The 246634-nt window shown below is 41.1% G+C and overlaps 3 protein-coding genes across 5 annotated transcripts; 2 read left to right on the top strand and 1 right to left on the bottom strand.

The window, feature by feature from the left end:
- Positions 1–109803: 109803 nt before the first annotated feature.
- On the bottom strand, positions 109804–125087 carry SUB1 (SUB1 regulator of transcription). 2 transcript variants are annotated; one of them, XM_050328961.1, is made up of 5 exons: positions 125011–125087; positions 123147–123219; positions 121412–121531; positions 115651–115759; positions 109804–112884 (listed from the first exon to the last, which is right to left on the bottom strand). In XM_050328961.1, the coding sequence occupies exons 2-5, from the start codon at positions 123216–123218 to the stop codon at positions 112805–112807; spliced, it is 381 nt and encodes a 126-aa protein (XP_050184918.1). In that variant the 5' UTR covers position 123219; positions 125011–125087; the 3' UTR covers positions 109804–112804. The 2 variants fall into 2 exon arrangements, with proteins under 2 accessions (XP_050184918.1, XP_050184919.1); XM_050328962.1 differs by lacking the exon at positions 125011–125087 and adding an exon at positions 124161–124267.
- A 15676-nt stretch (positions 125088–140763) lies between these two features.
- On the top strand, positions 140764–186076 carry ZFR (zinc finger RNA binding protein). 2 transcript variants are annotated; one of them, XM_050328868.1, is made up of 20 exons: positions 140764–140858; positions 141091–141175; positions 157193–157475; positions 158879–159023; positions 159773–159991; positions 161083–161333; positions 162756–162947; positions 165076–165364; positions 166279–166472; positions 167830–167949; positions 168461–168606; positions 168995–169157; positions 170710–170915; positions 171136–171286; positions 172686–172827; positions 177731–177828; positions 178650–178745; positions 182680–182791; positions 182901–182998; positions 183734–186076. In XM_050328868.1, the coding sequence occupies exons 2-20, from the start codon at positions 141120–141122 to the stop codon at positions 183911–183913; spliced, it is 3141 nt and encodes a 1046-aa protein (XP_050184825.1). In that variant the 5' UTR covers positions 140764–140858; positions 141091–141119; the 3' UTR covers positions 183914–186076. The 2 variants fall into 2 exon arrangements, with proteins under 2 accessions (XP_050184825.1, XP_050184826.1); XM_050328869.1 differs by lacking the exons at positions 177731–177828; positions 182680–182791; positions 182901–182998; positions 183734–186076.
- An 11974-nt stretch (positions 186077–198050) lies between these two features.
- On the top strand, positions 198051–230627 carry MTMR12 (myotubularin related protein 12). The gene is made up of 16 exons (XM_050329227.1): positions 198051–198206; positions 206227–206281; positions 207175–207314; positions 209108–209180; positions 209966–210096; positions 210754–210847; positions 213275–213398; positions 214561–214636; positions 216948–217054; positions 219276–219400; positions 222050–222128; positions 223748–223818; positions 224844–225016; positions 225733–225900; positions 226681–226842; positions 227866–230627. Exons 1-16 carry the CDS (start codon positions 198051–198053, stop codon positions 228439–228441), a joined length of 2310 nt encoding a protein of 769 aa, XP_050185184.1. The 3' UTR covers positions 228442–230627.
- The last annotated feature ends 16007 nt before the right edge of the window (positions 230628–246634 follow it).

Below are 246634 nucleotides of genomic sequence, written 5' to 3' on the forward strand. Positions count from 1 at the left end.
TAGGGGTTAAGTCTAAATGACTTATTTACACGAAGGGATAACGTGTGGGTCAGGTTTAACAAGAGGCATTAGAATATGCAGTACAAGACTACCACAAGATTAAATAAATTCAAATATTACCATATTTTCTGGGAAGAAAATAAACACCACCCAAGAGAAAAAGTGGTCAGAAATCAGAGACGTGTCTGACCTGAGTTGTACATACCACAGTGTTGTTGCTCAGGTCGACATTCCCACTGAATCACTGGCCAGAACAACACGGCTGCTGAATTCAGTCGCCGCACCACGAACCCAAATGTTAAATACTGGGAACTCAAACAATAATCTTTCTAATGCACTGAGTTAGTTTTATTCCCACGCAACTTTCCTATCTCCCCTTTCACTTTATTATTTGAGGATCTATTACCATGGGTTTGCACAGCAATTTAATCATACAAGGCCTGATCTTGTGTGGTGCTGAATACCTTCAGCTAGCACCACACATCACTGGAGGAATGTTTTGTCTTTGGCTACATTTTCAGCCTGGCTGTTTCCCCTGTCTTTTCCACATAGTGGTGCTACATGATCCATTTAAAGGGCACCGTCACTGTTGTTTGTATTCCTGATACACAGAATTTTTAAAGTAAATGATTTTGTAAAGCAACTATTTTAAGAGGTAATTAAGCATGTTTCTACATTTAAAAGTAAAGACTATTTCCATGGACTTCAGGGGAACTACTTGTATGTTTAACATTGTTAATTAAATGAAATTCCAGCCAAAATGAGCTGTTTATTTTACTCCCTGTTTATGTCATTCAGGTCCCAAGGACATGGCTAGCACTACAGATTCACAAAACTGTAAAAGGAGCCTGTGACATCCAGTAGGTCCCACAGACCCAATGCAGCAAAATAAACATCACTGAATCCATTAAAACAAATCATCATCTTACAGTAATAAGGCACTTCACAAGGGCTTTCCAAAACACTCCACAAGGCAGCTCTATTAAACTATGGCATATTGTTTGCACAGCCACAGCTACACGTAATATAGTTCAAGGTTTGCTGGGTGAGGGCACCTAGGGCACCTGTCCATCCCAATTCTGCCAGTCAGATGCCAACATCCCGACTGAATGCCTAGAACAGTGCAAAGGCATTCCAGGTACTTCAGCCAGCGAGTTGGCTTTATCCTGGGCCCAGCTGAGATGCCTATACACAAATGAACTAGTATAGGGAACAAACAAGAGGGACTAGAGATGTGCATACACCTGTGTGGGTATAGTATCATTGGGGCCTCAGGATGGTGGGATGAATCCTGTGACTGGAGCGTTGGAATGGAAGATTATAGGGGTTTTTTGGAAAGGGAGATGAGGAGGCAGTGTAGGCATCTATGTAGGCATCTTCATCCTAGGCAAGGATGAAGACCCTGCCCAGAGCTTGGGAGTGAAGATTAAGGGGAGGGCAGGGACTGGGGATGTGAGAGTGGGGGTGTGCCACAGGCCATCTGACCAGGAGGATGGTGTGGTTGAAGCCCTCTCTAGGCAGACGGAAATGGCCTTACTCTTGCAAGGCTTGTTCCTCATGGGGGATTTCAGTCATCCCGTTACCTGCTGGAGGGACAACATGGCAGGGCGCAGGCAATCCCAGGAGCTCCTTCATTGTGTCAATGACACCTTCCTTACATAAGTGAGGAGATAACAAGGACCTTGAGGAATAATGCTGGACCTTGTGCTCACCAGCAGAGAAGAGCTGGTAGGGAATGTGGTGCTCCAAGGCAGCCTTGGCCGCAGTGACCATGAGATGTCATACAAGAGAACAGCTTCCTAAGGTCTTACCAAAAGTTGTAAAATTATCAGCGGGGCACACACATCAAATACTATGGATGTGAAGAGTGTTTGCACCTGGTTCTTACCTTCCTCTAACATGAAGAACCCAAACCAATTATTATTCAAATCATTACTGGGAGATTGTCTGTATTTTAATATGTTCTGGCCTCAGATACAGGGAATTGTCAAGCTAACTTTTTAATACAAACACATTTATTGTGTTTTTCTGACCTGTTTGAAATAGCGAATGCCCATATGAGTAGCACAGCAGTGTTTAATCAGTAACTAATTACAACGTCTGAAATTTAAAAAAAAAAAAAAAAGGAAAAATAAGGGGAAAAATCTTCCAAATGTATTTCTGAAGTGGCCATTAATTTTCCTGGCTACAGTTAAGAAAACAAAATTTACCAAAGCCAATGACAAAATACAGCTCAGCACAGAATCAGATTTTCTGTGACTGTTTGTGATAAGTGATTGATGGTTTATATTATTACCTGGCACAGTAGTTAAATATTTGAAAAAAATAAACCTTACAAGGAAGTAACATAGAAAATTTCTCTCCAGTGAGAAAAAGTTAAGAATTTTCAAATGAAAGTGGTCTGTATGTGGAGTGAGTAGATCATGTCAACATAATTTAAATGTTTGTAACTTGGATTCCACACAAACTTAGTTCAGTTCAGTTCAAAAACTATAGGAAAAATTCAGTTAGATTGAATTTTAGCCTTCAAAACAGCAGGTAATCATAGTACAGCTCTACATTATCATGGCCTAAGTTTAAATGGGGGGAGATGGACACCCAAAAGTTCACACTCTCAAGAGAAATTTGTTTTGGTTGTGCACAGACATTCGACATTTCCGTCATAAGGAGGAAATATTTTAACTTAATGAAGATCTACTGCTCCTATGTCTCTCCATCCAGTCCTCCATTTACATATAAAGGTATGAAACATTTATTACTACTAGACTAGAAGCTAGTCTAGTACAGTTGTATGAGATGGGATAACCGCACAATTCTAGCTTTTCTTTTCATGAGAAAGGTTTAAAATGTGCACGGACCGGGACCTGATGCTGGAACTCAACTGAACTGTGTGAAAAGAGAAATGTCAAGTCTTCTTCTAACAGTCAAACACCACTGGTGTCACAAACCATGCTCCAGTGAGAACAGCATTTTAGAGTAGCACACAGCTGAGTGGCATAACTTTAGCTATCAGTCTTTTTAGCTTCATCTATTCAGGAATGTTTTCATCTGAATATCTTAGTCCAGTAGCTTTAATTATTTTCAATATAGTATTAAGGGCAAAAAGGGCTACAAATTTAATGAGTATTACTGTTAAACTTGTCTTTCTTTGTTGACTCTGAAGAATTTTTAGAGAAAAATTACAAACATTTTTTTAAAACTCCTTTATGCTGAGAAATACCTTTTTCTCACCAGGCATATTTCTCAGGGTACTTTTTAGTATAAAAAAATCTGAGTTTATACAGATAAGCCAATTCTATTGAAGGTGAAATCTTGATTTGAATTAGACAGAATCATATGTACACACTCATCCTCTGGAACTAAATACATTTTTAGGAAAAAAAGGTGTCCTTATCTTTCTGTGAACACCAGATTGACAAGAGCACTCAGGCTGGTAAGGAGAGTGTGACTGGGAGACAGCTGTTGAACTGGGAAAACCGAATCAGTGAAACAAGTTTATAAAGTTTTGCAGCTCAGTGACATTTCCTTGAATCAGGGCAGTAACACAAAATAACTCTTTAGGAAGAAAACAAAAATTTTGGAGATGCAATGCACTTTTGGAAAAACAGCTTTGTGCTGGGCCTGGCCAAATTGTTGTCTGGGCCAATGGTGTGACATTTGTCGAAATGAAGCTGGGAACTGGGAAGAAAATCCCTTAATTGCTTTTATATATTTTGCAGTGACCTGGAAATTGATTTCTTCTAGTTTCGATATTCTGCATTAATCTTCCAACGTGAAATAAAAGCTTCCAAATACATATATATTGGAAAACCAACTGGCTAATCCCTCCATGAGTGAAGCCAAGTCAAATGTTGCTCAAGCAAAGACAAAACCCTGGAGGTTTAGTCTGGGTTTGGGTTCATGGTCTGATCCAAAACTAATTCCAGCCACTGGAAGAAGCACTGCTGTGTTGCTCCATTCTTCAATCTGCTCAGTGCTCATGATCATTTTGTGATCCAACACTTCCTTTGCTGGAAGAAAGTGGACAGAAGTTCGGACAGTGGGAAAATCGTCACCATTCTTCCTGGAAAGAAGGAGGTTCCTCCTACAGGAGGAGCAATGGTTTAAGGAAAGCTTCACAAAGCAAGGTTTTAGTGTAGGTGTTGTGAATTGCTGGCTGAAAGAGCTCCTCTCCTGAAGGCATGCTGACCCTGGGAAAGCGGCTTCTAACATTAGAATGGAAGGTAAATGCTGCACATGACTGCCCATATTTGCCTTTGCAATGCTTTTTAACACTGGCAGGAGTGTTTCAAGGAAACTCTTTTTCACCTGTGAGTTGACAGCATTTCATCAGCAGTCAGTAGGAAAAAGGGGAAAAAGAAAAAAGGTTTAACTTAGTGTCACTGCAACTTCTTAGTTTCTTTTTCAGAGTTGATCCTAACTTTATGAGTGGAAAGAATGGAAACAAAACCATCAGAAAAAAGGACTGTCTAATCTACCCTAAGCCGTAGTATTTGAATTCCTGTGTAAAACCTGAGATTTTAGTAAGAATTAAGCCTCCTCCAAAAGGCATAAGCTCATGATAGTTCTTGAAATTTCTGTCCACAGTTAAACAACCTGCATAATCACAAGACAAGACAGAACTTTGGGGGATACCTTTTATACTATATAGACGAGGTATGTGATGCATTTTTTTCCCTGCTGAACGAGGTACACCTGCATTTGTGTCCTTTGCATTCTATAGACTGTACATTTGAACTCTTGCTACCAAGAAATTTAAAAAGCTCAAGAACTCCTTTAAGTGGCACTTCTGCATTGTACTGTGCAATTAATAAATTACAATCTATTACCACATCATAGCCTAGATCTCATATGGAACTGAGGCCCCTATGCACATGTATCACCAATAGTACAATCTCTGATCTGAGCATGACTTGTGAAGTATTTGTAAGATTCCTTATGATGCTCAAGGGTATCTTTTATGTAACATCTCATGGATGTGTAAACCTGTATATTAATGACATTTAAGAGGCAAAACCTGTTTTAGTCATACCTTTTATGTAGGTTTCAAGGAGTTGTGCTGTGACAGTAGGGAACATTAGGTGGGACTTCAATCCAGGTGGAAAATTTGCACAGCTGGTCATAAAGAAAGCTGGCTTGACAGAGGTTAAGACATTTCCTGCTGTTGAAGTTAAACTGATCCAGTAAGGTACTCAATTATAGGTTTAACAATCTTGAGTAAACTCACTGGTCTCTAATTAGGTATATCCTCAGCAGTGTTGCTGGGTTGAAATGAAAGGTTAACAGAATATTAAAATCATATTTCCTTTGTTTATACACTAACAAATAATAATTATAAAATCACACTGTATTAATTTCAAAATAAATTTCTTCCTACAAACAGTCAACATATAGCCCTGTATACCAGTACAATGGCTGTCACGTATCTCAAAAAATTACTCAGAAGAAACAGAATAACCTGCAAGAGAAAACTGCAAAAGAGACTGGGATTTGCAGGCCTTAAAAGAAAGAAGGTAATAAATGAAGTACTCCTTACCAACTACTCATAACTGAGGCTACTCAGCAGCTATTTTTCCTGGAGCAGAACCAAACACTGTTCAGCACTCAAAAGTAGTTTGAACCCGAATTGCACCTTTCAAATCCCACCTTTTTTCTGTAGGTCACTTCAAAAATAATGTGATGAGATTCATTTACAACACACATCTCCAGAACTTTTGCCAGTCTCAGCATCTTCAAATACTTTCATATTAATTATTTTGACATCAACTATTTCATGCAGTAACTCAAAGCTTCCCTTGAGAACATCACCATCGTATCCATGTATATGAGGTGTATTTCTGTAAGAAATTGCTGTTGAAAGTAGTTTCACTGCCAACCCCTGATCCTTCAGGACCCTTTACTTAAACTTCAGTTCACTTCTGAACTGAAGGTGAGTAATGCATATTTGAATGCAAATGGTGAGTTCTGCCAGTTCTATTAACCTGATCCAATCTTCGTGAGGAAAATGCTTTGTGATCTCACCGCATTAGATTAATTACTGCTGCTTTTGAGAGAATATACTATGTAGAATTGCAAAGCTTACATATCGATCTACAAAATAATTTGAAATAGCAGTGTCAGTCTAGGGTTTTTTATATGCATATATTTCTGTCTAATTTTCTTTATAAAGCCAGGTTCCACCAAAGTGGGTCTTTTTTTCAGATGTGCTGAAAATCATCCTGAAACAATAAATCATCCTCTCCCAAAAGGTTTCACCTATAATCAGCAGTGTAGAAGGAGGTAGTATCTCAAGGCTACTGAAAAGGTATGCTGGTATGCCTGTCATTGCTGTAAATTATTTTGCTTACACTCTTCTCCTATTTCAGACAACTCTACTCTCACTTTCCTAGTAAACAGGCAATGCAGGAAGCCTGTTCAAACTGATCTTTTTCTTTGCAAGCTATTATACCGTACTTCAAAACCTCAGGAAGGTGATTTCAAAACTTTTCAGCTGTTCAGGAACCCAGACTAACCCACTGAAATCTACTGACCTCACATATGGAAAATAACCAAGTAGGAACTAATGTGTATATCCTCTTTGAACTTCCTCTTACACATTTCAGACATAAGAAAAAGGCTGAAAAGGAAAAGCATTCTTTCCTATAAACATTAAGCTTCACAATACCATTCGCTTTCCTTTCTCAAATTAAACTGAAGCTCACATTTTTTTATGGTCTTAAATTGTCTGCAATAATAACACCTTACCCCCTTCCAAAATGTAGAAAGGAAGGCATATCCAGGATCATAATGTTTGGGGTTGTTTTAAACCAATTAGGAAGTCTGCAGAAACTGTACTCCCACAACTGCTTTGCATTGAAAGGAGAACAGGTTCACAAAAGGAACAAGAAGTCTTTGTTTTGGGTTGTTTAAGATACAGAACAAAGGAAACCCTTTGACAACAAACAAGCCTTAACAGACCTTAGAAACGACAAGAGTCAAAAAAAAAAAAAAACAAAAAAAAAAACCAACAACAACAGCCATCTCTTACAGGATATGAAAGAAACAATTTTCACTGCATTCCCCAAGCTTCCTATGTTTATTTCCCAGGCACTACCTGACATGTTCCCAAAGCCACAGAGGACTCCATCCTAAAAGATGCGTGCATTCAAGCCCCTGCCCTCTCCACCGTATCTCTTAGGAAGTGTTCAGAGAACTGCACGCTCATTTCCAAAGTTCAGCTTCCTGGATATTGGTGTCCTGCTAACTCTCAGCAGACAGTTTTTCTTCCATAAGTGCACAGCTTTCTCCTCTTAAGTGCGATATCTTTGGCTGAATGCATCCTTTTCCAAACAGACTCTTTTTCCTGAAAGATCAAGCTTTTATTTTTTGTTCTTGTTCCATTCACTTAGAGACCAGCTGAGTGTCCTGATATTTCTCTTCATCGTATTTCCATTGTTTTGTAAAAGACTTTTGTTGGTCTCTTGCCTCTGTGGTTGGTCCTACATGACCAAAATGTGTGGGAGTCTTTCTGTTGAGATGCATGGAGGCAGAAAGAGATCCTCAAAGCAAGGTAAGCTGGTCAAAGCCCAGTTCGCTCTCATTTCTGACCAAATAATGCATTTACTCCTCATAGTAACTGATTTTGTTTACAGAATACATTCTGGTTTCTAGTGAGGATATAGTAATCAAATGTTGTAACTCAACAGAAAAAAATAGAACCTGTAAAAACTTTTCAAAATTATTATCTCTTTCTCTCAGCTAAACTCACAACAGGGAATTTTGTAAAACTCTCCTTGACTTCCTCCTCCAGAACAGTATTTCAAGCAAGTGAAGAAACCTGACATTTACATTTGAAGTGTGTTTGAACTGACAGAAAGCGTTCATCCATAAATTCATCCACCGTAATGCAAAATTCATCACCATGTCACTCTGGCCTTCTCTCTCTTTCTGCGTGGATAAAAAAGTATGTTATGAATAGATGAAACTGAGGCGATAAATGTGCTGGAGCCTGGAGGGAGCCATTTCCCTTACGACACTCCCACATGAACCAGCACAAATGTATGTGCTCAGTTTCTCAGATGACTGGAAGTATTAGTAAACTTCTGCAGACCCAAGAAAAAGCTGGTGTTCTTCTTGACCTCCTCACCTCCTCTACAAGAAAAAAATCTTCCCTTCAGCCTATGATTTAAATGGTAAATTAATGGTTTTTCTCCAAGGCCTGGAGAGGCAGCCCAAGACTCTAGGCCTAGTTTTCATCCAATCCTCACACAAGCCCCTTTTTCCATGCATAAGGATACATAATTAAATATTTATTTGTATGTCTCTTTTGGGGGGGTCTGTGGCACACTGATGGAGTCATGAAATGAATCCATCAGATAAAAAGAAAATCTTGTGTACTGCTGTCATGAGAGCTGCTGTCATGGCTTAGGAATGGTACTTCCCAGTTTAGTGTTCCCACTAAAACTCCAAACCACACTGCCACTTGCTTGCTCCCCCTGTCCCTCTCCCTGCTTCCTGTAGGGGCCTGGAGAGTGAAATTTGAGGCACAAAAGGTGAAGATCACAGGTTAAGATAAGAACAATTTACTGGAAACAGCAATGAGATAAGAAAACAAAGAGTAACAGCAACAATGCTAATAACATAGGGTACAAGGAAAGAAAATGTCACTGCCCCCTGTGGAAATCCCAGACAGTAGAAAATACCCAACTACTCCCTTCAGCTCAGAACCCAGGCCACAGGGAACAGCTTCTTGGAAGAGTTTTCTTTCATCCGGCCAGGTAATGATGTGAGGTGTTATAAAATAAGCTCTGGGTCCTGACAATTCCCCTCCTGGCCAGTGCAAGAATTATCACTGTCCTGGTCAGAACAGCTTGATGCAAAGTACAGGGCAATGTCTTGAATTTACAAGACAATGAATGAAGGGAATGCAAGAGGAACTGACACCACAGCTGCCAGTTCTGATTCCTGTACTATCAAAAACTCATGAGGAGTCTCCATGAAAAACCCAAGACATGACAGAGCTGTCAATGATGAACTGATAACACATGCTGGTTCTTTGTACTTTGGGTGATATGAAACCATAAAATATCAAGTCCAACCTTTGATCCAACACCACCTTCTCTACTAGACTGTGGCACCAAGCACCACATCCAGTCTCTTAAATACCTCCAGGGACAATGACTCCATCCCGTCCCTGGCAGCCCATTCCATCTCCAGCCCATACTTCTCACTCTTTCTGTGAAGAACTTCTTCCTAATGTCCAACCTAAACCTCTCCTGGTGCAGCTTAAGACTGTGCCCTCTTGTCCTGTTTTCAGTCGGCTGGGAGAAGAGACCGACCCCCATCTGGCTACAACTTCCTTCCAGGTAGTTGTAGAGAGTGATGAGGTCTCCCCTGAGCTTTCTCTTCTTCAGGTCTAACAACCCCATCTCCCTCACCTGCCCCAGATCCTTCACCAGTTTTTTTACCCTTCCCTGGACACACTCTAGCATGTCAATATCCTTCCTGAACTGAGGGGCCCAGAACTGGACACAACATTCGAGATGTGGCCTCACCAGTGCTCAGTACAGGGGAAGAATCACCTCACTGGTCTTGTTGGCCACACTGTTGCCAGAATGCCATTGGCCTTCTTGGCCACCTGGGTACACTGCTGGCTCATGTTCAGCCTCAGTGTGACCGCTGCTTCAGTCAGAACCCCCAGGTCCTTTTCCACCTGGCTGCTCTCCAGCCACTCTGTGCCCAGCCTGTTGCACTGCTTGGGGTCGTTGCAGCCAAAGTGCAGGACCCAGCACTTGGTCTTGTTGAACCTCATCCCATTGGATTTGACCCATCTATCCATCCTGTCCATGTCCCTCTGCAGAGCCCTCCTACCCTCCAGCAGAGCAACACTCCCCCTCAACTTGGGGGGATCTGCAAATCTGCTAATGATAGACTCAATACCCTCATCCAGATCATCAATAAAGATATTAAACCAGTGAGAAGCTTCAAACTATTTTTCCTGCTCTGGGAGAGAAAAGGAACTTTGTTGATACAAGAAGTGTAAGACTGGCCATGTTCATGATTTGCTGAGACAAAATCTCTAAAATCATGCAAATATTGACAAATTTAACAGTTTCAAAACTGTGCTCAGCCATAGCCAAGGAGTCCTACTTTTTGGGATGCACAAGTTCAGCATAATGCAGCATCCAGTCCAACCAATGCATGCTAGGACTCTTCAAGGGTACAGTTTCCTACTTCATTCCTTTCTGTAATCATAATACAAGACTTTAAATACTAAAAACTACAGTCTATGAACTTACTTCTTGAACTCAGGTGTTCTGCACTGTCCAGACCTGCAAACAGTAGCAAACAACAAAGATCTGGGTCTCAACCTTCCCCGGGTCTGAGGTGGCTGCAACCCCACCCAGGCTCTCAGGTAGGTAAAACAACCAACTGGCTTCACCCTTGTCCCTTCCCTTATGATATGGAGCAGGCAGCAGCAGTCCACCGGACTCAGCCAGCCTCACAGGGGCATACCAAGCCATGGTCCTTTGTGATGCAGGTGCATCACACTGCTCAGAGGCCACTGTGACACAGAGCCCTGCCCTGCCTGTGGGAATGTTTAGGAACAGAGAGTGTCGGGGGTGCCTGGTCCTAAGGAAATATCTCCCTCAGGACACAGCATCTCCCCAGGGCAACCCTGACAAGTCTGAGGCAGAGTATGCCAAAGGCAAACATGGACAAGGAGCACCTGGCAGCACACAGGAAACAGACACATGGCAGGGCTTCCTCAGCTTCCCTGGGTAGGGATGCAGATGCACGGAGAGGCCACGGGGAGCAAACAGCACAGCAGGACACAGCAAGGCCATCAGTGTGCATTGAGTACAACCTCGGCAGCATGTCAGGGGCGCACAAGCAGAAGGGGGCCGTTGTAAAGCAGGTCGTTGTGTCCTTCAAGAGGAAGCCTCCAGAGGAACTGTGCAAGAATTGCCAGACCCACACCAGGTACAGACAGGCTCCACTCCGGAGAACCACCCTGCCAGAGCAGCAGGATGACTTGGAGGACAGGGAGCCCCAGCAGCCAGAGAATGAGGGACAGTGCTTCTCCCGGAGGCAGTCAGGGGGGCTCTCTGGCAGACCTGGGCAGGTGAGTGCCAAGGAGGGATTGAGGCAGTTTAAGACAGGACGTGACAGGGGCACGAGCCTCCCATGGACCACACCACAGCAGCCACAAGTGGTATTTGTGAAGTTCAAGATGGGTACCATGAGCAAGAAGGAGGTGCTGGAGCATCTGGAAGCTCATGCTCACACCAGTGAGGCAGTGGCCTTGGCCGAGGAGGAAGAGTGGGAAGAGGGTACAGACAAAACGCTGCCCCAGGAGGAGAAGTGGGAAGATGCAATCAGCAGACAACTGGACCTGAAACTAAGCATATGTGAAGCAACAGCAGCAGGAATACCTGCAGGACGTGCCTACAGATCCCCTCCCTCCACAGTCATTGATGCCCTGGCTCACCAGAGGCGGACATCCTTCTTCCAGAGGGCACCAAGGGCTCTGCACAGGGCCTCCACTGCCACACACAGTATAGGAGAGCAGAAGAAGCACCACCCAAGAGACTACACACCAGCTGTGCTGGACACGGCCCAGTACATCAGGGGTGAGGTCGTGCGCAAGGTTGTAACTGTGATCCAGGAATCCAGTGAGGAGACAGAAGAGCAACAGGACCTGGAAGACAGCATGGATGTGTCATTGGTCACATCAGCAGGGGCAGAGAACCAGACACCTGCCCCCCAAAGCCCCACAGATGATGCCTCAGCTCTGCTGGACACAGCCCAGTACATCACAGGTGAGGTCGTACACAAGGCTGTAACTGTGATCCAGGAAACCAGTGAGGAGACAGAAGAGCAATGGGAACTGGAAGGCAGAATGGATGTGTCATTGGCCACACCAGCAGGGGCAGACAACCAGATATCTGCCCCCCAAAGCCCCACAGACAATGATCTACTGGACACGGCCCAGTACATCAAGGGCGAGGTCATACGCAAGGCTGTAACTGTGATCCAGGAAACCAGTGAGCAGACAGAAGAGCAATGGGAACTGGAAGACAGCGTGGATGTGTCACTGTCCACACAAACAGGGGCAGAGAACCAGACACCTGCCCCCCAAAGCCCCACAGACAACGGTCTGCTGGACACGGCCCAGTACATCAAGGGCGAGGTCATACGCAAGGCTGTAACTGTGATCCAGGAAACCAGTGAGCAGACAGAAGAGCAATGGGAACTGGAAGACAGCACGGATGTGTCATTGGCCACACCAGCAGGGGCAGAGAACCAGACACCTGCCCCGCAAAGCTCCACAGATGATGCTCTGCTGGACACAGCCCAGTACATCACGGGTGAGATCATGCGCAAGGCTGTAATTGTGTCCCAGGAACCCAGTGAGCAGACAGAAGAGCAACAGGATCTGGAACAAAGTACCGATGAGGTGACAAAAGCCACAGCCACAACAGAAGGGGCAGAGAGCCCAGCAGATGACCAGCACAGCCCCACAGACGATGCCCCCATTCTGCTGGACACAGACGACCAGTACACCAGGACAAAGGTCCTGGGCAAGGGTGTAACTGTGATCCAGAGAACCAGCCAACAGCCAGAAGAACTGAGGGACTTGGCACAATGTACAAGAGCAATAGCCACAGCATCAGGGGCAGAGGTGTCCCGGCATATGCCCCACACAGCCCTGCACAGGCCCACAGGTGATGCCCCTGTTCTGCTGGACACAGCTCAGTACATCAGGACTGAGGTCGTGCGCAAGGCTGTAATCATGACCCAGGCATCTGTTCTGCAGCTGGAAGAACACTGGAACCAGGAAGGAAGCATGGGTGAGGTAACGGCGGCAACAGCCACAACAGCAAAAGGGGCAGAGAGCCCAGCATACGCCCCGCACCACCCCACACCTGATGCTCCAACTCTGATGGACTCATCCCAGTACATTAGTGAAGTCCTGGGCAAGGCTCCACTATTGGTCCAGAGTCCTGAACAGCAGCCAGAAGAACAGCAGCACCTGGAACAAGGTATAGATGAGGTGGTGAGAGCAACAGACACAGTAGCAGGGGCAGAGAGCCCAGCACATGCCCTGCACAGCCCCACAGACAATGTCCCCATTCTGCTGGACACAGACAAGTACACCAGGACAAAAGTCCTGGGCAAGGGTGTAACTGTGATCCAGGGAACCAACCAACAGCCAGAAGAACTGAGGGACCTGGAACAAAGCACAGGAGAGGTGATGAGAGCAACAGCCACAGCAGCAGAGGCAGAGATTCTGGCAGATATCTTGCACAGCCCCACAGGCAGTGTTCCAGTTCTGTTGGACACAGCCCAGGACATCAGGGCTGAGGTCCTGGGCAAGGCTGCTCCGTTGAACCACGGTTCCATAAAAAAGCATCCAAAAGAACAACAGAACCTGGAAAAACATACAAATAACATGGTGAGAGCAACTGCCACAGCAGCAGCGAGTGCTCCAACAGCCAGAAGAACAGCTGGACCAGAAAGGAAGTACGGACGAGGCACTGGAAGGATCAACCTCATCAGCAGGGCCAGAGAGCCCAGCAAACGTCCCCCAAAGCCCCACAGCTGAAGCTCCGACTCTGCTGGACACAACCCACTACATCAGGAGTGGGGTCCTGGGCAAGGCTGCTCTTGTGGCCCTGGGACCTGTCCAGCAGGCTGAAAAACAATGGGACCAGTGAGGAAGAATGCAACAGCATTGGGAACAGCTGCACCCAAGGACACGGTACTACCAGCACACCCTTGCCCATGGCTTCAGGGTACCCACCTGTGATTTGATGTGAACACATTTTGAGGCTAATAAAATGTGATGGTTTTCCAACTGTGGTTCCCTGTTTCATTTTGCCCTCTCTGCACCCACCTCCTTGTGTTTACAGGTCCCCAGGGCTGCTGGCCAGGAGGTCTTAGTGCTCCTAATGTTCAACTCTTCTCAAAGCAAGTCGTTATAGTTTAAATCCTATAGTTCAAAATTTCTTTCTTCCATGGATTTAGCAGGAAACAAAGGAGACATTCCCTTTGATAGCTCTGAGATTCTGCAGTACATGACAGGGCTGTAGCCAACTGTAAAACTACCCACCTTGCCACATGAACCTGTCTGCATATGAATTCTTTTAACATTTGTCTCTCACTTTTTGGCAAGGAAAACCTGTAAACCTTTAAATAAAGTCTGATTTGATACTGACAGCTCCTTTTGAGAGTGACAGTAGGGAGTGGGAGCAGCACACGACCTTTGCTACTCAGCCACAATGGCTTTACTTATTTCTAAGCAGTGACTGACAGTAAATATCCATTACATTACACATTTTACCATCACCTTTTTTTTTTTCATCTGATTATGCACAAAGCTTCACTTTGTAGTACTTCACTGTACTTACATCAAATTTTGCAAAACTTACCTTTGTGGCTGAAGAGAATATCTGTTTTCCCAGGGGACAAATCTAATGGACTCTTTCTGACAATGAAGATAATTTAATTTAATTTATGGAATCATAGAATATGCTGAGTTGGGATCAGGATCATCAAGTCCAACTTCTGGTCTTGCATGAGGCAACCCCAAGATTCACACCATGGGCCTTGTCCATCACATCAGAGCATAGTCCAAACATTTCTTGAACTCTGCCAGGCTTGGTGCTGTGACTGCCTCCCTGGGCAGCCTGTTCCAGTGCCCAACCACCCTCTGAGTAAAGAACCTTCTCTTAACATCCAACCTAAACCTGCCCTTACTCAGCTTCATGCCATTTCCTTGAGTCTTGTCACTGGTCACCACAGAGAAGAGATCAGTGTCTGTCCCTCCTCTTCCCCTCATGAGGATGTTGAAGACACAATGAGGTCTCTCTTCTGCCTCCTCTTCTCCAGGCTGAACAAATAAAGTGACCTCAGATGCTTCTAATGCAGATTCCCCTCCAGACTCTTCATCATCCTCCTGGCCCTCCTTTAGACATTCTCTAAAAGCTTAATCTCTTTTTTATATTGTGGTGCCCCAAATTGCACACAGGACTTGAGGTGAGGCCACCTCAGTGCAAAGCAGAGCAGGACCATCCCCTCCCTCAGCTGGCTGGTGATGCTTTGCCTGATGCCCCCCTGGACACGGTTGCCCTCCTGGTTGCCAGGGCACTGATGACTCCTATTCAACTTGCCGTCGACCAGGACCCCCAGGTACCTTTCCACAGCACTGCCTGTCGTTCCCCAGTCTACACACACAGCCAGGATTGCCCCATCCCAGGAGCAGAATCCAACACTTGCCCTCGTTAAGCTTCCTATGGTTTGTGACTGCCTATCGCTCTGATTTGTCGAGGACTCTCTGCAGGGCCTCTCTGTCCTCAAGAAACTTGGCAGCTCCTCCCAGTTCAATGTTGTCTGCAAACTTGCTTAGTATCCCTTCAAGTCCTTTGCTGAAGTCATTAATGAAGATGTTGAAGAGCACTGGGCTCAAGATGGAGCCCTGTGGAACCCCATTAGTGACAGGTCGCCAGTCTGGTGTTACCACATTCACTATAACTCTTTGTGTCCGACCTGTGAGTCAGTTGCTCACCCATCACATGATCTGTTTACCCTGCTGTTTGCTGATCATTTTGTCCAGAAGACAGCATGAGACACAGCATAAAATGCTAAAGTCCAAAGAGATTGCATCTCGACTAGGTGGGTTACCTTGTCATAAAAGGAAATCAGGTTTGACAAGCAGGATTTTGGCTTCATGAAGCCATGTTGGCTGAGACTGATAAATACATTATCCTCCAGGTGTTTCTCAACGCCTCCCAGAATAATCTTCTCCATAAGCACTAAAGTGGGACTGACAGGCCTGCAGTTTCCTGGGTCCCTCTTTTTGTCCTTCTTTCAAACTGGGACTTTAGTCAGCTTCCATCATTGAGAGAGGTTTTGCAATGACATCACAGTTCTTCAAGAATTGTCAGATGAATTCCATCCAGCCCCATGTATCTGTAGGGGTCCAGCTGGAGCAGCAGATCCCACACAAGTTCACAGTCAACTGCAAGTTTTTCTTTCTCACAGTCATGTTCTTCCAACTCAGGGCTCTGGGACCTCCTTAACCTATTGTCAGTGTTGAAGACAGAGGTAAAGAAAACACTGGACATCTCTACCTTGTCCATGTCTCTGTTTCTGAGGTGACCATCCTCATCCTCTAACAGGCTCATTTTATTTCTGCACTGACTCTTTCCATTGATTTATTTGAAAAAACTTGGTATTGTCCCCCACATTTCTGGCCAACTTCAACTCTATTTGAGCTTTGGCCATACGATTTTTCTCCCTGCCATGGCAAGTAGTATCTCTTTATTCTTCCCATATCACCTGACCTTAATCCTACTGAATATACACCTTCCTTCTTTGCCTCATTTACAAAAGAAGATCGTTGGTCAGCCAAGCCACTCTTCTACCCCATCGCCTTTCTTCTGACTTTTAGGAATTGCCTGTTCCTGTGCTCTTAGGAGGTGATATTCAAAAAGGGACCAGCACCGGTGGACCCCAGCATCTGAAAACACTTTTTCACAGGGCACTTGAATTACTAGTTCCCTGAGTAGTCTGAAGTCTGTTCTCCTCATGTCCAGAGCTGAAGCTTTGCTGGCACTTTTCCTGTCAATAGAGATTTTAAACTCAATAAGCCTCATCAATCAGCACAAATCTCTCACAGTAAGATGTGACTTACTATCAATTGAGCTTACTATTACTGAGCTATCAATATTGCCCTTAGTGGACAAATCCCCAACCTTCCTTGCAGCACTTCACTATTGCATGACCAGATTGAGAGTGACTTGAACAGTGGAAAAGAGGTGGAAAGAGAGCCTTTGGTACTTCTTTAATGTTTCAGGTTTTCAGGTTAGAGCCCACACTGGAGCTGTTCCCAAACACGCCTGACCTCCACTGCTTCATTTGTTGTGTGGGTAAATGGAGCGTTTCGTTTCCAGTCCTATCAGACTTGGACTTGTGACAAGCATTTGCCTGCAATATTAAGGCAAGATCCTGTTGATTCTAGCAATTTTCCAGCCTTGTTTGTTTTGGCATTGTGAAGAAGTCCTACCAGCAGCGGTGACTTGATACCATCTCTGAAACATCCCTCATTATCAGAGAACACTGTGGCCAGGGAATAACGATCATGTGAAGGAAGGCACTTCCTCTCCCTGCCTCCATTCCAGCTCTTGGAATAAGTGTCGTGCCAAAGGTAACAGGAGGATGCATACTGAAATGCACCAGCATTTGCTCACACTGTTCTTATATTTTTCATCAAATCATTCTCTTTGCATGTAAAGAAACACCTTCCTAAATGATTATAGCAGGATTAAAATTCTGTTTGCATCATCTGAAATGAATACTTTCTTCACTCACCCTGCAAGGTGTGAAAAATGCAGTTGAGCTGAATGCTCACAGCATCCACTTGATGGAGAGCCATGGGTTAGCTCATACCTCTGGAGAAGCACTGTATGGAAAGAACATCTTGCTAACAAAGACTGATCACTGTCTGACTGTGTCCATGCTTATCCAAGCTCTCTTCTGGTAACAAAACCTTTTTCTGCTATAGTTTTACTCATCTGAGACTAGCAAAACACACACTCATTGAACAAGAAACACACTTCACATGCAGAGGAGATCCTGGAGCACAAGGGGCTGGTCCCAGACTTACCAAAGTCAGTAGAAAAATTCCTCCTGAACATTTCAGGACTGGTGGGACAGGTTTCAAATGAAGACGATGGTGTAGATGAGACAGAGCTTCTCCCTTAATCTGCCAAGCCTTTGATGTTAAAAACATAAATGCAAACTGCAAAACCAACTACAGTCTTAGTCCTCATGCTGAATTGTCATAACCGACTGACAGAAAAGATACGTTGTCATTTACTGAGTGGTTTTTGACTTACAATGAAATGGCCAGTTGGCTGGGGTTTTGTGTTGGGGTTTTTTGTTCTGTTTTTTTGGTAGGTTTTTTTGTTTTGTTTTGGTTTTGTTGTTGTTGGTTTTGTTTTTGTTTTTTATTAAGAGACATCTATGCTACATTTGTATCACTACAAAAAGGGGTCAGGGAGTGACCTTGCCTGATGGACTGCTGATCACCCAGGCTGACTCACAGACAACTCTTCTGAGCCCAGGACAAGTGCTGCCTCCCAGAGAAGGATATGGATAAAACTGCTCCTTGTGTGGCTCCCTCAGCTTGGCAAATTCCCCCAGTGCCCTTCTGTAGGATTTGGCACTCCCAAACAACCTGGATGCTCTCGCACTGTAAACGCAATGCACACCTGTGGTTTTATGCAATGAGAATACTCCAGCACTGACCCATAATATGGTACTCACTTTAGTTCAGACACTTGATGATCAGAGGAAAAAGGAGGAAAAACAGCAACTGTTTGTGGCTGGAAGGACCCTATGTGAGACTCAGAAAGATCCAAAGCCAAGTGACACATGGATGAGGTGTGGCTGTAATGATCTCAGGGCCAGACTACAGTCAGTCATCCTGTTTCATTTAGCAGTATAAAGGTAACCCAAGCCTTGTATCTTGAGACCAGGAGAAATTAAAGTTGCAAAGAATGTTCAGACCATCTGTTTTTTTCCTGTTAAGCTTGTTCTTCCTAATTTCAGTAATTCTTTGTTATTATACATTTATATATTTATTTCAAAAGCATCCTGCTTGCCTCAGCTGCTATATTTCCTACTACTGTCCCTAGCATTTCTTGCAAAAATCAGTGGCTGCCTGCCTCTGTGATGTGGCTCTTTTCTTTATTCTTCCTCCCCCTCCCCTTTTCTTCTTTGAATAATGTAACACTCAGCAGCTACCATTTGGTGCAGTATGAGCTGCTACTTCTCTGGTTTTTAGCACATGGACTGAGGGCTGAAAAGACAGATAAGGCCAAGTAGTTTTCAGTCAAACGTATAGGAGTTGTATATTCTGCTTTGTTTAAGCACCAAACAAAACAATTTGTTTAACTTCTACCAGGAATGAGCCTCTGTTTTCTCCACGGCTCTGCAAATGTTTTGAGATGGCTCTGTGAGGTATCATGGCAGTGCCTTGATCCTAGACAATTTTTTAAATCCCTGAAGACAAACGGAAAAAAAAAAAGGCCTGTATTCTGCCATAAAGAGTTTGTGTTGTTCTGTTTAGTGTGGTGAAGAAAATTGCCTTGTATGTGAAAAACGAAAGAAAAGGATTTCAGTTAATTAGGGGCACACCCACTCCAAAGCTTGCTTATTGAGCTCAACTGATTTGTAGTTAGAGAATTCCTCAAGAGGTAAGTGCCCTGTATGTAACAGTGCTCAGTGTAGCCTACAGCAGCCTTTATAGAAATACAGAACAAATCCTGAATTTAGGCAGGGCTTTGCATGCATAAATGGCAGGGAGAATCAGAAAAAATGGCTGGAAAGGCCAAAGGGAGAAGTGAACTTCAGAGCTGGGAGCATGCGAAGGAAGATATGTCTCACTACATAGTCATGACCTCAAACTATATCTGAGGATTTCTTGCTTCCAAACTAAAACTAACTTCCTGCTTGTAGATGAGGAGTGTTAGAGATAAAGGACAAACACATAATTAAACAACAGCATCTCCTTCCTTTCCCCTCTTTCTGATATTTCTGGACTGTTACTTATTTAGGTACCTCTTGATGAGCCAACAGATAGCAAAGTTGAAATCCAAAAAATAAAAAGCCTTTCCTCTCATCTCAGCTTGTTTACATATCATTGAAAAGTTTCATCATCTTTCATAAGACCGCATTAGACAACAGAAAGGCAGAGCAATTTTTTTTTCAGAGGAAATAAACATAGTTTGACATCTGTTTTGTTTAGACTGCAGATGGTGTTGTTAGTACGCAGGTTTCTTAGCTTCTTCCTTATTTATCCAATTTAATATAGAATAAATAGTAGTAGTCTTCAAAAATTAAAGTTCAGTCATTTAAAATTGCATTTCTGCTTCTGCTTCAGGCTGAGACTCGGAACAGAAAATCTACAAGGGGTAACTTTTGACTTACTCAACACTTGTGAGATTCAATTAACAACCACAAGACTGTGCAATAAAAATAGGGACAGAGGTTTTTAAGGAGAGACTTGGGAGGGGCGTAAGGTAAATAAAGGCTTTAAAAAGATATTTCACAGATTTTTAGATTTTGTATAATGCAGCTGAGAGTTTCCTGGAACTTTGTGATTTAAGGTAAAAAGGCTCACTGCCAAACTCCAGAGAACGGAGAGGACAAATTTCCTCAACAATTGATTCTGGGGTGCAATACAAGAGACTCCCACAGCAACTTGTGGCCCACAACCATAATTTTAAAAGGTATTTCATAAAAGAAGGGGAATCAACAAATTTTAATCCTTATTTGTTTCTATGACCCCTAGGGAGCTAATGGGCAAAATGTGTTCCCTGTTCATGCCCTTCTGAAATGCCCAGACTTACCTTGGATTTAATTCACTTCCCTCCCATTCACCCTCTTTAGAAACAGGAATACCTTGTGAACTTGCTCATCACAATCCATCAGAGAGAAACCAGAAAAACCTTTGGAGTATAATCAAGTCTGATTTTAGAGCCCAAGCTTATCATTCTTATTTCAAAAAATTCCCACTGAGTGTGCAGTGACCACAAAAATCAGGCCATTACTCTGAAAGAGACAAGCTACATTTTACCTTATTATCTCTGTGAATAAAAAATATATATATGGCAAATACAGCCAGATATTTTTTAGTGCTTCTTTAAATCTTATTTAATATAGAAATGACATTTGAAAATACTTTTTATTGCAGTTGGCGTTTTACCTAAGGTCATAACAAGTTGCTTCCCTGGTAAAATGTCTTTTTCCCTAACCACAAGGATATAACTCAGACTCTCAGACTTATTTAAAAAGGAAAAAAAAAAAAATTTAAGCATTAAAGCAACTCTCTGAGAATAAGAAGTAGGGTTGCCCATCGAAGAGAAAGTACTCCCTTCAGTGCGTGGAACTGGCAGGACACCAAGGCCTGTAGTACTTCCTACAGACAACTTTTCAACACAACCTTTGAAACAAAAACCCGTTTTTTTAACCCATTGAGGTAATCTATGATAACAGTAAACTGTAAACAAAAGGAAAACAAGCCAAAGGAAGTCTGTTGGTAAGACATGGGGTAAAACACTATCTAGTGGGAAAGAACAAAAATAAAAAGGCAGCACATGGTGGTGTACAAGCAGACACTGGTTCTCCATGGTGCAGAGCCCTGCAACTGCATTTCCATTGCAGGACACAATTGAAGCCAGAATTGATTCCCATTAAGCTTTCCATGAGTGGTGTGCAGAAAGAAGGGGTATTTGTTCTGAGCAACAGGACCAGAATATGATCCTGGTAAAAGCAAGTTAGGATTTATCTGTAAATAGAAAGTCACCATAGAATTTAGCCAACTGCAATCTGGCTGCTTGTTTATATCTTTTCCTCCATGTGGCTTTCTCCCTACCATCAAATTTTTGCAATTGATTTCTATACCCTATAGGTTTCCCTCTTTACAGGTCCTACTTTGGCATATGCATTTCTAAGGTAAATTTCTAGCAAAGCATAGCCAGTAATTAGCAAGTCAGAATCTATCGAGAGGTGCCTGCACCCTGCACAAATTCTTCCTGCATGTATTTTTAATACCTTTTTCTCAACTGCACCTGTTTGATGCTGTAATTTCTGTCCAGGTACTGGTACACTTTAAAGTGCAGCGTGTACGCTCAGGAAACTGTTTCCTACTGCGTGTATGGATCTTTAAAAGCTCTGTGATCCATAGAACAAAGGTAACTAGGTGTTGAAGCCATCTGGGTTTTAGGCTTCTGGCCAACAACAGCACTGTTGAAATCCCAGCTGGTGTTTCTCTACAACCTGCAGCTCCTAAACACTTTGGTAATCTGACACTATTTGTGCCAAAGAGAATACTTTTCTGAAACACTGTAAATACACTGTCTTCTTCATAAAGTTAATGTACATTTGGGTTTTATACCTGTTGTGTAGCTATCTGAGTTCAAATGGTGCAAAACTGCTCCTCCTGAAGTGACAGATTACAAAGATTTAACCTACAAATATGCAGCGTTGGCTAGACTGGACTCCCATGGCAACACACAGCCACGCTCCACCACTCTGCCTGTGAAATCTGGGAACCCCTCTCCAGGGAAAAGCTAGATTTCATGCAAGAACATTTTATAAGAAAAGAGACATTTAAGGTATTTCTCAACTCTTGGGCAGTAGCTGGGACAGTGCACACATTCCTTACTGCTGACAGGCACCAGGCAAACCTTGAGCCTGTACAGCTCCTGCTTAAAAGTTGCCACATAAATGAAAGCAGATGAGCTCCAACCATCCTGTTCTTGCGATATACTTAAGGAAAGGAGAGCTCCTAGCCTACTTCCCTTTATCCTCTTTGCAAAGGCCAAATACGTGTTTCCCATGCTTTTATAGGAATCTATTTCTAACCCTGCAATTCTAGAATAAAATTACTAATTCCAGATTGGTTTAAAACACCAGTGGACCTGTCCTTGCCACTATTGTCCCAATAAGTAAGTGCTTAAGTACCTATAGAGCACAAGCTGAAAACACAGTCTCTCCTATTAACATTTTTGATGGAATGCCCACTTGGAGTGAGGAGGATGCTGTATAGTTCTCTAGACGAAGGAGAAACCACAATCATTTGACTCTGAATGTTTCCTACTTCCTGAGGCTCCCGTGTACATTTCTTAGCTCATACCCCTAAAAGTTTTTATTTTCAGTACCTACATTCTCCCTTACCTACCTCCTACCCTCATCATGTAATGTTTTCTCTTTCATAACTTCTCCTCTAGAGGATGGTGCCAAGAATGTACTCTCTGCAAAATTTGTATTGGCTTTTCCTTTCTTTTTTTTTTTTTTTTTTTAATCTCCTACAGTTGTACATTCCAGTCATATACATTCTTTATACTCCTTCATTATTTACACTGAGTCCCAGTTATTACTGCATTCCTGTAATTCTCTACCATAGGCTCATATCCTTCTGCTGTGCTGTGGAAAAAGTGAGTGAGCTCTTCAGAGCAATTCCTCTAGGTGATCCAGATTGCTTCCATTCTCTTCCAAAATCACACTGGAACTGTATCTTTTAGCCTTTTGCTGATGGGTCTTCACTTCTTTTGACAGATCACAGTTTGGGAGGATGTCTGGGGTAGAAATTCATTGTCAGAAGATCACCTCTGAAGGTTCAGAACCCCATGTGATTCCCTTTTGTCCCAGGATGTTTCAGTTCCACCTGCACTTCTGAAAACCTTGCTGACTGAAATATTATCCATGCTTTATCTTTGACTTCCAATAAGTCTTCAATAGCTTGCAATAAGGACATTAAAAACTATTAATAAAGGAGCTTTAACTTGTTTAGTACAAGCTTGGAGAATGTCACAATCTTAATATTTTCAAAATTTACGGTCAGCTTGATCAAAAAAAGTAAGCTAATACTGACATTTTTTGCTGAAAAGGTCTGCTCTAAATCAGGGAAGTTGAGGACTATGGTTTTCCTTGGGCAGTGAAATGGTATATGTGTCCTTGCATATTCATACACTGTCTCTTACAGAGTTCAATACCTATGATTTCTTCAATATAGGGTGGTGAGGCACTGGAACAAGTTGCACAGAAAAGTTGTGGGTACCCCATCCCTGGAATTGTTCAGGGCCAGTTGTACGGGACTTTGTGCAGCCTGGTCTAGTGGAAGGTGTCTCTGCTCATGGCAGGAGGGTGAAAATAAATGATCTTTAAGGTTCCCTCCAAACCAAGCCATTATACAATATATGATTTTTGTCTACAAGAAATATTTTAGTGCCTTCCTAACTGAGTCTCTCCAACAGACAAGCTGCATGTACAATTAAGTTTTTTAAAGGCTCTCTCCCAAGACCCCTCTAACACTTATAGAGGAATTAATAGGGATGCAATGCAATAAGAAGAATGAGATCCAAACCTGATGTACCAGAGTATAAATCAAACCTTATATGAAGTTTTAAAGTTCCATATGTGTTATATATGGGAATATATAAACATGTTTATATTCTTTTCGAAACTATGTGTACGGGGAAACTGTCTTCTCTATATGACTCTGGCCAACCTCCATCCTGTGACCCTCTCTTGGCCACTTTTGCTCTGCCCATGTATCATCATTATGCTGTATCACCTCTGCTCCTCTACCGAATCTGCCCAGCAGCACAGTGTAGATTTGTGCAAAAATCACCAGCAGCCACCCCAGGAATCAACAGTTTACCCCACACTGGTTACTCCACAATAGCCACGGAGGATACGGTGCAGACCCCAAGCAGCTGCACAATGCCTCTGGATTTCTTTAGGGTTTTTTAGGTTTCAAACAGGAGGGGCGTGGAGCCAAGCCTCATCACACAGGAGACTGTGGAGAACTTGGTAGGAAGGGAGGTCCTCCCCAAGACCTCTGGGCAAAATGTACAGTTTGTCCTCTGGCACCAACAAAGGAAAGACAAAGACAACCCCTCTACTATTCTGACGTCCATGGTTTAATTTCAGTTCTCATGTGTTCTAGGTGACTGTTATTTGCCCCAGTGCTTGTAAGCTTTAGAAAAAAAATAAGCCGAGAAATACCAAGTTAATTATTGAGGTTATTGAATAGGCCTCAGAAGGGAACCACAGTCCCATCTTTCTGGTTGTTCTGGCTGCAAATCTATTCCCTCAGCTGCTTTGAATTTACTGATGGTCTTAGCCAATTACAGAGATATAAAATGATGCAAGGATTGTAAATTCTTTTTACAGTGAATTTAATTGAAGTGCTTGTTTCTATAAAGCTAAGAAACAAACAAGCATTCAGGCACTTGCTTTAAACAAAATAAACAAATGAGGTACAGTGCATCAAGTCTTACAAGATTTAATTTATGTCTTTTTAAGAGGTAAGCAGGACACTGTAAACCAACTTCCCTTGCTAAAATTCCCATGTAAGAATTTTATGTGGCTTCTTATTAAATGTTTAGTCTGAATAAGATGAAGGAAGAACTGAGTCCTTGCATGTTCTAAATGAGCCCTGCAAAATAGTTGAATCACTTTATTTCTCATGCATCATGAAGTGGTCAAAGTTTACCAAAAAAGGAGAGAAAAATCAGAACAGAAGCACTAAGGACAATGCTATAAACTACCCTTCAAAGAATTACAGAAACCTTTGATATATGACACATGACGAAAATGCCATTGGTCCCCTTGCAATCACATCTGTCAGATTTTATTGCAATTATGGGGATTAGTGCCTCTGCACAATTTGTTACAGGGACAGTCAAATTGTCTTTCTAGGTAGAAAAGAAGCTGATTGCAAGTCACAATTCCACCTAGGCTAAGTTAAAGGGCCTATCCTTCCCTCATCATTACTCTTGGCTCAAATTCAATGTCTTTGTGTTCCATCAGAGCCTGGTCTGGCAGATTTAAAATAAAATAATGCAAAAAATTTCCCTAATGTGATGTTTCTCTGATTTTTTTTCAATAGCTGGGTGGCCATTTGTCAGTAGGAGGCAGTGGGAATAATAGTATGGTTTGTTGGGGCACATTGTTTGTAAAATGTTTTAAATTAGAAACATATTCAGGGATTTGGATGGATAAGGTTAGAAATTAAAATACACACAAAAATACTACCCCAAAGTGTATAATTTGTATGGAGACCAGTTTTGTCCCCTACCAAGCAAGTTAAGACAAGATTATAAATTCTGGAACTTCACAGCACATGAAATGAGAGAGGCAACAGTACCAACACTGTACTTGGGTAATAAGCTATAGGAATACTGAGCAGATTCTCATCTGGAAAGGAATGATCATACTCACCAGCCTTTGTATTCCTAACTTTGACAGTAGGTCACAGCCTCGTGTCAGCAATAAGCAACAGGGCCTATGCTATCTCAATACACCTACCAGAAAACAAAGGTGTTGGGAAACAAACATCATACTGGTTTCCAACCAATCATCAGTCCTTTTTTTTTAATTTATTTTTTAGATATATACAGTTTTAAATATTTTTGTTTAAGAGACACAGACCCCACCTTTGCCATCACACACACACTCTATACTTTTTGGTCTTCCCTCTGTCACATCTGTGGATACAGGTCCAGGGCAGAAAGTGACTCTAAACGAATAATGTAAACCTGCATTTTTAATCAGTTGAGTACCCATTCAGTTAACACCCTCCTTTAAGTACTGCCTTCCATGTTCTCTAAAGAAAACACTTTTGAAACAGTTTTTTGACAGACACTCTGCTGAAGTGAAATTACAAATGCACATGAATATACATACTTTTTCTTTTTTCACTTCCTGAGAGTAAATAAATCAAAGGCCCAGATCAACCCACAGCTTTCATTTCTGCAGTGCAGCTGGCAAAGAAAAGAACAAATAAAGCCCCCCCTTCAGTTATTTGTATGCTTTTTGGGTAACGTCCCACATGCGATTTATAATATTAATGAAAATTACTGTGACATTTTCCTATTCATTCACTAAACCCCAGGAGAACATTACAGTTTCTAGCCATTCAAACAGAAATTCACACAATTTCTCACACATTCCAAATGGAGCCAAAAAGATGCTGGCAAGCCATCAACTACAGGGCAAACATGCGAGCATATTTCCTCCAAAGTGTGTTTTCCTTACATTAAGATGGTGTGAAGATTTCTAATTCTCACAGAGAAACAAAGACAGTCTGTAAAAAATCCATCAGCTCTGTAATATTGTGGCACTGTGGTCAGAGTCAGAAAAGAAAGAGTGGGTACCTTTCTAGGGATGTGAGTTCACTGCTTACAGGGATAGTACAGAAGGATCTGAAGAAAGGAAGCTAAGGAACAGCAACAGCACCTGCTTTTTGAGGTACCTGACTGATAAATAGCCTGAAGGTTAATTACAGCGAGCAGGGCAAATTTCTAGAGTCAGGGGATGGCAGGAAAGCACCAAGACCCACATGGAGCCAGCAGCTTGCCCTAGAGCAGTTCCCTCAGCATGGACACAGCCAGCAGGGCCGGTGCCTGTTCCCACTCTCTCAGGAGGGTCCCATAGGGACTGTCAGCAGCCAGGGGAGTGGCATGGAAGATTGAGCAGCAGTTAACACAGGAAGGGCTCCTCTCCAGCCATCCAGGAGCAGCCAAGAGAGGCAGGAAACAAACCCAGTAGTTGGTGAAGAAGGGTACAAAGGGACTATTTCATCCCCATTCTTACTCATGTACGGTCCCTCTGGTGTGGCTGTGACACAACGTGGGATTCATTCCCCTGTAACTGCTACACCAGCAACCTCAGAGGCCTCCCAGCAGCCAGACCTTCTGGTGGGAGATGTATCCCTCCAGGTTGCCAGGAGTGGCTGGTGCATCTCTGTGAGGCTGGGGCCAACAAATATTCCTCTTGCAGAAGGTGTGCTGTTGTCGATGAGCTGTTTTGCCAGGTGAAGGAACTACAGAGGGAAGTGATTAGACTACACAACGTTAGATGAAATGAGTGATACTGATTGGTTATTCTCAGAGATACCACAGCCTTAGGAGTCTCAAACCTCCACTGCAGTGGAGATACAGGTGGATTTGGAACCCTGACAAGTAGTTGGGCAAGGGTCTGTTAAAAAGAAGGCTGGAAGTTTGCCACTGCCTTTATTAGGAGAAAGGTTCCTCCTTCTGAAAACTTGGTAATAAGTAGGATTGACAGTGTTTAGAATAGGTATGAGGCCCTGGAACCAGAAGGACAGTCAACCAATGAGGTGGACAAAGGTCCTTCTGGGATTGAGGGGTCACCTGGGGCAACACAATTCACCCTCTGCATCACAATGTCCTGTGTTAAGAGGAAAAGAAGATGACTCCCCTCTAAGGGGAATGGAGGGTCCACTATTCAGACCAGACCCAAACCACAGGGAAGTCTGTTGCTTCTCAGGAGCTCAGGTAAGGGACACTACTAGAAAATTCTCCATTCAAGTAAAGCCCTCTCATTATTATCCATTATTGGTTCTTGAAGTTGGCAGGGACAAGATAACAAAGAGAGGTCCAAGGGCACTCAAAAGGGATTTCAGGGCCTTGAGATAATTGGCTGAAGGATCAGAAGCCCAGGTAGTGTTTTCTTTGATCCTTCCAGTAGCAATGAATAATATAGAAAAGAACAGGTAGATCCATCAGATCAATACGTGGCTCTGAGGCTGCTGTCATTTTGGGGTTTTTGACCAGGGGATATTCTATACAACATCTGATCTACTGATACCTGATGGAATGCACCTCTCTCAGAGGGGAAAAAGGGTGATAGCACAGGAGCTAGATGAGCTCATTGATAGATCTTCAAACTAGACTGGAAGGGGGAAAGGGACAAAACTAGACTGGCCAGTGATAGGATTAAGATTAGGATTAGGACAGTGCACCAAAACTAGTGGGATCCCTCAATCAGCTCCATTAGGTATGAGCTCCAAAGAAGAACACCTGAAATGTTTCTATACAAATGTTTGCTACATGAGGAACAAACAAGAGGAGCTTGAAGCTTAGGCCCAGTCCCACTGTTTTGATACCATTGGCATAAGTGAAACCTGGTGGGATGAGTTCAGTGACTGGAATGCCCTGTTGGATGGTTACAGGCTCCTCAGTAGGGATAAGCAGGGCAGGCGAGGCGGGAGCATGGCATTGTATGTCATAGAATGGAATGTGTGGAGCTCACAGTTGGCAGTGGCACAGTCAAGAGCCTCTGGGTAAGGATTAAAGGAAAAATAAATAATGTGGATGTCATTGTGAGAGTCTGCTAGCCAGGACGATGTGAGACCTCCCAGCCAGCACGATGACCCACCTTCAAGGAACGAAGAGACACCTCCAAGTCCACTGCCTTTGTACTTACAGGGGATTTCAACTTGACAGAAATTAACTGGGAACACCACACAGCTGGCACAAACAGGTCCAGAAGATTCCTAAAACACCTGGATGATGACTTCATGGAACTGATGCCAAGGGTAGCTGACTGAGAAAGATGCCTTCCTTGATTTGTGGCTTGTTAACAGAGAGGGTCTCGTGATTGGTGGCTCTCTTGGCCACAGTGACCACAAAGTGATGGAGTTTAGAATCTCTGGACATGAGGAGCATAGACTTCAGGTCACACCAGGAACTAGAGAGTAAGGTGCCCTGGAAAAACACTTTGGAATGTGCTGGGGTCCATCAGTGCTGGTCACTTTTTAAGCATCACCTCTTAAGGGCAGAGGAGCAGGCAATTCCTGAAAGTCAGAAGTCAAGCAGGGGAGGCAGAAGGCAAACTTGTTCTGAGCAGGGATCTTCTTTTGGAGCTAGGGCAAAAAAGGAACGTGTACGTCTAGTAGAAGCAAGGTCAGATGGTATGGGAAACAATATAGAGATACAGCTTGCTGCTGTAGGGAGAAAATTCATGTGGCCAAAGCTCAGTTGGAGTTGAAGCTGCCCAGAAATGTGGGGGACGATAGAAAGAGTTGTTGTTAAAGATATTAATGGCAAAACTCAGTGTAGAACTAAAATCAGCCTGTAGAGGATGAGGATGGTCACCTCACAGAGTTATGGACAAGGCAGAGATTTAATACTTTGTTTGCCTCTGTCTTCAACACTGATAACAGGCTAGGGAGGTCTGAGCTGGAGGACCATGACTGCAAGAATGACCACCTCCCTGTTGAGCCTGAACCTGTGTGGGATCTGCTGCTCCAGCTGGATCCCTATAAGTCTATGGGGCCTGATGGGATTCAACCAAGAATACCCAAAGAGCTGGTTGATGATTTTTGAACATCCCTGGAAATCTGGAGAGGTTCCAGCTGACTGGAAGCTGGTTAATGTCCCAGTTTTCAAAAAGGACAAAAACAGTGTGCCTGGAGACTAGAGGCCTGTCAGTGCCTGGTAAAATCACAGAAAAGATTATTCCAGGAGGTATTAAAAAACACCTGGAGGACAGTGCAGTCATTAGTCACGGCAAGCAAGATTCATGAGAGGAAAGTCCTGTTTGTCAAATCTAACTTCCTTTCATGACAAGGTAACCCCCCTAGTTGATCAAGGGAAGCCAGTTGATGTAATCTTTCTGCATTTCAGTAAAGCTTTCACTGTTGTCTCTCACAGCATCTTTCTGGACAAAATGTCCAGCTGGACAATCATATCATGTGATGGATGAACAATTGGCTCACAGGTTGGACACAAAGAATTACAGTGAATGTAGTAAAATCAGACTGGGTGACCTGTCACTACTGGGGATCCACAGGCTTCAACATAGGCCCTGTGTTCTTCAGCATCTTCATTGAATGATCTGGACAGAGGATTTGAAGGTATAAAAAGTAAGTTTGCAGACAATATTAAACTGTGGGGAGCTGCCAAGTCCCTTGAGGGCAGAGAGGTCCTGCAGAGAGTCCTCAACAGATTAATGCGACAGGAAGTCACAAACCATAGGAAGCCTAACGAGGGCAAGTGTTGGATTCTGCTCCTGGGATGGGGCAATCCTGGCTGTGTGTCTAGACTGGGAAGTGAGAGACTGGGGAGCAGTGCTGTGGAAAGGGACCTGGGGTCCTGGTCAGTGACAAGCTGCATATGAGTCAGCAGCCAGTAGAGCCAATCATGTCCGGGGGAGCATCAGGCAAAGCATTGGCAGCCGGTCGAGGGAGGGGATGGTCCTGCTCTGCTCTGCACTGGGATGGCCTCACCTGGAATATTGTGGTAGTTTTGGGCACAATATAAGAAAGATATTGAGCTCTTGGAGAGTGTCCAAAGGAGGGTAAAGGAGATGGTGAAGAGCCTGGAGGGGAAGCTGTATGAGAAGCAGCTGAGGTCACTTTGTTTGTTCAGCCTGGAGAAGAGGAAACAAGGGGAGACCTCATTGTGTCTTCAACATCCTCATGAGGGGAAAAGGAGGGGCAGACACTGATCTCTTCTCTGTGGTGACCAGTGACAGAACCCAAGGGAATGGCCTGAATTGTGTCAGGGCAGGTTCAGGTTGGATATTAGGAGTAAGGTTCCTCATCCAGAGGGTGGGCACTGGAACAGGCTCCTCAGGGAGGGAATCACAGCACTAAGCTCGACTGAGTTCAAGAAGCATTTGAACAACTATCATCAAATAGTTGGTGAGAGGGAGAGACACAAAATACAGAAGAAGCAAGAAACCGAGGATACAAATCCAGAAATATGTTTTGACTCTAGCACGCAAAACAGTAAGAAGGATGCGAATGGTTTCTTCAAGCATCACAAATACCTCAAGGCTTTGTCAAAAGCTTGGAAGAAACTTTGCTTTTTATCAAAGAATTTTTTCTCTTCTACTTTTCCTGCTCAGCAGTACTAGTGCTGGTAAAGAGGAGAGAGGAACAAGTATTAGTGGGTATGGTATGTTCACATGTAACATCTGTTCATCAATCTTGCTAGTAAAGCAGACATTTTGAATTGAACAGGGAGAATAAAAGGTATTATTTTACTATTAAATATGGCCATTCTACATCTTGACTAAAGTACCAGAGCAGGATGTTGTGAAGGGTATGCCCTGTGTATTTCTGCAATGAGTATTCACTCCTGTCTTTGGTTTTACTACTTACCAGGGACTGATTTTCTTAGGGTCTCATAGATGTAGCCTACTGAAAAGAAGAGTTACCAATGACTTTTCCTTGCATACACCCAAGATTTCCTTCACCTTTTGGCTTTGCTTAAGATGCTGTTCTTAAGGTCACATAAAAAGGCCACTTGCAGAGAGGGACAGAAACAGTCATAAGCTCAATTTAAAGTGCTTTTCCTACTGAAGAGCTTAGGATTCTTCAGGTCAGCTAGAACACCAGAAAAAGCTGGACCCGAGAAAACACTGTCCAATAGAATAGAAACACAGAATCATAGAATTTTAGGTTAGAAAGGATGTGTGCTGCACTTACTGAAACCTCAGTGTTTATCACACAAAAACCTCTTAAAAATACTAGGTGCCTCAAAACTTCTTCATAGCCAGCAGAAAAACAGAGTACTGTGTTCCCAACATTATGGATGGAAAAACCTCCCAGAACAAAGTCCCAGACCTAATCACAATTGCTTCCTGAAAGGAAGTGAGACTAAACAGTACCCAAGGCCAATTGAAATCTGCTTGGAAACCTTGTCTCTTGTTGCTCTAGGTATCAAAATAGGAAGTAAACAGCTTAGAAACAGTGCTGAGAATGGTTTGGAGGAAGTACAGCTTCCTCTCCCTGCACTTGCTAAGTTTGCTTATCTTATCTTATCTTATCTTGCTCTCAGCAACCCCCCTTCACTCACTGCAGCCAGCAAATGCTGCAGAGACTTTGCAGAAACAACCTAGAAAAATAATGTTTATGCAAAAAAATCTATTACGAGCTCTTGACTCTGAGAAGCCTTGCAATGCTCTGCCTAAGAAAAAGAGCTTGAGGATGTATTTCATGTCCCTCAGACCCTCTCCATTCATGCCCCAAGATTTTCACCAAAGATACACCTCAAGTATCAGGTGATCTTACACCTTTGCTGAAGATGCAACCTGATTCTGATTTTCACCCTGCTTTTATACATATTTATGGCAATGTATTAAACACTTTGCTTTACAGGTACCACATAGAGGGAAAATACTGTCCTTCTTTAGGTTTTTTTTGCTTTCACTCCAGTTACTAAAAAACACAAGGACAAACAAATAACTGTCCCCAAGATAAGTAGGCAATAAATTACAGCCAACATGGAATTGTTGAGAACAAATCACATGAAACCACTCCAGTTTTCATTGTGACAATAATAGACACTGTGGGTGGAGAGAAGCTGGGAATGTCATTTATATTGATTTACACACACCCTTACTAGGATTTCTCAGAAGTTAATCAAAGAAACATTTTCTAGATGGATCAGCAATGAAATGGGTGCTAAACTGGTAGAAACCAGACTACGTACATCTCAGTTTTTCATTGCAAGGAAAAATCAAGCAGGACTCCTGGCCAATATGCCCTAAATGGGGACTGATCTGACATTTTCATGAGTGATTTGGCCAGCAGGATACAAAACATTATTATTATTATTATTATTATTATTATTATTATTATTATTATTATTATTATTATTATTATTATTATTATTATTATTAAATAGCCACTGGCAAGGAGGAGTGGTGGCCCTAAGGAATCCAACAGTAAGAGAGCACAACAAGAAGGGAAGGAGAGGTTGCTTGTACAGAGGAAAGGAAGAGCAGCTCAAACGTGGCAATTGCCTTCAAATATGTGAAATGTAAGTGCAAAGCAGGAGGGCAGAACCTGTTCTCCAGGCCTGTCTACCCTCTAGAACAAGTGTTCAGAGCCCTAAATTTCAGCTCAGGTGATTTGCTCTGTGGTTTTAGGGTGTCTAGGTCAGATGAGCATCTGTGGGCAATTGATCCTGCCTGAGGCCAGCACAACAGTCATCTGCTCTTAGCTCTGTATGTTCTGACTTTAGTTGCAATGGAAGACATCTGTAAGCTATATTTTAAAAAAAGGAAGGTTAAATCTGAGGTAAATACGTAGAAGATCTACAAACATTTGGCTTGGACTATCACTATCTGGAGGCTGGGAACATTTTTGAATTTTATTTCAAATTTCAGCCCAAGATCAGGTTTTCACACTGAATCACAAAAACATTTTAGATTGACTATTTCAATACATAGCTAACTATTTTGGAAAAATAATAATAATAAAAAAAGACATTTCTGGATGGTAAGCTGGCCCAAACTTTTCATGTGAGTAGTTTAATAAAGTTTCACAAAGGAATTTACATATCCCACCACAATGAAAGGATTTTTAATATTTCTAATCAAGACATCCTGAGAAACTGAGCTGGAAAAAAAACCTTCTTTTCTCATTTGTTTTTTTTATCTTCTCCAAAAGCTCATGACACCAGTCCTCTTGAAGACTAGAAGACTAGAATTTTCTCTCCAGCAGTGTCCCAGTTTAAATGAGACAAGGGTCTTTTGCTGAGGATGAATTAGGAGGAAAAGACCCAAACTTCTCTTTCCAAACAATTATAAATCCAAAATTAAGAGGCTCCAATTGAAGGAAAACAAATTATGGAAAAGGGAAAATAACAGCCCTTTATTAAAAGGTATGTGTGTATTAACAGGAACACGAAAAAAAAAACTCAAGTAAAATAACTAAGTAATACTCCTATACCCACCAATAATCCCCTTCAAGAACAAAACTGATAAACCGGCAAAAAAAGAAATAGTTCAATTTCTTGCACCCTTTGGTGCTGTTCCAACCACAGTCAGCAGGGGGCGCCGTCGGGTCACTGGAGATGCAAAATTTGTAATGTCCTGTACCATTCACCAGGTGGCGCTGTTGGGTCACTGAAGGTGTAAAAAACTTGTAGTGTCCTATTATAGTCACCAGGTGGCGCTGTTGGATCACTGAAGGAGTTGAACTTGTAATGTCAGTGCCCGTCACCAGGTGGCGCTGTTGGATCCTTGGCTGCCACCGGGGGAGGGGAGGGGGAACAACAGCAATAAAACAGAAAGTTCTCCCAATGGAAGAAAACTCACAAACTTCAGCTGATTAGGGTCCGTTGTAAGCAGAGCTTGTAGTCAGCCAGAGGTGAGCCAAGAGCAGCCGCCAGAAACTCCCCTCCGACAGGAAAAGAAACAAAGGAGCCCGGCAGTGTCTGCAGCCCGCAGCAGCCTCTCACCCCGGCAGTGCGAGAGAGAGTCTCCCTCCCCCAGCCTCCACCCCCTTCCAGTCACACACCAGCCAACTCCCCCTTCGTTGTCAAGGAGACAAATCTCCATCGTTAAGGGCTCCGGGTGATTCTTTTGTTCAACTAAAATGGCCCATCACAGAGCACACACACGGGCAGGAGGAAAGGAAAGAAAAATTCTTTGCTAAAAATACGAACTATGACATTATCCACCCCTAATTTTTTTTCCTTTTCTCATGCCACCATACATCTATCAAATGGAACCTTTTTAACTCCACATATACATACATCATTCTAGACTATGTACATATTCACCAAATACATATAGATACAAATATGGGTAGAGTTATGACCTGTTTACCCTAAGATTATATCTCCTTGGGGTATGCACCGGGTTTCTCCATCTTCTTGCATCACCCACCATGTGCAACCAGGTCCTTGGGCAAAGACAACTCCACGAATGGATTTGCCTTTGCTCGAGGCATGGTTCACCCAAACTGTTTTGCCTAACATACCTCTCATGTGAACCACTGGGACCTTGTCCCCGTCCTACAGTGTGAAGGGACTCTGCTTGCTTCTTTTTGAAACTTAGGAAAACTTAGTTTTTCCTATGTTTCTTCCAAGGAGCAGAGAAAGCATTCAGTATGGGACAATATCCATTTTGGAAAGGTCTGAATTAAAGGACAGAAACTAGACAACAACTGGAAACAGAGGTGTTATAATGCCTGAAGATTTACTAGCTCCATCATTACTCAGTAACTAGAAGTTTTTGGGGCCTCAGTTTGCAAAGGCCACATGTAGAACATCTGCAACCTCTCCCAAGTTCTGTGTTGGGACTGAATGCTGTTGGGGCATTCACTCACTCAGATGACATCATTCAGGTCACAATTAGCCAGTAACAAAACAAGACTGGGCAAATTATCCTTTACACTCAGTGAAATGCAGATGGGGAAAATAATTAGTCATGTATTTCCCCTTTTGTGAACAGCTTCCTTGTGCTCTGGGAAGGCATGTCACACCATAAATAAGTCACTTGCAATCTGTCATTTCTGACCCAAAATGGTAAAATGACTGTCTTGCTAAACAATTTGCAGAACACTTGGAAACCCTTATACTACTATTGACTGCACATGAGTCAGATTTGCAACTGATTGCTTAATCAATCTGCACCTTGAATCCTGTGTGCTGTTCTTACTCTGCTTGAACAAATGTCCCAGTTTAAATGAGACAAGGGTCTTTTGCTGAGGATGAATTAGGAGGAAAAGACCCAAACTTCTCTTTCCAAACAATTATAAATCCAAAATTAAGAGGCTCCAATTGAAGGAAAACAAATTATGGAAAAGGGAAAATAACAGCCCTTTATTAAAAGGTATGTGTGTATTAACAGGAACACGAAAAAAAAAAACTCAAGTAAAATAACTAAGTAATACTCCTATACCCACCAATAATCCCCTTCAAGAACAAAACTGATAAACCGGCAAAAAAAAAGAAATAGTTCAATTTCTTGCACCCTTTGGTGCTGTTCCAACCACAGTCAGCAGGGGGCGCCGTCGGGTCACTGGAGATGCAAAATTTGTAATGTCCTGTACCATTCACCAGGTGGCGCTGTTGGGTCACTGAAGGTGTAAAAAACTTGTAGTGTCCTATTATAGTCACCAGGTGGCGCTGTTGGATCACTGAAGGAGTTGAACTTGTAATGTCCAGTGCCCGTCACCAGGTGGCGCTGTTGGATCCTTTGCTGCCACCGGGGAGGGGGAGGGGGGAACAACAGCAATAAAACAGAAAGTTCTCCCAATGGAAGAAAACTCACAAACTTCAGCTGATTAGGGTCCGTTGTAAGCAGAGCTTGTAGTCAGCCAGAGGTGAGCCAAGAGCAGCCGCCAGAAACTCCCCTCCGACAGGAAAAGAAACAAAGGAGCCCGGCAGTGTCTGCAGCCCGCAGCAGCCTCTCACCCCGGCAGTGCGAGAGAGAGAGTCTCCTCCCCCCAGCCTCCACCCCCTTCCAGTCACACACCAGCCAACTCCCCCTTCGTTGTCAAGGAGACAAATCTCCATCGTTAAGGGCTCCGGGTGATTCTTTTGTTCAACTAAAATGGCCCATCACAGAGCACACACACGGGCAGGAGGAAAGGAAAGAAAAATTCTTTGCTAAAAATACGAACTATGACATTATCCACCCCTAATTTTTTTTCCTTTTCTCATGCCACCATACATCTATCAAATGGAACCTTTTTTAACTCCACATATACATACATCATTCTAGACTATGTACATATTCACAAATACATATAGATACAAATATGGGTAGAGTTATGACCTGTTTACCTCTAAGATTATATCTCCTTGGGGTATGCACCGGTTTCTCCATCTTCTTGCATCACCCACCATGTGCAACCAGGGTCCTTGGGCAAAGACAACTCCACGAATGGATTTGCCTTTGCTCGAGGCATGGTTAACCCAAACTGTTTTGCCTAACATACCTCTCATGTGAACCACTGGGACCTTGTCCCCGTCTACAGTGTGAAGGGACTCTGATTGGGCAGGGCCGGCTCGATTGACGGAGCCTCTAGTGTTGACTAACCATGTAGCCTTTGCTAGGTGTTGATCCCAGTGTTTGGAAAGTCCCTCCACCTAATGCTTTCAGGGTAGTCTTCAACAGTCCATTGCACCGCTCAACCTTCCCGGCAGCTGCTGCATGGTATGGTATGTGATAGACCCACTCAATGCCATGCTCTTTCGCCCAGGTGGTAACTAAACTATTTTTGAAGTGTGTCCCATTATCTGACTCAATCCGCTCTGGAGTGCCGTGCCGCCACAGGACCTGTTTTTCGAGGCCCAGGATGGTATTTCTGGCAGTGGCGTGGGGCACCGGATGCGTCTCCAGCCATCCAGTGGTGGCTTCCACCATGGTGAGCACATAGTGCTTACCTTGACGGGTCTGTGGCAGTGTGATATAATCAACCTGCCAAGCCTCCCCATACCTGTATTTATTCCACCGTCCACCATACCATAGGGTTTCAGTCTCTTAGCCTGTTTAATGGCAGCGCATGTCTCACAGTCATGGATAACCTGAGAGATAGCATCCATGGTTAGATCCACCCTCGGTCTCGTGCCCATTTGTAGGTGGCATCTCTGCCTTGATGGCCGGCGGCATCATGAGCCCATCGTGCTAAGAACAGTTCACCTTTGTGCTGCCAGTCTAGGTCCACCTGTGACACCTCAACTTGTGCAGCTCGGTCTGCCCGCTCATTGTTGCGATGTTCTTCATTGGCTCGATTTTTGGGCACGTAGGCATCTACGTGGCGGACCCTCACAATCAGCTTCTCTACCCGGGTAGCGATGTCTCTGCCATATATCAGCGGCCCAGATGGGTTTTCCCCTACGTTTCCAATTGGTCTTCTTCCATCTGTCCAACCACCCCCCACAGGGCATTGGCCACCATCCATGAGTCCGTGTAGAGGTAAAGTTTTGGCCACTTCTCTCGTTCAGTAATGTCCAATGCCAACTGGACAGCTTTGAGCTCTGCGATTGGCTTGATTCACCCTCTCCTTCCATAGCTTCTGCAACTTGTCGTGTGGGACTCCATACAGCTGCTTTCCATTTACGTTTCATCCCTACAATACGGCAGGAACCATCAGTAAAGAGTGCGTAGCGTATGTCTTCTTCTGGTAGTTGGTTGTATGCTGGGCTTCCTCTGCCCGTACTACCTGCTCTCCTTTTTCTTCTTCTGCTAGACTAAAATCCTCACCTTCCGGCCAGTTCGTGATGATTTCTAGGATCCCAGGGCGATTTGGGTTTCCAATGCGAGCGCTGCGTGATCAGGGCAGTCCATTTGCTCCAGGTGGCATCAGTGGCATGATGAGTAGAGGGCGTCTTCCTTTGAACATCCAACTCAACACTGGCAGCCGAGGTGCCAGGAGGAGCTGTTCTTCTGTGCCAATCACCTCTGAGGCAGCTTGTACTCCCTCATAAGCTGCTAGGATCTCTTTTTCTGTTGGAGTGTAATTGGCTTCCGATCCCCTGTAGCATCGGCTCCAGAATCCAAGTGGGCGGCCTCGGGTCTCTCCAGGCACCTTCTGCCAGAGGCTCCAGGAGAGGCCCTTATCCCCAGATGCAGAGTAGAGTACATTCTTCACATCTGGTCCTGTCCTAACTGGCCCAAGGGCTACAGCATGGGCAATCTCCTGTTTAATCTGTTCAAATGCTTGCTGTTGTTCAGGACCCCACTGGAAATCATTCTTCTTATGGGTTACCAGATAGAGAGGGCTTACGATCTGGCTGTACTCGGGGATATGCATTCTCCAAAAACCTATGGCACCCAGGAAAGCTTGTGTTTCCTTCTTGCTAGTTGGTGGGGCCATTGCTGTGATTTTATCGATGACTTCAGTCGGGATTTGACGATCGCCCATCTTGCCACTTTACCCCAGGAACTGGATCTCTCGGGCAGGTCCCTTGACTTTACTCTTTTAATGGCAAACCCAGCTTCCAGGAGAATCTGTATGATCTTTTTCCTTTCTCAGAGACCTCTTCTGCTGTGTCCCCCATACAATGATGTCATCAATGTACTGCAGGTGTTCTGGGGCTTCACCTTTCTCTAGTGTAGCCTGGCTCAATCCGTGGCAGATGGTGGGACTGTGTTTCCACCCCTGGGGCAGTCGGTTCCATGTGTACTGCACACCCTCCACGTGAAAGCAAACTGCGGCCTGCACTCTGCTGCCAAGGGAATGGAGAAGAATGCATTCGCAATGTCGATAGTGGCGTACCACCTCGCTGCCTTAGACTCCAGCTCGTACTGGAGCTCCAACATGTCTGGAACTGCAGCACTCAATGGCGGGGTGGCTTCATTCAGGCCACGATAGTCCACAGTCAGTCTCCATTCTCCGTCGGACTTACGCACAGGCCAGATGGGGCTGTTGAAGGGAGTGGATCCTGCTGATCACTCCTTGGCTCTCCAGCTCACGGATCATCTTATGGATGGGAATCACAGAGTCTCGGTTTGTTCGGGTACTGCCGACGGTGCACTATTGTAGTGGCAATTGGCACTCCGCTGTTCCTCAACCTTCAACAGTCCCACAGCAGAAGGGTTCTCTGAGAGGCCAGGTAGTGAATTCAACTGCTTAGCAGCTTCTGTCTCCACAGCAGCTATTCCAAAAGCCCATCTATGTCCCTTGGGGTCTTTGAAATACCCATTCCTAAGGTAGTCAATGCCCAGGATACATGGGGCATCTGGACCAGTCACAATGGGGTGTTTCTGCCACTCCTTCCCGGTCAAGCTCACTTCAGCTTCCAGCACGGTCAACTGCTGCGACCCTCCTGTCACCCCCAGAAATGGAAATAGCCTCTGGTCCCACATGTCCTGAGGGCATTAACGTACATTGAGCGCCAGTGTCAACCAAAGCCTTATATTCTTGTGGGTCTGATGTGCCCAGGCCATCGGATCCACACCGTCCAATAGACACGGTTGTCCCGTGCCTCTACCTGGCTAGAGGCAGGGCCCCTCTAATACTGGTCTCTATCCTGCTCGTCACAGTTTTCCGTCTGCAAATACCGGCGGGAGGTACCTTCTAGTGGGTCAGATCCTGCCCACAGGATACTGGCACTGCACTCACTTTCACGGACTTTGTTTTTCTCTGGTCCTTCAGCTCTTGTACTCGGGCTGCCAAAACATGGGTAGGTTTCCTGTCCCACTGTCTCATGTCTTCTCCATGGCCAGATAGGAAATACCACAGCTCAGTTCGTGAGGTCTGTCTACCCTCTCTAGCTGGGGCGCCCGGTTCTCACTGGTGCCACCTGGGAGCTGTTTCTCTCAATCTTTTCTAGGATTTTCTCCTGTTGATCTTGTAATTTTGTAGCTATGTTAGTCAGGTTATTGATCGAGGTCTCTACAGAGGAAACGCGGGCTTGTAGTGATCCTTGGACCATACTGTCGTACATCCGAAGTTTATTTGCTATAACCGCCACTGGCTCACTCTTTTCCCCAGCCTCCAATGATGTCAAGTAACTGACGTGTGCAGATGGCCCCATACGTATGAAGGTCCACCACATGTATGGTGTAAATCTAACCTTGTCAGGATCGTGATTAGCTTGCATATCCCTTCCAAACAGAATCTCCAACAGTGCCATTTCCCTCAGGCGTCGGATCCCCTCCTCCATGGTATTCCAGCTCTTCACCAAATGGTCTGCCTGCAAAGCCTCTTTGTAAACGAACCTCTCTCTCACAGCGTCCAGCAGCCGTGCCCAGAGAGACAGGGGTTTTGATTCTCTCACAAATGCCCCTTCAATGCCCACATCCTGGGCAATAGACCTCAAGAACCTTGCTTCACCGCCATCAAGGTTTATGGTATCACCCGTGGAGTCCCAGACTCGAATCATCCAGGTCAGTATGGGCTCATTCGAGTGACGAAGGACATCTGACCGTAATTTCCGGAGGTTGTCATATGATAAGGACTCAGTGATGATTTCTGGCTCCGGGTTGGCTACCTGTGAGGGTCCTGCCTCCCATCATCATCTACTGGGCGAACTGATTTGGTCTTATATTTCCTCTTTTGGATAGGGGCAACCTCCATTGACTTGTTTGGTTCCTTGGAACTGGCCTTATCTGGAGTCCCCCTTGTATCAGACCTCTCACTTTCATTTTTTCCTTTACCCTGTGAGGGCTGCACCATACCGAGCACCTTTTGGTCCTGGTAAATCCTGGGCCTAACTACGAATATTAGATATGACACCGTGGCAATAGATATGACACCTTGCACGAGAAGCCCCAGAAGTAAAATGTCTCTTACATCTAAAGAGAGTTTAAATCTCTCAGAGGCTATTGTAGTGGAACCAAAGGGAAAATGTATGAAGGGTTGGGCAAATATACTCCCCTGTGTTTCTCCATAGGAATAGGTGCCATTATCCTTAAAACCCCAAAGGAGACAGTGTAGGTTAGGCAGTAATATATCCTTGAGAACATATCCCGAAGGAAAATAACAGGTACTGAGTTTACTATGTCATAAAACCAGTGCGAGATCTCAAACATACTTATTGCAATGAGGGTCATAGTGTCTGAGCTGAAAAACATCGACAGGTGGGACATAGATTTCGGCATAATTATATACCACAGAAAAGCAGCGATCTTAGACTTCATGGTGCCTATAGGTTCACAAACACATATCAAGTCACACAAGGGCAGTTATTCCTTTTCCACTTTTCCTCTCTCGTGCCCCACGTTGGGCGCCAAAAGATGTCCCAGTTTAAATGAGACAAGGGTCTTTTGCTGAGGATGAATTAGGAGGAAAAGACCCAAAACTTCTCTTTCCAAACAATTATAAATCCAAAATTAAGAGGCTCCAATTGAAGGAAAACAAATTATGGAAAAGGGAAAATAACAGCCCTTTATTAAAAGGTATGTGTGTATTAACAGGAACACGAAAAAAACTCAAGTAAAATAACTAAGTAATACTCCTATACCCACCAATAATCCCCTTCAAGAACAAAACTGATAAACCGGCAAAAAAGAAATAGTTCAATTTCTTGCACCCTTTGGTGCTGTTCCAACCACAGTCAGCAGGGGGCGCCGTCGGGTCACTGGAGATGCAAAATTTGTAATGTCCTGTACCATTCACCAGGTGGCGCTGTTGGGTCACTGAAGGTGTAAAAACTTGTAGTGTCCTATTATAGTCACCAGGTGGCGCTGTTGGATCACTGAAGGAGTTGAACTTGTAATGTCCAGTGCCCGTCACCAGGTGGCGCTGTTGGATCCTTGCTGCCACCGGGGAGGGGAGGGGGGGAACAACAGCAATAAACAGAAAGTTCTCCCAATGGAAGAAAACTCACAAACTTCAGCTGATTAGGGTCCGTTGTAAGCAGAGCTTGTAGTCAGCCAGAGGTGAGCCAAGGGCAGCCGCCAGAAACTCCCCTCCGACAGGAAAAAGAAACAAAGGAGCCCGGCAGTGTCTGCAGCCCGCAGCAGCCTCTCACCCCGGCAGTGCGAGAGAGAGAGTCTCCTCCCCCCCCAGCCTCCACCCCCTTCCAGTCACACACCAGCCAACTCCCCCCTTCGTTGTCAAGGAGACAAATCTCCATCGTTAAGGGCTCCGGGTGATTCTTTTGTTCAACTAAAATGGCCCATCACAGAGCACACACACGGGCAGGAGGAAAGGAAAGAAAAATTCTTTGCTAAAAATACGAACTATGACAAGCAGATATAAAGGATGAGAAATTGCTTTTTTTTCTCCTGGGGAAAATGGTGGAAAATTCATTTTCCTTTCCGAATGTGTAGCTGCCCTCCTTCAGCCATGACTATGTCCAAAGGAGGAGAAAGGAACATCCTGCCGGCAAGACGCCTCATAAAGAGCAGGTTTAATCACAAGCCTGGAGAAAAGTGTTTTCCTCTCTCTCTCTTTTTCTCAAAAAACTTCCAATGGTCTTGTTTTCATCTCACTGTAGAAAAGGAATATGTTAAAATGTTTAAAAACAAAAGGTTGCAGAACAGAAAAACAGTTTCCTTCCAAGCTTCAATTTTGAGTCCATTGAGACAAGCCATTCTGACCTCACTGTTTAAATTTCATGTTTCCTTGGCCAGCCTTTGGTCTTTTGGATGGGAATTACTTACCCTGTGAAAGCAACGATCTGCAAGGCCTCCTCCCAGAAGTGGCAATGGCAGCATCACACGGGAGACCTGACTTTGAACCAGGTCAGTGCTCACTGTATGCAAGAAATCTTCAAAACCACTCTTTCCTTGCAGTCTAAGCCCATTACTCCTGTCTTCTGCTTTCTAGGCTCTGTGATCACCCTGTTGGAGCTTACCTTACACAGCTTTATTTGGAGTTCTTTTAAATGCAATGGAAGTTCTTAAAGAAATGTAATTATTGCCATGAAAGTCACAAATCTTGTGCTGGGAATCCACACGTCATTTCAGGATTTCACCTATGTGACAGTTTTCATCATGCTTTTCTAATAATAAAATAACTTCACTACAGAATGAAAGTTGTCCTAGGGCAAAGTAAAGTAAGTTATGTTTGTAGAGTGTAAAGTGTTTTGTGACATGACAAAATATATACATACACTTTTCTTAAAAGGAGAGAATAAAACTCTTTTATTTCAGTTTTTGAAGTTTGGATTAAGAGCCAAGCTTTGATTGAAGGGAGAGCTTAATTTGAACACCTGAACCAACAACGGATATTTCAGAATCCATTCATACATATTACATGGCTTTTATTTGAAAGTTCAGAAAATAATGGGGGTAAGAATTTAAGTAGCATGTTAAATCTTCAGCCAGTCTTTCCACTCAATATATTTGTTAAAATAATGTGCTGAAGCAGCAGGAATTTATTATTGGGCTTTTTCACACAAGACACACCTAGAATTTTTCCATTCTAAATCTTTTAACAGATGCATAAAGTAGTAAAGTACTTTATAGTAAAAGCTTCATATATATGATGTGAGTTCAAGGAGCAACATAATGAAGATATGAAATATCAGCCCTTGACCTATATCTTAATTAGTTTCAGATTTTTAGCCTAATATCTTTAGGTGGCTTTGACATCAACAATCCTATAAAGTAAAATCTGCAACAGACATTACACTATGGAGAGAAGTCAGCTATCATTAGCATATATTTGGAGTAAGTTTCTAGTTTGAATTGTTTTAAATAGCTGGATTAAATATGAATTTTATAAATTCAAAACCCTTGTATACTAAGGATTTGGCCTACATCATTGTGAGGTAACACCCCACTGTATCTGACCTCGGATTTACTGACAGATCGAGTGGTGTCTGAGACACAGAATCACCATTACTGTGTCACAAGGAGCAACTAAAGATGCCTGTTTTGGCTGGACAGATGAAGTCAGATAATATTACTAATGCCTTACCAGGGCATACAGTGCCTTTGATTTCAGAAATGTGGGTGCAAAGTGCCAGAACAAATGTAAAGGAATGAGACACTTACGTAGCAAATACACATGTGCAGTGGATGGTGCAGTGGGTGGTGCAGCACTTGCATAGCTTGCAGGTTTGACTGTCACCACTGGCGAAATGCAGCTGACACATGAGTTGCAGAGATGGGTTAGATTAGGCTTTTTGTTCTTCCTGTTTGCTGCAGCACTGGCTTTTTGCTCATGGGCCCCTTGCCTGTCACCTACTTTACAAAGACACACTTTTCCTGATGACCACACACATCAGCTTTGACTTACAAAAAAGATAGCATTGTATTACACTAAGGAACAGCTAAGCTGAAATTACACTAAAATTCAAAAATGTAAGTTTTCTTGATTTTTCAACATGAGAATTAGTTTTCTGCTTACTTATTTATAATCCCTCCTTTCCTCTAGAAGCATCCTATCATTCATTCTAAGGCAAAACACTTACAAAACATGTCACTAACTCAGCACCCACACAGATCAGCTTCCAGGACCAAATCTGAAAAAGGCAGACCTCTGTGAAGTCTGTTAGATTCCAGTAATAAGCCCTGGCTTTTAAGTATGTTCTGATGGTGTGGTTTTTTTTTTTCCCCCATCACGTAAGTAAAGGGTATTAAAGAGCATGCAAGCTGTTTGTAAGGATACTGAAGCAGAAGTCATTGCACACTGAGATCAAACAGCTGTTGAACCAGTAAAGCCAGGAGTAAACCACAGTCTTATAACTAGGTTTGCAATTTTCAGAGCCTGTCATATTGCACATTAGCTGGGCTGCGTATGGTAAGCCATGGCATTTCAGCTGATTTCCAACATAGCCTCTTGGTCAGTGAACAAGTTGCTGCTGGATGAAAACTGCTTTAAATAACTTAAACTTCTATAGTGTTTTGCATCATACTGGAAGAGTTACTTTTGTGGGAAGAATAAAAAGAAACTTATCATGAGGAAGTAAGCTAAACAAGCAGCAAAATATGTGAATTTCAGCAATTATGTCACTGTTAAAGTGTGCTTCCAAAAGTAAATCACATCTCTTTTAGTTTAGCAGGCTGCATATTGCTGTGTAGAATCCACTGCCTGTGGGCAAACTGGAAAGACTCCTGTAAGTTCAGGGTCCAGTTTGCCGTTTCATTTAGCTCACTATTTGGAAAAGAGAAACCATGTGTAAGAAATGCAGAACAGTGCCAGCACTCAAACAAGATTTACCTTGCTCATTTTTGTGTTTTAACCTGGTCAAAGAATCTGTTCTTGAGCAATTAGAGTTTTGATAAGGACTCCCAGCTCAAACAAGCTGTTTAGAAGATTACTTGAACAACTCCTGGAGTATTTTGCCATAGGAATAATTAGGCAGTGAGGTCAACACATGTGAAAACAAAACAAAATTGGTTTTGCATTACTTCTGCTAAAAATTCTCAACTTGTAAACCCTGTGGAAAGTTTCATCGATCACATAAACTGAAGTAATCATTAGAAATAGAAGATTTGCACTACCAAGATTTGGTAGCACTGAAAGAGCAGATTAAGCTTTTATTGGCTGCTCAGTGAAGAATTGGACTGTTCATCAAGCATTGGAAGAAAGGATACTCTAGAATGCAAGCATGTTAAAAACGACTGAAAATCAGAAAATGCGGTAAATGCTGATCTGGTTTAGCATCTTAGAAAACCATTTGAAGGACAAATGCAAGAGATCTTTGTTGAATCACTGGATAATGTTGGAGCAGAAAATCTGTGTAAGGAAAAAGTCTACATCCACAACCCATAGTGAAACTGCATGTATGAAAGGATGATGTCTTTTTATTGCAGTTAGATTTAAATATCAGAGTATTTTATCTATGGGGGAAAAGGAAAATGTCTGAAAATATATGTTTTTTTCTGCCATTAAAACGTGCAAAAAAGCATGACACACAGGTTGTAAGTCCAGCAGTTACCTGCAAAGAACATTGGGACTGAGGACAAAAACTGAACAGAGAATCAGGATGTCTAGAAGAAAGCCCAGCTACTTGATTAAATCATCTGGGCAGATTTAATGCCTAAAATATGATTATTTTCTGGCAGAACAAACACAGCCAGAGAGGTTGATTTTTATAGCCGGGTTGTGCTAACTCCTGTCACAGGTTGGCTTTCAGCCACTGTGCAAGACACTTGGGAATTAGCCATGGCTGCACTCGTGTTGTCCCCAGTGAACTGCTTCCCCTTTCTCAGAAGCCACACAAATTTGACCCTTTCTTAAAATTGCTCCCAAGCTAGAAGACCACATGAAAAAAAAAAAAAAAGTGACTTGCTGCTTAGGAATGTAAATCACTTCACATCCTGGTCTTTGAGAAACGTAAGTCAGCCTGTGGAGTGGGAGAATGATCCTCCTTGTTTTGCCCCGTCTCGGGGGTCACTGGGGGGTGACCCCCACCCCCACGAGCAGAAAGCTCCCAGGCAGAGGAGCAGCCAGGAAACCAGGGCAGGTCGTTTTGAGCTGAATGTGTTTCATTTACCACTGTGAGGGCATGACCTCCACCAGGCTGCAGCGTGTGGAATGTGGATGACAAGACGGCTGATAGAGCATTTCAGTGCCTTTCAAAAGAGTATTTAGGAGCATTAATGTTCCCTCTTAAGAGCTTTTTTGGCTCCTTTATTTGATATACATAGGCACCATACGTATAGGGCTGGAAACTTGGGTTAGGCTGCAACATTGCACGAGAGCGGGAAGCAAAGCCACCTCTGAAAGGGTTTTAAAGGTTTTATCAAGGTTTTTAACCTATCAATGCAAATAGATTATTACAGCCCTACAACAAATAGCATATCACAGCAGTTGGGTATCTACCTGTGTGGCGCACACCAGGAAAGGATGGCACTGCTCTGAATCCATAGCAATACCTATCTAAACCTGTGGATCAGCAAGTGTTGCCTCAGGAACACTCAGGTAACAGACAGATGAATTCTCATTACCCTGTGAACAGCAATAGGGAAGATCCCAAGGAGTTTGGTTCCCTGAGAGTAACATTAGAAATGTGAGGATGAATTAGGAGCACTTGCTGACAAGGCAATTCACAAGCAGTTGGCTGCCTACCTTTCTCCCTAGGACAACCTTCCATTTTCATCCAGAGGCAGAAACATCTAATTGCCCTCAGTTCCGATCTGCATCTAGAAGCAAGGTCTTTGTTGGGCTGTGGCGTGCAGATAAAGCAAATTAGGCAGCATTTCCTAATCTTCCCACCATGGCACATACTTGTCCCCATGCTGTAAGGTCTTCAAAGTAAAATCTCTAATGGGACAGAATATCTAGCAAAACCAGAATATTTCACAAAGTTGTTGAATGTCACTTAATGTTCAAATTGCTAAACTGAAATTTTAAAGTTCAGAATCAGTAAAAATTATATTAAATAATTTTTACTGGACTGGTTGAAGGAAAACATAAGTTAATGATGGAGTTACCAATAGTTACAGCAAGACAAAATTCACATTCACACTTTGTCCTTTCATACATTTGAGGACTGCCAAAGGACTTGTTTACTTTTAACTAGATAGCTTACTGATTCTAACAAAACCACTAAAACATAGGATGAGTTACGCAGATGAACAAAGGGAAACAATTGAATAATGAGTTGAAAAATATTTGATTATGTACAACTGTACTACTCATACTTTGACAATAACTACCAGCCAGCCATATCAGAGTGTCTTCAACAATAACAGTGAATAGTAATCAGTTGCTTACAGTCCAAAATTTAAATCAGGTATTCATGAAGGAACTGAACCAGATTAATCATAAAGTCAATTATCATTACTACATACTTAACTCCTGATGTAAATAAGATCATGAAATTTTGCCAAAGGATTACAAGGAATTTCAAGTACAATTCAATTCCATTAGAGCAAAATAAGATGTAATTTCATAATCAAATCTCTTAGACTAAAGAAGGGGACTCAAATGCATAATTAGATATGACGGTCATTGCTAAATGTCTCAATATTATACCACATTTAATAACTAAAAATAGCTTTTAATGCTAATGTTAGGAATAGAAAGATAATGTCATATAATGGCTACTGTTCAAGGCTATGGAGTACTTCTGTTTACCAGTGTAGCTGAACATTTTTGCTTTGTACAAGTTAGATTAATGGAGTTTCATCTAAAGAGATCAATAAAATAACATTAGAGAATGAGAGATATTTTTGCTCACAATGGATTTGTTGCACACACAGACTGGTTTTGTTGGACAAAGGTTAAAATCTTAATTATTTATGTATTCTGAAAAGCTGGGGGTTTTTTTCCCATCAAGAGAACATATGTTTGGGTTTGGTTTTTGGTGGTGTTTTGAAACTCAGGGGATTCCTTGTGGAAACTGAAGCAATAAGCACTGATTTATCTGATTTCTCTGACACGGAGCCAGCTGGGTGGACTCTATTCACACACCAGCTCCCTGAGTGGCCTGTGAGGGGCAGGTCAGAAGAACAGTAGAGAAGGCCTTGGAGAAGGAGAGGACTCTGGTCACTCTGATCTTCAGAAAAGCTAATTCTTTCCCAGAATTTCTGACAGTTTAAAGGACTCTTTGGAGAAGCATAGTCTTTAGCTGGGGAGTTCATTCCCTGATCTGCATCCTGCCTGAGAAGAAACTTTGGTGTGAGAGGATGTCTGGTTGCTCAAGCTAAGCTCAAGCCAAGCTCAAGCTTTTACCATTTTTCTGATTACAGCTAATTTTTTGAAATCTGAAGGTTAACAGAATGGATCATGAGAGAGAACCCACTGCTGCAGCTGCTACCCAAAAAGAAGACATTTTCTCCTTACATTGGAGTTCTTTTGTCTTCAAACATAGGAAGATTTTATTCCTCTTTTGTTAAACAAGCCTCATGTTAATTTCTAAGTATCATAACCATAAATATTATACCTTTAATAGACTTAAAAAAAATTCTTTTTTTAAAGGTCTAAGACCCTTGAAAATTTTGAATATAGTGTTCAAATCATGTAGTATGGTTTCTGACTAGTAGCACTTCCTGTGGTTACTTCTCTCATGGCAGCAAATAGGTATTTTGATATAATTTTTTTGCATTATCAGATGAATAGGAACTCCCAAACAGCAAAAGTATCAGATAGAGACAATAACTGCAGAAAAAGTTAGCTATGCACTCATTTGGAATTTCAAAATCTCTGTGAAGAAATAACTGCAATTTGCATTGTTTAAGAGCAACTGCTCACTCTAAGAAAGTTTCTGTTTCTGAATGAGAAGAATGTCTTAGTGTGTGCGTGGCTGATTAAATTCTGGTTATTTTTTTAGAAACTTTTCTGTATATTCACCTCTTTCAAGTTCTTAGGAAACTTTACAAACAATAAACATGGTACTAAACTTATGGATTTCTGAGCAAGGAAAGATTCTCAAATGCTAAGCTCCAGTATTTCAGCAATAACAATAAATTCTTGATTGCAGCCTTCCTAAGAGAGTCATAAATATTTTTGTCAGTGTGCAGTTCTACTATTTGCAACATGGTGCAACACTCATGGTAGTGTCAAAAGTCCAAATCATATTATCTTGCCAGGATGCTTTAAAACAGCTCTTGGACTGCACTAAGGTATCTGTTTGGTGTCAAACAAACATAACATCAGTATTTTCCCTGCTGACTACTGTTTACTGACCTGGTTTTCTGGATGACACAACAGAAGTTACATCTTGCAGGACATACTTACAGTATTAGAAAAGAAAGCAAAAAAAAATGGAAGGGTTGTTTAGTTGTTTGTTCACATGATTTTATGGCTAAAGCAAGAAAGGACACCCCTGCACCACAAGGAACAGATTGGTGGGGAGAGGATGCAGCCACGATGCTGAAACTCAACAATAGCTTTACCATAATGTTAATTCCTGGTGCTCTGTATATGTCCACACAGCTATGACCAGAAAGGAGGATGTAATCCTGGCAGAAATTCTTTGTAGATTGAATTTTTCATTTAAAACTGAAGAAAAATATGCTAAGGACATTTACACATGTGATGCTACAGCATTATTCATGAGTTGGCTTCTACATGTAATATCAGGTTCCTCCATAAACATAGAATCCTCTTCTTCACATATAACCCCAAAATATTGAAAGGTTGATATATTAACTAATTCCCATCAGTTGTAAATTTCTGTGTGAAATATGCCATAAAATTTACTGAGTCATAGGTACCACTCCTCCTTCTAAAATCAAATACAAGTTAGCCCTGAACTTGAGTTTAAATGTTTGACTTCAGATTTGGTTTTGTTGGTCCTAGTTATTATTTTCTACACAAGGAATATAAATTAATCAGTAAAGTACGTTGTGAAAGAAGATCAGAAATGTTCAATCAAGTGTGAGAATTAATATTTAATAGCAATTTTAATGAAAATCTTGCTTCTCTATCATTTTTTTCTCAGACCACAAACTGAAACACATAAAATTAATCCTCTCTGCCAAAATTAAGCAATGAAACTTCCTAGGGGAGTCTTCAGTGAAAGAATATCCAAGTAGAAAAGTTGAGTGTATTTGTGGCTCTCTAACTGTATGGGAAGCTGTCACATAAAGTTTTATGGTCCTTTTTTGAGACCTTATAATAAGTCTTTGTTAAATATATTGGAGATAATCTAAACTCTTGAAAGTATTTTCTAAGTGCCATGAAGATCAGTGCCCTCCACGCGAGCATGAGTTTTGTAGAAATACAGCAGATATTTTCCCCATTTATGCATAAAAAAGGCTCTTTCTTCACATGTAAATGGACCCTCTTGAGCACTGTGTATAATTTTTTAAGCATATTAAATGCTTAAATAGTGGCTTTGTGGGAAAACTGACTTCCATGTTGCAAAGAAAAAAATGTAGAAGCTCTTGAAGCTTACAAAGTTGGATACTTGGTGAAGTTTTCCACTTTTGGCTGAACAAATAGGAATTCATGCAGCTCGTACAGCTCCCTTCTCTCAAGTTTGTTTGTTATCTCCTTCTAAATTAAGTCTTCAAAAAGATGTGAAATAGATGAGAACATCTCTCTAAGTGTGTGATCATTTGGAAGGTTGAAAGTTCATTAGTTCATTTTTCATCAATGTTAAAAATCTGCCAGGAAAAAGAAAAAAAAAGGAGTGAAAAAAAGAGAAAGAGAAGAAAGGTAATATAAAGGTTTCTGACACTTCTGAGGTCAAAACCAACCAATCAAAATTAAAAAAAGAGAGCACAAAGCTGTTCATTATTGAGATTGAGCCCTGTGAGTCTGACCAATTAGTGGCTATTTAAAGACCTTCTACACCTCGTTTCCATGTTCTTCCCTGTTTGACCCTCTCCAGGCTATGCCTGGATAGAGAAAAAATGGTCAAGGACAAGGAAAAGACTTTTTAATTAGTCATTACCCTCTGCAAATGGGGTTAGCAAAGCGATGAGCTTATTCAACACACACCAGTAAAATCTTTTGGTAAGCAGTCAAGCCATAACCACGTACTAGGCTCTCTCTTCCCTTCTCTGAGTTCCTAGCCCCAGCCACATCTCTCCCACAAGGTCAGCAGCTTCCAAAAGTGCTACCCTGGCAGGGTCAACTCTGAGTCACCCTCCAGACGGCAGGTCCCTGGGACAGTCTTGGCATTGGGTACAGGGAATAACAATAGACAAGCAGAGAAGTTTACATTGGCCATGTCTGTACTAGGGAGCAAAGGAGCTGGGACTGATGACCCAACTTGTACACTATACACCCTTCAGGGTGTCCTTACTTAGGACTAGCTCTGGTCTGCTCACAAGGAACAAATGCCCACTTGTGCCTGCAGCTCTCTTGAATCTTTTCCATCTTGGTATCACCAAAAAAAGAGCCCAGTTCATACACCCTAAGACTACTCCATGATACAAACATGCACCCTAAGACTGCTCCATTGTACAAACTAAAGCACAGTCAGTGTGAACAAACAGGACACTGTCTTCGAAAGCTCACTGCTGATCCACACACCATGCCTAAAAATCAGAGTCAGCCTCTCCCAGTAAGTACATTCACAGTTCTCCTGAGACAGCCATTCCTGGAAGGCTCTCTCGCCTTCTAATCTAATCTCTGTCCTACTCAACACAAGTACCACTAATGTAGCAGGAGGAGACTAACTGACCCCAAGGCACCTCATTAAGTTTTCTGTTCCTCATGGACTTTGCTTCTCTCATTCCACTGGAAAATCAAAGCCAAAGGTCTAGATACGCAGAAAAAATATTTCCAATACATTTTTCTTTATGCACCAGGGAGAGATGGGATCAGAAGTAAGGAGGAAGTTTATTTACAATGTATTGGTTTATCCCTTCCATCTAATGAGGAGTGTTTTCTGAAGCAGCACTTCTCTTTACTTGTGAAGCCAGCATCTTCCAGTAAGCAACAGATGATCTCAATACACCTCTTTTGGGGTTCTCTATGTAAAAAAATAAATTCATTACTATTATTTACACCACTTTCACACTTCTGCCTCTCATTTTCGTTGTTGCATTAGGTGTTGGTATTGCAACTCTTGGTGATCACTCTCTGCAGGCACAGTGGGACAAGAACAAGACCCTGCGATGCCATGGCGGGTCCAGGGAGGAAGAAAGGGTCGCAAACTGCAACATTACACAATTATACTTTTTATGTATCCACAGTGCTCAATACACAACATCCTTCAAAAGAGGCTGACTTTCTAGGGGGAAGATAAACAAAGGTATGGTCTTTAAAGGAAAATAATGTGCTTCAGGAACATTTTGAAGCCTTAAAAGAAGACTCTCCTACAGGGAGTCTCTTACTCTCCTTTGGGCGGCAGTCTGACTGACCGCTGTAAAGCAGCAAAACAGCCCCAAATGCATTTCAATGCAAGTAAACAAAACCACAAACCTAAGAATTCAAAATATATTTTGAGAGCATAAAATAAACTTTTGTCAACAATCCAGTGTCTGTTTCCATGACAGTCTTGGGCTGCTGTTATTTTAAAGAGAAAATTTTCACAATGTACACTGATATAATTCAAACATTGCAATAAGCTTTGCTTTAATTAGGAACTCTGAGACTCTCCATCCAGCAGGGGAGAAAAAGGATCTCATTGTGCTTTAACAGAGGAGAGGAGTAGAGAAAGAGGTCCTGACCCAGGAATTTGCTCTTTTTTAGCATGGAATGTGCAAACTGTATGACTAACCCTCCTTTCTTTCCGAAATACCTCAGTGATTTGAATGGAAAAGCCCTTCTTTCCTCTATGGACAGTCCTGATACCATTTCCTTATGCATGAACTCCGATGTCTCTGTGTGATTCCTAGAAATCTCTCAGAAAGCTGCCTGCAGTATACTTCACTAGGAGTTACTCATTTCCAGGTGCAGCACATCTGCCTTAACCATCCAGCTTGAAAACATTTAAGCCCTGTCTCTGCGCTCACACCTCCTTTCCCTCCTTTCCTCCTCTTGCAGCCACAGGTGCTGTGCAGCCTGTCCAGAGCTGTACTGGTGTACCCCAACAGCATGACCCTCTACAAAATGGCATGTAAAAGTTACACAGTGAAAATAAGGGACAACTTTAATTCTCTTGAAGCGGTAAATGTAAAGTTCTCTGTGATTCATATTGTTTCGCTGGCATCAAATCCAGTTGTACAAACTGCTCTGGAACAAATGACTGAAATGTTGGCAAGAGTAATCTCTGCATCCAGTGGACATTTACCCATGGAGCTAGTAGCCAATATCCTTTCACATTCCCATTCCTTTCTCCATCAGTTCATGCCTAGCATTAACTGGAGACACAGGTTTACATATTCCTCTTCCCTCCCAAGGAAATTAAGGGTGGCAGTGATTACCTCCACACAAACATTCCAGTTCAAAATGAGGAGAAGAACAGCAGAAAAGCACATTCCACTGCACATTCCTGTTGAAGCTTTAAACAATGACTTAGAAATATTACTAAATATTGCTTTCAATCAGCATGTACACTAGAAACAAGAAAAATGCAACAAATGTTTCGCTTTACTTCCCCACAGGTCCTTATCCACTACTTTTGAATCAGGCCAACATCTCTTCAGCAGGTTCACAAAATTCTTGATGGTTCCAGTCTATCCACTTGCCTCTATTGTCCCACAGCAAGGTTTTGTTGGTTATAGTACAAAAAACTGTGAAATAAACATTTGCATAATATATGCAGAGAAAAGAAGAAAAAAACCCCAACCCACAGGATATCTCACTGAAAGGTTTCCCTGATGACTTTTCCACAAAACCATGCTGTCAAGTCATTCTGCATCTTGTGGTTCCATCCATGGCTGCTGAGACCTCTAAAGTCAGTTCTGGTACTTTAGTGCCCAAGCCCAACCATGCTTAAGTCTTTCCTCATCACAGCCCCACCCTCTGTGGTTCTGGTCACCTCATCACCAACAAAGACACAGCTCCTACACCCTACAGATCCTGGGACAAGCACAGCAGATTGATAGATGCTTTTCATACATGCTCTTCCTTTTAGCACTATGGTGAGGATGAAGGAGATGAAGGGAAAGGTGAGCATTTCAGTGAAGATGATGGATTACTGCTCAGGTGAGGGGAATTCTTGTTAGGTTGAGGGATTTTTTTAGCATGATCAGCATTAGTGACAACTGGAAAATTCTCATTTTCCTGAGAGGAAAAATGTCATTTGAGCAAACAATAAATGGCTTTTCTCAAAATAATAACAAAAAAAAAATTAAAAAAAAAATTAAAAAAAAAGAGAGAGAGAGAGACATAACATTTCATGGAGCTGTCAGAATGGTACAGCAAAGCAGAACTGTAAGTTAAACATCATCTGTGGGTTCTTTCTCAGGCTAGTCATAGTTGAAAGCACTAGAAAATGTTTGGGCAATACCAAAAAACAACTTCACAATATTTTGTTGCCACGTTTTCAAAATGGGGTAATCTCTGCACAGGCTGATTGGACAAAGAGAGAGGCTGCCTTTCTTCCAAGTCAGTATAAAAAAAAAAGAAGAAAAACATAATAAGAAGGAAAGATTTATAACTAATAAAGTCTACATGCACGTTTATCCTTTGTCTTCTCTAAAGGGACGTCATAGTGATTTTATGATGCTGCTAAGGAGAACCTTTGGCTTGGATTGGTTTGGAAACAGAAATTCTTTGCATATCATAGTCATTAACTAGCCTAGCTAAGAATTACTCAATGTTAACCCTGACCTACATGGATTGGAAACAATCATCCCTTGATACTAAGAGCTTTTTCATTCAATAACCAAGAAAAGCTATTTTTCACCCTGGACCGCACTTTAAAAAGAAAAAGCAACACAAACATGTTTTCCAAACCAGCCTAAATGCAAAAGAGAACATTTACCCTAAAAGCAATTTGTTTAAACTGACACAACATCGCTTCTCATATTATATTTGGATCTATTTCAGCAATTGTTGGAGGAAAAAAGCGAGCCTTGGAGCCCAGAGTGCTCGAGGGCTGCTGTGGCAAGTTTGCGCCATCCCACTGCTGTGTTTGGAGCGCATTGTGTCATCGGTGTGAGGTACAGCTGCGACGCTGGAGGGCTGAGCACGCAGAGCTGGGTTTGGCTACAGTCCTTGCTGCCCCCACCACGGCACAGATGTGCACCTTTTTCCCCCTGTAGTAAATGTTTGAGCCACTGCCAACAGCAGGGAGTTCCCCTCTTCAAGGGGAATCGTTCAGGGTCTCTCTGGTCCAGTTAACAGAGCGAGCAAGGAGTCCAGGGTTTAAGTGTCTCCATGTAAGAGATTATCACCACAAGAAGTTGGTTTGCAGAAACAGAATTTTCAAACAGCAGTTTTAAGTATCGAGTCAAGGTGCAGGATGAGGAAAGAGCTGCTTCTTGTGTCATTACAAAAATTGCTTATTCATATCCTCATGCAAAACTGCCCGTACCACATCTCTTGGGTATTTTAAAATGAGCATTTTTTTCCCCTCCACCGACTGACAGTGATAAAAGTTTCCTATGATTTAAGTATGTAATAGGAGAATGATACACAGGGTTTCTGGTAAGAAGCTGTGTTTTGGTCTCCAGCTCAAACCACAGGATCTCATTCTGGGCTAAGGACGTCACTGCATGGCAGGTGTCACCAACTGGGGCTGGTGGGACAAGAGGGTGTGGGGTCACTCCTGCTGAGGCTGCAACCATGAGCATGGATATACAAGCCTTGCAGGGTGGTCTGCTCAGCCAAGGGTTTGAGTTTGTTGTACAGTCACGACCAAGAAAGGATTTTAGCCCAGATAAGAGGATTTTTTATTTTAACATATACAGAAGGGTTTCTTGTCCTTCTGTAAACAATGGTTGAGTTGGTGGGCAGACCAGGGAAAGAAGGGCTGCAGTGATCTGCAGAGGCAGTGAGGGAAATGTATCTGAGACAAAAGGGAAACGAGTTGAGAGGGAAGAGTGAGAATGAAAGACAGACCAAGTTGGTGAGGGGGAAGTGCTCACACGTGCAGCAAAAGCACACATTGTGCATGTGAAAACACTACCTGCTCTTTGGGTTTCACACCAGAGCTTACACAACTCCCTCCAAATGTGAGGTAGCCACAGCAAGCAAAATATAAGGAGTACATCCCACTGTAGAGATATTTTAGCATCTCCAGCTGAGATGAACTGCTTACTCTGTTCTTTTTCTTTTAATTTCACATTGTTTGCTGGCTCAAAACTCGTCATGAACTTGCTGAAACTTTGCCTGGAAACCACAGGGAAAAGCAAGAGAGTCTTGGCAAGGGATGGCACAGTTGCAAAGTTTCTTCCACGAGCTCCCTGAGCAGAGCTGTGCTCCTCCAGATGCACTGCCTCCCGTTGTACTTCTGCAGCCTGTAACTGATGGGTTTGGGCTTGTTCACAGGGGGTTTGGAGGCACATGGGAGAAAGGGTAGTCCAGTCTGTTGACCGTCATTAAGAAAATCTTTTAGTAGGTGAATGTGGTGTGCTAATCCTGGCTGGACACCAGATGTCCCCCAAAGCCACTCTGTCCTTCCCCTCCTCAGATGGTCAGAGAGAGAAAAATACAATGAAAGGCTCATGAGTGGAGCTAAGGACAGGGAGAGATCACTCACCAATTACTGTCATGTGCAAGACAGACTCAGCTCAGAGAGATTAGTTTAATTCATTACCAATCAAATCAGAGCTGAGTAAAGAGAATGAAACAAAATCTTAAAACATCTTCCTCCCACCCACCCCCCCTTCTTCCTAGACTTAACCTCACCCCAATTTCTCTACCTCCTCCACCCTAGTGGTGCAGGGAATGGGGGCTGTGGTCAGCTCATTGCACATGGTCTCTGCCATTCCTTCCTCCTCACAGGGAGGATTCCTCACACTCTACCCTGCTCCAGTGTAGGGTTCCTCCCAGGGAAATCAGTCCTTCATAAATTTTTCCTATGAGACTCCTTCTCACAGACTGTAGTTCTCCAGTGTGGGTCCCTTTCCATGAGGTGCAATCCTTCAGGAACAGGCTGCTCCAGCATGGAGTCGCAAGTTCTGCTAGCAAACCTGCTCCAGTGTGAGCTGCTCTCTTCATGGGCCACAGGTCCCTGTCAGGAGCCTGCTCCAGCACAGGCTTCCCATGGGATGACAGACGCCTTTGGGCATTCACCTACTCCATTGTGGGGTCCTCCATGGGATCTCTGCTGCCCCTTGGACCTCCATGGCCTCAGGGGCACAGCTCCCTCACCATGCTCTGCACCAAGGGGTGCAGGGGAATCTCTGCTCCAGCACATGGAGCACCTCCTCCCTTTCCTTCACTGAGTTTTGTATCTGCAGAACACTGAGTTTTGTATCTGCAGAACTGTTCCTCTCTGTGCCCAGGTTTTTCACCCCTTCTTAAATCTATTGTCCCAGAGGTGCTGCCACCATTGCTGGTGGGTTCAGCCTTGGTCAGCTGCAGGACCATCTTGGATCTGTCTGACATTGGCTCCACTGGACATGGAGGAAGCTTCTGGCATCTTCTCACAAAAGCCACCTCTGTAGCCCCCCATTACCAAAACCCTGGCATGCAAACCCAATACAATAAGAAATCATTATTTGTTTGGTATTGGATCAGATTACATACAGATTCTTCCTCTGCTGGAGCTCAGTTGTATTTTATTCCACTTGCATAACAGCCCTGGTCCTATCTTGGAGGGGTGGGTTTCCATTTTGGGTAATTGCCTGGTAAGTGGTAGAATGGGATGCCTCAGCTCTTCACCATGCAGTGTGTGTAGCTTGCACCACAAGGTTTTATCAAGGGTGTGGATTTGTGGGAGTGGGAAAATGTTACATTTTTTCACAGTACCTAATACACTGTGAGTCAGAGACCACTGAGGTCTCATTTTGTCGTAATTCATCACATTATTAATTTTTTGCCCCTTTCTCTAAAAGTCATGGGTGGGTGACACATCAGTTGGCTCTGCAACGTGTCTCATACTTGGGCTATGGCTGGAACTTGCCAAGTCACAATTTAACACAATAGGTCCCAAAAGCAAAGCTAAGTTTTGAGGGGTTGTGGGTTGGTTTTGTGGTTTGTGGGTTTTGGAGGGGGTTTTTTGCTGGTCGTTTCTCCATGTGGGTACTTTTCTGTTGCTGTCCCACGGTTAAGAAAAATAATCATTCCCACAGTCTCTGAAGCTTCTGCAAAGGTCTGTAGACAGCATCTGACTCTTTAAGGAAGCTATCAGGGCACCAGTAAGCCTTATTGATGCTGAGCGATATGCCACGGGACCCTCCTAAAACCCACAATGCCCTGAGAGAAGTCAGGGGATGGAGACAAGGATGGAGCCATTTCTCTGATATCATCCTTCTTTGGAGGACTAAGAAGCAAGAGCAGCCCTATGGGCTTGGCACCCAGGAGAACAGAGGCAGACTGCATATGTGATGGAGCAGCGGATGGCCTGGAGGCACATCACCCATAAGGAATAGGTAAGGTACCCAGATGGCACTTGGGCTTGTGTTCTTACTAATCAGGTTCTTTGTGGATCTCTAAAACCAGCTCCTGCTGAAGTTGCTCCCTATAGAAAATGCATGCAGGAGAAGAGTGGGAGCCAGGAGGAAAGCAACCAAAAGAAATAGCAGAAGGTATTTGCAGGGAATGTAAAAACATGGCAAACTGCTTTTTCTGATTATTGCAAGTGCAACATATAACAGGCTGGAATTTAGCACGGCTGGAAGGGTCACCTGTTGAGTCGTGAGCAGCTGCTGTTGCTCTGCTAATGATGTAGTAACAGCTAATGGTGCAAGTAATACCTAAGCAGAGACGTACAAAGATGAATGGGGGAACACTGAACCTCCCTCAGGCTGATGGACAAAACCAAATTTTTGGGCCTTTTAGCACCGCAGGGGGGAGAAACCAAACCAAACCAAAACAAAAAAACCCACCCACATTTTCCACAACAGTGTTGTCTCTTTTTAAATGCTTACAAGTCTTAGAGAAAACACTTGTGGTCCAGAGAGCACTGAGATAGTTTACTCAGAAAAGACTGAAACACAGACCTACCAGTGAGCTCTCAGGTATCACCAGGTTGTTTGGGATTTTATTTCTGATAACCGTTCTGAGCAAAGTTTATCTTCTTCCTTTTTCAGTGCCAAGCCACTGTAGCAGAGGCAGTGCCGGGGAAGCCGGTCCAAAAGCATTCCCGTGGAGCAATGGCGATAGCGTGGCCGGTGGTGCCACCTGGCTGCCGGGGGGGATGCTCGTGAGCCTGTCAGCCTGCACTGACCTTCCCAAAGCAAGGTCTGGCTGCTACTCCTTCTGCTGAAAATCAGGTTTGTCTTCGCTCGAGGTGTAAGATAAAAGGCCGATGTTTCTGTGCAAGTTGTGTTTTATTGTGCTTTCAACTCATTCTTGTTTTATTCATCCCGCTTCTAGACTTTCTTTTCAGATTTTAATCACTTCTGATTTTAGTCAGATGCTGCTGTGATTGCCTCTAATCCTCCTTCTGCCAGTGATGAAAATATTCCCCCTCTCCTCTCACCACCTGCACATTATCAGCCAGCTTTGCCCTCCCTTTGACCTTCCTGGTAATAAATATAAGTATTAATTTCACAAAAGACAGGCTCCTGTGTGGTAGGTTCCAGCAACTTTAGAAAAGAAAAACAGCCAGGCCCATTCCTCAGGCAGTCTAGGTAGCCCTGGATTTCATCAACAGCACAACTGCACCCATTGCCTTTGTCCCCTCTCTGACAAAGACATTACCTATGAAAATTTTTATACTTCTCTACCACTATTCAGGAAAAAAAAAAAAAAAAACAACATGAAATCCCTTGGACAATAAGAAAACCTTTTCATGAAGATGAGGTCTGTTACTTACAAAGGTTTGAGCAGGGGATTTTGTTGTGAAAGTGTTTGCCTCCCAGCAGAATCCATAAGCCACGGAAGACCTCCTGGATGCTCACATCATCCATGGATCCAGGCTCTAAAGCCATCCAACACCAGTGCAAACACAGCTAGTGTTACACAGGCAGTGTGCCCTGCCATAACATCCACTGTGCTGGGCTCCGTGCAAAGGACACACATCTTTCCAAGGGGAACTGAGGCGGTGGTTTTCAGTGAAGACAATGTACCTGTGTGGTGAAAAACTAACATGAACTGATCTTGGGTCTCAAAGCAGCAGCAAAGGATGGCCAGTTTGTCATTGTCCTGAGGTACTCTGAGCTGCCAACCGTCTGACCATGGGGGAAGATACTGTGTTCTGAGTCATATATGGCAGATATACTTGTACAGAAATACTTGTGACTCTGTTGGTGCTTAGTAGCATCTCGTTCCAGGAATTGGTCTATTCCCACAGAATATGGCCCATGTATGTGCCATGCTGTGTGAAATGCAGCCAAAAAGCCAGAGACTATGTTTGACATTCAGGAAAGGATCCACTAGGAAGGGGTTGATGGGCTCTCCCTGAAAAATCCCATGCTATGCAGCATCAGCAGTCAGCTGCTCCAATTTCACTTGGGAGTTGTCTGTGTCTATGTATTCATTCCTCCAGAGCATGACGAGGCAGATGTGCTGGTGGTGGTATGATAAAAGAAGGAAATGGATGGCAGAGTTAATGAAAATGACAGACTGACTCGAGTTAGTTGGAAACCAGGGCAAGGTGGATAAGCTGTTGCTAACACATTTGTCAGAAAACTGAAAACCTCATTTATTTGAAGCAGATGAATTCATGTAGACAAGTTCTTCAGACAAGTAGAACTCAAAAGGGAGCTCTGTAACCTCTGCTGTCTAAAGCTCCTCTGTGCCAGGAGCACTCTGTAGAGGGTTCATCCTAACCTATTTCTTCAGTATCACTCCCAGTAATTTCCAGTGCACATCCCTGCTTGGTTTGCAGTACAGCTGATGAAGCAAAGTGTTGGGCTGTGGCTGCAGGTAGGGTCTTTCACATTGCAATGAAAGCTTGATCTTGATCCCTGGCACTGCGAGACCCTATTTTCAAGCACTTGCAACTTTGCCAAATTATAACCATTTGGAATGAAATTTTCCATGCCAGGTATCTGCCTCAGGCTGAAGTTTTTGGAAGATGTCCACAAATGCAGCCGTTTCCAATAACGAGGGTAAGGAAAAATTCATTGTTTTGTCCAAGTTAGAAAGCAATTGTGACCTTTCCTTTGAAAAGCTCTGGCATCTCTCTTCCTTGGAGAGGGTTGCCTTTCATCAGAGTTGTCCCTTTCGCCCTCCTGAAAACCTGCCCAAATCTGACTACATTATATGCCCTTAGGAAGCTGAATTTGCACATGCTCAGGGGGTAACTAAGACATTCCTTTCATTGTAGCAATTGAACTCCTGACGTTTTCATCCTCCCCGAGCAGGTTCCAACCACAGTTCAAGCAGGACTTTCAGTTTCAGCTGCAGACTCCCACAGCCCACGACAAGGCCAGGAACCTGAAAGGAGAGCCAGGAGACTGTCTCTTGCTCTCTTGGTGATATTCATTGGGGTAAGACAACACGGAGGAGAAAAATTACTGGACTCGAAGAGCCAGATGTGTGGGTGGTGATGAGGAAGGGAAGACTCAGGAGTTCTCCCATCAAGACAAATAGAATGACAAGACCAGAGATGGCACATGGATGTGGAACAGCATGTGGGGTGGAAGGCAGGACAGTGGTGTGAGGCAGAAGGATGTGGTGGCTGTAGAGAATGGGTGAAATGAAGAAAGAGAGGAGAGGAAGAGGCCAGAGAAGTCTTTTCTCACCTGAGAACTTGGAATGAGCTGCAGAGTCTGGGGTCAGAATTTTTTCCTACCACATCTAGTACATGAAATGCAGCCTTGGCCCAGATACTAAAATGAATATGTACTCTTTCCATTAATCTTCACAACTAGTAAATTAAAAAGGACTCATTTCTTTCACCTCTGAATGATGTTGTAAAAATGAATTATATCTGAGAGCTTGACTATAAAGACAGTGTCATGGGAAGAAAGGTGCATTAGAAAATTGATAACTCTTTATTCAGGACAAGGCATGAATAGAGGGACATAATAAAAAGGTATTTTATAGCAGAGGACAGAGTTGAAATTCCACAGCTAACTTTAATTCCAGTGTTTCCTTAGCTGTTTGCTGCTGAGATGACAAAGTGAGATATTATGATTGTAATGTTACCTCTCTGTTACTGTCTAATTATCTTGTAAGTGCTGACATTTTCCATAGTACTGACTGACATCTTCTGCTTCAAAACGCAGAACAACAACAAGCATGGATAGCAATACAACTTAGGATCTGGTGTTGGGACTGGTTATTCAGAGGTGAAAAGTCTGTGGCACAAGTTGTTCAGAAAAGTGAGCAAGAATAGACCATATCTTCTGGAAGGCTGATGTGGACTGAAGAAATGATTACTCCAGAAGAGGAAGCAATCCTGGGAAACTCTCCTTTACTCTATTGCATTTTCTTCAAACATTTGATTCAATTATACTTAGAAAGGTACAAAAAAGTTGCACATCAGTCATCGTATCACTAGATTTAAGTTCACCTCATAGGAGTTTTCATTTCAACCAAAAAATTTCCACACTCCTGCAAACAAAAAAAACTTTGAAAACTCTGACTAGCAATTTTGGAAAAGAACTTTTGACCTATCAACCTGTTTGTGCTGACACAAAGGAGTACTACAGTCCTCAGCCTGTGTTTGCCTGAAGTTCTTTAAACTATATTTGCTGAATGCTTATGGCTCTGCCACAGGCACACATAGAGTTTCCTGAAACAGGGACTGGGGATGCTGAGGAGAACCACGTGCCTCAAACTTGTAAGAGTGGGCTGATGGCAAGAACTTTTTAATATAAGAACGCTGATAGCACAGTTAATGTTTGATAATAAAGGAACAATTTTACAACAAAGGGAAAACCTGGAGTTTCAGTGTTGTTGAAGTCATGTGAAGGGTATTTCTTCATTGCTTGACTGTTCATGGGATATTTGTGTGTACTGCCTTAACCACCAGGCATAAAACTCATGCCCTGAAGCATGCTGTCCACCAACACCTGCTACCTCCAGCAGCTTCCTGTGCAAAATTTATACCTCAGTCCCTTGCTGCTTGTGAAAAAAAGTCCCTGTTTTTCCTCAGGTCTCTTGCAGTGCCTACCTACATCAACAGCCTCACTCATGGCCCAGATCTGGAGTTGGTCTCTCTGAAACCATCACTTTCCTCCCTCACAGGTTTCCTTTAAGGCAGCCAGTGTCTCTGCGAGCCCCTGAGAAGTCTGTCTTGGTGTCTCAAATCTATTGCCAAGACCTATAGGCTGACTGAGAAGTTGCTGTGCAGTAATTCTGACACTTTGGTCACTCAAGGTTCCTCTGAAAGCCTCTACGCATCATTAGCAACGTTAATTACTGTTTAACATATGCTAATATTTCCCAGATGGAAAATGTTGCCCTGCGTTGAGTGGGTCCAAAATAAGTGAGGGAGTGTCACTGAGCAGCTCAACATACATCCCTCCCTCATCAGAAAGCCAACCACTGTGTCAGCAAACTGGGTAGGCCAGAGGGATAATCGGCAATTTGTCAAAATGCGGATTCAAAGATGCACAGAAATACGCAGTCCTGCCCTTGGCCATACCACCACAAGGCCAGACCCATCCTAGAAGGCTGCTGTTCTTACTGGGCTGAGGAAACAACGCCTTTTTCTTACATTTATTTTGGGGTTATTTTTGACTGCTTGGGAGGTGCTCAAATATTATGTGATCGGAATTACACAAGCACAGAGGCTGAACAGGGACACATTGTTTTTTTGTGAGAGATACATCTTGTATATGCAAGAGTGGCAGTAATTACTAGGTATTTTTTACCTTAAGCCATCTCCACCAGAACAGCCTTTGTAGCTATTACTTCCCAAGAGGTCTCTGGACGTGTGAGGTTTTCATGGATACTTATTTGCATGCCACTGGGGAGAGGACATTTGCCATGCTGAATTTATCCCATCCATCAGCCTTTGGGCAGCCATAACTACATCTCTTTATCCAGTATACTAAGTACAGAGGAGCAACAGGTTGTTTGTTTGGGTTTTTTTTTTCTCACTGTCCTCATTCTTCTAGAGTCAGTAAATTTTTTTCAAAGCATCAGAAACTCAGAAATGCAGGAAACTGCTCACACCACAGTCTGGAGTGTGGGTTCAGCTTGAGTGAATATTCAATTGCTTCTCCAAAGCTTATCTGGCCTAGCCAAAACCTCTTGAATTTACAAAATTGGGCTGGGCATTTTATGAGAACAGGATGTCTTACAAGATTTTCAGTATTTCCTCTGCTAACTAGAAAATACCATGAGATCAGTTTGGAAAACAGAATAATTTCTTTTGATTAAAAATGGATCATAATGTTTCCAGATCCTAAAAGGATTCACAGTGAATTGGCTGTTAGAAATCAATTGAAAGTGGAGGAGGATGACTCCATTTATTTTGACCTCCTTAATATAGTCTGCTCTTCTCCAATGGCATCCAAAATAACTACCCTTGGCAGATGTGTTTCCCATTTCAAACCCAACCCTACCCTTGCGCCAATGTTGCCTTGCTGCTGCAGCACCCTCTCTTGAAATAAATTATTAACAACTTGTAAATTCTAAGCCAGCAATTATTCTCCAAAAGGTCAGGCAGATCAAATGACTTCCACATCAGCTCAAAGCTCCTCCATCAAAAATGAGATGAAAGCACTGGAGTGTCTGATCTTCATTCCAGTCCTGTATCCTAGGTTTCAAAGGCCACCCTTTGGTTTTGAGGCTTGGGGTGGGTAGTCGGATTTTTTGAAGGGTTTTTCCTACAGGGTTGATGGTCTGTCTGCTCTTTTGAACACATATGTCAGGTCTTTAACATTTGTGCTCACTAGGGTGGCCCGTTTGCTGTGTTCACAACTGAGCTGGCTTTACCTCTGCAGCAAAAAGTGAAGTGCCATCTCCCATCAGAGCCCAGATGAAACTGTGCTGAGAGACATGGTTGGCACTGTTTTGCTGAAGAGCAGCCACAGCAGCTGCATCACACTACTCATTACATCTTCACCTGGCACACACCACCTAGTCTCCTGGGGAACCTTTCAACAGGAAAGGTTACTTGCAGTTCCTATAAATTTTCCCCAGAAGAATCTGTTTTCCTGTTGTTGCCTGTCAGAAGGAACAGCCACTCTGGTGACTGCAAACACATGAAATGTAGATGCCAAGTGCGGTAGAGCCCAACCTTGCTGTGACCCACGGGATGGGGCCAGGAAGTCTGCAGTGGCTGCTCTTACCTGCTCTGTCTTTCTATTTTCAGATTGCTTTTATTATTTGTTTCTCCTCTGGTAAGTAGTTGACTTTGATGACTGAATTGTCCCTTTAATGATCCAGAACACGGTCAGGCCCTAAAAGTCATCTGCTTTGTACACAAACTGTCACAATTCCTCATCTGTGACAACGGGGAGTGACAAAGATGGTCAGAATGGAGCTGCTTCTGCTCCTGCCCTGCCAACCAGGTGTGATGCAAGGGAAAAACATGGATGCATGTGCCTCTTCTAGTAGGCAGTAGCAGCAGTGTGGGAGCTTTTTTTACAGTTCAAGGAAAGCCAAGTAACTACAAAGAATAAAACACAGTGGCTGTGACTAGCTCAGAGAACAGAGATCTGGCCAGGCCTGGCCTGTATCCACACATCACGGCTAGAGAAGCTGCAGCACACACTGCCATGATGAGAAGAAGCAGTTGTTGATCCCACAGAACAAGTGTATAAAAGCTGCTTCAATATCCTGCTCTGAACTACAGCTTTTTATTTTATAAAACCTGCTTGATTTCAAAACTTACAAAGATTAAGGAATTTGAAAGGGGAAGTCTCGCAGCCTCAAACAAATGAAGGAGTAAGTTGACTTACCACTGTAATGGATACAGTAGAGAACAACTATAAAACAGCATTGTAGGTGATCTGCAATGCTTCTTCCAGTGATTTCATTTGTACTGCCTGGCTTCCTAACAGTGACACGCTGAAATCCGAAAGATCTACAACACCAAGCCCTTGAGAAAACACTTTGGTGGGGATGGTGTTTGGCATGGTCTTTTAAGGTGAACAAGTTGCTCTGGATTTCATTTCACCCCAAGATATGTAAGTCTTTATTTCAGGACATCAGACCTAGCTAATGATGTACAAATACATATATCCGTATTTCTATGAGCATATAAACTCTTCTGACAAGAAACTACTTATAACAAAAAGGGAAGCTCCCCGTAGCCAATAGACCAATCACTTCTCACAGTGCAAATCTGAGACCAATGAGGCTGACTCAGTTGTTGAATATATAAACTAGAACAATAGCATCATATTGGTCTAATTCCACTTACCCAAAACAGGTATTAAATCAGCTTCAATTGGAAATTGAAATAAAGATTTGATAATAAACACAGCTATTCACCAAAGCAGTGTATTTGTGAAATATTTATTGTGTTCCTGGAAATGCAAATCAAAATCAACTTTTCTTTAAAACTACCCTCTAAGTTAGGAACACCTACTCAAGCCTGTTGCTATTACAGGAAATTTTAAACAGATCAAACTAAATTATGTCTAAAAGACCAGACTTTCTGGTTTTACAAATCTGCAACAAAAATGCAGCAACAGAGCCTCTTGGGTTTAAGTGGCTTAGTTAACCCCTAATTCTTGAAGCTGAAGGTGTTAAGAGGTCATTCAGGTGGAAACTGAAGATTTATTCAAATTCCTTTCTACTGTCACACCCTGGTATGGTTCAAGCTGTTAGAGAGATACAACATTCCCTGTACATGGTGGTGTCATCACATAGCAAATACTTGCTGACCACAACAGAGCCTTGGGTCAGGTGTGTCTGGCACGGTGGAGTCTCAGTAAAAAATCTGCATTCTTTCCCTTCTGAAAGCTGAGATATGAGTGCTTTACACAGCTGTGTCTATCGTGGAACCACCCCCTTCAAACTCAAAGAACTGCCTCCCTCCAATAAAATCTAGACAAGGAAAAGTCAAAGCTTCTGCAAGAAAAGATCACTCAAAATACATATTTTTATAAGAAGGCATTTCCTACAGTCTCCCTCTAAATCGGTCCCAGAAGACTTCTTCCAACAAAGCACAAAGCCCATCTGTGAGCTGGGACTGCACAGGGCACCCCAGCAGTGAGTGGAGTTTAGAGGGTACAGGGGAGATATCATAGGGCAGCTAAGATGATTTCTCCTTAAACAAACTATATTTCTCCTTATCCCAAACCGTAGTGGAATAAAAAGAAATCTAAAATTACCAGAAAACATGTCAGAAAATCTCAAACAGAGGACAAGGGAGCCAAAAATTAACCCAGTAGAAGGCTGGACCTGTCACCCTCACTGCCATATGTCTGTCCTGTGTCCTCCTCTCCTGCACATAACATGGTTCACGTTTCTGCTTCTTGTCAGAAAACCTTGGCCACCAGCTCCTTGACCAGTTGGAGGATCCAGGTAAAATTTCGGGAAATGGCATTTTTTGTGCCCTCACGGCTTTTGTGTTAATGTTTAACTGGGACCTTTCCACTTCGAGCTAATTGTTAACACGGATTTCACACTCCTGAAAGAATGTTCGAAGCCCACAAAGAAAGACATTGTCTGCTTTGTTTAACAAATGACATTATTTCCCTTCTGCCTAGCAACCCGTAACAGGGCCAGAGGATTTGTAACAGGGAGCTAGACACAGTGAGCAGGACGGAGCTAGCAAATAGATCTCATGCCTTCTTTGCACTTTAGAGCTTAGGCAAGAACTTGCAACAGCATTAAAAAAAAGCATGGTTCTCTTAATTCAATAACTGTAAAATAACTGCATAAACTCAGCTGCTTAGCAGTTCATTAGAACTGTAAGAAAATACAGCTTCCAACACTATTTCAAAATACATTTTTTGAAAGACTAATTGCTTTGTATATATTTCCATGCAGACAGTAAGATTATCACCTTATCATGCCCTAAATTTCCACCACTGAGAACTGATACAATAAAGTTAATAATGTAATGAAAATAACAATTGTAATAATAGTAGTAAAAGTAATAACAACAGCAACAATAATAATAATGTTACTGTAAACATCAACAGATCCATAATTCTCTGGCATTTCTCACACTTCGTAGACATCATTCTCTTTATGTCTCTGATATGCTGAAAGTATATATGTGCTTTAAAACTTCCTTATTTCATGCCTTGTAGTGATTAGGCTTGTTTATAGCCAAGTCTTATGACTCAGGCTGTGTCCTTCACATAAAGGGTGCAGTGGGACAAAAGAAAGAGGCTGGTCAAGAATTAAAACTGTCAGCTTGACCAGGCACCGACTTGCAGGTCATGTACATGCAGTAGAGCTGAAGAGGAGAAAGGAGGACATTGCTGTAGTACACATAGTTTTGTTTGTCAGTCCAGAATGACACGAGGATTTGGACACGCACTGGTGAGACCAGAAAGCATACCAGGGAATAGCAGGGGCTGGATGCTCTGCAAGGAACAGCAAGCCAGAGCCAAGAGTGGCAACAAGGTCACCAGGGAGGCAACAACAATAACTTCATTCCTTAAGTCCATAGATGGTAGTCAGGATCAGCCACAAGGGCACATAGTGATAAGAGAGGGGGGAATGGCTTTAAACTGAAAGAGGGTGGGTTTGGATTGGATGTTTAGAGAAGCTTTTCACTCTGAGGGTGACAAGACAATGAACCTGAACAGGCTGCCCAAAGATGTTTTGGATGCCCTATGCCTGGAAGTGTTCAGGGCCAGGCTGGATGGGGCTTTGAGCAACCTGATGTAGTGGAAAGTGTTCCTGATCATGGCACAGGGGCTGGAACAAGAAGACCTTTAAGTTGGGGTGAGGATGAGCAAGGTGTAAGGCTGAACACTGGCATTTCCACAGCACAGCTCAGAATGGCACCAAGGGCCTGAGCTTGACTGGAGCTTGACAGGCAAAGCAGAAGAGACCTCAGCAAGGATTCCCTTTGCTCTTTCACACTGACTTTTTTCTCCGCATTCTGATCCCAAGTTGCCCATTTAGATCATGTGAATGCTGGCCATGAGCCTGGGCAGCCCAAACCTGAGGAGGTGGGGGACAAAGCTGCAGGGCCCCTTGGTGTGCGCAGGGCATGAGCAACATGTATGACTTGACACCTTTCCAGCTTCTTCCTGTGATGGAAGGAACAGAGAGGTATTCACTATGTTCACATACATCTCTTTGGGTCATTAGATTCGCAGATTTCAGAAGAATCTCCTGTCAGTAGGGTTTGAAACACCCACATGCAGGTGGCACTTGGTGTCCCCACAGAAGTCCCTGACAGCAGGTGCTGTGATATTCATGAAACATAGTTCAGCTCAACGGGAGATCAGGCTACTACTTAGAAGATAAACCTATTGGGGGTTGTTAGATACACAGGAAACAAAAACAGCTGAAGACAGCTGAGGTTAATAGGATGCTCCTGAGGTTAGGAGGATGCTCCAGGGAAGCATCACTATTTGCTTTTCCTGACTTTGCTCTTCAGTGTTTCTCACAGCCACTGCTGGAGACAGGATGCTGAGCTGGAGGAGACCTTGGTCTGACCCAGGACAGCTGCTTTGATGAATACCCTAGTAGCACTGAAGGATCAATTTCATCCCTTTTAGATCAGGATAGATTCAGACTCTTTACGTAGTTATTAGAGAGAGATGAGCCTCAGTGAAAGACTCAGCCAAAACCCATCTTCCTCCCTTCAGAATGCAAAGGCCATTCCCTTAGGATCCTAGGATGAAGGTAGGATTAATCTTGGTCTCAATATTGTTTCCAATCTTACCACCAATGTAAGACAATAAAAAAATAATTTTCAAACTCCTTATCCCTTTGAGAATTACAGATGAAAGCTTAAAAACCTTATTCTCTCAAATAATTGCAAAGCTGGACAACTAATTTGATAGTTTTTGATAGTATTGTAAATGATAAAGCATTGTAAATCATATAGTACTGTAAAAAGCTCCTCTGAGGATACACCTAATAGTATTCTTCATAAAAAAAACCTTGGGTATGTTTATCCTTTGAACAGACAAATGTTCTGTTTTCTTGCACAACTAATCTGGCCAGATGACAATTTTGTTGCAGAGATATTTTTCTATGCTATAGACATACATTGCATTATCTCCTGTATATGACAGGCAAGTTCTAAACAGCCATGGTCCTGTGAATGATCACAAAGTCCCTTTTGCTGGTACTGTTTCTTTTACTGCTCTGCCTGAAAAGACAGGTACCTCATTTACCTGTGCCTGAAAAAACAAACTTCATTAGGGACAGGCAAAACAAAACCCCAAGCAATTAAAAATCTGTCTACAAGGGGCAAAGCACAGCATGTCCCAACTGGAGCTGTCTGCACACAGTCAGCCAGAAGACATCAGAAGGTGTCTGCAGAACAGCTGGAAAAAGCAATAGCACAAGCAGGCACTCAAAGCCACATACAGGCAAGGCAAAAATATGAGGAGAAATACAAATACTAAATGAACATTCAAAGCTTGGCACAACTTTCATTTAGTTGTAAGTGAAAGCTGTTATTGCAGTACAGTACATGATGGCTTTAATTTTATTTTCCCAAAACCTAGGATGACTCTGTGAGCTTTTGAGCACTACAGTAAAATTTAGAACCAAAACTAGCATCTCTTTTCAGGTTCCCTTTTAGGGGCTGGGATTTAGAATTTAGATTAAGGTCTAGGTAAGTAGTGTAACTCCAGGTATTTGATAATTAAGCAGCACATTTAAAATTTTTTCATTGTTAATGCACCTAGTATATACAAGGATATCAAGTATGCCCACGTATGCAAAGTAGCAGTGAACTTCGTTTGTGTCCTCCACATCACATGAATTCTGTGATTATTTTAACACCAACATTTGTTTTCCCTTATTTCCATTGTTTAATTGGAACAAAAACAACCTGCAGCCTCACTCGCAAAAAACATAAATCTCCCACTTCAGTAGTCTGTTCAGTCGAATTGTGTTCGAGCACTGGGGGCTGTATGAGAACTCCGGCAGTCCAGGAAGTGTTTATACAGATAAGAGGTTTGCAGAGAGAGGAGGGGTGGGGGGTAAAGGGACTGATTCGTGCGGCGTTTTGGTTGTTCTGGGGCTCAGAGGGACAACGAGCACGGTGGGGGTTGCAAAGAGGGCTGGGTGTGACAGCACCACGCAGCCTTGGTGCTCTCGGAGGGGCTTTGTCTTGCTTGGGATACCGGGCAGATGGACTGAGTAAAACGCTGAGAAGTTCTGTTCTCACGTGCCTGTACAAATTCAGGACTGAGAGGCTCTCGGTAGCGCCGTTCTCCTGCAGGCAGCCGAACAGCGGCGCAGGAGCAAGCATCCCATCGGGAACGACAAACAGGCTCTTATGGGGACGTGAGCACCTTTCACGTTGCCCGGAAAAGCTTGCGGTGGGAGAGTGAAAGGAATGCATATTGCATTGCATGGCTTACAAACAAAAGCCAAAGTAAACAAAAAGCAATAACTTAGCCCTCAAAAGCCATCGATTTCCCCCATTCTCACACAAACTGCTGCAGCGTCAGGAATCCGTGTCCGCAGCCAGCACCAGGAAATCCTGACTCCCGGGGTCTAAAGCTCAAAGGGATCATTAACTGCAGCAGATCAGCACACAGGCAGAAGCACAGCTGGGAAAGAGACATGCAGGAACCTCGTGCGGACAAAAAGAACCCAGTAAAAATGGTAGTAAATAAAAAAACGGCATCAAGCTAATTCCTCTCCTGCTTTCACACTGGGAAAGTGAGCCGCAGCTTCAGAGGGCAGAGAGAAAAGTGACATAACGAGTCAGGGTGCTGAGAGCCTAAACTCTGGAACATTGATTTTGTGTGCTTATGAGCAGCAGGGAAAATAGGGCTCTTTTTAAGCTGCTAAAATAATAAAGGAAAACTTAATATTAAATGTTTATTAACTAATTAAAGGAGTACGCAACCAGTTTCCAAATTAATTTGCTCTGAAAAGCTTTTGGAAGTTGCTGAATCCAATGTAAAAAGAGCTCAGGAACAGAGTGAGAGCGTCTGCCTTCCTACTTGCACACAGTGAGCAAGTAATTTAATTTAATGCAAGTAATACAGGAAGTTTCATTAACCCAGCCAGGGGACACGCTGCAATCCTGAAAAGGAAGGTGCTGAAGGAACACAGAAATCGTATAAATTCCTGATTTCATGGTCCCTGTAAAAGTTGTTAAAAACTAGGTAAACAAATTCATTTTCCCAGTGGCATGAATGTAGTGGGAAGTGAAAGGATTAGTTTGATTTAACTTGTGACAGAACACTTATAAACCATGCTAAGGGCTTAGGCCATGCAGATGGGCTGTTTTTCAAAGCATATCTCTTTTATCTTGGCTGTCCAAAGCTGAAAATTTCTAAGGGGATTTCAGGGTACCTGGTGGAAATGCCCACCTGGAGATGTGCAACTGTCACACAAGTAAGGTTGTCTGACACCTTTCAAGAGCAAAGGTTGAAGTTGGTTGAATTATACAGATTAACGGAGAGGATATGGAGATGAAATATGAGTACCAAAGGGCAGTACAGAACCACTAGGAAGTCCTGGGTTCTTGACTTGTGTAACTAAATATCACAAATGTAACAGCAATGTTTCCAGGCTTGCTATTTGGACTTGGAAAACTCTAGTCAGATGTAAAAGTCCATCCAAGTATTTGGAACAAGCAGCTATCAAACATAGTCCAGAAGAGATAACTGAGGGACAATAAGGCTGGAAGCAAAAAACTGTCAACAGGAAATACATGTTTAAAATGCAGGTGCTGTATCTGATTGACCAGGGACATAGATGGAGTTGTTAGAGACAGTCCTTAACTCAATGTACAGCTGCAGACAAGCTGCTTCTTTTGTGCTGATACCAAACATACTACACTTCTAAATTTAAATATGCTGGTTTAAAGAGACAGGTTTTCAATTTAAAATGTGCTATTAAGAGTGGATCTATTGAGGGTGGTGCCAAACTCTTTTCAGTGGTGCCCAGCAACAGGACGAGGAGTAATGGCCACAAAACTGAAACACAAGAAGTTCCACCTCAACATGAGGAAGGACACATTTCCATGGAGGGTGGCAGAGCCTGGAACAGGCTGCCCAGGGAAGTCATGGAGTCTCCTCTGGAGACATTCAAAACCCACCTGAAGGCATTCCTGTGTAACCTGCTCTAGGTGACCTTGCCTTGGCAGGGTGCTTGGACTAAACAGTCTCCAGAGATCCCTTCCAAACCTAACAATTCTTTGAATTCTGCTTTCCCAGTGCTTTCTCACTATGGTTGGCTTCTTTATTTTTACACCTCAAATGTAATTGCTGGTCATCCAAGACACCATCCCAAGGTCCACCACGATGATTTCCTGTCTTGTTTCAGATCCACTTGTGGCTTTATCATGGCAGCTTGCAGAGCCATCCAGACACAGGCCGGCACAATTTTACATGACAAGGTAAAAAGGGATGACTTATAGCATACCTTCGTCTTCTCTAGAGTGGTTACAGGGGCAAGGGCAAATGATCATGGATCATTTAAGCTACACACATATATGTTCTGCCCACAGTCCAGGAGCAAGGCAGACTGCTGTTGGTTTTACTGTGTCCACCAGATTTTCCCAGGCTTTACCTTGCTTTGTCAAGAAACCAGATGTACTGGGGATTAACAGGCATGATGTCCCATCGCCTTCATGCTTCTCCTCTCCACTAGTTGTGCGCAACCGGGCACCCAAACTCTTCCCTCATCTTCACCCATTTCTCGCCTTTCAATTCAAGTTGGCATCTTACATCCAAACGCTCCTAGTTAAGTCCTGACAAAAATAGGAATCAGCTCCTTGCTCCTCAGCTGAATTGCAGATACATCTAATGTACTAATAACCTTGGGTCATGTTTCCTCTGGTGCTTTCTGCTTGGGAAGTCTCCAACCCAGCACAGGGAGCTTTACCAGACACACATAACCTGTGCTTAAAGTTCCACAGCCTGTGACCTGCTGTGGTAGAGTCGCTGCTGGCTACTTTTCCCCATGTCAATCTTAGAGCTGTTGGGATTCTTTTGGTTTGTTTTGCTCCATTTACAGCATTGCTGTGCATCGTTACCACACCTGCAGAACAGGAAACCATCCAGTATGTCACGGCAAAGGGGCAGAGGTCACTGTTTGTAGAGTGCATGGAGAGACTGAAGAGGACTGACAGCAGTGCCACAGCTCTTCTGTGGTGCTCTAAATAAAACCAGAGTCTGGCAGCTGAGCCCAGCAGAACAACTCGTTGTTTGTGTGTTGAAGAGCCTCCAGCCTGACTATCCAGTCAGCAATGGGCTACTCCTACCCCATCATCCTGCTGTGTTCATTGGCATCCTCGCCTGTTTATTTAGGTGTGACAGGTTTCCGTTGTTATTTGGATCAAACCAGCCTCATTATGTTCATTCCAAGCACTGCCTGTGTGCTGTTTTGTGGACATCTCCTAGGCATGCAGGGCACCAAGGAGATTAATAACATTCAAATGTTTTCCCAGAGGTCAGTGCAAGAAAGAAATACTGGTATTGACTTTGCAGACTTGAGGCACAGATAAGAGGCATTCAGAATGTAAAGGGACTCAAGTCTTGATGTAGCAGAGGGAGAGTATTACACTCCCCAGGATTTCAAGTTGGTTTTCTCCTCTGGAGACTCAGTGCTACTCCCTCTAATGCAAGACCTCAGGGCAGAACTGTTCTGTGCAGTTGCAGCCTACAAAGGAGGGTAGTTGAGCTCTGCAGAAGAAGCCTGCATGCAATGAGTCTCTTCAGAGTATCACCTTACTGTCATCTTCAATATGCAGACTGTCCAGTTCTGCTCATCTTTAATCTATGCTTGTCACCTGCAACAACCTAGGTAGTAATACTGACACAGCTTTCTTACTTTGGAATTTCAGTGTTCAACATCTTTCAGGTATTGTAGGAACAGTCACGGATTTTAATGATCTGGAGAAAGAAAGGACATCACTTACATGCTCACTAACCTGTGTTGGCGCTCACAATAAAGTTAAGTCTTTAATAAAAAAAAGTAACCTCTGGAGAATAGAACTGAAAAGGAGTAAGATTTAAGTGCAAGGTTTCAGATGGGTTTCCTTCACCATCAGGACCTTCCAGGAGCTGCTATATTTCAGGACTACTATTTTACAAGTGCAGTTACATGTACTGCTGATTGGGTTCCTGACCACAAACACATTTCAGGCTAGTGGGGCCCCATCCTCAAACATGAGCCCTTTCATTCCCTCCATTCCCAAATGCCAAAGGGAGTCGATCTGCCTGAGCACTACACAGCACAGTGCTCACAGAGCTGAGATGGCCCCATGAAGGCCACCTTTGGGGAACCCCTGAGGGCAAGGCCTGAGCTTTGCACAGCTGTGTACCTGGCTCTAGAAGTGATCTGCTGCTGGGGCAGCAGGTCACTGGGGAGACTTGCTGCTTCCCTGCCTCCTGCAGCAGGGTTGTGCCACTGCACAGCAGCCCTGCACCAGCACATCTGTTCCCCTGGTGGCCAGGCCACCTCTCCTGTAACGTCACTTTTAGCTTCAGAGACATGGAATTGCTGGGATGTGTACCACCAAAGACATTTCCAAGCGGTGACTGAGTAACAGCCAAACTCCTTTTCCCACTTCCCTTAAAGCCAAGTTTGCCTACTGCACTGGAAGAACTGGAGAGAGATTTCTTCCTTCTCCTGAAGCGGAATTCACTGTCTTTCACCATGCCATTCTGGTCCTTGACATCCTCTTATGTATCCTATTCTCTCTCAGATATATTCATGTAAAAGCAGACATGGCATTCAGTGTATGTGCAGATAACAAACACATGATTTCAATACACAGCCCCATGTTCACCCATGACACAGCACCTGGCATCCCTGCATCTGAGTGTCGTTTGTCCCCTTGGCTCTTGAAGCTTTGCCAGTCTTGCCGTCTATGTCTGGCTGCTCAGGCAGTATCTACCCAAGGGCTCTTGTTCTTGGCTGCTTGGTTAGAGCATTTCATTTTCCAGATGAGAAGATATAATAACATTGTCCCTTCTCAAGTCCCTAAGCAACCGGATGTAATTAGATCTGTTTAGAGTGGAGGTTGGACTAGATGGCCTTTGGAGAAGCCTTCAAACCTAAATCACCCTATAACTGTAGTACCTGAAACAAAGATCCAAGACTAGCAGTAAAACAAAGTGGATGATCAAGGATGGGGTTAAACATGCAGCGGAGGAGAGGCAATGAAGCCCAGAAAGCAGAACTGGGTAATGGAACCACCTGAGAAAGCCTTAGTGAGACATTTAGTGCCAAGAAGGATTAGGACAATCTATGGTGTGTCTGATGGCCCTGACAGAGCCCCTCAGTACCAGGTAGGAAGCTGACAAAGCAGTTTGAAGAAATCACCTGAGCATAAATGCAGGTAGGATTTGGGAAAAGAAATATAAAACTTGATCTTTAGTAAGGGTAGTTTACATTGTCAGTGTGGGGTTACAAATTTAAAACTGTATTTGTAAAGATCAGGTACTTCTCCTTTCTTCTTGAAGGAATGTGAAACAGCAGTCCCACAGAGAAGAAAGAAGTTAATATGTATTAAACAGAGCACAGTCTACCCCATCCACACATGAGAAAATTAGATAGGTAAGAGTAAGGATTTAAATACAGTTGACCTAATTCTTTCATATTTTGACCAGCACAGACTAAAGGTATTTGCTCATTTTCCTTACTAAGTACAAACCAGGTCTACCATTATCAAGACTAGAAGAAAAAGAAATATTACTGACATTATATGGTCAGGTAAGGTTCATGCTATTTTTGGATGAAGACAGGGTGCAGAACCCATGAGTGACTTCATTAAGAAAATAAAGATTTACAGAAGAATTTACCAACACATAGGCAACAGCTGAAAGAGTGCAGAGTTACACACGCAGGGCCAGTTGGGCATGGGACATAGGGAGATTTTATGTGAAGGTTTTTTTGTTTTCTTTCAAACAAGACCTAATTCCACAAATGAAAATCATGTTTATGATCCTTTTCATAAGCCTTTAAATCCAGTTGTTAGTGTTGGATGCTGAGCAGAATCTTGGCAAAGAAGTAACAAAGGAAGAAACCTAACAACCAGTAAACCACAAGAACAGAATAGAATAAGTATACCTTATGATAATTATTATATAGAAAAAGGTGATTTCATGTTGAAGGGACAGTATACTAGCATGGTCCTTTGATCTGCCATCTCAGTGAAGGTAGGGAATGGAGAGCCACACAGCAGCAAAGATGCAAGGGTTATTGACATATTAGAAACCACACAAGCACCTGAGAATGGTCCCACTGGAATCAGAGCTTCTTCCCAGAAAAAGGCAGTGGAATCAATGTCCCCACTGAACACATTTACACCAGTGCACCCAGTGTGGGCAACAAACAGGAGCATGTGGAAGCCCAGGAAGCCTAGATAACTTTTTCAAGAGGGAAATCCTGAAGGCACAGGAGCAGGCCACCCCCATGTGCCAGGAGATGAGCTGACAGGGAAGATTGACCTGTCCGAACAGAGAGTTTTGGCTGGAAATCAGGGAAAAAAAGAGAGTTTATAACCTGTGGAGGAAGAGGCAGATAACTCAGAAGGACTACAAGGATGTTGTGAGGTTACGCAGGGAGAAAATTAGAAGGGCCAGAAACCAGCTAGAACTTAACCTGGCTACGGTTGTAAAAGGCAATAAAAATGTTTCTATAAATTCAACAGCAACAAAAGGAGAGGTAAGGAGAATTTCCATCCTTTACTGGACACGGAGGAAGCATTATGACAAAGGAGGAGGAAAGGGCTGAGGTACCTCACACTGCCTTTGCCTCAATCCATAACAGCAAGACCAGTTTTTCTCAAGGTACACAGGCCCCTGAGCTGGACAACAGGGACAGGGTGCAGAATGAAGCCCCCGTGACCCAAGGGGAAATGGTCAGTGACCTGCTATACCACTTACCCACTTACAGACATATGTCTATGGGGCCAGGTGGAATCCACTCAAGAGCCCTGAGGGAGTGGTAGAAGAGCTCAACAAGCCACTTTCGACCATTTCCCCTGTCTCACTGGGGAGGTCCCAGCTGATTGGAGGTTGGCAAATTTGACACCTGTCTACAAGTAGGGCTGGAAGAAGGATCCAGGCTGGATCAATGGGCCAAAGCCAATTGTGTGAGATTCAACAAGGCCAAATGCCGGGTCCTGCCCTTGGGAAACAACAAACCCCTGCAGTGCTCCACTGGGGCAGAGTGGCTGGAAAACTGCCCAGTGGAAAAGGACCTGGGGGTGCTGGTCGACAGTGGCTGAACATGAGCCAGACTGTACCCAGGTGGCCAAGAAGGCCAATGGCACCTGGCCTGTGTCAGCAATAGTGTGGCCAACAGGACCAGGGCAGTGACCATCCCCCTGTACTCGGCACTGGTGAGGCCTCACCTCAGATCCTGGGTTCAGTTTTGGGGCCCACACTAGAGGAAAGACATTGAGGTGCTGAAGTGTGTCCAGAGAAGGCAAATGGAGCTGGGGAAGGGTCTGGACCACAGATCTGAAGAGGGGTGGCTGAGGGAGTTGGGGTTGTTTAGTCTAGAGAAAAACACGCTCAGGGAGGGACCTTATCTCCATCTGCCTGAAAGAAGTGAGGTAGGGGTCAGTCTCTTCTCCCAGATAACAAGCAAAAGAACAAGAGGAAACAGCCTCAAGTTATGTAAAGCATTGTTTAGATGGGATATTAGGGAAAATTTCTTCACCAAAATGGTTGTCAAGCATCAGAACTGCCCAGGGAAGTGGTGGAGTCACCATTCCTGAAGGTATTTAAAAGACACGTACAGGTGGCACCTGGGGACATGGTTTAGTGGTGGAGTTGGCAGTGCTGGGTCAGTGATTGGACTTGATGATGTTAAAGTTCTTTTCAAACCTAAATGACTCTGTGACTATACAAACAACAATCCCAAGCAGCAACCATCTGCGCTGACAGCTATATTAATTCGTCGAAACTTGGATGGAGACTGGGACATCAGACCTTTAACTTCAGTTCAAGCTGCTTTCCAAAATCAACATTCACCAAAGTCTCATTGGAATGAGCAAGCACAGAGCCAGGATTGCACATTCATACCACTATGCTCAGCTCTTACTGAAGCAAAAGGAAGATCTGCCATTAGCTGAGACTGAGGTTTTTCACACACAGCTGATGTCTGGTGACACTTGGGAATGGTATTTGAAACCTGATGACTCTGAATCTGGTTGATTGATTGTATCATTAACTTATATTTTTCATGCTTTTGAGATCCAGTTGTGATAGCTAACAAATCTGTTCTGCTTCCCCATTTCACATCCAGGTTTTAGATACCTAATTTTACTCTAGTGTAATCACACTATGTATTAACTGAGACAGTGGTATGCTTGAAATTCATTCTGGACTTCGACCTTCCCAGAAAAGGCATACAGTGGGTTGGTTTCTTCATCTATTTTCTTACATCAAGCCGCATAAACTGGGAATGGGGCTCTGAAACCAGGTACCTCTTCACTGTTGGACACCTATTTGATCATTAGCAGAGCCAGCTGTGTGGAACTCCAGCTGGCATGTCTTCCTACAGGTCTCACCCATTACAGCACTCAGTTATCAAGACTCTGGGTTAGTCTTCAGGACTGTACCTTGACAGCTCTTGTGCCTTGTCTGCTAACATCCCACCAGCCTTTCCAGAAATGGTTTTAGGGAACATAAAACAATTCTACCATGTCAGTCCACCCCAAAGGCCTGGCATTAAGCATCCCAGTCCTTCCAAAGCCTTGCATGCAGGGAACCAGGATGGTGCATACTGCAGTACCTTGTGACCCAGTGTGTTTTCCATTGCTTTCATAGGACTACAAGGAACTGAAACTTCATTAAAAGCTCCTAATTAGGCTTGCTATTTCTTTGTTATTTTCTTCAAGGGCTCATACATTTCAATGCATTCTGGTCACAAAATATGAGGGAGTAGGGTGAGAAAGAACATGGAAGTGAGGTACTTTCCTCCTTTCCCAAAACTACAGCCACATCAAAGCATGCCATATATTCTATGACAGAAATTGCATTTGTCACAACCCAGGAAAAAGCTCTTGCATCCTGCAGTTTCACCTCCTGATAACACTGTTGAAAGCCTCCTCACCACTGTGGCTTTATTTCTCATGTTCCTCCTCTCTGAACAACACCATGGGTGTATCTCAAATCATCTCTGGGTCATCACCCCAGGTCCCTTGACTGCTCAAGCAGGTGCACCATGAAGGGTTAGGACAATTGGCTGACTGTCCTGCTCCAGACTGCAGTGATCATGCACAGATCTGAAGGAAAGGGATGGCCCTGCACAGCCCTCATCTGCTGATTTGCTTTGCCTATGTTACTTTCTCTCACTCCCAAATGAACAACCCATCCTGCTTTAAACCTTCACCTGTGGTCTTAGCTTTGCTTCTTGTATACCCTGGTTTTTCGTTTTGGTCTTGGTCAGAACCTCCACTCTGCATTTATCATATTTCTACACTATTCAACTAAATGAGTATTTCTTGTCTGCAGGTTTTACCCACTATTTTTTAATTAGTTTAACCCCAAGTTAGGTTGGTTATATGCTTTCCCTCATGTCCAGCAGTTTCTCTCTCTGCTACCCTGTTAGTTATGATACCCCAAAAGGCGAATATAAACTGCTTAGAGACAGAGTTTTATGCCTTTAAACAGCAGGTTAAGCGACACCAGAGAACTCCCTGGTTTGAGCCAGACAAAAGGAGTTCTCCCGTGGTCAGGCAAAGGTGGGTAATTTATACAGTTTTGATTATGATTACAACATATTTACATACATATTCATATTAGATTACAATATTCATGGCAGGTGGAGTCAGGGGCAGGTTTTGAGGCGTGGTCTTCGTTTTGGGGAATAATTTGGGGTACATCCTGTCTTTACTTCATCAGAGGGTCTCAATTTTACTCCTCCTCCTTGGTGACCTCTGGTGAACTTCTGTACTTTCCATTGTTTCGTGTTCTACTCACTGAAGCCTGAAGAAAGCCTTGGCTTCAGGCCTATTTTACTTATTCAGACGTCTACCTTAGCCCATTTGGCTATAATTTATTACCTCTGAGCTCTTTGTACAATGTTGCTTGTGGGTTTAGGTCTTCTGGGTTTGTATAGAACAAAATTTCCTTTGAGTAAGGTAGAAAACGGGAGGGAAGCAAAGTGGGTCTTTAAATGCTTTGATTAACCCTTCTAAAGCCTTGTTTCACTTCTTTTACCCTCCAATGATTCTCCATCCGCAGAGATTCAGGTAGATACACAGAAATAAGCCTTAATCTTGGCAACAGTTCCAATCTAAGCAGGAGGCTGGACTAGATCTTTGGGTTACACTGAAGTCTCTACATCACTATTTCTATGATTCCTTCATGACACAGCACCTGTAAGGATGCTTCCTGTCACCTGGCATTCCACTGAACTGTAGTGAACTATAGTGAACTATTACACTGTATAGTCTTTGAATTACAACTTTGCGTAGACTCTCTGCTGTATTAGGTGTACTTGCTCATGCTCAGAAAAAGATCTGCGCAGGAACTAAAACAATGCAAGATTTCCAATGAATTAAAGAAGTTCTATAAAAATTCAGCCACCCCTTACACTGACAAGCTGTCTGCCAGGGAACAGATTTAACAGCACTCCTCCATCACTAGGTCACGCGATTCAAAACTTCCAGCAGGCTGCGTCCTTCTCTGCCACCACATAGGTATTTCGTTGTTGGTTCCAGGCTGGAGAGCCAGTGGAATGCATTCTTGCAAAGCCTAATCTCAAAACCATTGAGATTTGTAGAGAGTATTGGATCAGTCCTGCATCCTAATTCCAGAAATGGGCAGATGGCGGAGAGCAAAGCATATTCTAAGAGAACACATTGGAATGTCATAAGAAGCAGTAATGAGTAAAATTTGTTTTCATTGTGAAACATTTAATATGCATGATATACACTGCACAATTACTCACATTCTTAAAATGAAATGGATAAATGTTTCCAGCAGGCATCATCTTCCAACAATTCTTTCAAGTTGATGCCAAAGGAAAAAAAAAAAAAGTAGCTAGTAAAAATTCTGTACAGAGCATACCAATATTGTCTCCAAAGCTATCAGACATGTTTTCATGAAAATTAAAGTCAGGTTAAAAGAGAGGCATCCAAAATATATTTTTTCTAAGGGTGGGGATAAGTAAGGGAATCACGTAAGACCACAGTTTCACCTAAGATATTGCGTTTCCATTAGAGAAGGGCTGTGGAGGAGTTTGTGTTCCAAACCATATTTATCCATATTTACAATGCTAATTTAGCTTAGGCTAGGTTCAGATCTGATCAAATGTCCCATTAGATGGACTCCCAAATGGATGAACGCTTGCAGAAGAGTGAAAACTCTGAATGGTCTATCCTGTTAGTGTAGCTGCAGCACCAAAATTTGTCCATGTTTACATAAGGTTCTTACCTCCCGAGTTTACAGAATCAAGTGCAAAAAAGCTGATGATCTACTTTCTGAATATATTTGTATTACATATATAGCATTTGAAGTAAACACTTCAAGCTTCCCCAGGTTTCCAGGTTCCTTTATCTGTCTTTTCAACTCTTTTCAAATAGTTTTAGAAATGCCCTCCAGTCTTTTTGCTTTAAGAGACTTGTGCTAACTTTACACTGAAATGATCAGTTGTTATTGCCCCACCCCTGCATCTGTCTACTTTCGCTGTCTAACCAAAATTTTATCACTTCTTGTTTGTCTATAAAATGCTTGGCACATGCCAGATGCTGACACAAATTAATAATAATGTTGAGTTTGCAGGCTGGCATCACATGTAGGTTTTACAAGAGAAAACAAGTCTTTAGCTACTGCCCACTACTACTGCTCTACTTCTGAGCAACCACAGTGACTTCAGATATTGGCAACATCACAAATGCCTGGACAAGGAACCTTCAAAACATGGGCAGGTGATTGCCTAAGTGTTTAGTCCAGGTAGGGCATGATTGAGCAGCAGTCAGCAGCCAAGATTAAAACAGACCATGTAACGAGCCAGCTGCCTTGGATCCACGCACAGCTGCACAAAACTAAGCATTGAGGTCCAAGCTCAGAACCTGGGCAGGTCTTGGGAAACTGGGAGCTTGCTGCATTTTCGACTCTTTAGTTCCTGCATACAAAGTGTTCACAGATTCTTTGTTATGCTCACTTTTCCTAGTATTTTCCAGTCTTCTGCTTGAAGCTGGTAATGTTTCTGCTTATTTCAGCAGTTGTTTTTCCTCTGCCAACTTGTGTAACTGCCTCTTGCATTTTTCCTCAGAGATACTTCACTCTCTTTTTCTATCTCTTCCCCTTACATATCCTTCATTTTTTCAGTCTTCCCATCGTTTGAGATGTTAGTAGATTAATAAATTGCTGAGATCAGTAATTAGAAGGAGACATTGCCTGTGATATTAAACCATGGTAAAAAACATTATCTCATGCTATAAACTGCTGGGCCAGATCATCCACTAGCCTTATTAGACAATTCTCAATGTAACTAGTGTCATGCCAAAAATGTCAGAGGAATGAAGTGCCTATAATTTTTCTTTAGCTCTTCTGTCTGTAAAAAACCTATATAACATTTCAGCAGTGTTTTCTGGTGCTGAGATTACACTTTATACACCAAATAGCCAGGTAAGTAGCTGTCTGAAAGGCTGATCACTCTGTTTTTACTGCATGTCATCCAATCACATAACTGTGAAGAGTTAGAACCATCACATCTCCCTGACATACCATGAACATACCTGTTCATGAAGACCAATGGTCTGTGCTGCAGCAGTTCAACCACAATTGCCCCCAGAGACAGCAGCAAAATGTTTACAATCAAGTGGTGACAGTCTCTGCTGACATCCAGTTTGCTACTTCATCATTAAAAGATTGTGAGGGAACTTCACAGAAGACGCATCATAAAGTTAAGAATCCTTTTTAAGGCACTTACAGTCAAGCTGTTTCAGACCTCTGTGCCTTTTTCTGGATTCTCAACTCTTCTTCCCTGCTTATTTTCTCCTTTAGGCACTCTAAAATTCTTCAGACAGGGACTGTCTTTTTCTTTCACTTAAGGAATGTACCTACTGTGCTCTTAATCCTCCAGCTTGAGGCCTCTAGACATAAAGAAATAAAAATATTATCACTAAGAATAATAGAATAATGAGTTCTCCTTAGAAACCTCATTAATTCCATATGCCCCACTGTGTGTCCTGTTTTTGTTCCCTCCTTTTGACCAATGACAGGCCATACGAAAGAAGATGTTTGATTCAGGGTTACCCTGCAGAGACTGGTTTGCTATTCTAACCAAGTTCTGGGAATAACAGTACATTTTTCATCTTGGAGAAACAAGATACAATAATAAAGAATATTAATCAAATAGTGTATTGTGTTCTCATGTTTGGTGAGCCTGAAACTATTTTTCCACAGTAAAAGAAAATAAATAATTAATGAAGAAAGCCTTTCTGTAGAGGAACACAAGCTGAAAAACATCCTATAAAGTTACAAAGTAACATGCAGTGTGTTTTCATAATGGCCCATTAAATGCTTATAAATATTGTTTATTTTCAGTACCATGGACCTCTGAACATGCAATAGATGACAATGCAGTGTCTGATTCATTTTTATAGATATTTTTCTCACAGAACATGGTTGCATATTCATGGAAGCACACCACATGCCAATTTTTCTCTGTATAACAGCCAAATGCCATCTCAGCTGAAGCAAAGTGTCCTGCAAAGATTGGAATGTATCGCTCAACTCAAAAAAATAAGAGATTTTAATGCCAGTGTGTTCACTGTTTTTGAAAGGAAAAGCATCACATTTTAAAGCATTCAATACATGCAGGAAGCATACTTCAGGATGCCTCTCCTGGTGTTTTGTTTCCCTTACTGCACTGCAGACAACCCCATGTTGTTATTTCCCCTTTTTTCACATCCTAAGTGTAGTTTCCCTGCTCTAGATACATTCCAGCACAATGGGAAAATAGTTTGTCCTATGCTGTGTATACTACTTTCCTCTGAAATGCCCTTGTGCTGGAGAAAAAGAGCCTGTGTCTGCCTGCCAGCACGAAGTCCCATTTTCCAGTGGTCACGTGCACCTGACAGAGCTTCTGGGACCAGAAACCATTCATCCAGGAGGAAAATTGGTGTTATCAGTGGGATGGTAACTTCCAGATTGCCATAAGTAAGCACAGAGGAGCTCTTGTCTCCCATCCCAGCCAAAGGGAAACCAGCAGGCTTTGATGTTACAACTTTTGATGTTATAACACCATGGTTACACACCTCAGTCCTCTCTCCTTGGCCAATCCTGGTTCAATTACACATCTCTACATGTGACAGTATATAAATACACACATAAATTAGAAATTCTTACTGGTATGACTCTGATTTCCAGTGAGGCTGAGCCCCAAAACAGTCCAAATAATCAGACATTTTGGCTCTTATTTTTAAGGACAGTTAAAAGGCTAATTCTGGAGCTGATGAGCTGCAACTTCTGATACATTAAGCACTTGCTCATTGAGCAATCTTAAATGGATCCAGACTGGTTAATTCATTTTTTCTTTGATCTTCCAAACAACAAGAGCAGAAGCATTCTCTAGGATTTTACAGTACACTGCAGTGAACATTTACATACAAGATGTTGAATGCTACACAAAATACAGGGCAATGTGTTATCATCTCCTAAATCTCAGCTTTGCCCTCTTGTATTTAGGTACTTGTCATCTGGCACAGGCTGCAAGGAAAAGAGTTTTGCTTCGCATGATGCACTTTTGTCATATTTTATTAATAGGTTCTTAACAGTTCATTGAATTCTGTATAATTCCCTAATTTCCTGGTTTTATTTTTGATTTGCTGCACGACAGAGGCACCTGTAGTGAAGAGATTCAGCAGCATGCTTAAGTTCAGCCTGCTCTTCAGCTGGGCTGTCCTGAAGCATTGGGGCAAACCCTCACTTGGAGGGATGGCAAATTGATGTAGAAATAGTTCTATAAAGTAAAAGGTAATTATAAACTCAGATGGACCGTGTAGAGAGTAGCAGATTTATTAAAATTCCTAAGGAGCTGTAGCCCTTGCACTAACCACAAAAAAGAGTAGCAAGATCTGTCTTGCTACTAAATTGCAAGATCTTGCTACTAAATTGCCTTTCAGGGGACTTTCCAGGGACGTCTCCTCAAATCTGATCTGAGTTACAAGGTAGTCAGTCTGGCTCTGACCTCCCTCACGCAAGTTCAGGTTGGCCACTCAGCTGTGTGAGTGGTGCCAGTGGCCCTTCAGTGACAAAGAACAGGACAGAGCTCTGGGGCTTGAAAAACTAACAAAGAACAAAGGCACCCTGCTCCTATGATGATAATTAATAATATTGGAGCAAACATTACACTGTGTCAGAACCGAGGAAAGGAATCATGGCAAGTCAGTTTTCACTGCCGGTTTAAACTGCTTTAGCTGTCAAATTATGGGACAGATACATAACCTTCAAGGGTGGGTGAACACTGCATTGATCCAAAATTGCAGGCAGTTTTAATTATAACCAGATACACAAGAGTTATGCAATGTCACAGATCCAGTAAAATTCACACCATCTAACTGAGTTGGGATTGAGGGAGATGCCAGAAAAAGGGAACCATCTGTAAGACTCCCACCCTCAATTGTAGCTAAGAAACAACTGCCCCCTTCATAATCTGTGCAGTAGCTGCAATTCAGGACTCAGCTCTGCATCTGAACTATCTTGCACTTTGGCAGGAACTATCGGAAAAAAATAGAACATAAACACTCCAACAACACAGAACAACACAGTTTTTGGCAGCTCCTTCTAACCAAACATGTCTAGGTCTGCAGGCAGTGGGCCCTCCGTGGCCAGTGGACATCTTGGAGAGTTGGAGCACAAGTTTGGAGGAGCCCCAGCCTGCTCGCCACATTAGCAGAGGTTCAATCAGTCATCACTTGGAGATAACAGCAATGGAGAAGCAGCTGGAAATGCAGGTGCAGAGTGAGGGATGACAGGAGCTTCCACCACAGCCATAAATCTGGGGGAGAGGTTCAACCCACTCCTAAAACTGATTTTTCCTAATGTGATTCAAGCCAGGCTTCAGTTGCCCATAGACAGGGTACATTATGGCACATGCCTGGCACATGGAAAGAGAGGACAGGGAAAAGACTTGTGAGGTTGCAGTGTTCCAGGCAAGCTTCTTGTGCTTCTAAATTCTCCTCCCAGATACCATTTCTCTGTCTGTGCTTTTCTGCAATCCCTCCTTCCACCTCTTTACTAGCAGGAGGCACTAAAGTGGGAACAGCAGAAGGAGTCAGTGGGAGAGCTGCTGCCTGACCTTTCCTATAGGTCAGGTCCCACCAAAATGATGTTTCATCGACTGCTCTAGTTTCTTCTTTTGCTGAATTTGAAGACATGAAGGAGGACCTTTCTCCACTCACCACCATTCAGCAGGAAAGGGAAGGGATGGGAAGGGAAAGCAAAACCAGCTGAACACTGCACACACAATTTTGACTGTGAAATTTATTTGCACAGTTTAGAGTGCTGGGGGATTTCAAGGCCACCAGTCTCTGCACCTCTGCATGGCCACCACCACAGGGCAGCCCTCCCTGCTCAGGGTACAGTGTCACTGCTGCATCAGCTGCACCTGTCAGGGCACCTGTAAGGTTGTCTGCAAATTCACGTCAGTTGTTGCCAATGGATTTACCACATCTCTGCAGCTGTCAAGCTTGTCCAGGATTGGATTGCTGCACATGCATTGCTTATCTCATCTAACTCATCTGCCCCTCTCCAAGTGTAGTAGCCTATGCAGGAGTGAGTGTATTGAAACATGCCTTAGTTTTTTTGGTTTCTTGGTCATCAAGACTGAAGATCTGCATGGAGCATTTAGGTTTTGGCCGCAAACTTTGGGTCTTGCACCAGTACAGAGTTGAGATGTGACAAAAGGCACACCTGAATGCCAGAAGTGCAGCTGCATTCCCTGGGCCAACCTAACCTGAGCACCTGGTCTACCAAGAAGAACCAGGAAAGATACTGAAGCATGGGATTCAGAATAAAAGGAAGAAGCCTGCAAATTAAACATGTCTGGATTTCTTGCATAGGGATGCAGTGCAATTACAATGCATTAGCTCTAGCCCCATCTACAGGGCAATGCTATAGACTAAGGAAAGCCAAGAAAATGCTCTCAGCCACAGTGATAAGAGCCTGAAGTTTAGTATGAACATTATTCTGACAACTCAGATTACTGAGATTAGTATTTCAATTACGGTAGCCATGGTGTAATGATGACTCTCCTCTCTTAACAGTGTTAGCACACATATGTGAACAAAGTACATTCGTATGCTGGGCCTAAAAGTTAGACCAAGCATGGTATCAAGTGCCAAAAAGTCTTTCAGAAGGATACGTTCAACAGGAAGGAGAAAATCAAGTTTTGGAGGCAGTTTGGTAGGTTATGAAAGGCATTACAAAGGAAAAACAGCATTCAGGCCTCCATCAGTGAGGAGTTATTCTGTCATAGTTTCTAGCACTATGGTTCTCTAAACAATAAGACGTGCCACATGGTTAATTGTCTCCACATCAGACAGGTACAATACAGTCACTATTTCAGGAAGGATAGGTTTTTATCATATAAATATGAACCAAAGAAAGGTGTTTGCATAAATTTAAGTTCTGATTAGGTCTCAGACTCCAGAATAAAAATCCATCTTGAGCCTTTTCAGCTGGGGGGGGCGGAAATTAACATAGTCTGGACACAGTTAAAGTTCAGTGTAACCTTGGCTGAAGAAAACTGAAAGCCACTAGAACAATGTTTCAGACAACCTTGTACCCTTGCAAACATTTTTCCAAAGAGCCTGGTTTACTAAGCCCAAAGCAGCACTGAAGTCCAGAGAAAATAAAGTAATAACCCACATGAGACACCATCAGTCACTGACTCCAGAAGATTCATGTAGCCCATGGAGATTACCCTAAAAACTGCTGCAACTGAGAAAACAAGGTCTTGTTTCAAGAGTGCTTGACCGGAATATCTCATCAGACACTGGCTTTGGCCTTTCCTCCTGGAACTGCAGCAGATTTTTGGTTTCTTTGCTTATGTAAAGCAACAGGCTGAAATAGGACCTATTTTCAAAGTAAGTAACATAACACTTGTTGCCAGAAGATGAACAAACAGCTCTGATCACTGAGGAGCTCTTGCAGCAATGCTCTGTGAGTCATTTAGGTGGTGAGGAATTGAGTGTGTTCAATGCAGTACTCCTGTGTGTTGAGTTTATTAAGGAATAATATTATGAGCATCAACAGGAAATCAAGCAACTGGAGGTTCATTTTTGGCAATAGGAAAAGCAGCTCCAATCCCATCAATTTTTACTTTAGAATAAATTAAGAAAAATAATCACCTTTCTTTGCAGAGCAATAAATAGGATAAATCCTTTCACTGGGACACACACTTGAGACATAAAAAGCTGCTGAAGACTTTCCCTGATTCTTGTTTGCAATGAACCAGACTTCCGTAGCCCATATTTAGCAGGCAAAAAAAAATTAAAAATAGTCCTATATGAGTCAGTTACTTCACCAAATGCCATAGCAATGATGATTGTGATTTTTAAACCAGGCTATGAATTGGATGCCAGTTTCCCAGTGAGTGCCAGAAGGATTTGGCTAAAAAGGATCCTCTGATAAGAGAAATGAAGATAAGCATTTTAGCCTCTGTGAAATATCTCATTGACCCAAGACCATCGTTTTAAAACAGGGTAGATGGTGTTATGTGGCTCATATTACACCAAGTAATTTGCCTGAAAGAACAGTTGTTTTCTTTCTCATCCCCACTTGAGCCCACAAGCGAGTTCCCACCATCCAAGGTGTGCTGGAGGTCACTTACCCCCTGTGCAGAAGAGGCAGCAAAAGAAAGCACTCTATTATTTCTCTGGGTTGTTTTGTATTTCACAAGCACAAACACATGACAAAAGATTGTGAGATGTCCAGATGGTCAACAGAACTTCTGACAAATATAAACAGTCAAACGATTTCACTTTTCAGGTTACCCTGTTTCCTCTAAAGGTTTTTAGTCCCTTAACTATTCAAAATATGCTATGATAAAATCAGATTTTACCCCTCCTTCCTGTTCTTTAAACTGGTTGAACTTAAGGGTGCAGTTTCATGATCACATATAGCTGAACTATGACTACACCTTACAAACAAGGAGTGACCTCACTCTCTATCTGATACCCAGGTCCAAGCTCCTGCTCTTTTCTCCCCTGGGTTCAACCTCCACAGCTGTATAGACAGGCAGATAACACAGAAATAATCTGAATATTAACCCATCCCACCCCCAAAAACTAAAAGTCAGCCGATGCTGGTCTCAACCATTGTCCTTTTCTTGTCTCTGGGTCACCCATGCAGCTTGGGAGCCTGCTATTGATCCTGCAACAGCAGGCACACAGTGCTTTGGGACCAGAACTCCCAAACAGGCAGAGACAAGGTCAGAGAAGAAGGGAAAGTGAGCAAGAATATTTCTCACACCAGACCACTGATCTAAGAAGAGGAAAGCATGAGAGACCAAGATATAAAGCAAAAGCAGAGCAAGAGAGAGCAAGAAGAGGTTGCCATAAGGAAGGAGACAGAGCTATGCACTGCATACACAGAAATACCATTTGTTGAATGCATGAGAAACAGAAATGAAGACAAGCAGTCAGTGAAGCTCCTCAGAACAGGTGAGGAAGAGCCAGAGAAAGCCATTTGCAGCAGATATATTTTAGTAGTCAATAAAAGAAATTAGAATATGTTAAACATTGCTCAGCTAGACTAATGGACTTTATACCTGTTAAAATTACTTACATAGAATTATATTCTCTGTGTTCCCTCGAAAGGATACACTAACTACACATAGATTAGTGCTTAAATTTTCACTTTTGTCATGAAGAGAAGATGCCAATTAAGATTATGGTCTGACCAAGTCAATAAGATTGAAGTCAAGATAATTTTTGCCTTTGAATACACCTCATTGTTTGGCTCTGCATTTGAAGACAGATGGTCAGCAATACCTATTTAAGAAATACAGGAACATAAATAAAGCTATGCTGGAAGGAGAGGTTTCACCTCCAGTTTGATTGATTTTAGTGAAGAAGAGAAAGTAATTTGTATTATTAAGAGATAATAAAGATACTACCACTTAAGACTAAACTCTTTCTCCTTTTCCTTTGACTTCAAGCCCACCATAAGGATACATAACTTTATAGCTAAGAAAGTTCTCTTAACAAGCACACTCGAGAGTGAAAGATATTGGCAAATTGTACCTCCTCTAGGAAACTAAGGCAGCAGAACAGTAGTTAGAAAGGTTGAAGAAAAATCAAAAAGATCTCAGCTAGGTCTTGGAAGAAACCTTTTATTTTGGTGATTTTATTTCCCCTATGGACAGCCTTGTTTGTACTCCATCATTCTGTGTGATACTGCGGTGAAAGGGCACATAGTGCATGTTCAGTAACACACAAATCTGGAAGAGAACTGACTGTGTCACACTAAGTCTGCCTTTCCTGAAAAAAAAAAATCAATCATTTTTGAAGATGTCACAAGGCCTCCATATCGCTTTCATTAATGCAATTAGTTATTCCTGAATCACAATGTATTATTTCATTCTAACCATGTAATTACTCTTTGCCCTTTCAGTTTGGAAAGGCTTGCAGTGGTGTTTATTTCTGGTGCCAGGAAATTACCAGCCTGGGTCAGCATGCTGACCTCTAACCCTAGAATCAATTAGTTTGGAAAAGACCTCCAAGATCATCAAGTCCCACCGTTGACCAAATAACACCATATCAACTCGACCACGGCACTAAGTGCCCCATCCAGTCATTTCTTGAACACCTCGAGGTATGGTGATTCCACCACCTCCATGGGCACCCCATTCCAATGTCTAATCACCCTTTCTGTGAAGAAATTTTTTATGATGTCCAACCTAAACGTCCCATGGCACAGCTTGAGGCTATTTCCCCTTATCCTGTCACTTGTTACATGCGAGAAGAGACTGATCCCCACCTGGCTACAGCCTCCTTTCAGGTTGTTGTAGAGAGTGATGAGGTCCCCCCTGGGCCTCCTCCAGGATAAATGCTCCCATCTCCCTCAGCTTCTCCTCACAGGACTTGTGCTCCAGACCCTTCCCCAGCTCCATTACCTCTCCCAAAAGCAGAGAGGCTTAGGTATCACCTAACAGCAGACAGATTTTGTTCTCTGTCATGACTGGGGAAAACTTCTGCCTCCACAGGCTTTGATGTAGCAAGAAATATGGGGACTTTAATGATACCTATGAAAATACAGGGTAGATTAAATTGCCCCAAGAGACCATGGCAATTTCCCACTCATTATACCTCAAAAGGCATTCTTCCTTTATTTTTCTTCACCAGAAAATATTTCTTTCTTCCTTTTTTCTTTTTTTTTTTTTCTCTCTATGTCAAGAAATTTCATTAACAGCAATGCAAATGCAGTCTGTAGGATTCCAAGCTGGGCCATAGAAAATCATAGTGGATTAGAGACATAATGGTTTAGAACTCTATACTTAAATCCCTGCTTTTTGCTGTGGCACCAGAGGAATTATTTAATGAGGTGGGTTTTTTGTAGCTGAAGAGAGGAAGTCATTGCTCTATACTCAATATTAAAAATGGATACAAAAGATCCACATGGATCAGGTTACTACACAGCTAATAATTTATTAAGAAAATATCTAAGAAAAATCACAGAAATTAGCAATGATCAAATCCCATAGGATCTCTGGATCAGCTCTGCACAGGAAGCAGACTGAAAAGGAGTCAGACTCAGACAAATGAGAAGGAGATTTAATCTGAAACTGACTTCAAGGAAAGCCACAAAAAGACAAATGTATATCTAAACATTATTCCATCTATGTGTTTAGGATAGATTTTGATGCTTTTTTGATAATATTTTTTTAAGAATGAACTAAGAAATTGCTCTCTGGCTACAGCCACTTTATATCAGTCAAATGTTGCTTAATTTGCAGATCTTCCAAAAATAAGAATAATATTATTAAATGCTGAAATAAAATATTTTAGAATTATATTTCAATAAGCTAAGAAAAGATGCTCAGGGCCAAATTAATCTCTGTTGCTATCACACCGATCACAACAGAATCGCATTTGGAAACTTTTGCGTCAGCCTTGCCAGCCATGTATCTACATCTTGCAAAACTAGAAGCTAATCCAATGGGCCACATTTCTTGTGCTATCCACTGTCCTGCAAGTTCATTTTCACAGCCACTCAGAGGGAAATGTTGCACCTCGGTTCTGCCACTGCGTAGGTCTGGGCAGCCAGTTCTCAGAAGAGCAACAGAGCTGGAGAAGGGTCTGGAGCACAAGTCCTGTGAGGAGCAGCTGAGGGGGCTGCGGGTGTTTAGCCTGGAGAAAAGGAGGGTCAGAGGAAACCTTATTGCTCTCTACAACAACCTGGTTTTCTCCCAGGTAGATGGCCTCAAGTTGTTATAGGGGAGGTTTAGACTGGATATTAGGAACGATTTGTCCACAGAAAGGGTTGCCAAGCACTGGAACAGGCTGTCCAGGGAAGCGAAGGTAAAGTCCTGGAGGTACTTAAAAGACATGCAGATGTGACACTCAATGACACAGTTTAGTGGCGGTTTTGGCAGTGCTGGCTCAATGGTTGGACTCAACCTCAGACGTCTTTTCCGGCCTTAATGATTCTATGATTCTTACACCTTGTCTGTCTGCTTTATTAGTGAGTGAAGATATGAGACAGGATCGTTACCAGCTCTGACTCTGTTACAAAACTGCCACTGAGTCGGACCAATGGTTCTTTTAGTCCAATATTATATATCTAGCAGTGATAAATGAGACACATGGCTTCATAAGAGTACAACTTTCTGCTGTCTCTTCCCCTATTCTTCCCCAGTATCTAGAACTAGGGATGTCAGTGAATACATTTCTCCTTGGTGTCTTCCAGATTCAGTTTACACACATGCCTTTTTCACATCCTTTTTGAATGTGCCTCCACCATGCCCTGTGACAGTAGGTTCCCAAAGTGCCTTCCTTTTCCCAAAACTGTCTCCAACAAGCTTCCTGCAGTGCCATATAGTTCTTGTGTTGTGGGACTTGTGAGAACAGCAATCCTCTGCTTCATTTATCCACCACTTTCTGTGTTTCCCAAACTTTAATTATAAACTTCCTCAGCCATCTCCCCTCAGACTGGGGAGTAGCAGTCTTTGCAAGGGCCTCACAGAGGTATGTACCTATCTAGTTCCCCAAGAATCTCAGCCTTTATATTAAATTAATGAACTCCTTAGTTTATAGCAAAAAGAAATGGGCAAGAAATGCTGTTCATTACGGTAAACATGTATTTAGGATGAAACCCAGATAGAGAGTAGATAGACATAAGGTTTGAAAGGTAAATATTAAAGATTTTATTTAGTCTTTGAAATATTTTCTTACTAGCATACAAAGGAATTCATCACTCATAATTATGGACTTGCATTAAGTGTACCAATATTGAACTGTCTCTGCTCTTAGGCACAAACAAGATGGATTTTGCCAAAATAGGAAGTTAAAGCACCTTCCATAGAAACCCTATGAAATCTGCGATCACAAAGCAGTCAGGAGGAGTGGCAGTCTCCTGCACATCCTTCAGGACTAAACTGCCTGCCTGGAGCTGAGTTACGCTGTCAAAGAGGATGGTACTCAAATAATAGCCTTGCCCTGGAAGCAATCAAGATCTCTCAGTGATCACCTTGCCATATTAGGCCTTTGCAGCTGGGTCTAACAAGGCATTTGGAACAGCCAGGCTCTGCTAGGTAAAGCAATAACAGTGAAATGTAACGTGTAAAGGTTCTCTAACTGCAGTTACTGGTTAGAGATTGTCAATGAATTCAAATATACACTATAGGGTTGCCAAGTAATGAAGTCCACAGTACTTCTAAATTAAGCCACAAATGTCCTGACAGGCTGTGGCAAGGAAAAATCTTGTTTATCTTGAGGACAAACCTTAACAACATTATCCACATCACCTAGCTTTTGTAGTATAAAATACTACTTTGCAAAACAAATGAGAAACCAGAGGATATTTTTTCCCCTTTCTGATTCCCTGCAAAGCCAAGTGTCTAAATAAATTGCACTCACATTTCAGAAGACATCAGCCTCTCAGGCTGAGTGTTCATCTTCCAGATTTTATCCTGAAAGATATTTGGAGGCAGGGGAAAGATACCAAATGTAAATTCCACTGGGGGTTATAACAGAAGCACTGACAACACAACAACATAAATGTAACTCTGTTGTCTTGGATGCTCCATAAGATCAGCTCGCTCGCTCAGTTCCTCGTTCAAAGTCAGGGACTGATGAGATGTGTCATTTCCAACTACTTCTTGTGTTCCTTGCACTCGGAGTAAACTCCTCCCAAGGACTCAGGGCCCCATTCCTGCAAGCTGATGCCTGTGAGCCTGCACAGACTCCTATTATCTTCAACAGGGCTTTGCGTGGGTGTAAGGGTTCGCCTGAACAGATCAGTTTGCAAAATCATAGCCTAAGAGACTGAACTTCAGTGCATTTTCATCTCTCTCTCCTCCCTGCAGCTGGGCCTTAGTTATCTCTCCTCCTAAGACATCCCTCCTCTTCAAGTCAGTCAGTCAGTCAAGACTCATATCCCAAATTTCTCTGCACTTAAGCCCAGAATTTCATGCTCTCCACCTCTTTACTCCAAAGGCAATATGCTTCACTCACCAGTTTTTCCTTTTCCTCATTACCAGCCAGCTCTTTATCCCCCATTAAAACCTCATTCTGCTCCCCAGCCAGTCAGCCTCAGCTCATGTTAACCTTCACCCACAAACACAAGCATGAATCACAGCTGACATTTCCATGAACTAGAACAGAGTCATGAAAACTGATTACTGAGGTAAGGATCTGACTCTTATTTATAAGAGGGGGACATATACTTATGGTGAAATTCCATTCTAGAATAAAATTCTTTTGAGTTTGTTTTTTAATAAAAATCTTGTTTGTATTAAACCTTGTAAAATATGTTTCTGAGGAAAAACTATTTGGTTTTCTGTCCTTTAAAGGCCAACATAATACAATTCACTTTGAACATTTTACTCCAAAACCAATCTTGCAAAACTACTGACACCATGACACTGAGGATCTTTGACTCTCCATGGTTTCTGAGCCTGGTTTTCATTCCTTTTGTTGATGTGATGGCAAGAGTCAGGCTGGTTTGTTGTCCTGCTTCAAAAGGACTGCTGCTGGAAACTATACATTAGGCAGAAATTTGTATTTGTTAGATCTTTCCTAAGGACCTTGCCTGGCCCCAGCTCTGTGATCTAATTCCCAAGGAGCCACTGTTTCATAGAGAGGATGAGGTCGGAAGGGACCTTTGGAGATTGCCCAGTCCCATCTGCCTCTGAGGGGGCAAATACAGGAGGCTGACGAGGGTCGTGCCCAGCTGGGTTTTGAATATCTCCAAGGACGAAAACTCTACAACCATTCTAGAGAACCTATTCCAGTACTGGAACACCCTAGGAATACAAAGTTTCCATAGGTTTAAATAAAATTTCCAGTATTTTAAGTTTATGCCCATTGTCTCTTGTCCTTTATCAAAGAGGAGTCTGTCTCTGTGTTCTTTAGTCCCCTTCATCAGGAACTGCACACATCAATAAACCCACCTCAAGCCTTCTTTGCTCCAGGATGAGCAGGTCCACACCTGTAAGCCTCTCCTTGCATGACAGATGCTCCACTCCCTTCACCATCTTTGTGGCCCCTTATTGGACTCACTTCAGTAAGTCTCTCTGACGTACTTTGGACCCAGCACTTCAGCTGAGCCTCTGCAGCGCTAAGCAAAAGGGAAGGACCACTTTCGTTGACCATTTGCCACCAGAAATAAAGTCTCTTGTCAACAGGAGCAAAACTTAACTGTCCCTCCCTCTGGTCTTGGTTCCTCACATCTTCCCATGGAGACCCTGAAAACTCAGGTGAGTGGTTCTGCTACTGGCAGTTATTTGACAGTGCATTTACTGGCCTCACCAGGTATTTACCAGACCTTGCTTCAATCCAAAGAAATCGCCTCGGCATAACAATTTACCCAAGTGTGCACAGCAAATCCAGAGCTACACTGAGGGGAAGGGAGGCATGTTTCCACACTGGTTTCTCCCTCTCACAGACATTTGTTTCATAGATATCATCTGATTTTCCTTCGAAACGAAGCTTTACTTTTTTTTTATAGTGCATTTTATAGTGCATTAGTGCACTGGCAATTTTAGATGTGTTTTTTTGCACTTTCTTAAGTTTAGAAAACTGGAAAGACCCAATATTGTCCAAGACCTCACACTGGATGTGAGGTCTCTGTCTCCTGGCAGAAAGAATAAAACATTCCACAATTACTGTATTTTAAACCTGAGGAGAGTCTACTTTATTTCTTCCCATTTCACTGTAACAAGATAGACATCTTTTTTGAGCTTAAAGTCTCTGTTGGCCAGTAAAGATATTTGCAGTTATCCTCAGCAATTATCCCAGCTGAAACTGACACAGAATACTTGCTTGCTGAAATGCATCTTTGACATAATCCTAAATAACTTAATAGGCAGTTGAAGTTTGTTACTATATTTCTCCCTCTTAGCAAAAAATAAATCTAACAGTATATTTATTAATGAAACATGCCTTCACACCACTATCATAAGAATCGTATCACCTGGATTCCCCATTGTATTTTATAACTAAGCTTTTCCTTGAAGCTTTCTGTAAATGTAAATTGTGAGAGGTACATTGATTTAGCTGGAATCTTACTGGACTTTTTCAACAACTTCAAACAACAAAATAGAACTGCAGAACATGCAGAGTTGGAAGGGACTCACAAGGATCATCGAGTTCAACCCTTAGCCCTGCACAGAACCATCCCCAGGAGTCACACCTTGTGCCTGAGAATATCATCCAAATGCTTCTTGAACTTTGTCAGGTTTGGTGCTGTGACCTCTTCCCAGAGGACCCTGTTCCAGCACCCAACCACCCTGGGTGGTGAAGAACCTTTTTATAATCTCCAATGTAGACCTCCCAAATACAACCTCAGGCCATGCCCTCAGGTCCTGTCACTGGTCATCACAGAGTAGAGATCAGTGCTTGGCCCCCCTCTTGCCCTCTAAAGGAAGTTGTAAATGCAGTGAGGTCTCCCCTCAGTCTCCTCTTCTCCAGGCTGAACAGAACAAGTGACCTCAGCTACTCCTTACACAGCTTCCCCTAAAGGCCCTTCACCATCTTCATTACCCTCCTTTGGACACTCTCTAAGAGCTTTACATCTTTCCTATATTGCAGTGCCCAAAACTGCACACAATATTCAAGGTGACAACTCTTTTGCTCTTTTTTCCTGTCTTCAATCCTACAAACCCCAAGAATCACTGTAACTCCAGTAAACCAGTGTGCTGACTTTGGCTGGAGTAGAGTTAATTTTCTTTGTAGTGACTGGTATGGGGCTGTGTTTTGGATTTGCGCTGAACACAGTGATGATAACAGAGATGTTTGTGTTGTTGCTGAGCAGCACTAACAAAGAGCCAAGGCCTTTTCTGCTTCTCATTTTGCCACACTGCTGAGGAAGCTGGTGGGGCTTGGGAGGTTGGGAGAAGGTTGCTGGTTGGGGTTATACCATGACAACCAGTCATCCCTGACAAAACAGATGTATTTTGAGGCCCTACAAATAGTACCTCCTGACTATAATTCACCCAGAGAGAGGCCCTACCTGGGGCATCCCAACTCCCTTCTGACCATCTGCTCCCCCCCAGGGACACGGTCCACATGCACCTACCACAAAAAATGGAGTTGCTTAGTTTTACCATGCCTTGGTTCCACATAAAGTCTTCCTGAAACTCCAGGGAAAGGTGTTAGGCATCATAACTTCTGAGACACATAAGAGGTGTAATGAAGTCAGGGGCTGAGGCACTTTCAAATTGATGGGATTGGAAGTTCAGAGTAGGATGGGGACTCAAGGTGTCTCAGATTTTGAAAAATGCTGAAGAGATTCTATCTGCAGGCACTACCTGCAGGGGTAGGAATTAGACTCATCTCATTGTATCGTACACATTCAGATCTACTTCTCTCCATCTTTCCAACTAACAGATAAAACTAAAATAAGATACTGAAATGAATTACAGATTACCAAGACTGAAAAATTCTGAATTTTTCCATCATTTAATTCATCAAAGTAGAACAAATTGTAATGCACGCTCTGCCATTTTTCATTGCTAATTTTTTTTATTTTCTCTTCACCTCCCAAAACAACAACATAAATTATACTGAAAAACCACATTTCTTTTTTTTAATTATTTCTGGGCTGAGATCAAGTTCCTAAGTGGAAGCAAATTTTTATGTCCAAGTTATAATCTCTGAAAATCAACTTGTAATGAGAATGCTGACACAATTTTAAGTGGAGTGACAAGAATGGCACCAATATAATGTAGTCAAAACATGTGAGAAATAAAGTATTTTGTTCCAGAAGGATATGAAATTCCCAAGTCAGAATAAAATATACATCTGGTATTTACTGGATTCTACCAAACATAACAATTTTGCAAAACATGCAAGGGCTTCAGGGAGGATAGGATTCAATCACAATTCAAAACCTCTTCATCTTGGATACATTTGAGACAAAGGGATTCACGAGCCACAGGGGCTAACTTCTTTCCTTCCTCCAGAAAGTCAAGTGGGATTTACCCTGAGTGAATCATGGTAATCAATAAAGTAAGAGTTCAGCAAAAGATCTGCCTAGCAGAAGCATCCAAAAGCCCATGGAAAATCAAAAATGTTATAAACCACCTTAAATGATGAACTGTGTAGTAACTATGCAACATGGGAACCGTAACAATACACCAAAACGGAAGAGAATGGAAGTTTATATGTCCTTTGTGAGTCAGCAGAGGTAGTTTCAATGGCGACATGAAGCAGAGCCTGAAATGAACTATTATCATGTTATTCTTTAATAGTTGTTTAGCACTGACATTTTTATTTAGTTCTTCACCAGAGAGCCCTTGTCCTATTGGATTTACAGTTGCAGGCCCTCTGCCATTTGTTCCAGCCAACTCTTAACTCCTCTTAAACTCCTAATGTCAAGATGGATAAAGAGATCTGCCAAGACAAACCCAATGACTGCACAAAAAACCCACACTGAAGCAACGATACAAGGCTTGAAATAGAGAAAGAGTTAACTGCACTTTTACAAATTGCTTACTGTGGGAAATAGAGAAAAAGGAAATGTTTAAGAGTGATGTGAATGGGAAGAGACGGATTAGTGGAACAATGGATTAGTCCTCTCTTGAGGACAAGAAAATTGGCACAGAGAACTGCAGAGAGAACTGAGTTCTACCCAGGAAATAGGAAGGAATAGTTGTCAAAAGCAAAGCGAACAAGAAGGGATGGAAATCAAGTCTTGTACAGGACAGGTAGATATTGTGCCTCCCAGGCAAGGAAAGCAAAGAGAAAATAGGAAAAACCTAATGACTCACATTTGTAAAAGAATTGTCCCACTACCTTTCTTTCTTCTGCCCTCAGCTGCACAGTCTCACCCTTGGTGCTGATACATCTGATGAGAGAAGTATCATCTTCTTCCCGAAAGAAAACTATTTGCCTGCTGTTATTTTCTACCAAATAAGCCACTTGAAAAGCAATGGGGAGAGGAATAAGCTTGTGTCTCGTCTGCATCAGTGAGTCACTAAATTGATTTAAATGACTTTCCTCCTAAATGTAGCCCTAATCTGCACATGGAAGTTCTTCAGCTTTGCAGAGGGGCTCCCAGATGCAAAAGCATTTTTGCTGGCAGGGACCTGCCTCCCTCACCTGTTTGACGGATTCATGCTTGAATGCAAGCACACCTGAACTTCAGAAGTATTATTATGAAATCCCACCCTGTTCTCAGCTGTTTTAGCAGGTATCCATGTCTTTTTTCATGAGGTCTAAAAATGTGAGAAATTATTAGGAAAACTGACCCTGGTATGCTGCTAACACCACAAGTGTCAGTAAGCATTTCACAAACATGAAAGCCTGTAGCCTCTTGGTACTGGTTACCAAGTCTCATGTTGTCAGAAATGAACTTCACATCAGCACATTTTAAGCAAGAATGGCCAGTTGGTACCTTAGCTGCTAATATTTAAAATAATGCTGACATCTAGTGGCTGGCTGCGCTCGCACATGTCCGTGTCGACCTGAAAGCTCTTCGTGTGTGTCCAGTGTTATTCCTCACCTTCGGAGGCAAGAGGCTCCAGACGGAAATGTCACATCTCTCCTAGTTGTGCACCATTCAAACAAAGAAAATGCATCCCAGTTCCACAGAGATGGTAAGATAAATAATAATAATTTTTTAAAAAATTACAAAAAATCATTATTCCTCTTTCATAGTTGGAAACTACCATGAGATAAAAGAAATTAGAAGCCAGATGGTTAAAAGCTGACTACTGCCAACTGGAGCCAAAGAAAACTGAAGAGTTCAGAATTCCTCAGAAGTATCAGATGTTTGGAAATAGTGAGATTTGATCTACAGTAAGGCATATCCAACTCCTCCTCGCTGTCAGCCAAGAGCCCTCTCACAGCACATGGTTGCTGGCTGGTTCTGTCCTACAGCACTACTGCTCCTAGTTTTGAACAGGGAGGAGACTTTCTGGGTTGAATTGTCTGTAGTGACCCATGTGCAAACAGAACACACCAAGAAGAAGCTTCTGGACATTAAGAGACCCCAAAGACAGCCAAGAGGACCCTGACACATGGCCAGAGTAAAGATTAACAGTGTCTTGTCCTGTTTTATCCTGACAGTGAGAGAGACCTATAAGCCACAAATCAAATAAAATTATATGAAGTTGAACCTCTTTATAGGGAAGGTCGGCAAAGAAAAATTGTACAGATCTCATTTTGGCCCTGTACTGCAGCTCTGCTCAATTTAACTGCCAGAAAACTGGAAAAATCTAAGAGACACATCTCCAGTAAATGATGATCACTGCCCATACACCCCTCTCTCACTGCATTTGCTTCCTGACATATTAGAAAGCAAGAACAGACCCCTTCCTTATGCAGCACATTTAGATTTTCCAGAATAACTTAAACATCAGGTCCTTGAAGATAAGACTGGAAAGCTTTGTATATACATTCATGCTGACAAAACTGTGAGATGGTTTCCTCTCTTCAGAGTTATGCAAAGCAGGTCTGAAGTTTTCTCAAAATCTCAGTGGTTAGAAGAGCATAATCCTGCCTCTCACCTGCCATGGGAGTAAAATAGATAACCCAGAGATGAGCAAGCCAGCCTTCCTCATGCTCAAAATGCGGTTGTACCATTTTCTTAGACAGGAGGTGCGTGTTCATCTGGGAACAAGTTACTGGACTAGAAATTGGACTCCCATCTGGAGTACTGCACCTGGCTCAGAGGCCCCCAATACAAGAAGGTCTTGGACCTGTTAAGACTGGGTCCAAAGGAGGGACACAAAGATAACCAGAGAGCTGGAGTACCTCTCCTATGAAGACAGACTGAGAGAGTTGGGGTGGCTCCAGGGAGACCTTATAACACCTTCCAGCGTCTAAAGGGACTACAAGAGAGCTGGAGATGGACTTTTTACAAGGGTATGTAGTGACAGGACAAGGCTGAAATGGCTTTAATCTGAAAGAGGGCAGATTTAGATTGGATATTAGGAAGAAATTCTTTACTGTGACAGTGGCGAGGCACTGGCACAGGTTGCTGTGGATGCCCCATCCCTGGAAGTGTTCAAGGCCAGTTGGATGGGGCTTTGAGCAACCTGGTCTAATGGAACCTGTTGGAATTGGGTGATCTGTAAGGCTCCTTCCAACCCAAATCATCCTATGATTCTGTGAAATACACTTCATACAGCTATTACTCCATCACTTTTTTCCCCACCAAGAAAAGTCCAAAGGAACTGGTGTTGCATTTGCCTCCTCTCAGATCAGACTTTGGTGGAGGAAGGCTGGTCTACCTTTTCCAGGTGCCAAGGAGCATTGGAGAGAACAGGTAACAAAGCAGAGAACAAGATCTCATAGGTGCCATTATCCAGGAAGCATGCAGACTGACTGAAAACCCGACAGGAGTGAAAGATAGTTTGGGGAGAATCACAAAAGGTAGGACCATACTGAGATTACGGATCATTCAGGAAAACCTGCATGTAATAAGGAGATGAAATCACTCTTCAAGACACAAAAAAATACCATACTTCAGTACCAGAAAAACAGATATCAGTTGAGCCCATCAGAGGACAAGCCAAGAAGTCCAGATGCAGCAATCCATCTTCACCAATTTTGCAAATTTTCATGTATCTAAAAGCATGTACGAAGTACCAAAATCCGGAGGCAATAGAGTGTTGCATGAAATAGCGAAGTCCTGAGGCAACAGAGGCACTATGTGGCCCATGTGATCTATGCTGGTTTTCATCTCATTGCTCTGGCAACTTTCCTACAGGCTTAAACAAAATTCTTAGCAACAGTAAACATCTTATTCTAAATACCTTGAACAATGAACGTTGCCTTAACATATTGCTCATACCAGGACAAAAATATATCTGCAAAACAGTGGCCAATTAAATCACCACAAGGAATTGACATAGGAACGCTTTTCCTGAGGGCTAAAGACAACTTTTCTCTAGTATCCCCAGTCCCATCAACTTAAGACAATGGTTTTAATTTCAACTCTCATTAGTTTGAGAAAAATTACTCAAATCCCTGTCCCAACAAATTCAAAGTATTTACTGAAGATTTGAGTACAGAAATTGGAGAAAAGCACTCCCACAGATGTTTCATTTCTCAGTGCTGCAAATGCCTCAGCAGTACTGGCAGCCAGCAGCATAGACAACTGAAAGCTTCATTTGTAACTATTTGCCATCATTACCCAATACTCCCTCTGAAATGACTTCAACCTTTTCACAACAGAGTCCACCACAAAACATGGAGGAGGGTGACCTCTAAAAGACCAAGAAAGGATCTGGAACGTTCAGAAACACTTTCAGAGTGAGGGATTCCAGCACAATAATGCAGTGTTATTATAGGCCACACACAAGCTGATGTCCAGTTCTTCCACAAGAAATATTTCCAAAGACCTTTTCAACTCTACAACAGCCAAGAAATCCAAGCACATGCATCGAGACTTAACTGTCCCTGATTATTTACCTAGAGAAGTCATTGTCGAGGTGTTAAAAGGACTTTTTTAATGATGAAATTACGATCAAATGATAATAGATGACTGAACAGAAATTAAGTGGTAATCAACTGGTGATTAAGTGATCATTGAAGGGTAAATAATGAGTGATTTGACAAAGATTTAAATGATGGTTTAGTAATGATGATTTAGTAATTCAGACAGCTGTCAAACTTCCACTATTTAACACATTTGTAATAACTAAGCTATAGCTGGATATATATAAAACATCACTAGCACACAATACACTTTTAGGCTGAAAGTAAAATGCTCCTTACCTTGCTGAAGAGATCAGACACCGGTAAAGGGTCTCTCGGCCCTGAGGAGTAACCTGGAGAGGTGTCCCTGCTCACAGGGAGATCACCAGCAGAGCTCAGGGGGCTCCGGGAGCCACAGGAGCTGACAGGACAGAGCGATGGACTTGCAGTCAAACCCTGCCTCGGTGTCTGTGCACGTGTGGGGCTGCAGCAGCTTTAGCTCTGTCTGGTCCCAGCTCAGGCTGCTGCTGTTATCTCTGGATCAGACATGGCCCAGGTACCTCGGTCCCTGAGGAGATGCGGCCCGGCATGGCTGTCACAGAGGGCATGGCTGGGCCAGGATCAGCTGGGCTGGCATCAGCCCGGCCGGCTCGCCTGAGCCAAAGCTCCACTCATGCCATCGGAGTGTGGGCATCCACCATGGAACCACCACCAGATTTAGCAGTACACACATATTTGCCACATCAACCTAAACTTAATTATTACTTCAGTACTGCTGCCACCACACAACTTACATTTGGTAGCTCCTTACATAAATATTTGCCTGAATATTTGTTAGAGAAAACGTAAGTTATTAAAAAAGTTATTTAAGTTTATCCAGAGAAAAAAACAAACTTATTGAAATACTATCTGAAATATTACATACACTGCTGAAGATTTGCAAACAGGCTGTTACACTCTTTTAAAGGAAGGTTTTCAATTCGGATCTCGTCCACCTTTTAACATGAAAAGCAGTGATTTATTTTATTCCATTTCTTTACACTTTCCATACATAGAGCACTCAAAAGGTCCATAATGAAAAAAAGATCCGTTTGGAAACAGAACAGTATTACTCTCCCTTGCACAAGGACTCCCATCCTAAATGCTGTACCAAGCAATCACGTCTATGGAAATACATTAGCAATGACTCGAACAGAAATGTAACCAAATAAAAAATAAACCTGAAAATTATCTAAGCTATAACTATAAATGTATAAATTTCTTGACTAGCTGCTAATGTCAACCCTCTTGAAAACAAAACCGCACAGAAAAAGAATGTTCAATTAATAAAGCTAAATATCCATCCAAATTTTACTTCAGTAGGATAAATACAACAAAAACCTCTAAAAAAAGTCCGCTGTGCCCTTCATCAATACAGCAAAATGATGATACAAAGGCTTTTGAGGTGATAGTGACACAAAGCAGATCAAACTCTTGGCCCAAAGCACACAATAGTCTTTTGCCCCAAAACTTCAACACAAGAAGTTAACAGGCCTATTCCCTGAGCCAGGGATGTGACCTGAACCTATGGAAGGCTTTCAAGTCCTCAAAAAGCTTCACAGGAATTTACTTATTCAATTAAGATGATTGCTTCAAAGTGTCAAGAACACAAAACCAGTTAAAAACTACACATTGGTATAAATTCACTTAGTTGTAAAAATTTTGTGATGCTAAACATAGAGTTTATCCAAGAAGATTTCTTTCTACAAAAAGAAATTCTGTTTTTTTCAGTAATAGTTCATAAAAAGGGGAACATCTGATGAAGTTGTGTTTGAACAGCAGCAGTTCCAAACTAAAGTGGAGCAGTTTTTAACAGTTTTGGGATCAGTTTTTGACTTAAACGTGAAAAAACACTGTTTCTGGAACATGTCCTGAAAAAGTTTGGAAAAATAACTCAATTTATTTAGCTGTGCATTTCCCTCTCCTCACCTTTTTACAGAGCATTACCATAAGCTTGCAATTTAATAGTACTGACAGAGACTTCTCTTTTCAGTAGTTGCTCAGACTACAAAGCAAACAGTCTCAGCCAGATAACAATCCAGTAATCTAGCAAAATCTAGTAAAAAACACATCCAAGCATGACCTTTGCAAGTTCATTTTCAAAATCCAAAACTGAAGCATGTTAAAAACAATGAGTTGCAAAACTCCTTAATTGTTACAAGAGAAAAAAAAATTTAATTTCCTGCAAGGAAGTTCCACAAAATTAAAATACCAAGGTAAAAACAAATTTATAGAAGTGAAGGGAAACACCTGGATAATTTATTTACAAAAAAATTGTCCCCAAAACACAAAATCTTCATTTGCGAGCATTTTAACAGATTAGCCACAAATATTCTCTCCATGTTAATACAAATCATTTTGATAGATGAAAGGCACATTACTATTAAATAGTAATGGAATAGATGCTGTGTGAAAATAAGATAATGCACTTTCCCAACATAGTTTCACAGGAACGTTCTTCTCTTTGCTGAAAGGGGACTACACCACATACACTGACAAGTCTCTGAAGAAAAGAAACACAAAGATAAAAATCGAGGCTTGTGTAGAGACAGAAGTACTAATATACTGCTCTGAGGTTTCTTTGGACAGGAGGGCAGTCTTCACATCATCACAAATGATACACATGTACTACAGGGCACTTCAGGAACTTTTCAGGCTACCCACGCAACTGAGTTTTCCTTCCACTGACCAAACCATTGCAATTACAAACAGCTTTGCTTATGGCAAGCTGATATTCATCCACGTGACAGCTCTGTTCATGTTCACCCCAGGAGCTGTCTCACTGGGGTGTTCTCCAAGTTGTTAATAATCCCTTCAGGGGGAAAAGCATTTGTTCACTACTTTCACTGCAGACAATAATCCAAGCTAGTATGAATAAAATTACTTCCTTTGGGAAGTACACATGCCGGCAAGAGTAATCCAACTATTTTAAGTGCACTTGATCACAATGCTAAAATATATACACATACAAATATGACCATTAATTGGCCTATATTAGCAACAGCAGCTCTATCTGCCAACTACCACTGGGAACCAATCTTTGAGATATTCCTTGTCTTGTGGTAGTGCGAGTTTAGCCAGAGATACTTGTGTTCCAAGAGGTAGATGGATGCTTCCAGTGAGAATAAAAAAAACAGAGGAAGTAAGAGGGAGTGCAGATCTCAGTCAGGGATGACAAATGTAAAGCAGAGGAAACAGCAGAGCCATTTCACATTGAGACAGCTAGTAAAAACCTTCAAAGGTTACATAAAAGCAACATCACAAATACACTGCCAAGTTTTATTGCTACATGCTAATACTTTTAATTTCAAGTAGTTTCTTGTTAGGTTCAAGTCAATCTCAAGTTTGCTCTTAATATAGCAATGTCATTCACCTCTCCCTCAGATATATTGTGTGATATTTTAATGAATAGAACAACTTAGGTCTATTTACTAAGATGAAATGAACTTTGTTTTCAACAACCTACAAATTACTCTGGCAAATTAGTCTATTAGTGAAAGCATAAAGAATTTAAACTCCTAAGGTGTGAAACAGTTCTTTTTTTAAAAAACAAAAGTAGCAGGGTTATGTAAAATCTTACCATTTCTTTACTTCAGCAGCTTTCATCTCATAAACTGCTGCCCAAGTGAAGTGATAACTAACAGCTGCCTACTAGGTATGCTGGCCAAGAAGGCATAAAATGTTTTTCTTATTTAGCCTTATTAAATACACCCAAAGATTTCCTAAAATAGTATGCTAATTGCACCAGCTTTTGCAGTTCTACAGAAAGCTCTATTCACCTTGAAAGCCCACCTCTTTCCAAAGGATAACTGCTTTCAAAAGGTTGAGTCCTCAACTCAACCTCAGTCTCTACCCCCTCTGACATCTGATCAATGATGAGCGTATGGAATCACTGAAAACAAAATGAAAACAGAATTAAGCAGATCTTAAATTGTAATATTTTTGTTAAATAAAATACCAAGGGAACAGCTGTCAGTCTCTCAGCCTTTAAGTATGCCCGTGACTTGTGGCACGCCCCTCTGCTCACACAACAGCACAATGTAAGCTTCCCTGATAAACCACCATTAACCCAAGGACCATTTATTGCAGTTCCTCAGCAGATGTCTCCATACTTCTGTGTAACTGTGAGCAGGGGACACACAGGCTTGATTCAGGAAAAGCACTGCCTATTGGAATGCTCTTCCATACACAGGCACCAGAGCCACAGTCAAAGAGGAACCCTATCAGTAAGAGGGTGGCAGTAAATGAGGACTAGGTAGGACACAAAGACCCTCCACAAACCCCTGACTCCACTTCATCCCTTGGAGCCACAGTAATTTCTGTTTCTGTGGCTATAAATTACTAAACTACTCAAAAATCACTTGGAGAAAAGTCTCTTAGGTTCAATGCTACAATCAGTTAATCCACTCCCCACAGATCAGCCACCACAAGAATGTAAAAAACATTCTTCCTAAAGAAGCCTATGCTGACACAACTGACCAAGGATAATAAATGGGCGAGAATCTTTTTCCTACATAATCTGTGGTTACCTTTATAATCAGATCAAAGAGAAACTCCACTGAAAAAAAGATAATCAGCCATTCTCGTAATAGTCATAACTTATCAGGCACTCTTCTTCTGTTTGATGTTTGAAAGCATGTTTATATCTGTTGCTTCTGTATTTACATGACACTTGTCCTTCTATCTTAGTGAAAAATTTCTATCCCTGTGGGCTACACAAATCAATCCCCCCCCATCAGCAGATGTGGACCAAGTATAAGATGATTTAAGTTTTCAAAATTCCAAATTACAGTAGTTACAATAAAAAAACAGTAGTTTCCCTAACATGTCAGTACAGCTCAATTTCTCAGTGCAGCTAAATTTCTATAAAAATAACACTAGGTCAACAGAAATCTTCATTTATTTCCAAGTGTTCAAATTGTTACTACACATACGCCATTTAACTATTTTTTATTTGAACATTAAGGTAATTACAGTTGCAGGGCTCATATTTCCAGTGGCCTCTCCTCAGAAGATACCACCAGAGCAAAACATGAAACATTCCACATGGCTAACAATATGACATTTGAGTTACCAGAATTACAATAATTTTTTTTTTTTTTTTTTCTAACAGATCACATAAGTACATAACTGGGGCATTTCCTTTAACAGAAATATCAAAATTAGTACTGCATTTGTTTATTTTCAATATGAACATCTCCACATACGAGCAACATGGTACATGACAGTTTGATTATCACACATACAGTACTTTGGCAGCTCTGTGACATTTTCCCCCTAAGCTCCACAGTAGGTTTAATTTATAAAACATATTGCTAATATGCCCTGCATAAACACAAAGAATAAAATGCATCTTTCTTTTGTCACTTCAACGGGAAAGGGAGCAGTGCTCTTATCCCAGATTACACAGCCTTGTCATACATGCACAATTTTCTTCCATGAACACTTCTAAGTGTATCCTAACTAATATTTTTTCTGCAAGAAAATAATCTTTATTTAAAAAAAAAAAAAAATCAGAATTTTCTTCTCAAATTAGAAAGACTACATCCATGGATGACAAGACAAATCACTACTGTTTATTTCAAAATAATACTGAATGTGTCAAATTTTTATCAAGGTTACTTGTATATTATTGTCTTACAAGCACATAAGTTGCCTGCTCAATTCATCCCCTTTTGAGTTCATTTGTGAAACTGACTGGTTTATTTAGATACCTACTAATAACTAATAGTTCGTGCTTAACAAATACTAATTTCTTTGAACACGTCTACCATGAATTTCGACAAGAGAACTAACCACTGTAATAAAGTTTTTCACTTCACTCTCCCCAAATGAATGATTTTAATTCCCCACCTTCCTGAACACAATTATACTGTACTCTGATACACAGCTGCCACCCAGTGACCTATTACCACAGTAATCTAAGTGAGGACAATGTTCCCTCTAATGTAATCATGCACTTTAAAGTAGCTACATGAGAGTTTTAAAGTGGATGAAATCTGGTTGCAAAATTTCAGATTTAAAGGAACAAAATCATATATACATACTGCAATAACAAATATCTAGAACTTGTCTATAGTGATATGAAACATTTCATTCGCTCACTTGTGATATTTTAGCAGCTATTTTGTATTTATTCTATTTGGTCCAAATAGTCCTCCGTGATGTTAACAGTCACTCAGAAAAGAATGTTGTGCCCAAAAACGTATCTGCTACCACAAACATCTCTTCAACCTTTTATTCACCCTCAAGCAATTCTTAAAAATTTAAGATTTCCTGAGCTATAAAAAAACCAGATCTTAATTTATTTGTAATACATCATATTTGTACAAATATGTAATATTTGTAATACATACTTGGTGAAGTCACCCATTTAATACCTATTTGCATTGAATTATGAACTCTGCAGCACAGGAACAGCCTGTGTATGGCACTTACAATCATGTCTGCAATAACAACTGTACTAAGATGTTCCATAATTAAAAAATGTTTATCTATACAAAGTTTAGAGCCTACAAGTACTTTATCATCAAATGGGAAAATTACAGCCAAACTAATTAGGTCGGACATTCACTACATACTACATCTCGAAATGTCCATTTTGATGACATTGTTTTATCTTCTTGCTTCGGTTAACTGAATTAAGCGAGAAAATGAACTCATATCCCCAATTCCATTTCTTCACTATAGTAATTACGTGCCAGCTAACTTTGGTCTTTAACCAGTAACTTCCATTCTGGTGTGCCCCTGAACTCGCCAAGTTCTACATCGTATCTGTGACTCGGTGCCGCCAGGAAGCCCTTCCAATGGGGCGGCATCCGGTCTAGCAGAGCTTCCACAGGGCAGAGGCTTTTCTTACCAGAGCAGTACCAGGGCAGGCAGCGTGGAAGGGGCAGGAACATGGCAGACTGACATTTTGGCTGCAGCAGTTTTAACCCTGTTTTACTGCTTAACCTGTGTTACAGTCTAATTTAAGCATCGTTGTTTATGCAATACTCTCAAATGAACAAAAGCACTACAAAGACAGGTCAACTGTTCCTTTTCTACAGAATAACTGGTTAGTATCTGTTCCAGAATGAATTTAATGCAAACCTTGAGAAAGGTACTAACTAAATAATCCCATTTGGATCTTTTTAAATACTGTCTTACTCTGAGGTATATGTCTATTACTGTAAAAGTTTATGCATCCCATCTAGAATTCATGAAAAAAGGCTATTTGTATTTTCTAGGTCAAGCAAGCTATAGAAAAATGGGAAAACTAGCATGTATTTTGTGTTCAAGTGTTATCGTTTAGCTTAACACTTCATGCAAGTAATGCAAAAAAAGCTATATACTCAAGACTGTTTACATCTGAATAAATAGGGTAAATTAGCAAATACAGTATTGAAAACTATCTACAAAAATGTGTTTTCCCCAGTATTCACTGTTTGTATCAAGTCTTAAAGCAGAAAGCTGCAGGGTAATACCAAAGAGAATGTAATTAAAAAAAAAATTAAATTGAGACATTTTAAGAAATCTCAGAAAATAAATTTGTATAAACTATGAACTAAACTGAAACTAGGCCAATGACTAAAGCTATTAGGTGGCCTTATGAGCAAACACCTTCAATTAAAAGGCCATAAACAAGTATGCTTTACATATTACTTGATTTTTTTATTTTACACCATGGGGTGAAAGCAACACAATTCCTTTTAGTAAATTATACACAAATAGCCTCACTCAGAATACACTTTTAATGCACATAAAAAAAGTATTCATCTTACAAATTGTTTTGCAATCCAAATATACAATAGCTTGGAAAACAATATTTTAGAAAACTAAAGCCAATGTAAAAAGACTGCTTAATACAACTACATGATATAAGTGTTTGTATGGCTCTGTCTTTAGAGTTTTCTTACTGCATCATCAATATCAGAAATCTGTTCCTTCAGCTGATTCCACTGTTCTGGATTTAAAGAAATACCTGAAATGCATTAAAAATAAACACTTAGGACAAAAAGAAAATTGTGGTGCAAAATTTTCGAGTAATTACTATAAAGGCTACTTTCATACACAGTCTATGTCATAACTATTAATGCCCGAGCTACCTTAACAACCATCTTAGTTACAAAGTGAAACTGCTCACTTCGAACCCTTCAATTTAACTTCAGGTTATCTCCAGACAAGTTTACATTGGAAAGAGAACGTGTGTAACAAATAATTTTGCAAGTATTAGGCTAAACACAAGAAGTGAAATATAACTCTAGCCTTACCAGAAGGCAGTACAAAAGCCCTGGATGAGAAGTAGGAAATCATTCATATTCCTGCTGGCTCTCAAGAGCCATACCTATGTGGACTGATCTTCAATGCACTTTTGAGGTACTAATATTCTGGGTTTCCTCCTCCCCTTTGTTTCTCAAAGCACTGTAAATCACACATACTACAAGTAACCTTTTGGAGAGACTCTATTCCACTCGCTAACACTTACAAACCAACCTAAGTCATTTCTTCTTCAAGTTCACTAGTTTCCAGTGACATTCAATTCATTCAATAAGTACCCCACAAACCATCTCCTCAGATCTGAATTTGTTCTCATCTTCCTCAAGCTTGAGTTCAGGCACATCTTTCATTTGTGCTTTAGTCTCCTCATTCTTCCCCTATAATCTCTCTCTGCCAACTGAAGAATGCAGGCTCACAAGGCTACCTTTCATACTTTCTCCTGCCAAGCTCTTCTACTATTTATCCCCATTCTACTCCCTCAGTGATCAGGTGTCCTTCATTGCTTTCTCCCTGTAGGTGGAGCAGGGCCTCAAAACAGCTGAAACTCTGAATTCCATTTTTTGAGTTCATAACCCTTTGTTTCCCTTTTTTTCCCCATCAGTGTCTTATCAAGGCACCACCAAAATTTTAAGCAGCAAGTAGTATGCATGGAGCTTTACTAAGCTGTTTTCCACCAGCCTTTAGTGTGAAGATTGCTTTTCAAACACAGGTCAGGTGTGCTAACCATTACTAGGGGACCAAGCATCATCAAAATGTCCCTCAACCACACACCAGACAAACAGCACAAAGTTCAGACCTGCTGCTTGAAACACCCTGACAATTATTTAAAATGCTGTTATTTATTTTTCTGTCTTATTATAGTATATCAACTACTTATACTGGTTTTAGGATAGCTAAAATTGCGAATGCATTATTGAAATATTAGGCTCACATACTGTATCGGACTACTATTAAATTTTATCCCAATAAAATTCAGACCCTTTTGCTGCATTGATAAACATTTCTGCCTACATCATGTAACTTTTGTCACTAGACCCGCCCACCAAATCCCATTGTAGTTTGCCACTCAAAATGCATATGCTATTGAATTCCACCTCAACACAGAGCAGGGTAAAGTCCTTATAAATTTATCTTTTTTATTAACTAACAAGCACTCCAAAACAAGGAACGTTCCTGTACAACACCAGTACACCTGTTCATGAAAACCTGCTCTCAGTGGTTATTCAAGAAATGTAGAAATGCTTCTCAGACTTTCCAAATTACTGTTCACTGAGTTGCTGCATAAGAATGTAACACACCGTAAGAATGTAACAAGCCTTATGCTGATTGTACACTAAATGACTTCAAACTTTGCAGCCTCCCAGTACAGGAAGGTCAGGGAGGGACTTTTTACAATGGCAAGAAGTGACAGGACAAGGGGAGAGTGGCCTCAAAATGGAAGAAGGTAGATTTAGACTCGATATTAAGAAGAAATTCTTGCCTGTGAGGGTGGTGAGGCCCTGGCACAGGTTGCCCAGAGAAGTTGTGGGTGCCCCATCCCTGGAAGTGTTCAAGGCCAGGCTGGATGGGGCTTTGAGAACCTGGTCTAGTGGAAAATGTCCCTGCCCATGGTCAGAATGAGATGGCCTGTAAGGTCCATTCCAACTCAAACCATTCAATGACTCCGTGAATCCCCAGGGCAGAATGTTTCATACTTACCCCTTTCATTGATGCAATTTGAAAACTATTAAAAAATAGACTTTTCTAAGAGAAGTAACATAACATTAAGCACTGCACTATTCCTGCAACTGTCCTCACATCCTCATCTTGAGATGCAAAAGTTCTGAAAGTGGTTCACCATGAGGGCTTGCCATGACAAGCAACTATCCCAAGCAGCAACTAAAGGTACAAGAGCTTGTGCTGTGCTGCAGATTAGAAACTTGGTACCACAGTCTGACCACTTGAGATACTTTTCCCTCTATTAAAATCTTCACTTTTGTCCTCCAAAATTAGTCACACTAAGTGTTTTGCTGTTTTTAATCAAAAATTTAATAGAAACTGAAGGACCTGGTTGTTTTTAACAAAATTAACATCTTATTAAAATGATCAAATCTTTTCAGTGAATTTTGAAATAAGAAATCCAATTGTAATGTAATAAATTGTGTTAACTACGTTAATCAATTGGGGGGAAAGTATGGCTATGTTATGGCCATGTTTATAAATCCTCTACCAAATTTGCCTGTATTTGATGCCTTGCTTTCCATAAATCATGGAGGATCTATTTAGGAAAACAGATTCAGGCAAACAAACTCACTTTGCTCTTACTTATAATCTACAGATTAAACTAATTCTTTTTTAAAATATAAATTATAGGAAAGTAAATACATTACTCTAAAATTATCATGTAGCATCAAAGAATAAAAATATGATACACAAATTTCTACTGCAAACCCAATGTTTTAACACAAAGTAACATCAAGCAGAACAATACCTTTTCTGCCAGGCTTCATTTCACCTTCTTGATCCATCCAATATTCTCTAATATCAATTAAGACTTTTCCTTTAAAGTCCCGAACACTGACATACCTCATTTTGCCAATCTGTCAAAACACACATAAAGGTCTTTTAGGTATTTTACATATTACAGCATTCACTTTCCCCAGCAGCATTAGACTCTGACATGTGACACTGCACACAGCAGCTTATTTTAGACACCAGAGAAACAACTAGATTAAAAGCTTAATTCAGAGTAGTCAGTAGGCTAATAAGCAACGACTTTAAACTAGTTGAGCAGGCAATGCTCAATGCAGAAGTAGCTCTCCCAGAATAAAAATGTCTGTATTCTTTACATGCGTGTTTCTTAGAAAAGTCATGAATTTACTGTTTTCTGAAACAAAATTTTCCCTTTGTTTCCAGCAGCTGTAAGCAAAGACAGGAAAAAGGGACCTCTACTCCCCAATGTAAATTTTAATCCATTCCACATGTACAGAAAGCAAATTAGATATTCACATGCGATGTCTGCCAAAAAATCCTCCCTGGTAATTGTGGGGCTTTTTTTTCCTTTTTTAAACACAGTAAATACAGATGGAAATAAAAGCCACATACTCTCCCATGCCCAATCCCAAATCCTCACAGCTACTTCACTGTACCAGGTGTTCCAAAAAACCATTCAGATTTTTTAAGTTTACCAGCATGTAGTGTATTATAAAATGACTCTGAAATTCCATAATTTCTGCACCAATGTCTTAACTGAATTACATGGGCTCCTTTTTTGTTTATTCAGGTGGGGGCAGGAGTCAGGGGGAGGAAGAATCAAACCAACAACTACACGATACACCACACATTTAGGCTTATTAAAAATTTTCCCAAATATGATAAAAAACCACTTATTTACATAAATTCAAAGTACAAGGTGAATTGGAGAACCAGAAATTAGATAACAAAAACACAACCAAATAAAATTTCTCACAATGCCTGTAAGAAATCCTTAGAATTTTGCATACACCTTCTGGATACATTTTACAAAGAAAGAACACATTCTAAAGTGAACAATTTTAAAATAAAATATTCCTTCCTGATAAAACATTACCTTTCATTTTCAACTTCCTTTATCTATGCATCTTGCATTTTGATACAAGTTAAGGTAGGGCCAAACACTAGCATTAAGTCTGATCAGACTGACTGGAAAACTCTCCAATCGAGAGTTTTCACAGATGTTAAAGTCATATGCTCTTACTTCAAAAAGTTGATACAAACACAAACACTTTTATGTTTGCCTAAAGAAACTTTTCTTCTTATGCAGATCATGCTACATGGCTTCTTAAATTGACAATAAAACAATTAGGACATATCTAGATAAGGTAAGTTCTGAAGAACTTTTCCTACTTCAAAGCATCTCGTTCATTAAAATGAACAAGACATTACAGTTTATAAGACAGTATTTTTTGACTGATTAAATGCTTTCACAGTACTACAAATTTAACATTCAAAAATAAAGTACAATGTCATGGCAGTTTAGCTCTTTCAGACCAAACCTGGCACCAGGCCCAAGCCCCTCAGCACCGCTGGCAAAGAACATCCTGAACAGCCTACCCGAACAACATTTCTTGGTTTTACCCTTTAACGCTTCACTAACTTTTAAGGTCACCTCTAAGAACAGCTTCAAGTAGCAGCAACTCTGCAGCACCTTTTTTTCCACAGCTGTTGAAGAAACTTAGTGTATTGCCAAGTAATTCCAGGTTTGTCTTAAGAAATGAAATCTAACATAATTACAGCAGCTTAAAGCTGCAAATACAGTTAAAGTGTTTAGAATGTGATTTGCAAAGACTGTATGTCTCAACTGAACTACAGTAAGGTGAGGAGAAATAATGCAAAGTTCAATTTACTCAGTCAGCCTACCTTAGATGGAAGCATTTCTATATGAAAATCCTGAAATGAAGATTTCATATCACTGTCTAGATTTCAGATGAATGATCACATTAAATTTTGAACAACTTATGCAAAAGCTATGTTCTATGCAAAAGCTGCCACCACCAAAACTATTAAATAGGCTTCTAAAGTACAGCCCCAACAAACACCTAAGGTTTAAAACCACAACCAAAATCTAGATTTAAGTAAATTGACATTTCTTGATACTTAGCTACCTGCAATTCTGGTACAGGTTCATTTCTGAACAATTCTTTTGTTATGCAGCAGCTGATAGTCCTGGAGTAATTTCACTGATTAAGGTATTTTTAGATCTCTACAAGCACAGTAGTGTTCCAAGAGCTGCTGTGACAGTTTTGGCTGAGGTAGAGTTTCACAGTGGCTGGCATCAGGTCATGGACTGGATTTGTGCTGAACACAGTGATGATAATATAGAGATGTTCTCGTTCTGAGCAGGGTTTACACAGGGTCAAGGCCTTTTCTGCTTTTCCTACTGCCATGCTTGCAAGGAGGTTGTGAGTGCATGGGAGGAGACACAGCCAGGACAGGTGATCCCAACTGACACAGGGATATTCCATATCATATGGCATCATGCTCAGTATATAAAGCAGGGGCAAGAAGGAAGAAGGAAGGTACACGCTTGGAGTCTTCCCAAGTAACTGTTACACGTGATGGAGCCCTGTTTTCCTGGAGACGGCTGAACATCTGCCTGCCCATGGGAAGCAGTGAAGGAATTCCTTGTTTTGCTCTGTTTGTCTGCAGCACAAACAGAGTATGTGAGGGAGTGAGTGAACAGCTGCTGTCTGGGGTTAAACCAAAACAGTAATATTGACTTACAGTAGTGCAGTTACTGCAGTTCAACCTTAACAGGTCCTAAGATTATACTGCTCTACTGAATTACACGAATTAAAACCACCATTTCCAAGTCTGTGTCTTAGAATAAAATGTGCTGAACTGTGTTTCACTTTCCTTCACAGCTATGCAACTGACTTCCTCTACGAGCTTCAGCGAGCACCTTCTTCATCATTTTTCCTATTTCCAGATTTTCTGGACTAAACTGTACACAACTGTGGAAGTAGAAACAGCAAAAAAAGCTCCTTTCGTATATGTATAGCATTACAAGGAACACAATGAAGACTCCTGGAAACAGTGAGATCTGTCATACAGCAAGTTGTTTGTGAAATGCACCAGTGACCAAGTTTCATAATTAATGTGCTAAACCAATCAGTTTCAGAGCATCATACATTTATATATTCACCTTCTTTCAGGAGCCTATGATAAAGACATTACACCTGGAAATCAAAGAACTTATCTATCTCAAGTCAAAAAGCAAATATGATCAAAACTCCAAAAAAAAAAAAATGGGGTGAAGAGTATAACACACAGGCAACTTTTAAGTAACAATGTCAGTTAAATGCATGATCATGCAATGTGGTTCCACTGTGGGTGGTCATTAATGCATCCTGACAAACCTTATCCAAATCAGGCATAGGTAGATGATGTGATTAGTCAAACTAACCAAAGCACATGGTGCAGAGCTCAGGTTGGATTGAAGCCACAGACAGGAATCTAATGTATCAACACTAAACCCTTCCACACTGACATGAATAACTCTAGTCCTTAGGGCCTCTACTAATACATCACACAGGAGAGCAAGATAAATTTCTGCATGCTAACTGCACACAAATCCTCCAACAAACTGCAAAGTATACTAGGCTACCTATAAAACCTAAAAAGGCCAAGACATGTAAATACATAAAATACACTTAGTCTCTTATATTGAATTAATTCTTTTCTACTTACATTTATACTATTCTTAAGTACTTGCAAAAAAAAAAAATTCGTTACGGCAACAATCTCAAAAATATAAAATGTAAATATTTATGAAAATGTTGAATCTTCTGAATACAGCAGTCACAATGAGCTCTATATTAAGGCAAGCTATATGCTTTAAGAGCACAGCCTGAGGGTGCAGAACAACAATCCTCTGAGTTTCACATCATTTGAAGCCACTCCCACACACAATATGGACACCATAGAACTTGTGTCTATCCTAGGAATGCTTTACAGCCTCATTTCCATGAACTGACACTACACTTGCAAATTATACTGTGGAGTCACTTCCACATCAGAGATCATGTTACTGCCGTGGGAGAGAAACTCTCCAGAAAGGAGAGTTTCTAATATTTTTAAATCAAAACTGTATCTAAAAAATTTACCACATAACAGCATCTTATGGCACGCTCTTCTAAGTAGGGGGGAGGGAGGGGTGGTATTCTCAGACCTACTATAGTTCTATTTATACACTGCAACATTTACATCTTAGGAACTGCACAAAAGTTGATGTAGCTCGAAAAAACTGACAAAGCTTCATATAACACAAGGAGCAATCTAAAAATTTTCTTGTTGTTGATTGCCTGAAAGGTAGGCAGACTGAGCAATACTGAGGTTTTAGGTCAAGGTGATATTCAAATATCTGTATTATACTCAACACCGGAAGAACCATGTTCTTTTCAGACTAATAAGAGTCCTCTACTGTCTGTTTTTAGTAACTTTTTATTATCTTAGGTCAGAAAGGTTTCAAGAAACCAGAGCACACAAATACTTTCATTTTTATTTGAAAGTGCCTGGCTGTTTTTGCATCAGGGGAACACTAAAAATTTTAACAGTGTTCTCCAAGGCTGGAATTTCTGAACTTGTTATAAACATAGCATGAAGTTTATACATAGTTCTTTAGAATTCTAACTGCAGCTCACCTCATAAGGTGTAGAATTCACTATCTCACTTTTCCTACAGGTTCAAAGCATGCCCAAGCAGAACTAAAAATATTATAGACTTCCTTCAATAGAGAAGTCCAAGCATTGCCTTTAAGTGAAGCTCTCCCTCCTAAACACAAGCAGAGGAAAGTGCGAATTGGGACACTAAAAATCACAGTATCAGGTAGGCAGGTCTTCTCTCTAGATTTTCTTTACCCATATTACTTTACACAGCCCAGAATCATTTAATTTAGCTTACTCCATGCTTGGGCCACCTCACTAGACACATTTCCCATACCCTTTCACAAAGCTGAGAACTAAAGTCTCACAAATTTATATTCCTTTTCAGCCAGCTAATCAGAGACCTTTAATAGGTCTTGATCCATGCCTCTAAAACAGGTAATTCTGAGCTACGTATACTCTTGCACACGTCTCAGCACATGCTGCTACTGCCTCGGTCAACCCTGGGAACTCAAAGACTCTGAATTCACAAAGGCACCTTTCTACTGAAAAATGTACATTCCCCCCATCTTAAAAACAGGGATAATGTCAAAAATTACTATTATTATGGATGTTCAGCAATAAAATTCTCCATCACAGAATAAAGTAAGAAGCAAAACTTATTCCAAGATGCTGTCTTATCACACAGGAGCCCCGTTGTCCTTGACCTAGTTAGATAGGAATGAAGAGTCCACGCTTTGGTTTCCAAGAAGCTTCTTTCCCAAGAGCCTTGATTAAAAAACATTTCCATGTAGAGACAAACCTGATGTAATATTTACAGTATACTCTTGGTAAGTGCTGTATTTACTGACAAAATGAGTACCCAGAGCTAGCACGGGCAAAGTCAAGAGGATTAGATCAATTGCTGCAACTCAGATTCTTTTACTCAGCTGAAACCTGACCATGCACTTCTGAGCATCTCATCTGCATGCGAGCACCGTAATCCCCTCCAGCCAAGGATTCAGGAGACCAAGACTATGCTGCCAAGAAATTCAGATCACCTCATAAAATTTATACTGAATATGATGTAACATGTTACCTTGACCAGGCTCTATGAGTCATCAATTTTACCTGAAACATATTCTCGTCTCTGTTACTGCTTTGCTTAGAAGAAGCTGCACCTTTTGAACTTTCACCAGTCTTTTGTTTCTTTACAGGTTTTTCTGGAGCTGCTTGCTTTTTCCGCTTTGCCTTGGACCAAGGAAAAAAAAAAAGAAAAGCATGAGCCACAACTCACTTTACAGTACAGAAAAGTTTACATTTTATGTCACAAGCTATTACTAAGCAATGCACATTATCACCTTCCTGCTGTGAAGGCAGGACTCCAATACTGTACATTTAGACTGGAATCAAAGAAATAAAACCCTTCACATGAGCCTAATTCTGTTCCCAGTGAAGTTTACCATAATACTTTGGCTATAAAGAGAATTTAATCAAATCAAAATACATTTCAAAAACCCTTCTCTTTCTGCACAGTGAGACTGTCAGCTAAGTAGTTTTAATAAAAAAAATAAGTCTGTGAGAAATGGCACTTTCCCTTCCACTGAGTGCAATAAAAAAAGCAGAACAGTTTATGACTCCTCTAAAAAAAGAAAACAAAACTGCAGAAGATAATGATTAAAGGACCTGGAAACCACCTCCATCACACAACTTTTTTTTTTAATCAGCATCCAATCTCTGCCTGCAGCATGATAAATTAAACATGTTTTTAAAACATTCAGACAATATCATCTATAAATCAGGTTAGTCAGATAAGTCACAAAGTTACTACTTCTACTCATGGTTATATAGTAACCATGCCCCCCACCTCAAAAGAAAAAAAAAAAAAAGAGTAATAGCAACATACCGAAAATTAGTCTCACCTGCTTGGATCATGTTGTGGATAACCACTCTGAAAAAAACTCCACCCTATTGCCCACTAGAGCAGGTTGTCAGACTGTCTTTTCAGGAATACAATTCCCTAACAAAAAAAATCACCCCCAATTTTTTTTTCTCTTAAGGTCTGATAGAACACCTGATTTGCAAGGTACAATTAAGTCACAACTGAAGCAACTCAGTAAATCAGACCAAGCCCTATAAAGTACTACATTAAAATACCTGATGTCTGCATTACGAAATAGCATTTCTTAACAAGATAAATTCACTAGTTTTTTCTAGTTTTGCTCGTAATCACTGATACATCTATACAAGCTCCTAAATTAACTAACTATTAAAAATAAACGAGAACGTTCAATTTATACATTTAGAATGGCCATGTTCAAATTTATCAATTCAAATACATTCAGGTTGGCTCAGCTTTTAAGTGAAAAACTAACAGATGGTATTACTGCAAATAAAAGAAAATTAAGCAGAGAAAAAAACACGCAAACAAGATAAGCAAGTGACACAATGGAGCACAGGATAAGATTTTTGTTTAAGAGAACTAATCAAGATATTAAATTGGTAGTGGTGGGTGTGGACACGTCCTCAAAATAAATCTAAATTCTTGCCATCAGGGCAGCTTATAAAGAAGACACAAAGCCGTAAAGAATTCCAGTAACCTTGTGATTATATCTATCATATGGAATGGCATAATAAAAGCAAAATGCAACTTAAAAAACTTTTGCGCAGGGTAAAAAGCATGTAATCCACCCAACCTTGGGAGAGGGGTTGGTTTTTTTAGGGGTGGGGAGGAAGAGAGCTTTTTTAAGTGTCCCATGAATCACAGGGAATGATAGGCACGTTGTGACATAATGCTCACCTAATTCCTTAACCCCAGCCTGAAATAAATGTGTTAATGCAGTAATAAACTGAACATCATGTTCACCTTTTTGTCAACTTCACTATCTGAATCACTGGCAGATGAGCTTGAAGATACAAGTTCCTTTGATTTAGGCATTCTGGGAAGAGAAAAATAACATGAGAACACTACATGAGGAATACATCCCATTATGGCTGGAAAGCCATCTTCAAACCTGTTTGTACTGGCTCCTCTTAGTCAAAACTCTCCTAAAGACTTTCCTGCCATTTCAAGTAAGCTTTAATACACACTGCAGACGCAATATCAAACACTCTTCCCTCTTGCATCTCTTCCCCTTTTTACTGCAACTGTACTAAATGCAGTAAATGGTTTGGCTTCTGAACCGTTTACACGGTTCAGAAAAATTTTTCACAAGTGTCATACCCACCCAGACATGGCAAAGACCACGATGTAAATAATATAATATAATACTGTCCTCCAGTTAAACCCCTTATATGACATTCACAAACATAGATCGTTAAGGTCCTCGCATTGTCTGTACTCTGACATGGGCATTTCACCCAGCTGGATTCGCAAGCAATGTGCTGCATAATTGTCACACATAAAGATGAAGATCCCACCAACAAAACAGTCTTAAAAGCACCTCAGTTACAGTGAACCACAGCACTGCAATTAATATTTCCACGGCACCTTCAACACATCAGTCACTAGAGTCTATTCATTTGCCAGACAAGCGGGCATTCAGCTTTCCTTGAATGCGTGCTGCCAGGTGTGCTCGTACATCACTCTGGTATGCAAACATGTGGTTAGATGTAGTGGTTGCACATCTTCCCTCCTACTAGTGACTCTTTGTAATGAACCCACAGCTTTTTTGTTCTTTCAGAATAAAAACAGGCATCCTAGAGAGAAACTGTGATATCAAACACGGCTAGGAAAGGCTAACCTAATACTAAAGGACATCTTAAAGCGTTGTTAAACTGGCAGTGAAAAAAACCCACATACGCAAATTAAAAAAAAAAAAAAAAAAAAAGAGTCCAAATAATGGTAATGAATCAACGTGGTTCTAAAGTAGAGCAAGACCTGTGGTAACAGCTTGGAGCACTGCGATGGAGGCTGGAGCACTGCACAGGATACGGGGTATGGGGAAGCACACACAAGCCACGCTGTAAGATGGAGGCAGAAGAGCGCTGGAATGGGACAACATGAAAATAAGCACAGGGATGACACTGAGTCTGGAGAGCCAAACGATGGTGCGCGGGGATGACCCCAGGGGTCCGCGCGGGAACGAGGAAGGGACAACATGGAGGAAGGTGTGGGCGGAAACCGGAGGAGAAGGCGATGCGGGGCGGGAGGAGCCCCCCGGGAGGGGCCGAGCGTGAGGAGACACGATGGGGCCGGCGAGGAGGGGGGTAAGGGCGACGAGACGGGCGAGAGCGGGGTAGGTAAGGAAAGGAGGGAGAGCCGGGAAGACCAGGTAGGCGGATCCCAGCCGCCATTTTCCTCCCCTATTCCTCTTTTTCCACGGCTCCCGCCGCCCCCCGAGGAAAGGACACTGAAGACCCGACCAAGGATGGGGAGGAATGGGGCGAGGACACCCAAGTGCTCCCGGGACAAGGCGGCAGCGAAGGGGCCGCGGGTCACCCGCGGCGGGGGGGACGAGAGGGCAGCACGGGCGGAGAGCGGCCGGGGGTCGCCGGCGGGCCGGCTCCGCTCCCGCTCCCGGCGCGGGCGGGGAGCGCCGAGAGGCGCCATTTTCTCCCTCCCTCAGACCCTCCGCGCCCCCCCAGCGTGGCAGCTCCCCCCGGGCAGAGGCGGCCTCTCCCCGGCGGGGCAGCCCTCCCGCAGGGCACCGCGGGCACTCGAGGAGTGCGGGGCGGCCGCTCGTCGGGGCTGCCCCGGGCGGTGCCGTGGGGGGGGACCCGGCACTCACGTCCTGCTCCACGCGTGGCTGCTTCGCACCGCGACACGGGCGGAACTGACGCGCCGCGGAACGCCCGCCCCGCGCCGCTCACGTGGGGAGGGGGGACGGGGACGGGGGCGGCTTTAAAGGGGACGCGGGGCCCTTTGTCCCTTTTGTCGCCCGTTCGCGACCCCGCCGAGGGGGTCCCAGGGGTGGGAGGGGAACCTCTACGGAGCCACGGGACATCCTCCGCTGGGAGAGAACCACAGGAATCACAGGATGTGCTGAGTTGGAGGGGGTCCATCAGGATCATCGAGCCCTGCACAGGAGACACCAGAAGTCACGCCGAGTGCCTGGGAGTATCGTCCAAACGCTTCTTGAACTCTGTCAGCCTTGGTGCTGTGATCGGTGCCCTGGGATCCTGTTCCAGTGCCCAACTACCCTCTGGGTGAAGAACGTTTTTCTGATGGCAAACCTAACCCTCCCCTGACACTACTTCAGGCCATTCCCTCAGGTCCTGTCAGTGGTCACCAGACAGATGGGTTCAGTGTCTGCCCCTCTGCTTCCCCTCATGAGGAAGCTGTAGGCTGCAATATACTTTAGGGAGAATTTCTCCACAGAAAGGGTGACTAGACATTGGAACGAGCTGCCCAGGGAGACAGTGGATTCACCATCTTGGGGGAGGGAGTGTGAGGAAAGACTGGATGTGGCACTCGGTGCTGTGATCTAGTTGACAAGTTCAGTCATAGGTTAGAATCAATGATCTCAGCATCCTTTTCCAACCTAACTGATTGTGTGATTCTGTGAAGAATCCTCTCAGTGTCCTCCAGGCTGAGAAAAATCCACAATAATTAATAAATGGCTGGTTTTTTTCACACACTGCAGCAGTTCCTCGATGCCGCCTGGGCAGCGGCGTGAGGCGCCGTGGCTGCAGTGGCTTTGCATAGCGAAACCGCGGCCCTGCCACGCCTGGGCTGCCCTTAAGAACCCCTTCTGCTACTTCCCCTCCTGCCACCACATCCGTCTCCTGCCACGTGTGACTTGGGCCTCCTTCTCTCCCTGCACAGCTATATTGATGGGGACCATGGAGCATCAGGGAGCTCACCCTGCCACCCACCTCAGGTCTGAAGCACTGGGGACTGAAGGTCAGAATAGTCTTAGCAACTCTTTTAAACACCTACTTTTTAAAAGACTCCAAGCAAAAAAAGAACATGAAAACATACTGACAATCTTGCCTTTATCTGTGCTGTGTTTACGCTGTGATGCATCCCACATGCCCTGCCAAGGACTTGAAGAGGGGCTGTAGGCCGAGTTCATCTAAATGATTTCTGCTTCTGAGACACCCCAACATGGAAGGGAGGAGAGGAAGGGGCCCTCTGCCCTCAAGCTTTGTGAGAGGAGACGGAGCAGCCTTTGCAGACTGTAATAGGCCGGTCAGAGCACAAAGTGGCTTCATGTTGTGTCCTCTGTGTTATCTACTCGGGCCTCTCAGTTATGATGAGATTTAGTAACATTAAAATACGGCCTCGGGTAACACAACTTCACACTAAACTAACACGGCCTGTTACCATTTGCTTATCACTGTTTGCAACAATGGGTCATGCAGTTGTGTTGTGAGCATGGCAAGGTGACAGTGCTTCAGACACAAATTACCAGTTTAGTTTCGTCCATTTCTCATTGTTACTAACTCTAGACCTGTGGTTGTGCTACCACATAGTGCAAGCTTTTTGTGAAAAGTGCAAGCAAACCAGAAGAAATAGGAAGTGAACTGTGTTTTCAATCCTAGCTTCCAGATGAAGATGGTACAGGCAGGGTGAGGTGGTAGCTGATAGGCCTCTGTAGTTTCAATTACAAACACCTATTAATAAAGTGTTTAAAATAAAAAGTCTTTGGCTTTTTTTTTAATTACATCATGGGCAAACATCATGTTTCAAGAAGGGATAATTCCACCAAATTCCGCATGAGCAGCTGAATGTTTCTGGAAAAGTACTTGCAGGACATGGGCAAAGAGGTTTTTAGAAAGGATCCACGAGGTCCTTATAGCCCTCACCATGAAGTGATTCAAAGGAATCGACAGACAAACAGATTGTCCACCAAAGTACCTTTATCCACCTCAGTGGAGAAGACACAGGGTTAACCCCACAGATGTGACTTCTGCCTTTCCGCATTTTCAGTGAGTTTATATAGCAGTTTTATCACAAATGCCATACACTCTTACATTCCTATGGTTAATAGCTGATAAACTAAACAGTTAAGCACACATTACAATAGCATTCTATTTTACTTAGGCCTAAGACATGTTTTCTGGCTTTCTTGATAACACCTGTCTATGTGCCTAAAAGCAATGGTTAGTTACCTATCTATTTCTCCAAGCCTGTGTATGTGTTATTGAAGCAACGGTTAGTTAACTATCTGTCTCTCACACAAGGGCGGTTCCCTATTTGCAGCTAGCAGTTTTGAACATTCGTTAAAATTTTCTAATTTGCTAAGTCACACTAAACAGGGCCTGCTTACGGTAATTACAATTACAATATAAAGTTGACAATTCCTTGTTTCAATGCCCCCTTTTCTCATCCTGTTGCAAATTTTTTTGCAAGATCTTGTTTACAGTCCATAAGATATGTATTTGTTGGCCAATGGTTCGATCCTCCACCACATCCAAAGATTTCTGATGGTCAGGGACAAAGCCATAGGAATCAGTATTAGTACCAGATGCACTAAAAAGTTGAATAGTTGAGCTGCTGTTGAGGATTTTAGCTTCTCCCATCCAAGGAAGACATCCCACCAATGGTGTGCTCTGTTTTTGGTATTTGGATTCTGATCTCACTAATTTTGAAGACACTATGTGAAGGGCTCATTATGAGGTTTTCATGGACCTTTTGTACTAAAGCTTCAATATCTGGGTGATACAGCATCTACTTCAAAATTCTAGTGTCCATTCCAATCTGTAACTTAGGAACCTCATTATACAACATATATTCATCCGTGATCAATTGAGTGGTGGTGACTGGAACAGTACAGCTAAAATCACATGCTATTATAGCATAAAAATACATACACAAAAATTAGTTCCATTAGTTATTTCTTCACATGTGTCAATGCTGATGTTTTGGCAATGAGTTCCTACACATGCACATCCTTTCCCTACATAATATGCCTGAGATTGTGCTTTTGCAGCTGGGATCATTTCAAAGACAGCGGTACTATCTGCTGTGTCTAAGCAAAAAATCCTCATTTTCAGTTACAGTGTTCTCGCAGATGAACCCTAATTATTCTAATGGGATGCACACCTCCGTACTTACTGTTTGCCACTTGTTTGACTGATCAATATATTTTGCCCATACATTATGGTTAATTGATCTTCCTACAACATCTTCGTGTATTGCTCCTAAGGCTAATACTGGAAATATATTTCCAATAGTGGCCTTTTTGATAGTAAGCACATAAGTGTCTATTTGTTCTTGTTGTTCATTGTAGGTGAAGTTTACTAGATGTCACCAGGCCTGGTAAGTTTTTTCAAACTGAGTGGTAGAATCATTTTTCACAATTATTTCTTTTATTTCTTGTGGCAGTCTCCCCGACATTCCTTCCTTAATGGTATCTAATACTACAGTCTGTATCCATAACTGTGATTGTAAAGACTGAAGGGCAAGGGATACATTACCTTGTAATTCTCCTTCAGAGGATACAACTGACTGAAAGTCTTTTTGGGTATGTCTGGACAGGGTGGTCTGGAAGTCTGCCGAAAGTTTTTGCGTGTCTGCTAGCGTCAGTAGTGATGATCTTAATGGTACTTGGAACTGGCCTAAGTCTGTAGTGACGGTACTTAATTTATTAATCAGTACCTCCTGATCTATAGAGTTAAGTATTCCTAATCCTGACCCGAACCATCCTGCTAAATCTGGCTTGACCTTGGTGTTCAGTGTCCGTGATTTTAGCCATGCTTCCCATCCTTGTAAGCTTTGTGCTATAAACTGAGAACAGTTCTGTTGTACCTTTGAAATACCTGCTTGAATTGTAACCTCAAATTTCTTTAGCAAGTACACTGGGTCTGGTAATAGTTTCTGCTCTTTACTTTGTTTTAGCACATAAGGTCCTGCAAATGAAAAGTTATGATAGCTTATTGCACACAGAGAGAGTACTGTTGCCAAAAGATCAGGAGCAAAAGCTCACCAGGCAAATCTCTTAGAGACACGATAGAGAGCAGGTCTTTAATTAAGGCATTCTGGTGCAAGGAGTATGAAAAGGCGCACGCCCCCATGTCCAGAAGTTCCACAGTTTTTGGTCTGCTCCAAGAACTACCCATCCCCCAGATACTCCCCAAATCTGTTCCCATGGCAAAACTCCCCAGAAATTGAGTCAGAGGTCCCAAGACCCCTTTGTTCCTCATCTTCCTCTTCTTCACATCATGTGCTGTCTTTGGAGCTTCTCCAAGGTTGCAGACTTGAAGGTTGCTTTGAGTACTATGGTATCTTGTTGTTCAGGCTTGTGGTGTGTATATTCTTAAACAGAATGTGTTTACTACAGTTCTGCCTTGAAAGGAGCCTAATCAAGTCTAAAGAATTTAGAAAATTTGATATGAAATGGGGGAATAGGTTTTGGTGTTAACTGCTATTCTAAAGTGTGACAGACTATGCAGCTACATTAAAATCTACAAAAAGCTGAAAATCCTAAAAATTCTAAGGCATCAGTATGAAAGCGGGTGGTGAGGGAGAAAGGATAAAGAGTAACACTAAATCCTCAGAAAAAATGATTTTTCAGACATCTTCCATACACTCTTTACGTAATAGTATTGTTCTAATTAGTTCACTTGAACTGCAAGTCTACATAGTATCCTGTTTGAACAAGAAACACTTTGTGTGATTTTATTCTTCTTCCATGGTGTTCCTGGTACCTTTATTTCATAAAGCTCTAGTTTTCCTGAGGTTTTATGTCTTATGGTTATAGTTAAATTCTTTACTCTGGCAAAGAGGGTATAAATACAGGAGACAGGCGAACCTAGGCTTGTTTTGTTTCCTGTATATCAAATATTCACCTGTCCTGCTGCTATATGCACCATACAGTTTCCGAATTTATCTCCCGAGGGTTTTGCAGTTGGCCTAACTCTTCTGCTAATTTCTGGGGAAGTGCCTGATTTTCTTGACATGTTGCCAACATTGGTCTCTGACTGAGCCACAGGCTCAGTGACTGATCGTTCAGTCCTGCAGTTTACATCTAAAGATGCTTACTATCATGCAGGATGATTTTTGAAATGTACTCCCTATTGTTCCTAAACAGATCAACACTAAATCAGTAGAGGATTTGATTTGCAGCCATCAGAAATCCTGGTAGAGGTCATAAGATGCTGAATATATGCACTGATTTGTATCATATACATAAAAGGTTACCCTCCAAACAGTATTAATATACTTTTGCTTAACTTCAAACTTACAAGCCATGTCAATATTACTATTAACACTGTTTTTAAAAGGTGGTATCGTTGTATCCTGTTTCCAATCCTTGTTTACTTGTCCGTTCATATGAAAAGTGCTGTGCACCATTTTAGTATTATCGGAAATATTCAAACCTGCAGGTCCCGAGTACCCTTTCTTTATCCAGTCTCCACTCTAAAATTCCAGTGATGTTCTCATGAGTATTACACTTTTGAGCACAGATCAGGCTCACACAGCTGATCAGGAAGAAATTGAATATCAGCTTTGTGTTTCCAATTCTCTTGGCTGTCCGTTGTGGTGTGACAGGCTCAGGAGCCTTTTTGGTCCTGGAAGAATGTATCCAAGATGTTAATCCTTTTACTTTGACCGCTGTGTAAGTGACCATCAGGGACATTTCCATTTGGCTTGGAAGGGATCTCCAACCATTGTTTCCACATAAACTCTATCTCACTGTATGTTGTGCAGGGGTGCATCTAAGCCTTCTGACCATGTACCAGCCACATGCTTATTAATTTCAATTATTTATTTTGATAAGGCTGTGGTATAGTTCTGAACATATCCTTCTCCCATATAGGAGATATCTTCACCCTCATAATTGTTCCCATGTGGTGGTCTCCCATACAGGAATTCAAATAGGCTCAATTTTTCCTTTGTTCTGGGCTTTACTCTGATTCTTAATGAAGCCAGGGGTAGTGCTTGAGGCCATGGTAAACCAGCCTCTTGTCCAGTTTTAACTATTTGATGTCTCAATTCATCTTCTCCACCTGACCACTTGCTTGTGGCTGATAGGGAGTATGTAGGTGCCAATTGATTTGCAAAGCTTTACTTCCATCCTTCACTATGTCTGCTATGAAATGAGATCCTTTGTCAGAGGACATAGCTGACGGTACTCCAAATCTGGGTATGATCTAATTTAGGAGTACTTTCACCACTTCTCTGGCTTTATTAGTCCTAGTGGGAAATGCTTCAAGCCAAGCAGAAAAGATACCTGTTAATATCAAAAGGTACCAATACCTCCCTTTTCTTGGGAGCTCAGAAAAATCAATTTGCCATTGTTGTCCTGGATAATTTCCTTTGCCTAGGTTTCCAATTTCTATTTTATGGGTAGTTTGCGGATTGTTCTGGAAACAGACAGCACACTGTTGTGTTACTTGTTTTACGATAGTGTATAAATTCCTTTCTACTATCAGTTTCTTCAAATATTCGTATACGGCATCTCCTCCCCAATGAGTTTTACTATGTTCATCCTTAACCACCCTCCTTAATGCTTTTTCAGGCACCACAATTTGTTTTTCTGGTGTTATATAATTTTCTTCTTTTGCTTTTGCATGTAGATCCTCAATTAGCTCCTGATCTTTACGTGTTTGTTGAGTACTATAATCAAATTGAATTTTACCTTCTGGAATGAGAGGTTGAATGGTTACTGTACCTTGTTCTGCCACCTTTTTAGCCTCCTGATCAGCCAACCTGTTGCCTTTTTCTTGGTCAGATTCTCCTTTTTGATGCCTCTGCGATGCATGGTTGTTACCTCTTGTGGTAGCAGCACAGCCTCCAAAAGTTCCAGGATTTCTTCAGAATGTTTTATTGGCTTTCCCTAGGAGGTCAGTGGTCCTCTCACTTTCCATACTGCTCCATACGCATGTACTATTCTGAATGCATACTTCAAGTCTGTCCATGCATTAATCCTTTTATCTTTTGCCAGCTGGAGAGCTCTAGTCAGTGCTATTATCTCTGCCTGTTGTGCTGGGGTTCCTGGAGGCAGGGATTTTGACTCTATTATAGAGTCTATAGTGGTGACAGCATACCCGGTCTTGTGTTGACCATTTTTCACGAAACTGCTTCCATCTGTATACCAAGTTTCCACCTCTGGAAGGGGCACCTCCTTCAGATCTGGTCTGCTAGAATGCTTAGACACCATTATCTAGATGCAATTGCAATCCAGGGGTGCAGGATCAATCTGTTCACTGGACAGAAGGGCTGCAGGATTGATTAAATTAGTTGTTATGATTTCAACATCGTCCTATTCAACGAGTAGGGCCTGGTATTTTAAAAATCTGGATAGAGGTAGCCAATGATTAACTTTTTGTTCCAGCACTGCAGCAAGAGTATGTGATACTAACATGGTGATTCTTTGTCCCAAGGTAAATTTGCGAGCCTCTTGTATGTTGAGGACCACAGCAGCTATGGCCCTTTGCTCACTCACTTTCTGAGCCACTTTCACAAACACCTTTACTATAATCTCCCAAAGGCACATTCAGTGCTTAGTTAACATCCACTTAACACTTATACAGACAATACAACACACAGATTTTCACACAGGATTCCCCACCCACACCATTTAAAACAGACCAGAAGACAGTATATTGTCAAACTTATAATAATTGTAGTTCCAAATCCAAGTCCAAAATCCAGCCACGAGAGTAAATCCAAAAACATCCATTCCTTTCTTTCCAGACCATTTCAGCCAAAGGAGTCTGGCAGAGCTTTGGCGGGACTCTAACCCACATTGAAAAGCTCTTGCAACCCCCCTGCTGAGAAATTAATCCACACTCAGAAGGTGTAGCTCCCATTAAACTGTTTAACTGTCTCGCGGTTGCTCCTGCTGGACTCGAACCCACCCACCTTCTTCTTTTTGTCTGTTATGGGACTCTAACCCACAATCCTGGGAGGACACTTACACCTCTACAGCTTCCTCAGGCTATCCTGCACATGACTTATGGATTTTAGCCAGTATACCTTTTAATAAAATACCTTCAAAATGTCTTTTAAAATACCCTTTTAAAATACCCTTTTAAAATACGCCCTGGCCTTCAAATTTTATGTCAGGTACTTTAAATGTGGCTTACCAATCCACGTCAGGATCTTGTCCGTCCCCGCGATGATCCAAGGGTCCATGGAACCTCCCGCGAAGCAAAAGGACTCCGGGGCACTCTTGGAGGGTCCCCAGCCCCAAGAGTCTTGCAGCCAAACAGAGATTCTCCTGCCAGCTCGGCAATTGATTCAAAGGAGTTGACGGACAAACAGATTGTCCACCAAAGTACCTTTATCCATCTCAGTGGAGAAGACATGGGGTTAACCCCACAGATGTGACTTCTGCCCTTCCGCATTTTCAGTGAGTTTATATAGCAGTTTTATCACAAATGCCATACGCTCTTACATTCCTATGGTTAGTAGCTGATAAACTAAACAGTTAAGCACACGTTACAATAGCATTCTATTTTACTTAGGCCTAAGACATGTTTTCTGGCTTTCTTGATAACACCTGTCTATGTGCCTAAAAGCAATGGTTAGTTACCTATCTATTTCTCCAAGCCTGTGTATGTGTTATTGAAGCAACGGTTAGTTAACTATCTGTCTCTCACACAAGGGCGGTTCCCTATTTGCAGCTAGCAGTTTTGAACATTCGTTAAAATTTTCTAATTTGCTAAGTCACACTAAACAGGGCCTGCTTACGGTAATTACAATTACAATATAAAGTTGACAATTCCTTGTTTCAAAGTAAACTGGCTCTCAGCGTGAGAACCACCTTTCACTTTTTTACTTTAGTAGCAGGAAAACTAGAAGGAAATGCCAGAAATAGGAAGTGTACTCTTTTAAATATTCCTTGGTAACTTCCAGTTTCTCAATGTTACATAGCTTGCAAAATGAAATATACCATTCTTACTACATGGTTGACCTTTGGAAAATAAAAATATGGTTGTTTAAACAGAATTAAAGCACATTAAATCACATGTGGGCAATGTAGTAGTTATCACCACTGCACAAACACCAGGCTTGTTGAGACATTTAACTGTGGAAGATGAACAGATGATATTGTAATACTTATTGCTTAACTCCAACAAAACAAACAAAATAACCGTTCCACGCAAGATCATCTCCAAATGTGGAATATTGATCTGTAAAAATCCATAGTTGCTTTTTTCAAGGTTTTCACTAACTTTTCATGTTGGAAGTGTAATGGCAGTAAAAGTCTTTGTAATCCATGTCTGTTTAGCTTTCTTAGAGGTTAACACCTGGTACACAAGGAACGCTCAGGTTTTAATCAAATCATCAAGGAACCGTTGATGATTTATCAACAATTCTTAATGCACTTTTAATCAAGTCTTTCAACCTTGACATAAATCAAAATTTTAAATCAAACATTTTTTTCTGGCTCTTAATGAGTTAATTTCTCCCACCTGCAGCATTTCCTCCAAAGCAAGTACCAAGTTTATTTTTACAGCTCAATTCATAAATAACAGGTCAGTGAGGGGAAGGGAATGTTTGCTGCAAGTGAGGATTTCATGTTCTCCTTTTCAGTAATAATAGGTTTCTTGCGGAATTGTTCTGGTTGATGAGTATAGTGGCTGTTTGAGCTATTGGTAAATCACCCTTACTATATTTTATTCTTTTTACAAAAGAAGAAAGAAACTGCTAAGAAAAAATGCTGTCTGTAAAAGAGTGGGAAAGGAGCCATAATTTTTTCAAGGTAAATTCTCTGCTGTTACCTTCTGACTGAGTCATCTATCTCCCTAAGGGATACAGTTCACTTTCTGAGCTCTTAAAATAGACTTTTGTAATGGGTTTGTTACCTCTCAGACACTTCCCTTCTGTAGCTGCCTTAAAAGGGCTTAAAATTCTTCTAGTTACTGCCTGATTGTCTCATTTCATATTCCACATGTCTTTGGCACAGAAGAATGTTGAGGCATTAGTTTTTTCTTCAAAAATAAACGTTAGCATGCATATTTGAATGGGAATGCTGAAAAATTCACGGGCTTCTGAACACATAGCAATTACTGGCTGCAGTAGTTGACTCCTCTATTTAGAAATTCACAGCTCTTTAAAGCTCTTTTGTTCTGTACTTACTAGTATAAAAGGTGGATGAAGAAATCTGCTGTAGAAGGGAAGGTTAGCCTGTAACACGGGCAGTAGTTTTACTGAAGTGCCAGGAAAGAACAAGTAAGAGGTGCTGCCAGACAGTATGTTTTTGCCTGTGTTCAGTAACTGCTTTGTTTCTTGTGTGTGTATCATGTGTAATTTGAGTTTGCATTAATATTTGCATAACCTTCTATTATGTTTGGGAAGTGGGGTTTTTGTGTTGCAGTTTAGTAGTGAAACACTGATAACATCCTCTGTGGTTTAATAAAGTACTTTTATGTATTTTAATATGTCTAATGTTATGGTCACTCTTCAGTGTCAATGTCTAAATTAAAGTTAAAAGTGACACATTTTTGCTTTAATAATTTAAAATTTTGGTGAAAACATAGGGTCTTTGTCTTCACTGCTTAAAAAAAGTAATTTCACTTTAAAATAAGGAGGTTGATAAGCTGAAGAATGTCTTGTCTCTGTAGCTATCTGAAATAATTTCCAGGTGAGAAGGTAGCATTGGACTCCAATCCGCTGATTGTAAACCTTTTTCCATCCAGAGCGTTTACAAAGAGAGCCCTAAGTATTAAATTACCTTTTCAGGAAATAGGAGAGCAGCTTTTGTTAGCATGATCTGTGCTGTGTTGGAAGGCTTTAACCTTCTGCTGCATCGCCCTGCCCTCTGGTGGGCACTCAAAGGCCGGCTGAGAGCCAGCTTTTACATAAACTGGAAGGTTGCCCCCAAGAAATCTGACTTAATCTTACTTAACAGACGTTAAGATTTAAAAAGATTTGAGTTTCCCCATTGTGTTTCAAGCACAGTTCTGCAGTCCTGTGGTAGCAGCTGAGACATGCATCTTGGAACATTAAAGTAAAAATAGTGGCATTGGTGGCACTGCATGTTATATGGTACTTCCTTCTTCTTCCCATATTTTGGAGATCTCCTTTCATACAGTTAAAATGAAGGTCAAAAATTAGTTTTTCTGAATGCTAGCTTGCTTACCGTTTTTGTCTGTGATATTTTTAGACACACTGAACTTTGAACAGAAAGAGTAGCTGTAGTATTTGATTCCAAATTAAAGATTTGTGTTCTAGTGTACATTTTCATTCTGCAAATTCTTGGTGTTCTTCTGTAATCTTAATAGGAAGAGAGATGAAGTTTAATTTTCCTATTTAAAAAATGCCTTCTCTGTCTTTCACTAAAGCTTTTCTGCCTTTCTCACTCTGCCACGACTTGCACTTTATCACTCCATGTATTTCCCTTCCAGTTAAGGATACAGAAGTCAGTAGGGCTCAAAATGCCCTGAAGGATCTAATCGGAGTTTATTACTGTTTCATTTTGAAGCAATCTGATACACGTCTTAGGGAGATGCAATCTTGTTTTATAACCCACTGAGGTTTTTTAAGTATAGACTATGAATCTGATCCTGCAAGCAACTAGTAGCATAAATAGATGTTATGTAATGGTTCACAAAGTCACCAGGAAGCATCAGGTTCTTATTAGGAAACTGCTGAGGGAAAGACTTGTATAATACTACTCATTTGGGGTTTTTTTCAAGAAAAAAGGAAACCTTGGGGGTTTTTTTGGTCGCATTTAGTAAGTGTGACTTCTCATAAAGTGTGTTGCAGTCTTTTTAAAATGATATATGCAGTGAAGACTCAAAATGCAAAATTCACCCAGGATAGTAATCTGAATCTTATGATGAAATTGCAGCTGAATCAGGCTGCCAAGTGGGAGTTAATGCTCAGACATATGCGGGGCTGAAATCACAACATAAAGGGTGTAATATTTGAATTAGAACTACTAGGAATTACTTGGATGAAAAAAGGTCCGGATTTTCAATAAGAAGGTTTTTTTTGTTTTTTTTTTTTGTGGAAACAAAGTTGAAAAGATGGTAAATAGTCCATGTTTGTTTGGAATATTATAATATATATTAGTAGTTGAAAAAAAAAATATGTATCTATGTATGATGTCCATTAGGAGAGTCCAGAGGAGGACACCAAGATGATCAGAGGAATGGAGCACCTCTCCCATGAGGAAAGGCTGAGAGAATTGGGATTGTTCAGCCTGGAAAAGAAAAGGCTCTCTCTGAATCCTTCCAATATCTGAAGGAAGCCTACAAGTAAGATATAGAGAATTTATTTACAAGGGCCTGGAGTGACAGGACAAGGAGAATGGCTTCAAACAGAAAGACAGTGGGCTTAGACTAGATATTAGAAAAAATTCTTTACTGTGAGAGTGGTGAGGCTCTGGCACAGGTTGCCCAGAGAAACTGTGGATGCCACGTCCTTGGAAGTGTGCAAGAGCAGGCTGGATGCGACTTTCAGGAACCTGGTCTAGTGGCATTGTCGTGGTTTTGTCCACCAGCCCATCCCTGGGGCTGAGGATGGTTTTGTCTAGGTGATTTCCGGACAAAAAACCAATCAAAAAGTTCAGTGACACCTTTGCTAATTACATCTTTAAGAAAACGGAAGAGAAGGTTGGTTGCGCAGTTCAAATTAGGAGCAGCAGCCATGTAGGAGAGAAGGTAGAGGGCCCGAGGAGGGTCAAAGCCCCCTCCTCCCCTGCTTGGGCCAGGGGGGGGACAGGTGCAACACTGAAATCTCTCTTCTCTCTTGTGAGAGAGTGAAGGAAAAAAAAAGTTTAAAAGATGAAAGAGAAACCGCTACAGAAGAATTCCAGCCATGAGATAACAAAATTTTCAAGGTCAAAGCTGCAGTCGCAGGAGAGAGAAGAAAAGTTCGAAGGGGGGAGAGTTGCTGTTTTTCTCCCTTTCACTCTCCCTCCCTTCAGCAGGGTAAAGACTGAAAAATAAAATCCCTGCCACCTGTAAAAGTTTGTTGGGGTGAAAAGACCCCCCGTGTGGCTCACAGAGGAGCTTGTGGATGCACCAGAGATTTGTGACTTTAACAGAGAGAAAGCAGGAGCGGCTCAGATGAGGCAGAGTCCTGTTAAAGACTTTGTGACCCTCGAAGGGATCGATGCTTATGCTGGAGTGAGACGGCTCAGATAAGCTTGGGATCTCAGTGAGAGATCCATGCTGCTGCTGTTGAAGATTTATGACCCTGACGGGAATGAGGACCTACGCTGGAACAGAAAACGGTTCAGGTAGGGATATTGGGATCCATGTGTGGGATCCATGCTACTGGTGTTGGAGGTCTGTGATCCTGAGAAAACCTACGCTGGAACAGAAAATGGCTCGGGTAGGGATGTTGAAGATTTATGACCCTGAGGGGAATGAGAGAGCCTTACGCTGGAACAGGAACGACTCAGGTAAGGATGTTGGGATCCACGTGTAGGATCCAGACTAGACCCATGCCGAGAAGTCAATCAAGGACTGTTCTCCCATGGGGAGGGACCTCCATAGGGAAACAGGGGTGAACTCTTAAACCATTATCCCCTGTAACCCTGTGGAAGAAGATCCATAATAAACAAGTGTCCCCTTGCAAGCCTATAGAAGGAGACCCTTCAGGACCTGAGTAACCCCCAGCCTTCGGTTTTAACCAAGGAGGGGGGTAGGCCCAACCCTGAAGGTTGACACAAAGAGAAAAAAATTCCAGCTGCGACGAAAGTGCTGCAGAATTACTGGAGAGAGAGAGAGCTGGAATTCTGAGAACAGAAAAGGACTACTTCTCCTCCTTGGACTGATATAAAGGGAAGTGGGGGGAGAAGTATCTTCTGTAAATACATAATACCTTTTACTTAAGTAAAATTATTGTAGATATAATTCTTTAGTTTTAGTTTAATAATAATAATAAATACTCATACTTTTTTCAGTTCAGTCTCTTTTTATCTACATAAACCTTCTCTCAACTAATAGTAATTGTATGGAAAGTATAAAAATAAATTGAGCCAGGGCAAAACCACGACAACTGTCCATGGCAGTGGGGTTGGAACGAGATGAGGTCTGTTCCAACCCAAGCCAGTCTATGATTCTGTCATTCAACAAAGTTTACATCATAAATGAAGAGGCAATTGCTGACCTACACACTTGCGAAATACAGCTTTAGTGATGCAGTGTTAAAAGGTGTGTGAATGTCTGCATCTGTATATAGATGCTTATATTCATAAAGAAATGTGTATTGAATACTGTTTAATCATCAGCATATTGGAATGTTTACAACTGAAGAAACTTGAAAAAGAGTGGAAGAAAACTTCTGTTGTCTTCTTGTACAAACACCATGATCCAGTGGTCTAATTATGAACAATTTTTATCAAAAAAAAGGAAAAGATAGTGTGTATATATATATATATATATATATATCATTTGTGTACACTGACTCAAGGTTTTCATGGCAGAGGTCATACCCTCTGAGTTCTTCTGCAGAAGGTTTCTGTAGAGCCCTCTCCTCAAATACTATCATACAGAACTTTGGGATTAGGGCTTTGCTTGTTATAATCTATAAACTAAATTTAATAAAATGTCTCCACCCAATAGCCACTTTCTGCACAGAAAAGCACTTTGGGTGGAACAACACAGAATCCTTTTATTATTGTGCCTGATTAGGATAAGAATGAACAAAAGGTTCATTCGCTATGCAAAATTAATAATAATGGCAAATTTTATTCAGTGAACTGGCAAGGATGTTTGGCATCTGAAGTAGCAGTACTTCATATGCAGCTGCAATAATGTAAGATTTAGAAGAGAAATTACTTTCTTCCTCTCATTTTATGAACAATAGTATCTTTGAAGTCTTAGTGCCCAAGATGTCCACAGCTACTGTGGGATAAGGGAAACCCCTGCTTTTGTGAGGACTGTGGGAGGAGATCCCAAGCAGGGGCGTTTTGAGTAGATGTGGCTTACACAAAACAAATGCTTCCAAAATGATAATGATTTACTGAACCCAGAAGTGTTTTGTAAGTCTTCACTAGTTTATGAAAAATGCACAGTGTAGCGCAGACAAAAAAAAAAGGTGAAAGTATTTAAGCACTTAAGTTTTTGCTTTTAAGTTCAGAGCTTTGAGGAACACCTGCTGCTCAGAGAGGAGGAGTGCGCGAAGGAGGGGCAGAGCCTCGGGGAACAGACATTAATTCAGTCCCTTTGGTCGGGAGGTCACTGCACCGGCCGCTCTATTTCAGGAGCGATCTGACGGGCTGCTGGTGCACGAATGGGCCCGGTGCGGGTGAGGCCCTGTGTCGTACGTGCAACAAACACATAAGAAGTGTTGTGAGAAGTAGCTGCACGTATGAGAGATACACACGTATGTATGCAAATGCTCCCTGTGCTGCCCTCAGCGCGGCTCGCCATGGCCGGCCAGCGGGACTACAGCTCCCGGCGGCCCCCTCGCACATCCCGCGCCTGCGCACACACGGCACCCGCGGCGGCAGAGGCTCCCGCGGGTCCCTGTTCTGCGGGCGGGGGCGCCGCGGCGGCCGAACTACAGCTCCCAGCGGCCCCCGCGCACATCTCGCGCTTGCGCAGGCAGAGCCGGCCCGGCCGCACTCCGCCGTTGTCGCGGTCGGTGGGTGGGTGGGGGAAGGGAGCGAGCGGGAGGAGGAGGAGGAGGGAGGGGGGGGGAGAGTTGAGAGTTCACCCGCCGCCGTCGCTGCCAGGCCGGACTCATGATTCCCCATATGCCCGGTAGTTTCGTTCACCTATGGTGAGTAGCGGCGCTCGGCGTGTCCGTGCGCGGGGAGGGGAGCGGCGGCGGGGTGGGGTGGGGGTGGGGGGATCGGTGCTGAGGCGCCGATTCTGACCCTGCGCTCCTGCGCTCTCTCTGTCCCTCGTCCCTCTCTGTGTGTCCCCTTCTCTCCCCCCACCCGCCTCCTCCCGCCGGGCCTCCTGTCATGGCCCCGGCCGCCGCCGCCCCTCGGTCGCCGCCGCCGCCGCAGTGCCCAGCCGGCTGGGGGAAGATGCCAAAATGGCCACCGGCAACTACTTTGGATTCACCCACAGCGGGGCTGCTGCCCAGTACAGGTAACACCGCCGCGACCCGCCCCCGGGCCCCTGTCCCCGGCCGGGACCCCGCCAGCCCCCGCCCCTCGCCCGGGGCGCTGTGCCCGTCCCTCCCGCCGCGCCCCGGGGTGCGTGTCCTCAGGCTCCTCACGCTCCCGGTGATCCCCAGGGGTGGGACGGGGGGCCGAGCGCCGCGGGGGAGGAGAGGGGGGAGAGTCGGCGGCGGCGGCATCGGGTCCCCAGGCCCTCGAATTAAAATGGCCACTCACAGGCAGCAGCACCGGCGAGTCACCGAGTGCCGCCCCCGGGCCCGTCCGCTCCTGCGGCTCCGGGCAGCGCGGGCCCTGCTCCCCGGGGCTCTGCTGTCGGTGCGGGACGGCAGAACCTTGCTAACATGGGGCGGAACCCAGCCTGAGGGAGACGGGGTGGATAAGGGGCGAGATGGAGCACGGGAAAATACAGAGGACTCGATCCAGTTGAAGTAGTGTGGTTAATGAGTCTGAGAAAGTAGAGAAGGTGCTTTCCGGGCCAGGTACCCTTTAGAAATATCGCCAGCTATGATTTCTAAGGCCAGGAGCACATACTATAGTGGAACTTGAGGACCCGTGACTGTGTAAGCAGATATACATACTTGTATCTTATAGGTCTGTACAGATCTCGTATGGATGCCCTGCCGCGAATCTGTGTATCTTTGTTGGGTTTTTTCATCCGAATTGTGTCCAGGGTGTTGAAAAGCAATCAGTAGCATCTTTTATCTCACATATTATGACATCAGATTACTTAATTTGCTGCATACCATCAGGAAAACCTTCACATTTTTGGCTTGTGTGGGAGTAGCACCCTAAAGTCCACATTTGAATTTTCTGTTGTTCAGGTCATAGATTTGTTGTAAAGACCTTCTGTGATGCCTAAGTCTTGACTGATGGGAAAAACAAAAGAAGAAAACATATATATCAAGGATTATTAGCAGATGTATGCTACTCTCTAATAAAAATTGCATACCTGACATAGTTACAGGAGTGTACAGTTTTATGAAGGTCTTGTAATGACTCCCCATCTGGGTTTTTTGCTATTGTTTTTTCCTGGAAATGGAAATGAAGTACATTAAATTTCGTTTATTTCAATGTTTAATATTAAAGGAGAGGATTAATCTTAGCTCATATTCTAGTTCCTTTGAGTGCTCACAGTGTGTTTATGTTTTACATGGCAGTTATAATGAATATATAGAGCCTATATATAGGGTTTTTTAAGTATACAGATCAAGCAAATAATAAACCAAAATCCATATGTCTGCAGTTTTGAAGTGGAGATGAATTTTTAAAATTCCTTTTATTATGGGCCTAAGATGGTCTTAAGACCCTGAACAACTCGTTTGAAATTTCTTTCGAAATTGCGATATAAAACCATGCAGTTGGAGTAACATTCAAGTTCAGAACTTGTTTGCATAGCTCATCCTAAATGTGTTCTTGAGAAAATGGACAACTGATCATAAGAAGCTTTTTGCTTTGCTATCACAAGTGCAGGATACTATTTTATTTCCTATCAGTCAAAGTCTCTACATCCTATAAATGGTGTGTGTATTTACCACAGCTGGAAGCGAAGAGACACAGCAACTAGAGTAAGAGCCGTTGTTTCCTAAGAGTGAATTTAATATTTTGAGCAGGAAACACATGAGTCATTTAAAATGTCTGAAGGGGACATTGCTGCCATGAAGCAGACTTGTTAAGTCCTTAAGAAGTGGTGTGTTTACAGAGTACTACAAAACGTGTGTCCCACTCCAAGATATTTGAGAAAGAGATGCTGGTAGCAGGGAAAGATAGTAAGATTTAATATTACAACTAGTCCTTTAAGTTTGTTATCAGTATTTGAAGTAAGAGTTTACAAACTAAAAAAAAAATCACTGTGTTCTTAGAAACCAGGATAATAAATAAATAAATATTCTCCTATGTAGTAAATACATAGGTGAGTGTCATAAACCTACCAAAAAAAACCCCTGAAAAAGTACTTCTGGATGCAGGGCTAATTTATGAATTTTAAAAGAGTTGCTAAAAATAGCAAGTTATTTTAAGAGAGCAAATCAGACACTTGCAGTTGAAGACCTTAGTTCTTTAATATGTACTATTTAGAAGTCCTGTGTAGTTTTTGTAGCAAGTAACAGGAATTTTCATAATAAACACATTATTGGTCACATTTTTGAAAATTCTCTTTTGCCAAAATGGCTGTGAAAAATGTTGGTGTATTGGAAGAATATTAGACTGCAACTTTAGAGTGCTCCCTAATGATAATATATAGAATTTTGTTGATTTCAGCACTTAGTTCAGCTAGGTGCAAAAAACCTGTAATTCTTTTCAGCATACACATATTTTTTTGAATGTCTTGAAGGATGAATATCTTATAATATGTTAAATCTTCATTTGGAAACATACAGGGAAAAAAAAATCCCTAAACTTTGCATCAGAAAGAGTCTAAAGTAGTTTCTGGTCAGTTTCAAAGAATAGACTCTTCCAGTTGGAGAGGATGTGCAGTCACTGTCCAGTCCAACTGCCTGACCACTAATGGGCTGAGCAACTTGAGCATGTTTTTAAGGGCACTGTCCAAATACCTTTGAACACTGACTGGGAGCATCAACCACATCTTTAGGAGGCCTATTCCAGTGTTTGACCACCCTCAAAGCAAAAAGAGTCTCCTCCAGGCTGAACAGATCAAGTGACCTCAGCCACTCCTCATATGGCTTCCCTTCCACACCCTTATCCATCCTCATGGCCCTGTGTTGGACACTCACTAAGAGCTTAATGTCTTTTTTATATTGTGGTGCCCAAAAATGCCACAGTATTCAAGGTGAGGTTGCCCCAGTGCAGAGCAGAGTGGGACAATCCCCTCCCTCAACTGGCTGGTGATGCTTTGCCTGATGCCCCCCAGGACACAGTTGGCCCTCCTGGCTCCAGGGCACCGCTGACTCATTCAACGTGCCATCAACCAGGACGCCCAGATCCTTTTCCACAGCACTGCTTTCCAGCATCTCATTCCCCAGTTTGTCTGTACATCCAGGGTTGCCCTTCCCAGATGCAGAGTTTAAATCAACACTGAAAAGACCATAGAACTATTATTGGCATAGAATTCACAGTGTCTTCCTGGGATTCAAGTTTATCTGTGGCCATGGTGGATCATGTAAATACACTCTCATCCTGCACATGAAGAAATAAAAATTTGTCCAAGTCTTAACATTAACTACTGATATTTGAAGCAGTTTTAAAGGCCAGATTTGGTAGGTGCTCAGGTGTTATATCTTGGATTTGGAAAATTCAGAAGTACTGCATTGTTGCTGTTTAACCCCAGCCAGCAACTAAGTACTACACAGGCTCTCACTCACTTCCTGCTGGTACTGGTGGGGAGGAGAATCAAAAAAGTAAAACTCTGGGGTTGAGATAAGAACAGTTTTAATAGTTGAAACAAAATAGAATACAATAATATGAGTTATAGCAGGAATAATAATAATAAAAATAATAGTAGTAATGAAGAGAGTGGGGGCAATAAAACCCAAGAGAAGAAAGTGAAGTACAACACAATTGCTTATCATATGCTGACCAATGCCCAACCTGTCCAGAAGCAATCAGCAACTCCTGGCCAATTACCCATAGTTTATACACTGGGCATGATATTCCATGGTATGAAATATCCCTTTGACTATTTCTGGTCAGGTCTCTCCATGCTCCCTCCTGACTTCTTTTGTGACTGCTCTCTGACAGAGCACGGGACACTGAAAAGTCCTTGATTTAGAGCGAGCCCTACTGAGCAACAACTAAGCCATCAGTGTGTTATCAGCATTACTCTCATACTAAATCCAAAACAGCACTGAGCCAGCTACTAAAAAAAATTAACTCTACCCCAGCCAAAACCAGGACAGGCATGCAGGAGTTAATAATATTTACCATTATAACAGTGTAATTTTTATAGTTCCCTCAATTGACTAGATAAGGAATAGGTGACTGTCTTTATTACTTCATAAATACTAATTTTCATAAAACACACTTGAAATCTTAACTTGTTTCATGTTTAATCAAAGGCAGCAAAAGAGCTAAGTGCCCTTTAAACCTGTAAATAATGTATTAGAAGCATTCTTTTTCTTTTCAGTGTTGTTGCTGCATAAAATTTCCTGCTATCCTACTCATTTAAAATTCTTTGTGTAATAGTATCATGACTTAATGAGAGAAGCATTAGATTATGCAAATACTGATGCAGGAAATGTCTCTGAATATTGCAATACCTTTACAATTTGTGCTTTCTGCTAGTGGTGGTATTAGGGCCTGAGATTATAAACCTGGATTCAACACAAACTTCATTTGTTATTTATTTTAGTGTCTACTAGTCCATCATTTAGGAGCCTGAAATAAGTGTGGAATTTGGTAATACTAGACCTCATTTATTTGTGTCTGTTCAGTTTGAAATTACTACCCTAATATTGGCTTGTCTTTTGTATGTAAAAAATAGTAGCGTGCTTGGTTCAGTGCTGGAGAGAGGCATAATTATGCTTTTATTCTGAAGGCTGCTGGTTGAAATGAGATGCTGATGGAGAGAGAGGGTTACTGAGTAATGTTTGGGCGAAGTGTGTGAATGTGATAGTCTTGTTTAATTAACCTTGTGTTGTGATTTTGCCTTCTGTTAAAAAGATGAAGAATCTTTAAGTGCTTGAGTCTCATCTTAGTGATATTCATACCGTGTCCCTGCTGTAGTGAGACAGGATAGTGACGGAGACGCTCGCATAGTTAGGCAGAGTGAATATTACTAAATGTGCTGAGCCTTCACACATGAAGGCAATTTTAGTAGTTCAGGTTCAGAGCAGACCACAATATCTGTGAGTTTAGGTTCAGATGCAATCTTCAAAGCAGCCATATGGAAGTGAGCTCTTGCAGTTAGAGCTAATTTGGAATTCAGCTGTAATGCTTGATGTTAAAACATATTTGAATCTGGTGCAGAACAGCAAAGGAGGGTGAATTGCTGTGGTTGGGCAAGGTGTCTATTGAGAATTGATTGGGTGTGGAGTGTTTTTTTCACTTTGCTGGTGTTTCTAATTAACTTTACTTTCGCCTTCGGTGTCCAGTCCAGGTACCTCTTCTTCAAGTAGATACCGGTTTGAAAAGTATTCAGTCTTTCAGAGGCATTTGGGCTGTAATTCACACAGGCATACCAAGCTTAAAGTATCACTAAATATAATTCAGCGTTGCACTGGTGGAAGCAGGAGGGTGAGGACAATACTGAGTAGACTTTCTTCTGAAGAGAGTATGTACTACTAGACTTAAACTTATGTTAAGAAAAACATTTGTTCATCTTATACCACATACACCTTGTTTTAAAATGCATGGACAGTGAAAGTAATCATAGTTTTACCGTAGCAGGAAGGTAAAAACTCCAAATGCTTGCTCTGTGAATTTTATACCCATACTCTCTTGAGTTGCATCACATCTTAAAGCACTCTTGTTTTTCAGCAAGGGAGACTTCACTGATAACCACAGAGCTGTGTGGGGCTGATTCTCTTTTTGTTCAGTCTTAAATTCTATCCTAAACATGCTGTTCTAGCTGACTTAGTGTACACAAGAAGCCTCCTGTACTCATGTTTATGAAAGGGTTTTGATAGACCTCTTTTCAAGTCACTGAGATCCTGCTCTCAAAGGAGGTAGACCGATATTAAAAAGGCAAGGAGGGGCTCTGGGCTTGTTAGCATGGGCTGTACCAGTATTTTAGTTGGCTGTAATGGGGAGACGAGGTGGTGGTAACTGAGGAAGAAAAGTGCCTCAGGAGTCAGAGGAGCCTTTCAGCATTTTAAGGAGGGAAGTCTGCCAACTAGTTGAAATTTGCAGCAGGCTCTTGTCTTTGGGAGCAGAGCACTTGGGAAAGCTTTTCTGTTAATGGCATAGTTATGGTTAATGGTGTAGTTATGTCCTTTGAAGTTGTATCTTCAGAATGAGTTGATGATTGCAGGCTTAACTCTGGGGTGTTAAATAATGTGTAAAATTTGATCTGCTTCTAAAACAGAACAGTGGTAGGTCAGTGTGTTGTTACGTTATTGGTGCTAGAAAAGCAAAGTAGTCGCTTAAAATAGGAAATACAGAATGTCGTAAGAATTTAATACAGTTTTCTGTACTAGTGAAGTGTCTTTCCTTTTACAGAAAGTGTACCAATTTTAGCATTTTTTTCTTTTCAACATCTTTATTAACGGTCCAGATGGTGGGGCAGAGCGTACCCTCAGCAAGTATGCTTATGACAAAAAATGAGGAGTAGTGGCTGATGTGCCAGAGAGTTGCAGTGACATTCAGAGGGACTTCAGAGGGCTGGAGAAGTTTGACAAGGGAAAGTGCAGAGTTCTATATGAAGAAACAACCCTATGCACCAATATATGCCGTGGGCCACACAGCTGGAAAGCAGCTTGGCAGAAAAAGGACCTGGGGATCCCAGTGGACACCAGACTTGAACGTGAGCCAGCAATGGGTCCTTGCAGCAAAGAAGGGGAATGGCAGTCCTGGGCTGCATTAGTCCAGGTATTGTCAGGAGGTCAAGAGAAGTGATCCTTCCTCTCTAATTCAGCACCTGTGAGCCCACACTTGGAATCCTGTGTCCATTTCTGTGATTCAGTACAGGAAAGAGATAGACATGCTGGAGAGAATTCAACGAAAACCCCTCAAAGATGCTGAAGGATCTGCAGCTTTTCTGTTATGGGGAAAGACAAGGAGATCTGAGATTGTTCAGCCTGGAGAAAAGGAGGCTGAGGGGGATCTTCATAATGTGTATAAATACCTGAAGGAAGGATGCAGAGAGGACAGGGCCAGGCTCTTTTCAGTGGTGCCCAGTGCCAGAACCAGAGGCACAAACATCAGGGAACACTTTTTTATTGTGAGAGTGACTGAGTCCTGTCAGAGGTTGGCCAGGGAATTTGTGGAGTCTGCATCCTTGGACATACTTGAAAGCACTCTGGATACTAGAGTCCTGGGTGTCTGGCTGTAGATGGTCCTGCTTGAGTGGGACTCAACCCCCAGATGATTTCCGGAGGTTCCTTCCCAGCATCAACCATTCTTTGATTTTGTGATTTTGACAGGGATAATGTTAGTTAGTTGGCCCTTCTCGGGCAGATGTAACATCTCAGTCTCGGGTATTTTTGTGATGTATGTTACCACTGTGAGCATGGGTGTTGACTAGACTTGAAAAAATCAACTTTTTGAAGAAAGCAATATAGGTAATGGGCTGTGTGTTGTGAGCCAAGGGAGGTACATAACAGAATGTATATTGCATCACTGTTACAGTCACTTGTGGTACATACATGAGGAAAACATTGTGGCATTTGATTGGAATTAAATCAGGCTGTGAGGCTAAATGTAAAGATTATCTATGCAGTAAGGGTGTTTTCAAAACATGGGGCTGTTACCTCTTTGAGGTAAGTTATTCATAGTATATGGTTTAGCCATCTAGTAACAGTCATTAATTTTGGTTTGTATTGGAATGATGCTAGCTGGTTTTTAGAACAAGGAAGAAGAAGGGAAACTCAAAATTGCTACAAAGAACTGTCTTTTTCAGGCTTTATGTTGTTAAACCGTAGAACACATTACTAGGAGAAAAAAGCTCTCACTTTTTTTTCAATTATTTTGTTTTTGCTTTGCTCTGTCCATGTTCCATTAGCACACCTGAAACTACATCTGACCAGTTATTCAGAAGTGCCTCTTCCTAGGTTAGAAACTTTAGCAGTAGCAGATTGCACTGCTTCTAACAGTTTTTGTAGAGTTAGATCTTACTTGTATCAATCTTCATATTCCTGAAAAAGCTGCAAATCTGTATTTTTTGCTATTCATAGAGTACTCTATGAAACTTTAAGAAATCTGGCAGTTAGGTGCCATCAGATATGGTTTCCTTAATGCTAAAATGTTCAAATATTCTTCAGAGTTAGAATTCAAGAAATATGCCTTAATTAATAGGGAGTTTAATTCAAGATAATTGTATTTTAAAATCTATTTTAAGATTGGCTTTAATGTCGTGCCAAGCTAGCATGGAAATTGCTTCTTTAAATGAAAAACACCTGCAAGAAATATGTTTTAGAAGTTTTAGTTTCTGAGCAAGGTTGTCATTTGGATAAGAGACAGGCTTGTTTTTAGGCCAAATCTTAACTCTCTATCAAAATACCACTCCTCAGAAAACTGAAACTAAAAAACTGAAGGTGTTCTTTGCCTCTAGGAGAAGAGTTTTCAGTGTCCAGCAACCTAAACAGAGCTGGAAGAGTAATAGCATTTATGTGTGTGTGTGTTGTTGTTAGCACGGAGATGTGCTGGAGATCAGCATTTTTTTCTTCAGGTTATGTGCACATGAGTAACAATTAATTTCCTTTCTTCCTAATTAAATGAGTCAGTGTGATCAAAAGCAAGGCTTATAGGGAACCTTTTAAGTGTTTCCTCTATACAGATCTTTTATGTGCTGTATATCTTAGCTGGAAACAGACTGCGTTTTCCTGAAAATGTGTTATTCGTCTGACATTAATTGCTACAGAAAGTTCATAAAATATCTTAACACATGACCTATTCCACAAATACCTTAATTTGGAAAATAAAATGTCTTAAAATCTCTTGTCATGTGGCAAAATAGATAATTTCTTTTATTATTAACATGCAAAAAATAAATAAAGCTTTCTACTTTCAATTCATTTTTTTTACAAAAAAAGCCTCAGTGCTTTTTTCTAGGGAAGGTTAATAGCTGGAAATTAAAAAAACCACGACCCAAGTGGGTTACAGAAGAGAATTCAATATTTGTTTCATAATTGCTCTTAATTTTCTGTCATTCATGGGTAGTCCAGACCTTCTGTTAGTGTTGCTACATGAAAGTAACTAACAAGGGTTGTGCTGTATTGCGTCGAGTAGTTAAAACACAAGTTCTCATCTAAGTTTCATGTGGAATAATGTTGCTGATTTTAAACCTACCTTATATAGATATTTAAGTGGGACTGGAGAACAGTGTTTTGCCAAGTGGACACCAGTACCTCATTAACTGGTATTGATGAGCAATTTCTGCTTCCTAGCCAGCTTCTGACTGTTTTAAGCATGCTCCCAGATTTTTTTTGCTGTTGCTTTGCAAGGCCATATTTCTTTTTCTATATCAAAAACACTACAGTTTCAATGCTAAAGATCTTTATGCAGCTCAGAAAAGGTTTTTAATTGCTACTTGAGTGTTCTGATTTTTGACAGGGAAAGTAAAAGTTACCCACAGAATTATGAAATTAATCTAGTTATTTTAATAACAAATATTGATAGCTGACACCTTCTGAGAGCTTGTTCTCAGGGTGTGGACTTTCTGTTGCTGATGTTTTAATACGACGTGGCCAAATGTAGGTGTTCAGGGTAGGATTTTTCTGGCTAAGTATCCACCTAGAATTACACTGGGTTTTTTTAAAGCTGTGCTGTAGCTTGTTTGATATTGTTTTGTAGAACTGGGCAGGGAGACCTTCAACGAGACCTTTGGTGCCTCGTTCTTTTGCAATGGAGACTTTGCAAATGAGAAAAATAGTACACAACAGGTCGAATGCTGATACCATGGAAACATCTGCTGTATTACTCTTACATCCAGCTTAGAAAGTATTGGGGCAAAACACACACTTGATTTGAGAAAAGGTATTTGCACTTGGTGAAGGGAGTTCTGTGCACAAGACAGCAGTGTGGGCAAGGCCGGTTTTTGCTCTGGCCTTTGCTCTGGGATAAATTCTGCAGGACTGTGAGACAGTGTGACCCCTCACCCCCACCCCCAGAAAATCAGATTGCCATGGAATTAGAGATTACTGTTGGAGAAGGAGATGCAGTCACAACTCAATGCAGTCAGTTTTATCCACGAGATTTAATCTCCCAGTGCTATCTTCACAATATGGCACTTTTTTGGATACTAACACCACAGAAAGATTAGTATTTCCCATCGTTAGTGTCAGTAGGAATCAGAAAATAAGTTACTCAAAGATTTGAGACAAAGGTGTTTTACAAAAAATACTTTCCTCTGTATTATCTCTGTGCACTGTAATACAATATTTGTGAATAAAGAATTCTCTCATTCTTGAGTTTACTTAGTTAGGATGTGGAAGATGAGGGCAAGTTAAGTGTGCACTGGGGTGTGAAACTTTTGAATAGAGGTGACCTTGTTTAAGGGAAGCAAGTAGTGAGCATGGGTAAATAGATAGGCATGTGGAAGCTACAAAGCAGGTAAGGAGAGACAAAGCACATGAGGTGAGGTCCTGCAGGTGACATTTTGTAGTTGACTGAAACATACCTACAGAAGTAGAAGCAGAAAAATTGAGTGTAACATGTACACTGCAACCCGGCTCTGGATGGGATAGTGAAAATGCCATGACAGGGATATCTGAACTGGAAAATGAGCATTGAAGAATGTGTTTTTCCTAGAAAGTAGAAATTAAGTCAGTGTGGTGGGGAAGCACTGTTGTTATTATGATCAGCTAAAAAATAGGAGTAGTTATTATTTAAATGTATTATTTTTGAATGAAAACTTCTGGTGGAAGAGGTAGTATAGTAGCAATACAGCAGAGTACAATTTGAAGGTACCCATAACTTCTTAAAGAATTATGTTTATTTTGAAAGTAAATTTAAAGACTGTAAGAATAGTTACATGAAGTTACATTGAATTGAATGGTCAGAAACTGGATCTGCTTTATATAAATGTTGGTCTAGAGCTCATCTGCTTTTGAAACTGGAACTTTTATAAACTAAGGAAAAAATTCTAGGCAGGGTGCTCGAATACTGTGTGCTGATTTTGGCTGTGGTAGAATTAATTTTCCTCACAGTGTTTTGGATCTGTTCTGAAAAGAGTGTTGATAGCAGAGAGATGTGTTCGTTACTACTGAGTAGGACACACTGAGCCAATGCCTTTTCTGTTCCTTACCCCACCCCATCAGCAAGCAAGGAGACTGGGGAAGCCCAAGAAATTGGGAAGGGACACAGCTGGGACAGCTGACCCCAACTCACTAAAGGGTGTCGTGGTTTTGCCCACCAGCCCATCCCTGGGGCTGAGGATGGTTTTGTCCAGGTGATTTCCGGACAAAAAACCAATCAAAAAGTTCAGTGACGCCTTTGCTAATTACATCTTTAAGAAAACGGAAGAGAAGGTTGTGGCGCAGTTGAAATTAAAACAGCAGCCATGTAGGAGAGAAGTAGTGGGCCCGAGGAGGGCCAAGACCCCCTCCTCCCCGGCTTGGGCCGAGGGAGAGAGCAGAGTGTAGTACTGAAGCCTCCTTTCTCTACTGTAAAAGAGTGAAGAAAAAAAAAAGTTTAAAAGACGAACTGCTTAGACGAGAAACTGCTACAGAAGAATTCCAGCCATGAGATAACAGAACTTTCAAGGTCAAAGCTGCAGTCGCAGAAGAGAGAAGAAAAGTTCGAAGGGGGGAGAACTGCTGTTTTTCTCCCTTTCACTCTCCCTCCCTTCAGCAGGGACATTCCATACCATATGGGGCCATCTCAGCAATAAAACTGGGGGAAGAAGGAGAAAGGGGATGATGTTCAGAGTGATGGCGTTTGTCTTCCCAAGTAACCATGATGCGTGATGGAACGCTGCTTTCCTGGGATGGCTGAGCACCTGCCTACCAATAGGAAGTGGTGGATGAATTTACAGAATTATAGAATCATTAAGGTTGGAAAAGATCTCCAAGGGCATCAAGTCCAATCTTTGACCAAACACCACCATGTCAACTAACCCACAGCACCAAGTGCCATGTCCAGTTGTTTCTTGAACACTTTGAGGGAAAGTGACTCCACCACCTCTGTGGGCAGTCCATTCCAATGCTTAACCACTCTTTCAGTGAAGAAATTCTCCCTAATTTTCAACCTGAACCTTCCCCGGCACAACTTGAGGCCATTTCTTCTTGTCCAGTCACTTGTTCCCTGGGAGAAGAGACCAACTCCCACCTGGCTACAACCTCCTTTCACATTGTTGTGGAGAGGGATAGGGTCCCCCTTGAGCCTCCCCTTCGCCAGGCTAAACACTCCCCGCTCCCGCAGCTGCTCCTCACAGGATTTATCTCCAGACCCTTCCACAGATCCATTGCCCTTTTCTGGACACACTCCAGCACCTGTGTTTTTCTTGGAGGGGCCCAGAGCTTGACACAGGAGTCGAGGTGTGGCCTTACCAGTGCTGAGTACAAGGGGGCAATTAGTTCCCTAGTCCTACTGGCCACACCATTTCTGATCCAAGCCAGCTGCCATTGGCCTTATTGGCCACCTGGGAACAGGCTGGCTCACGCTGAGCTGCTGTCAGACAGAACCTTTTCCATGGCAGCTTTCCAGCCAATCTGCCCTCAGCCTGCAGCGCTGTTTGGGGTTATTGTGACCCAGGAACAGGACTTGGCAATTGGCCTTGTTGAACCTCATACCTTTGGACTCGGCCCATCGATCTAGCCTGGCCAGATCCTTGTTTTGCTTTGCTTATGCGCAAGACTTTTGCTTTCTCTATTAAACTGATTTTATTTCAACTGACAAGCTTTCTCACTTCTACTCTTCCAGTTCTCTCCCCGCTTCCACTGTGGGGGAGTGAGTGGGCGGCTTTTAGGGGCTGAGTTGGCAGCTGAGCTTAAACCATGTCACACTGGAACAGGTTGTCTAGAGAAGTTTTGCAGTCTTCATTTTTAGAGATGATGAGAACCTGACTGGACAAAGCCCTGAGAAATCTAACTTTGAAATAAACTGTGTTTTGAGCACTGGGTAGGAACAGATGACTTGCAGATCTTTGGTTAAACCTAAATTATTCTGTGATTTTAAGCTCCACCTACTTAATAAAGCAGATTGGACCCATAAAAAAAGGCAATGCTAGGATAGGTGTGCAGATGAAGATAGACTGAAATAGGAAGTCTGGCAAAATAGTCTAGGAGGAGGTAAGTTCATCTCCGCAAAAGTGATAAGGCACTAATCACCAAACAAGGACAAGAACTCTTGTAAGTTAAATGAAGAAGTTGGCACAAAGTTATTTTTATGTAAATTAATTCCATGAAAATGTCTACTCATCTTAATGTTAAAAGACCATGGGGAGAAGAATATCACGAATTTAGAGGAGATGTCACTGTGAGTTTCTGTAACATAATGTAACATAACTTTTAGGAAGGAAGAAGCAGTCAGTTCTAGAATACTTTTCTTGTAGTCTTGGAAACTCAGATGTTGCAGAATCAAGGGAAACAGATTTGCTAAAATTAACGTAGATATAGAACTGTATTACCCTTAGAAATCAAATTATTTGGGCTGTTATTCTGTGCCATGATAAAGAATTTTGATGCACAGAAAATGAAACTACCTGTACCATAATATTGTTAATAGTTCTCTACTGGTAATGATCATAACATCTTCACAATATTAAATATGGAAAACTATCAGGTATCTTTAGTCATACATATTCTGAGAACAAAAGCATTTTCTTTGATAAATAGACAGGTACTGTAACTTTGTTGTGAGCTCTGTATCATATCTTGTGAAAGTGACTTAAACTCAGTGAAACTTGGAAGAGCCAAGCTAGTGCTTCTGCACAGATCTTTCTCCTGCTCCTCTTTTCTCCCCATTTTCCTATATATGTTACTTACAAGGGTTCTGGCACTCAGCAGACTTACTTCGTAAGTGCCAATGTTTATTAACGTTTCTGCCATGTTAGAAAATGACCCCAGCAAAAAACCCTCTCATTGTTTTGTACTAGATTAATGAGTTAATAAATCAGTGCACTGAGTGGCTTGACAAGTAGCAGAATTAGCACCAGGGATGAAATAAGATGGGTTAGGTTTGGGAAAGCATAGCGTGCAGCAAGATTTGCCTTGTTGGCAGTATTGGACTGTTGGTGTGTTCTGCTGCAGTCTGAGTTAAACAGTCTGCTGTCTTTTTACACAGTTTAATGTGGTTTTAGGAAATATATATGATAGTGATAATTACTTCAGAATTTGTGAGTATTTTATGCTTCTACTCTGTTAGCTATGGAGATAATGTAGCCTAATTTTGTAGACTTTGTCATTCACTTTTACCACCATAGTCTTACTGAATTTTGTGGTGGAGTCCAATTCTCACCTTAAATGAACAGAGAATCTTCCTATGTACATCCGGTAGGAGGAATTGTTTCAAGCAGTGGTGGGAATTACATCAAAGTGGTTTAGTCTTTTCCTTTTATGCTTCGGCTAATAAACTGAAAATAACATGAAACATAATTGTGAGTACAATTTTGATCACAACTGGATTAAAATTGGATAGAATGCAAGTGGTCTTTTGAGCACCGAGGGACCTGTGATAGGCAGGTGGAGTCCAGGCATATAAGTCCAATAGTAGTAAAATTTTCTGTTTCTGCTGTGAGAATTGGGAGGGGCAGTTGTTTTATTTTGTTTAATTGAAGTGGATGGGTTCTGTTGTAATTGAAATGACAAGATGAGGTTTTCTAAAACTAAATTAAAATACTGAACACAAGGGAATTATGGAAATGTCTTTTGCAAAGCTAATAATAGATACAGTTAAAAGGTGCTTTGTTTCTGTCAGAGGGAATACTGCAGACGTTAGGAAAAAATAGTGTGACTTGTTCCTTTTGGTTTTGAACATAACCATGTTACAGTTCCACAGTGCTGCTGAGTATGTTTACTTCAAATGAGATTTCATTTTTCTGTTTTCTTCTGAAAAGTCGGGGATACTCTGTGCTAGGCATGGAATTGTTTTTGAAATACCTTCTAATGGTGCTATGACAGTTTTAAACCTTACAGAGATTTTTAGCTGTTATTGAACAACATTACAGAAAGTATGCTAAAAATTTAGAATTATCACTAAATCCTCACTTGATGACATTGTTTCAGGTGGTGTGTTTTGCCTGCTTTGCTTTATTTGTTTAAAGATCAAAATTACTCTTCTAAACTTCTGATAACACAGCTGTACATCAGTATAGGACAGCATCATGCAGAGTTGCACATCAGTATAGGACAATAATACTAGTTTCTGTTCAAACAATTAAACCTTAGAAGCCATCATTTTTGACTTCTGCTGTTAGTATTGCTCTTTCTTAGTAAATATCCACATATTAGTGTCCTACCTGCAATTTTAGAGAGGCAGATTAGTCGCAGCATGAGCCTGGAAGGTTGCCAGAGCTCTGGTGCCAGTGAGTTTGCTGGATAAGACTGACTGTTCTTGTGATGCTTCGTGTTGTGTCAGTGGACTTCTGCATGAGCAGGTGGGGACTTCTGAGGGAGAAGTCCCCTATCAGAGGTGTCTGTTTAAGGAAATAGCAAAATCTGAGCTGATTTTTGTTAAAGTCTTTAAAATCTCATTATTTGAATATGGTGTAATGGAAGACATTATGCTAGTACAGGTCATAAATAAGCTCTGACAGAAAAGTGGCGTTCTTCTTAATTTGACACGTCTTAAGTTTTGTGGAAGAACCACTAAACCACTTTTCATGCCAGTCATGAAAAGATAACAGTTTAAAGCTACTGCAGTATTTTGAATGAAAGACTTGTTCCACTGCTTAGAAAAAAAACCAGCACAAACAGTCCCCTTGCTATGAAAATCATCACCTGCATATGTCAGAAACTGTAATGATAGTACAAGGAGTAATGGATACAAACTGAAAGGGGAAATTTGGGTTAGATATTAGGAAGAAATTCTTTACTGTGAGGCTGGTGAGGCACTGGCACAGGTTTCTCAGGGAGGCTGTGGAAGCAGCAACCCTGTCAGTGTTCAAGGCCAGGTTGGTTAAGGCTTTGAGCAGCGTGGTCTAGTGGGAGGTGTCCCTGCCCACAGCAGGGGGGTTGGGACTAGATTGTCTTTAAGGTCTCTTCCCATGCTTTAACATTTTGCGATTCTATTCTATCTGTCCCTCCACAGAAGCTTCATAACGATAGTCTTTCTCATGAGGGTGGCAGATGGGTAATAAGAGATGCACAGGTAGATAGCTGCCCCTGGTCTGTCTGTACAACAGACAAGTATTAGTCAAATTTGGGATTTTGCAATGTGTGGGCATTGACTTTGTATGTTGGATTCATTTACTAACTGTTCTTTTTTCCCAATGCAGCCAGCAGCCAGCCTCGGGTGTAGCCTATTCCCATCCGACCACAGTTGCCAGCTACACCGTGCACCAGGCGCCGGTGGCTGCGCACACGGTCACCGCAGCCTATGCCCCAGCAGCAGCCACGGTGGCCGTGGCCAGGCCAGCCCCTGTGGCTGTTGCAGCTGCTGCCACAGCTGCTGCCTACGGAGGGTATCCCACAGCACACACAGCCACGGATTATGGCTACACACAGCGGCAGCAAGAGGCCCCACCACCACCACCTCCTGTCACCACGCAGAATTACCAGGTGGGTTCCTGTTGTGTGATATTTAAGTTATAATTTTAAAGGAGGAAGGCTGTTTGGAAAAAAAAAAAAAGTGATTTTTTTTTTTTGAAGTTGCTGCTGTAAAGAATAGCACTGACTTGTCTCAGCTAAGTGGTGTTTGAGTGGTATTCAGTAAAATGGGTCATGGAACTGATGTAGCTGAAAAGACTGTTCCAGTAAAAATTTTCAGTGGAGGTAGAAGAGTTCCTTTGTTAGATTCCTGGGTGCTATAGGAGTTGTAGTACCAAGCCTATGAGGATAGAAGATTGCCTTAGAAGATAAACTACTCTGTAAATAGCTTTCTGGTGCCCTCTGTGAGATCTCTGCCTAACCTCCTGTTGATACAGTCTTCTGCAAATGGGAGCTTTGTCCCTTTTCATCGTGAAATAATGTATCTTGTTTCAGCTTTTTAGTCCTAAACTTACCAAGGCATTAGTTAGATTCTAATTAGCAGCTTAGTTTGTTTAAAAGCACTGTATTATTACTGCATGTTCTCAATTCTTTTGCACAGTTTCTGTAATTTTATACATATTGTAATTATGAGGTCAGTTAATAGACAAGAAAGAGACACCCCAAAATAAATAAAATAATTCCTGTTTACACAGGTTGGATGGGAAAAGAATTTTATTGTTACATTTTTTGGAATTGCAAAAGGTTTTTATATGTTAATATGTTTCAGCTCTAGTGATTCATGCTTTGCTCCTCAGCTGATCAACTCTTTGTGCTTTACCATAAACACTGTGAGGATTAGAGAATATATGTACATATATATACAGTGGCTTCCAGATCGTTTCCTTCTAAGCTTACTAGACATCTCCTGTGTTTCAAAGGTGTGCAGTGGGCTATTTACTTTGCCTTTATAGCAAGGTTATTACGGTTCTGTAATGGGAAGAAGGCATTAAAAGTACCGCCTTCACACTCCAAGAAACATAACCAAGAAAAATGTTGTTAAGGATGGGATTTTTAAAACCAATATAGGCTCATGTTTCTAACCTTGTGAATTTATGGGGGTTGTAGAAATTCACATTTTGTGGAGATCTGTTGAGGGTTTTCACTTCATATTTTACAGAAATAGAATCTGATACAGTCATTATTAAAAACTAGTGAGATTAGGTGCTTTTCAATAACAAAAATAATTAGGTAGGGAAAGTGATGTAATAGCATGAGCTAAATTCCTGTGTTAAGTCTGTAAAAGACCAGTAGGGTTGTTTCAGGCCTAAAGTATGTGTAAATGTAAATTTAATTTCTTTAATGCATTTATTTTATATACTCTGTAGATAGATGGAGGTTTTTAATTCTACTTTAGTGGGCCAGAAGAAAATGCTAACAACTTCTATTACTTTAGACAGATACCTAAAGGTGGTTTCTCTGTTTTGAATTCTCAGGATTCCTATTCCTACGTTCGATCCACTGCCCCAGCTGTAGCTTATGACAGCAAACAATACTATCAACAGCCGACAGCGACCGCAGCAGCCGTGGCGGCTGCTGCCCAGCCTCAGCCCTCAGTGGCTGAGTCCTACTACCAGACAGGTGGGTGGCACGGTTCACACTGCTCTCCTTATTCTCAATCTGTCAACTGCTTTAATGCCTTAAAAACAGCTGTTTGAATATTTCACTTCTTAGTTTTGTCGTGTAGTCTCTCTGTCAATGTGCTGAAAAATTTCCTGCATCCAGAGCTTCAACGTTATTGTGACATTGCCATAAGGTTTGGCAATTACTCTTGGGTTTGGATTATTACTCAGTAGACTCAAAACATACCTCTAGGCAAAGTTCTTATTGATTTATCTAGAAACCTTGCTGAAGTAGGTTCAGATGATAACTGGATTAGAATTACTCTTTTAATTCTTCACTTACTTCATTTGTGTAATTCTTTTGCATCATGATGGCTACAAGTCATCAATTCTATTTAGTTTTTTTTACTTCACTTAGAAATAAGAGGAAAGTTTGGTTTGTGCTTTGGTTTAGTAAAACCATTGGATGACAAGGTTGTTTAAAAACATTGTAAGACCATTAAAAATAAATAATAAATTTGAGGCTTACTAGTGTGAGCTGTGACGTGGTTAAATCATTGCATGATACATGGTATGCAGTGCATAACCATGACAACCCAATGCACAACCCTAAAAAGCAAAACAAGTGAAACAAAGAAACCAAAACAAGGCCCCACTTTTTACACATTTGTTTACCAGCATGTTTTTAATTATCCTGTAATATGGTTTGCATTTCATTCAACTAAAACCCATCAATCTTTGTACACTTATATTTTCTATCCTAATTAGCTCCAAAAGCAGGATATAGCCAAGGGGCAACTCAGTACACCCAAGCCCAGCAAACACGACAAGTGACAGCTATAAAACCTGCAACCCCAAGTCCAGCAACAACTACGTTTTCCATTTATCCGGTGTCCTCGACTGTGCAGCCGGTGGCAGCTGCAGCCACTGTTGTTCCCTCCTACACTCAAAGTGCGACATACAGTACAACAGCAGTGACGTACTCTGGTAAGAATTTTCCATATTTTGCTACTGGGATTTTTGCAGTTGTTTCTGGAGAGGCTTTCAATACTCAGAATTTTAGCAGTTCATGTTCAGTTACCTCATAGTCTACTGAGAAATATCAACCAGTTAAATTATCGTAATTCTGTTGTATCTTTAGAAGAGGTTTGATGTCTTACGTGCCTCTTTGGTTATATCTGAGAGTATACAAATGGCATTGCTACATGAATGGTGACTTACTGTGAGGTTTCAAAAGGAAAAGATGGGGGATGGAAAAAATAAGGAAATACATCCACACAAATGTTACCCTGGGGAAATGAGAAGGGAGAATGCAGTTACAGAGACAGAGAGGAGCAGTTCAATATAAATCTTTTAAAATACTTTCATTCAACCATTAAGAACCAAAAAGTAGTTACAGAGGAAAATGTGTTAACTTTGTAGCCAGGTGGAAATCAGCTAGCATGTTACAGCTACCTTGAACCTTTTGTTAGTACTTCCTTGACACAGAGACCAGTTTCCTTGATTTATTCAACTATGATACTAGAAATCAAGAACTGCATAGCCAAGCTTTAGTGAGCAAGCAGCTTCTCTGCACTAAAAGAACTTAAATTGGTGTAATAGGGTATAATAGCAGTAGACATTCTGTCTTTTTTCTTCATTTTTTCCCCTCCTTCTACATAATATCAGTCCTTCTTGCCATTTGGAAACTTGAGCAGCGAATCTGGTTCTGTGGTTCTGGAAGATTGCTGACTTCAAGTGGCCTTTGATAAACCTTTCACTGAAATTCTTGTTCTGTCATACCCAATTTTACCAGATGTGCCACGAAATTTTAGATGTTCTTTAGGGATGCTTTGATAAATCTAATGTAACTGTTTGTCTGCAAAGACATGTCTAAAATTGAATTCCAGCACAATTGTTACCTCTGTATTTGTGCACTGTGAAACATGAAGCGAAATTCAGACTGCCTGACAAGATTTCAGTAAATTATTTATATCTTGCCCTGCCCCTCTGTTATGCAACATGATTTGAATTGGTGTATTATGTAGTTGATCCATGATACCCAGTGATGTAACATTTGTTTTGTTTTGTTCTGTGAGGTACCTCTTACTCTGGCTACGAAGCTGCAGTGTATTCGGCCGCATCGTCCTATTACCAACAGCAGCAGCAGCAGCAACAGAAACAGGCGGCGGCGGCAGCTGCTGCTGCTGCTGCAACAGCTGCTTGGACAGGGACCACCTTTACTAAAAAGGCACCATTCCAAAATAAGCAACTGAAACCAAAACAACCTCCCAAACCGCCCCAGATCCACTACTGTGATGTTTGCAAGATCAGCTGTGCTGGACCACAGGTACCTGTGTTATATAGTTTTCTACTATACTACTTCGTTGATAATTTCTTCAGCTAAAAATGTGACCCTGTTAAGAGTCTTAGAATTGTAGAATGGCCTAGGTTGGAAGGGAGCTTAAAGATCATCTCGTTTCAACACCCCTGCCATGGACAGGGACACCTTCCACCTGACCAGGTTGCTGAGAGCCCTATCCAGCCTTGACTGGAACACTTCCAGGGATGGGGCATCTACAACTTCTCTGGACAAAAATTGTTCCATTGCCTCCCCACCCTCACAGTAAAGAATTTTTTTCTAATATCTAAGCTGCTCTCTATCAGTTAGAAGCCATCCCCCATTATCATGTCATTCCATGCTCTTATATAAAGTCCCTCTCCATCTTTCTTGTAGCTCCCTTCAGATACTGGAAGGCCCCCACTGGTTCACGCCAAAGCATTTTTTTTTCCAGGCTGAATTCTCACAGCCTTTCCTCAGAGGAGAAGTGCTCCATCCCTCTAATCAGGAAAATGTGTTAAAGATTTGGTTCTATACTTGTACTAAAGGAATAATTAAACGAAAATGGGCACTATTATAGAAAAAGGTCCTATGAGAAGACAAAAGGATAGATCCCTGAGCTTGTACAGAGAACCTTCACCTGTGTTTTGGACTTCAGAATTATTTGAAACTTTGATTTACTTCTTTAGCATAGCAAACTTCTTAGAAAATACTTTTTTTAAAGCTATGAAATTACATAAATTATATGAGTGGTAAGCCTGAAAATTTATTCTACCCTGTATTCCAGTATCCTACTTTAGTTTCACAGTGGATATAAGTGCATAGAAAGTAAGATACCAAGTCATGCGAAGTGTTTACATGTGTGTCTGGCTAAAAAGTTCCTTTTTTTTTTACATAAACTTGTCATTATTTCCCACCATGTCTGCTCTCTAGATTGCCAGTGTTAATATGGGAACTCAGATCAACTTCTGCATTACATTTTCAATACAGCTTTATTTATGCACTACCTTCTTTTAAATTGATTTTTCTCCTTATCTGGATACACTTGATCCCTGTGGTCTTAGAGGAAAAAACAAAATCAAGAATAATTGAATGCAGTGCAGGAAACTGTGGTTTTCTTTTCATACCAAGTTTTTGGTGGTAATATCTGTTGACCACTACTTGGCTGGGGAAGGAAGAATTTAGAGAAGAAAAACCTATATTGTTTTACCTAACTGTGGAATTCTGGCGGTGGAGAAGAAAATTTACTGGTCTTAGAAGTGGCCTATTAATACCTGAAAACGTGTCATACAGAGGACGTGTTCAGAGTAGGAAGTGTTTCCTAGGTAAAGTGTGTGGTTTATGCTATGTTACATATTACAGGTATTGACAGGAATGATGCCAGAGCAGTACAAAGACAGCTAATTGTGTGTGTATTGTTTATTTAAACAGACTTACAAAGAACACTTAGAAGGCCAGAAACACAAAAAGAAAGAAGCAGCATTGAAAGCTTCCCAGAACACCAATAACAACAGTACTTCTGCTCGTGGAACTCAGAATCAATTGCGCTGTGAGCTTTGTGATGTGTCTTGTACAGGGGCAGATGCTTATGCTGCCCATATCCGTGGAGCCAAGCATCAGAAAGTAAGAGTTTTCTCTTGTCTTAACTATGCAAGACAGTGTCTGTGTTTTTTTCCATCATTTTTTCTCATCTTAAGAAAGGAGAAGATATGCAGAAATAATATAACTTGATTATTTTGTTTAAAGATGTTTATTACTTCTTTTTGTTTCAACTTGTCTTTATGCTCACTACTAGAAAGGCCTTGTTGAAAGAAAGGGAGGAAAATATTGCCATGACATCAATGAGAAGAGGATGTCTTGGGAAAAGTGTGTAAATTGTAGGAATAAGACGGGTAGGAATTGTAGGAATAAGATGAGGAAAAGAGTCATGGAGGACATAGGGTATCATCCTTGTACCCCCTAACTGTCCTCAAGACTTCTTGAGATTCATCCTACTTTCCTGGTGCTGTGAAGCTTTCAGTGCTGAAACACTGTAAGCTGAGACAGTACCAAGAAACAGGAGTATTACACATCACTCCTTGGTAATTCTTGCAAAGAAAATTGTCATATGGGAGCAAGGAACAATGTCCTGTAGTAGACTTCATAATGAATATGCTTGGAAGACTTCTGGTGCTCATGCTTTTCCTACTGTTTTGGATGCATTTAGGTGGGCATTCTGAAATAAAGTCTTTGGGCTGCATTGTGAAACATTGTGACCTGTGTTTTAAATTTGGCCATACAACAGTAAATGCAGTGGTAGAGTAGAACATGTGTTTAATATTACAGATTTTCCTCATAACTCTGGAAAGATTAATGTCACTAACATACAGTATTAGTACTCAGCTTTTATAGCTCTTTACATCTCAGAACACAGGCATCAGTAACATTGTTCCTATTGAAATAAATCTCATAGCAGATTTAAAACACATTTCCCGTAAGACAGACTTGTCTGATGTTTTGTTCTTTCTTTAATAAATTGGACCATTACCTTTTTGGGTTGTACGCAATAACTCCATAGTTATATGGAGTATAGTATATGTTATTCATATGTAATTGGATATAGTGTTCTCCTTCTGCTAGGTAGTCACTAACTGCTATTTTAGATTCTTACCAGTCTAAAAATGAAATCTCAAAGCACTCTCTTTGTTTCTTTGGTAGCTGTGTGCATTCTACTGAAAAAAAAAAAGTAGTTTTAAAGAGTTGCTTGAACTTAAATTTATAGTATTGTATGACATTAATATGTCTGTATTCTGTTAGGAAACATAAAAACAAAGCACAAAAACCCAAGAAATTAATTTATACAGTTGTGAGCATATCATGCTTGTGTATATGTGTTTGCATTTAAGGCATGTCTCAGAGATTTGTATTGGTTTTACTCCTATTTTAAAAATCCAATCTTTAGTTTTGGTTTTGCATGTTTTTTTCTTATGGACTACGTGGGTTGCTTTTCCAGGTGATGATCAGCAGTCACCAAAAAGAAGCCTTAATCTGTCAGGCATGTTGTGAAAAGGCCTCTGCTTATTACTTCTAAGAATAAGCATGTACCTCTTCACTATGTAAGAGATACTAAAGAACTCTGAAATACTTCTTGCATCCTCCTTAACTATTTCTGTACATGTACTTTTTTTCTCTTAAAAAAAACCCAACCAACCAACCAAACAAACAAAAAAACCCTTTTGCCCAAGGAAGCTCTTCAGTTTTGCTAGGTAAACTGGAAATTCTTTCAATATGAGTACTCTTAAAATGTAGCAATTGAAAGAGACAGTGTTGTTCAAGTGTAATTAAATAACTTAAATAGTTTAATTAGTAACAAATACTGTTTGAAACTAAAATAGTTCTATGCGCTGCACTTTTGGAGGAGAATAAAAAGCAACCAGACAAGAAAACATTGAAACAGTGGAAACAAAATGTTTTCTTTAGTTGTACTGACATAGGAATTTACCCGTTTCTGTTCTCATCCTCACATCTGTGGGAGTAAATGCCTGAATTTCTCGTGGAAGTAAGCTATGTGACATAAATATTTACTGTTTCCTTGCAATGTAAATGAAAACAGCTTTCAAATGTCCTTTCTTTTTCTTTTCTTTTTTTTTTTTGCTAAAACTGCTTTTTGTAAAAAAACAACAGGCAACTTTTTTAGTTATATTGATCCTTGTGATACATAATTGAGATAATATTATGAATTGGAATTACGAATTTCTCTTCATACTTACAGGTAGTAAAGCTGCACACGAAACTTGGCAAACCCATTCCTTCAACTGAACCAAATGTGGTTACCCAGGCGACTTCCTCAACATCCACATCTGCATCCAAGCCAACTGCCTCTGCTTCAAATATAGCAACTAGCAGCAGTACTGTGAACTCTTCTGTGGCATCCTCTGCAGTGAAAATTCTTACTCCCACGACAAATGCACCACTTAACACTGCGTCCAACAACAAAACATCTTCAACTGCTGCTAATATACCTGTAAAGAAAATATCTACACCAAAAATTAACTTTGTTGGCAAGTACAGAAGTCAGTCTTTATTTTGAAACCTAACCTATTCTGTAGGTTTTTTTTACGTATGAGTGCAGAAATACAAATGAATTTAGTTAGCTTCAGGCGTGAGTAACTCAGTTGTATTTAAGGGAATTACTGACAGGTGAGAATAGCAATGTATATTAAAGTTTTTTTCAAAATTTATGATGTTTTCTGCCTGGTTATCTCTACCTGGCCTGTCTAAAATGCTTCTCCCACCTCCGTGAGAAACCTCACGTTTATGGTTTCTTATGTAGTAGCTGCTGCAGTATTGCAGTTTGGAGTCCAGCTGGTCCTAATTTCAATTCACAGCCTGGACTGTTAAGGCACCTGCAGCAGGTTGGCAGTTGGTAACTGGGCAACCAAAACATCCTTGTAAGAGTGGAAATGTAACCATGGAAACTTTGAACTGAGCATGACAGACGCTCAGAGATGAGAAGCAGCTGTTCCACAATAAGCTATCCTGCTCTTCAAGGAAAGATGTACACAGTTGCAGCACTAGGGGTATACTGCCTTCACTAATACAAACATTAAAATGTTTAAAGTACTTTTTTTGGATACATTTGCACAGTGACAAAAAAAGATATTAAAATATCTTCAGCTGATTTGTTCCCATTCTGTCCTGTCTCTCAGAAAAACAGGGAAAAGACCCCCCAAACAGTAATTTTATAAAGCGAAAGTTTTTCTTGTTAAAATAAAAAACTTTAGTGTTTAAGTAACTTGAATGTTGCTAAACTTATTTTTTAACTCCTTAATTTTTTATTTATTAACTGATTTTAAAAGACTGATAATGGTTTGGCCAGACCATTGATATTTGCAAATACAGCCTTCAGCATGCGCACCATGTTTAATTACATTCTCATTTTATGAAAGTTAATTTAACTTTTTTTGATTTCTAGGTGGTAACAAACTTCAGACAACAGGAAGTAAAATGGAAGAAATGAAATCAGCTGAAAGTGTTAAAACAACTCCTGCTGCTACAGTACAAACACAGGAAGTAAAACCAGACACAGCAGCTGAACCAGTGACTCCCACAACTCTTGCAGCCTTGCAAAGTGATGTCCAACCAGTGGGCCATGACTATGTGGAGGAGGTATTAATGTGAAAATGTGTATTTTAGTTGTTTTAGTGAAGCATAATTGAAGAGTGGTTGAGGTTGGCAGGGACATCTTGAGGTCATTAGTTCAAGCCCCCTGCTCAAGCAGGGCCATCTACATCCAGTCACCCAGTACCGTGTCCAGGTGTTTTTTGAGGATGTCCAGGGATGGAGACTCCATAACTTTCTGGGCAGCCTATGCCAGTGTTCAGTCATTCTCACAATAACAAAGTGTTTCCTAATAATCAGCTGTGTTTTGGTTTGTGTCCATTGCCTCTGGTCCTGGCACTGTGCACCACTGAAAAGAGTCTGGTTCTGTCCTCTTCACATCCTTCTTCCTTCAGGTATTTATATACATTGATAAGATCCCATCCTCCTCAACCTCCTCTTCCCTAGGCTAGGCAGTCAGGGTCCCTCTGGATGTCAGGGCAACCCTTTGGTATATCAGCCACTCCTCTTGGTTTTGTGTCATCAGCAAACTTGCTGAGGATACACTCTGCCCAATCATCCACGTCATTCCTGAAGAGGTTGAAAAGGACTGGAGCCAGTGTTGATCCCTAGGGTACGCTTCTGGCTACTAACCTCCAGCTAGGCTTCATTCCGCTAATCGCTGCCATTGGCCAGGCCGTTCAGGCAGCTTTCAGTCCACCTCACTCTATCCTTATCCAACCTGTGCATTAATAGGTTACGTTTGAGGATATTGTGATGACACGGTGTCAAAGACTTTACTGAAGTCCAAATAGATGATATGAAGTGCCTTGCCTTCATCTGCCAGGCTTCACCTTGGTGAAGCCGTGGTGACCGCTTCTGATGGTTTTTTGCCCTTATTGTACCTGGAAGTGGTTTCCAGGGTTAGCTACTCCCATCACCTTCCCAAGGATCAAGGTGAGGTTGACTGATCTGTAATTCCCTCAGTCCTCCTTGAAGATAAGAGTGACAAGGCACCAAGCCTGCAACGGCTTGAGCATATGTTTACACTTTTGCATTGTGCATGTTTCTTTTTTGCTCAGTGAGGCATTCTTCAGGTGAGTGGCATGAGAAAGGTGGATCAAGTCTAGTGTAGATTTTGCATTATATACAATGGTATATAGGTTTATAATTTATTCAGCTTGGTATGTTCAGGCTTGAATTTAAAGCTGTGCAGTCTTTGGAATGGACAATGGTGGTCTGTCAGCATTGAAAGTTCTACTTTACCTTCTTTCAGTCATTGTGTGAACTTCTTAGCATGTTTTGAGACAGGTAGATATTATCCAGCATCACTGGATAATTAGTTTAATGGATCATTAATTTTTACCTCAGCTTTATAAAAAAAAGAAAATAAAAGGCCAGAATGTGTTACAACTTTGTTTTCCAGGTAAGGAATGATGAAGGAAAGGTGATCCGCTTTCACTGTAAACTCTGTGAATGCAGTTTCAATGATCCCAATGCCAAGGAGATGCACTTGAAAGGGAGGCGGCACAGACTCCAATATAAGGTTGGTAGAAATGCTGATGCTTCTCTCTGAAAATCAACAAGATGTCACTGATCACGTGCTCTCACATTTAAAGGCTGGAAGAAAGAAGGCATATATAAAAAAAAACCACCCTAGAGAAATACATTTCCTAGGGAGTATAGTCTTTAAAAAATAATGCACACTGTGAAACTGTTTTGGTTTGGGTTTTTTAAGATGTTTTGAACATTGCTTGTAGTATGCAAGCAACAATAGGTTCTTTATGCTGTTTACCATGAATTTCAAATAGTGTAAACCAGTATTGCTCAAGGTTTTTTTCAGGATAAACCATATACACACTTCGTGAAAACATTAACAAACAAGTGTTTGCGGATTTTTTTTAGTGAGAAGTGCATTCATGCAACTCTAAAACTGCATTTTACTCTCCTTGATTTTATTGTAGGCGAGTAGGGCTTGTTAAGTATGTCAGAGCAGCTCTGTAATCTTGAGATGAGAAGAGGAAGTCAACATTTAATTAATTGTATTTTTGAACTAGAAAAAAGTAAACCCAGACTTACAAGTAGAAGTAAAGCCCAGTATTCGAGCAAGAAAAATACAAGAAGAGAAGATGAGGAAACAGATGCAGAAAGAAGAATACTGGAGAAGGCGAGAAGAGGAGGAACGCTGGAGGATGGAAATGAGGTAATGCGTTGTTTTGTGAATGAATGAATGAATGAATGAGACAAAGCTGTAGTCAGATTGTCTGAAACTAAATTCAGTAGTTAATTATTTTGAATACTTCTTTGAGGACCTCTGTATGTCTTGGTTTAAATTAGTTTTGTTATTATCTCTCTGGGGTTTTTGTTTGTTATTGTTCAATCCGTCCGAGGAACACAGAGTTGTTAGAATTACTTTGCTGTAAATTCAGACCTACTTTTAGAATAATAATTCATTTTAGTTGCCCTCTGGAGTTCACTGTTATTTTCTTAGGACTACTAAAAAGTAGTTGGTGAGGACATGCAAGAATCTCTTTAGAATGGCTGCAGGTATTAACTGCTATATAAAGAGAACACTAATTATTGCACTTCAGGCGATATGAAGAGGATATGTACTGGAGGAGAATGGAGGAAGAGCAGCACCACTGGGATGACCGTCGCAGAATACCAGATGGAGGATATCCTCATGGTCCTCCAGGACCTCTAGGCCTGCTGGGAGTTAGACCAGGAATGCCTCCTCAGCCTCAAGGACCAGCTGTGAGTTTCTTAAATTGAGAAAAAAAATATATCATTCTTACCAGGAGACACAGTTAAGAATTACAAATTATTCGGTGCTATTTCACTTGTCTCCGGTGTTTCTTAATAAAGGATTTGCGAAAGTGAAAAAGAAATTGTATCCCAGTGAAATGGTGTAGGTGGACCTGTCATCCAAAATAAGTCCACTGAACTGACAAGAGAATGCCTTAAATATTGTTTCTTCGGAAATACAAGTCACATTAGACTTCTGTAGTTTTATTTGACTGCATTGTACGATTTGTGGACAAATACTTCGATAAAAAGTGGCTGGATCATCAGTCTCAAAGGGTAGTGCTTGGTGGTGAATCACACTCTACCTGTGTGGAGTGCAATACCACACAGTTTTATCCTGGGGTTAGTCCAAAAAGGACCTTATGGGTGATCTGAAGGGTGATGGGGTGAGTGCACACTCCTGAGGTTTGCAACTGACATGAAACTGAACCAGTCTGGGATGAGGAGAATGGCTGAGAATGGCAAGGCTGCCATCATGAGGGACTTAGGCCGGCTGGAGGAATGGAACTTTAGGGAACTGTGCAAGGACAGATGCCTAATGGTGCACTCAGAGAGGAATAACCCCATGCCCTGATACAGGCTGGGTAGCAACTCTGCTTAAAGGGATCTGGGGGTCTTGGCAAATAGCAAGCTGAACGTGAGTCAGCAGTGTGGCCTGGCAGCAGAGCCAGCAGCAACCTGGGCTTTGGTTAACAGGAACATAATCAAGAGGTTAAAGGAAGTGATCAGCTTTCATTAGAACCAAACTGAAATACTGCGTTTACTTTGGGGCTTGCCAATAGAAGAAAGATACGATAAACTGTAGCAGGTTCAGTGTGGGGCTACCGGGATGGTCAGGGGTCTGGAATGCTTGCCCTGAGAGACAGGGATCTGGGCTTACTCAGCTTGGAGAAGCAAGAGTTTCCGTGGGACTTAACAGCCCTCTGTTACGTGTGCATTATAAAGGCAATGGAGCCAGGCTTTTTACAACCATGAGAGAGTGAGACACATCCAGCTTGAGCCAAGTCAAAAGTGGTTCGGATTGAAAACCAGAAATCATGTTTTTTCATGCAAATGGTGTGCAGCCTCCATCTTTGGTGGTTTTCAAAAACCAATAGGCTAAAGCCCTGAGCAGTGTGATACGGTCTTACAGCTGGCTATGTTTTGTGCAGGACATTGGACTATACAACTTCCTGAGATCCCGTATTGTATGAAAGTAATCATGGATACTTTATTTTGCATGAGTATGCAAGTATTTCCCAGTTGACAGAAAGACAAGAGATTTTTTTTTTTGGCGGAGGTCCCTCTGATCCTGGAATTTGTAATTTGTTTAATTTTGACACATTTCATATCTTTTCAGACACTGTTGATTGTGACCAGTGTAGTTTAAGGACACTTCATGTTTGTTACATTTCAGTGATGTTAGGGTTGAATATTCTATTCTTTTAGCCACATGTTTGGGCTTTGATCACTACTTGGAAGTGCACTCAAGTTTCAGAAATACACCTTTTTGTCTGTGCAGCCTCTGCGCCGCCCTGACTCCTCTGATGACCGCTACGTGATGACCAAGCATGCTGCTATATATCCAACGGAGGAGGAACTTCAGGCAGTCCAAAAAATTGTTTCTATTACTGAGCGTGCTCTGAAACTTGTTTCTGACAGCATGACTGATCTGGAAAAAAGCAAGAACAAAGAGGGGGATGACAAAAAGGATGGCAGTAAAGACAGGTATTTTTTTTTTTATTACTTTTTAAGACTGTCATTGTTTTTCCTTACCCTGTTATCAGTGCTTAAGGGATTTTCTTCTCTTTAGGTTTTTATACAGTGTATGTCACTATGGTCCCAGATGTATGTGGAATACTATTTTATTTCACTTCTCTATGTTCAGGATTATTTTCAAGGTTTTTAAATTGTTGTTTTAAATACAACTTTTAACTGTAATTCACAGAGCTTTGAAGGGAGTTCTGCGGGTAGGCGTTTTGGCTAAAGGATTGCTGCTCCGTGGAGACCGAAATGTCAATCTTGTTTTGTTATGTGCTGAGAAACCTTCAAAGTCATTGCTCAGTCGTATTGCTGAAAGTCTTCCTAAGCAACTGGCAGTAAGTAGAATTCTGGGGTTTGGATTGGAATTTTTGTAGAAGTGCTGTAAAAGTCAAGTCACATGTCAGTAGGGCTCACTGTGCTACATTTCATAGCTCTGATTCAGTTTCTTTCCATTTTTTAAGTGTTTTCATCTGAAGTCAGAGACTGCTGCATATTCTGCTTTCTCTGTATTGTGTCCATACAAGAGTGCACTCTAGTGGTGTAGTACCAGTCATCATTTTCTAGATTTTATTTAAATGGAAAATAGAAATTAGCACAAGAAAGACTATTACTCAGTTATCAGCAGCAGTAGAGGTAATCTGAGCAGCGTTACAGGAAGCTTGGTGCCTGAAGGTCAAGTTCTCCATTAATGCCAGTCTTTTTGTAGTTATATCTTGTTTCCCGTTTGTGTCAGTGCTTTGTAGGTCCACAGTTAGCTTAGTCTTGTATGGTGTTATGTGTAATTTGGACCTTTAAAAAAACAAACATGCAGTCCTAAGACCATTCAGTGAAATTAATATAAACCATTTGTGGTATTTCCACAAGGAAGGAAAGTTAAGAATGAAGTCTCTCTCTTCTCTCTGCTGAACGAAGCCTGTCCAGTGTCACTATAAAGTCCCTGTCACACCAATAGTATTTCACTGCAGTCTGGTAAACTGCTTGACGGAATCACTGGCATGGTAGAAGCTTTAGCAGGATCAATTAAAAAATAGTCTCAGGTTTACTCTTGTTTGAAGTAACAGAACAGAAGTCAAATAAAAAAGAATGCACATTTTGGGCTGTCTGTGGAGATGTCACTTGTCTATGTAGTTTGTGGAAGAATGTCACAGAGGTCCTGGCAGCTTTCTTTTGGGGCTATTAAGTTGCAAGAAGCAATTTTTAATAACAGGCTTGTTCAGTTACTCTTACATTTTTTCCCCGTGGTGTTTATCTTGCTGTTTTTTCTTAGCATGTTGTGATAGCCGAGCATAGGATGTACCTAGCAGTACCCATCCTGAAACTGTGAGCTTGAAAAACAACCACTGCATCTTTGCTTTTTAAAGGCTTCCATATTCCAATGAGAAACAACCTGCTGACGTTCTAAATGGCACTGAGGCTTTTCTTTATCTCAAACACCGTCAAGATTCTCATTATGTAACTGTATCTGAATTTCCTTTCTGGGTAGTTTTTTTTTCTTTTGCGTGCTTGGTTACTGTTGTGTGTTTTCATTAACTATTTGGAAACAATACGCAAGTCCAGATATGTGTATATCTTTATAGTGTGTACTGTGGTTTCTATGACTACACAGGTATCTGCTTCATATAATTATGTTATGTTTCTGTCTTTCTGTTAAAAAACACTATGTTGGAGTCCATTTTCTTCCCCACGTTTTTATTGACCACATGCTAACAGAAATTTTTGTCTCTCAATATTTAGGTAATAAGTCCTGAGAAATATGATATCAAGTGTGCAGTCCCAGAAGCAGCAATAATTTTAAATTCGTGTGTGGAACCCAAAATGCAAGTTACAATCACACTGACATCTCCAGTCATTCGGGAAGAGAACATGAGGGATGGAGGTTGGGAAGTTGTTAAAGATGTTACTTTTTTCTCATCCATTTTTTTTAATGTTTTATCTATTTCTGCTTACGATGGCATTAAGGTCCTGGAAGGCAACATGCTGGCACATGTATTTGATTGAAACCTTGTTTTTCAACAACCAGTCTTGGTAGAGAACAGTTGGTTAAAATAAATGCGTATATGATGCTTTTATTTAATTTTTAAAATTTTTAACTTTATGTCCAACCTCAGCTTTCTGGAAAAGGTACAAACTTGACTTTTTCTCCCTCTTGTAAAATTATGTGGAAAACGAAGTATTTTATTCCAAGTGGCTGTCAACTGACTTCCTAGATCAGTCTTGCCTTAAGAGAAAGATTGTATGGTTTTAGAAAATCAAATGACAGGGTTTTGGGTTTAAACTGGATCAGCATTACCATCACTTAGTCATTCCAAAGAGCAGTGCCACTTAAAATGCACTTTCAATAATACTTTTGATGGTAACAGTACTTCTAACGTTAAAAGACAATGCGATTTTTTCCAGCTCTCTGAGGTTGTTTTTTGGGTCTGGAGTGCTTTTTGAGTATATTTAGGCTCCTGGTATTACTATCAGTCTTCTATCCAACTGGCAAACCCAGACTAGTACAATAAGAAATGGCTTTGTCGTTGAGCTGAAGCAGAAGGTGGAGCTTGTAAATCAATTTTCATTTCTGAAGTCCACAGTTTCTCTGGTGCCAGCAGTGTTGCTTTAGGGTCTGTTCTGTAACACTTTCAAAGCTCCAAAAGCTTTTAAGCCAACAAGCATGATTAATGTCTGCAGTACATTGGTTCTTTTTATTTACGGGTCAGATAAAATTAACTTTTGTTTCCTTTTAATCCTGTATTTTCATAGTTGAAAGTGATCATAGCAAACAGGGTTCTGGTGTTTGACAGTGAACCTACAAATAGGAAGTCTGAGGCGGTCTTAACACATCTCATATGCAGGTTGAAAGAAACTGTATGTGTGTATGTATACATGTGCTTGTGTATATACGTATTTATATAAGCCACGGAGGTTTCTTTATTTCATCTCATCATTACGTGTCCTCTAAAAATACTTGAGGTTTTTATATTGCATTAGTAAATGTCCTGTAGTTGTGCCTAGTGCATTATAAGCAAGCTATATTAACACAGTCATCCTGCATACTCAAGAAAGAAAAATTTCAAGATGCATTCTGTGGTTTGGATGACTTCCAAAGAGTCTTAGAGTGCTTTGTTCATAATTTTTAAGCTGTGCATATTATTCCTAGCTATAAAGGCTTTGTAACATGTACTGTCACACCCAACCAATTTTACTTGTTTTTTGACAATCTAAGTGTAACGTGACTCTGGCCTGAATCTGACTTCCCATATTAAAGTTTATAAAGAATACATTCACTTAAAAGATTTTATTATTAAATTAGAGTAACTATTAAATGAAATTACCCTTAAACACCATGCTTATTTCTAGATGTACTGTGCAAAAGTTCAATATTGATTCCTGCTACGATACTCAATTTCAAATAAGTGATTTCTGGCCTAAAATTCCATGATGTGGACTAAAAATAAAAGACTTTCAAATTACTATCATCAATCCCTTAATTTATGCCACCAAAAGGAAACAAATCTTTATTTTTGTCTGACCCACACTTGAGTTAAATTATCTTTGTGAGTTTATTCACTGCTGAATGCAGTACTGCCTCTAGGCAAACAAAGTCAAGGTAAATTTCTCTTCAAGACACTGAGCAGTATAAAATGGATGGGCAGAAAAGTTCACTTTTGAAACTGGAGCAAATAGAAGACTGAATTGTCAATTATTGCAGCAAAGGAGTTCCTTGTTGCGAAGACTGCTGCTTATTTGCTGCAGAGTAACAGTATGTGTTTGTGTTTTTCTTACTGCAACTTCTCATGCTCTGTGTCTTACATTGGTTTAAAGTTTTCATTTTTTTAGCCCGCTTGGGGAGCTAGTTCAGGTGATAAGGAAGGCTTTACCGGAAGAACCAGTTCGAGTAAAGATGAGACTGAGTCTTGCACGTGGAGTAGAATCATGTTTGACATGTAATTACATGATGAAAGGCTAAAACAAACCCCCACCAAAACAGTGAAATAAAATTGTTAACCGCATAGCTGCTGTTTCTTACAGTGTTGTGCGTTTGACAGTTTCCTGAATCTGATATTCCAAGCGCTCTGACCCCTGCTGTGGAGTCTTCCTTCAGCAAACAAAGTGTACATACTTACAAAGAATCTGTGTGTGCGCGTGTGTCTTTTTTATCCTTAGCTAACAGCCCCGGTCCAAAGCCTTCTAGCAGAGGTACTTGATTCCTGTCAGGGGTGGCTGCCAAGACATCGGAAGGATTTTTGACCAAGGTTTTCTAAAGCTCAGTGTCACACCTGCCATGCTTTACAAAGGAGGGGTTTGGATGCATAGTCCTAGCATCTACTGTTACTTTGTGTTTGGTTTGTTTTGTTTTTTTTTTTTCTTTTCGTCTTTGTCTCTCTCCTAGAATTAAGCAGTGTTCACACTAGTCTTGAAATAGTTGACTGGATAAAATGTATTTCACATAATAAAACTTACCTAAATTGATACACCTGTTAACTTTTAATGAAGAGGTAGTGTGGACACAGCATGTCTAACTGAAGATTAACCCCTTATGTTTAGACTAGTAGTAAGTTATACAGGGTAAGAATTTGTGCCCATATTTTGTAAATTAATTCAGGTTTTGTCTTAGTTTAACAGGGTGGTAGGTTAGGCATCTGATTTTAGTTAAATAGTCTTTAAGGGGTTAATCCTGAAATGTGAAACATATGCAAAAATCCACAGATTAAATATTACAAGAGTTCCCTTGATATATCTTTTCAGTCAATGTGCAATACATGCCTCAGCAGCTTCTGACTTTCAGAGTCTTTTTAACTTTCAAAGATGTTCTTTTAATAGCAATTAGTAGTCCATTTTAGATGGGCATTTCCAGCACTGAGTAAGATTCTTTTCTGTGCATTTTAAACTGCACTTCTTGGTAAAATTATTTCCAAAATAAAGTTTTTGGAAGGCAGAAGTAAAGTTTAAAATTATTTAATGAATTGTTGTGCTAAAAGTTTGCACAGTGTCACCTATTTGCATATTAGTTTTAGAAAGTAAATAATTGACTGATTAGGCTAGTAGGCCCAACAACACATGTTTTTATTTTTATTTTCTCAGCCTTACTTTTCCACTTTTTCCTGCTGTGAGTTTTCTCAGGATGTTCTCCTTGTCTCTTATATCCGGGTTGTACTCCTTTCATCCATTAGCTTACCTGGCACCCCTCTTGTTTGGGTTTGGAGGGGATTATTATGCTGGGTTTTTCTTCATTCGTTTTGTTTTTGTAAAAGAAACACTGCTTTAAGTGTCTCCGTTTGCTCTGTAATTGCCTTGTTAGTGCAGATCTTAATTTTTCTACTCCAACATGTATGTAAGTTGGAATATCTGTGTTAGAAGATACCTTTGTACTTCTCAACTTTGTTCTTATGAAGTCCTCCCCTTTTTATCCCTGTGCAATGGGGCTGCCTAATCAGAATGCTCAAATCTGAATGTAGTACTTCACATTAAACTTAATTACTGTATTACAGAGCTATACCACCATGTTAATTCAGGGGGGTTTGCTGCTGTAAAGTATCCTACTATTTATTTTACATTTGTGGTTTCAGAGCATATTTCTGCAACATCCCTAAAAGCTTATTATTGCAGGCGTGTTTCATAAGTCTCTTTTTTTTTTAAATTGTATTCTCTGGATTAGCTAAATTTATATCTTTCTGGAGTAAACTATATTGCTCCATACAGGCATCTCCTGTGAAATGAGTGCAATTGAGTGAGCTTTTTGTTTCAATTTATCTGGTGTATCACCAGTTATGCTGCCAATAATACTTTGTTAATAGTCCCAATAGCCATTTTGTTAATTACTAAAACAACTTCTAAAGGTGATCACTGATTTGATTCTACCCATGTAATTTTCAGCCTGTGGATACCCTTTCATATTTTTCAGTGGTCCCAGTTTCACTGATTAAACCTCTTCTGTGATCCCTTTGTTTTTAGTAGCAAAACAGTCAGTTTGGTAATTAAATCCTTTTCTGAATATTTAAGTACACAAAGTCTACTATATTTTCTTTATCTTTCAGGCATTCTGCTTTGTTTTTTAGACTATCCCTTGCTTTTCTTTTTTCTTCTGAATCTTATGTATAGCAGACCCTTTTCAGATCCAAAGTGTTGCTGGAACACATCACATGTATTATGGGCTGAGGAATTTTATTTATATGAGTAAGAGAGGATATTAGAAAGCAATGGAACTCTGTAATATTGAAAAACATTTCACATTCCTTTAGTCAGGTTTTTAAAGCAAAATAATTTCAAGTTTAAGGTATGATAAAAATAACATCATTACTAAACATCTAGTGCTTTTAAGATGTTATATTTAGTTTTTCTTTTAAGAATAGGTCCCAAATAACAAGTGACCATTAAAATTTGCAAGAAACTAAGTTTGAATGTTTCTGCTTGGTTAAAGTGGATTTTTGTGTTCCTTCTGTCTTGTGTTCTTTGTGCTGGTGCACTGTGTCCAACCATCCTTCCTTCAGAATTTAATTTTAGGGCATATGTGTTTTTCCAGTGTTAGCTTAAATAAAGAAATGCCGCGCATTGCATAATCCGCAATGCATTTGAAAATCACCTCAGAGCTGAAGTACAACATGCTCTTGATCTTCCTGCTGGGTTGATGCCCTCATCCGAATTGAACGACTTTTCGTTGAACATTTTACATTTGTTGCTCAAGGGCTTTAAACTTTAAATGGCATGTGTGACATTGAAGCTGTTTAAGGAAGTGTCTTGCTCACCTGGTCAAACACCCATTCCTCACTGCATTTTGCCAATTCAATCCATTTTAGATGTAACCTCGGGTATGGTGAAAGACCCACCGGACGTCTTGGACAGGCAAAAATGCCTTGACGCTCTGGCTGCTCTACGCCACGCTAAGTGGTTCCAGGTTCGGAACATCATTTTACTTTCTTCTTGTAGCCTTATGAGAGATTAGTTCAGTTACAATATAAATGTTTAATTGTTTGAAAACACTCAGCGTTGTTCATGCTAATAATACTTAATACTTTTCTGGTCCCTAAATTTAACTGTAGAAGGTTGAGTATGGAGGAGCTGCTTTATGCAGTTGTTGCTCATTTGACGTCATTTTTTTTCTGGTCATTGAGGAGGCGATGTTGAAAGCTTGACTCGCTTGGGGTGATCATACGGTGTATATTTGTTATATATTCCATAAGGCTGCAGAGTAACTTGGCTTTAAATAATGGAATATGTGTTTAAAGCTTTGTGTTTAGATTTTAAGACTTTTTTTTCTATTTCTTTAAGTGCATTAAGTGTAGGGAATGAAAGGTGAGAAGCAACTGTTTGGTTTAGTGACTTTGCATGCTGGCAAAGGCACAATAAAGAAACCAAACAGATTCCCTTGACCTTTCAGTCTCTATACCTGTTTCTTAGATCTTTACTTTATCCTTTTTTTTTTCTAATATAGAAAGATACTGTATTTATTGTTACAAATGAACATAGGTCAAAGTGTACAGGGGATCAAGAAATGTTATTCTTGTATAACCTGTGCACTTTGACTTCTACCACCTTAAATTACTAACCCTGTATAAAATACTGCTGTAAATGGCAGCTCATGGAATAAAGTTGTAGAATGATTTGTTTCAATCTTGTATCTGAGCTTCCATTGAACAGCGGTGTTTTAGTCGTTCAGCAACTCCTATTTGCCGCAGGTGGAAGGATTAATTAATTTGATTTTGTATTGCTCTCAAGGCTAGAGCTAATGGTCTGCAGTCCTGTGTGATTATCATACGTATTCTTCGTGACCTTTGTCAGCGGGTTCCAACTTGGTCTGATTTTCCTAGCTGGGTAAGTAATGTCCTTTTGAATGAGTGTTTTTAATAGGTATGGTACTGCAGCTAAAGTAGGGGAAGTGTAGGGAAGTGTTACTACAATTTTTCAATTTAGATTTTTTCAACAAGTAATGTAGGGGATTTTTTGGAGCGGTTTTTGCTAACAAATACTCCAGATTCCATCTTAAAGTATAATTTTCTGAGGTTTTGTCATTTGAAACTGGAAGTAATTATTTTTTCCAAAAGGAATTTTCTGGTTCTTTTATATCCTTTGTGGGTATATTCTTGTTCTAGATTTTAGCTTTTTTTCCCTTTCCTCTGTATAAAAGGATATATATTCTTATAACCATCTACTCTAAAATGCTTGGAGTTGGCTGAAGCTTTTTTAAAATAATGTTAGCTGTACCCAGATAGTTCCATGATAACATAAAGGCTACTTGAAAGAATAAATCACAGTAATTCCAGTGATCATTCACCTCCCACAGGGTGAAATGCTACAGTACTTCAGTCTGTGGTTGTGTCACCATCTGATTTTTATCAGTCACTTAAATCTCTGGGTGGTATAGGGTCATCTCTCTAAAGTCTTGCAGATGAGTGTTCTTGGAGCACTGACATGAGTGTCCTTTTGCACTGACTGTCTTAAATTACCTCTCCAGGAGTGCAGAATATGCTCCAGATATTAACAGATGTTCAGTCTGTGGACTGGACAAAGATAGTCTGAAAGAAGGCTCTGAAACCTGTATTGTGAGGAAATAAGCTCTGACTGGTTTGTTTCACAGACCAAATTGAGTTGCAATATGCTCCTTCCTTTTCAGTGTTGGCAGGAAGGGCACAATCATTGTCAAGGAAGTTTCAGCAGTTGGCTTTATTTCAATGAGAAACGTTTTACAACTCTACTAAGTTTGCAGAAAATTTTATTAAATTACTTGTAATAATATTTACTGCTTCTGGAAAGAAGTGGAGCAGTTATATCTGGTTTTTAAATATCTAGGGGGGAAAAATACTGTTTGTTTCTCTACTAGATTTCATGAAAAGTATATCAGACAAATAGAGCTTAAAAGACACTAAGAAGTAAGTGCCCTCTTAATATCACAAAGTTGCCAAAGAATAAACCCTGGCATACTTTTAGAAAAGCATCCTTAGAACTACTGCAACAGCAGGCGGCACGTGGGTAAAGAACAAGGAATGTAGTTCCTTAATGCTCACATTACCTGCTCTAATACAATCCAAAAGGGAAGAGAGGTAGGAAGCAGCATGTCAGACCTATCTGTGTCTCAGTTCTCTCCGAAAGTGATTCCTGACTTGCTCCTGGCATCTGATGCATTGTCCGTGACATGGATCAGCATTGAAGTGTAGTCAGCAGTTCTTTTGTCCTGTGGGAAAAATCTTACTGGTTAAAACAATGGCTAAATGAAAGTGGTGATTTCTGCCAGTCACAGATGGAATTTCATAGACTGGAGAAACACAGTTTTCTGGATACAGACCTTTTCCCAACTTACATGCTAGAAACCTCGTATGAATGAAAGAGATGCCAAAGCGCTTAAAAAAACTGCAACATAACTAGTTGTAAAAGTAGAAGATATTAGGAAGTCTAAAATATTGATATTAGTAGCATTTTATGTGTCTAAAAGTAAAAATAAAAGTAGAAAAAATTTGTCGAGTTCCTACAAGTTAGAAGAAATTGTTACTCAAGGTTCATGTTTCAGACTTGAAATCCAGCCTTTTGTGGACATAAACACCAGGGCATCAGTCATGGTTTATATTGTCCTAGGACTGAGTTCTAGACTTAAGTGTATTGTATGAGGATTCAAATGAAGTAGACTTGAATAAATGCAAAAGCGTGGTCTGCTTTTTTCTTTACTGATGCATTTTGCTTCATACTTGAAAACCTTGACATAACTGTTGCCAAATCCTAAGTGATACAGTGGGAGTATGGAAATAACGTGCTCAAGAATTGAAATATGTCAGTTAAATGGAGCTAAAATAGAAAGGAATGGGCACCCTTGGTGAAGGATTGGGATCAGCACTGCTTGTAGTTAAGTTGCATACATGAGAATAAGCATTTACACCTGGAAAGGGAAAATCAGAGGTAGCGCTGTAAATGCAGTGAGGAGGACAAGGACCAAACAACAGGTGTCTCCAAAAAACCTACCTAAAACCAAGAGAGGCACATTGTTTGAGAATTAAACTTGCCAAAGAGGTAGTAGTGAAACATCCATATAATACTTGGAAACTGAGGAAATCAAGTCTTTTACAAATATCGTTTATAGATTTTTCTGGAACAAAACGGTGTCTTACAAAAGTAAACAGTAGAAATAGTCACTGAAAAAGCGCCAATGTTTAAAATACAGATAATGATTTAAACCATTTTAACTAGTATCAAATAATGTGTAAAATTTAGAAAACATGTATATTACAAAGTGTTCTTTTACCCTTATTTAACATCTGAGTTAGCGTTAGGTGAGGACCAGGAGAAAACTTGCTATGAACTTCAGTTTTGCTAAACTGAAGAACTATAAACCACTTAAATGTTTTAAGAATGTTAATTTTATGTTTTGGTTTTGTACTCTTGTAGAAAAAAAGTGTTTTTCTGTATCATCCTGTTAATTTCAGTAGCTTTCTTTGTAGTGTATTAACGTGGCTGACAGTCAAGTGACCCACAATGTTTCATACTCTTAAAAAATGACTGCACTAGTTGTCTAGCTGCATATGTAGGCTACATGTGTATACATTTCTACAAAATTACTGAACAACTTGTGATAAGAAGAATCATATCATAGCATCACAGAGTTGTTAAACTTGGGAAAGACCTTTAAGATCCTAACTGTTTAAACACCTGGTCACCCAGGACCATGACCACTAAACCATGTACTTAAGTGCCATATACCTGTGTCATGAACACTTCCAGAGATGGTGACTCCACTGCCTCCATGGGCAGCCTGTTCCAATGCTTTACAACCCATTCAGTGAAAAATTTTCTGCTTATATGCAGTATAAATCTTCCCTGCTGCAGCTTGAGGCCATGTTCTCATCCCATCACTTGTTCCCTGGAAGAAGAAGCTGACTCCCACCTGTCTACAACCTCCTTTTCAGGTGGTTGTAGGGAGTGATAAGGACCCCCCCGAGCATCCTTTTCTCCAGGCTGAGCCCCCGCAGCTCTCTCAGCTGCTCCTCATAGGACTTTGGTTCCAGACCCTTCCCCAGCTCCACTGTCCTTCTCTGGACATGCTCCAGCACCTCAGGGTAGCCCAAAACTGATCACAGGATTCAAGGCATGGCCTGACCATTGCCCATTACAGGGGGACAGTCACTGCTGTGGCTGTGCTGGCCACACCACTACTGCTGGCACAGGCCAGGTGTCATTGGCCTTCTTGGCCACCTGGCCACGCTCTGGCTGATGTTCAGCCACTGTCAACCAGCACTGGGACACTTTCCAGCCACTCTGTCCCAGGCCTGTAGGTCTGCATGGCATTGTTGTGACCCAAGGGCAGGACCGAGCACCTGGCCTTGTTGAACCTCGCACAGTTGTCCTCAGCCCATCGATTCAGCCTGTCCAGATCGGTCTGCAGAGTGTCCTACCCTCCAGTAGGTAAACACTTGCACCCAGCTTGGTGTCATCTGTGAACTGACTTAGGGTGCACTTGATCCCCTTGTCTAGATCATCGATAAAGGTATTAAACAGGAGTGGGACTGATACTGAGCTCTGGAGAACAGTGATTGGCCTCCCGTATCATCATTATCAGTACTCAGTGTTAATCTTGCACCACCTTTCTTTTTATTCATCTTTATAAAATAACAGGATTTTTTTTTTCCTTTTCAGCTGAAAGTGTTGTATGATGTGTAGTGTTCAAAATTCCAGATTCAAAAGTTCTATATTGAGCAACAGGAGCAGCTTTTTTCTGTCTTAATCCATCTTCTGATTTGGTTGAATTCTCTTATTTTTGGTCTAGGCTATGGAGTTGCTTGTGGAAAAAGCAATTAGCAGTGCTACTGGACCACAGAGTCCTGGAGATGCACTGAGAAGAGTTTTTGAGTGTATATCTTCAGGAATCATCCTGAAAGGCAAGTTGCATTTAATCAGTGTATGCATACTTATTCGTAACTAACGTAAAATCTATAATTTTGGTTTAAATTAGGTAAAGATGAGCTACTAATAGCCTGATTATTGTAGGTGGTCCTGGCCTTCTGGACCCCTGTGAAAAAGATCCTTTTGATACACTTGCTGTAATGACAGATCAGCAACGAGAGGATATTACTTCAAGTGCACAGGTAAGGAAAGTATGTGTGAAGAAACTGAAACTGATGGATGGTTTTGGTTTGATTTGGGTTTGGGTTTGGTTTTTTTCAATGGAGCTATACATTGGACATGAATTTTTCTTTCTTAGAATGTGGTCAGATCTTACCAGTCTTAAGTTAGGCATTAAACATGTCACATTAGAAGATGCTGAATAGTGCTCATTTTAGCACTAAAATTAAAGTATTGTCCTGAAAGGTTAGTAGTGTTCTCATATATATAGATATAGATATATATATACATACATATATAGATGTAAATAGGCACACTCTGCAGCAGTATGTTACTAGATTGGAGATTACAATGGCATTTAATATTTTAAAGATAAATCTGTATAAGTTTAATTTTTAATATGACAGTAGTGACCATTCACGCCTGCAGGTTAAGAGGTTGCTGCCTCCTCATTTGATCCTTTTGCTAAAGTTTCCTAATGCCTAATGGGACATGTGGCAAGCCTTCCCTGCTTCAGTGCAAGTGCAGCAGTAAAACCCAGGCACGTTATTTTTGAGCTAAGATGACGTACTTACAGAAGCAGCAAATGTGACATACCCATTTTCTTGTGTTGACTTTGTTTAGGGAAATGAAGAAGGGATAATTAGAGCTAAGGATAGTATCATGCACCAGTAATGTTCTTCCATAATTGTTTGATGAAGTACTTAGAACTGACACTTGTTCCTAACAGAAATAACTTCTTTCTACCCTTTTTCTAGTTTGCGCTGAGACTCCTTGCATTCCGTCAAATACACAAAGTTCTAGGAATGGATCCGTTACCACAGATGAATCAACGCTTCAACATCCATAATAATCGTAAAAGGAGAAGGGACAGTGATGGGGTTGATGGATTTGAAGCAGAGGGAAAGAAAGACAAAAAAGATTATGATAACTTTTAAAAATGTTTGTCATCATTGGTAAGATTGAAGGTAATGAAAAATCCATTTGTTGCCTTGCTTTTACTTCATTCATAATAATGTCTGTTTAAAACATCCAAAACTTGGATCTAGTTCCAACTTGGGAATTAGATTTTGAAGACATCAACCTGGGTCTTCTGTGAGATTCTGAATATTTCAATTGGATGTACTGTACCAGACAAATTATGGATGGAAAGACTGCAAATGGAAACTGTTGTCATAGGAAAAAATAGTTTTCCTTCATTTCATTTTCTTTAAATGTGTTGCTAACTTTAGTAACTTCTTTTTTTTTGGTCTTTTTTATTAACAAGTGCATTGTCTTCCTATCTTGACTGTATTTAATGCAGCATTTGTGCTTCTGTTGCTTTGTGTATTTTGACTTTTTATTTAGAAGTATTTTTGTTTGCCTTTGACACTAGTTGTATGAGTTACTTTGTGTTAGGTAGTAGAACTGTTCCCCTCCCAAATAATATTTTGCAGAAGTTGGTTGGTTTTCTTTTTTGTAAAGTGAGACTGCAGGATCATGTTTTATTCTAAATGTGAAGGGGTTACAACACATAATTGTCCTGCCATTTGAGTGCTCAGAATTAAATGTTTTTGCCAATCTTGTGGCATTTGTCTCCTTAGTGTGATATAACGGTGTAATTAAGACAAATTTGTGTTAATCTAATCGAGTTTGCTGTTAGTTGTGCATTAGCAGTATAAAAGCTAATATATACAGTATGGTCTTGCAACAGTTTTAAAGCGCTGCATAATTGATCAAAGATTTGCATGATGGTTTGTTTTTTTTTTTATAGAAGGGCTTTTAAAACTATTACCTTAGGTTAAATGCGTAGATCTTTGTATGATTGACTTTGTGACATAGCAAGGCCAAAAAATAACTTTCTGAATTTCTTAACAAGCAAAAGTGGGCATTTCCCATTTAGACAAAGTTAGTCATTCTTTTCAGTCAACTTTGTCAATATGGTATTAATGCCTCTCAGCCCTTAAAATAAATGTTTGTCATATCAGTGCCTGTGAGGTTATCCTTATATCTGTTCCTGTATAAACTTTCTGTGACTTTTCCATTAATTCAAAATTTAAAAGTGAAGTATTACTGAAAAAGTGAAGGTTATCAAAGAAAAAACCCAGAAAATTATTTGCTGTGGCCATAGTGTATGCTTATGTCTCTTTCAAAAATCTAAATATAGCAGTGGTGTAAGTAAAGTTACATCATACTGTTGATGTATGCTCTGGTACACAGGTGTGATATGTTGTCACAGCACTACAGTGGAATACACAAATAAAAATTAAAATTTATTAAATTACTAAAATTCATTATATACTGGAAACTGAAATTTCACTTACACTGTTAAATGTGTATTATGCTTTGTTGCAAACCCATAAAACACAGATTAACATAGACTAACATTCCAGTAACTACTTTATCAATGGCTGTAGGAAAGTATCACACATGACAAAGATAATTTGTTAATTCTGGTACTATTTATTAAGAAAAACCCATCTTTTGTTCCATTTCAAGGTCGAATTTATCTTTGACCTTTTTAATAAGTCACACTTGGAGTAAAGGGGATGTTTCTGTTCACAGCATTTACTGCTAAGCAGCCTGGGCCTATGGAATAAAAATACAGTATTTTAGAAGAACAGAGGGAATCTAAAGACTTAAAAGAAAAACATGTAATAATAGTGTTCTTCAAGCACCAGAGTGCAATTTTCAAGGGAGTGACTAGCTTTCTAAATAATTTCCATGTCAGAAATACAAAAAAGCAGAAATGCTTTAATATTACTTAAAAAAAATACACTAGTTCCGTTGTCCAGCCTTCATGCATAGCTCCAAGCGTATGCTTGTTCTTAGGGGATATCTTGCTGCCATCGTGTCTAGTTAGCCATTACTATTTATTTTGGAAGCTACAGGTGCTATTCATGTGGCTAGTTCAACTCCATACCAAAGTTTCTTTCCTCATAAAGCAAACTTGTCTATTCAGGAATGTGACCCTAAAATATAGGATTAAAAAGGTCAAAGATGTATTTTGGATTTTCTGTATTTTTGTTCTACTGGCTTTTAGCTCCTAACCAGTTTCTGGATCTTTTGAAATATTGTATACTTAAAGTGATTCCACATTAAATATGAAGCTGTGACCATGATTTTTGTGCTGTGTGGTGAAGTGAATTTGCAGTTTGTTTTTGGTTTTCCTGCACATTTTAATAGATAACTTTTGACTCTTGTTAACAAACCTAAGAAGAATGGGAAAACAAGGTTTTAAAAGTACAGAGATAGCTTTTACTTTAAATATTACACTGTGCACTTAGGAAGACAAAACTGTGACCAAGTAAGCATTTTAATGTCCTGTGTTTTGGCAGTGCTGGCAGATGACTAATAAGTAATGTTTGCCTTTTTTATTCAGCAATACTATGCATTAAATCTCAGAATCACAACCACTGTAGTCCTTATACACAAAAGAGAAATCCACAAAGGAAGGATACTCCCCTCCATGCTCACTTTAAAGGAACAGTTTGTGAGAATGTGGGCTCTTCTGCTTTGAAGCTTTTTCGAACTTTGACTTGTCTGCCTACTTAAGAAGTGTGTCTTGTCTGTGAGCAGTGAGGTTTCACATGGATTCTTGCAAAAAGGCATTTCTGGAAATTAAAATCTGTGGGACATAATTCACCAACTTCTTGCCGTTTTATGAAATTCTAGATGAACAGTTAAAACTTCCAGAGCTATTGAATGTGATGCATTCATTTGCAACTTCTATTTTTAGACCTATTTCCCTATTCAGAAGTGATTTAATAGTACTTAAAATTGTTTTACCTAGAAAATTTCTGAGAGTTGGAATCAACTTTAAATATTCCTACAACAATTTGTATGCATATTTAACATTCTAGTTGCTGTTTGAGTGTCTGCTGATCATTAGTCTGTTAAGTATTCACACAATGCTTAATTCATTTCTTTATGAAACAATTAAGACTTGTTTGGACTGTCCAAATGGATTTGAATAGCATAGCATTAATAGTGGGGGGGCGTAGACACGGTTGGCAATGGTTTTTTCTACTTTTATGGTAAGTTTACAAAGTACAGTGACAGATTCAACAAAAACATCTGTTTTCCTTCCATTTTGGAAGTTGGTTTGTTTTTTTTCAATGACAGCTGTAAGCCAGAGAGTTTTCCAGCCAAAAAGACTAGCAAATTTCTTTTGAGAGATTCTTCTATAGTTCTTCTCAGAAGATCTTTTTTTCCTTCAACATGGTGTTTCTCAGGCTTTTAATAATGAAACAGATACTTGGTCTTTTTGGGGAGGAAAAAGAATCCAAGGTGTGTTGTCTAGAGACTTATGATGGTTTTGATTTATATGCAAGTAAAAATCAGGCTTCATTCTGTAAGTATCTGTTAATTGTTATTCTCCCATTTTGTTCCACTTTTTCATTTGGCTTATGAAAATCTGAGAGAAGTTTGCTGTTTATTGAACTGCTTTCCGGTGGTTTACAGTTTGCATTTTAAGAAATGCTGCCTTAATATATATCACAAGTGTAAAGTTCCTGCCAGGATAAAGGTCACTGTTTCTCAGGGGTGCGTGACTGGCAGCTCTTGCTGGGGATCTTTACCCTGCATAGAGCACACTTTCCCATATAACATGGCCCTTGCGTACCTGTCTTAGTAAGGGTCATCACTGAGTGTCAGCTTCTTTAATACATGTATTTTCTTCAACTATTTTGCAAGACCATGACTGTTAGTATTTATTTATTGCAGGGTAGTTTGAAGCCTGTCACCTTTTAAAGGCTTAACCTCTAGCTTAAATACTTTCCTATATACTTTGCATCAGTCTTTTTTGAGGCTGATTTCCTAAATTGAAAGGAACGTGGAATGGCATCAAGAAACCTGTGGATTTTTTAAGTTCCCTTTACTTAAAAATTTAAGGTTGCAGAATGAGAATAGGTGACCAAGAGAAAATTAATGGCTTTTTCTACAGAAAAAGGTTACTTTAACTTTAAAAAGGTGACAAAAAGCCTTTTGTTTCTACAAGAGAATCACAAACCTTGCTCCTTACATAAGCTCTTTTCTTTCCTTTTCTGCGTTCTGCATCATGCTTGTATTAATAGCATGCATACTATGAATCAGGAAATTGTATCCAGAATATGTAAAGCAGCCTTATCACAGGCTTCACTTCTGGCACACATTTAAATTTGCCAGCAATTATCCGGTTATGCAAGTTAATGGATGATACGGGAGAGAGGAAGGTGCCTGAATACAGGAGTTTACTGTCATGTTTTACGTGCTCCCTAGGATGTGTGCTGCTCCAAAAGGGGGTGGGCTTCTCAGAGGTTCAGGCCCAGGGTTGCCAGTCCCACATGGATAGCTGGTTGTCATAGAATGTCATGGCTTAGGTAATGTATTTACACACGTGAGAGAAAAGTGTGGTAAGTTTAAGAATTGGAGCCAGAGTGGTCCAGAATGTTGCCAATATAGTCATGTGAAACTGCAGCTTTGGGAAGGTGGGATAACCGTGAAGGAAGCATTGCAGTTTCAGTAACAGAGTGTGCTTGTCATGGGGAAGTGTCTGTGATAATTAAGTGGCATCCCAGTTTTTACCAAGAACTTAAATAGTTTATTTTAGTGTGTAAATAGTGGAAAGGGAAAGGGATATAAGTAGTGGAAATGGAATAAAGTATAATACAATAGAAGAGACTCCTTCAGTTGGAAAGGATCTGCAGTCACTGTTCAGTCCACATGCCTGACCACTACAGGGCTGACCAAGTTCAAGGATGCTTTTAAGGGCACTGTCCAAATACCTTTGAACGCTGACAGGCATTGACCCTTTCTCTAGTTCCAGTGTTTGACTACCGTCTCAGCAAAGAAATGCTTCCTAATGTCCAGTCTAAACCTCTCCAGGTGCAGCTGTGAGCCATTCCCATGTGTCCTGTTCTGGATACCAGGGAGAAGAGCTCAGCAGCTCTCCCCTTACTCTCCTCAGGAAGTTGCAGGGGGCAACGAGGTCACACCTCAGCATCCTTTTCTCTGAACTGGACAAACCCAAAGTCCTCAGCTGTTTCTCACAGGACATTCCTTCCAGCCCTCTCAGCAGCTTTGTTTTCCTCCTCAGGACACATTCCAGACCTGCACATCCTGCTCCACCTGCAGGGCCCAGCACTGCACACGGTGAGGCCACACAAGGCTGAGCACAGCAGGATCTTCCCCTCTCTGGCCCGGCTGGTTGTGCTGCATTCAATGGATCCCAGGATGGGTTTTCCCCCTGGGCTTCTGGGTCATACTCTGGTGACCCACACTGAGCTCAGCATCAGCAGGGCCCCCACATCTCTCTCTGCAGGTGTCCAGCCACTGTTCTCTCACTTTATACCTGTGCCTGCCAATTACTCCATCCCAGAACGCAGAATCCAGCACTTGGACTTTGTTTAATTTCATTCCATTAGAAAGGGGGGAAAAAACGCAAGAAAAATGATAACAGAAGAACAGACCTAATTAAATGGGTCCAGTTGAAGAAAGGAAGGCCATTAGAGAGCTACAAATCAAAGCTAAATCAAAAAGGGAAAAAAGGAAGATCAAGTAGTGCAACAGTCAACTCCAAAAATAGTGTAGAAAAGTGAAAGGAAAGGCTTTATTTCACGCAGAGAGAAGACCAGTGCATGGTTTGCCACCCATGCATCAACTGCAGTGCCCTACAAAAACAGAATTAAAAAAGAAGTTCTAGGTGATTGAGGAGGCTGAGACCAAAATAATTTAGGCCAGTTGAGATTAAGTTTTAATAAATGTTATTTGTCATGTCACTGTGAGTGAGCTGGGGGAAAAGGTGAAGGGAAAACTGAACAGAAGGGACTGGAATACTGACCTTCCATGCATCTGTCCTACTTCATAAACAGAACTGAACATGTAGTGTCCAAACACTGGGAAACCCAGGTGAAAGCTTCACAGCCAAAAAAGAAAGAGCAGTTCTACGCAGCAAATCAACAGGTCTGTATTTGTCCCTGTGCGCTCCCAGCAGCAGAGAGCGCTGTGTCATCAGCAGCAGCTCCCACTGGAAAGACAGAGTTCATTCTCACCTTTCTGTGACAAGCAGGAAGGGAAAACTGATCAGTTTCAGCTACTACAGTGTTCCTCTATATTGCTGAAGAATGCATTTTAACAGCATTTTGAAATAAGTTTTTTTTTTAAATGCAGCAAAGTCGCCATGGCAGCAAAACCCGAAATAAAATCTCCTGGTGCATTAGAAGAGAGCAGTGGTTACAAACACAATCAGGACTATCTTTTGAATAAATTAGAAATAAATACTTTAGGGGGTAAAGAAATTAAACAGAGCAGGCAGAAGGGAGAAGAGAGATTCAATTTGTCCAGAGTCACTGGGGGGCTGCAAAGAAGAAATGAGCTATGGAAATTCTGCAAGATAAGGATGGATTCCCACTGAGGAAGCTGACCTGAGGAAGGTTATAAAACGAAGACTTCATAAACATGTGTCAGAAGATTGTATCTGGCAAATCATTGATAACAGGAGGAGAGGGACATTTCAGATGTAACTCTTGTGTGAGGAGGTACTGTGTGATTTTGCTTTCTTCCATACATTTCTTAAGAAGTTTCTTGCAGGCTACTGCCAGGGTTGATTTCAGGGCAATATATTCAGGATAAACATTCCTCATATGTCAGTGGTAAATCATAAATCAGGATTCTGGATGCTGTAACCAATGTCCCCTGCACATTCTCCAGCATATCCATAGGCATAAGATGTGCCAGTTTACAAGCTGTATGACCAGTTCAGAGCTCCATTTACAGGAGTAGCCAGGCCTGAAGTGTTTCCAAGAAGCAGTGGTGCAGAGTCAGAGAAAACAGATCTGAAAACCAAAGGTTTGGGACAAAGTCCACACAATAAACTTCTGCCAATCCTCTGCTGGGTTTATATATTCTCCCTGAGGAAAAGTACCTCTCCAAATTTCACCCACGCATCAGAAAAAAACCAGAAGAATTAAAATAACTTGTTTCCTTGGAAAAAAAGTTCTGGACTTCTATAAGGGCAGGTGAGTTTTAGAGTTATCAAGAAAGATACTTCCAAATACCCATCTGACATTCAGACATGCCAAATTCCCCTATAGACGTCAGCATGAACAATTTTTAATTCTAGCACAAATATGTTTTAATTCTAGAAAGTTTGGTCAAAAAACTTTCCAACAGCCTGAAGCTGAAAACCACAGCAATTCCAGAGAAAAACATTCTAGCAAATTGAAGACAGTTGCTAACAGGGTAGAATATATGGGTTTATGAGATATCTTTTACAAGATTTGCTGCTTCTGTAAAGTTTGCTGCTTCAAAGACTTGTTTGTCTTAGCCAAATAAAGGCTTACCTTGCTTAGACAAAGGCCTTTTTGGAGTCAGGGACAAAAATGGGAAGTTAGAGCCAGCCTCTAGACTTAAGTTTGTATTTTTAGTTCCTGCTAAACTGTGTGTAGATTTCCTGAAGGGTGGGTTCGTGCCTGTTTCTTTATATTATTTGGAGGGATTTCTTTATATTATCTGGGCTGGATTTTTGAATTGTATGGGAGGTGGGGACAACAGCATGAGCGTTTATTTAGCTGGATGGCTCCTCTCTTACACAGCTTCCATGATCAGTGACACACAAGTGCCTTTTGCATTAGGAAATCAAAGCCAAGAGTATGTCGAGGGTCTGGTAGGCAAAGTAAAACAAGCACATTTTTTTACTGCAATCATGCATTAGATACAATTGTCACTGCTAAAGGAAAGAACATGAGAAGCTACCAAAAGCTTCAAGTGCCCTTCACAAAGAGAAGAGGCTGCTGTATAGGCCTTGTATTTCTCCCTAAGGATACTCTGGAACCTGCCTGTCCAGTACCCTGTGACTTGGATGCTGGATAGTTCTGAATAGCTTCTCTTCTCCCAGAGCAGAAGTCCTCATGCCCAGGAGGAGGAGTCCTGCACAGGAACAGCTATTTAACTAGATGGACCAGATTCCTAGCTGGTGATGGAGAGCTGAAAATCTTTCCCAAGGACTTTCCAACCACATTGCATTTGGAGAAGTTACTTGGGCAGAAAGAATCGGGGCTGCCCAAGGACACCTTGGCAGATTTTTCTACCACTGAGCTCAAGGACTGGCATCAAATTGGGAGCCGAATGTTTCTCTTTGGTTTATTGGGTTCATTTCAAGACAGAAGAGTCGATTCACATCCCTAGATATCAGGAGGACCACATAGCTATTTATCAGTCTTGTTTTCTAAGAGATCATGATCCTTAAGACCTCCCCTTGGACTGCAGGTTTAGAAGAAAGGAGGGTGAGAGGTGATCCCTGATGTAACTTTTCCTGACATCCAGACATGGCATAGCCTTTCTCCTGACACAGATGGGCTTTGGCTCACCCTTTGGGTACTAGTAAGAATAAGAAGTCTTCAGGCTGAAGTGATTTGGATTCACAGCCTTTTGGAGAATAAAAGAAAGAGGTTCACCACAGGAACAAAGAAGTCTCTGTGTGCCCATGAAAAAGGAATTGTGTTTGCTTTCAAGAGATCTAAAAAAAAAAAAAAAAATGCGAGGAACTTCCCTAGCTCTTGTATTCTTATTTGTGACACCCATGCTTTCCTGGGTGAGTAGAGTTATTAGTTACTCACTTCCTCTTCTCCCACTTGTAGCTAATAAAAGAAGGTGATTTTGATGTTAGATGTGAGGTGCTTTGTTCCTTCAATTTTCACAAATCTCATAGCAATACTTTGTTTTCCATCCTCAAGTTTAAAACGTGTAATTCCTAGGTCTGTCTTTATGACTAAACATTCTGTTCCAGGGTGTGTTCCCAGCAGTTAATGCCTTTGTCTCACTGCATAGTTGTTAATTTGGACCTGCACTCTTCTGCATGTATGTTTTGGCACTATATGCCCTATATGCCCCAAGTGGTAGATGAACCTTCCTGGTCATTGGTCAGATGTCCCCATGGCCCCTTTCTATGGCCTTTTACCATCTAGGTTATTACTTAACTAAGACTTCAAATTTTAGTATCCTCACTAGCTGTGGAAGGCCCTTGTAGAACAAAAATATCCAATAATTAGGGGATAGATACAAAATTGCAATGGTCTGTATTGCTACTGCTGAAGGAACTGCTGTTTACCATCTGAGTCATGATGTTGCCATGTGGGACATCCCAGATGGCTTTACTTAAGAAATAAAATCCATCTCTTCAATCACCTTCAGGGAGGAACTGGGCATGTGGCATCCCTAGGTTGAGACGTGGGATGGATTAGGAGTCAGAGCCAGAGTTTTCAGGTGGTGAAAGATGGAATAGATCTGCTTTCCCTTTACTAGGGGACATTCACACAAAACCTCCCCAGAGAAATTAGGTTCTCACAACAGTGAATAGAAAATGTTGCATACAAAATCAAAACACGTGATACAGTCAGTAGAGAAAGATCACTGCAATGAAGATGAGAGATAACAAGTTCATATAAGACACCATTACACAGTCTCTGACCTTATACTTCATAAATGAGGATGGAAAAAAATGGTTATACTCCACAGCTCCAGTATTACCTTGGAGTTCCCCTCGAAGGTGACAGACTGTGATCTGAACCAAGTCTGGCAACTAATTCCCAAAGAACACTGAAAGTATTGACAGATGAAAATGTCGGTGTGAATCCAGTGCTAAAAGCAACATCTTAGAGCTTTTCTTTTTCATTTTTTAGAATTGTCCTAATTTGCATAAAGCTAACACTCATGACTTTTCATAGGAAATTATCTTAACCTGTGTGAAGCAGAGATAGCTATAGACTGATTTGCTGACCTTTTCCCAGGGGACATCGCAGTAAATTCCTCATTTGTGATTTTTTTCTCTGATAGTTCCCAGTAATCTGACTTCCATCTTCATCTTAATTCTCCTATATTTCTTGCATTCTGATTTCAGCCGCTTTAATGTGTTTAATATATTAAGCCCTAAACTGAGTTACTTAACTGAACAGTAGAAATAGGGAGTATCAGACCCAGCATGCATGGGTCTGAGATCTGTTTATATTAGGGGTAAATCCAACACTCTGGGGACACCTCCTCACTTATGAGGACGGGTGACCATCTGTGATGCTCTGGCAAGTGTCAAGAGTAACTACACGTGTATGACAGAAATACCCAGGTTTGTGCATTTAAGTGCAGTTCTTCTGGCATTGCCTAGGCAAGTGTGAAAAAAAGAAAAATCTTCAAATTCTGTCCGGGTAGCTTTTCTGGATAGAAGAGGAGGATCATGAAACCGTGACAAATGGTAACTTTGTGAGATTCTCTTCCAGCTGCTACTTCAAAATCTTTACCTGTGTCAGCACTGGAGGTGCATTTCCTAAAAGTAGTGTCCACACCTGGAGGAAACCATGGTGGGAGGTCAAAGAGGTGCACAGCCACAGTCCTGCCAGTGATTCACCCCTCTGGAATGGAAGCTCTGCCCACCTGTGACTTTGCAGGTCTACAGCAGGGCAAAGACTTCTATTTTCTTCAAAAAGAGGAAATTGGGAGTAGAAATTCAGTAGTCACACAAGTTTGCTCAACACCCAGGAATGTCTTCAAAAATTCATGACACCTCTCCAACCGGTACCAAAGCAGCCACAACACACAGTGGCCTGCACCCCATCCGAGTGCACCACAGTGCATCCGAGCACCCTTTGGACTTCCCAGGGCACCACGATTTACAAAGTCCCAGGCTCAGAAAAGCTGGAATGTGACACAAAGCTGGGTTCAGTGATCTTTGCCAACTGTGCTCCAGATACTGCCTTGGATAATGCCTTATCCAGGCTACTCACTCCCCGTGGCTAAGGCAATGCTGATGAGGAGGAAGGAAAGGAATTTTCCATGAATGAAAATAGGGGATACAACTTGTAGTTAGGAGGATCCCTGAAAAAAAAATGATAGAAAAGCTGCAAGTGGCTCCTTTCTGTCTCTCTTCTATCAGCTGTTCCCACCCAGCCTGGGCACAGCTGAGAATTCAGCCCAAAGAATTACTCAAATTAGTGGCACATAAATTTTTTAAACAAAGCAATCTCTGTTCAGGGGAAGATCAGAGTTGATCTGTGAATTTCCCTCTTTTAAAGCTTTAAAGGTAAATACTGTGATATACTTCAAAGTATAAGGATAAAATGGGGGCAGTAAAATGCTGTATGCCCTCACCCACCACAGATAAACTAGAACTTGACTTTTTAAAAGTTTTCTACACTTGCATGACTGTCATTGATATAACTGAGAAATGTAAAACTGAACAAAACTAAACTACATAATTTTACACGCTTTATTTTTAATACACTGGAAGTCATTGGCAACGTGAAAGTTACTTCCCATTTAGAAGTAACGTGGGAAGACAGATCCTGTTAATAAACCATCCCAGGAATTTCAATTTGTTGCAAAATTATGTCTTAAAAAGTCTTCACTGGTGAAGAGAATAATCCCAAATGATACAGCATTGAACTGCCTTATTTCCTCACAAGGAGAAAATTACAGGGGGTAATTGGGAACAACTCTGCAGAGAGAAAATGTGCAGGGAGGGAGCCCATAAAAATGACAGGAAACTAAATATATAAATACATAAATGAGAGGCAGTAGATGACTATGGGGCAGTAGATGACTATAGTGTAAAGACAAGGAGGGGAAGGAGGGCACTTCAGAAGACCAACTTCAGTCTGGCCAAGCTGATTTCCTGAGGTGATTGGAGCACTGGGCAGTCTCTTGAGGTTGTTTCTGAACAAAGACTATATTTGGGTGCCTTCAGAAGAAGCCTGTTTCCCTCCACTGTCTGCAGGAGGAATCTACGGAGATAAGGTGGCTGGGTTGAAGTTGGCTTTTGTGAGTACTTCCCACAGACTCCAGTTTTAGAAGAGAAGAGAAGACAGAGACCTTTCTGAGGAAAAGGAAGATCCCCAAAGCTCTCAGGGCTCTGTAATCTGTTGGGGCCCTGTGGGTTGCAGCTGGCCCTTTCAGATGCCAGTGTGCTTTTCTGAGGTCAGTAAACTTGCATGTGTGATAGTTTATTTCGTTCATTCCGGAAAAGATGAATACACTGACTGATGAAGGGGATCTGAATCCTGCCCTAAAATTCCACACAAAAGGCTTCAAATTCCTTCTGCAATTGGTTGAGCCCTGCACATTTGGCAGCCTGGAGAGCAAACCCCAGGAACACTCCCTGTTCATTGCCAGGGACAGGACATGGATATTTTCCTGATGATTAGCAGTTACATTCTGATTTTTTTGGATGTAGGGCTTTTTTTTTTATGAGATGTTGAAGAATGAATTCCCATGTGCTATGTGGGAATTAAGGCTCCTTTTGCACTTCCCATCTGAGTTAAGACTCTGGCCTGGTGTCAAAACATCCCTTCCTCTTTGAAACATGCTATGTCAGTAAGTAGCTGATTTTTGCCTCAGCATGCTATAAACTTCTTGGCATTCTGAGGTATTCATGTTATTCCCACTGTAAATTCAGATACTTATAAATTTTTTTGTGCCATTCTTTTCCTTTGTGTATTTTAATGCACTTGAGAGCACTGAAGTGCAGTCCCACATTTCCCCTCACCCTGGATTTACACCAATTTAATCCCATGGGATGTACTTTTGACCCATGCAGCTGAGGTCAACTACAATGTAAGGAATGACAAGGAAGCAGCTGTGGAGTGAAACATGAGAACTCTTCTGCGTGGGATCCCATACCAGAATAGCCTTTGTTGTAAAATTACTGTTGAAACATAATCTCTGAATTTTCTTTTTTTTTTTTCTGACAATTTTCTTGAAGGTGATTAAATCCAAAGACTTCTTTTTCCTTGAGTTTGAAAATAGAGAAATTGTTTTATTTCTGAATTAAAACAGTCACTCCATTTTACTTCTATAAAGGCTCTCTTACGCATGTAACCCTTTTTCTTCCTCTTTTGGTTTTTCTAAGTCTGGGTTTGGAGCAAGATAAATAAAGAATATTGCAATAAAAAGAGGGAGAATGATATGAGAAGTGCTTATCACTACTATTTAAGTAGCTATTGATGTTCACATCCTATGGTCTACTGAAGTTTGTAAAGTATGTTTTATTTTTGTAAAAATATTTCCATGAAGCCTACTCTGTGTGCAAATTGTCACCTGGGTTACCATTCGTCATTTGAATTCCGATGTTGTCTTGCTGCACTGCCACAGGCCATTAACAATATTTGCATTGTTCTGTATCCATATGAAAATGAAGCTTTTAAAAGTAACCTAGTTACCAGGTAAACCTGGTGTTCATTTACAGTGTCCAAAGACAACATTCCAGGGAGGATGTGGCTGTAACACATTAACAGACATTGAGCAGACGACTTCTTGGGGTCTATCAGCAGTCAGGTTTCAGAGGCTTCAGCGGATTTCATGGAGATTTCATGGAGAGCTAGTTTTATGTCATTTTCCTTGCACTTCTCCTGCCATAAGTAAAACTCTGCATCTCAATGCTTTGTTTAGATTTTATTTAATGCTGGCTTTTCTTAGAAGTTTGCACAGATACAACACTGGCATTTTGCAGCTGAGTGCAAAAGAGCGCGATGGATGACTAAAACAAAGTTTAGATTGGATATTAGGAAGAAGTTCTTGGGTGTGAGGGTGGTGAGGCTCTGGAGCAGGTTGCCCACAGAAGCTGTGGATGCCCAATCCCTGGAAACGGTCAAGGCCAGGTTGGATGGGGTTCGGAGCAACCTGGTCTGGTGGAAGGTGTCCCTGCCTATGACAGGGGCATGTGGAACGAAATGAGCTTTAAGGTCCTTTACAGCCCAAACCATTCTGCGATTTTATGACGCTATGGAAGTGACAACGGGACCAAGGCACAGGCAGGGGCGGGCGCTCCTCTCAGCAACGCAAAAAGGGACGCGGTTACCCCGAAATTCAAAAAGCCAGAGGAGGAGGGACCCCTGTTAGCTCAAGCCGCGCACCGCAGAGCAAAGAGCAGCCAGGACCTTGCCTGGACATCCCGCAGGAGATGCCCGGGCCGTGCCCTCCCCGGTCCCAGGGACGGTGACTGACAGCGCCCGGGACCAGCAGGCCTGGGCTGTGGGCGGGAGGCGGCGCCCCAGAAATGGCCGTCGCGGGGCCGGGCCGGGGCCGGCATCGGGGCTGTGGCTGTGGGCGGGCATGGGCGGTGTCGGCTCCGTGATGCGGATCCTGGCCGCGCCGCGGCGGGATCGCTCCTTCCGCCGCCTCTGCGCTCGGGACGAGCCCAGCGAAGCGGCGCGGCCGCCGGCCGGGGCCATGTTGGGCGGCGGGGCCAGGGCGGCCAAGCCGTCCTTCGTGTCCTACATCAGCCCGGAGGTGCGCGGGGGCGCGGGGGCGGGCGGGGAAGGGCTGCGGGAGGGCGGCGGGGCCGCGGCGGACACTGGGGGGACCCCCAGGCGAGGCTCCTCCCGCCCCCTCAGCCCCGGCGGGTCCCGCGGGGAGCGGAGGATCCTGAGGGAGCGGGGACGGTGCCGGGGGTGCCGCCGGGGACTGCGGGGCTGAGCCTCCCGGGGGCTGCCCCGAAGGTGAGGGGGGTGAAAAAAAGCTGAAAAAAAATATTAAGAAATGTCTCTGGCTGGTCAGGGGAGTTGTTTTCATGAGCGGGGACCAGATATCGGGCTGTGGCTGCTCGTCCCGTAAGGTGGGACTTTCCGAACCTGTTGTTCTTATTGTCCCTGAACATCACTTCGCGCTGTGCCTCGGTGAACTCCTTGCTCTCAGTTCTGCCGCTGGAAAGCCCTGGGTCTCCCTCCCTAACAGCTCTTGGCTGTGTGTATCTCTGTGCTCAGCCTTCATATTGTTCTTTCCTCTTGTTCTTGCACTTATTTATTGAAACTTGTGTTGGCGGCTTGATCGAAGTGACCTTAGACTCGGTTTACTGAGGTCATCTTGTTACCAGATGGCATTAGGTCAGTATTATTCTGTATTCCTCTGTTCTTATTCCTGGCAAACAGCTGTTTTAACCAATCCGTGAAAATGAGCCGTATGTGTTGGGTTTTTCACCTCCTCCTATTTCTTTGTAATCTGTGTCAGACTGGTTCTTCTTAATTGTTCGATTCTCATGAGACCTTCTTAAGGAAGAGAGTTTTGTTTATCTTGTTAGTTAGTACAGTCTGTCACTGGTAGGACCTTGGTGAACGCACTGCTTTTGTTTTTCACTGGATCTGAAAACAATCCATAGTTGTTACAACTAAAGTAGCTGTGCTACTGAAAACTTAGGTCCTTAGTTTGTGATAGCAAAACTGGTTCTCTATGTTGTTCAGGCCTGGTGGCATGTAGTTTCATCGTTTTGCTTTAAGTTTCCCCTTTCTTGTATTTTCAAGCAAAAATGGGTGTAAATGAAATGTACAAATATTTCTGGAGTCAGCCAATATGTTCCTGTGTAACATCACTGTTTCACCTTAGGAAAATACCTTGTACAAATGTACAAAATTCAGTTCTCAGGGAACTGAATGTTGTGAAGGTTACAGCTTGACTTGTTGAACTTATTGGATGACATTTCACCACTTAAATGAGTGAAGGGGATGACTGAAGCTTGCTAGAAAAAATGGCTGGTTTGGAAAAGTACAAGTCAAATAGATATAGTGCAAAATAGTAAAATATCAAAGAATAAAGAGTGCTTTAACTTGATTTCAACTGCGGTGATGTAATACCTCAAATATGATCCTGATGGCTGTAGGAACAATAACAGAAGTATTTAATATTGGAAGATGAAGCTCTTAATGAAATACCCTGATTCACTTGAGCTTGCACTCATTAACTCTTGACACATTCCTGCTGCTTTTAGCCCTCTCCTTTTTGGACTTCAATTTAAGAATTTCATGGACTCTTGCAGCAGAAACTTTGTGTTACAGTTGTGACTTCTGTTATAAATTTGGTGTCTCTTTTGCACCTTCAGAAACTCAGTGAAACTGAGGTCTGCTGTGAGTAGCAAGTAAAGCAAATGTGACTCTGCTCTTGTTGACAGTCTATGACTGCCTTAACGGTTACACAGGAAACTGAAGACTTTAGTGGCTTTTTTGAGGATTAGAAAAAAAAAGTTAGATATATGTTGAAAGTTGTGGGGCTATTTGGGTATCTGGAAAAAGTACACTGATTAAAAATCCTACAGTAAGCAGAAGTGAGCATCTCTCAAGGAACTATATTTTTTATACACCCAAGAAAAAATAACTTTCTGAACATGGGTTTCCTGTACAAGTTAAGTTTCATGTAGCTGAGTTTTTAAAATGGAGCTAGACTGATCGAACAGTCCTAATTCCTAATATTGGAATATTAGGGGCAATTCCTAGTTCCTCATATGTGGAGCATAGTTTGGTCAGCTGGGAAATTTGATCAAGGTAGTGTTAACTTCAATGTGCTCAGGGAGGAGTATTGGCAACAGGTGTATTCAGCATGCTGCTTCCTCTGGCAGGTCCTGTCAAAAGGTGGGAAACAGCAGTTCAGGGACTTGATGAGCTTGAGGTTACATCTGGGTAGCACTGGAGTTAATGGTGGACTTCTTGCTCAATTTGCAGAGCCTTGCCTTGAATCTCATTGTGCTTCTGACCTGCAGCACAAAGATTTCCTGTCAACCACTGTGCAACAGAGAGCAATATAGTAGTGTCATTCTGTAGCTCCCCCTTTGCTTGTAGCCTCCAGGTTCTCTGGACTTGTCCTTGTTTACTTGGGAAGTTGTTTAAGACCTTAAGCTGCCCCTTCTAGGTTAGGGGAGCCTTACAAATAAGGAAATCAACAGGCAGAGCTGTGTTTTGGTTTAGCGCCTCTTATTTATCCCATCTTCAGATTCTTGAGGGGCACAGTAGGCAGTAAAATTTAAGTTAGCTTTAAGGTGCTCTGTGTGTTTGATTGAGTAAGAAAAGAAACAGGAACACTGTTGGTGTTAATATATGGCCACATGGAGGTAAAGAGTGAAAGGAAAATGCTCTTTATTAAAGAAACAGAAGTATTTTCTTCTGTGAACCCCCAGAATGTCTGGAAAAGCAGTGTTTTTGATGTCTGACTAAATATAACCTAGTTATGCTCTGCTTTATGGAACCACAGATCAATCAATGGTCTGTTGAGAGTGAGACTGTAGGATGTTGATATTAATGACACACTTCCCCTCAGGACAGACTTGGCTCCCCTGCAGGAAGTGGGGTGAATGCTAGGGTATAAAGTCAATGTTTTGACATGTCTGATCATAGACTTGGAATATTTGTCTATGGAGGCACAGAAACAAGAACCACTGAATTACTTCATGATTTCTAACTTTTTCAAACTTTCAAAACTGAGGGGATTTACAGGGCAAACAAAGTAGATCGTATTTTCCTAAAAAAAATCTTAATTTGGATAAAAAAATAGCTATTAAATTTGATTTCAAGCTTAAAGTTGATTTTTTGTGCACGTGCATTCTTTAGAGTTAAATCCTTCGTGTTAATTATTATGGGATGCTATTTCATGTGTTAGCCCTTAAACTTCAGAAGATGTTATTCTGCTCCACACTGCCTGTCCCTGAAACGTGGAGTACACCACAGACTGCTGAGGGTAATTTTCATACCTCTTGTGCTTTGTCTCTCATGGCCTGCACATTTGTTAGCTCATAGCCACCACAAGTACTTTTTGCTTGCAAATCTTGTTACAATATTTTGTGTTCTGTAGTAATCACTCTTGAAATAGCACAATGCTGCTTCAAAACTGCAGTGGTGTAATTAAAGGGTTAGTGGTATATGGAATAGGAGTTATTGAAGAGGACAGCTGGGCTGACATGGGGGAAGCCAGGAGCTGATGTCAGAGGAGATGGACAGGACAATGTAAGGAAGGAGGAAAGGATAAGAGATGAAACGGACATGGAAAACATGCGCTGTGATCTAATGGACTGTTGAATAATGGAGTGAAAGGAAGGGAAATTAGCAGTTAGAGATTATTTTCTGCAATGTTATTAAAGTGTAGTAAGTATATCCTCTGGATTGTATGGCATACAACATAGGACTAGGCTTGTGTGACAATAAAGAAAATACCAAGTCCTTAATATGGTTTGTTTCTGAATACAAAGTATATGCTATGCATTTGCGCAGGTATTTTCCTTTTTGTGTGACATTGTGGTGGAATTGTTAGGCACAAGTTTGATTTATTTTACGCAGGAGCACTGTACCTCATTTGTTGGAGCACCACAACCAGCTTGCAAGTATTTCAGTACACAGTTCAACTTTCACAACTGATAACTTTCCTAACTATACATTTATCTTTCACCCCTCTTTTGGTTTTTAGTGAAGTAAATATGAAAAAAAAGCAGTTGTTCATAGCAAATCTCACCATGATGTAGAGCTTCACCATGCAGAGCTTACTTGTGGAAAACTATATAAAAACATGAAAGTATCCTGTGTCCCCACAGCTCTACTGTTTACTGTCAACTTTGAAAGAATGTACTTTTCAGCCAACACTTTTGATACCCTGAAAGTGATAACTGGTTCCTCTATTATTTGAATCTTCGAAACATGTTTTCTCAGTATGTTTACTAAAAATCTTACTTCTAATTGTTGGAATTACCTCTAGCACAAATGTCCATGTATGGATAAATGGAGGCTCTGCTGTGGCTATGGTGGGTTCAGAGTTTATGGCATACAATTTGCAGCAGCAGACCGTATGCATGGTCTCTGCTGGGAGTGATGAGAAACATCCAGTGTCAACAGACTTGTATCTATCTATCTATCTGTACATTGCAATACTGATTAAAAAACAAATATCCAGATTTTCTAACAGGATCTGTGTTCTAGTATGCAGGGAATGTTTTTCTGTCTTTTCATATCATATCTGCTGTACACAGTTGTTTACGCCCATGTGGAGTGAGAGGAATTGCTCTCAGTTGTGGTGAGGCTGTAGGACAAAAAGCAGAACTCGCGTGGGATTCCTTTCCTCCTCCAACTGTTAGGACCCTTTTAATGAAGCATAGCTGCTGCTTGACCTTGCTGCCCTGAACTTGATGTTGCCTCACATGTGCCTTCAGCACTTGGGGAAGACCTCCCCAGACAGATGTGGGGAAGATACACTTGTCTCTTCAAATATATATGTTTTTTTTGTGGAGAGCTGAATGTAGCCCCTGGGTATTGCAAACTGTGCAGTTGTTCCTCGTACTCAGGTAAAAATCAAGATGAGAAGAGGTGAGCCTTTCCTTAAGAAAAACAGTTTCTGTATTGTGTTTTCTCCCCTGCCTTGAGGCAGAGAATCTGTGAGCACTGTGGTGTCTCCTTTTCCTGGCATTTCATGGTTTTATAGGGCAGTCACCTGAAATTGGCTTTGAACTAGCTAGGAGGAGTATGCATTATGAATTAATAAGGTGTCGGCCTTACATGTCAGCCTGAAGTTGTGGCATGATTTGGTACTCTGCACTGTTACAACTGATAATTAAAGGGCATTGCTATAATACCTACCACTGTTCCAGAGCCTGGAAAAAGGACTGTAGCACAAGGTGAGTGCACAAGTGAGAAGCATCTTTGAGGAAGAAGTTTCCAAAACCCTCAGCAAAGTCAAGGTCTTTGTCTCTATAGTATCTGAAGCAATCAACATTAATTTTCCTCATTTGTGTGGTGTCCTATGGGTGTCTTCTTTTGGCTGTGGCTGCTAGTAGGGTTTCCTGTGTTGTATCTTGAGCAAGAAGTGACAAAATGATGCTTGGGATACTCAAGGGAAGCTACAGATGTGCCTGTATAGATCTATAAGAAGTATCTCTCTAGAGTCTGCATGGCTTTCTGTGTTAACATGTGGAAAGTGCTTACATGCTTAGCTTCAACAAATGGTCAAAGGGAATCTTCATTCCTGAAGTCCAAATATGTTTAGTAGCTTGTGGAAAAGGACAGATTTACTCCTGCTGCTTCCCTTTCGTTTCTGTGCTCATCTGACCTGTTGATGAGCCAGTTCTGCTGACAGTGGGCACTAATTGCAAAACCAGATGTAGCACAAGTACATACATCCCAGCTGATTTTATGAACCAAATTACCTCACCATGTAATCAGACAAATGCAGGGATAAAAGAACTGGATGGGAGACTATGAACCTGTGACTGATTAAAGGGATGTTGAACAGCATGAACTGTAGTTGTCAGCAGGCTCTTAAGTTAGTGGTAGGATCTCTGTTGCCCCAAAACTTAAATGTGTGTTAAAAATAAAGTTGAAACAGAATGGAGATGGTGGCTAAACGTGTGGTTTCCTGCACAACTTGCACTGACTCACCATGAGTTAACAACGTATCTTCCTAAAGATCTTTGCCTTCTCCCTGAGAAGAGCAAATACAAATTTTTTTATCTACAAAACATTACTAGAATTTAATGTATTTTTTGTACCCTCCCTGGGAAAATGAGTGCCACAGCATGGGTTCTTTGGCAACATTCATGGCTTGCAGTCTAGTTATCCCTAGCATACGTGTCTTTAATATGTTTATTAATTCATTATGGGACTATAAATGTTGACTTTCAAATAGAACTGTTCTGTACACTCAGCTCTTGAAAGCTGTTTAATGTTGCAGGGATTCTGCCTATAGTAAGCACTTCAGTGAGTGGGGTTTTGTCAACAAAGCACAACTGGATTTTACAAGGTGGTCTCAGTGTTTGTCTGAGGTCTCTAATCTGCTGTGATGGAATCTAATGAAAATTCTAATCCCTTTTAGAAGATTTAACTTGTAACCAACACCCAGAGCACCTGTTCAAAATTATTTGCCTTGGACATCTGTTATAAAAGCTTCATTGCATTTTAGCAAATGGGTGTAAGCATAAAAAACTTCCTTGGGGTCAAATTTTTTTTCCTCAGGTCTTATCTGCCAACAGTAACATAAAATGCTAGTCATGGCAATGAGTTCAAACACTGAAATCTGGTTAATATACTGCTTTACTGTTCTGTAGCAGTGATTGTTGGCATTCAATTTCTGAGCAGCGTTGCATGTAGCTGCACACAAAGAGTGATTGTATAAGGTATGGCTATTAAAGTCACTGGTAAATCTGATGTTTAGCTTAGAGCTACCAGTGGTAAGGAGGCAACACTGGAGAAAGAGTAGTGTGTGCATATCTTCTCTGAATGCAGCAGTGTTTACCTTAAGCTACAGTAATTTTTTAGCTGACAAGTGTGAACTTTGATTAAAATCTACTTATACAACATCCACTCTTGGAAGTCAAAGGCAGCAAACTGTGTTTTGCTTTCTGCATTAGCTGCCACCTGTAGTTATGGATTTCTTTCTTCTCCACCGTTTTAATTCCATAACCTTTATTCAGCCTGTTGTGAACATCTCTGCTGTTCTCACGACATGATTTCCTGGTGGTTTTAGCTTTGCTGTGCAACCTTCAAACTTTGTTCTGGGTCTTCTGACTGTTGAGGGCAAGTGTTTATATGAAGGACAGGGGGGTTTATTTTTGTACTCTCAGGGGCTTTTGTTTCTCTGTATTTAATCCAGCAAAACTGTTATTGCTTGTATCTCCCTTTGATTGCTTGCCTTGATTTGCAGTATCTGACTCTGGATGCTGGTGACAAACTAAAATTAGCTTGCTTACTGCTGTGGCCCCGGGGGTGTTTCTAGTTAACTAATAGTTTTCCAGAAAGACTCCAGTGCGTGTGAAGTGATCAGACTTGGAGAAGGAAGTTCTGAACTGGCTGAGCAGGAAGGGTGTAGCATGTCCTCTAGTTTATTAGTCTTTTGGCTGGAGATTTTAGCCCAACTATCAGTGCCGTAAGACTGAAATAAGCGATACTGAGAACGTTCATTTTATGCAGTTTAGGTCCAAACTTAAGGATATCCCATCACTGGTTTTTACCTCTTGGCTCTGAGATACTGAAATCCCTTTCATATCGTGTTAGTACTTCTTAAGTAACTTTTTGTCCTTTGATTGAAATAATACACGTAAGAAAAGCAAAAACAGGTAGTGATGGGTGAACCTTGAAAAATTGTGAAGGATGCATTAGAAAAAATAGTAAGTCATATGTGGAAAAGCTTATGAATGAATTCTGGGAGATGGTGTTGTAATACTAAGTTTGTGCTTATCCATTCAGGTGTGCTGAGAGCGCTTAAAAAGTATTTGTAATGCTTTATTTCTGCCTGTTACTTATACAGATAATACATTTTTTCTGTATGTGTGTTCAGAAATGCATGTAACTGTCACTGTGGGTGGCAAATCACTTAATTATTTAGCTAATAGACAACTGACATTTAGTGTAAGGATTACATTGCAAACTTACTCTCTTTTGTATAGAAGGCGTTTTCCTTAATTTTAATTTGCATATTTGCTAGAATGTGAGGTGTTAAAGAGGGAGAGTATGGTTATTTACAGCATCTGTTGAAGGTAATAATTCAAAGTAATAATTACTCTTTCTCTCTTTAGGAAATACACATAAAGGAACCCATAGAAAAGGAAGTAAATCCTCGTTTGTTACCAGGTAACTATTGTATATGTTTTTGTTTGTTTGGGAACTGAAGACAAGAAGTAGAGGAAACTTCCTTTCTAGTTGCTTTGCTTCTACTGAGAGTTACTTAGGCCTTTTGATGCCTCATTTACTGTTTAGACTTTTTTTTTTTTTTCATTTACAATTATTTCTTTTTAAAAAATGTTTTCCAAGATCAGGAAAGACAAAATACCAGTAAAAGTTTACAATAAACTAGTATTGTTGGATTGGGTTTCTTGCATTTCTAAGAAAGACCAAGAGTTTGTCTGATTATACCTATTAAAACTTTATTTTCTTAAACTTGAAGTTCAGTTCTTGTAAATTCTAAGACTAGATCTTCGTTGACCATTATTTATGCAAACTTCTGTTTGCAAACTTTAAAATAACCCCAGTACCTGCTAAATAAGCAACATCCTCAGTCAAAGCTATGAAAAATTAACCATGATGAACTTGAAATAATTAACTCAAATGTTTCAGCATTCTTAGAGTTTAACAGAAAGGAAAATTGGAAGAGTTAACTTGTTTATTGACTGAATACTCTTTTTTGTGGTCTGTTTTTATTTTTTCAAGTACACACTAGCAAGGTTGTTCTTTGCAACTCTGTTGTTCTTCTGCTGCTTAGAGTAGGCCATGACAGAGGTACCTCTGGTTACAGAACTCCTAAACATCTGCAGTTTGGGCCATCTGGAGTAATGTGTATAACCTGGAAGGCTCTCAGCGTGCTGATTCAGGAGCTGCCTCTTAGTGGTTTTGTGTCACAGTGATGAAGTCTTTTCAGATGAGTTCTGAGAATGTGTCAGGAAGTTAATGCTGAGTTTAAGATAGCAACTGAAACAATTCACTTACAAATGTCAGTTATGTTGCAAGTCAGTGTTTCTTTTGTACAGGTGAACTGCTGCTTTGTGAAGCAAGCACAGTGTACAAGTATACACAAGAAGATGGGTCAAATCGCGGCACCTATGGGAAACTCGTGTGCACAAACTTCAAGATTTCTTTCCTTGACGATGATTCTGCTTCAGATGATAATGTAGGAAAACGAGTTTTCTAATTGTGACCAAACAGGCTCTGAAGCATGCAGTGTGTCTGAATAAATAATCACGTTTGTTTTGTATCCCTGTGTAAGGGAAAGATCAAGTGTTTTAATGCGTGCAGATTAATCTACATGTGCATCCTCAAGTTCTTAAGACTACTTCAAGTAAAAACATTGTAAGCTTAATGGGGACACTTACCTTAGACATAGTTTATAACTATTGTGAGTTGCTGAAGCTTAAGTTAAAAGAATCTATTGTTTTGAAAATTGAATCAACTGTTCGTTTAAACCCAATTTCTGACTCCTTTTCCCAGTAGCAATTGTGGAAGTGTGAGTGTCAAACATAGCTCTGGTGCTGGATAACATCTGCCTGACTTGACTTGGGCTACATCTGCAGAATTACTTCAGGGCTGTACAAAACAGAATAAACTAATGCACAGTGGAAATGCTCTAGATAATTTGTGTGGCTCACTGAAGCTCTGAATTATTCCATTCAAAGTCAGGTGTTTACTGAAAAGACTTAAAAGTCTGGTGCTGTTGAGCTTGCAAAACAGTGAATAAGCTAAAAGCTTCTCAAATCTTAAAAATTATTTCCATCTTGTTTCCTTTGGTTTAGATGCTCAAATTGAGCTGTCAAAGGGGAATTATAATGCCACACCTTTTTTGATATGCTTAAACATTGAAACAGTTTGGTCCATTTAGGTGATAAAAGTGACAGGATAGCCTGGTATGTGGCTCTTGGGTGCAAGGTGATCTCAACAGTGAAGAACAGTGAGAATAATATGATCCACACATTGATTGTAGACAGAAGTTTCTTGGGTTAAAATTTCATGAAGCTATAGTGTTAAAACTAAGGCTTCTGCAGCCAAATTCAGATTTTAGGACCTTGTGGAATTAAGACAAAGTTGTGGAGTTTTCTAGCATAAATCTCAAGTGATGTGGAAATAGTTGGTAATTAGTGTGGGAAGTTAGTAATGACAGTGCTACTTTCTGTTCTACCCCTAACTTTAGACCTTGGTCTTGTAGTATGCCAAGTCAACTATATTTCTTTTAACAAAAATTTGGTATTGGCCACGTGATTCAGAGTACTGCAGACCTGAAAGTAACGTGAATAAAGTTGACTCTGTTCACAGCAAAATATAATTTACTGATGTAGTGTACATCAGCCTTTTGGTAATAATATTTTACATAACAGTGTTTAATTGTGGTGTCACTCAAATGCCATTTTTTAACTCTGAACTTGTGGAATGATAAAAGTATGGGGAACTCCAAATCACTTCAAGTTTGGTGACACAGTAGATAATCAGACTGTGTGTGTCTTCACTTTATCCAGTGATAAATCTGGCTATGATGTTGGAATATTCTTGGGATGCTTGTTGTTTTAAGAGGCTTTGTATTTCCTGCCAGGTTCCCATAGCAAGGAAACTTGTCACAAATGGGCTTGGATTACATCAAGTTACTGTATTTCCTGTTTACTGGGATGATTCTAGTTTGAAAAGTGACTCTCAATAGAAATGCATGCTTTGAAGCTATTGGAAAAGTAAAACCTCTATCTACATGTCAAGCATGGCTGAGACTTGAAAGAACTGTATCTGCAATTTACAAACTGTGTCTGTGTAACCTGCATCTGTCTGTGTTTTAATAACTATTGTTCAGTGTTCTGCCTTACACAGCTTATAAGAATAAGAAGTGATGCTGATATTAATGTACTGAATGCATCCTTTGCTTGTGAAAAAGTGCTACTGCTTAGTAGTGTGACATTTCTAAGAATTTTTTCTTTAATGTTCTAGGAGCCAGAATTTAAGAATAAAATTGTAGGAGAAAATGACATAACCCTGCAATGTGTAGATCAAATCTATGGAGGTAGGTCAGCTTTTCTCCTCTGAGGTGTTTTGTAGCGCTCCTTTTACAAGTACGTAGTTTTTAGAAAACTGATAGATTTGTCACTTTGGAAACTAGGATTGGGTAGTCTAGAACAAGCAGCTGTAGTTGTATTTAATGATGAAATGACAGATAGGAAATCTCTCAAAACCCAGTCTTATCCTTCAAGCTTGTCAAATTAATTTTAATTTATTTGACTGAATTAATTTGATTAATTATCTTGCTGGGAGAGACAGAACAATTCCTCCAAAGTACAATGATTCAAACTAGAGAGCGTACCTCTGTGAAAAGGCTCTTAAGTTTGGTGCACAAAGATCTTACAGCGTATCAACTATTCCTGTAAATGTGGAGGTATTCACTTCATTTGAGCAGTAGCACTGCAGAGCAGTACAGGTACCAAATTCCCAGGCGATACTTCTTGTTTGTCTAAGGGAACTTTGTTTTACAAGATCCATGATATCTTCAAGATATTAAAGGAGAGAAAAAACGAGATTTTAATTTTCAGGTAAATCAAGGAGTGCTTTGCAGCTGGTTTGCTACAAATTTGTTTTCTACCTTGTATGAAGTAATTTGAGGGGTTCAAAAGAAAAGGTTGAGTATATTAATACAAGGGTGTCCTATTCTATGTTGTAGGATAATTGTTTTCTCTTGCTAAAACTCGGGTTTGAATTAGTTTATTGAGAATTCTGAAGAGTCAAGCAGGTACAACTATATCAACAGATGGCACATATCTTTTTGATACTTACTTAGGCTTTTTAATTTTACAGTTTATGATGAGAAAAAGAAACTTCTAACTGGACAACTGAGAAAATACCCAGAAAGGTTAATTATCTACTGTAAAGACCTTAGAGTATTTAATTTCTGCCTGAGATACACAAAAGAAGAGGAAGTGAAAAGAGTAAGTATAGTAACTTAATTTGTTTTTCTGTTTTTAAGCTCAGTGTTGGGTGTTTAATTTTAAGGATGAGAGAAGGGTGAAATTCAACATGAGAGATCCCTGAAACTTTAAGTAATTTTCTGATCATTTAAAAAAATTTGCTCTGATCACCTCTGAGAAAGTAAAAGACTGATTTCATTAAATGTCATTATGTGTAGCAGTTAAAAGATCAGATGCATTGGCTCTTTAAAGAAAACTGGAACTTTAGAGTGCTACAGGAAATCAGCTTCAGCTCAGGCAAACTTGTAAAGCTGTTCTATTTGTGATGTGTAATTTCACTATATTTTAGACTTCTTCCTTTTTCTTATGAAAGCTGTTAGTCTCCTGATAACTTCAGTTCTTTTGATAGGTTAATCTGAACTCCAAACTAGGAGTCTACTGGTTTTATTTGAATATGAGTAATTCTGGAAGTTGAACATATATTATATTACTTAGGCTAAGTAGGTATAGTGTCTTGCATACCACAGAGAAAGCTTACTAGAAGTCAGTTTTCAGCTGTTGGGGATAGAATCCATCAGTTTTGTTTAAAATCTGGATGGAGGAGGTGGCCAAAAAAAAAAATCACATTTTTAACACTGACAGTCTGTGTTTGGGTGTTAATTTTTGGTCCTTTTCTAGATCGTCAGTGGTATAGTTCATCATAGCCAGACTCCTAAGCTGCTTAAACGTTTGTTTCTGTTCTCTTATGCATCAGCTGCCCCAAACAACTCAGGTAAATATCTTTCTATTTTTGATCTGTTTGTTGCATAGTTAGTTCCTTAAGCAGTCTGGGATGTTTAGTATTTGAGTGTGTGCTTGGCTTCTGACTCTGCCCTGCTGGCAGATAGTCTCAGAAGGTTAGTTTTCCCCTTGTTAGACTTGTTTAAAATCTCTAAACTGTCTGCTGTTGGAGTCTGTGTCCTTCAGGTAGTTGAACAGAAATTTTCCAAGCAAGAGTAGCACCCCGGACTGAAAATTTACTGTGACCAATATGTGCAAGTGCTTTTCACGTGGTTCATCCTCAAAATACTTTGTGTATTTTATCAATGTGGTTTTTCCTGTACTATTGCTGTGAACCAAACTTCCTGCTCCTAATTCTGAAATTATTGCATTTGCAGTGGCATCGTATCGAAAAAGTATTTCCCTTTTTTGCTCTCATTTGCAAGCAATATGGTGCTTCCAGGCAACTGCAAAAAAAGCATAGGTTTGCATAGCAAGATTCTGGAAGACATCTCACTTCCTCAGAAAGCTGATTTATTACATAATCTTCCCTCTTAATCAAACTGGGCTGAATAATAAAATAAGCTGCAAAACCGAAGATAAAAAAGTAGTCAGCACGCTTTCTAGCATTCCACAGTTCAGACTTCAGTAGTGCTGTTTTGCATTAGTAACCTGATCCTCATTGCACCAGCAACATCTATTCCTTTCACAGAGGGAAGTTTTGATGTGTGCAAGGTATTAATAGGCAGTTGGCAAAATATGTCAAGGAATTTCAGAATCACTGAGATTAGAAGAAACCTCTGAAGCTCATCTAGTCATGTTCCTGTCCATCTGCCCTTGTTCAGAGTAGGGTTAACTCCAGCTTCTTACCAGGGTCATGTCTGGTTGGGTTTCAGATACATCCACAGTCCTTCTGGACATTTGCTGCAGTTCAGGTTGTGCATAACTGCCTTTTGTCATGTCACTTAATCTAAAATCATCTTCTGTGTTCTTCTCCCATGCTTCCACTCCCAGTCAGGTGTTTATACACACTGGGAAGATTTCTTCCCGCTCTGTGCCCCTGCTGAGCCTGCTTCTCTGCAGCCTGAATGATCCTGGCTCTGTCTCTCCTCATACCAGGTGCTTTGAGCCCTTCAGTGAATACAATGGGCCTTCACTGGGCTTGGCCCACGAAGCCCGTGCCTGTCGTGTAGTGGGGAGCCCTTCAGCTCCCCCTTCAGTTTTGCGGGCTGAGAACAATGGTCACTTCATTCAGGTGGTAGGCAGTGGATTTCCTGACGCAGCCCAAGAATACGCTGTCTGCCTTTGCTGCAAGGGCACGTTGCTGGCTCAGGTCGTTGCTGCAGGCTTTACCTGTAACTGGTGTTCGGTTTCAGCTACAAACATCAGAAAGGCTAAGCTTTTCCAGGGAGAGACGGGGCAAATGTGGGAGAAGCCTATTCTTTATAGCAACATTGAAGTGCTGTGCCAGAATTCTTTCATACTTTAATATCTGTTTTCAGTAGTAAGTGTCTAAGTCTCATCCTTTATGAAATTTACAGGATAAACCAAGTAAACTTTAGAAATTTTTTTTTATGCCTCTTATGACCTGGTACTTTTAAAATTGTAACTTTTCTGTAAGAGCTCATTAATAATGTTCTCTTTCAAGCTGTACATTTTTCATGAACCGTATCTTCTTACAGTGGAAAGTTTCAAGTCGCCTTTGTGTCTTCGCTGCAAGTTCTAGCTGTGTTTGGTATTTCAGGGTTAGCTGATGTTGCAGGATGTTACTAACTATGATGTATGCCTAAAACAATTGACATTACTCCATAAATTATATGGTTATTATACAAGATTTGAGCTAAATCAAGCTGCTGTCATAACTGTTGCTGGGGTGGCTAAATATAATTACAGGAAAGGTTCTCAGCTGAAATTACTGAGACTGAATTGATGTAATCAATTTTCTGCTCTTATCGAGTGCCTGAGATGTTCTGTTCAATGCAAAACTCCATGATAAAAGAATGAACTTTGAATGAAATGTAGTATCTGAATTTTTGTAGAAAGGTTTTTGGTATGACTGTGAGTTCTTCATTTAAAGCTGTATTTATTAGATGCCAGTCAGCAGCATTAGTATAAAATGGTATTTGCTGCACAGTATCCTGGATTTTAGACCGGATGTGAGGACAACTTCAACTCCATGGGAGTTCTGTGAGAAGTGATTATTTCCTATAGAAAAAACTATTCCTGAAGTTATTAGTCACAGCAGTATTTGACAAAAGGTGTCTTGTTAAAGATCAGACAGAGACAGTGTGGTGTACAAAAGACATTTTATCTTTGACTTTCTGTACACAAGAGGTTTTGCTTCCTTACCTTAGTGGCAACCAACTCCATTATATAGGAATGCTTTTGTGTTAAGAGTTCCTGATAGTCTGCAAAGTTAACATTATTGAATATCTGACAGATGGAAGAAACCAAACTATGATGTTTGATACACTTGAGGACTGGCGTGCTGAGCTGGAGCGGACCAAAGGGAATGTGAAATACAAAGCAGTGACCACCAATGAAGGCTACAGGGTGTCTGAAAAGTAAGCTTGCCCTAATGAATAGTGAACTGTGGATTTGCAAAAATCAGTGCTATTTTTGATGCTGAGGATTATACAGTTGTTTAGGGCTCTTTTTAGGATCTGGTTTCCATTTTTATTTATGTAATACTTAGATTTGTGACCTCAGGAGATCTTACACAACCTCCAGCTCAAGCAGGGTTAATTTCAACAGCAGGTCAGACTACTGAGGACCTTGGTCAGTCAAGCTTTGTGCAGGTCTAGGACTGGTGAACACCACCTTAAAATGGAATAGGAAATATGTAGATCTGGGACTTACATTGCTGTCATACTGCTTAGGATGACACTTTCTCAGTCCTGCACCTTTACTCTGGTAAAATTTCAAGTTAGATGCTTTAGAGATTTTTCACTGATTTAGCTGAGGGGGGCTGGATGGGGAAAGAGTACCTGGTTTAAAGTGTATCTGCAAAATGTGCTGGTGAGGGTTAAGTTGTGTTGCCTTTAAGAGAAGGTCAGCTGAGTGTAGCTACCAGGTTAGCTGAGTAGCATCTATAGGTGAACCCTTTAGAATGTGTACGAAGCTTTGTATGCTACTTTTGTTTTGTTTAATAGTCAAATCTTGAAAGGCTTCACAGATCTTCACAAATCTGTTTATTCTACAACTGTCTTGAGAGACCCAAACCAAGTTTAAGAGTACTTACTTAAGAGTTGCTTCTCTGGGCCTTGAACATAATTAATCTTGGCTAATGCTGGAAATCCATAATATATTAAATTACATTCTTGAATTAGGATGTGAACTGCTTTAAAGGCCTGGAAACAGGAGTAGTTATCTAACACTGCAAGCGTATCTTTTGAAATAACAAAGCATGAGAAAAATAAGGTGGTCTTTACAATCAGTCTTAGAGGTTACAGTTAAATGTAGTACTTAACTGCAACCTTGGAAAGACAGGGGAATGTTGCAGGGAAAATAATTAAGAGCTCAAGACTGGAAAAAAATACCTTACTCAGCTGAAAATAAAGGGACAGCATTGATGAAAATAATTATCTGGTTGGAAAGATTATTGTAGCAGTAAGAATGAATATTTAATTAGCATGTGGGCTAGAACACTCACCATCATTAAAAGGAGCTTGGAGATTGTTCTTTGTTCAGTTTTTAAGACCAAGAAATTCTCCTTTGTTATCTTAGGCTGCCTTTGTATTTTGTTGTTCCCATATGCATTTCTGAAGAGAGTATCTTGAAGTATGAAGGCAGAGGCATTCCTGTAAGTATGTGTATGGCTGAGGGTAAGAAATCTTACTGAGATGGCAAAATTTCAACCAGCATTTCAGATGTGACAACATATTATTTCAGAACTTGTTTCAGCAGTTTACATGTTGAATATCCCTGGCCATCTACTCAAGAGAAACAGATGCTGGAAGGAGAAGTGCTCAAAGTATTCTGTATTTCACTAAACATGGTAATACATAGCAAAGACATAACAGCAAAATATGTGTTTACTGTTCACATTCCTATTTTCTTACATCAGATGTCAGTCTTCCTATAGAGTACAAGTACTACTAGTCTGTCTGTCCATCAGCCTGTTTTTCATGAGGCTGTACTGACATCTGGCTGGGGCAGGATGTAGGACTTGAAATGCTGTTTGGATATTGAGGTGGAGACCATGCGTGTAAGGTGAGGGTGAATACCTCCAGTTACCTGGCTTGGGTGCTGGTAAATGGTATGGCTATGATGATATAGCGCTTCTACAAAGTCAAATAACCCAACAGAAAAACTTGTTCTACCAGTCCAACAGAAAATAAGTTAAATATACTGGTTTGCACCCTGTAGCAAGGTGGCTTTGGCTTCCTACCTTGTAGTTTAAGAACCAGTAAGACTGAGTAGATGGAAACAAGGAGCAAAGCAATCTCACTTGTGAAGTCTTGCCTCAATTGCTGCATGTCCAAGAGATTTGCCAAGGAAACCCATGTTCATTTCATGCCATTAAATTAATTGGTCTGTGGAGAAAATGGCACTGTATTGTCCTGCCTAAAGTTCAGTTCAATTTGTCTCAAGGTCAGAGACATATTACACTAGCTCTTACAAACAGAAGTGTTTTGGTTTGTTAGTTGGTTGTCTTTTTTTTTTTTTTTTTTTTTTAAATCCATCTTGCATTCATAGAATCACTGAATAGTCTGGGTTGAGAGGGACCCTTTTAAACATCATCTTGTCTAGTACCCCTCTGGAATGAACAGAAACATCTCCTAGATCAGGCTGCACAGAGCTCTGTCCAGCCTGACCTTGAATGTTTCTGGGCATCTACCACCTCTCTGGGCAACCTGTTCCATCCAGTGTTTCACCACCCTCATTGTAAAAAGTTTCTTCCTTGTATCTAGTTCTAAATCTGCTGTCTTTTAGTTTCAAACCATTACCTCTTGTTCTGTCACAGTCCACACACAGGACTTATTAAAAAATATTTCCTTTCTTACAATACCTATTAAGTAATGAAAGGCTACAATAAGGTCTTCCCAGAGCCTTTTCTTCCCTGGATGATCAGAGCACTGCTGTAGAGACAGGCTGAGATCACCTTTGTGTCTCTCCTCTGGACCTGTTCCAACAGGATAGATGACAGCATTTTTAGCTCTTCCTTTGTCCATTGTTCAGAGGCCTTGTAGAACTCTTCTCATTGTTTCCAAATTACTTTTGTGAAGCTAATGTAAAGATATCTTGACCATATTAAAGTGGTTTGAGAAGGCAGTGAAAGGACAGTGTAGTAACTTTTTCCACTCTTGATGTTTGTGAGTTTCCTGCATCTTTCTGAGGTGCACCACTTGGTTACTGTGAATTGGTAGCAGAACTCCATCTTCCCAGTTTGCCTTGTGTGATACTCCTGCTGAAAACAATTCTTACTCCTCGCTTCAAAACAAGTTTAAAGATGAGCTTAAGAATTTCAAGGAGTAGGTGTGAGTCAAGAAACTGTGTAAAGAGAAGTAAGAAACTTAAGTAAGAAGCTTTGAGGACTGATTTGCTACGAGAAGTACCTGTGACTAGGCAATCTGATTCAGTTTTGGAGTGTTTAATATTTTATTTTGTATGCCTAGATGACCCTTTATGCATAGTTCACGTGGAAAGGCATATCAGTGCATCTATTGTGAGTTATCTTAAGGCTGAACTATAAGAAAAAACTGCTGTGTGGAGAAACTGAAGGATAAAATATATTAAGTTACTTACAAGTGCTGTCTTGCTGCGGCATATATTCCACACTTTTTGGCCACACACTTTTTGATCAATTTTTTTTTAACCTGTGAGGGCAGTTGAGAAAATAGTGTTTTTATATAATCTGATGTTTTGTTTTCTTGTGTTTGTGTGAATTTAGAACTTCACTTAAAACTTGTAAGTGGTAACACGGTGTACTGAGGCATGTAATTTTGGTGCAGGTGTAGGTTTGCTTCTACCGATACAGCTTTTGAACACATAAAAAACTCAGTGAAGCACAGCATAGAGAAATTTCTTGTGTAATCACTCAGTCACTTAGGCAAATATCTTGTATGGGACAACTTACTAATTTTTATCACCTGGTAAATGTCTCTCTGCAGATTTGGTGTTGGTCTTGCCATAACGGTGCTGCTCTTCTCAAAATGTCTGCATTTCCCAAAGAACAGGATGACAGCACTTCACAAATGCAAAAAGCCTTCTTGGATGGGTCAGTAATAGCTATTCTGTCCACAACACTTTGCTTGGTATGGACCTTGCTTCTCTTTTTCCATATATGCTGTATCTTTTAAGCTTTCACACATCAGGAAACAGGTTCTAGATCTGAAAGTAGTTTTCTGTAGTGGAATGTGTTTAAGCGCTTGACTCCGCGTCATTGGTCAGTTTTGCAGGACTGGAACTTCACTGAAGGCTTTTTTGTGGAAATATGTTTACATGTCTGAGGGTTCTCTCTACAAAGTATGGTGTGTTATTTAGGACAAGCAGCACCAAAGCCTGTAGGTGTTAAGTACAGTTAAAGTACTGTTAACTGATGGGCTCAGTTCTGTTTGCAAGTGGGAGAAATGTAGACTCCATCTCTAAACATGGATTTGCAAGCTGAGTTTTTAAGACTGCCATCTTCTGAGAACTAGGTTTGTGTTCTTAAATAACTTTAGACAAAGTGATCTAAAATCTCTTGAGACAACGTAGCAGTTCACTACTACAGCTTTCAGATGTGAGGGCAGACAAAGCTTTTTCAGCTGAGGCAGTGAACTGAATTAGTTCGGCAGTTTGAAAAATGCAAAGTTTAATTTAATGGAAGGAGCACAGCTGCCTGACTGAGAATTATGATAATAACTTGTTGCTTTTTGGTCTTGGCTCTTTTTAACCTGTTGGGTGTCCTGGAGAGAACTTCTCTTAGCAGCAAGCTTTTAATCACTCATGTATACAGTCTGTATGTTCAACATCAGCTCCTTGCTCCTCAAAGAGGAAGGGCCTGTTAATCACACAGAACTAACAGAAAGTATCTTGATTTGGTTCTTAAAACTCTTTTGTTTATAAAATTACTTGCATAGAAAAGGCTTTTGACTCTTCCTACAGAGTCTCTAATGCTTCTCGTGTGAAATGGGGAAGATTGTGACTCAGAACTCTAATGCTATTTCATGATGCAAAAACAAGTAAAACTAATACTAAGCTATTACAAAGTATCGACTGATACTTTTATCCCTTTCCTGCGGTCGTCTGAACTTAGGCTAGTATTGCTGATTTTCTTTGCTGTGGAGTTCTGGTGCTCTACCATTAGTATCTAAAAATATATATGCAGATTGTCCCTGAGGGTGTGATACCGTGCTATGGTAACAGTAGCCGCAACTCAGGCACAAAGATGATGTTTATAATTACAGCTTATCTTATTGAAAAGGCTGTTCAGAGCCAGATCTTCCAGCACAAGTTGTTTACTTCTTTACTACTTCACTTGCAAGAAGTATAGTATTTGACCAGTGATTGCTTTCCCTCACTTCTTTGATCTCTGGCACCTTACAGTAGGTCTAGTAAGCTGTGTTTCTGATGTGTATGCCTGTAGTTCTCACTTAAAACAGGTTTCTGTGCTACAACATACAGGAAGCAAAGCACTCTGTCCTGCCTGGAAAAGTGCCCACAAGGCTTCACTTGTGAAGTATGAGCTAGAACAACTTTTCCCAGGTCTTGACAATAAAAAACCAGCATGACAGCAGACATATTTACTAAGCTGATGTTCATCTGAGCTCTGGAACCTGAATGAGAGGGGATGTTCTGGGTCCAAACCAAAGCTTCATCTGGTCTGGTATTTTTTCCTCTCCTTCAAGGGAAAAAAATAGCAGATACATAGGGAAGTGCAATGTATATTGTCTTGCTTGAGTCCAAATTTTCTTTAACTCCTGTGTTTCATTAGCAGACCTGGAAGCTAGGTATCAGAATGCAATTTGGTTGGTAGAAGTCAAGAGAAATTGTAAGCTTCTACTGGGAGGTTTGGGTGTTTCTATCTATCTCTTCTTTCTGGGTTCATTTCTAGTAGCCTGCTAGCAAAGTAATTTTGGTGTGTCTAGTGAAGATAATACTAAACAAGCAGCAGTAAAAATCAAATAGTGCTTACAGTATTTGTAGCTGCACAAATAGGCACGAATGTAATTTTACTGGTGTAATGGTTAAAAGCATCAAATTTTGTTATAAGCTTCAAATCTTCGTTCGCGAAGCCTAGCCATGATGATGATGATGATGATGTTATAAGCTTGTAGGCAACCTTTCAGACAACTCTTAAAAATGCATGGATGCCACTAGCTTTCCACAGTGTCTATCTCTTGATATTACAGCTCTTTCCCAAACCATGCCTATTAACTTTGTCTTCAGTGATAATAGTTGTTGCATTATTTGACTTGTGAAGCAGAAGGCTTTAATCTCTTAATGATTTGATTTAGAATCTATAAGGCAATTAGCAAACCTCCATATGAACTCCTGAGGGTGGATGACTTGTCGAGCAGCCTTCCATCTCTGCAAGATATCCAGACTGCATATACAAGATTTAAACAGCTGTTTTTGATAGGTAAGTCAAATTTTAAAGCAAAGCATAACAAGGCTGTGCCATGTCTCATGAATGCAGTCATTTTTGCAGTGTCTTGCTTTTGAGAGTGATTAAAAGAAGATTTTAAAATATGTAACTGAACACTGTGCTTACGTCTGGCACATTAATGAAGGTTTGTTGTTCTTAGACTTAACTACCTCTTGCTAAGCTGTATCTGAAAATTACTTTTAAAGAGGGTGCCTGCTAGTTGGAATGCACTAGCTGGAGTGAAGTTCATAGAGATTTTTTTCAGTTGTCTGTGGTCCATTGAAGTTGAATGCTAAGTGTCAACCTTTACACTTTGTGCTGTGTTAAGAGTTGAGTCTAAATGGTGATTAATTTTTGCCCTGGCTTTTGTTGTACATTAGTCACATCTCAAAACATGATGCTGCTTAATTTCTGTCCACTTGAAAGGAGTGAAATGGGATCCAGGAGAAAGCGTACTCCAGACTTTCAGGGTTTTTTTTTTTTGAGACTCTTTTTAACTCTTCTACCACCATGAAACAGTACTTTGACCTCACCTCTTGACATGAAGAAAGTTCCACTCCACCTTGCAATATGAGGTATTTGCCAGAGTTTCACACTGAGGATTTTGTCCAGAATACACTGTCAAATCCGCAGTGAATCTTAAGAGCTAAAAATAAATACCCATCTATTAATGTAGTTTCTGGTAATTCATCCTTTTCCTATATCTTCCTATATGAAAAAGGCCAAAGCTTGAATTTGAATCATTTAACATCTCTCAGGAAATACTGCATGTTTCAGTGATGTAACTGTATTATTGTCTTCTATTGGTGCAAAAGGGAATATGTTAAAACTCCAATACAGTAAGTGTTTTTGTCTTACGGCTGTTTAAGTAAGGTTTGTTAGTAGACTGTACCTTGCTGAATATAGCACTATGTACTGACAGTCTGAGAAAAACATTCAGGTAACCTTTTGCAGAAGTACTAAGATCTTACAGAAATTTACTGCCTCTTTGCTTTCTTTTAAAGTCTGAACATGTTAACCATTATTTGTGTCCTGTACATGCTTAGCTAATTTGGTTTAGGTAATTTGACCTGGCAATGTGCACTTGGCAGCCCAGAAAGCCAAACATGTCCTGAGCTGCATCCAAAGCAGGGTGGGCAGCAAGGCAAGGGAGGTAATTCTGCCCCTCTGCTCTGCTCTGGTGAGACCCCACCTGGAGCCAGCCCTTCAATCCAGCTCTGGGGTCCTCAACATAAGAAGGGTGTTGACCTGTTGGAGTGAGTCCAGAGCAGGGCCATGAAGATGCTCAGGGGATTGGATCCCCTCTACTATGAGGACAGGCTGAGAGAGTTGGGGTTCTTAAGCCTGGAGAGGAGAAGGCTCCAGGGAGACCTTATAGCACTGTCCAGTACCTAAAGGTAGTACCTAAAAGTACCTAAAGAAGACTGGAGAGGGACATTGACAAGGGCCTGTAGTGGCAGGACAAGGGGGATTGGGAAGGTTTAGATTAGACATTGGGAAGAAATTCTGCGAAGGTGGTGAGATGGGTGAAAACTACGTGTCATGTGAGGAGAGCTCACTAGGGAGCTTTGAAGATGCATTCCTATGCTTTTGTAGAGAACTAGTTTCTATGGTCAGGGTGAAAGAACTTGGGGAAAGGAAGACTTCAGGTGTAGTGAACAAGGGTGATGGGCAGAGGCATGGGGGCAGAACACCTACAGGAACAAAATAGATACATGCCTGTGTACTTGAGGATCATAGATGAATGACGCAGAAGAGACAAGTGTATATGGGCTGGAATTAAATATTGGAATTGTATGGAGAGACTTTGGGAGGTGCCAGTTGCACAGAAACATGTAGAACTGAAGCTATCCTGGGAAGAGTGGGAAGGAGGGATGTATGACATGTATCAGTGGTTTCTCAGTAGAAGAACTCTCAGACCTTGGGCTTAAAGGTTTGGCTCATGCAGGAAAGGCAATGTATTCTGGTTTTAATTGACTGTATCAAATTGTGACTGCTTTCCAATTTCTGTTTACTGGCTGTGATAGAAATAAAAGCAGTGGAGACTTAGGTTGCATTTAAAAAATTTGTAGAAATTCTAGTGAAATTTGTAAGACTTTAATGACTTTGGGGTATGGTAATTGGCCTTCCAGTTTGTTAGCTGTTCCTTTTTATGTATTTTCATGCATCTTCAGTTGCAGTGAAAACTGTTTAAAACCTTTCTCAGGTAGTTTTACATTCCATAAGTTTGTATAACCTACTTGTAAAACCCATTGACATTTCCGGCTCTGATGGTAATGACTTTCAAAATCCAGCCTCCTTATGTTAAGCTTTCTATAGATCATCATCTCTGAGTAAATTTATTTTCTTGTCCTTTCACATTTTTTCAACAGGTTTATTTACCTGGTTTGAGTGCCATGGACCTTCCACATACTTTTTCTAAAAGCTTATGGTGCTGTAAAACTTTACTGGTGTTTGTAGGACTGCTTCATTTCCTCATTTGGTTATAAGGTGTCAACTTTAACAGTGATTGGTACTTGCTGACTCCTTAGTATTGCTTGTTTTATATTGGCTCATAACTGAAGGGTAGTGCCATGGATGGCTATTAATTAGCACTACATCTATGTGAACAAACCAATTTTTTTGTTTTGGGTTTTTTTGCAGATAACAGTACAGACTTCTGGGCAACTGATGTGAAATGGTTTTCATTACTGGAGAGCACAAACTGGCTAGAGATAATCAGGTTTGCTATATCCTCAGCTTTCTGTGTTTCAAATTGTTGATAAATGCATTTGTAGTGGATTTTCTGGCTGGTTTCTTGAAATAGAACAACATTCTTTACTACCAGTAGGAAAAAGAATTAAGACAGACTTATAGTCTCACTTATGTATCTTATTTCTGTAGCTTGAGACAGTGTTTTTCACAGTGCAGGTTTGTGTTAAGTCACCCACAGTAAAGGATGTGAGGAGCAGCAGATCATTCCAATAGCAATTCTTCCAGCAAACCTATTGAAAATACAGATCTAGTAATTTCTCTCCTGCACTAAGTTACCCTCTTGTGATTGTTGAGCCAAGCTAAACAATCCTATTTGTTTCTTGCATGAAACCTGTTCCATGTCTCTGACTAGCCTTGCCATTCTTCTCTGTACTCTCTACTTCTGCAATATCCTTTAGGATGGGATGAACTGCAGTGTTCAAGATGTTAGCCCACCAAAGGTTTATAAAAAGACAGTTGTTCTCAGTTTTGTCCCCTTCCTGTCCTGATTGTTCCTCAAGTTCTTTTTTTCTTCTCTCAGCAGTCCACAGTGAGTAAGTGTTGGAATGGTATTGGCTAACTTAAGGCTTGTTGTAGTGGAATGCTGAGGAGCTTTATTTGTTTTCAATGTTGCTTTGTGCTAGCTCTTTTATCTGTCAGTTTATTTGTGATCAGCTTGTTACCATGAAGTGCTTCTGTAGTCAGCTCCAGTCCCCTCTAGTCTTAATAAATATCGATAGTTAGCAACTCATTAATTCAGGATTTAAATGTGTTTAATAAGAGGTTCTAGTGAAGAACATGTGTTGAGGAACTCATTGACATAACCAAGAGGACAAGTTTAAAGTGTAAGCCAGACCAAGTTCCTGTCCTTAGGTTGTTTGGAGACTGGTCATTTCCATACTTGGATCCGGTTGCTTCCTGGATTAGCCTGTTCTTGGCTCTTGCAGTTTGTAGGAATGCCTGCTCAGCAGTTCTAGATGCTAGAACAAAGAATCTTACAAGTCCACACTTAGGAAGTTAACTGTCAGCTTCTACTAGTGACCTAAGCAGTTGCAAGAACCCTAATTTGTGTGCAAACTTTTGCTAAAAATAACCTGCTTTATGAAGATTTAGATCTAGAAACCAACAGTGTTACATCTGTTTTTGTGATCTGTAATTCCACTCATTTTTCCTTGTGTGATGATAATTCTGAATAAATTTTGTCTGTGTTTACAAGATCTGATTGCTCATCCTTCCCTCTGCCTCTTAAAACCAGATTATGGAAGAAATGTGTTATGTAGGACATGAGAACTTAAATGTAGTGATGTTGACTCCTTCCAAAGTAAAGATCACACTCTGAGCAATTGTAATACTTCAGTGATGGCTGCTGTTGGCCCAGAATAAAGGGTTTCATATAACAACTGGAAGTGCATGATCAGTGGACAGATGAGATGCTCCTGAAGCTAAACAGTTCTTCATTTACACTAGCTGAGCATGGGTTTTGTGTTTTAAAGGAATAGTCAAGTTTCAAATATGGCATTCTAACCCCACCTCAGGGAAAATAATGTAAGAAACTTAATTGTAAAAATGCTTTGAAAACATTACTTAACTTTTCTTGTACCACAACAGGAGAGTCTTGAAGAAAGCAGTGGAAGTTGCTGAGTGTCTTGAAAGGCAGCATACAAACGTTCTCCTTATAGGTAAGAACTTAATCAAGTTATCCTTTGTATTTATTTTTTTAAATGTATTTTTATGCACTTCAGTTATCTAAGCTGTAAGCTTATGGTAGAATTCATAGAGTATTCCAGCACCAGACACCTAAATCTCTCATGCTTCTGGAAATGATTCCTGTAGTTAAAAAAAACTGGTAAGCATAGTTCCAGGCTAATAGAAATATGATGTGAATGAGAACTGCTGATAAATTGGTAGGAAAGCCATGCATAAAGAAGAGGTAGCATTCCTGCTTGCTAATTTATTTTATTAAAGGTCTCCCAGACTCTTTGGTGTACTTTAAGAGGGAGGGTGACCATATCTACACAAAAGGCCAGCAATGTGAAAAGTTTGTAAAAGGACTTTTCTGTGTTCTAGGTACACATTGAATACTATGTTGTCTCTTCATTAAAAATAAAGGAAAGAATATGCTTACTGTACCCATGCTGAGCAGTTTGTTTTCCTAGACTGAGTAAAGTAATCACACGGGAAACCAAACCTAATGTTAACCATTAAGTTACTCTTGGGTTGGTAACTAAGTTGGGTTTTTTCCACATGTTGCCATTTGAGAAACCTAGCACAGAAAAAAAGGTGGTTCTGGGAGGCAGCTGAAAGGTGAAGAAAGAATATTGCATGAGGAGGCAGTTTCACACCTTGTGGAAAGATGCATAGAGGATAGGAAGGGTAAGGAGGGATAGCAGGACTGGTGTTATGTGTTTGGTGTGTGAGACTGCAGGGTGAAGGCATCCAAGTTATAATAGTAAAAGCCTGGGGTTTGCAGGTTTTGTTGTCACAGTATTTTCCTACTGTAAATGTATAGATAACCTTACATTTTTACAAACAGAAATACTGGAAACATGGATTAACTTCTCTCTGGTGTAACACTTGCAAAAAATTCTGTTTCTCTGATCTTGAAATACAGTTTTGTTTATGCTAAGATAGCAACACATTGATTTTTTGGACAAGGTTTTAGGAATGGCCTAGTAGATAATACGGTTTCTGTTCTCTTCTGCAGAAGAGACTGCTACTGATCTGTGCTGTGTGATCTCTAGTCTGGTTCAAGTGATGATGGATTCATACAGCAGAACAATGTCAGGGTTTCAGAGCCTTATTCAGAAGGAGTGGGTAATTGGAGGACATAGCTTTTTGGATCGCTGTAACCACTTACACAAAAGTGAAAAAGAGGAGGTACGATTTTATTACATTCCTTGCTTACTACTTACAAGTTTACGCAAGGTAAGGAGGGATTTAGCTGTTAGTCCAGAAATTACAGTTACTCAGGATCTTTTGAGTTTTGTTTTATGGGACGATATTTTTACAGTTTTACTATTTTTGCTGTTCAGAGGTCAACAGTCTCTTCAACTTAATGGGAAATTTTATATTTGTTCTCTGTAATCCTGGAGACTTTTGAAAGTCATGTATCTTCTGTCCTTGAGAACTGTGTTAAATGGTAGTAGTTTCCATAGAAATAACTCAAATCAGTTGCCTATTCTTGTAAGATCCAGAGATCAACTTCTCCTGATTTTGCAATCTCACCTCTCCATGTTTGTTTATATCTTGGGATTAGATCAGATGGCTATACAGAATGGAAATAATAGGTGTAAACTGCCTGGTTCTGATCAAGAATTGCTATAAACTAGTTTTGCTTTGCCAGCTTTAACAGGCTGCACAGTGGCATCTTTCAGATTCAGAAAGGGCTCATGTCTTCTGTCAGCAGTTGGCCAAGGGTAGCTCAGATGATACTTCTTCAGAGTTCAGCCAAATGTATTTGCAGCAGTTCTGTAGTTAACCAGGCTTCTTGCCTTAAGACTTGTATTTGGAGACACTAAATACTGTAAAATAAATAGGCTGCATGGTGGAACATTTTTTTTTCCTGAAACTGATGCAATATTTTCTTTACTTAGGCTCCTGTTTTTCTGCTCCTGCTAAATTGTGTTTGGCAGTTGGTACAACAGTATCCTCCAGCATTTGAGTTCACAGAAACTTACTTAACTGTCCTGTCAGACAGCCTCTATGTGCCTGTTTTTAGCACTTTCTTCTTCAACTCCCAACATCAAAGAGACATCAGTGCGGTAAGGGTTTGTTATTTTGTGGATGCAGAGTGTTGGAGAACAAGTTTGACTAAGAAGCAAGGAAAACTCAAGAAAACTGATTCCCTAGCAGCACCTCTTTCAGACTTATTAAAGGTGCCATGAAGGGTGAATGAAGGTAACTTTGGCTGTAAGGAGTCAAGTTCAGGATGTAGGAGTTTATGATGACAGAACAGATCTATTACTTCTCATGTGTGGCTGTAGTTTCGTGTTTATTGCTCTTCAGTAAAAACAGAGCTCCTTAACCTAAGAGGAATATCTGAGTGTCCTTCAGAACAGGTTATCTATGAAATTCTTGTGTAGTATTTTCAGTTGTAGTCCAAAATCAACATTTCCTGAATGTTGGTTTATATTTGGTTTATACTTCTCTCCAGCCTAAAAATCTGGAAGCAATGAAAGTATCCTCTGCAAGGCTGCACTTAAAAAAAAAAAAAGGGAACACCACTGTCTTTCATAAATAAATTGTTGATCACAAATTCTAAATAAGTAGCACTGCATAACTGCAGAGTCTAACATTACCTGTGTTTGAAGAATCTGTCTCTTGCCAAAGTTTGAAAACTTTTTTTTTCTTAGATTATTTAACCGTATTTTCAACTGTGAAAGTCTAATTGCACTGTTGTTCACGTACTGAACATGTAGAAAGAAAAGAGTGTTGTTGCAACTCTGTAGCCTCTTCTCTGAAAAACCAGTTTCTTAATTTCACCTTGACTTGGTCAGAATTCCTTTCCAACAGTATTAATTGTAACCTGTTTGTTTTGGCAGAGTGGTGAAAGCCTCAAGACACAAAGTGGTCCTTTCAGATTTCTTACTGTGTGGGACTGGTCTGTGCAGTTTGACCCCAAGGCCCAGGCTTTTCTGAACAACCCTTTTTATGCAGAGAAACCAAAACCAGATAAAAGTCAACGGAAAACTGCACGATTCAAAGTAAGATATGTGCTGCTTAACTTTTTTTTTTTTTAAATTATAGAAATATTTTGCACATCTCTTATTTCAAATGTACTCACACTGGAAGTATTGGTACAAAGGTGGGGGGGGTTTTAGCTGATAAAATACATATACACCTCAGACTCCCCTGCATTTTAAGAACCCAGTTTGCATCCACCTCAGTTGTAAATAGCTGTTTTACAGCAACTGTTCATAGCCATGAAGTTAAGGACTTTTTCTTCATACTTTTTGGCAAGTATAGCAGTAAGTCATGAGATTTAACATTCAGGTTAGTTACACTGGCACGTTTGAAGGGAGTTTATTTTGTTGTTCCACAGGTTACTGACTAAAATACATGTCAGGTTTATAATTGCCTCCCTAATTTTGTCTGAGTGTAACTGGAGTGTGTGTGTGTACGCTCAGAGAGGGAGAGGGACCAACAGCAAAAACTGTCTGGGGTGTGGAAGATTATGGGTGGACCACCTCATTACCGGAAAGTAGCACAAACTCAGGAAAAAACTGAGCTTGGAGTTGGCTTGAAGTAACCTCTTTCAATTGAAATTTCTCCCTTGGTTAAATTCTGTACTGTACAAAGCATTCTCGAGTGAGGCATTGCCAGTATCATCTACAGCATTAATCTCTTATGCAGAGAGATGGAGTAAGGAACTGCTACATAAACACAAATCAAGTGCTCTTTGATTTGTGACTAGCTTAAACTAAACAGGGAAGTTTTGTAGTACTTGAAAGGATTTGGCTTCTTCAGAGAAGACTGCTTTATCAGTGTTACTTCATTGTTATAGTTAGTGCAGGGAAGGTATCTGGCAATACCGAGTGTGCTCTATGAGGTTTTTGGTGTATTAATCAAAATAACAGTTTAAACACAGCCACTGCTTTGCTATATAGTTGAAATAACTTTATTGCTTGCAAGTGGTTTCTGAATACAAGTTTTTCTTCCTCTCAAAGCTGCTTTCTGAAGTCTCATTGATGTTTACCTTAGTATTTCTCTTTTCTTTCCTCTTAAAGCATCAACGGCAACTTTCTTTGCCACTGACTCAGGCAAAGCCTTCCACAAAGAGAGGATTTTTCAGGGAGGAAACAGATCATTTAATTAAAAACATTCTGGGTAGAAGAATTGGCAAGTTTATAAATTCTTCAGATGAGCCTCCCAATAATTTAAGGGAGTTCTATGATAGCTGGCACAGCAAGCCTATTGACTGTCATGGCCTTCTGTTACCTCGCATCGACGGCCCTGAAATCAAAGTGTGGGCACAGCGGTATTTACGATGGATCCCCGAAGCCCAGCTTCATGGTGGTGGAACAATAGCTATAACTGCCAAGATTCTGGACTTGATGGAGGAGGTGCAAAGCTTGCAGATGAAAATGGATGAAGAACATAGTCAGGCTGTTTCCGGAGATGTACATTCCGTTACCACTCCGAGAAATTCTGCTCGTTTGTCATCCTTGTTTCCATTTGCTTTACTCCAGAGACAGTCTGTCAAACCAGCTTTACCCACCAGCACCTGGAAGGACTTGGAAGATGAAGATGATTTGGTCAGGAGGGATGACGAATTTCTTGATCTAACTGGGGATATGTCATAACATGTATATAGATTACAGTATGGATTGTATGTGGCTAAGCTCTGAGTTTAAATGTTGTGCTGTATCTTCATATATGGAACTTGAGCATCTGCAACCTGTTTAGTGGGTCTGTGGGGTTAAAAAACCTTGATTGGAAAGAACTACTTGGCATAATTAACTGAGCGTGTTTTGAACTTCCATTTCACTCTAACAATATTTGTTGCTGAAACATATTTTTAGCATAGGTGTAATAAAAACAGGAGTCTTGGCTGGTGTAGTCATGTGGCCACTCTGTTTAAAAAAGAAAAACAAACAATAAAAGAATACTTTCTGCTGTAAAGGTGGGATACCAAATGCATACAGCAACAATCATGCTATTTTAACATAACACCTCTTCCCCTTATGCTAGAAGTACTGGGAATGGAAGTTCTGTGACGAGTAACTTAATACGCCTGCATTTCCCCCTCCCCCCTCATAAAATAAACAGCGAAAGGTGCAACTAACTGTGCATTCACAGATCAGCTTTTGACAGCTGAGGAATAAACCTGTGGTCACCAGGGGTTTTCTGTCTACTGTTGCATCAACAGAAGTCATGTGCTTGCCCCCTCCCCTCTGACAGTGTTTTGTCTGTGTGGTATCACAGTCGCAGGTTGGCTGCTCTGAGCCTGTGCATGCACTCAGCTTAGGGTGAGATGCAAGAGCTTGATGACACATTTCAAGTCTTAGTGCTGCTGTGCTATATGCCCTTGCTGCCTTGGAATATTACGTTTGCTGTTAATGTTAAGAAGTAGCCTGACTATGAGATTCTAGTTTGCCACAAGTAGTTTTTCTCCTTTTAGTAGGGTGAGAGTTTCATTTTTAGTTTCCCCCATTGATGCCAGTTGCCTTTAAGGCTTTCTGTAGCTTGCACTGAGACCCTCCACATAGCAGGGAAGACTCTTTTCCTGTCATCCTGCAGTGAAGCAGGATTTGCAGTCTGTTGCCACTTGCCATGGGTTGGTGGTACAGCTTATGAATGTGGCATTTATACCATAGAACATTTGCATCCTGTTGCTGGATGTTTTAACAGTACCTCAGTGAAAAAAGCCATAAAGAAATGCCTGTTGACTTGGATCTACTGTGTGTATGTTTATATAAAAGTATTTTTACTGCAAATAATTGTCCTTTGTAAAGCTGAATATTATTTGACTGTCAAATCTATTCTGAACCCTTAAATTCTAGAATATGCCAAGAATGGATTCAAGTCATAAAATCAGTTACACTGAGAGGTTATACATTGAATATTTTCTCTATTCTCATAGCAGTTTAGAAATCCATGCTGGAAAACTTAGCTGGTGGGTAAACAGTTGCTTAAATTTGATCAGCTCGGTGAAACTGGGGATATTAAACTTTGTTACTGACTTATCACTTCACACTGAGTTGTATTAATGGATAGCAACAATTCATCAGCAGCCCTCTAAAAATAATTTTTCATATGTTAGAGTAAATGTATTAATGGGGAAAGAGGGAGAGCTTGATGGAGCTATGCCAGACTGAAGCTTCCCAACTCTTATTGCCTTAAGTCTTAGTGCGAGGACAATACTTGAGTTTGTAGTGTTTTATTTAAAAATACACTAGTACTTATGCTTTCTTCTGTGATATGTATGATCTTACAGCTAGCACTTGCTAGAAGGGGCTGTACAGCACATTTCCTTCAGACTTACTTGTTGTAATTCATGTGACTCCTGTATGCAATAATACTTTGCATGTTGAATGAGCAGTGTATTATTATGGTGAAGGAATACTTGTCATTCTAAGGTCACTTGGGTTCAAGAGTGGGGTTTTTTTAAACTGCCATTAGAAAAAAATATTAAAATGATTTTTCTATACTTTTGATCAAACTGTTGTAATATTTCAGTCATGAAGATTACATATTTATATTAAAGAACAGATGTTGGACATTTATTTGTACATAAGTTATCAGAAGTATATATAGAAGAGAAGCATATATCTGGAATTGAACATGGGAACACTTCTAACATAGAGTAAACACCATTGTTACTGGTTTTCTGCACTGAGGGATTGGAAATGTACTTCATATTTTTACTCCAAGCTTCTGTTTATACCTCCAAGTTTTAACACTGAATGCAAGCTAGAAGATTTACAGGTTTTTACCTTGTTATTTCCAACAGGCTGTTTGAAGAGTGTCAATAAAATATACTTTGAAACACTTGTCCTGAAATAAGAATGTATGTTTAAAGTCCTACTTTCCAAATGATGCATTAAATCATAGGCAGCTTGGCAATCCACAGTGACAAGCATGTCTGGTTTAACCCTGTTTTTATGGACTGTTACAGGGAGGAAGCTGTGCAGTTTTGACCTGGCTGTACTTCCTGGAGAGGTACTGTTGGCACAGGAGAGAGGAAAGTTCAGTGTAGTGAAGTAGGATGGCTGTAGGAAGTTACTAACGTAAACTAGAAGCTCCCCCCGTATCCAGAACAAACACTGTTCTTACATTGTTAAACTGAGCCACTTCTTGAAATCGCCACAGTGGGGTGTTTCTCAAACCAAATGTGTGTTTGAGCAGGGACTGAGAGGTGGTCACAGTGAGCTGTGGAGTACAAATCAAAGAAATTCCAGGGGTTTTTTTTTCAAGATATTACAAATTACTAGCCCCTGCTCAAAGCCAGGACTTGTGCAAATCATACCGTTCAAAAACTGGACCACTTAGGGTATTACCTACAGTCTGTGCCAGGCTTGTTCTTGAAGCCCTGTACAACAATAAGTGGTGCAGCTGCTGCGGATCACGTTGAAAACACAAGGTGTGCCTCTGCCTCACCCACAGCTTCTAACGACCAGCAATTGTACTTTGACCAGTTGACTTTGATTTAAGACCGTATTCACTATTGAAAATGTTCAGCTATTGATGCGTAGCAGATTGGAATGCAAACATGTACTTTATAAAGGTGCTTACAGCCAGTTTGGCCTCCTGATCTCTTGCTCCAGCTAAAGCTTTTTCCACTTGTGCTCAAAGCGTGGAAGCAGAACTTCAGGCGGTAGCATAATACTTTCTGCTGAGGATTTCTTACAATGGATTAGTTTTGTCACACCCGAGGTCACCTTCATTCTAATCCTTAGCTGGAGACCTCATACACAGTATTTATGCCTTGGCACTTCCTTGAAAAGAGCTGGGTTTTGTGTAAAACTCTTTAAAAATTAAGTGGGACGGACTTCATTTTCTGGGACAGGAAGGAGATTTGATTAGGGATAATCTGAGTCTAAGAAGACCATTCTATATACAGAACTGTACTTGCTCTTCCACAGTGAATTGAGCAAGGTGGGGGAGTGGAAGGGGCAAAACCCTTCTTACCATCTCAGGTCCTTTTCATTGGTTTGTAAATGTGACAAATGATGTTTTCAGCATTTGCAGGGTGAGAGAACTTAGTGGGATAGTAGAGTTACCTTGGAAAGAAGTGGACACAGAAGTTAAGGAGAGCTGATGTTTGAGCTGGAGAAACACTTCTGTGGGGAGGGCACCACTATGTTGAACATAAAGGGAGTAGAAATGGGGTTGGTCAGGCTGCGTTAGAGGAACATGGTAGAGACTACACACAGTTCTGAGTCCCAGAGGACTCCCTCTGCTTGGGAGATAAGTTTGACTTGAGTCACAGCTTTAAACTTGCTATGGAGGCTGAGAAGAGGTTAATAGAGGACTGCTGATATCTTGGCAAGTGTTTGTATGAGCAAGGGATGCCTGGTGCTGCAATATTTTGGGCTGCTGTGGAGCCTTGTGCTCATATGTGAGCCCTGTGGAACAGTAAACGCTGCTGCTTGATTTGCAGTGTCCTACTCTGTGTGTGGTTTCTCTGTTTATTGTTTCAGCAATCCAGTAGGGTGAAGTAGGTACTTCTCTTATGTTATGCTTAAAGCAGGAGGATAACACATGCCTAGGAAATGCATTTGGAAACTTAATTTGTGAACAGCAGAACTATGAGGTATAATTTTGGAGGGCCTTGTCTTGGCTGGCCATACCACAGTTCCCTCTGCTTTGTCGTTCCTTCTGGCATTTCCTGCCCTTGCTCATACAATAGCATCTTCAGTCTCCGTCCATCTCCTCTCTGTTCCTGAGTCCTGTGCTGTACCAGCAGTTCACAGGTTTGTCACTGCTGCTGACTTGCTGGACAAGACAAACTCAGTGTCTTGGTTCCTGGAGGACCGAGTAAATACACCTGACTTGACCGGGCCAGGCCATGTAGCCCTCAGACTGACTGTTGGAATCCAGTAACCCTGGAAATAATTTTTTGTCAAAACCCATCAAAATTACCTGCTGGTTTTCAAAGCAGGTGGGTGGAGAGGATATTGACGAGCTGCCCTGTGTGGTTACTGAGGAAATCAGGGTGGGAGAATGGAACGAAACCCCTGTGCCTGCAGCTCAGGCAGGATCAGATCTGCAGTTCTCAGGCTAAAAACAATGCTGCTCTCAAATAGGAAAATCTGCTCATTTACAGTCAGATCAGGTATCCCAGTTTTCTCAGTGCAACTTTTTTTTTTTTTTTTAATCTTGCATATTGTCTGGTTTTGTGCTCTGAAATAAAATTTTTGTTTCACTGTAGAAGCCGAAATTCAGGATATAGAGCTATTGGGTTTCCTGGAAACCAACTGACATTTTTATGAGTTCTGAAAGGTCAGTTACAATCCTCACTGTTATTTTTACTCCCATCTGAAGAAAATGTCCAATTAAGAACAGCTAACACTGCTAGAATTAATGTACAGTTTTGCTAATAAAAAGTGTAAATTTTCAAGTATTTTACAAATACTAGTGAGCTATTGAATGTCAGTGCTTTGTGGGCTCACTTTGCAGTCAGTGGGACTCATTTCGTGTTTTAGAGACTTCATTTTAAAGTACATTTGTGCATTAATGCAATGACAGAGAAGCTAATTTTATGCAGAGAGTGTAAGTGCTCATTGCTTCATGTTTTGGTGATGGTGCAAGAAGATACTTCAACTTTCACCATGACCCCAATTTATAAATCAAAACACCATGCTCCTCACCAGCCTCCTTGAGTTCACTACACAGATGAACCCAGTAGTTTGTTTCCTACAAGCCACTTCTTGCATTTTCCAGTTTTCCAACCCAGATTTTTCCCTGTGGGTTCGCTCTTAAAGAATATTTCTTGCTTTCCTGATGGCTGTTCATTCACCTTTGGAAAAGACTGGCTTTATACCTGCCAGCTATGCTTAGTTTTTGCTGTTGCAGGGGTTAGTGGGAGTATCTGAAAGCCAGACAAAGAGTACTACAGACGACTTAAACAGTCTTCTCAAAGTACAAGGTCCCTCTCTTCCCTGCCAGTATGGAGCATGGCAGCTCTGGAAGTTGCCCTGTAATAATAATAATCATTATCTGGAGGAAGTAAAATCCTCCTGGACAGCATTTTTTCACAAACAAAAACTGCATCAAAGAAAAAGCAGAGTGCTAATCCCAATAGTAGATGTGTTTTCTAATGCAGCACATCTCCTGTAGCTTCAGTACTTTGCTGTGACAGTTTGGGTCACACCCAGTGTGGGGCAAATGCAGGCAGGTGCCAAAGGGGGCCCTGCTAAGCACTGTTAGCCTCATGTAGCTGCCAGCTGATATAATGGAAATAGGAGTTTTTCTTTTTTGGGTTAGCTTTCTATCAGATCACCCCATGAGGGTTCAGGGGGAAACAAAGGGAGCAGATGGTTTGAGGATGTCCCTCTCAACGGGCAGCCCCCAGTCAGAGCAGACAAGGTGGAACCACAGGAGCAGGAAATTGCTCCTGATGTGCTCTTGATGTTGTTGAAAAAGAGATAAATCCTGGGAACCACAACTGAAGTGTGGCTAGCTGAAATGTTATAAATAACATGCCCAGCCAACTCCAGCTACTTAACACTTCTGCAGAAAGAAAGAAGAAAAAACCACAACCCAAAGCAGCTTTGTTTAGAGGCTGCCTGAAGAAGCCTTACAGCGTGATTTAAAGTATAGCTGCATTGGATCTGGCCTGTTTGCCACAGTAGCAAGGTAAGTAAGGTAAGCAAACCCAGTGAATTCAATCTGCGGCCATCCAACACGCTTTGATGCTCTTCAGGCCTGTAGTTCCTTAGGCTGTGCCTTGGTTTGGATGGCAGAGGTTTTAAATGCCATCATCCTGCCTGGGCTGTGAGTAAGCAGTGACAGAGGACAGCTGTTGAAAAGCAAAAATCATGTTCTGACTTGTAATCTAAAAACAACCATCGCTCAGCAGGTGATTTTTTGATTCCTAGGGCATTCCTGCTTGTCTTTTCCAAACTCCAGCCACACAGAGGTAAGCTGATTGGTTACTCCCCCACACTCCTTTAGCATATTTTCCTTAACTTTTTATTTAGATTTAATGCAGGTGATCTGCTTTGTCCATATGCCACCCATAATCTCTCTCAGGTGTAGGATATAGTACTCCCCCTAATTTTCCATGGAAATTTATCTACCTAGTGTTGTTCCAAAGGCAGTGGCCCTTTTTGTGGTTCAAATTGCAGCAGAATAGCTATCTGGCAGAGATGATGATGAAAAGGGCAAGTTACTGAAATGATATACAGTAATAGTAAAACCACTGCTCAGTGGCTTGGTATTAAGTAGAGGCTGCATGAATATGCAAACCTCTGGAGTTCTGAGGGTAATAATGAATGCTAGAAACAGCTGAAATACAATTACCAGGGACCCAGGCTGACTTAGGCAGCAGGAAATGACCGAACATAAATGTTTTTTTTATAATCTTTGGATCTTAATAAAGTAATAATAGCTCTGCTTATGCTGGCTGCTGACATTAATATTCTGTCTAGGCTGATCAACATCCTCCCTCCTCCTTGAACGTTTTCCCCCTCGGTTATTAATATACAACCTGCTGCCTTCCAGCTCTAGCCTCATGAGGCAAATGTCTCCCCAGCTGCAACACAGAGGGAAAACTTGACTGACACCCTTGCATTTGTCAGAGGACCATTGTTCATGGCTGTTCCCTGCCAAGAAATTTCTTTTAAAATATTACATGCAGTTAGTAAAATAATACCTGGGTGTATCAATCTAGAGTTGAAAAAGCTAAATTTAATCCTAGAATTGAAAAGGAATTCTTTAATACACCTGAGCTCTTTCAAGTGAGGAACAGAGGATTAACTCTTTCCATGGACATGTGAGGGAAAGGAAACACTGTCTAGGTGTCCTCCTGCATTCCACAGAGGTCCACGTGGGAACAGACATCCACCTGAGGTCCGTTTGCTGGAGTGGATGGATGCCCAAAGGAGGTTGTGACCACATAGGAAGCCCTTTTTTTATTTGTTCTGCCCTGCCCTGTTGAGGAGAGGAATGACAGAGTGGCCTTGGTGGGCACCTGCTCTCCAGCCGAGGTCAACCCACCACAATCACTGAAACAGTTGCACCCTTTAACAGCATCTGTTTGACTCTGTGAGCTTTTTGAAAGCTTTTGTGGTGGGATTTTCAGTCCCTTTAAGTATGGCTGAGTATAAAAGACGTTAAAAATGTATTTCACACATCTATACTAGCTTTTGTTCAATTCATTTAACTATTTATCTGCCAGTAGGTGGCCACGCTCGCAGGACACTCTCGTTCAGTTAAAACCACCCACTGATTGGTATTTCCCAAGTCTTCTGAACGTCTTCCAGGGCCTGCTGTGAGAAGGTATGTATTGCATTAATAAGCCAGTTGTCTCAGTGTGGTCATCACCAAATCCTCACTGCTGGGCCATGGAAGCCTAAGCAGTCCGTTTCATACTGAGGCAGGGAATAGCTGCTGTCACCACTCCTTGGTGGCTTCGGTGTCAATTCCATCAGATTTCTGATAGGTTTTTGATGGGAGTGAGGAGCATGAGGTGGGGAATTGCTCTGTGGAGAACTGGTAGAGGAGATGCCTTGCAAAAGGTCTCTTGGGTCAGGTGCTGGCTGAAAGAGCTGTGTTTAAAGAAGCTGTCTGCCTCCAGCTGTTTGATTTATACTACGCTCAAACAAGCAGGGCTTCTTATATTTTTTGCAAATAAACCAAGCTGCATCAAAGATGCTTTATTCCTAACTGGAGTAACCTATTCGACACTGAGCTGGCCACCTGCCCAGATTAAGAAAGATCTCTTCCTGCGGAAGGGAAACTGGTAGATGAAGCAGTATTAGGAATCTTGCTGGTTTTTTTATTTTTGTCAGCTGTGGTAGAAAGACATAGCAAAAAGCCTACTTTGAAAAAGTTTTATCTATCATCTATGTGTTCAAATTTCAGAGTTACTTCTGTGCAGCATCATCTTTCCAATACAATCTTGCCAATGGAAAGTGGTAGAAATGGTATCTTCTTCTTTAAACAGTTTTGGTCCTCCATATTCCATGCCATATTTTGTGGTGTTAATGGCAAAAAGGAGTCCCTGCTACAGTCAGCCTGGAGCACACCTTCATAAAAATTATTTACTTAAGTTTTTGCTTCTGTTGCAGTAGAATAGCTGAGAGCAATGTGACCTTGCGAAGCACCAAAAATAGTTCCTGCCATAAAACAGGATGTTAGAAACACTTGGCACTTTGTATTAGCCTTGTATTAACAAAGACTAACAAACACATGTTCAAATATGACATTCATATCTGAGGCCAATTTACAGTCCTGGGGTCGTGCAGATGTAAGTAATGCTTTGGGTTTGACTGCAGGATGTTTAGGACTGATGGTGAAGTGCCAAGTTGGTTCTCCAGTTCCAGGCTGAATTTGCAGATAGGATAACAGAGCCCATTCGATTTAAAGAGGAGGGAAAGTCCAAAATTTGTGGTTTGGTTTTGGGTTTTTGCTTTTTTGTTGTTTGCTTTTTTTTTTTTTACAGAGCTGTGTTTCAGAGTGGGACCACACTTCCAGGATAGGGAGTGCTTTCTTTGCTTTGGTACAGTGCCTGGTTCTGCTCTCCTGCTCTAAGCAGAGGGAGATCACCTCACTGGATTTCAGCCACAGGTGTGTTTCAGCCACTGAGGCCAGTAAAAGCTTAAGTGTCTTCTGCTCATGCAGTTGTTCTGCAGAAAACAAGACTTGCATTTGTTGTTCCATAACAGGCTATGAAAAAATGAGACTAGTTTTAGTTTGGGGGGATTTTTTAAGGATTTTTTGTGGGATGGGTTGTTATTTGGTTTGGGGGGGGTTATGTGTTTTTTCAGTTTTTTGGTTTTCGGGTTTTTTTTTTTTTTTTTATTTTCTCTCGGAAGGTCTTAACTGTGTAATAAATAGCTGTTAATTAAAATCACTGTTTTATCCCTCGGCAAAGAGAATTAAGCTGGTGCCTGAGTAAACATTAGGGAGAACACTTAGTGAGAAAAGACCATACAAACATATCAAAGTAGGACACCTTGATGCAGATGGCTGACTCATCAGTGTGACATATTCTGTGTTAAATATGGAAAGCTCAGATGTCATTTGCTGTATGTCAGCAAGACTGAAAGAGATTTATTTTTATTTGTTTCTTCCAAAGATGCCTTGTAAACCAGACAGAGTTCTCAACTGACTGTCTGTGCAGGGGAAAACACTGATACACTGTGCAGCTTCTCTCATTCCCCATTGCAGCCACGGGATGCATCCCTGTTGTTTGCAGGTGCCAGGGCCACCTTCTTAGGCTACTGGATGTATTTCTATTACCACTCACCAGCTGGGTTTCTCTACTAACTTTTTTGTTTCTAACTTCCATCTTAATTTGTGACTGGCAATAATTTAGCTGCTAATCCTTTTTGCTTTCTCCTCCCTGGGGCAGTCACTGGAGTCCTGAAGGTGTCATCAGACTTCACTGACACAGCCTATTGCTTTGTGAGCATCAGGCTGCCTCCAGCAGCTGTGGAGGGCAGATTTTTGGGAGGCTCAGAAGGTAGGCTCTGACGTGCGGATAGTCCTGCAATCCATCAGCACAGGATGGTCGCCTGCCCCGGCAAAGGCAGCACTGTCATGGCTTGAAGTCATAATGTAACATTAAATGGATTCCAGAGGAAAGGAAGGCTTCTACTGGCCTGTTGAAACATAGCATTTGCAACAGCTTATACCTTAAAAAAAAAAAAAAAAAGGTAATGCAAGTGTAAGTGGCAATTGGTAAGACAGCAGTTCATGTAACTGAACAAGTGATGCAAACACTTTCTTTCCTTTTCCTCCCAGATAGATATAGAAAAGACTTTTGGGGAACTAATGTCATGCCAAGTTTTTTAACACTGTTTTTGTCAGGCTCATTGGCTGTCACTTGGTGCTTGCTGCATGTCTGGGCATGCAGAAAAATGTACCCAGCTGCTGGTTCACTCTGGCATCAGTGAGGCATTTGTCTAGTATGTCCCCGTCCCCATACCAGCATCACTAGAAAAAGAGTAACATAACATTTCCAGCTCTACTGTGTAATTCTAGTGCTGTTTTAGCTTCCTTTGGCTTCAATAGTGAAGTTTCAAATCCCCCATCTTCTTCCCCAACCTAGTTTTCAGGAAGAAAAAGTAATCCACTCACAGGCAGAAACACGAGCATGCTGTGTAGCATAGCTATGTAAGGCTGATGGCAAAATTATCACCTTTTCATGGATTTTCTGACAGTTCCTGACTACTAGTCAGATTCCTGCTCTGTTTGAATCCACTGTGATCACTACAAATAATAGTTTTAAAAAACAGGAGACATTCTAGAACCACCTCCTTCAGTGTCTCATGGTTATATATTGTACACCATCTTGACTTAGTTCTGTGCAAGTAGTCCTGTGTTTGGTGCTACATTAGTACATAGAAGGAGTTCCTACATTTGTAGATAATTAATCAACTCTTAAATGCAGACAGTGCTTATGAAAATGTACTTATTTTACTGCACAGCAAGAAGTTTTTAAATAACTGGCTAACCTTAGAAATAACATTGTGTTTTAATGCCTAAATGCTCATCAAACTCTACCATGCAGGTAATGTTCTAAACAGTCTTTGTCCCAACCATTCAAATTATTACTTCAATTTGAATTAAGAATGTGGTGCAGTTTAGATACCCTGTAAAGAGGTTTCTGTTTGAACAACAGCTCTTTTGCAGCCCATTTATATATTTGCATAGAAGGTAAAGTGCTTGCCAGTGAAATGTCTTTGAAGGCCATCACACAGAAATAAGGGTAATACCAATTTTCAATACTGAAGACAGATGTTGTTTCCCAGATATGATCCAGTGCAGTATTAACCACCCCAAAAAAACCAATCTGTAATAGTTTATAAAAGCAAAGGTGGATAACTTGCTAATCAAATTATATTTGTAATGTTAATGGTTGGTTTGAATTGCAAGTATCAAGCCACAATGTTGTGTCTGTAATAGGTAATAAGGAGCAATAGGTATAATTTGCTATGAATTTGTACATTATGTCTTGTCATTTTATAAGTGTTTGTTCTGAGCAGACTTATAGGGAAGCAGAATAGAATGAAACAGCAAAGAACCAAAGGAAAGGACTTACCCCCTCTGGAAATTTCCAGATGGCAGACACTAAGGGCTATGGTCTAACCAAAACATTGGTCTAACCAAAACATTGGCTGAGCTCAGGTGAGGAGATGGAGCCCGCGAAAGCAAGGACCAATATCAGGGGAGCCCATGAAAGGAAACCCAATAAAGAAATCAAAAGAGACTTAAGGGGTGGAGATAGAAGGGATATAAAAAGTGGGGTGTGGGCTTGCCTCGGGGCAGACCGTTGGTGGAACAGGAGTTTCCCCTGGTCTCCCAGCGCACTGTTTTGCTTCTTTGCCTTTAATAAATTTCTTTTACATTTTTTAAAAAAATATATCTGGTCTTTTGACTATAACAAATCCATATTTCACTTGTTTTCACCGTTTGTGGACCTATTCACAGGGATAATATTCTCAAACTTTCTGCCTTGCAGTCAGGGGAGGCACCTGGATTACAGATCAAAACAGAGAGGTGGCAGTGCTGTGGAGCTGAGCACTCCGTGCTGCTGAGTGGGGAAACCAACTTCTGAACTTCCCGGGTTAAGAACAAGTTCATCCACCCCAAAAAAATCTGGAATTCTCTCCCCTTGTCATAGTCAGCTGTGCGAGGTAGTTCACAGCAAGATGGTGAGACATAGTGCTCCCGGGACTTAACTTGGGTTTCATTCTTCCATGTTTTCAAAGCTAACTTTAGCAACCCAATTAGAAATGCTTCCATCCTGGTTTGACTCTCGAATGAATCAGAGAAAAAGATAATCCAGATATGTCTGTAGGTTTGATCTACAAATGTTTATCAGTGCTTTTGCTCCCTGGATAGAAGGTACTGTGGGAGGTATTAACATCTGTGCCAGACTTAAAAACTTTCTGGCATTCCCTGTGATCACAACCTCCTGGCTGCCAGCAGGAGTACAAATCATCCAGCACAAGCAGGGTATGCAACTTGTGCCAGGAACAGAACAGAGTGCAATGCACTTGGCTGATTTTTCAGGATCAAAGTAACTTGAAAATGCAGCTTTATCTCCCCTAAACAGGCTTTATAGAGGCCCACAGGTGGCTGCTGCCAAATATTTCCAGATTGTTCTTCCATTTCCCCAGTCCCAGCTGCTCACACACCTTTTCTGAGCTGATGTGACCACTAGTTCCTGGAATCTGTATTTTTCTCCTCCATTGACCCCCTGGCTCTGTTTGCCTCACATCTGCAGTTCTAAAACTACCACCCATTATTTGATTCTCTCTGCGTGGGTCTTTGGTCATGACAAGAGGGTGTAAACCTAAACCTACCAAAAGGTATTCTACACACGTTATGAATGCACCCAAGTACTCTCTATTTAGACAACACAAATGCTGCTCTAATCACTATTTATGTTGTAAATTACAACGCTATGGAAACATTTTCTTTGCGCCATCTGGTCTGATGTATTTTTTAATGAGTTGATGAGTATTTATATGCGTTAAAAGGAACAGATAGTAAAGCATTTGTTGCATTAGGATGTGAAATAAAGATTTTTCAAAACTAAAGTTGCATAAAATTCGCCGTATCAAGGGTTTTAAATTCTGCCAAAATACCAGTGACAGTTTTGGTGAAGGCTTTATGGGACTCATCTTACACAGTGAACATCTGTTAAGAAAACTGCACATTTTTTCCTAGTGATGCTGGTTGAACAGGACCCCTGTGTAGAAATGAAAGGACATCTCAATTACAAACAGCACTTTGACTGACAATTTTGTCCTTATGATTTCAGTACTGTAATTGTAATATTAAAATAACCAGCCCAGGTTCTTGCTGCTGAACAATCTCACTCACACAGAAGGAGGAAGATGCTATTACAACACAAAGATTTCAGGAACCAGCGATGATTTGAACTCCCCAGGAGATAAGAAAATTAGAGGATCTGGAAATACTTGAAATAAAGAAAACCTTTTTGAAATGAGCAAATGTGCACAGCACTTCTGCATTTCTGCCTTTGGTCTTTCTAAAATGCCTGCCATTCTTTCTCTAAAGATCCACAATCTACTGTATTTGTAAAAAAACGTAAAAGCAGCATGTTCTGGTTTTTAACTCAAAGTCATTTGAAGATAAATTGTATTACTAACTTAGAGGCTGCATCTGATTTTATATGAGCTCGGTGTTAAAAACTGGCCAAAAGTAGTTATGTTAAAATGCTGCTGAAAGTAGCAGTTAGTTCTTCGAATTGTTTAGAAGCCTAAACCATCATCCTTGAATCAGCCTAAGGGATAAACTTAAAAGGAGGCTTATTGGAAAAGATATATTTGCAAATTTTGATTTTATAAACTGATAATTTAAACAATGTCTAAGGTGCTGAGCATTAAAAGCCATCCAAAAAGAGTTTGTTGCACAGACAGAAAGAGTCGTATCAGTAAGTGTTTTTCACTCTAGAAAAATTTGCTGTTAGTGTTGTAAAGTCCGTTCCCAAAACTAAGAAGAAAAGCCCAGCCTGTCTGAACTGGCTGGTGAAGGATTTATTTAGTAACCAAAACAAGAATAGGAGTAAACCAGGTGCAGCCGAACCTGAAAGAGAGAATATTACATGAGCACCATGTACCAGACACGATTTCTATGGCCAGTTGATCATTAACCCTAGTTTCTTCCCACATACAGTGTCACATCTTATATCTCTGATCTCCTCCTTCTCTCATCACTCTGTACCTTTCAGCCTCTCGATTCTTATCAGAAATGAAAATCCTGTTCTTGGAGATCATGCTGATAATAATGGATAGAACAAATGTCAATATAGTTTGTTTCCAGTCCTTTTCTAGCATTAATGTCTACTCTAGCACTCAAGCAGCATAACTGCAATCAGCATGGTTTTAAAGACCACTGGGCCTTAGGAAATTTATGCCTCCCTTTGCTCCTTGGCCCTTGGACTTCCATACTTCATGCTCCTTCAGTAATGATGTGGTGCCTATACGTAGGCTGCCCTGTCAATAGATCCCTGAAATGATACAGGGGAATATGGTCTTTTTCTTGACTGTTGTTTTTAAGTCAGACCCTTACAGGGATTCAGGCCATGGCTCACCTGACACTTGTTTTTAGTGGTGTAATTGGGAGTGTCAAACTTTCACTGGGAGGGAATGGAAGACACAGGCAGGAATGTAAACAAGCTTGACTGGTGAAACTGCTGGATGGTGAAGCCATAACAGAGTCAGCAGCCACCTTCTAGAAAACAACTCCCATTTTCCTGCTGCCAGCTTCAAAACTTGCACATCCTATTCATCTAATTGTCCTTCAGGAGAAAAATCTGCCCAGCAGTACCTTGTTACGGTGCTTTGACAGCAGCACTAGGATTCATCCACCATGTCTGAAATTCCAGAGCCTGGCACATCTGTTAGGTTGAGACTCCTACAACTTCTTGCTTTACACCCAGCTCTGCCTTGTGCTCCTGATGTTCAGGTTGTTCATTTGTCTGTAGTTAAGAGCATGCAAGCCCCTGCTTCAGATTTTAGAGTTACTCTTTGCCTGACCTGCTGTCCCAACACATGCTTGCACTTTGTCACTCACTCTTCCTGCTGACACGATTGTGGTGATCCTCTGCTCCCCTAGGGAAGCAAGTCATGGCAAAAGCAAGTAGCACAACACAAAGTAAGACTTTAAGACCCACATCTTTGCTATTTTCCCTTTTAATTCAACTCCCCAGTTGGCTAGTAGCGATTCAAAAAACCTATCTCCTTCTGAGGTCTGCTGCATTCTGCCAGGTACAGGCATAAGAATAAACAAGAATGAATTACAGGGGCAATTTACTGCAAGATGAACAGCATTGTTTCTAGAGTACAGCCTGTACTCTTGCAGTATTACTTCTTAACAGAATGCTCTGAAGATTTGGTCCTCAGCTCTTGAGCTGGATGTCCCTGGCACTGGGATGGGGGAGAAAGGGGGGCCTGTCCCCAACAAGATGCCCAGTGACAACACAAATGACATGAGCCACACATGGCAGTGTCAGGGGCTACAGCATTCTGAACTCCTGGCAGAGCCACAGAGGACTGAGTAGTATTTTTCTAAAGGTGCTCAGTACTGTAAAATAAACTGCAGGTAAGAAGGTTGTGACAGAGGATCTCCTGGGTGGATATCTAACAAGCCTGGTGGCCCTCAGTAACACACCAGGTCTCAGTTGTGTAGAAGGGATCAACACTGACAAAATCATGTGCTGAAGGAAGTGTGTCCTGCTTGCCATCCTTTTTCACTCAGATTTTGGTTTTCTCTGTCAGTGTTGCACTGGTTTACAAAAATAATTGGCTCAAAACTCAACTATACATGTTCTTAATTTGGTTTGCCCTGAACGTACTAGCTTAGGTTCAGCAGATGAGTCAGAACTGAAATTAATAATGAGGAAATAAATGTCTTTGAAATGACACCATTCAGTTTGTGCAAACATCTGAGTTACGAAGTCACGGAAGTGACTGTCAAGTATAAGGAACTTCATAGTACACCTCATCCTAATAAAAATGATCAACAAAATTAAAAATTAACCTACAAGTGATCTTAATTTGTTCCCTTTTGTAAAAAAATATAGAAAAGTAGGAAAATTAATAATATGATTAGTAACTATTTTTAAAAACTGATTTTTACAAAACTGAAGATAACAATGAGTCCTTTTATGCACCTGAGGAAAGGACCCAAATAAATAAAAAATTAAAGCGTTGCTGATGAACATTCTGTCAGTTAACCTTTAAAATGCAATCAGGACTAAACCCAAAAGTACTTAAATGCTACACTAGTCCAGTGGGACAGTTAAAATAATTGTAACAGCCCTAACAGCTATTCTATTGATAAGAAAGAAGAAGATAAAATTGCTTCATTAATTAAAGGTAGGAATTAAAGGAAATATAAATGATTTTGAGAAATGTTCTCTTTTTTTTTCCCAAGGGAAAGAAACAGGGGATTGAATGTAGTTGCAAGGCAAACTAAAACAATGATATTACTAAAGTGAAATGTAAGAATTTTGCTAACAATGCTTTAAACAGATGTGTTCAACAAATAGCTTTGCATTCTGGGGAAATAGGTAAATATTATCAGATGGGACAAGTGTACTTCAAGAAAAACTTTAACAGCAGTACTAAAGTTAGGTAACTCCCACCAGTAAGCCAGGATAGCTTGCACACAGTTTTTTGAACAAGCATTTTGGAACCTCTTTTTGATCTCTAATTATGATTCTCAATAAACCTTGGGAGTTCCAAAGAACAGGAAGAAAGCTAATATAGGGACTATGTTAAAAGAAGGCCCAGGTAATGACCCAATTCAATTACATGCCTGCCATCTTGATTGTAATCCTCAGCAAAATATCCAAGCGGCTCACAGAGGACCAAATTCATAAATATTTGAGTTTAATTACAACTCAGAAAAGACATTTCCAGAAAACAGATCTTTTAATACTACTGTGGCATCTCTTCTTTAAGCAAATGCTTATTTCATAAAAATAACAGTCATTTTATATCCTTAAGCTTCAGTTTGGCATTTGAGCTGGTACAGCAAGAAAATTAAAAAAATAAATATCAGAAGGATAAGAAAACCCGGAACCTCTTCACACAGTAAGTGGACTGTGAATAATTAACAGGCTTCAAAAAACAGAAGAGGAACAATCAGCAAACACTTGTGAGAACAATCCAGATCCTCTGAGGATCACTGTTGTCCATCTGCTATTCTTTATTAAGCCGTACCAAATTGTCCCCGAGTCACAATAGCAGGGGATGTAAGGAAGAGGGGTGTGGGAAACAACTGAGGCTACAATCACTTCCAGAGTGACTCGGAGCATTCAGTAAACTCAGTCCAGTCAAAAAAAAAAACCTAAACCAACGACTCACTAAAAAGAACTCTTTATTTATTAACATATTGTATTTACATATTAAATATATGGTTTATATATGTTTATATGTATGTATTTCAACATGGTCAAACACAATATTCAAACTGTGAACTAAAAAGTGTAGGCCATCCTTGCACCACAGAGCACCTTTATTCTGCAATAAAATACGTTGTCTGAAAACTTACATGGGGTTTAGCCTTGATAGGAATTTTTTTGAGGTTTTGGTGTGCCACGTACAAAGGGGCTAAATGTTTGAAAATGTGCTTATTGACAGCAGAGCTGAGGGACTCCATCTCTATGGTTTGAAGTCAAAACTGTTGAGAGCTCATCTGAATTCATTTGACAGGTATATGCATATATACATATATTGAATCATGGAATCACAGAATGGTTTGGGTTGGAAGAGACTTTAAAGACCATCTCATTCCAACCCATCTGCCATGGGCAGTGACACAGAATCATGGAATCAATTAGGTTGGAAAAGACCACTGAGATCCCTGAGTTACAACCGCTGACTGAACACCACAACGTCAAGTAAACCACGGCACTAAGTGCCAGGTACAGTCTTGCCTTAAACACCTCCAAGGACAGTGACTCCACCACCTCCCTGGCCAGTCCATTCCAGCGTCTAAACACCTTTGCCATGAAGAAACCCTTCCAAATTTCCAACCCGAACCTCCTCTGGTGCAGCTTAATAAGACTGTCTCTTCGTCCAGTTGCCAGTTGCCTGGGAGAAGAGACCGACCCCCACCTGGCTACAACTCCTTCCAGATTATTGTGGAGAGTAAGGTCATCTCTCAGCCTCCTCTTCTCCAGGTTAAGGAATCCCAGCTCCCTCAGCCCCTCTTCATAGGACTTGCGCTCCAGACCCTTCCTCAGCTCCATTGCCCTTTTCTGGACTTAACTCCAGGGTCTCAACATCCTTCCCGAATTGAGGTGCCCAGAACCGAACACAGCACTCGAGGTGCGGCCTCACC

The sequence above is a fragment of the Myiozetetes cayanensis genome, unplaced genomic scaffold, assembly GCF_022539395.1.
Source record: "Myiozetetes cayanensis isolate MyiCay16 unplaced genomic scaffold, myiCay2020 scf4, whole genome shotgun sequence".
Lineage (NCBI taxonomy): Eukaryota > Metazoa > Chordata > Aves > Passeriformes > Tyrannidae > Myiozetetes > Myiozetetes cayanensis.

Bases quoted from the DNA above. Each gene is read 5' to 3' on its own strand.
- ZFR (XM_050328868.1), top strand. From the start codon at position 141,120: ATGGCCACCGGCAACTACTTTGGATTCACCCACAGCGGGGCTGCTGCC. The intron at 168,607-168,994 runs GTAATGCGTTGT...ATTGCACTTCAG, and splicing joins CGCTGGAGGATGGAAATGAG to GCGATATGAAGAGGATATGT. The intron at 169,158-170,709 runs GTGAGTTTCTTA...TTGTCTGTGCAG, and splicing joins CTCAGCCTCAAGGACCAGCT to CCTCTGCGCCGCCCTGACTC.
- SUB1 (XM_050328961.1), bottom strand. From the start codon at position 123,218: ATGCCTAAATCAAAGGAACTTGTATCTTCAAGCTCATCTGCCAGTGAT. The intron at 115,760-121,411 runs GTAAAATTGATG...GTGTTTTGACAG, and splicing joins GAGACGAGAATATGTTTCAG to ATTGGCAAAATGAGGTATGT. The intron at 112,885-115,650 runs GTATTGTTCTGC...AATGCATTTCAG, and splicing joins AATGAAGCCTGGCAGAAAAG to GTATTTCTTTAAATCCAGAA.
- MTMR12 (XM_050329227.1), top strand. From the start codon at position 198,051: ATGCGGATCCTGGCCGCGCCGCGGCGGGATCGCTCCTTCCGCCGCCTC. The intron at 206,282-207,174 runs GTAACTATTGTA...TCTTTTGTACAG, and splicing joins AAATCCTCGTTTGTTACCAG to GTGAACTGCTGCTTTGTGAA. The intron at 213,399-214,560 runs GTAAGCTTGCCC...TTGTTATCTTAG, and splicing joins GGCTACAGGGTGTCTGAAAA to GCTGCCTTTGTATTTTGTTG.